The sequence below is a fragment of the Aotus nancymaae genome, unplaced genomic scaffold (assembly GCF_030222135.1).
Source record: "Aotus nancymaae isolate 86718 unplaced genomic scaffold, 86718_ANA_hifiasm-v0.15.2.pri h1tg000004l, whole genome shotgun sequence".
Lineage (NCBI taxonomy): Eukaryota > Metazoa > Chordata > Mammalia > Primates > Aotidae > Aotus > Aotus nancymaae.
Genome location: NW_026988415.1, coordinates 29,913,687 through 30,171,417, shown reverse-complemented (window position 1 = coordinate 30,171,417; position 257,731 = coordinate 29,913,687). Strand labels below are relative to the sequence as shown.

Below are 257,731 nucleotides of genomic sequence, written 5' to 3'. Positions count from 1 at the left end.
TTTTGAACTTGATGTCTTCAATTCTTTGAGGCAGCTTGGCTTGCACTGACTTCTGCCTGAGAACTTGTAGTCTGCTGCAGTGTTGTTTTAACTGCAGATAACCAGGGTATTATTATATGACTATCTCCTGATAGGTTTTATGTGGTTACTTTAACAAAAAGACAAAACGAGTTAGGATGGAAGCTAAAAGGCATAATACTGACACTTGTTATTGCTATATGAATACACTGAATTTGAAAAGGTAGCATCAAAATATATACCCAAAAAATTGAACACTGTTTCTCTTTAAATTGACTATTAGATGGCCAGGCGCAGTGGCTCATGCCTATAATCACAGCACTTTGGGAGGCTGAGGCGGGTGGATCACAAGGTCAGGAGATCGAGAACAGCCTTACCAACATGATGAAACCCCATCTCCACTAAAAATAAAAAAGTGAGCCAGGTGTGATAGCATGCACCTGTAATCCCAGCTACTCAGGAGGATGAGGCAGGAGAATTGCTTGAATCAGGGAGGCAGAGGTTGCAGTGAGCCAAGATCACACCATCAGTGCATTCCAGCCTGAATAAGAGTGAAACGCCATCTCAAAAAAAAAAAAGACTACTAGATATTCTCTATACTAAGTGATATGGTATTATTAAAAAGAGCACAGGTTCTAAAGTCAGGTAAACTTGGATTTCCTTCCCTCCCGTTAGCACATTACTTGGGCAAGTTATTTATCCTATATTACTACTACTTTCTTATCTGTAACATGAGAATGCCTAACTTAAATTGCAAAGATTTGCTAAGAAATCATGTACATGTGACGCTTCATGCCTAACCAGTAGGTATTCTCAACAGATGTACGTTTCTTTTTTTTCTTTTTTAATTCAAGTTCTGGGGTACATGTACAGATCTTGCAGGATTGTAGCCTAGGTACATACATGCCATGGTGGTTTGCTGTCTCCATCCCTCCATCACCTACATCAGGCATTTCTCCCAGTGTTATCCCTCCCCAACCTCCCCGCTCTGCTCTGTCCCTCCCCTAGCCCACCACCCCCCAACATACCCCAGTGTATGATGTTCCCCTCCCTGTGCCCATGTGTCCTCATTGTTCAACACCCGCCTATGAGTGAGAACATGCGGTGTTTGGTTTTCTGTTCTTGTGTGAGTTTGCTGAGAATGATGGTTTCCAGATTCATCCATGTCCCTACAAAGGACATGAACCTATCATTTTTTATGGCTGTATAGTATTCCATGGTGTATATGTGCCACATTTTCTTTGTCCAGTCTATCATTGATGGGCATTTGGGTTGGTTCCAGGTCTTTGCTATTGTAAACAGTGCCGCAATAAACATACGTGTGCATGTGTCTTTATAATAGAATGATTTATAATCCTTTGGGTATATACCCAGTAATGGGATTTCTGGGTCAAATGGAATTTCTATTTCTAGATCCTTGAGGAATCACCACACTGTCTTCCACAATGGTTGAACTAATTTACAATCCCACCAACAGTGTAAAAGTGTTCCTATTTCTCCATATCCTCTCCAGTATCTGTTGTCTCCAGATTTTTTGATGATCGCCATTCTAACTGGCGTGAGATGGTATCTCAATGTGGTTTTGATTTGCATGTCTCTAATGCCCAGTGATGATGAGCATTTTTTCATATGTTTGTTGGCCTCATATATGTCTTCTTTTGAAAAGTGACTGTTCATATCTTTCGTCCACTTTTGAATGGGTTTTTTTTTCTTGTAAATCTGTTTTAGTTCTTTGTAGATTCTGGATATTAGCCCTTTATCAGATGGGTAGATTGCAAAAATTTTTTCCCATTCTGTTGGTTACCGGTTCACGCTAATGATTGTTTTTTTTTTTTTTTTTTTTTTTTTTTTTTTGCTGTGCAGAAACTCTTTAATTAGGTGCCATTTGTCTATTTTGGCTTTTGTTGCCATTGCTTTTGGTGTTTTAGTCATGAAGTCCTTGCCTATGCCTATGTCCTGAATGGTTTTCCCTAGGTTTTATTCTAGGGTTTTTATGGTGTTAGATCTTATGTTTAAATCTTTAATCCATCTGTAGTTAATTTTAGTGTAAGGTGTAAGAAAGTGGTCCAGTTTCTGTTTTCTGCACATGGCTAGCCAGTTTTCCCAAAACCATTTGTTAAAGAGGGAATCCTTTCCCTATTGCTTGTTTTTGTCAGGTTTGTCAAAGATTAGATAGTTGTAGATGTGTGGCATTGCTTCTGAGGCCTCTGTTCTGTTCCATTGGTCTATATCTCTGTTTTGGTACCAGTACCATGCTGTTTTGATTACTGTAGCCTTGTAGTATAGTTTGAAGTCAGGTAACATGATGCCTCCAGCTTTGTCCTTTTTGCTTAGGGTTGTCTTGGCTATGTGGGCTCTCTTTTGTTCCATATGAAGATTAAAGTGGTTTTTTTCCAGTTCTGTGAAGAAGGTCATTGGTAGCTTGATGGCGATAGCATTGAATCTATACATTGGGCAGTATGGCCATTTTCATGATATTGATTCTTCCTAACCATGAGCATGGAATGTTTTTCATCTGTTTGTGTCCTCTCTTATTTCCTTGAGCAGTGGTTTGTAGTTCTCCTTGAAGAGGTCCTTTACATCCTTTGTTAGTTGTATTCCTAGGTATTTTATTCCCTTTGTAGCAATTGTGAATGGAAGTTTGCTCTTGATTTGGTTTTCTGTTTGTCTGTTATTAGTGTATAGGAATCCTTGTGATTTCTGCACATTGATTTTTGTATCCTAAGACCTTGCTGAAGTTGCTTATCAGTTTAAGGAGATTTTGGGCTGAGATGATGGGGTCTTCTAAATATACAATCATGTCGTCTGCAAATAAAGACAATTTGACTTCCTCTTTTCCTAATTGAATACCCTTTATTCCTTTTTCTTGCCTGATTGCTCTGGCTAGAACTTCCAATACTATATTGAATAGGAGTGGTGAGAGAGGGCATCCTTGTCTAGTGCCAGATTTCAAAGGAAATGCTTCCAGTTTTTGCCCATTCAGCATGATACTGGTTGTGGGTTTGTCGTAAATAGCTTTTATTATTTTGAGATACGTTCCATTGATACCTAGTTTTTTGAGGGTTTTTAGCATAAAGGGCTGTTAAATTTTGTCAAAAGCCTTCTCTGCACCTATTGAGATGATCATGTGGTTTTTGTCCTTGATTCTGTTTATGTGATAGGTTACATTTATAGGTACGTATGTTGAACCAGCCTTGCATCCCCGGGATGAAGCCTACTTGATCGTGATGAATAAGCTTTTTGATGTGCTGTTGCAGTAGGTTTGCCAGTATTTTATTGAAGATCTTTGCATCGATGTTCATCATGGATATTGGCCTGAAGTTTTCTTTTTTAGTTGCATCTCTGCCAGGTTTTGGTATCAGGATGATGTTGGTCTCATAAAATGAGTTAGGGAAGATTCCATCTTTTTGTATTGTTTGGAATAGCTTCAGAAGGAATGATACCAACTCCTCTTTGTATGTTTGGTAGAATATTCAGCTGTGAACCCATCTGGACCTGACTTTTTTTGGTTGGTAGGCTAATCATTGCTGCCTCAACTTCAGCCCTTTTTATTGGTCTATTCAGGGTTTCAGCTTCTTCCTGGTTTAGTCTTGGGAGGGTGCAAGTATCTAGGAATCTATCCATTTCTTCCAGGTTTACTGGTTTATGTGCATAGAGTTGTTTGTAGTAATCTCTGATGGTAGTTTATATTTCTATGGAATCGGTGGTGATATCCCCTTAATCATTTTTTATTGCATCTATTTGGTTCTTCTCTCTTTTCTTTTTATTAGTCTGGTTAGCAGTCTAGTTTGTTGATCTTTTCAAAAAACCAGCTTCTGGATTTATTGATTTTTTGAAACATTTTTTGTGTCTCTATCTCCTTCAGTTCTGCTCTGATCTTAGTTATTTCTTGTCTTCTGCTAGCTTTTGAGTTTTTTTGATCTTGCTCCTTTAGCTCTTTCAATTTTTACGATAGGGTGTCGATTTTAGATCTTTCCTTTCTTCTCATGTGGGCATTTATTGCTATAAATTTCCTTCTAGACACTGCTCAGTGTGTCCCAGAGATTCTGGTATGTTGTGTCCATTCTCAGTGGTTTTGAAGAGCATCTTTATATCCGCATTCATTTCATTGTTTATCCAGTTGTCATTCAGGAGCCAGTTGTTCAGTTTCCATGTAGTTGTGTGATTTTGAGTGAGTTTCTTAATCCTGAGTTCTAATTTGATTGCACTGTGGTCTGAGAGACTGGTTTTTATGATTTCTGTTCTTTTGCATTTGCTGAGGAGTGATTTACTTCCAATTATGTGGTCAATTTTAGAGTAGGTGTGATGTGGTGCTGAGAAGAATGTATATTCTATGGATTTGGGGTGAAGAGTTCTGTAAATGTCTATTAGGTCTGCTTGGTCCAGATCTACGTTCAAGTCCTGGATATGCTTGTTGATTTTCTGTTTCATTTATCTGTCTAATATTGACAATGGAGCGTTAAAGTCTCCCACTATTATTGTGTGGGAGTCTAAGTCTCTTCGCAGGTCATAAAGATCTTGCTTTATGTATGTGGGTGCTCCTGTATTGGGTGCATTTATATTTAGGATCGTTAGCTGTTCTTGTTGCATTGATCCTTTTACCATTATGTAATGCCCCTCTTTGTCTCTTTTGATCTTTGTTGATTTAACGTCCATTTTATCAGAGACTAGGATTGCAACCCTTGCTTTTTGTTTTGCTCTCCATTTGCTTGGTAAATCTTCCTCCATCCCTTTATTTTGAGTCTATGTTTTTGCATGTGAGATGGTTCTCCTGAATACAGCACACCGATGGGTCTTGACTTTTTATCCAGTTTGACAGTCTGTGTCTTTTGATTGGTGCATTTAGGCTGTTTACAATTAACGTTAATATTGTTATGTGTGAATTTGATCCTGCCATTTTGTTACTGGCTGGTTGTTTTGCCTGTTAGTTGACGCAGTTTCTTCATTGTGTCATTGGTCTTTACCATTTGTTACATTTTTGCAATGGCTGTTACTTGTTCCTTTCCATGTATAGTGCTTCCTTCAGGAGCACTTGTAAGGCAGGTCTGGTGGTGACTAAATCTCTCAGTGATTGCTTGTTTGTAAAGGATTTTATTTCTCCTTCATCTATGAAGCTCAGTTTGGCTGGATATGAAATTCTGGGTTGAAAGTTCTTTTCTTTAAGGATGTTGAATATTGGCCCCCACTCTCTTCTGGCTTGTAGGGTTTCTGCCGAGAGATCTGATGTGAGTCTGATGGGCTTCCCTTTGTGGTGACCTGACCTTTCTCTCTGGCTGCCCTTAGCATTTTTTTCTTCATTTCAACACTGGTGAATCTGACGATTATGTGCCTTGGGGTTGCTCTTCTTAAGGAGTGTCTTTATTGTGTTCTCTGTGTTTCCTGTATTTGAATGTTGGCCTGCCTTGCTAGGTTGGGGAAGTTCTCCTGGATGATATCCTGAAGAGTGTTTTCCAACTTGGATTCATTCTCCCCATCACCTTCTTCAGGTACACCAATCAAGCGTAGATTAGATCTTTTCACATAATCCCATATTACTTGGAGGCTTTGTTCATTTCTTTTCACTTTTTTCTCTTGCCTTCTCATTTTATTTCATGTTCCTATTCATCCATCTTGGTGGAAGACAGATGTACATTTCTTACTGCCTCTCCCAAATCCCTGAGTACTCTCCCAGACCAAAAAAATAAAAAGACAATATGATATATGGAAATGCTTTTTAGACATAAGGATTTCATGGCCACACAGTATTTCAGTGATTGACTTAGGGCACTAACATTTTTTAACACTTTTTAACAGACACCATCTACTAGTCCCACTTCATAAAAGAAAACCATGCTAAAAAATAGGCAAGCACAATCATGTAATCTTAGAGCAACCAACAGTCTATTAAAGTGAATAAACTTAACTTTCTTTTCTTTTCTTTTTCTGAGACAGAAGAGTTTCAGTCTTGTTGCCCAGCGGGAGTGCAATGGTATGATATCAGCTCACCGCAACCTCTGCCTCCTGGGTTCAAGCAATTATCCTGCCTCAGCCTTCTGACTAGGTGGGATTACAGGCATGCACCACCATGCCCAGCTAATTTTGTATTTTTAGTAGAGACGGGAATTCTCCATGTTTGGTCAGGCTGATCTTGAATTCCCAATCTCAGGTGATCCACCCGCCTCAGCTTCCCAAAGTGCTGGGATTAGAGGCGTGAGCCACCACACCTGACCTAAACTGAACTTTTAAAACAAGTAATTTTATCCCTATTTTTCTAATGATACCATGTCATATTTTTCCATTAAAGAACCAATGTTGGTATATTACTATTAACTAAACTCCACACTTTATTCAGATTTCACTAGTTTTTACCCATGTCCTTTATCTCTTCTGAGATGTCAGCCAGTATACAATATTATATTTGGTCATCATGTCTCTTTAGACTCCTCTTAGCCATGACAATTTCTCAGACTTTCCATGCTTTTGATGACCCTGATAGTATTAAGGAGTACTGGTCAAGTATTTTGTTGACTATTGCTCACATTGAGTTTGTCTAATGTTTTTCTCATGATTCAACTGGAGTTGTGGACTCTAAGGAGGTGAAATGCTCTTTTCATTACATCTCATCAAGCATACATTCGTATCACCTGGATGAGGTAGTGTCCATCATACGGGCACACTTTAAGCAATCCATCAGACTTTGAGGATATACCTGTTTTTTATTACTGTGAATAAGAATAGGAGATAGAGAAATATATATCTTGTCAGAATTTCCAATCATTGATTCAAGGTGGTAGGTCCTTAAAATGGAAGTACAAAGCATGAACTCTTAACAATAAGCACCTGCTTGGGCAACATGGTGAGACTCCGTCTCTATTTAAAAAAAAAAATTAGCCATATGTAGTGATACTTACCTGTGGTTCCAACTTGGGAGGCTGAAGCAGGAGAATGGCTTGAGCCCAGGGGGTCAAGGCTGCAGTGAGCCACATTCACGCCACTGTGCTCCAGCCTGCACAGCAGAGTGAGACCCTGTCTCTAAAAAAAGAATAAGCCATGTATGAATTATAAGAAGTTCATCCTGTCCCACGCCTGTAATCCCAGCACTTTGGGAGGTCGAGGCAGGTGGATCACCTGAGGTTGGGAGTTCAATACCAGCCTTATCAACATGGAGAAACCCCATCTCTACTAAAAATACAAAGATTACCTGGGCGTGGTGGCGCATGCCTGTAATCCCAGCTACTCGGGAGGCTGAGGCAGGAGAATCACTTGAACCCAGGAGCCGAAGGTTGCGGTGAGCCAAGATTGCTCCATTGCACTCCAGCCTGGGCAACAAGACCGAAACTCTATCTCAAAAAAAAAAAAAAAATGTTCATCCATAGAAATTGGGAGCCCCAATTTGTAGTCCTGGTTCTGGTGGCCTTGTGACTTCAGAAAGATAAGTAGTTCTCTGCAAGTCTATTAAAATGAAGTCTTTGGACTAAGGTTTCTAATTCTGATGGTTCATGTACTTGCTGGCAGTCCTTCACCGTGTAGCTGAGGATTTTATTCAAATTCCTGCTGATTTTATAACTTGTGATCTTCTGTGGCACCAGAATGGCACAACCAGTGACTGAGTTCTACTCCTAAAATGTCTAATATCTAAGATTGGTATATTGAGAAGCATTTTCCCTGATTTTTTTTTTTCTGAAAATATATTCATCAACTGGATCAGGAAATACTGTCTCCTCTAGGTGGTACCCAACATTTAAAATATTGCAGTGTATATTATTATTTGGATAAGAAGACCAACAGCATAATTTAAAATTGCTAGGAGAACAAAATGCCTTAGATTTTCATCATCTGTAGTTGGAGGGTTGGAGAGGAACATTGCAACAGATGTCAGGATTTGGCTTTTCTTAGGACCAGAACCAAACAGAAAGGGGAGCAAGAAGCAAGAAAGAATTGCACTATTTTATTGAACCTCTGAGCAGATTTCAAATATGAAGTTTTTAGTGAACCATGAAACTAACCTAAGGTGTTTACAAAACCAAGTGTCTAGTAAAGCAGTGCAAACTAGAACTGAATCAGTTTTCAAAGCCTATTGAACATTAGTAAAACTCAACTATTGGCCAGGCGTGATGGCTCACGCCTGTAATCCCCACACTTTAGGAGGCCAAGGCAGGTGGATCATCTGAAGTCAGGAGTTCGAGACCAGCCTGGCCGACATAGTGAAACCCCATCGCTACTAAAAATACAAAAATTAGCTGGGCATGTGACATGTGCCTGTAATCCCAGCTTCTCAGAAGGCTGAGGCAGGAGAATTGCTTGAACCCGGGAGGTGGAGGTTGCAGTGAGCCAAGATGGTGCCACTACACTCCAGCCTGGGCAACAGAGTAAGACTCCATCTCAGGAAAAAAAGAAAAAACTATTTTAAGTATGGCCAAAGTGAACTTCAATTGAACCTACCCTTGTTAAGTCCTTAATCAAGATGGTCTTCTACAGGGTGAGTTCTTCATGGGGCAAAAAAGAAAGGCACACTTAGTCGTAATGAAGCTCTGTGTGTGGCAAGAGCAGGAATGGTGAAGTGGTATGGGGCGAGAGGTGCAGACAACTGGAGATGCAGCAGCAGCTGGGACAGACACAGGTGGCAATGGGAGTGGAAGGTGGTAGGAAACCTCAAAACCCACAGGGAATCAAGTTGAAGCAGATACAGAAGAGAATCATTCCATTTTATTGGTTATTATGGTTTGACTTCCCATAGAATGTGTATGAAAATCATAAGTCCTTGTAAGTCATGTTCAACAAATGTTTGATCTGAATTGAGTCTGCTGCAGTGCATAAAACAACATGAAAAAGGTTAGAGTAATTGAAGAGACACTGGAAACTGACTTCCTTGGGTCAGTTTTTGCCTTAACATGGTCATTCACTAAATCAATGGAATAAACCGTTAGATAAACCATTCAGTCAGCCAAGCTTCCATGCATCTTCATTAGGGAAAGGACTTACTTTACGCTTACGAGCAATTCCATGAAAGCTTTCACTCTTGTGCACTAATGTCAAGAGCCGGATATTTTGTTTTTGCGTTTTGCAGGTCCTCTCCCTTCAACCCTATAGGGACTTCTAAAATTGTGGCCTGCTATGCCTTCCTCAGAAGCACCTGGAAGTTAGTTAAACATGCACTGAATCACAATCTATTGGAGAAGGGAATCTGTTTTCAACAACTTTAAGAATCCCTGAAATAGGAGTAGAAGTTCAAGTAGCTAACTCATTCAAGTAAAGGCCAAGAGACAGCCAAGTAGGGTCATGAATTGCCCAAGGCCTACAGCCAGTGCTGTACTAGTAAATGTTTAACAGTCCACCCTCCAAAAAACAAAAATTTGTAACATTTGCCAATTTCCATGGTGGAAATACTCCCACGGTGGCCAATTTCAAGCTAACAATGTGACATCACCTAACATGGTGCACAGTAGTACTATTACATAGTATTTGTACCATAAAGATACAATAAATAATCTCAAGATCATAAATGGTAGTACAGCATAGTAAAATAATCAGGAAGTGATGAGCTTTTAGTATTTATTGCCTATATTATAACTTCGTTGTAATTTAAATTTTAATTATGGCTGTCTTTAACAAATGGCTTACAAATTTTAATGATCAGCTCTCACCATGACCTGAAAACATTCTTGAAGAAGACATACAACCCTCCTTTTTTTTTTTTTTTTTTGAGACGGAGTTTCGCTCTTGTTACCCACGCTGGAGCGCAATGGCGCGATCTCGGCTCACCGCAACCTCCGCCTCCTGGGTTCAGGCAATTCTCCTGCCTCAGCCTCCTGAGTAGCTGGGATTACAGGCACGCGCCACCATGCCCAGCTAATTTTTTCTATTAGTAGAGACGGAGTTTTCACCATGTTGACCAGGATGGTCTCGATCTCTTGACCTCGTGATCCACCCGCCCCGGCCTCCCAAAGTGCTGGGATTACAGGCTTGAGCCACCACGCCCGGCACAACCCTCCTTTGACCTGTGGACTAATCATAGCACATGAGCAGTCTCAGAAAACCTGCCATGTGTCAAGTAAGGAAGGAGAAGTGTTAGGGGAGGCATTGTTTAGGGATGGATTTGGCCAGTAATCAACAATCAGGAAGAGCTATTGTGTTCACTCCCCTGGGGCCTGTGGGGCCACGCAGAACCAAGTAGGCAGCTTAGCCTCCTCATTCAAAGACTTGCCCTAGAGCCTGAGCTAGCAAAAACGACCACCATTTTTGGGCTTGTATGCACTGCAGCCCACAGGCAAACTGCCTTCTGCACCGTATACATACTCCAGCCCAGGATTTCTTAGCACAGATGACCTGCATGGAGTTGTGCTTAAAATGTAAAGGCTTGGGCCCCACCACAGACCTCCTGAATCAGAATCTCTGGGAGCCTGGTCTGGAATTTGCATATCTAGAAACTCACCAAGCAAGTCTGATAATCACCAAAATTCAAGAACTCCTGGGTTGAAGCAGCTGTAGTTAAAGATAAGTATACATACCCCTGAGGGTACATGAAGATTTTCCAAGGCATATGCAGATGATAGTTTTAAAGGAATCAATTTCCAGATCATTCACTTTCATATGTACTCAGATTCCCAAAATCCATCTGCCTGATGAATGGATTCCCAAAATCCATTCTGCAACCTGCAGAATCTTCTTTTCCACCTCCCGTTTCCTGATTGCTAGTCTCTACCTTCACAAAAGAAAACCATACTTCTCACCCATCCCAAAAGTTAGTATGGAGCATGGCCATGGGATGTGAAAACCTCCAGAGATACAACTAGGACAATCCAACATATTGATGTTTGTGCTGAGAAAATTAGTGATGCTCTGATAATGGGGTAGCATATCTTTTTGTCAGTCAAGTGGTTTCTAATTCATTGCTTTCAGTAACATTGGAGGAGGACCTAATTGCCAGCTAATTGTTAAAAAAAGCTTTGATCATAGAATACTTTTTTATATATAACTTGGAAAGGGTTCAAAGAAATGGGTGGCATTGCTCTAAAAAAGATTTCCATTTTCATCTGTTTAAATTTGTGAATGAGGTTCCTCAATGCTTATATCTGTAAAAGAAAAGAAAAATAGGAAAAAGTTGATATTGAACCCTGTCTCCCAGCAGTAAGAGTAATCCACAGAAACATGAACTAAAAATGGCCCCATACACTTTAGAGCTGTGTTCCCAATAAAAATTTACTTCTCATGCTTAATAATTATTGATTAAAATTGTTCTGGCCAGGTGCAGTGGCTCATGCCTGTAATCCCAACACTTTGGGAGGCCGAGGCAGGTGGATCACTTGAGGTCAGGAGTTTGAGACCAGCCTGACCAACATGGTGAAACCCTGTCTCTACTAAAAATGCAAAAATTGGCCAGGTGTGGTGGTGCTCATCTGTAATCCCAGCTACTCAGGAGGCTGAAGCAGGAGAATTGCTTGAACTTGGGAGGCAGAGGTTGCAGTGAGCTGAGATCGTGGCACTGCACTCCAGCCTGGGCAACAGAGCGAAACTCCATCTCAAAAAAAAAAAAAAAAGAGTTACATTTATGTTGATTGTCTAGTGATATAACTTGTAAATAGATAATTTGTAAAGCTATTTTGATTCAGAAGAAAAGTGTTAACGTTTTAGAGCATTGTGATGAAAGAAAATTAAAAATCATTTCTAGTTTAACATGTGTATCTGATTATTTGCTGCAAGGAAGCATGACAGGATGATCTATATAAACACGTTCAGAATACGAAATATATCATTAGGATAAAAATCTATGGAAGAAGAGTAAAGGACCTATACATTCAAAACAAAAAGGGAATGATGTATAGCCTTCAACTGTTAAGGAGAAGTTTGTCTTTATGTTTTTTAAAGGAATGATGCTGTCAAAAGATGGAAACAGCTATGGCAGTAAGATTCCAAAAGTAATGTAAAATTTCTTCTAAAATATTTAGAAAATGCCAAAATTGCATTCTCTCAAGTGTTTTAATTTATGATGTAAAAGTTTAGATGTCAGTTTTAAAATGTGGCAGGAATTATGTTGAGCAACAAATGCTGAAGACCACTGGGGTCGAACATGAAGGGTGAGGAGGACTGGCATAAGGTGAGCTGGATCTGGGTCTTTTTGAGCTTTCATGCGTTGTTTTTTGTTTTTTTGATTTTTTTTTGAGATGGAGTCTTGTTCTATCACCTAGGCTGGAGTTCAGTGGCACAATCTCGTTTCACTGCAACCTCCACCTCCTGGGTTGAAGCTATTCTCCTGCCTCAGCCTCTCAAGTAGCTGGGATTACAGATGTGTGCCACCATACCTGACTAATTTTTGTACTTTTAGTAGAGACAGGGTTTCACCATGTTGGCCAGGCTGGTCTCAGACTCCTGACCTCAGGTGATCTGCCAGCCCCAGCCTCTCAAAGTGCTGGGATTATTTACAGGCGTGAGCCACCGCACTCAGCCTTCGTGCATTATTCTGAGAGCAATGGGCTGCTCTCAATGTGAAGAGTGGAGTGGGCAGAGGGTGTCGAGGATGGATAAAAAAATGTGGCAGTAATCCAGCTAGGAAAATGTGGCAGTAATCCAGGCAAGAAATGATAGTGGCCTGGACCAGAGTGGTAGCAGTTGAAGGACAATTCCTTCCCAGAATTTGTTTCAGGATAAAATCTTGAGCATGAAAAGGATTGAGTGGGGCACAATTGGAAACTGCTAGTGCTTTTATTAAATACAAAGCTCATAAAGCAATATGACAGTTTATATTGTTAAACCAAATTGCAAATCAACAAGACAGCTATTGGATATACTAACAACAACAAGGCAGTACATCATATGAAAGATCATCATTATTTATTAAAAAGATATAGGCCAAGCACGTTGGCTCACAACTGTAATCCCAGCACTTTGGGAGGCCAAGTAGGGCGGATCACCTGAGGTCAGGAGTTCGAGACCAGCCTGACCAACATGGAGAAACTAAAATACAAAATTAGCCAGGCGTGGTGGCGCATGCCTGTTATCCTAGCTACTCAGGAGGCTGAGGCAGGAGAATCACTGGAACCCGGGAGGCAGAGGTTGCAGTGAGCTGAGATCACGCCATTGCATTCCAGCCTGGGCAACAAGAGGGAAACTCCATCAAAAAAAAAAAAAAGATACCAAAATCCTCCCAGCTCCATCAGCAGATAAAATGGCGTTTCAGGTCTTTTATTTAAACTGGTGTACACTACTTAGGACAGTTATTTCTGAATTTACACCTAGAGGGGCTGTGTATTGTAGACTTTAAACTGGGATTCCCCAACTGCTGGGCCACGGACTGGTAATGTGGAATGGGCAGAGGACTGGTAATGTCCATGGCCCATTAGGAACCGGCCACACAGCAGGAGGTGAGCAGTAGGCTGGTGCGCATTTTACCTCCTGAGCTCCACCTCCTGTCAGATCAATGGTGGCATTAGATTCTTGTAGGGGCACAAACCCTATTGTGAACTGCATATTCGAGTGATCTAGGTTGCACACTCTTAATGAGAATCTAATGCCTGATGATCTGAGGTGGAACAGTTTCATCCCCAAATCATTCCCCACCCCACCCCGCCCTACCATCCATGAAAAAATTGTCTTCCACGAAACTGGAGCCTGGTGCCAAAAAGGTTGGGGACCACTGCGTTCAGCAATTATCTCTTATAACCTTGTCCCACATTCAGAACTGCATAAAAATTCATTTGAAATCACAGAACTGTCACTTGGATCAAGTCCATCACCCTCAACTTCCATCTCTTTGGATGACGGTTTCTTTATTGATCACTTTTTCTTTCAACAATTTTGAAAATAATTGGGAATAGGGGAGGGTGTATGGCATTTTGAAATAACTACTTTACTGTCCAACCCCATTCCTGAAAGTGAAGTTCTGAAAAAAAAAATATATATATATATATAAATATGTTTATATATCAGTATATAAAATATATATAAGGTAACAAAATATAAAAATTAAGTCAACTCTTATGCATTAAAATTGGCTTTTTTAGTAGAAAAGTTTTCAAAAATTTCTTTTTTTTTTTTTGAGACGAAGTCTCTCTCTGTTGCCAGGCTGGAGTGCAGTGGCACAATCTCGGCTCACTGCAACCTCCACCTCCCAGGTTCAAGCGATTCTCCTGCCTCAGCCTCCCGAGTAGCTGGGACTACAGGCCCATGCCACCACGCCCAGCTAATTTTTTGTATTTTTACTATAGATGTGTCATCACCATGTTGGCCAGGATAGTCTCAATCTCCTTAACTAGTGATCTGCCCACCTCGGCCTCCAAAAGTGCTGGGATTATAGGCATGAGCCACCGTGCCCAGCCCAAAAATTTATTTAAAATGATGCTGTATATCAGGAAGCAGAGTATGTTCTGGCTCTGCCATTAGTTTTATGACTTTGGGCAAGTAGCTACCCCCTCCATGGGCCTCAGTTTCCCTATCTGCAAAATAAGGGATCGGACACAAATTTCAAGTCGCTTTAGCTCTAACTGTGGTGATCTCATCACCTAGTTTACCTGTAGCTGTTTCTTTTCCCCTCTAGGCTTGCTGTTTGTAGGTCATTGCATAATTTCATTTCACCTCCACTAGAGGGTGGCCAGGGAAAGGAGATGAGGCTCAAACCAGCTATTTGTATTCTTTGCTGGCAAAAAACAAAGAATAATGTTGGCAGAAGAAATTGATATTACATGAACAAGAATGAAATTGTTATTTCTGTTGGTTTTGTTTGTCTTAGCTGTTATGCTCCTATGTTATACAAAGGAATTATGAGAGAGGTGTTTTACGTCATTTTCTTTTTAATTAATATAAGGAAATCAAGCACAGTTGACCACCCATATCCTCGATTCTGCATCCATGAAGTAAACTAACCTCAGATCAAAAATATTCTAACATAAAATAAAATTTAAAATGACCATAAAACAGTAAAAAGTAACACAAATTTTTAACAATACAGTATATCTATGTAGCATTTACATTGTATTAGGTATTATAAGTAGTCTAGTGATGACTTAAAGTATACAGGAAGGCCGGGCACGGTGGCTCATGCCTGTAACCCCAGCACTTTTGGAAGCTGCGGTGGGCAGATCTCTTGAGGCCAGGAGTTTGAGACCAGTCTGGCCATCATGGTGAAACCCCTTCTCTACTAAAAATACAAAAATTAGCTGGGCGTGGTGTTGCGTACCTGTGATCCCAGCTACTGAGGAGGCTGAGGCAGGAGAATCACTTGAACCCGGGAGGCAGATGTTGCAGTGAGCTGAGATCATGCCACTGTACTCCAGCTTGGATGATAGAAGGAGACTGTGTCTCAGAAAAATATATATATATACAGGAAGATGTACATAGGTTATAGAAATACTACACCATTTTATATAAGAGATGTGAGCATCCACGAATTTTGGGGCCCGTGAAGATCCTGGAAACAATCCCCTTTGGATACCGAGGGACAGCTGTATATACTTGCCTCCTCCAGACTGTCTGTCCCCAACCAATAAATACAATCTCTACTAAATAAATCTTTAAGCACACCCCTTTCCCAAGAATTCTGTTAAGGAACCTTCACTGATTCCGATTTGCTTGCCATAGAAAATTCTAGCTCTCTGGCCAAGTTTCTGACCAATTTTGTCTCCCAATACTTCCCAGAAAATATCCTGTACCCAAGAGACGTAGCTTTTCATAAAGATCCCATAAACGCAGCCTTGGTGTTTTCAGGGCCGACCCAGCTGCATTGTGATAAAGCTGCAAGCTGGAATCAAAAGATCTTACTGTACCAGAGCTTGTTAGAGAATGTCTGATTCCAGGGCTGGGCAAGGTAGGCACAAGGTGAGCCTGGAGCATATTGTTATGCCAGAAATTAAGAAAGTGCTCAAAATAAATGATGGCAGTATGTCACAAGGACAGGTACCACCTTGAAGGGACCATGGGCCAAATCTGGGACAAATATTTAAAATAATTAAACACAGTAATGAATTAGGACATGTTGAAAAAATAGTAAAGACATAAGTTCATACCAATAATAGATAAATAAATAGCTAAATAAATAAAATGAAGAAGGGAGATAACTTTACAGCAGAATTCAATTGTAAATGCGGAAGAAGTGCTCGAGTTGGAAAATTAGTATTTTGCAACCATCATAGTAAATATTGGTTCAGACAAGAGTCATCAATGGATTTTGATGAGGAGTAGGTTATTTGCATTTTTATTAATCTATTATTTGTAGATTACAGTCTTAAAGTACTACCCTACTGGCTGGGCGCAGTGGCTCACACCTGTAATCCCAGCACTTTGAGAGGCTGAGGCAGGCAGATCACCTGAGGTGGGCAGATCAACTGAGGTCAGGAGTTTGAGACCAGACTGTCCAACATGGTGAAACCTTGTCTCTACTAAAAAATAAAAAAATTAGCCAGGCTTGGTGGCGGGTGCCTGTAGTCCCAGCTACTCAGGAAACTGAGGCAGGGTAGAGGTTGCAGTGAGCTGAGATCACACCATTGCACTCCAGCCTGGACAACAAGAGCTAAACTCTGTCTCAAAAAAAAAAAATTTTTTTTACCCCACTGACTGCTTGTTAATTGCATAGCTAAAAGAATAACTATGCAGTGAAGAAATTGGACATCACCTTGACCAAGTGATCAAAGTTAGTATCACCAGTGTGGCAGATGGATAACGTGTGCCTCTGGTTTGACACCCTGAGAAAGACCCAGCAACACTTGTGTAGGATTCTAGCTGAGAATGCATCACCTGAACCTAATCATGAGGAAACACCAAAGAAACCCCAAATAAGAAACATTGTTTAAAAAAAAAAAAAAAAGAGGGGGGTGGGGACTATATTCTCTCTCTCTCTCTTTTTTTTTTTTTTTTTTGAGTTGGAGTCTCACTCTGTCACCCAGGCTGAAATGCAATGGTACCATCTCGGCTAACTGCAACCTCCACCTCCTGAGTTCAATCAATTCTCCTAACTCAGCCTCCTGAGTAACTGGGATTACAGGCACCCACCACTACACCCAACTAATTTTTGTATGTTTAGTAGACACAGGGTTTCACCACGTTGGCCAGGCTGGTCTCGAACTCCTGACCTTAGGCGATCCACCCACCTTGGCTTCACAAAGTGCTGAGATTACAGGCGTGAGCCACCACGCCTGGCATCTTCATACTATTCTTATTCTTGTAACTTTTGTTTTTGTTTTGTTTTGTTTTTTAAGACAGGGTCTTGCTCTGTCAGCCAGCTGGAGTGCAGCTGTGCCATTAGAGCTCACTGCAGCCTCAACCTCCCAGGCTCAGTCAATCCTCCTGCCTCAGCGTTTCCAACCACCCCCCCGCCCCCGCACCATCACCCCTGGGTAGCTGGCACTACAGGCACATGCCACCATGCCTGGCTAATTTTTAACTTTTCTATAATTTTAAAATTAGTTCTAAATTTAAAAGTTTAAAATAAAAAAGATGTGGTTGCAAATCTTGGCCCTTCCCCTAATATCGTTATGACCACAGGCAATATATATGTCTTCATTGCAGAGATAGTTACCAATCACTGAGCACTTACCATGAGTAAGGCACTGTGGGAAACATTTTAGCTGCATTATCTGAGTCCTTACAACAATCCCCCAAGAGAGGCTTCCTCCTGGTCTTATAGATAAGAAAACTAAGACTCAGAGAAGTTAAATAACTTGCTAAAGGTCACATACTCATTAAGTTGCAGGGTTGAGATTTGAACCCTCAAATCTCAGAGGAGGGTCAAGCATTCCTCCTGCCTTGGCCTCCCAAAGTGCTGGGATTATAGGCATGAGCCACTGTGCCTGGCCACCATATTCTAAAATATTATTTAATCAACTCATTTAACATGTTAACAGTTTATTGTTTGTCTTCTTCCACAAGAACAGAGATCCTTGTCTATTTTGTTTAATGATGTACCCCAGGAATCCAGAATAATGTCTGGCACATACTAGGTGCTCAGTAATGTTTTCTGTTGTTGCTGTTGTTTTGAGACAAAGTCTTGTTCTGTTGCCCAGGCTGGAGTGCAGTGGCGTAATCTCAGCTCACTGCAACCTCCACCTGCCAGGTTCAAGTGATTCTCCTGCCTCAGCCTCCCAAGTAGCTGAGATTATAGGTGTGCACCACCATGCCTGGCTAATTTTTGTATTTTTAGTAGAGACAGGGTTTCACCATGTTGTTCAGGCTGGTCCTCAGTAATGTTTTGAATGAAAACTTATGACATAGGAGCGTTAGGTGTTTGTGTTTTTTTTGAGACAGGGTCTCATTCTGTTGCGTAGGTGCCATCACGGCTCGCTGCAGCCTTAACCTCCCCAGGCTCGGGTTATCCTTGTGCTGAAGCCTCCAAAGTAGCTGGGACTAGTGCCACCAGGCTGGAGTGAGTAGTGCCACCATGCCTGGCTAATTTTTGTATTTTTGTTTTGTTTTGTTTTGTAGACGCAGGATTTCCCCATGTTGCCTAGGCTGGTCTTGAACTCCTGGGCTTCTGAAAGTGCTGGGATTGCAGGCGTGAGCCACCACATTTGTCTTAGGTGGATTAAATAAGATTATTTAAATAATACTTTTGTATGAATGAATAGGAGCCAAACAGATGTCCTGTCCGTTCTGCCTCCCCTTCAAAGCTTTTGGGAGTGATGAATCTCTCCTCACAGAACAAAGCCTCTATTTTGCCTGCTTGTAATTAGATTAAACTTTTAGATGGAAAATGTCCAGGCCACAAGGCATACTCTATTTGCATCTATGAAACACCTTAAAGGCAGTCACTGGGAAGTTTTTCATAACTCAAGACAGAATTTTAAAATACAAGTAGTTTCCAATCTTTTGACTACTGGACATTGGCAAAGAAACCCCTCATTTCCCAAAGGAGAGAGATTTTTCACTGGAAATGAAAATGTGATAGAAACACCTCTGTTCTGGGAACCTAAAAGAAGTTAAAAAATCAGGCCAGGCGCGGTGGCTCACACCTGTAATCCCAGCACTTTGGGAGGCTGAGGCAAGTGGATCATCCGATGTCAGGAGTTCAAGACCAGCCTCGTCAACAAGGTGAAACCCTGTCTCTACTAAAAATACAAAAGTTAGCCGAGTGTGGTGGTGGGCACCTGTAGTCCCAGTTACTTGGGAGGCTAAGGTAGGAAAATTGCTTGAACCCGGGAGGTGGAGGTTACAGTGAGCCGGATCGTGCCACTGCACTCCAGCCTGGGCAACAGACAGACTCCATCTCAAAAACAAAACAAAACAAAACAAAAATCAGGAGTTGTCAGGAGGTAGAAACCAGAAACCAGACTAAACAACATTGAGATGGGATCTCAGGCATGTTCTTAGTACATCATGCTGACCCCACTTTAAGGAGGAAATAAAGAGAAATCATGAGAAAAAAAAGTCAGCCAAACAAAAGTAAGAGGTAGTACATGATTTTCATGAAAACAGTGTCTATTTTTTGCTAATGACTTAATCCCTTCTCCTAGCCCAGGGCCTAGCATATAGTAGGTACTCAGTAAATATTTGTAAACGAATAGACTGTCAGCTTTTGCTGCAATAACAACCTCTCAAACCAACCCCAGATACTTACATCGATAAATCTTTATCTCTTGCTCATGGTTGTGTAGGTTGGCTGTGGGTCTCCGTGGCTCAGCTAGCTTGGCTTTTTTTTTTTTTTTTTTTTTTTTTTTTTGAGACAGGATCTCACTCTATGGCCCAGGCTGGAGTGCAGTGGTGCGATCTCAGTTCACTGCAGCCTCGACCTACCAGGTGATCCTCACACCTTAGCCTCCTGAGTAGCTGGGACTACAGGCGCACACCACAACACCTGGCTGATTTTTTGTATTTTTGTAGAGACAAGTTATCCCCATGTTGCCCAGGCTGGTCTCAAACTTCTGAGCTCAAGCAATTCACTTACCTTGTCCTCCCAAAGTGCTGGGATTACAGGCATGAGCCACTGCGCCTGGCCAGCCTGGCTTCTTAGGTTCAGGTTCAAGTCTGCTCCATGTATCTCTCATTTCAGGACCCGCACCAAAAAGGAAGTAGTTACCTGTGGCATGCTCGTCTTTTAGTGGATAGCAGGAATATAAGCTGTCTCTTAAAGCCTCTGCTCAGAACCGATATGCTATCACTTTGGCCCATTGGTCGAAATAGGACACCTGGCCAAGCCCCAAATCCCTGGAATAGGGAAATATACTCCACCAACTCTACTGGGTGGGATGTACTACAAAGTTGCATATCAGAGGGTGCAGATGGGTAATTCTCTAGGGAGAAGGAAGAGATGAGAATAATAATCCAATATTCTAGACGCTCTTGTCCATAAACCAGAGTAGAGCTGAGGTGGCTGTGAAGTCCTGTTTATGTTATTCTGATTGTAATTATTCATGCATTTGTGGCTTACTTATTTAATACGTATCTCTTGTACTGGATACGAGCTCCTTGAGGGCTGGGATGGTGTCAGGTTTGGCTCATCATTGAATCTCCTGCATCTAAGACTGTGTAATATGTTGTAGACACTCAATAAATGTTGTTGAAATCATGGATGAATAAATGGATCACTGTTTCTGTTAAAGTATTATATGACCCATCTCTCTTTTGAGAATCTCAGAGTGTTTCACAGTTTTGTCAAAAATGTCCTGCAGTCAGGAGAATCGCTTGAACCTGGGAGGTGGAGGTTGCAGTGAGCTGAGATCGTGCCACTGCACTCCAGCCTGGGCGACAGAGCGATACTCTGTCTCAAATCATGCCTGTAATCCCAGCACTTTGGGAGGCCAAGGTGAGTGGATCACCTGAGGTCAAGAGTTTCAGACTGGCCTGACCAACATGGTGAAACCTTGTCTCTACTAAAAATACAAAATTAGCTGGGTGTGGTGGCGCATGGTTATAACCTCAGCTACTCAGGAGGCTGAGGCAGGAGAATTGCTTGAACCCGGGAGGCAGAGGTTGCAGTGAGCCAAGATCGTGCCATTGCACTCCAGCCTGGGAAACAAGAGCAAAACCCTGTCTCAAAAAAAAAAAAGGAACAAAAAGGAAAAGGAAATGTCCTGCAATCACTTTGAAGAACAGAGGTCAGGTTAGGATTTGGAACAAAATATTTCAAAAGGACAAAAGCTTGTTTAAGAGATTCTGAGAGCGGAACCTACACGCTAGAATTTAGGTGTGACTCTACAATCACAGACTGTATCTGGAAAGCCTTGATAAGAAAGGTCTCCCTGAAGACACTGGATTTCTGGCATCATCAAATAAAGTTGAATAGAAATACATCATCCAGTATTGCACAAAAACTCCAGGACGCAAACCAAGTAGGCAAAGGAGAAAAACTGATTACATGAGCTTTCAGAGAAAAAAGAAATTATTACTGCCCACTTACTTAGTCACATTGAATAAATCTTGAGTTGTTAAATAAAATGGGCCTTATTCTCAGTTAAACACCCTGGGGCTCCCAGAACAGTCAGAAAGAGATATTCTATGAAGAACCTAATCGGTCAGATACTGGGAGGAATCAAATGCCCACCTAACAAAGAAGCAACATATGTCCTGCACTTCCCACATCTTTCCACAGAAGTATCCCAAAACACAGATGTATGAATGCAGTAAGCACACAATTTTGTTGAACTAACAGGCATTATTTCAAAAATCCATGCAAAGTTTGTTTCCTGCTCCATAACATATCCAAATGCATTTTAATATAAAAATACCATTTAAAATCACTCATTGTTGGCCGGGCACAGTGGCTTATGCCTGTAACCCCAGCACTTTGGGAGGCCAAGACAGGTGGATCACTTAAGGTCAGGAGTTCGAGGCCAGCCTGACCAACATGGTGAAACCCCATCTCTACTAAAAATACAAAAATAAGCTGGGCGTGGTGGCATGCACCTGTAATCCCAGCTACTCAGGAGGCTGAGGTGGGAGAATTGCTTAAACCCTGGAGGCGAAGGTTGCAGTGAGCCGAGATCACACCACTGCACTCCAGCCTGGAGGGGCAGAGTGAGACTCTGTCTCAAAAATAATAATAATAATAATAAAATTACACATTGTCTAGTAAAATGGACACTCCAGGAAGATGCACCTTGTTGCTTTACATACGACCCCCTTTCCCGGACTATTTTCTTTCCCAGGCTTATTTATCTCTGTTTGAGAAACAGACCTTTTTATCATTGCGCTGAAGCCGTTAACCATATTATAATGTTTTAATCAGCCTGGCTAGATTTTGCCAGCTTATACAGAAAATATTTCCAAAGGGGATGGCAGAAGGGAATTGAGGGGCTCTTTGGCAAGTGAAAACCAAAATGGAATCAGTGAGAATGAGATTGCCCCGAGGGGATTTCAGTATTTCTCCAGTAACTGTTTCGCTATTCTGCCCCTGTGGCCTAACTTGGGCAATCACTGTAAAACCTTATGCTTCTGGAATCCCACCCCTACAGAAATCTCCCAGCCTGTTTGCGCAAAAGAAATATGTCTGGCCATTGGAGTATAGGTCATCCAATAGGATTAGGGAAGAAGCTTCTTTTTCTGACTACAAGAGTAATTTTTATTCATTGTGCAACAAATTGAAAAGTATAAAAAGGCAGGAAAAAAAATAAGCTGATGACCCAAATCCACTTTTGACATATTTTCTTCCAGCCTTTTTTCTGCTTTTCTTTTTTCTTTTTTTCTTTTTTTAGCATAATAGCGATTGTACTACATATGTATTTTCTTTTTTTTTGGGCGGGGACAGGTTCTCACTCTGTCACCCAGGTTGGAGGGCAGTGGCATAATCAGGGCTCACTGCAGCTTCCACCTCCTGGGTTCAAGTAATCCTCCTACCTCAGTCTCCCGAGTAGCTGGGATCTCAGGCACTTGCCACCACACCCAGCTTATTTTTGTGTTTTTAGTGGAGGCTGGGTTTTGCCATCTTGCCAGGCTGGTCTCGAACTCCTGACCTCAAGCAATCCTCCCACCTCGGCCTCCAAAAGTGCTGGAATTACAGGCAGGAGCCATGGTGCCTGACTGACACAAATAAATTTTTATCTTGGTATTGCCACTTTTAATATTATAGCATTTCCCATATCCTTAAATACTTCTCTAATTATTCTGTTTTAAGACTATTCGGTGTCCTGAGATCTAGCTGTACCATAATTTACTCAGCTATTCTCTTAATGCTAGAGGTTTAAATTGTTTTCAGATTTTCAGTTTTCTACTAAATAAATAACACTGGCCAGGTGCGGTTGTTCATGCCTATAATCCCAGAGTTTTGGGATGCCAAGGTGGGTGGATCACCTGAGGTCAGGAGTTCAAAACAAGCCTGGACAACATGATGAAAGCCTGTCTCTACTGAAAACAGAAAAATTAGCTGGGCATGGTGGCATAAAACTGTAATCCCAGCTACTCGGGAGGCTGAGGGAGGAGACTTGCTTGAACCCAGGATGTGGAGGTTGCAGTGAGCCAAGATCATGCCACTGCACTCCAGCCCGGGCGACATAGTGAGACTCCATTTCAAAAAAAAAAGGGCTGGATATGGTGGCTCACTCCTGTAATCCCAGCATTTTGGGAGACTAAGGCGGGCAGATCATGAGGTCAGGAGTTCAAGACCAGCCTGACCAACATGGTGGAACCCCATCTCTACTAAAAGTACAAAAATTAGTCTGGTGTGGTGGTACGTGCCTGTAATCCCAGTTACTGAAGAGGCTGAGTCAGGAAAATCGCTTGAACCTGGGAGACAGAGGTTGCAGTGAGCCGAGATTGTGCCACTTCACTCCAGCCTGGGCAACAGAGCAAGAGTCCATCTCAAAAAAAAAAATAAAATAAAATAAAATAAATAAATAACACCTGGGCCTGGCACGGTGGCTCACACCTATAATCCTATCAATCACTTTAAGAGACCAAGGCGGGTGGATCACTTGAGGTCAGGAGTTCAAGATCAGCCTGGCCAACGTAGTGAAACTTCGTCTCTACTAAAAATACAAAAATTAGCTGGGCATGGTGGTGCGTGCCTGTAATCCCAGCTACTCGAGAGGCTAAGGACCAGGGAGGCAGAGGCTGCACTGAGCCGTGATCGTGCCCCTGCACTCCAGCCTGAGTGACAGAGCAAGACTTAGTCTCAAAAAATAAATAAATAAAAATATATAGCACCTGGATGAACATTTTTGTGTACAAAATTTTGCCTGCACCATAGAGTGCACACTTAGGTAAGTGTCTAAGAATGAGGACTCAAAAGATTTACACTTTTTTTTAGAGACAGGGTCTTGCTCTGTCACCCAGGCTGGAGTGCAGTAACGTGATCTCGGCTCACTGCAACCTCCACCTCCCAGACTCAAGTGATCCTCCTGCCTCAGCCTCCAGAGTAGCTGGGACTATAGACTAGCACCACCACACCTGGCTAATTTTCTTTTTTAAAAATTTTTGTAGATACTGTAGAGACAAGGTCTCACTATGTTGCTCAGTCCAATCTCAAACTCCTGGGCTCAAGCAATCCACTGGCCTTGGCCTCCTAAAGCGTTGGATTACAGGTGTGAGCCATCGTGCCCAGCTGATTTGCACATTTTTAAGGCTCTTGACGCATACTCTCTATTAGTCAGGGTTTTTAGTCACAAGCAACAGGAGCTGACTCTGGGAGATTGAGCAGAGAAATAATTTATTAAAGGATACTGAGTTTTTCACAGAATCGTTGGAGGGACTGCATAATCAAGGCTAAACTGCCAGAAAGGCCCCAAACCAGGCCACAGTATAAGCTGATGGAAAAGATACCATAGCCTGTAATCCCAGCACTTTGGGAGGCCAAGGCAGGCAGATCACCTGAGATCAGGAGTTCAAGACCAGCCTGGCCAACATGGTGAAACCCCGTCTCTACTAAACATACAAAAATTAGCCAGGCATGGTGGCAGGTGCCTGTAATCCCAGCTACACAGGAGGCTGAGGCAGGGGAATCGCTAGAACCCGGGAGGTGGAGGTTGTAGTGAGCTGAGATCACGCCACTGCACTCCAGCCTGGGCGACAGAGCTAGACTCTGTCTCAGAAAAAAAAAAAGAAAGAAAGAAAGAAAGAAAGGTATCATAGTCCATGTAAATGGCACTCCCCAGACTTATACATATGTGGTAGCGCTGAACCCCACTGTAAGAAAATCCACCAGCACTGCCACCAGCACCCAAAATAGATCATCAACTCTGTCAGCACCAAAGGAAGCTCCATGCAGAGCCTGGTTTAATCATCGTCCTCACTGCCTAATATAAGTTTCCTGAAAGCGAAGCCGAGATCACATGCTTGCAGGCTAGCTGAAAAGGACACTAAGAATTCAATACAAGCCTTATAAACGGAATTTCCACAAATATAGGAAGTAAGTTTGCCAGATAAAATACAGGATGTCTGGCTAAGTCTGAATTTCAGATAAACAAGTAATAATTTTTAATATAAATGCATCCCAAACATTTATGGGACATATATTAAAAAATTATTTCTTGTTTATCTGAAATTCAGACTTAACCAGGCATTTCTATTCTTATTTGCTAAATCTGGCAACCCTAATTGAAATGCTGTTCAAAAGATTATGGTCAGCTGTGCAGGATATTTCAAACATCCACTATGCTATCATACTGCTTTAGCAAAACGAAGCACCACAAATGAACAGAAGTTTCTAATTCACTGATAGTCTTTACAAAAATGTTTGTTGGCCAGGTGCGGTGGCTCATGTCTGTAATCCCAGCATTTTGGGAGGCTGAGACGGGCAGATTACTTGAGGCCAGGAGTTTGAGACCAGCCTGGGCAACATGATGAAACCCCATCTCTACTGAAAATACAAAAATTAGCTGGGTGTGGTGGAGGGCGCCTGTAGTCCCAGCTACTCAGGAGACTGAGGTAGGAGGATTGCTTGAGCCCAGGAGGTCGAGGCTGCAGTGAGCCCTGATTATGCCACTGCCCTCCAACCTGAGTGACAGAGTGAGAACCTGTCCCTGCCAAAAAAAAAAAAATTGTATATGTGGTACAATCGCTATTATGCTAACAAAAAAAGAAAAGAAAAGGAGAAAAAAAGGCTGGAAGAAAATATGTCAAAAGGGAGACAGGAGAATCGCTTGCACCCAGGAGGCAAAGGCTGCCTGTCAGTCGAGATTGCACCATTGCTCTCCAGCCTGGGTGACAGAGTGAGGCTCTGTCTCTAAAAGAAAAAATGTTTGCTAATTTGAGAGGCAAAAGCTCATATGTAATTTTTGTTTTCATTACTTTTCTTTGATTTTTAGTGAGGCTGAACAATTTTTCAAATCTTCTTTATTTTTACCTGCCTCTTGGTGAAGAGATCTTTTATGTGCTATACATTGGTCTATTGGAGTCTTTGTTTTAATTGTCAAAGACAGCATTAGCTCCCTTACAATAAATATATTATCCCTTTACCTAGTTTATTGTCTATTTTTAAATTCATGATCATTTTATTACAGAAGTTTTATTTTACTTTAAAAATATATATGTGTATATATATACATATGTGTGTGTGTGTGTGTGTGTGTGTGTGTGTTTTCCTTTTTGAAACAGAGTCTAGCTCTCTCGCCCAGGATGGAGTGCAGTGGCACGACCTCAGCTCACTGCAACCTCCGCCTCCTGGGCTCAAGCAATTCTCCTGCCTCACCCTCCCAAGCAGCTGAGATTATGGGCATGCACCACCATGCCTGGCTAATTTTTGTATCTTTAGTAGAGATGGGGTTTCACCATGTTGGCCAGGACAGCCTTGAACTCCTGACCTCAGGTGATCCGTCCATCTCAGCCTCCCAAAGTGCTGGGATTACAGGAATGAACCACCATGCCCAGCCTATTTTTAAAAAATGTTTTGACGGTGGCTTACGCCTGTAATCCCAGTAATTAGAGAGGCTAAGGCAAGTGGATCACAAGGTCAAGAAATCGAGACCATCCTGACCAACATGGTGAAACCCCGTCTATACTAACAATACAAAAATTAGCTGGGTGTGGTGGCGCACGCCTGTAATCCCATCTACTCAGGAGACTGAGACAGGAGAATTGCTTGAACCTAGGAGGCAGAGGTTGCAGTGAGCTGAGATCGTGCCACTGCACTCCAGTGGGCAACAGAGTGGGACTCCTTCTCAAAAAAAAAAAAAGTGTTTTGAATAGAGATGGGGCATCTCACTATGTTGCCCAGGCTGGTCTCAAACTGCTGGTCTCAATCAACCCTCCCCCTTCAGCCTCCCAAAGTGCTGGGATTACAGGTGTGAGCCATCGCACCTGGCCAAGGAGTATCTTTTTCAAAACACTTGCCAATGTGGTGAGTTTCTCTCTTCCATTACCTAATAGCACCGAGCCCTTACAATTCCTTCTTTTAGCATATTCCTGTGACTCTACCAATAGTACCAGAAGTCTCATTTGGACTCCATACAATTTACTCACTTTATACATTGAGATTCATAAGCAAAGACATTCAGAAGCTCCCTCTTAACCAGGCACAGTGGCACATGCCTATATTCCCAGCTTCTTAAGAGGCTGAGGTGCTTGAGTTCAGGAGTTTGAGGCTACAATAAGCTATGAGCTATGATCGTGTCACCACACTCCAGCCTGGAAAACAGAATGAGACCCCATCTCTTAAAACACACACACACACAAAATCTCTGTTTACTCCTAAGAACTATACCTGACATTCACGTGACTCAAGACGACCTACATCTACGTAGATGTAGACAACTAGATCAAAAAATAAAATTTCTCCCACAATTTTGATTTCTTCCTAAAATACACCCTTTATTATAATAATATATTGTGGTTGTTGATAATTTTTTTTGAGACAGGATCTCACTCTGTCACCCAGGCTGGAGTGCAGTGGCATGATCACCGTTCTCAGCAGCCTTGAATTCCTGTGCTCAAGTGATCTTCCCACCTCAGCCTCCCAAATAGCTGGGATGACAGGTGCACGCCACCATGCCTGTCTAATTTTTTAGTGTTTTGTAGAGATAGGGCCTCACTATGTTGCCTAGGCTGGTCTCAAACTCCTGGGCTCAAGTGAACCTCCCACCTTGGCCTCTCAAAGTGCTAGGATTACAGGCATGAGCCACTGTGCCTGGTCTATATATTATTTATGGATAAATGCATATGTAGGACAAGTATACAATCTTGCTTAGGGAGTACCTAAACTTTAGGTAGTGATAATTTTTTTTTTTTTGAGACCAAGTTTTGCTCTTGTTGACCAGACTGGCTTGATGTCAGCTCACTGCAACCTCTGTCTCCCAGGCTCAAGAGATTCTCCTGCCTCAGCCTTCCAAGTAGCTAGGATTGCAGGTGCCCACCACCACGCCTGGCTAATTTTTTTTTTTTTTTTTTTGTATTTTTAGTAGACACAGGGTTTCACCATGCTTACAGGTGTAAGCCACCAATCCCAGCCCAGCCTGGTAGTGATAACTTCTTTTTTTTTTTTTTTTTTTCCAGACAGAGTCTCACTCTGTCCCTCAGGCTGAAGTGCAGTGGTGTGATCTTGGCTCACTGCAACCTCCGCCTCCCTGGTTCAAGCAACTCTCCTGCCTCAGCCTCCTGAGCAGCTGAGATCATAGGCACGCATCACCACATCAGACTAATTTTTGTATTTTTAGTAGAGACGTGATTTCACCATGTTGGTCAGGCTGGTCTCAAACTCCTGACCTCGTGATCTGTCCGCTTCGGCCTCCCAAAGTGCTGGGATTACAGACGTGAGCCACCACGCCCAGCTTGGTAGTGCTAACTTCTAAGGGAGTAGAGAATAGGATTGAGAAAATGTGCCAAGTGGACTTCAAATGTATTATGTTTTATTTCTTGAAAAACTCTGAAGCCCATATGACAAAATATAAAGATTTGTCAAATCTAAGCAGTGATGAAATCGTTTATTCTCTGCAGTTTTCTGTGTGTTTGAAATATTTCAAAAATTCAAAACATTAAAAAAATCAACACAACTAGATGATGGATAGAACATGAGTGTGAAGTCAAGAAAGGAGTCAAAGATGACTCAGGTTTTATGTCTGGTGCTGACGTTAGTGACAGAAAAAGAGAAGCTACGGAAACCGGCTTTGTGGAAGATGATGAGTTATATTTCAGACAAGTGAAGCTGAAGGAAACAGCAGCACATCCCTCTGGAAACGTACATGAGGCTGTGTGAAGCTGCGGGGCGGGAAACAAAACAGGCCTGCAAAGAGGGAGTGGCAAAGCAGGACATTAGCCCTGAGCGCCACCCTTTCACCTCTTCACAGGGGCCAGCCCCTTTAGCATTAAAGAGTATTTCATTAATCGATCCAAGAAGGGCTGGATGCGGTGGCTCATGCCCATAATCTCAGCAATTTGGGAGGCCGACGTGGGCAGATCTTTTGAGGTCAGGAGTTTAAGACCAGCCTGGCCAACATAGTGAAACCCCATCTCTACTAGAAATACAAAAAAAAACAAAAAATTAGCTGGGGATGATGGTGCACACCTGTAATTGGGAGGCCGAGGCAGGAGAATCGCTTGAACCCAGGAGGCCAGAAGAGACTCCATCTCAAAAGATTTCCAGGGAGGAGGAACAATTAAGTCAGGTAGTGAGAACCAAGGAAAGATTACTGAGTATGGTGATGACTTTCACATGAGAAGATTTTTGTTGTTTGGAGACAAGATCTCACTCTGTCACCAAGGCCAAAGTGCATGCCTCCCTTATAGCTCACTGCAGCCTGAACCTCTTGGGCTCAAAGGATCCTCCCACACCAGCCTCCTGAATAGCTGGGACCACAGGTGCACACTGCCACGCCCAGCTAATTTTTTCCATTTTTATAATTTTTTTAAAATTGTTTTTGAAAGACAAATGGTTTTGCTGTGTTGCCAGGGCTGGTCTCTAATTCCTGGGCTCAAGAAATCCTCCAACCTCAGCCTTCCAAAGTGCTAGGATTACAGGCATGACCCAATGCATCTGGCCTCAGATGAGATTTTTGTCAAGCAGTTATGAGAGGCCAAGTGGCAGGCAGTGAAAGAGCAAGTGAGTAGCAAAAGGAGGGGAGGCAGTGGTAGAATTTTCATTTTACAAGACGGACAATGAAAAGAAAGGGAGCTACTATACAGTATTATGAATAAATACACGGGTAGTAACAGTATAAAAACTAGCAATAAGAAGTAGAGACACCGACTTCATATGTGTATGTACATGAATGTATGTGTATACACGTACATATATGCATACACATTTGTACACATGCATGTTTATTTAGGAATATGTACATGAAATGTATATTTAGGCCGGGTGCTGTGGCTCACACCTGTATTCCCAACACCTTAGGAGGTTGAAGCAGGCAGATCACTTCAGCCCAGAAGTTCGAGACCAGCCTGCACAACATGGTGAAACCCTGTCACTGCAAAAAAACAAAATAAAATAACTGGCCGTGGTGGTGTGCACCTGTAGTCCCAGCTACTCGGGAGGCTGTGGGAGGATGGCTTGAGTTTGGGAGGTTGAGGCTGCAGTGAGCGGAGATCATCTCACTGAGCTCCAGCCTGGGCGACAGAGTGAGACTCTGTCTCAAAAAAAATGTATAATGGAACATATTTTATTCCTTGACAAACACTAATTAATAAACTTCAAATTTTGTCACAGTGAGCAAATACATATATGCGCAAATATGATGTATACTTAATGATATATACATTATGTCTGTGTACAATTTTTTTTTGTTTTGAGATGGAGTCTCTCTCCGTTGCCCAGGCTGGAGCACAGTGGTGTGATCTCCGCTCACTGCAACCTCCACCTCCTGGGTTCAAGCAATTCTCTGCCTCAGCCTCCCAAGTAGCTGGGATTACAGGCACCTGCCACCATGTCCAGCTAATTTTTGTATTTTTAGTAGAGACAGGGCTTCACCATCTTGGCCAGGCTAGTCTTGAACTCCTGAACTTGTGATCCACCCGCCTCAGCCTCCCGAAGTGCTGGGATTACAGGCTTGAGCCACCCCACCGTGCCCGGCCCTGTGTATACTTTTACCTTGTGTGAAGAGGGTACCAGGAAAGAGCTAAGCATTTAGGATGATCTCTACTCTAGAGTTTTTAAATGGCTACCCATTCAAGAGTGCAGAAAAAGAAAATCTCAGAAAGCTTCTCACCCATCCTATGTCTTTTTATTATATACTTTCTTAATATTATGAAAATCATCCTGAATGAAAATGTTATATAATATAACCATTCAACAAATATTTACTGAGTGCCTATTCTATGGCAAGCACTGTTCTAGGTCTTGTGGATATGTAGTGGTGAACAAAACACACAAAAAAGCTCTGCACACAGAGCTTATAATTTATGGGGGAGAGGCAAATACTAAACGATATATATAGTTAGTAAATGCTATGGGGAGAAAATAAAACAGGGAAGAGAGAAAAATAGGTAGTGTGGGGGGTGGGTTGCAGTGTTACATAGGCTATAAAGGGAAGGGCTGACTGAGAAGGTGGCATCTGAGCAAAGGCTGGAAGGAGGGGAGAAAGAGAACCACTCTTCTGTCTGGGCTAACAGCATTCCAGAGGAGACAGCAAGTGCAAATGCCTTGGGGCTGGAGCATGCCTGGCGTGTTTGAGAAAGACCAAGGAAGCTGGTAAACCTGATGTGAGTGAGCGAGGGGAGAATAGAGAGAAGAGAGGAGAGGTCACTGGAGGAGAGGGTATGGAAACATTGTAAGGACTTTGGCTTTTGCGGAGTGAAATGAGGAGCCAGAGGAGAGTTTTGAGCAGACTGCTATGATCTGACTTCCATTTAAACAGGATCACTCTGGCTCCTGTGTTGTAAACACTGGAGGGGCCAGTGGAGTTGTCATTAATTGAGATGTGTAAGCCTCTGAAAGGTCTCTTGGGGGAAGATGAGTAGCTTTGTTTGTACATACTAAATATATATATTGTAATATATATATATATTTAGTATGTACATATATATTATTTAATATATAATATATATATTTGAGACAGAGTCTCCCTCTGTCACCCAGGCTGGAGTGCAGTGACATGATCTCAGCTCACTGCAATTTCCGCCTCCCGAGTTCAAGCTATTCTCATGCCTTAGTCTCTGGAGTAGCTGGGATTAAAGGCATAGGCCACCATGCCCGGCTAATTGTTTTCATATTTTTAGTAGAGATGGGGTTTTGCCATGTTGCCCAGGCTAGTCTCGAACTCCTGGCCTCAAGTGATCTGCCCGCCTCAGCCTCCCAAAGTGCTGGGATTACAGGCATGAGCCACCACACCTGGCCCTGGATATAGTAAATTTTGGATGTCTATAATCAGTGCAGGTGGGGATGTCGAGTAGACAGTTGGATGGATGAGTCTGCAGTTCAGGGGAGAGATCTCGGCTGGAAAAGTAGATTTGGACCTTATCAGCATATAGATACCTGCTATCTGATACAGTAGCCGCCAGCCACATGTGACTATTCAGTACCTGAAATGTGGCTAGTCTGAAATGAGATATGCTATGAGTGGAAAATACTCACTGGATGTCAAAAACTTAATACAGAAAAAGAAAGTGCAATATTTTATTAACAATTTTTAAAATATTGATCACATGTTGATATGATATTTTGGCTATATTGGATTAAATAAAATACATTATTAAAATTGATTTCACGTGTTCCTTTTTACTTGTTGAACGTGGCTAGTAAAATATTTAAAATTATATATGTGGCTCACATCATATTTCTACTGGGCCATGCTGGTACAGATGGTATATGAAACCATAAACGCTGGATAATATCATCAAGGGAGGCAGAAGAGTGGCTAAAGAAGAGGTCTGAAAATTGAGGCCTCATTGACAAGAAATACATAATATATATAAATATACACCACACACATATATAAGCACATATATACACACATACACATGCAACTTTATTGAGCTTTAATTGTAAAGGCACACATTCATTTTATATATGTGTATATATGTGTGTATATATATTCATATGTGTATATATATGTATATATTCATATAACTGCCACCCCACTATATTTTGTTTTAATTGCAGCTTCAAATGAATAAACCATTTTGAATAGATTCATTGGCGCAAAGAGAGAACCACAAATCCCCTGTTTTACAATATTTAGGTACCCTTTACTTCGGCTCTTTTAGAAATCATTATTATTTCATTCTAGATAACTCACCTCCTGAGTTTTTAGAAATCAAAGGCTCTCATTGTTTACATTTCCTTTAAATTATTCTAACTCTGTCTTTATTAGATTCAGACACAGTTTGAGCCCCATAAGAGTGTTTTTTGTTTATAACTTTTCTTTTAAAGTTTTCTAAAATTTATTTTTTTGGAGATAGGGTCTCGCTCTGTCACCTAGGCTAGAGTGCAGTGGTGTGATCATAGCTCACTGCAGCCTCCAACTCCAGTGCTCAAGCGATCTTCCCACCTCAGCCTCCTGAGTAGCTGGGACTATAGGTGCACACCACCACACCTGACTTATAACTCTTCTTTCAATCAGACACCTCTGGGGAATGAAAAGAATGACTTTATATGCACAAGGCCACTTGTATAGGGTTCGACAGACTGTCTCTACACATCTTTATACAACTCCAGGGGAGTGCCATTCACATAGTCTATGATGTGATTGGCATTCTCCAGAATTGTTCAATGTGGCAACACTTATCAACACAGCATCATACTGAGATATATTGTCCTCCCCAGTGATGGCAGTTTCTGTGACATTATTCATAATTATGAACTAAACACATGTACAGCTAAGGTTGAATCGATTTTCTATTATGTTTTCATTCTCCTGGTATTCTTTTTTTTTTCTTTTTTTGTTTGAGACGAAATCTCGCTCTGTTGTCCAGGCTGGAGTATAATTGTGAGATCTTGGCTCACTGCAACCTCTGCCTCCTGGGTTCATGCAATTCTCCTGTCTCAGCCTCCTGAGTAGCTGGGATTACAGGCATGTGCCACCACGCCTGGCTAATTTTTGTATTGTTAGTAGACATGGGGTTTCACCATGTTGTCCAGGCTGGTCTCAAACTCCTGACCTCATGATCCGCCCACCTTTGCCTCCCAAAGTGCTGGAATTACAGGCATGAGCCACCGCACCCAGCCCTCCTGGTGATCTTTTATACACTTTCAGTAGTCCTTGGGCATGGCACATCATTTTAAAATGCAGAGAATCACATAATAACTACAGGAATGTGTTCCCTTAGACTTCATCATTCCCAACACACTCTGGCTTCATGGCAGTCTTTTTCTTCCCCCTCCTTTATCCATGCCAAACCAGCACACACGGGCAGTTTCTCAGGGCATAATTAATATTTGGACTTTTAGAGTAAGGAAATTTCTGGAAACAGACAATATATGTCATATTGCTACAGTTTTACAAGCACAACTTCTCTCTTTACTCTTAATTATGGAAATTTTAACATACAACATACACAAAAGCAGAAACAATAGCGTAATTAATACTCATGCACCATAATTCAGCTTCCACAATTATTAGCTTTTTGCTAGCCTTGTTTCATCTACCACCACCCCATCATTTTTTTTTTTGTTCTTGAAACAGGGTCTTGCTGTGTCACCCAGGCTGGAATGCAGTGGCATGATCACGGCTCACTATGCTCTCATCCTCCCAGGCTCAAGCAATCCTGCCACCTCAGCCTCCCAAGTAGCTGGGACTATAGGTACATGCCACTACACCCAGATAACTTTTTTAATTTTTTTGTAGAGACAGGGGTCTCCCAATGTTGCCCAGGCTGATCTTGAATTCCTGGGCTCAAGCAATCTTCCCTCCTTGGCCACCCAAAGTGCTAGGATTACAGACATGAACGACACAGCAGCATGCACAGGCTTAACCGCCCCCCCGCCCCGGCTTTTTTTGAGACAGATCTCACTCCATCACCCAAGTTGAAGTACAGTGATGTGATTATAGCTCACTGCAGCCTCCACCTCATGGGCTCAAGTAATCCTCCCACCTCAGCCTCCCAAGTAGCTGGGACTACAGGCACCCACCACTTTACCTAAATAATGTTTTTAAACTATTTTTTGTGGAGACAGGGGTCTCCGTATGTTGTCCAGGCTGGTGTTGTATTTTTTAAATTGAGCTGGAATTTGCATAATAGGTAACCATTTAAAAGTGTACAATTCAGTGGCATTTCATGCATTCAAAATGCAGTGCAATCACTACCTCTCTCTAGTTTCAAACGTTTTTATCACCCCAGAAGAATGCCCTGTACCCATTAAGTTACTGCTCTTTATTTTCTCCTCTCCCTGACCCCTGGCAACCACTAATATGCTTGCTGTCTCTATACATTTGCCTATTCTGGGCAGTTTATAAGAAAGGAATCATACAATATGTGACTTTTTGTGTCTGGCTTCTTTCATTTAGCATGTTTTAGAGGCTCATTCAAATTGTAGCTTGTATCACTCATGCATTCCAATTTATTGCTGAATAATATTTCAAAATATAGATGTACCACAGTTTATTTATTCACTCATCCATTGATGGACATTTGGGCTATTTCCAACTTTTGGCTATTATGAATAATGCTGCTATAAACAATTATGTACAAGTTTCTGTGTGGACATATGTTTTCATTTTTCTTGGAAATATACCTAGGAGTGAAGTTGCTAAATCATATGGTAATTCTACACTTAACTTTTTGAGGAACTGCCAAACTGTATTCCACAGCAGCTGCACCATTTTACATTCCCACCAGCAATATACAAGGGTTCCCATTTCTGTACATCTGACCAACACTTGTTATTGTCTCTCTCTTTCTCTCTCTCTCTCTCTCCGTGTGTGTGGGCGTGTGTGTGTGTGTGTGTGTGTGTATTATAGCCATCCTAGTGGGTGTGACGTGGTATCTCATGGTTTTGATTTCCACTTACCTAATTACTAAGGATACTGAGCATTTTTTCTTTTTTCTTTATTCTTTATTTTATTTTATTTTTTTTTTTGGAGGCAGAGTGAAGGTCTGTCATCCAGGTTGGAGTGCAGTGGGACTATCTCGGCTCACTGCAACCTCTACCTCCTGGGTTCAGCAATTCTCCTGCCTCAGCCTCCCAAGTAGCTGGTATTACAGGTGCGCACCACCACGCCTGGCTAATTTTTGTATTTTTAGTAGAGACGGGATTTCGCCATGTTGGCGAGGCTGGTCTCGAGCTCCTGGCCTCAAGTGATCCATCCAACATGACCTCCCAAAATGCTGGGATTATAGGCATGAGCCTTTGCACCTGGCCCAGCATTTTTTCATGTGCCTGTTGGTCATTTGTGTATCTCCTCTGGAGAAATGTCTGTTCAAGTCCTCTACCCATGTTTTTGTTTTGTTTTGTTTTGCTTTGTTTTTTAAGAGAGAGGATCTCACTCTGTCAGCAGACTGGAGTACAATGGCACCATTATAACTTACTGCAGCCTTAACCTACCAGACTCAAGCGATTCTTCCACCTCAGCCTCCTGAATAGCTGCTCTGACCATTTTTTAATTGGATTGTTAGCCCTTTTCTTATTGAATTGTAAGAGTCCTTTACATATTCTGAATACTAGACCCTTATCAGAAATATGATTTGCAAATATGTTTCCCATTCTGCAGGTTGACTTCTCACTTTCTTTATCATGTCCTTTGATGTACAAAAGTTTTAAATTTTGATGAAGTCCAATTTACCTATTTTTTTTCTTTTGGTGCTTGTGCTTCTGGTATCAAATCTAAAAATTCATTGCCAAATCTGAGGTCATAAAGATATATCTCTATTTTCCTCTAAGAGTTTTATCATTTCAGATGTTATATTTATTTATTTAATTTTTAATTTTAATTTTAATTTTTTTTGAGACAGAGTCTTGCTCTGTCACCCAGGATGGAGTGCAGAACACAATCTCGGCTCACTGCAACCTCTGCCTCCTGGGTTTAAGTGATTCTCCTGCCTCATCCTCCTGAGTATCCAGGACCACAGGTGCCCACCACCACACTTAGCTAATTGACGGGTTTTCACCACGTTGGCCAGGCTGGTCTCAAACTCCTGACCTCAAGTGATCTACCTGCCAGGCCTCCCAAAGTGCTGGGATTATAGGCATGAGCCCCCACACCCAGCCTCAGTTGTTATATTTCGATCATTGATCCATTTTGAATTAATTTTTGTATATGGAGTGAGATAGGGATTCAACTTTATTATTTTGCATGTGGTTTTCCAGTTGTCCCAGCATTATTTGGTGGTGAAGAGACACTTCTTTCCCCCATTGTATAGTCTCCACATTTTCTGTAGTATTTTAAAGTAAATCCTAGACATCATGTTGTTTCATCTGTAAATACTTCAGTGTTGATTTCAAATCGATAAATACTTCATTTATTTATTTTGAGACAGAGTCTCACTCTGTCACCCAGGCTGGAGTGCAGTAGCACAATATTGGCTCACTGCAGCCTCAACCTCCCAGGCTCAAGTGATCCTCTCACCTCAGCCTCCTGAGTTGCTGAGACAACAAGCATGCACCATCATGCCCAGGTAATTTTTGTATATTTTTTAGGGACAGAGTCTCACTATGTTGCCCAGGCTGGTCTTGAACTCCTGTCCTCAAGGGATTCTCCTACCTCGGCCTCCCAAAGTGCTGGGATTACAGGTGTGAGCCACCATGCATAGTCAGTTCCATCTCTTTTTTTTTTTTTTTTTTTTTTTTTTTGAGACAGAGTCTAGCTCTGTCACCCAGGCTGGAGTGCAATGGCACAATCTCAGCTCACTGCAACCTCCACCTCGTTGGTTCAAGCCATTCTCATGCCTCAGCCTTCTGATTAGCTGGGATTACAGGCATGTGCCACTATGCCCAGCTAATTTTTGTATTTTTAGTAGAGATGGGGTTTTGCCATATTGGCCAGTCTGATCTTGAACTCCTGACCTCAAGTGATCCACCCACCTTGGCCTTCCATAGTACTGGAATTACAGGCATGAGCCACCATGCCCGGCAAGCTCCATCCCTTAAGTGGTTTGTTTTCATTTGTCTGAATTAATCCTGATCTTGCCTTCTGTACAAAGAAGCAGTTTGAACTAGAGTCTAGTCAATAGGCTATTTCTGAAGTCTGCTCCAACTCCATGTATCTACCCTCCCTGTCCTTGCTCCTGCTCTGATTGTAGTCCCTGCAATTTTCTGGATACAACTTATCTGTCCCTAAAGGCTCCTGAAAGTCCTTCTTTGCTCTTTTCAGTTGTGCCCAGGAATAACTTCCACTGGACTTGTCCAGTACAAGGTCCTCATGTCCTTTCCCCAGCTTGGACCATTTGGTGTGCCTTTTTTTTTTTTTTTTTTTTTCATATGAAGGTGACACTAAACCATTTCGTTTCTTTATAAGTAAGTTTCCCATTCAGCAGTCTGGGCAATACAGTGAGATCTCGTCTCTAAAAGAAAAAAAAAAAAAAAGCTTAAAAATTAGCCAGCTTGGCTGGGCGCAGTGACTCACACCTGTAATCCCAGAACTTTGGGAGGCCGAGGAGGGCGGATCACGAGTTCAGGAGATAGAGACCATCCTGGCCAACATGGTGAAACCCCGTCTCTACTAAAATACAAAAAAAATTAGCCGGGAGTGGTGGCACACACCTGTAGTCCCAGCTACTCAGGAGGCTGAGGCAGGGGATTCGCTTGAACCTGGGAGGCAGAGGTTGCAGCAGTGAGCCGAGATTGCGACACTGCACTCCAGCCTGGCAACAGAGCAAGACTCCGTCTAAAAAAAAAATAGCCAGGATGGCAGCATGTACCTGTAGACCCAGCTACTCGGGAGGCTGCATTGAGAGAATTGCTTCAGCCCAGGAGTTCAAGGCAAAAAAAAAAAGTTTCAGGAATATATACATGTACATAGTAGAAAGCAATACCTAATGCTTTCTACAACATTTGAAATACTTAAGAAGCTTATGCTGGTATTTTCACAGACATATCCTTAGCTTCCTGCAAGGAAAGGGATCATTTTGAAATCCACAACACTTTATGGATGAAGAGTTTGTTTGTTTGTTTGTTTGGTTTTCTTGAGAGGGAGTCTCACTCTGTAGCCCCAGCTGGAATGCAGTGGTGTGACCTTGGCTCACTACAACCTTCACCTCTGGGGTTCAAGCAATCCTCCTGCCTCAGCCTCCCTAGTAGCTGGGACTACAGGTGCCTGCTACCACACCCAGTCAATTTTTGTATTTTTAGTAGAGACAAGATTTTGCCATTTTGACCAGTGTCGTCTTGAACTCTTGACCTAAGGTGATCCACACACCTCGGCCTCCTGAAGTCCTGGGATTACAGGTGTGAGCCACTGTGTCTAGCTGAATATTTTTCAATATTTATTGGTGGTTAAGTGTGTTAGGACAACATGCTAAATTTGGGCTTATTCCAAACTTCCACTTTCCCAGTCTGACAAGTTTAGAGAGTGCCCTGTCCACCCCTTCTGACTTAAGTCTCCCATGCATATAGCCTAGAATTGACTCAGCAAATGTAAATGCTCATTGAATCTTTCTGGGGCCATTCTGTGTAATCAGAAATATATTTAAGTTTTTCTGCCTTTGAGAAACTGTTACAAGGCATATCCATGGGTAGATATATTTGGGGGCTCTTAGATCCCCTGATATACATCCGTGGACCCTCCTGACCTATTTGCTTTCTGGCTTCTGATCTGGGCCCTTCTTGGGAATAGTTTTTCTCTGACCCTAGAGTCTAGACTAAAGCCAACTGGACATTCACTTCCTGGTTTTTTCCCATTTGTCTGGTAGTTTCTGTCCTGGCCTCCCCATACTTGGGCTCTCCTATCTTGGATTCGTAATTATATTTCTAGCCACTTTTTCTTTCTTACTCCTTTAGCTCTCTTTTTCTTTCTTTTTACAATTATATTTGTATAATTTTGAGGAGAACAATTGCAATTTTGGTATGTGGCTACATTGAATAGTGGTGATGTTTAGACTTTTAGTGTATCCATCACCCAAAAAGTGTACATTCTACCCATTAAGTAATTTCTTATCCCTCACCCACCTTCCATCCTCCCACCCTTCTGCATCTCCAGTGATTCTTCCACATTATACGTCCATGTGAATGCATTATTTAGCTCCCACTTATAAGTGAGACATGCAGTATTTGACTTTTTGTTTCTGAGCTGTTTCACTTAATGGCCTCCAGGTCCATTCATTTTGCTGCAAAATTCATAATTCCATTCTTTTTATGGCTGAGTAATATTCCATTGTGAATATATATATACACATTTCCTTTATCCAATCATTCATCGATGGACACTTAGTTTGATTCCATAGCTTTACTATTATGAATAGTGCTGTGATAAACGTGAGTATAGGTGTCTTTTTGATATCATGATTTCTTTTCCTTTGGGTAGTTTCCTAGTGGGATTGCTGGATCAAATGCAGTTTTATTTTGAATTCTTTGAGGCCTTTCATTACACTGTTTTTTTTTTTCTTGGTCTCCGATCCCCCTCAATGGTCTCTGAACATTACATGGCTAATCATCCTCTGCTTGGCTCAGCTGACATTCCTAGCGTCTCCTAGTGATGGACTTTTTCTTACTTTCCTGAAGACTTTCATATGGGTTCACAAGATACAACTGCATTTTGATTATGATTCTCATAGATTTCTGCTTTGCAAAAAACAGACAAAACCCTACAACTCAGGAAACAACGTTGATATATTTTTTAAAAGTCTAGTTCTGTCTGTTTTTCCATTCTCCATTGGCTTTTACTATTTAAAACCCATCACTTGCCAGCGGTAGCATTACACCTATCCCCACCTCTCTTAGCTGTGGGGCTAAAGGATAGAACATTCTACATGGCTAAACAAAAAAGGTCATCTGATTGAGCACAGAGATGTATACATAGGGGCTCATAAACAAAACAACCTCGTTTCACTCTTTCATAACAGAATTTTAGCTAGGTCACTTCTACTAACAGCCATCTATTGGGGGAAAATTACTATCAATTTACAAAACAGGATTATGGAAAATTTTTAAATGAGAGCTAGATAGAGAACCTCTGGGGTTAACACTCCTCAGTGACCAATGAGTATGTTGAAAAAACAAAACAGTTTATTTCTGATAAGGAAACATGACAACTATACCCAAACTTTTTAAATTAATAGTGGCACATCTATACTGTGATCTTTTCAAGGGCAGCAGGACCACATTTGAATCATTTTCTCCATAGTTTATCTCAAGGAACATGATAGTCAAACGTTCCTAGGTGTCTCCACCCATCTGGGCTTTGGGTCATGAACTGATACTTATACAGGAACTAGCTGCCATTAGGTGGACCAATTTGAAGACCAATAGGTCATCTGGAAGGATATCAGATCAGGAGGTTTAAGAACTCCAGATGTTTTAATTTAGGTAAGTGCAGCCAAAAGGCTGCTAGGACAATAACAAAGAACTGATTGATAGAGAAGAAAAAGTAGCTGGTGTTAGATAAGATTATGGAAGGGCCCTGACCTCTGGTTGCCAAGGCACCTAACTCTTCACTCAATAGTCCCCCAAGCACAGGATTCATGGCTTTTGTGGCCCCATCCCTTGGGCGTAGAGCATAATCCTTAGCTGACCTTTGAAAAATTGGACCTCAGGCTTGCCCGGCTTCTGGTACTTCCAACTCTCCTTTGCCATTATTATAAACAGAATTAATCAGTCTTTGAGGGGAGGCTGATCTTTTAGTTCAGATTTCCAGAGTTCAGATTGGCAGGTGTCCTTTGTCATCTCATAAAGGAATTAAAGCGACCTGAGAAAATGTGCTCTGGGTAAGATCAATGGCACCTGTACTCTGTCCTTTCCTGAACTCTCATCAGAGCTCTTACGTGCATCAGCCCTTCCCGGCTTCCTTCCAGCCTGTACAGCCCGGGCATGACAACGAATGTGGTCCTTTAGCAGTAGCGTGGACAACTAATGGACAGCTCCCAGGTTACCGTCTACCCTTTTTGAGAACTCAATAGGATTATTATTATTAGAGTGTCACTCTTGTCACCCAGCTGGAGTGCAGTGGCACGATCTCAACTCACTGCAACCTCCACCTCCCAGGTTCAAGTTATTCTCTTGCCTCAGCCTCCCAAGCAGCTGGGATTACAGGCGCCTGCCACCATGCCTGGCTAATTTTTGTATTTTTTAGTAGAGAAGGAGTTTCACCATGTTGGCCAGGCTGGTCTCGAACTCCTGACCTCAGGTGATCCACCTGCCTCAGCCTCCCAAAGTAATAGGATTACAGGTGTGAGCCACTGAGCCCAGCTGAATATTTTAAAAATATTTTTAATACAATTTTAAAATATGTTTTCAATATTATTTTTTAAATATCACTTTGAAAGACAAAAAAGTGAAAAAGAAGGTGATGACTTTGGGAAACAAGGAAACTGTCATTATTCCAAGTGGTATAATAGGCAATTAATATATATTCAATAAGGTTTATATTATTTAAAATATCTTATAATTGCAATAGGGCTTTTAACTTTTTCAAATACTTATATATTGCATATATTATAGCTAACAATATACAGTTATTTGACAGATACAACATATATGACAGTCTCACTACAAATTCATGACTAATGGATCCGCATAGAATTAAAGTAAGATGGAGGTTCTCCCAGGGCCCTTCAGGTTAGTCAATGCCATGTGGTGTATCTGAAAGAGAACTAAAAGACCTGGCTTCTGTTTCTGGCCCTGCCGACTACTGTGTGACTTATCTTACTTGGTTCCTACATCTGTAAAATGGGGAAAATTAATCTTGGCTCTGTCTACCTCTCCAGATTGGTCTGAAGATTGAATGAGATAATGGATATAAATATGCTTTGAAGACTGTACCACTCTCCACAATTATAGTTTGGTTGTGATAAATGCCTCAACAATACACGGAAGTGAGCATAGTATCAAGATTGCTTTTGTTTTGCTTTATTTATCTCATTGAAGTCATCATGAATATATTCTGATTGGAAAAGTTGCACACAATTTGTATATAATAATTATTGAGTGACCCTTAGGTGCTGGGCACTGTTCTAGGCCTGCCTTGTCCAACATTGTGGCCACTAGCCAGAGATGGCTATTGAGCACATGAATGTAGCTCGTGCGACTGAGGAAATGAATTTGTAATTTTAGTCAATTTACACTTAAATACAAAAACTGATATGAAACACAGCTATTAGAAAACTTTTTTTTTGACAGGGTCTTGCTCTGTCATGTAGTCTGGAGTGCAGTGGCACAATCACGGCTCACTGAAGCCTCAAACTCCTGGGCTCATGGGATCCACCTGCCTCAACCTCCTGAGTAGCTGGGACTACAGGCGTGTACCACAATGCCCAGGAAATTTTTAAATTTTTTTGTAGAGATGAGGTCTTGTTATGTTGAGAAGCCTGGTTTTATTTATTTATTTGTTTAGAGATGGAGTCTCACTCTGTCACCCAGGCTGGGGTGCAGTGGCATGATCTCGGCTCACTACAACTTCCCCCTCCTGGATTCAAGTGATTCTCCTGCCTCAGCCTCCAGAGTAGCTGAGATTACAGAGTAGCTGAGATTATGTGCCACCACAACCGGCTAATGTTTTGTATTTTTAGCAGAGATGGGGTTTCACCATGTTGGTCATGCTGGTCTCGAACTCCTGACCTCAAATGATCCTCCTGCCTCAGCCTCCCAAAGTGCTGGGATTACAGGCGTGAGCCACTGCACCTGGCCATTAGAAGTCTTTTTTAAAAGTTTTTATTTTATTTGGCATTGATTTATAGGAGTGGAATTTCTCAGTCAAAGGGCTTAATGGCATTTCTAATACTGGTATCTCAGGTTCAATTAGGATAGTGTTAATGCAGCAGCTAAATTTGTGGTAAAAACCAAAGATATTTAATAAATGTGGAAATCACCCAATAAAATGTCCTATTGGAAGTTATAAGATTGCACCTACAATTTCCCTTTACTATGTGAGTGTAGTTATATCCAAATCCTACCCATTCTGTGAAGTTCAGCTCAAACACACCATGTTCCAGAAAGCCTTTCATAGACCCTAAGCAGATAGGACCTCTCGTGCCTCTTTTTTTTTTTCTTTTTTGAGACAGAGTCTCACTCTTGTTGCCCAGGTTGGAGTGCAATCTCTGCCTCCTGGGTTCAAGCAATTCTCCTTTCTCAGCCTCCCAAGTAGCTGGGATTACAAGCGCCCATCACAGGCCTGGCTAATTTTTGTATTTTTAGTAGGGACGGGGTTTCACCGTGTTGGTCAGGCTGGTCTCGAACTCCTGACCTCAGGTGGTCCAGCCACCTTGGCCTCCCAAAGTTCTGGGATTACAGGTGTGAGCCACCGCACCTGGCCTCTTCTGCCTCTTTACCTTGAGTATGGTCTGTATCACATACTACTTTGTACCATAAATACATTCTCTACTAGACTTTCTTTTTTTTCCCAGAAGGGAATAGATAGTGTCTTTAATTCATACTGCATTCTCCCTCAGTGCGTAGCACCATGCTCAATGTTTATGTATTTAAATAGAAGTCTTAAATCAGAAAAAGTGAAATCTACAATCTCAAGAATGAGCATAGAGCCTGCACAATGGCCAGATGGTGTTTGTGCACCATCAGTGTGACATATGTTTCCCATGGCTCACAAGACTCTGCAAAAATTGCTTACTTCTCCTACTCTGTCTTGTACCATTCCTCTTCCTTCTACGCTCCAGCCACATTGGCCTTTTTTTTGGTCTTTGAACACACAAAGGCTGCTCCCATCTCTAGGCCTTTGTTCCTGCCATTCCTGTCGCCTGGAGCTCTCTACCTGCTGATCCCTGCTGATTGCTTCTTTTTCTTCAAGACTCAGCTCAATGTTTACCTCCTCAAAGAAGTTTTTCATGATCATCTATTTTAAACTAGGTCCCCAACTCCAGTTACTCTCTAACAACTCACCTTAATTCTCTGCACAGCATTTATCTTTCTGAAATTAACATGTTCATTTGTTTGCACTCACATGTGAGCTCCAGGAGAGGCGAGACCTTGCCCGTCTTGTTCAATGCTGTGCACCTTCAGTGGCTACCATAGAGCCTGTGGTGCTAAGGATTCTTTTGGCTGAAAGTAACAGAATATTTATCTAAATGTGGCATAAACTGCAGGGGTTTATTTTTCTTTTTTTTTTCTTTTTCAGATGGAGTCTCACTCTGTGGTTCAGGCTGGAGTGCGGTGGCACGATCTCGGCTCATTGCAACCTTCGCCTCCCAGGTTCAAGCAATTCTCCTGCCTCAGCCTCCTGAGTAGCTGGGACTACAGGCACGTATCACCATGCCCAGCTAATTTTTGTATTTTTAGTAGAGACGAGGTTTCACCGTGTTAGCCAGGATAGTCTCGATCTCTTGACCTTATTATCTGCCCGCCTCGGCCTCCCAAAGTGCTGAGATTACAGGCATGAGCCACAGCACCAAGCCTAGGGGTTTATTTTTCTTACATAAAAAGGAACTGAGGTAGGCAGTTATCAGGCCTGGTTCAATAGTTCCATGCTGTTTGCATTCTGGATTGGCTTCTCTGAGATTGTGATGGCTTTGCCTCATGGTTGCAATATGGCTGCCAAGAGCCAAAGCATTGCAAGAAAACATTCCTCTCAGGAAGAAAGTGGCGCCCAGGTCTCCCTCCCTTTTTTAAAAAAAATCAAGGTGGAAAAACTCTCCCAGGAACCCTCCTCTCTCACTTCCCTCTTATTATCTCACTGGCCCAAACTGAGTGGGAGTCTAGACCATCCCAGTAGTCAAGAAGAGGGAGCTTATCATGGTTTTATCATAAGTCATGATGCATCACCTGGAGCTGGGCCTGTGTTCTCTAAAGGCTGTGGCTCTGCCCTGTACCTGAAGTTAACCTGGGCTCTCTTCGAAAGCAAAAAGTGTTATAGCTATTGTGGCAGTAACCAGCAGCATGAGCCACATAGGCATTTATGGAACAGAGGGTATGAATTGTTGGTGATCTGCCTACATGCAACACCTAACAAATTTTACACATACTGTGCAAAACTAAGACTTGTGATAGAATGCTTTTAGAGGACTTCCAGGTCCCAGGCCCTCTAGGAGCCTCCATATACGCTTTATTGAGGCTGATGTGAAGGCTGAAATAGGCTTGCTGCAAAGAGACCTGGCCTTTTCTGGATTCACAGAAACCATCACCACGCATGCCCTTCTTTCCATAATAAAGTCCCCCAAAAGACTATTTGATCTTTGAGGGTGGAGAAGGTGACCTATGGGTAGTGGTAGGGCTCCTTTCAAAAGGGCTGCTCGGTCCCCCAGATTGAGGGCCATTTTCAACTCTCAACAAATGAAATAACCAGATAGAAAACCGCCACCATCATTGGAGCCTTTCACCCTGCACTGCAGGAGGTCTGACAGGGTCACCAGTACTTCAAGATTCCCGTCCCCATTTCTGTCTTAAACATGTTCATTTTATACCTCATTATGAGATGTTCTTTGATTCTTGGAAAAACTATTTCTTGGAAGCTGAAAAGGGTAAGGAGATGAATAAATGGAGAGGTGAGTGCTGGAAGGTTGCTAAGTCCTCCAACCCCAGGGAGATGGCCTTCCTAATGCCACCCCACCCCCACCCCACTCCTGGCACAGTCATTGCTGACCTAGGGACCACCTGCCACTGGCTGGGGCCCCAACACCCATCTCTCCCCCGTGGGGGGCGGAGCGAGGGGTACTGCCACAATAAGTTCCGACTTCCAGAAGCATGCTCTGTCCCAGGATTGCCCCTTGTTAGGTAAACCGACTGAGTAAGAAAACGGTGTGGGCTAGGAGGGGGACCCAGGCGAGTCGCTCACGCTGGAAAGCTGCTCTCTGTCCTTCGACATTGGTGCGACCCGTCCCCACGGAGCACACAAAAGGCGGCCGCTCCACGTTGTTTCCCAGCCCCTAGCCGCCTGGGCCCTGGGGGCTTGTGGGGTGGGGGTCTTGAGAGTTCTCCAGCCCTCCTGCGGGCACTGCAGCTCTGAGGCGGGAGAGGAGCACTGGGGTAGAGCACGCCCCACTCTTGGAGACATTTCATCACCCCGCTCTGTTCCCCCACCCCACCCCGCCGGCCCCACACAAGCGGAAAAAAAAGCAACCAGATCTCCCCACCCGGATGCGGCTGCACCAGCAACTGCAACATCAGCTGCGGGCGGAGCCCGAGCGGTAGCCACTTCCCCCCTCTTCCCTCGTGACCCTCGCCCCCACCTCCAGTTCTCCCTCCCCCTCTACACACCCTTCTTCATCAGACACACCCTCCTGCTTCGGCTGCAGGCGAGCAGAGCTCGGGCCCTCCAGAGGAGGGAGCTGCCGCCACCGACGCCTTGTGGCCGGACAGTGAGCGGGCGAAGAGAGCGAGAAAAGGAGGGAAGGAGGGAACAAGGGAGGAGCAGCGGGTGGGAGGTGGGAGGGAGGAGCAGCGTGAGCCGCGCCGCCGCCGAGCTGCGATGTGGCCGGCCAGCCGGCGTGTAAACAGAGGGAGCAGCAGCGGCCGCGGCCGCCCCGGCTCGGGGTAGTGAGTCCGCCCGCCCGCCGAGACCCGCCCGCCGCGGCTGCCATGGCCGAAGTGCGCAAATTCACCAAACGGCTCAGCAAGCCCGGCACGGCCGCTGAGCTCCGGCAGAGCGTGTCGGAGGCCGTGCGGGGCTCCGTGGTGCTGGTGAGTGGCCGGGGGACCGGGCGTCCCGGGGGACGTGCTCCAGGCGGGAGCGACGCGGTGGCTTCCCGCGTCTGGGGGGCGGGGGGCAGGAACGGCGCCGGGGCGGCCGCCCGGTGCGCCGCGCGCTCTCTTTCTCCGCTCCAGTAAGTTTTCGCACCGGCAGCCGCCGGCCGGAGTCCGAATCCCAGGTGCCCGCTGACAGCGCTCCGGCCGCCCGGCACTGCGGAGGCGTGCGCCGGGATGGAGCCGACTGGCAAAGCCGGGCTCGGAAGGCTGTGGAGGAGGCGGAGGTGGGGACTCCCACCCAGGGTCGGGCCGGGGGTGTGAGCTAAAGAGCAGACCTCGCTCAGCTCTGGACTCGGCACAAAGAGCCGGGGACAAGGGCACGACGAGATCCCGATCCTCTCCTACGAGCACCTGAGGCAGCCTAGGAAGAAGGATGCGATGAGCGTTTCGCACACACACACTCGCGCGCGCACACACACACCGTGTACACAAAAAAGAACCCCACCCAGAAAGCCCTGGGCGCCCAAGCTCGGGCGGGCGGTGAGAACAGAGGAAGCAGAGCGACTTCCTCTTGCAACTGGGGAGAGAGAGGGTGGTGATGGGTGTTGAAGGGGTGCTGCTGCGGAGGGAGGGCATTAGAAACAACGGGGTTCCGCAACAGAGTGGGCGCGGGGTCATCCACCGCAGGGAGAGTGTGTCCCTCGGGCATCCGTGAGCGCTCCAGAGGCAAGGGGACAGTGCCATGGGGATTTGGGGGAAGACTGGGTGTGCCACTCCACAGATGGAGTACCTGGAGTCAGAGCCCCACAGCTCGGGGCTGGGGGATGGGGATTCGAAAGCGCGCTGACTCTCTGGGAACCCTCCCAGCGCACCCTCAGCCTTATCCGGTTGTCTGACTCTGAAGAAAGGCGGAGTGGTGCTAACGGGCACTTGCCCCTTCTCTTGTTTTCAAGACACTCGTTGCCAGTTTCCTGGACAAGCGAACAAACCCTAAATAAGCAGTCGGACTGATTAATTAGTGTTTGTTTTGTTGTTGTTGTTGTTGTTGTTTGTTTACTTTTGTCTCCCTCGGCTCCATCTTACAGCCAGTCGTTTGCTATATTTAAATTGCACTGTTTAAGAGAGGGCTCTTTTTGTTAAAACCAACTTGTAATCGGAAGGGAACTTTACAGCTTTTTCTTGTAATTTTTCTGTTGATCTTGTAGAGTCAGCAATAAAACCAGCATTAAAGGGAGGCCAGGGGCTTGATCCCAACAGTGGAGAAAGTTGACATTAGTGGGAGTTCTGGAGGAGGATCAAAGGTAAACTATGCACCTTTGAGATAAAGATCTGATCCTTAATAGCTACAACTGTGCAAAGCGAAGTCACTTTAAAGAAATCTCTTTATCGTGGCTGGACCCTTCAAAGTTTAATCCTGCTCTTTAGTGGTGCTAACCCCAGACCTTTAATGTTATTTTAATGAACTTGGCTTATTGTGTGTTTCAATCTGATTTTGGAGTGAGGACCTGTTGAGGTCAGATTGGAGCCTTGCCTGTCATCACAGCCAGGTAAGCGAGGAAGGCAAGCTGTGTGCAGAGCATTGATACCAGGGATCTCATCTTGTGTGATTGTTAACAAGTGATTCAATCTACCTAGCAGAGAAGGCTTTCCTAAATTCAGAGAAAAAGAAATAAAACCTTCCTTGAGCAGGGTTGGCTGGCCTTCTACCACAACACATAAAGAAAGCTGTAGGTGGACAGATGTCTCAAGAGAATAAATGGGACTAAGGAAACCTCCACTGGGATTTGATCAGCACTTGACCTGCCACAGTAGCAGCTAAAAGTTGACATTAGCATTCTTTCTCATGTTTTCAGGTTTTCCAAAGAATTTTGTGCATTGCAGTTTCAGCGGCTCCTTCCTAACCATTGATTCTATGGCAAAGCAGGAAAAACTTACTGGCAGGAGTCTCTTCTAGGGTACACTGGCAATGGCCACGGTTCCCTTGTCAGCCTAGCTTACTTGGGACACAGGCCATTGATTTTTACCATTTACACCAGGCAATGCAGAGGAATATTTACTCATTACTCTAGTATGTGAACCACATTGAGATTTTGGGAGCGAGGGAGAACAGATTCTAGTAATTTAAATCAATGAATATCTATTGAGCCCTTACAATGTGCAAAACACAATGCTAGATGCTCTATAGTTATAAGAATGCAAATGATCTTTTCTTTAATTTGTTTTCATTAATTACAGTCTGGGTTGGTTGTGTGTATATGGGAATGTCTTTGTCAATAGGACACCCAGATTATGCACACAAATCAACTTTAGATTCTTCATGGAGCCTGAGCGAATGCTATTTGCAAGCAGTTTAGTCAAAATAAGGAAATAGTTCTTACATGGAATGTATGTTCCTAAATGACTCTCTCTCACAAAGAGCTGTTAACCAAAGTTAGTAAAACCACGAGTAGCTGGAGAGTGAGGGGACCATGTTGCAGCTGCTGCCATAACTTCTGATTCGTTTAAGGGACAGCTGAGGTAGGATTTACACTTGTGCTATAAACCCAAGATACTCACGTTGGAGCTTCAATATGAGATAGAGTCATTACTGCAGCAAGTTAAGCTTTCCTCTGGTGGTGTCTCTTGTTAGAAAGTGGAAAACCCACCAAGCTGTACAAATATACAGTATTTCCTCTTTAGTTTTTTTTTTTTTTTTTTTTTTTAAGGATTTTAGAAATACACCCTTGCTGGCATGTTGCTAATATCATTCAGTTTTCCTCACTGCTGGAAAAATTCAGAAGGCTGGGCCTGGGCTATATATAGCATGTCATTGTGTATTCAAACTGTTATTCGGTTATTAGTACTTCCACAAATCTATTAACTACCTAATAAAGCAGACAGAGAAAGAGAGACTGTTCCACTGTTACTGCATTTTCCTATAAGTTCAGCATTTTTATGAAGGTCAGCTTTAACCCAGGGAAAGGGATAATTACAGAATCATTATTGACAGAGATTTCTCAAGAGGGGATTGGGGAGAAACATAACCTGAGAGTGCATGTGATTAAGGGAGAAGTGCTTACATATATACATGTTTAAAATGCAGAGTTTTAACACTGATTTCGTTATAATTCAGGATGTAGCTACTGGTGCCACAGGGGAACAAAGGCATTTTGCTAAACCTGTTGTGTTATGGCAGCCCTTTAGAGAAGCCACTGTATCACCCTGGAAAAGTCGCCTAGTAGGTGTTTAAATAGTGTTTACTGCTGAGCTTACCCTCAATTCCTTATGCGCCAAAGGATCGGGAAAGAGTTGCTTGATATTAGGGGTTGGAGCCCCTTGAGGCTCCGTAATACACGCAGCATCTCCTGGATGGCATCAGCCAGATTTCATTTTATAGCTCTAGTAGAGAAAAGCTCTCCAGAAGCTGAGAATGGCTGAAAAACATCTGCAGCTGTTGACTCCCCCAACCCGCAGCTCACAACTACCTTTGCCTGGAATGTTTGTTATGTTTGCATTTAGGAAGTGCTGAAAACAGAAACACTCCTCTGCTCCCTCTTCCCAAGGGAATTTGTGGAAACTATAATATAGGACAAAACCCACAGCCTCATCTGTAAGGACGTGAGAACACTATGGAATAAAACCAAGTTTCAAATTGGCCTTCTTGACAAAGTGTTTCCTGTTCAGAGGCTCTCAATGAACTGAGGGTCTGGAAAGTTAACCAGAGTGTTGGCACCTAAACATAAAATAGTCTCACTACTCGAGGTTAGCAGGGTCCAGAGCAAGCCACTCCTCCAGGATCTGTAGAAAAGACCAGTGCAGGTTGCTGTGAAGCCAGAGAGGCCTCCTTGCTGAACCCTCGTTTAAGCATCGAATAGGAAAATGTGTTTTCTAAGACTAACATGTTAAAAACTTCTCTGGATTGAGTCTTTTTCTATTCAAATCACCAGTGAGCCTTTGTTCTTTAAGCTTTCATTGCTTTATTACATGCCAAACACTTCTTTATTGTAGAAAAGCTAGAAATGCAGAAAAGTAAGAATAATTATCACCATCTCATTACCCAGAGGAAGCTCTGTAAACATTTTAATGTATATATTTACCTTTCCTTCTCTTTCTCTCTGTGTGTGTATGCACATCTATATATATGTGTATGTGTGTGTATATATGTATGTGTGTGTGTATATAGGTATATGTATATATACACACATATACACACATACATATATGATCCTCCCACCTCAGCCTCCCAAGAAAATACATATACATATACACACACACACACATACATATATATACATACATATATATATACATACTGCACTCCAGTACATTTTAAGACATTTTCAAAATTGCTAACTTGTCCCTTTAGGATAAATTTCTAGCAGTGGACTTGCTTGCTCAAAGATTGCACTGTATACATTTTTAGTATTAAAAATTCCTCTTGAACATACTGTTAAATTGCTCTGCAGAAAATTGCTTTAGTTTACTCTTTCACCAGAAGCGTGTGAGGGTGTTTACTTCCCCTCTCCCATGCCAACACTGGTTAGTAATACACACACACACACACACATGCATATATATATACACACATATACACATATACATATATATATATACACACACATACATATATATCTATACACACACATACACATACATGGATGGAAAGAAATATACACAACTTTTTATTTATGTAATATATTTTGAGACAAAGTCTTGCTCTTCACCCAGGCTGGAGTGCAGTGGCGTAATCATGGCTCACTGCAGCTTCAAACTTTGGGACTCAAAGGATCCTCCTACCTCAGCCTCCCAAGTAGCTGGGACTGCAGGCACATGCCACCATGCATGGCTAAAGTTTTTTGGTTTGGTTTGGTTTTGTTTTAGTAGAGGCAGGGTTTCACAATGTTGCCCAGGCTGGTCTCAAACTTCTGAGCTCAAGTATTCCTTGGCCTCTCATAGTTCTGGGATTACAAGCATGACCCACTTCGCCTGGCCGCACAAACTTTTTTCTTTTTGAGACCGACTCTTGCTCTGTCACCAGGCTGGAGTGCGGTGGCGTGATCTTGGATCACTGCAACCTCTGCCTCCCAGGTTTAAAAAATTCTCCTGCCTCAGCCTTTGGAATAGCTGGGATATAGGCATGTGCCACCACACTCAGCTAATTTTTGTATTTTTAGTAGAGACGGGGCCTCACCATTTTGGCCAGGATGGTCTCAATCTCCTGACCTTGTGATCCACCTGCCTCGGCCTCCCAAAGTGCTGGGATTACAGGTGTGAGCCACCACAACCGGCCCGTACAAACTTTTAAATAATTTTTTTTTCACTTATCAGTATCTTATGAACATTTATTGGTGTCAATAAATACAAATCTATCTAATCATATTTAATGACTGCCGAAATTTTCATTATGGGTGTCCCAGAGGTAATCATCTTTACTGTTTGATATTTTGATATTTTCCTAATTTTGTGCTGTTATAAACATGAGCTATAAAGATAAATAGCAATATGTCTTTCTTTTAAATTTGAATTAATTGAAAATAATCATGGCCTGGCATGGTGGCTCATGCCTGTAATCCCAGCACTTTGGGAGGCCAAGGTAGGTGTATCACCAGAGGACAGGAGTTCGAGACCAGCCTGTCCAACATGGCGAGACCCTGTCTCTACTTTAAAAAAATAAAAAAATTAGCCAGGTGTCGTGGTGCATGCCTGTAGTCCCAGCTACTCAGGAGGCTGAGGCAGAAGAATTGCTTGAACCCAGGAGGTGGAGGTTGCAGTGAGCTGAGGTCGCGCCACTGCATTCCAGCCTGGGCGACAGAGCGAGACTCTGACTTAAAAAAATAATAATAATCAGTTTCTAAATTTCACTTGCCACAGTTCAAGTGCTCAATAGCCACATGTGGCTAGTGGCTACTATACTGAACAGTGCAGATATATAGAGCATTACCATCAATAATTGAGTCAATGTCTTTGAGAAGGCATTTTCAAAATTGCTAAATTGTCCCCTTAGTATACATTTTTAGTAGTGGACTTGTTTGCTCACAGATTGCGCTGTATACATTTTTTATTATTAAAAATTCCTCTTAAACATACTGTTAAATTGCTCTACAGAAAGTTGCTTCAGTTTACTCTTTCACCGGGAGAGTGTGAGGGTGTTTCCCCTCTCCCATGCCAATGGCTGGTTAGTAATGTTTTAAAATTTTTTGCAGTTTGATAGGAAATAAATGGTACATCACTGTTCTAATTTGCATTTCTTTGATTACTCTTCAAGTTGAGCCATTTTTCATGTTGATTGGCCTTTCATAGTTCTTCTGTTGAGGCTTGAATGAATCTTCTTACTTATTTCCTTGTTTGTGATTCTTGCAATAGTTTCCATCCCCCAAGATTCTGTTTTGCTAAGTCTGGGGTGGGGCCTTCATCTGTATTCTTTAAAACAAACCCAGGTGATTCTCATGTGCACAGAAAAACTCATCTAGATTGCTTGTCCACTCAAGGCAGGAATGTCCTTTCCACCCACCCTGACAAATGATTATTTAGCTTCTCCTTAAACACCACTGGCTGTTAGAGGGCTATGTTAGAAAAGGTTCTTCACCATGGGCTAGACCTAGCACTGCTGTTCGAGCCACACAGAATGTTTGCTTCCTTCCTCTTTTGCATGACAACCTCTCAAATATTTAGAGACAGCCACCATGTCATTTTTTTTTTTTTTTTTTTGAGATGGAGTTTCACTCTTGTTGTCCAGGCTGGAGTGCAGTGGCTTGATCTCAGCTCACTGCTACCTCCGCCTCCCAGATTGAAGCAATTCTCCTGCCTCAGCCTCCCAAGTAGCTGAATTATAGGCACCCACCACCACACCTGGCTAATTTTTGTATTTTTAGTAGAGACACGGTTTCGCCAGGTTGGCCAGTCTGGTCTCGAACTCCTGACATTAGGTGATCCACCCACCTTGGCCTGCCAAAGTGTTGGGATTACAGGCGTGAGCCACCGCACCTGGCCTACCATGTCATTTTTAAATTCAGTCTTCACAAGGCCAAAGAGCCTTCATTTCTTTCCTTCGTTCCCCACATGACTTGGTTTCAAGATTCTTCATATCATGATCATCCTGTTTAGGCTCTTTTCCAAGTTTTCTACGTTCTACTGAAGATGTGAGAGACAGAGCATAAGCTAGAGGGTCAGATCTGGTCTTGAATCCAACCTCTGTCACCTGCTTGAATTGTGAACAGAGGCAAGTAACCTGGCCTCATTTTCCTTATCTGTGAAATGGGAATAAATAATCGTACCTCCCTTGTGGAGTTCTTGGAAGTAAAGAAGGTGACATATGGAAAGTTTCTAATGTATAAGTGATTCGTAAAGGTTATAAAAAAGACATCTAGTGGAAAAAAACCAAACAGTATTCCAGAAGGATCTGCCACGGAATACAATGGGTGGGGGGCAATGTTTTGTATAAATTCTGGGTATGAGCCAATAAGCCAGTGGCTTTGTGTTTATCTTTATTCCCAGCCCCTCACACAGTGCCTGGAGTGCAGTAGATACTTAGCTGTTTTGTGAAAATACACTGCTAACCCTGGGCAGGATAGACTCATTGTTGGGAGAAGAGCCTGGCAGCCAGGAAATGACTTAAAATACAGTTAATATAGTTCTGGAGAGAACAAAGGCTTTTAACTGAGGCAATGGGAATGGAGATAAGGGAGAAGACATAAGAGACACTGTGGTGAGAAAATCAACAGGATTTGATAATTCTTAAAAGTGAAGGAGGGCTGGGCATGGTGGCTCATGCCTGTAATCCTAGCACTTTGGGAGGCCAGGGAGGTTGAGGCAGGTGGATCACTAGAGGTCAGGAGTTTGAGACCAGCCTGGCCAACATGGCAAAACCCCATCTCTACTAAAAATACAAAAATTAGCTGGGCGTGGTATCACACGCCTGTAATCCCAGTTACCCAGGAGGCTGAGGAAGGAGAATTGCTTAAGCCTGGGAGGCAGAGGTTGCAGTGAGTTGATATCACACCGCTACACTCCAACCTGGGCAACAAGAGCAAAACTCCGTCTCAGAAAAGAAAAGAAAAAGGGAAGGAGAAGGGGGAGGAAGAAAGAGAGGAAGAGAGGAGGTGGAGTCAAGATGATTTTGAGGTTTCTCAGCTTGGGAGAACCAAAGGAAAAGCAAGTTTGTTGATAGGGGAAGGGAAAAGAAAATGAGCAACTTCTATTTGAAAGGGTTGTAAGGGCAAAGGCAGCTTTCAGTTAAGCAAGACGATGGCTGAGCATGTAGGGTTGTCTTTTGGCAAAGGACTAGGGGTTCTTGAGGGGAGAGGTGGAAAGTGTTCCAAGTGAGTTCAGGAAGTAGAGGAAGAACCATGAAAAGGCCAGGGCTGAGTGGACAGAGATGAGATTGTAGGAGATTAGCTGATTGAAGAGGTTTGCACCTTTGGGGGTGATTAGGGAAGTGGGAGGCAGGGTGTGGAGAAATGACCTGGAGACCAGCCCCAGACTTCCAGTTAGAATGCGGATGGGAAGTGAGTTCACCCCTTGGGCAGATCCCACTCTGGGGTGGGTCTGAGTAGCAGTTGCCCTGTAGGAGCAGTGGGGTCAATGAGGGGTTGACTTCCTGCTCAGGTGCTCAGGAAGAGGCGAATAGGATAGTTCCTGCTTTTAAGGGAGACTAGAGGTATGCAAATAACCTAGAGAAGATAGAAGCCAGATAGGAGGCCAGTGGTGGTGGTTTCCCAATCTCCACCTTATCTCCCCTCACACACTGCCCCCCACAAGTGCTCTCTCTTGAGATCCTTAACGTTTTTCAAGACTTTCGTCCTTTCTGGCTTTGACAAGGTTAAATAGGCCATTACTAATGAACATTGTTCTGTCTATGGCATTTCCCACGTTATTTGATCACAGACCCCGCCATCCCCCAGCTTTTTATGAAAAGGGGAGAGTAAATGGTAACATCTAACAGGCTGAGAAATTCCTATATGGTGTGCATGTGTAACTAACTCATCTTGGTGTCCTCTTACTTGGCCTCTGTAGAGTGCAAGCAGTGGTTGCTACCTTCCAAAATTCCCATGCTCCACTCCAGGAACCACGCTTGCTGTTCCATTCAGACGAGTAATTCACCTGTCTGATCGTGCTTTCTCCTGAGCTACAGAATTGTCACCAAGGCATGTTGAAAGTTTGTTAGTTTTTTAAAAGAATTTATTTATCATGGAAGGGGAGGCCCAAACTACGTGAGGGAACAGCTAGAGCCATTTCTTCCTTTCTGTAGATCCTAAGGGTACTTAGAATACGTTTCTCTTTGGGATTTACACCTCTTGGTTTACTTTTTATCAGGCATGCAGAGGAGTTGGTGGGTAACGTTGGCCTGCCGTTTATATCAGCCTATAGCCAGATGCCTTTTTGATTCCTTACGGGAGCCCACCCTGGACGCTCCCAGAGCAGTAGCTTGAATGGAGAAAAGAGACAGCTCCAGCTGCCATTGCCTGTAAGCTTGTGCTTCAGAGCAGAGTGGTTAAGAGCGTGGGCTCTGGAAGCATGCTGCCCACGTTCATAGTTCAGCCCTAGATGACCTTGGGCCAGTTATTTAACCTTCCTGGGCATTGGTAACCCCCTCAGGGGCTTGCAGAAAGACTTGAATTTGTTATTTTTGTTTGTTTTGTTTTTTGACACAGGGTTTTGCTCTGTTGCCCAGGCTGGAGAGCAGTGGCACGATCTTGGTTCACTGTAACCTCCACCTCCCGGGTTCAAGAGATCCTTCCACCTCAGCCTCCCTAGATTACAGGCGTGTGCCACCACTGCCCAGCTAATTTTTTGTGTTTTTAGTAGAGACAAGGTTTTACCATGTTGGCCAGTCTGGTCTTGAACTCCTGACCTCAAATGATCCACCTGCCTTGGCCTCCCAAAGTGCTGGGATTACAAGCATGAGACACCACGCCCAGCCTTGGATGAGTTATTATATTCTTAATGTATAATATTTAAAGCACTTTGAGCAGGGTTTGGCAATTGTTAAGTGCTGATGATTGTTGGCTCTCATTATCATCCCCAGGCTTTATGGTGGGCAGAACACATCTTTTGTGTATGTATTACAAGTCAGCAGACAGAAAAATTAACTGGAAGAGGGGAAGCAGGTACCTTTGCTTTACTTCCTTGCTCCAAATGATACCCCAAAGGGGTGAACCACAAGGCTGAGACGAGAATCATCTTCCCTTCCCAGAGGAACAAGCTGGCAGACCCCTCTGCATGAGGTTCTTGCTAATACCTGTTCCCAGTCTGACTTAGTCATACTGAAAAGCCTAGTGGATGGGAGCGAAGGTTCTTGGTTTTTGGCAGTTTCCGCCTTCACACCAGTTTAATGAGTGAATGGGAAGGCTGGTCCTCAAGTGGGGAGAAGCACTCTGTCCTGTGCCTAGGCCGGAAGACTCTCCTGCCTGGGTAACATGTACGTGTGGCCTTTGGCAGAAGCACTTACCTTCATGCCAGCCTGTTCAGTGTAATGTATGCAAAGCGGTGAATAGAAGAGAATTTGGATCTGTGTGGAAGAACAGAGCTCGGACATGCCTACCTTTCCCTTTCAAATCTTCATTGAGGCCAGGCATGTTGGCTCATGCCTGTAATCCCAGCACTTTGGGAGGATGAGCTGTGAGAATTACTTGAGCCTGAGAGTTCCAGGCCAGCCTGGGAAATATAGGGAGACCCCATCTCTACAAAATTAAAAAAAAAAAAAAAATTAGCCAGGCATGGTGGCAAATGCCTGTAGTCTATCTACTTGAGGTTGAGACTGCAGTGAGCCTTGACTGTGCCACTGCCCTCCAGCTTGGGTGACAGAGGAGACCCTGTCTCAAAAAAATAAAAATAAAAACAAAAAACCCCAAAAACCTTTATTGATATCCCTTTCACTCTTAATCCTCATATTTAAAAGTCAAGTAAATATTGAAATTTAAATGCTTTTTAAAAAATTCTATTTTGGGGCTGAGCATGCCTGTAGTCCCAGCACTTTGGGAGTCCAAGATGGGGGGATCATTTGAGGTCAGGAGTTTGAGATCAGCCTGGCCAACATGGTGAAACCTCATCTCTACCAAAAATACAACAATTAGCCGGGCATGGTGGTACATGCCTGTAATCCCTGCTGCTTGGGAGCCTGAGGCATGAGAATCACTTGAACCCGGGAGGCAGAGGTTGCAGTGAGCTGAGATCACGCCACTACACTCCAGCCTGGGCAACAGAGTGGGACTGTCTCAAAAAAAAAAAAAAATTGGAAACATACATTTGAATAGGAAATTGTAAAACTTAAAGCTCTCTTGAGAAATTAATATTCTTTTATATTGGGCTTTTCTGGTTCTGTGGTAGCAGGATAAGTTCTGTTAAGAATAGTGCGTGGCTGGGCATGATGGCTAGTGCCCTTTGGCAGGCTCGGGAGGCTTGCTTGAGGCCAGGAGTTTGAGACCAGTCTGGGCAACATAGCTCGACCCCCATCTCTATAAAAAATAAAACGAAGAGTGCGCACAGGTTCCCAGCTCCACATGATTCATCTTTTGTCTCTGTACAGCCTTGCACAATCATGCCTAAATTTACTATTAATGATTTCCTGCGATTCTTCTCCACTTTTATTGCCTATTGAGTTTATTTTTCATGGGAAGTTATGTGCTTTTGCCTTTTCTGACTTCTGTTAGATTGAGTATATGTTTCAAGCTGCTGAGAAATGTTAGAAGATATTCTGATACTTCAGCTTTCCCATCACATTGCTTTCCCTGATGACTGGAAATATTTTACTGGGTGAGATTTAACTAAGAAGTCACGTTTTCTTCCAAGTCTCTGAGACAGAACATCTTTATTTGAAATGTTTCAGTGAAGTGTGTCAGAAGTCTGGGGAATTCATTTGTATAAGATTTTTTTTTTCTTTCTGGGGATAGAGTCTTTTTCTGTCACTCAGGCTGGAGTGCAATGGCATGATCTCAGTTTACTGCAACCTCCACCTCCCAGGTTCAAGCAATTCTCATGCCTCAGCCTCCCAAGTAGCTGGGATTATAGGTGTCTGCCACCATGCCTGTTTAATTTTTTTGTTTCTTTGCTTGTTTGTTTGTTTTTGAGACGGAGTCGTGTTCTGTTCCCAAGCTGGAGTGCAGTGGTGTGATCTCGGCTCACTGCAACCTCCGCTGCCTGGGTTCAAGAGATTTCCCTGCCTCAGCCTCCTGAATAGCTTGGGACTACAGGCGTGTGCCACCACGCCTGGCTTAATTTTTGTATTTTTAGTAGAGGCTGGGTTTCACCATGTTGGCCAGGCTGGTCTCGAACTCCTGACCTCAGGTGATCCACCCACCTTAGCCTCCCAAAGTGCTGGAATTACAGGCATGAGCCACCATTCCCAGCCAAGATGTTTTTTAAATGATGACAAGACCTTCAGTTTTTATAGCCTAGATCTTAAGAAGAGTTAAAAATGCTGTTATATCTATCTGTGACCTCACATGTCTACAGTTCATTACTAAATACATATCACATTGTCATCACCCCCTTCTGTAATTGGGGAAACAGAGGCATGGTTTTCATTGAGGCAGGCCATAGGTCATTCATAGTAATGAAATGACAGAGCAGGTAATGAACTCCAGGTGTCCTGATACCTTTGGAGTAATCATGTGAAGAAGCACTAGAGAGATGCCAGATTCCACAGTCAATCAAGGGGAGGAAGCTCTTTCTATGTGGTTTTGGTGATGATCTTGCTCTATTGGGAAACCGTTTATTTCTAAACAAGCCTAGGTCTCTTTAGCGGGAAAGTAGGAGGTGAGGACAAAAAAAAAAAAAAAAAAAAAAAAAAAAAAAAGAGGGATGGAGTTGTTATTGAGAAATGTGGGCAAGATCAGTATAGATTTTTCCTTGCCAAAGTAAGTCTAAGGATTTTGAGAACTGTTTGCAATTGGCCATTCTTCCTTACTTTGCTATTTGAATAACTATATGGAAAAAAAATCTCCAGAACACTGGCTCTGCAGAAGTACCTGGGATCATTTTCATGGAAATGTTTTTATGATTTTTTTTCAAGTGCGTTCATGCTGTCCAAAAATAACAACATACATATTTCTTTCCATGCCTTTTATATTAGTAGTTTAGTTTTCCCACCTGAGAAACTGCCAGCTGTATGCCTTGCAAGGCATGTTGTCACAGTGTTCATGGTGTGAATGGAAGAGCGCTCTTGGCTTGACCAGTTTACTTTCACAGGTGAACAAGTTCCTAATGCTTCAGTACATTAGTTTCCTAGAGATCTGAAGGAGGGAATGCCACCTTCCAAGGTACCTACCTTCCCACCAAGAAAGATCTTAAGTCCAAGAAGGTTCTAAATCAGCTGGTGCACACATGGAACTTCAACGTTATTTCAAAGCTAACAGGGGCCAATAACTCTCTTTGGGTCCAGCCGAGTGTTTATGACATGCTCTATAGCTTGTGGAGCAAAGAAAGCCCTCCCTGCTAACTTGACCCTCGGGAGACTTGCTCCTCTATTCCTAGTGACTGACATGACCACTTGCAAGGGAAGTTGGCCTCCATCTGTCCCTTCCAAATGGTCTGGCAGAATTCTCATCAGGAGAGCCAGAAGAAAATTCCATAAAGCTTCTCACTTCAGTTCTGTAATAACAAACCCAGCTCCCTCTCCCTGTCTGCCCTGCTCCTTTACTCAAAGACATCCAGGAGTCTCATACTCAGAGCCCGGATTCTGGGCTTCAAGGCCATGGGCTGCTGGTTCTGTCCTGTCTTTAAAATTCATTTCCAGTCACTGGATTTGGATCTTCTTCCTTGCCCCCTGTGTCATTATCTCACTCACTATATCCCTGTCTCGGCCCCCTAGCCTGTCCATAGCTAACTCCCTGCCTCAGTCTTCTGGCTAATGGCCCAGTCCCTCTAGGAGCAAGTCCTTGTCTTACTACTGGCTCTCCTGAGGAGGATGTCTTACCCACACCAGGACCATATGACTGAGCCCAGCACAATGGAGCTGTGGACTGAAGGGGTGAGTTTCTCTCTTTCTTTTTTTTCTGGAGACAGAGTCTTGCTCTGTTGCCCAGACTGGAGTGTGGCGGCACAATCTCGGCTCACTACAACCTCCACCTCCTGTGTTCAAGTGATTCTCCTGCCTCAGCCTCCTGAGTAGCTGGGATTATAGGCATGCACCACTACTCTTGGCTAATTTTTTGGATTTTAGTAGAGACAGGATATTACCATGTTAGTCAGGCTGGTATTGAACTCCTGATCTCAAGTGATCTACCTGCCTTAGCCTCCCAAAGTACTGGCATTACAGGCGTGAGCCACCGCACCTGGCCTGGAGTGGGGAGTTTTTGCTTAGAGAACTCAGAGGAGGCAGAGTGCCTGGGACGACATAGTTCAGCAAGTGGCCCTGTTGAGGACTGGAATAGCTTTATGGTCTATTAGTTTCCTATTACTGCTGTAACAAATTGCCACAAACTTAGTGTCTTAACACAGATTTATTCCAGTTGTAGAGATCAGAAGGCCAAAGTTGGTTTCACTGAGCTAAAGCCAAGGTGTCCGTAAAGCCTCAGTTCCTCCAGGAGCTGTAGGGGAGAATCCATTGCCTGGTCTCTTCCAGCTTCTAGAGGATGCCCACATTCCTTGGCTCATGGCCCCTTCCTCCATGCTTAAGCCAGCAATAACTGGTCGAGCCTTTCTCACATCCTATCCATCTCACACTGCTTCTGTCATTGTATCTCCTTCTCTGACACCAACTCTCTTGCCTCCCTCTTTCACTTATGAGGACCCTGTGATTACTTAGGCTCCATCTGGATAATCTAGGATAATTGCCCCATCTCCAAGTCCTTAATTTAATAATTCCTGCAAAGTCCTCTTTGCCATGTAAAGTAACATATTCACAGGTTCCAGGGATTAAGATGTGGCCATCATTGAGGAACCATTATTCTGCCTATCATGCAAGATGTCACCAAAGGTTGAGGAATGGTGGAATCCTGGGGTCAGATGGGTTCCCAACACGGGTCCTGACATTACAGTGGAGGAGGAACAGGGATCTGGCAAACTGAGCCTGGCACAGAAGTCTTCATAGAATTCAAATGAGGAAACACAACCCCTTTTGAGAATTTTGTTTGAAAGAAAGCAATACAGGTCTGCAGTCTGTACTTTCAATTTGGATGTTTTCTTAAATTCTTCATAATTAAATGTCTTTCCCACACACAGGCCTCCCTGAGTCTGGAGTTCTTATAGTGGGCACTGCTTTCAGACTTAAGGTGTTTTAGAATACAAGCTGGCCAGACACTTTGCAGGTATTTAGCCAGCTCAGGCCTATGGAATTTTCCACCCTCAGTTAAAGAAAAGAGCAAAGAAGTAGGGGTGTGTGTGGGTGTATGGATGTCAGTGTGTCGCGGGAGGTTGGCGGGAAGGTGTTTAAAAGAAAAAGGGATGGTTTCACATCACAGAAAATAACTCTTTGGCTGACATGTCCCAAGATGCCTCTCATATGTCCTGTGTAAGAGACGCTTTGCCCAGCGTGAAGGTCAAGTTAGACTGGGCATGGCCCTTCTGCATTTTCAAGGTAATCACGGGATCCCTTCCCAGAAATGGCTTTCTAAAACACATGATTGGAGAAGCAGAAGGAAGGACTGGAAAATCTCTCTGAGTTCTTTCTGGCTTCATGATGATTTCAGTTAGGAGATAAATGGAAACTTCCCTTCTCCACCACATCTAGTCACTGCCATCTTAGAGACACATACCACAAAACCTTCCTGGCTGATCGTATTTGCATCAGCCCTCCTCATACTGGCCAGTATGATGCCCATGTTGTGTCTGATGGCACAGAGCTTTGCTGTCCCTAATAAGCACTCTGTTGTAGAAGTGGATTGCATTTCCTATTGGTACATCGGTTCTAATTGGCCACGGCCATATTTTTCCCAGGCCCAGGATATCTTTTTTCAGACCTCTGGCTAACTGACCTGGCTGTAATGCACTGAAAATCATTGTAGAAAAGGTTGGGGAAACTCCCATATTTTGTTTGAAAATCTGTAGAGACAAATACACATTCACCATCTTCACTTTTCCCCTGTTCTGTTTTTCCTTTTTTTCCTCCTCAATAGAAAAACAGTTTCAATTCTCCTTACAAACCATCTCAGGTTAAATATTCAGATGTTTTCAGTGGAATTATTTGAAACCATTTTTTGTATGTACGTATCTACAATGAATGTCTACCAATTATTAAATGTGAAAGGGTATTAACTCTAGTGCTACTTAAGTCTCATTTAGAAAATGGTGTTCACTTTCTGTAAATTGTGGGTTCATTATCTTCAGCCTGGCTGATTTTATTTTTTGCTGGTTTACTAATTTCTGCTTTGGAGTTTCTCCTTTTCTCTACCAATTGTCAGCTGAACTTTGCTGAGGCTTCTGGGTACTGTGCATTAGGTCAATGAGCTTCATGACAGAGTCGACGCCTTGCAATCCTGGAACCTCTGGGGCTGTGTTGCGCAGCAGAAGGAACTAGAAAGGAGGGCGTTGCTAGTGTGAACTAGAGAGAGAGAAAGTTGTGCTGAGCTGTGGAAGATGGCTCCCCTGGCTGAGGGAGAAGACAGATAACCGTCATTCAGTTCCTGCTCAAATCCCAAGGGAAATGCTTGTGAACTGTTGCTTGAATTGAAGAGAAGCAGAGAATCTATTTCCGCTGATTTCTTTTTAACAGATCAAACCTACTTAGGGCAAGAACGTAGCAGGAATGGTGGAAGGCAAGACCAGGGCTTAATCTCAGGGAACTGAAGGATTAAAAAAGGGCAGAAGGGAAGGTATTTTTTTCCATTACAAAGACCAAGAGGACAGAGATTAAAATATTAACAATATTTAATGAGTGCAGCCATATATTTTTAGATTCAGACAGGAAGAAATCAAGTCCTTTAGAAATTGTGCTTGATAAACGAAACAGTTTTGTCTGGGACCAAAGTGGTGAGTAGATACTTGTTCAGGGGCTGGAGACAGTGCATATACTGTCAACTTGCATAATTCAGGACCTCAGATCAGTTAGTTAAGGAATTGAGAAAATACTTCTATGCAGTTTAGCATATATGATAGTTGGAACATAGGGAACCTCATTCTCCAACTTCAGTGGAGGTCAGAGACATGTGACCATCAGACACCCATAGGGGCCAGATTTCTGTTGGGAGCCAAGGGTAGAGGGACTCAGGTGCCAGGTCTGCCTGCCCGCCCTCCTTCCATCCTAGCCTCTACCAGGGTAGAAGGGGAGCAACAGCTCATGCCTCTGCCAGACTCATGTTTCTCAAGGCAGCAAACCGTGCTTGACAGGAATGGTGGCCATAGAGGCTGCCTCCCTGCACCCTTGTGACTTTGTCTGACAACTTCCCCTCTGGGACTGGCTTCCTCTTACTGACTACATTCTCTTTCTTTCCAGTTACTGTCTTCCCTTTTCTGCTTTCTACTACCCGCTAACTGCTTTCCCCTCATTCTGATTTTCCTCAACTGCTGCTCCTGGTGTTCACCTCTGCACTGCCACCTTCCAGGAAACTGTTCTGTGGATTTGGCTGCCTGATCCAACCCCTTGGCTTCTCCCTTCTGCCATGCCCTGGGAACCATTATTTGACTGTGGACATACTCCTTCTCTCTCCTTCTCATCTTTTTCTCACCTCTTCTTTCTCTCTCTCCTCTGTTTGGCTAAAAAGTGTGCTTTGTGGCACAGAGCCATCACTGTGTTTATTTTTTTAAACCTTTTCTTTAGCCAAGGATGGAAAATTCCAAAGGCCTGAGCTAGTGATGGCTGGATGCCTTTTCTGGAAATCCAGTGGCCCGAGTGCCAAGGAAATGTTGTGGAGCTACACATCTGGCAAGGTTGTCCCTTAAAATGCCCGATTTAGAGCCAACTGAAAGAAGGGGAGGTTCTATCTGTGGAATTATGGAATCAGAATGAAAAGTTAACTAGGTGTGGTGGCACACGCCTGTGATTCCAGCTACTGGGGAGGCTGAAGCAGGAGGATCACTTGAACCCAGTTCAAAGCTGTGGTGAACTATGATTACACCATTGTACTCCAGCCTGGGTGACAGAGCGAGAACTTGTCTCAAAGAAAAAAAAAAATGAACAGTTTACAAAATTATGTAATTATAGCCCCAGAGCCCAGTTTATGTCACTTTTTTCCTGCTGGGTTTAATTGGGAAAGAGTGGCCTTTGACTTAGTTGATCTTTCAAGTGAAACCTTCTGCATGAGAGACAAAGTTCTTGCAGCTCAGTTTAATTGATTATTTTCCTTCATTGGAGTCATTATTTGGCAGTGGCTAGGCACACTTCAGAGCACCTGGAGTGGGGCTCATAGGGGAGGACAGCATCCTCCCAGTTGTTGCCAGGTGGAGTTGAGTAGGCCGCCCCACCCTCATGTTTCTTGCCCCCTCCCTGGAGAAATAATGATATGGTTTGGCTATGTCCACACCCAAAAATCTCATCTTGAATTGTAATCCCCATAATGCCTACATGTCAAGGGTAGGACCAAGTGGAAGCAATTGGATCATGGGGGCAGTTTCCCCCATGCTGTTCTGGTGATAGTGAATGAGTCTCATGAGATATGATGGTTTTATAAACGTCTGACGTTTCCCCTGCTTGCACTCACTCCATCCTGCCACCTGTGAAGAGGGTGCCTGCTTCTCCTTTGCCTTCTGCCATGATTATAAGTTTGCTGAGGCCTCCCCTCAATGTTGAACTGTGAGTCAATTAAAGCTCTTTCCTTTATAAATTACCCAGTCTCAGACAGTTCTTATTCTCAGGCAGTTCTTTATCAGGAGTATGAAAATGGACTAATACAAATAATTTGGCCAGAGTTTTGTCCACATGTCCCTGAGGGCTGAAGCAAGTTAAAGTTGACGACCTTGAAAGCAAAAAGTTAATTGTCTTGAAATAGCTAGAAACTGTACCATTCTGGTACCTCTTGGGAGGACGGGGGAGATTAACAAAATACCCAAACCCATAATAATGTCAACTCTGTCTGCACTGGCTTCACATTGCTGCAAATAAACACCCAGATCTCCTAGAGGGGCCTTCATAGCCCTTCATGTCCACCAGTAAGGCCCATCCCACCTTTGAAGTTTCTTCTCCCACCATATCCCTTTCTGTGGCCCATAGTCTAGCCACACTGAACTATCACACTTTTTCAAACACATTGTATAGTTTCTCACTTATATACCTTTGTGCATGCTGACTCCTCATCCAGGGACACCCTTAACAACCCCTTCCCTGCTAAAGGGAATCCTATTTGTCCTGCAGGGCTTAGGTCAATTGGCCATCTTCTCCATGGCCATCATATTTGAAGCTAATTGCTCCTTCTGCAGCCTTATAGCCTCTTACTAGTTGCATTGGCTTCCTGTAGCTACTGTAACAAATTACCACAAACTGGATGGCCTAAAACAAGTTTATTCTCTAACAGATCTAGAGACCAGACATCTAAAATAAGTATCATTAGGCCTCATTCCTTAAGGAGATTTTAGGAAAGGATCATTTATTGCCTCTTCCAGCTCTGGTAGCTACCAGCATTCCTTGGCTTGTGGTTGCATCACTCCAATCTCTGCCTCTGTGGTCACATTGCCACCTCTTTGGTCTGTTTCAGATCTCCCTCTGCCTCTTTCTTGTCAAGATGCTTGTGATGGCATTTAGGGCCCACCCCAATAATCCAGGCTGCGCTCTTCATCTCAAGAGCCTTAACTTACTTGACATCTGTAAAGACCCTTTGGCCATATCCCATTTGCAGGTTCCAGGGATTAGGACGGGGGCATATCTTTTTGTGGGGGAGGGATTTTTTCAGCCTGTGCCTTAGTTCTTAGGTTTTAGAGACGATTGATGTCAGTATTTTGGTTTTAGAGAGAATTGATTTCATTAGGCCTTCTAACAACAGTTGTTGATAGCTTCTCTATTCTATTAGAATGTATATACCTTAAGGAGCTGGTAGGAGACTAGAAAGCTAATGCTTAGTTGTCAGTGCCAGAAGGGCCCAGCAATTCCACTGACAATCTGTGTTACCTTGGGCACACTGACTTTTGGGGATCTCCTTTTGCTCATTTGTAAACATTGGAAGAATAACATCGACATCAGTGGGCCTTGCAAAGATGTTTAAAATAGCAAAAACAAAAAAACAAAAAAAGTATACTTAAATGTTCAAAAGTAAGGGTTTGGGCAACTATATATATATATGTATACATTAGTATACCAGAAAACTGTGCAGTCCTTTAAATGACTTTCTTTCCCTCCCTCCTTTCCTCCCTTCCTCCCTCCCTCCCTTCCCTTTCTTTTTCTCTCGCACTCTCTCATGCGTGCTGTCTCTCACACATGCTCTCTCTCGTGCACTCTTGCTCTCTCGCCCATGCTGGAGTGCAGTTGTCTGATCTTGGGTCCCTGTAACCTCCGTCCCTCAGGTTCAAGCAAGTCTCCTGTCTCAGCCTCCCTAGTAGCTGAGATTACAGGTGTGAACTACCACGCTCAACTAATTTTTGTATTTTTAGTAGTGACAGGGTTTCGCCATGTTGGTCAGGCTGGTCTCAAACTCCTGACCTCAAATGATCTGCCCACCTCAGCCTCCCAAAGTGCTTGGATTACAGATGTTACCTACTGTGCCCAGACAACATCTATATTTATTATTGTCAGTGGTAAAAAGTTTACATTATGAAATGCCATGCAAAGTATGATCCTATTTTTGTAAAATAATGCATATGTGATATATGTGAATTTAGTTACTTAATCACTCTCTGCCTTGTTTTCTTCAACTGTAAAATGTAGATAATTGTATTACTGACCTCAGAGCGTTGTTATAACGATTGAGTAAAATAAGACATTGAAGCACGAAGAACAATGCCTAGCACATAGGGAAGCACTGAATAAATGTAGCTATTAGTATTATTGTTATATTCAAAACAACATTCTCAAAGGATGTTGTATGTTGATAACACGTGTATATATAATGTGTGTATGTGTGTATGATATTAAGAGTGCTAGATGGGCACACTGGCTCACACCTGTAATCCTGGTGACTCAGGAGGCTGAGGTGGGAGGATCATTTGATCCCAGGAGTTTGAGACCAGGGTGGGCAATGTAGCCAGATCCCTGTCTCTAAAAAATAAAAATAAAATTAGCTGGGCATGGTGTTGCGTGCCTGTAATCCTAGCTACTTGTGAATCTGAGGCAAGAGGATTGCTTGAACCCAGGAGTTTGGGGTTACAGTGAGCTATGATTGCACCACTGCACTCCAGATGGGTGACAGAGTGAGACCCTATCTCAAAAAAAGAAAAAATAAATAAATTTTATAAAACAGTGCCTATCTCGGGGTGATGGCATTATGTTATGAGTAAATTTTATTTTTGCTTTAAAAACATTAATTCATTTATTTTACTCTGAGCATTATTATTTTTATAAACAGAAAATGTAGAGTTCAAGATAAGAACCATACTTTCAGGACTGCTAGATTTATGTGACACGCATGTGTGTGCACACATGCACAACATATAGTCTCTCTATAATAATTAGCTATTATTATTAAGATAATTTTTCCTGTAATCCTGCAGCTCCTTGCCTAGTGCTTTGCACATCTCAGATTCTCTATGTGTTAAATCATTGAAATTATGATGGTCAAGAAATTAGACTTTAATTCCCACTTGCTTTGAATTCCTATCTTCTTTAGTATTGTTCCCTGAATTTTGATTATAGTGTGTTTTCTTTCAAGTGAAGTTTTGAAGAATATATGTACATATCTATTCTCTCACACTAGATATTTGCCTGTACATCCACATACATCTATACATTTCATATAATCTTTATAATTTTGTGGAGGTGTAAGTGCCTACTCTGAATTTTCTGAAATGTAAATTAAAATAGCTGCCATGTTGCATGTGAAATGTGTCTCAGATTGTTGATACTGAAGTTCTCTTTTACTGCCATTAAGAAGATTAATCACTAGAGGGACTTACATTTCAAGTAAAGCTAACTAATTTGCATTGAAACTGCAAGAATTTCTGGTCATGATTTTTCTGATTTTGAACATTCTGAATCTTTGTTCTTTTATTTAAAATAATCTTGTACTTCTCATGGATTTAAAAACAAATGGGGCCAGGTGCGGTGGCTCACGCCTCTAGTCCCAGAACTTCGGAAGGCCAAGGTGGGTGGATCAAGACCAGCCTGGCCAATATGGTGAAACCCAGTCTCTACTAAAAACACAAAAATTAGCTGGGCGTGCTGGCATGCGCCTGTAGTCCCAGCTATTCGGGAGGCTGAGGCAGGAGAATTGCTTGAACCTGTGAAGTGGAGGTTGCAGTGAGCCAATATGTGCCACTGCACTCTAGCCTGGGCAACAGAGCCAGACTCCATCTCAAAACAAACAAACAAAAAATGGATGGGAGAATTACTTACGAATTACGAGCTTTGAAATGGAAGGTCTTGCCTCTGACATTTAAAACAATTAGATTATGATGTGTATCTTGGTAGGCGGGGGCTCTTTCCCGCTGTACTGTGTACCTTTTTTTGGGAGGGGATACTGAGAATTAAAGGATCAGGCTGTTTGAAGAGAAACCTTGCCATATCTTACAATGCATATCCTTGAGTTCATTTCTTTTCTTCTTCCTTCTGTTATTCTGTCTTCTCTCCACTATATGTCTCTTTTTCTTATAAGATATATAAAAATGATTTGTTATATTTGGTGGTCTGTGCCTGTAGTCTCAGCTACTCTAGGGAGACCAAGGCAAGCGGATTCCTTGAGCCCAGGAATTCAAGTCCAGCCTGGGCAACATAGCGAGACCCCATCTCTTAAAGAAATGGTTTCTTGCATTTAAACTAGGATTTGGATATTTCCTCTTCATAACTGAAAAAGTAGGGAGGGATGAATAAGTGGAGCACAGAGGATTTTTAGGGCAGTTAAACTACTCCATATAATACTACAATGATGGGTACATACCATTATATATTTGTCAAACAAAACCCATAGAATGTACAGGACCTAGAGTGAACCCTAATGTATCCTATGGACTTTGGGTGTTTTGATGTGTCCATGTAGGGTCATCGATTGTAACAAATGTACCACTGTGGTGCCCAATGTTGATAGTGGGGGAGGCTGAGCGTGTATTGGGGCAGGGAGCACATGGGAACTGAACTCTATACTGTCTGCTTAATTTTGCTGGGAACCTAAAACTGATCTGAAAGATAAAGTCTATTAAAAAAAAGTAAGATCTATGAAATACTTTTTTTGTGTCAGAAAATATCCTAAGTGTAGTTCTTTTGCATTTACATGGACCTTTAATTTTTCTGCCTGTCTATAGTCCTAATATTTTTTTAAAAAAACCTTTTGTTCCATCCCTGGTAGTTTGGAAGCTTACATTCTCAGCTCTCTTGCTGACTTGTTCAGCATAATTATGAAGACTTACCAGCAAATGTGAATTGCACACTTTGAAGGCTTTGGATGAAAGATGCCAGGTAAAAGCAAAGCAATTTTGTTGTTAGAGTCAGGGATGATGAGTCAGAAATTTTAAAGTTAGCCAGATGCAGTGGCCGAGGTGGGCAGATCACTTGAGGTCAGGAGTTTGAGACCAGCCTGGCCAACATGACGAAACCCTGTCTCTACTAAAAATACAAAACAAATTAGCCGGGCATGGTGGCACACACCTGTAATTCCAGCTACTTGGGTGACAGAGGCAGGAGGAATGCTTGAACCTGGGAGGTGAAGGTTGCAGTGAGCCACTGCACTCCAGCCTGGGTAACAGAGCTCGACTCTGTCTCAAAAAAGAAAAGACATTTTAAGGTCTGCTCCTCACTGTATGACCCTGGAGGCAAGGCGCTGATGAAATGAGTATGCGGTCCACTGAAATCATGCTGAAGAAGTACCTGCTAACCTAATTTAGGCTTTGATATAGCTATGTTTCTTCAATGTGGCCCCTGTGTAAATCAAATTTGGGCAAATCGCATCATTTAACATACACCAGGGGAATCTGATTTTTGAATGAACTTTATTAGAATCATTTGGAAAGGCAAAGAATCCTTTTATAATGCAAATGACTGCCCACTAATTTATATCTTTTTTTTTTTTTTTTTTTTTTTTTTTTTTTTTTTTTTTTTTTTTGAGACGGAGTTTCGCTCTTGATACCCAGGCTGGAGCGCAATGGCGCGATCTCGGCTCACCGCAATCTCTGCCTCCTGGATTCAGGCAATTCTCCTGCCTCAGCCTCCTGAGTAGCTGGGATTACAGGCACGCGCCACCGTGCCCAGCTAATTTTTTGTATTAGTAGAGACGGGGTTTCACCATGTTGACCAGGATGGTCTCGATCTCTTGACCTCGTGATCCACCCGCCTCGGCCTCCCAAAGTGCTGGGATTACAGGCTTGAGCCACCGCGCCCGGCCTAATTTATATCTTTTTTTAAGACAGGGTTTTGTGAGGCGAGATTTCGGTTTTTGTAACACACTGACACTCCTCTGCCATTTAAAATCAGATTGTACCTGGGAAAGAAGGATCACTCTGGGAAGTTGCATTAACTCCTTCAGACCTAAAGAAGGCATTTAGTCAATTATTGTTTCTGGGAACTAAATAATATCCTTGTCACCCGAAAAATTTAAAATAACTTTGTAAGTGGCTCCTCAGTCTCTAAAAACATGACTCATTTCTTTTTTGTAACTTGAAAGAAATCCAAGTGTCAGAAGATACCAGGAAATGGACTCAAGTCACACGTCTAAACATCAGTACTAGAGGTCTTAAATATTAAGAAACCAATATGATACTGGTTTAAAGTTGATGGTTGGAGCCACCATATTAGGAGGAAAGGGCAAGGGGTGGCCTGTCAGTGGTTTCTAGAATATTCCTTGGGGAAATTCTTGCTGGAAGCATTAAGGCTCCTGAGCTCTGGCTGTACTCTGTGTACCATAGGCTGTCCTGTTCTTTTGTCCAGAAAGCCCACCCCTTGCTTTTCTGACTGCCCCATGATTGCACATGACCTCATAATGTTTCTTCTGCCAGCTTTATTTATGGTTGCTTTCCCCTCAAGCAGCCTTTGGATCCATCTTCTGCATATAACCAGTGAAAAGAAATGGAGTGTATTAGAACATGCCTTGCATTAGTGCTGGGAGATAGATTGCATTCCTGTACTTCTTAAAACCCATGTTCTTGATAATAAAAGATGGAGCTGTGGAGGGTGAGGTTCTCCATGTCTGGGTTGGCCTTTGCCTTTCATTGACCTCGGTGGCTGCCAGTCAATGGAAAAATATGGTCAGAGTTCACCCTATGGAATCATTGCTTAATATCATAGATGACTCATTGGAATTAGTGTGTTAGAAAATCACTTCCAGATGTGGAGCAGAAACTTTTCCAAAAGAGAGAAATGCACTCTGGAAAACCGGGTTTTATTGTTTTTTAAAATAATCTTAGGGCCAGAATGAAATCTGCTTGTGCATGGTTAGTCAACATATATTTGGAGTTCTAAGTAGTACGATCCTCTTCACTTTCTTTAGACTGACATCCACATAACTGGGGGCTGCCTTCAGCCTGCCACCTTATCCTCTATCAACTTCTGCCCTCTCAACATCTCCCATCTTCTCACAATGATGAATGATCTGGAAGCCTTATTTGCTCCCTCAGCTTCCAGTTTCTCATTCCTTATCATTATCAGCAAACATTTATTGAGCATTCCTAGATACTGTGAAGGACAGAAGAAACATCTGGTTGGACAGCAATAGACATTTTGGTTATATATATAGCAAGGTGACTGAGAATGAGCTCTGGCGTCCACTTCTGGGTTGAAATGCCATTTTCTGGCTGTGGAATATTGGGAAACTTACTCAACTTTCTAAGTCCCAGTTTCTTTGTTTATAAAATGGGAGTGATGGTGATCATCATACCTACTGCATAAGGTAAGCGTGAGGCCTAAGGGGACAATCCATGGTCAACCCTTGGTGTACGCTAAGTGTTAGCTATTATTATTTATCAATTCACTTCCGTGTGTAGCTTGTGTGTGAAGGGGGAGCATGAACTGTGAGTTCCAGACTGACACTCTCCAAAAAGCAACCAGAGTGTTTGAATTTTGGAATTCTCTCTAGGTTTATTTCACTGCAGCAGAGAATTCACTGGCTTCTCATATTCAGTGCATTTTTTGTTGAGCCCTGTTCAAGGAGGGAGTGTGCTGTCATCTCCTTGGAAGCACCGCATGACCGACTTTGTAGTTCATGCAATAGTCAGAGGGAAAGTATTTGTAAGTAGCATACCCTGAAGTTCTTGCAAAAGCCACATCTATTCTAATAAGGTGTTTTTGGTAAATGAAATCTTATGTTTTCCATCCTACTAATTTTTCACAACATACCTATTATCACATTGTATTTGAGCAGTTTTCTATTGAATGTGTATTCTCCCCTCCTTCCATCTCAAATGTAACATATCAATAAGTGTGTTTCTGTACTAGAATATAATAAAAAAAATTTCTAAAACTTGAAAACCACATTAGAAGAGGAAAAGATCATAACCATTACTATTACATTAGATATATATTAATATCTATGCTCTTTGAAGCATTGAAAATGTTTGGGAATTCATGAAATGGCTGCAGAATCTCCTGTAGTGGTTAAGAGCATGCACGTGGTGGGGCGTGGTGGCTCCTGCCTATAATCCCAGCACTTTGGGAGGCAGAGGCAGGCAGATCACTTGAGGCCAGGAGTTCGAGACTAGCCTGGCCAACATAGCAAAATCCTGTCTTTACTGAAAATACAAACGTTTAGCTGGGTGTGGTGGTGGGTACCTGTAGTCCCAGCTACTTGGGAGGCTGAGGCAGGATAATTGCTTGAACCCTGGGGGCAGAGGTTGCAGTGAGCTGAGATTGGGCCACTGCACTCCAGCCTGGGCAACAGAGCAAGACTCTGTCTCAAAAAAAAAAAAAAAGATCATGCACTCTAGAGTTAAACAGAGCGTGGCTTTGAATCCTGACTGTACTGATTTTCTATTGCTGCATAGCAAATTACCACATGTAGCAGCTTAAAATAACACACTGTATTATTTCACAGTCAGAAGTATAGGCATGGCTCAGCTGGATTCTCTGTTCAGTATTTTACAGGTGTTGGCAGGACTGCGTTCTCATCCGGAAGCTCAGGGGCCTTTTCCAAGCTCATTCAAGATGGCACAATTTGGTTCCTTGAAGTGGTTGAACTGGTCCTGTTCAGCTGGGGGTTGCTGTTACCTCCTAGAGGACATCCTCAGGTCCTGGACAGATAGGCCTCTCATCACATGGCAGTTTACTTCTTTAAAACCAGCAGGTTTATCTCTCTCTTCAGGATGGGCCCAGTTCCTCTTCTAGAGATCACTTGATTAGGTCGGGCCCACCTGGGATCATCTCTTTGTTAATTAACTTACAGCCAGTTGATTATTGACCTAATCAGGGGAGTGATATCTCTCAATATTCACAGGTCCCACTTACATTCAAGAGGAGGATTAAACAGGGCCAGTAGTCCGGGGGGGCAAAAATTCTAGGGGCATCTTAGAATTTGGCATACTACACTGACTATATTTGCTCACTTGGGCAAGTTTCTGACCTCTCTTAATCTGCTTTCCCATTGATAGAATGTGAGTAGTGACAGTATTCTCTACCTCATAGGGTCATTGCTAAAATTAACTGAGGTAATGCATGTAATCCATTTAGCATAGTACCTTGTGCTTAGCAAGCTTTCAAAAAATGTTGGAAGGATAATAGAGAAGAGTTACATTTCTTCCTCCCATCCTGTATTCTCTTTCATTCCCTCACACTCATAATGAAATGGCTTTTAGGGTAGAGCATATGGTCACATGCTAAAGAAGTTGAGTTTCTGCCCTTATGATCTGAGTTAAATTTTTTTTAAAAAGTTCCTGAACATAAAGGTTTTTTAACATTGAAATTTCTAAGCCATTTGTCTTAGCATGTCTAGGTGAAGACCTTTCTAAAAATATCCCTCTCTTTGGATTCTTTGTTAAATGAATGCACGTGCAGCAGGCAGCTCATGGTCTCCTCTAACCTGGGGTTTTAGGTGTGTTTCCTAGGTAAGAAGAGGACTTTAGGTTATTACTCTACTTATGAAAAGACAGTTTGGTAGGTTTGTGATCTGTAATTGACAATACCTTTGAATAACAAATCAGTACTTTGTAGAGCGAGAAATATCAGTTTACGGGACCTGCATGGTGCACTGTGTTTCTCACCTTCAGGAAGGATATTTAACAGTTCAGCCTCATGATAGTCCTGAAATTTAGACTGAGTTTATTTACATAAGCTACTGAGACACAGCCATTTATAGACGATTTGAGAATAGTTCTGGGACTATTCCTAGAAGAAAATGAATTTGTGTTGCTTTTTCTCATTGCCCATATAAATTGATCATAGTTCAATAATACTTAGAAAACAAACTCCCTTGTGACAAATAGTTGGTTTGAAGGCCCATTTTGCAGGTGGGAGTGTTTATAGAGAAGTAGGAGAAGAGAAAAACATGAAGAGAAAAGAAACAAGGGGCAGAGAGACAAGAAGGGGAGTTTGATTCTCCATGATGGAACTGAACTTGGGTGTCACTTTTCACAATTACTCAAACATTCCACTCCATTCAGTAGTGACAAATCTGCATGTTTATCTTCTATGTGAGAAGTTTGGAGGTTTGAGTGTATAGTTAAGAACCAGCCAGAAATAGGGAGCTTGTATTGCTGAGGAATCTTATAAGCCTATAAAGATCTCATGTCCCCACCACCCTCCCTGTTTGCCCTTGCTGGGCTCACTACCACTCCCAGCATGGGTTCCCTTTCTGTGACTGTCGTTAGTACACAAATGTCCTACAGCACCAGCTGCCTAAAAAGGAGCCAAGATGGGAGAGGAGTGATGAGTTTGTGACCTCACTGAGAAGACCTCAGCTCTTATTCCTTCAACCACAGAAGGGTAAAAAGGAGGTATTAGGTGTACCTTCTCCATCCATATTTCAGGTTGTCTGCTTGTGCCTTAAAAATTCTACCCATACCCTCTTTAAAAAATAAAGTTGATGTAATCAACTTTTTTTTTCTCAAATCAGAGGACACTAACAAGAGAGTGAAAAGGCAACCCACAGAATGGGCAAATATATTTGCAAAACATATATCTAATAAGGGATTAATATCCAGATTATATAAAGAACTCCTATAACTCCACAACAACAAGAAACTTGATTTAAAAACAGGCAAAGGGCTTAAATAGACATTTCTCTGAAGATGATAAACAAATCGCCAAAAAGCACAGAAAAAGGTGCTTAACACCATTAGTCATCAGGGAAATACAAACGAAGACCGCAATGAAATACCATCTCACACCTATTCTGATGGTTGCTGTTCCAAGAACTGGAAAATAAGTGATGAGGAAGATGTGGGGAACTTGGAACCCCTGTGCATTGCTGGTGGGGAATGTAAAATGGTACAACCACTATCGAAAGCAGTTAAGTGGTTTCTCAGAAAGTTGAATATAGAATTACCATATAATAGGCTGGGCCAGTTGGCTCACCCCTGTAATCCCAACACTTTGGGAGAGATGGGCAGATCACCTGAGGTCAGGAGTTCGAGACCAGCTTGGCCAACATGGTGAAACCCCATCTCTACTAAAAATATGAAAATTAGCCGGGTGTGGTGATGCATGCCTGTAATCCCAGCTACTCAGGAGGCTGAGGCAGGAGAATCACTTCAACCTGGGAGGTAGAGGTTGCAGTGAGCCAAGATTGCGCCACTGTGCTCCAGCCTGGGCAACAGAGAGAGACTCTGTCTCAAAAAAAAAAAAAAGAATTATTATGTAATTCTACTTCTAGGTGGAATTGGGAAATTCTTCCCAAAAGAACTGAAGGAAGGGACTCAGGTACTTGCACACCAGTGTTTATAGCAGCATTATTCATAATTGTCAAAAGGTGGAAACAGCCCAGTGTCCCTCAGCAGATGACCAATGGAATATTATTCAGCCTTAAAAAGGAAGGAAATTATGACACATGCTACAATATGGTGAAGCTTGAAGACATTATGCTAAGTGAAAGAAGCCAGTCACAGAAGGACAAATTTTATGTGATTCCACTTTTATGAGGTACCTAGAATAGGCAAATACATAGAGACAGAAAATAGAATAATGGCTACCAGGGATGGGAGGGGGCGGTGTGGAGGAAGTGAATCAGTACAGAGTTTCTCTTTGGGATGATGAGGAAGTTGGAAATGGGTAATGGTGATGATTGCAGAGCAATGTGAATGTACTTAATGCCAAATGCAGACACATATATAAAATATATACTTAAAGAAGTATATACTTCAAAAAAGTTAAAATGGTAAATTTTGTGTATATTTTTACCACATTAAAAAATTTATAACAGCGATGTTTGTTTGTGCTAGAAAAGTCCGGGGAAAAACAGAAAAGGAAAAAAGAAAAGAATGATCTGTAACTCTTCCATTTGGAATACATAATAAACGTTTTCTGTTTTGATTTGACCATATTTCCTTTGAACTACCCTGCCCTTGTCAACAAAAATGACAGTCACTTTCCACCACTTCCTGTATAGGTGGCAAAATAGTGCCTACTTATTCCCCGTGAAATTTTAGTGTTTTAATTCACAAACAGAAAAGAAAGAAGAAAGACCTGAGTAGTGCAAAACATAGCTGCCCTATTCTGTTGTAAACCTCTCCTTAGCAGGGCAGTGGTTTTCAGGCCCTGACCACATCTTGGGAGCAGCTGCCACGACAAGCATAGAGACACGGGGTCAGCAGGTCTGGCTTCCAGCTCCAGTTGTACGAAAGATATGAGCCAGGGCTTTCAAGTGGTCAGTAATTCTCACGGCCCTCACTAAGCCCCAGAGCAGCATCACATTTGCGCGTATTGAATCAAGTCCTCCTTACACAGAGCATGGCTCTTGCTTCAGAGATGTGAAGGCTGTTATCTCTTGTGTCCTCTCTCAGCTAGCTGTGCTGTCAAAGGGCTGTCCCCAGGGCCTTTCAAAAGGAACTCTGGCCAAGGGTCCCTGAAGGAGAGAAAGATGCCAGAGTTTTGCAAGGGCCGCCTTTGCCTGTTTGCCCAATGACTGTTTGCTTACAGTCTGAAAGTGGCCGCTCTCAGGTTGTGGTGTTTATAAGAAAGCAGGGGCCAGCCCCTGACCTGGCCGGAGGCTGTAAGGTTCTACAGTAGTGCCAGTACATTCCTGGGTTCTGGGAAGCTTTACTGAGCTAGGCCCAGATTGCTCCTTCAGAGAAACCTCCCAATGGTCAGAAGAAAGAGGAAAAGCCTCATTGATTTAACAGAGGACAGGGTGACTGATACAGAAAACTAAATAACATTTCAATTGGCTCTGCCTTGAATTTTAGAAAGGGACTTATTTGTTTTCCCACTGGAATATGGGATATTCTTTAAATACGGGATGAAAATTGCATTGGAATGACTGGACTTAGAGGGCAAGAAATCCTTCAGTTGACCCAAGCAATAATCCTGTTTTGCCAGAATTTTCTCAATGGTGAAATACGTAAGCAGCAGTGAGGTAATTACACCAATCTTCCTCCTTAAACACGCTAGGACTCCAAAAACGTACAAGTGATGTCCTTTGAATTGTCACCCACCACAGGAGGCCACACGATCACTCCCTAATGTTTTCATTGCTCAAAAACCAGGAATTTTCATCAGAAAGCTTATGAGTCATGTGAGATTTCCAGGGCCTTTACTATATAGTCACATTTCATGTACTGTATATACTTTTATCATTAGATGAGTGTCTGCATTTTGGTAGTAAAGGAAAAACTATCATTAAAAAAAAATAACTTCTAATGGTTTAATTGTGTCTCTCCAAGACTATCATCATAATCATTGTTGCCATCTGCTTTCCAACTGATATAGATCCAGTCATTTTAAGTGAAAAGATGCTCTTTCTTAGGCTGGGACTTCACATAGCCTATTGAAATCCTTCGAATTTTTAAAGACCTTATGTGAAAACTTACTTAAGGATTTCCCTGTCTTACTTTTGGAGCAACAGATATTTGTTGATGGATACATCTTGGAAATCAAAGGGGTTTTTGAACTCTGGTCCAAGGTTCCTTGTAGTCAGAAATTTCTCTTATATTACTGGGAACACTGTAACTGCTAGAAACTAACTTAATCAGCAGTACGACTCCATTCTGGAAGGAGAAAAAATGTGAAAAGAGATGGAGGGCCATCAAAATGTTAACAGTGGTCATTTATGTTTTCCAAGTAACTTATATTTTCCTCATTATATTTTTGGATTAAAATTCTTCAACAAACATGTATTGCTTTTATAATTATACAAAACCAATAAATCTTATATGATGACAAGGCAACCTGTTTATATGAAGCTAGTAAGGCAGTAGATCTTAACCTTTCTTGGGCCACATACTCCTTTGAGATTCTGGGAAGCTGTGAACCCTCTCCCCAAAAAGATGTACATACAGCATCTTCCATATCATTTTAGAGTTTTACAGATTCTGTGTAGCCCATCCAAGAATTGCCTAAACACAGGTTAGGAACTACTTTAGGAAGTGAATAGAGTGGTACCCCAAGACATATTGGCTGCCAAATAAATGTAGCAGGACGCAGAGTTATATGCATGTTGTTGGCATCATTGTGAAGGCATCTGATTCAGGGCACAGCCCTTACATTGGACTATGCAAATTGATTGGGACACCATTGCTATCATAAGAGAAAGGAATTTTTCCATTCATGAAACCTCGAGTGTACTGTTTTTCTACAGGCTGAGGCCTAGGGAGCTGCCAAGGAGTAAGTCAAAACCTTGAGGGCAAGTCTAAGAGCCCAGTTGATCCCAGGACTTGTATCTATGTGAATGAAGCCGCTCCACCCCCAGCACCCAGTTGGGAATTTCTCCAGTAGCTGCAAAGGCTGGAAGCCCCTTGGAGAAGCAGCAGAGAAATAATGAGAAGGGGATTTGATCCAGGGCTGGGGAGGGGCGGTGGATGTGGTTCAAAATGATAAGGGGTGGTGGGGGAAGAGGTCCCAGTTGAACTGAAAATGAAAGCAAGACAGGAACGCACTGTCACACTGAGAGGATGGCATTCTAGTTGGAAAACGTACTAAGGAGAAGCTGTGGATGTAGTTTTGTCTATGTCAAACACCTTGATGACAAACACTGTAGGTAGAGGACTCTAGAGGCAGGATTGCTTAGTCTAAGGTCTTATGGTAGCATTTGCAGGGGATGAGGGTTAGCATTACAAAATGGGGATGCTTAAGGAAGGGTGTGGGGGAGTGCTTCTTGCTATTACTTCTTGTAACCAAAGCTAGTCTAGGTTTTTGGGTATGTTTGGCACTGCATGGCCTTTGGAGTACTTTTGTGGGAAGAGATAAGAAAATGTTCCTGTGGGCACATTTAGCACACAGACTAAATGTGAGCTTCAAGGAAGGGAGGGAGGGATGGACAGAGAGAGAGACAGCTTGTTTAGGAGGAAGTTTGACAAGTGGAAAGCTATTACCAGCACGAATGGAGTTTTGCTTGAGTCATCAACTTCTTCTCAGTTTAATTCAAGTGTGCAACCAATACTATTTTCTTTTTTCTTTTCTTTTTTTCTGTTATTGTTTTTTGAGATGGAGTCTAGCTCTGTCACCCAGGCTGGAGTGCAGTGGTGCATTCTCAGCTCGCTGCAACCTCCACCTCCCAGATTCAAGCAATTCTCCCTCCTCAGCCTCCTGAGTAGCTGGGATTACAGGCATGCACCATCATGCCCAAGTAATTTTTTGTTTTTAGTAGAGATGGTGTTTCACCATGATGGCCAGGCTGGTCTTGAACTCCTGACCTTGTTATCCACCCGCCTCAGCCTCTCAAAGTGCTGGGATTACAGGCATGAGACACTGCACCCAGCCACCAATACAATTTTCTACCTCCTAGCATTTCTTCGTGTGGGATGCCTTGTTCTATGAAAACTTCATATATGGCATTGTGAATTTACTGAAAGATAAATAAGTGGGTGATGATTCATACTATTAGAAGTGTTCAGTAGTAGAGCTCTTTTGGACAGCTACCCTAATGTGTGCATTTCAGTGAGTGTTTTGGAGATTGTGGTCATCTAGGAAAGATTGTAAGAGGCAGAAAATCTTAATCCTGAAGGTTAGGAAAATATTGGCCATGGATTTGTACTTTGCTCATTCAGGGAGCTAGGGACAGAGCAATCTACAAACACAGAGCTTTCATTCAAGGGGGTGGGGGGAGAGACAGAAAAGGAAAGGGAACATCAGGCACTGCACCTTGGTACCTCTGAAATGGACTAGGATGGCAAAGGAAGCGTAGGAAATAGCTCTGGGTTTCAGAGGGTGCACTGAATAAAAAGGAGTGGTCACCTTTACCTGGGTAGATCAAGCAGCATCTTGAGGTCTTGAGGTGGGGAAAGTGGATATAACAAGGTAGAGAGGTCAGGACCTTCAAATATGAGATAAAATGACCCATTAGGAGGTCTGCCCACCGTGGTTGGAGGGCATGGGGCTAGAGGCTGAAGATGGAGACCAGATCACAAGGGATCTAATAAGCCTTGCTGAACACTTAGAGCTTTATTGTACAGACTCTGGTGAGCCATTGAAGGGATTGAAACAAAGGAATACTGTGATCCAACGTATTTCTCATCAAAAGTTGGACCATTTTGGATCAAATTAGCCATAGAAAACGGGTTGTGAACAAATTAAGTACAGATTGGCAGCTGATCTTTTCCAAATGAAATATTCTGGTTAATTTAATCTCTGACGCACGAGGACAATGCAAACATTTTCCCTCATTTAAAGAAAGGCGTTTCACACAAGCAGAGCCCTCACTTTATTTTCCTCAATAGTTTTGTATGCAACTCTAATGAGTAGTTTTCCATAATTCAGTGTATTAATCCTGGAAAATATAGACAATAGGACAAATTTTTAGCTTATGCTGTCCTTTTATGGATTAATTTCCATTAATGTTGACATTCTGGCTTTCGGTGCATAAATATGAGTAAAACATCTGTTCATGCCATTCCCTTGCTTAAAAACCTCTTCTGGCTACCCATCACCTACACTAGGAAACAATCTAAACTCATTGACTCGGTATATGTGGTCCTCCATAAATGTTCCCTCCCAGCTCATCTTGGCCATTTCTCCCTGTTCTGTACACGCTAGAATCTCTGAACACATTGCTTTCTTCTTCTTGGCTAAGATTTATGCTCTCTTCCTTGCCTGCCAGGGGGATTTTAATTTCATCCTTCAAGTCTCAGCTCAAAAGCTATTTCCTCTCTGAACTGCCTTCACCAGTGGCGTGAATCACTCCCTTCCCTGTGTCTGCATGGCACTCTCTGTATCCCCTACCCTAGCCCTTACTCCATTGCATTGTTGCTCTTGACTTAGGGGTCTCTCTCTCCCTCTAGCCCATGAGTTTGTTAAGGGCAGGGCCCACATGTTGCCTGCCTTTACCTTCCCAGCTTTGTAGCTCCACTGCCTGACACATGATTAATGCTCAGTGAATCTATAGAACTAAGTTCCATATTTTCTATTTCTGTTTATAAGCACTCCAGAAGAGTCCTCAGGGAATGACAGAGCATCAAGCCTCACTTTTGTAGCAGGCTGTTCTGTGAAATCTCTGGCTACATTTTAGGAACCTCAGACATTGAAACCTAACCATTCTAATGAAGATCAACGTGATTTCTGTACTGAGAACTCATCTCTTACTAAATATTGGAGACTGGGTGTTTTTTTTGTTTGTTTTGTTTTGTGTGTATAAGGAAGTGAGGTTGGGTGCCATGGCTCTTGCTGGTAATCCTAGCACTTTGGGAGGCTGAGGCAGGAGGATTGCCTGAGGCCAGGAGTTTGAGACCAGCCTGGGCAACATAGGGAGACCTTATCTCTACAAAAATAAAAAAGTTAGCCAGGTGTGGTGATGGATAACTGTGGACCCAGCTACTCAGGAGGCTGAGGTGGGAGGATCCCTTAAGCCCTGGAGGTCTGAGGCTCCAGTGAGCCATAAACTCAAAAAAAAAAAAAAAAGAAGTGAAAGTGAGTATTTTTTTGTTTTACTTTTCTTAATAGCCTTTGAGATGTAATCCTCAACTCACCCATTTGAAGTGTATATATATATTGTTTTTTTGAGACAGAGTCTCACTCTGTTGCCCAAGCTGGAGTGCAATGGTGCCATCTTGGCTTACTGCAACCTCCGCTTACCGGGTTCAAGTGATTCTCCTGCCTCAGCCTCCCAAGTAGCTAGGACTACAGGCGCCTGCCACCACGCCTGGCTAATTTTTTGTATTTTTAGTAGATGTGGGTTTTGCCATGATGGCCAGACTGGTCTCGAACTCCTGATCTCAGGTGATACGTCCGTGTAGGCCTACCAAGGTGCTGAGATTACCAGTGTGACCTACCACACCCAGCTGAAGTGTATATTTTCATTTTCAGTATGTTCAAAGATATGTGAAGTCATCACCACAATTTTAGAACATTTTCATCACCTCAAGGTTATTTAAGACAGTCAAAAAGCCTTTCATAGAGGTCAACTCCTAAGACTACTTTCAAATGGCATCTCTGGTGATAGGGGGTTTATCATAGGGAAGGGAATTGACTTGAAGAATATAAAGATTATAGATAGGGGAAGGCTTTTTTGTTCCAGAGGAGGATGTTTAAAAAAAGCTGAAGACCCAAGGGATGCTGGCTGACTTAACACTCTTTCTAAGGATAGAGAGAGGCTAAGCTGTAGGAGCTTTCACACAGTGAGGCCCTATAAAGCTATAGAACATGGACAGGAAAGTGACAGATGAGTTTCTAGAGAGACAAGAATTGGGAAAATAATTACAACTTACTAATAGGAGAGTGTGCTGTAAACTTAATTAAACTTGACTAAAGCTACATAGGAGCAATGGAGGACCAGGGTGTGTTAGGGCTGATAGAACAGTAAAATTCAGGGCATGATCAGGAAGGACTTTCTGGCAGCCATCTGTAGACACCTGCCTCACCTCACCAAGAAAACCTAGCTGAAGAAGGTGTGTCTGTTTAGTCACGAGTGGGATAGACAGGATAAACAGAAATCACCTCACCATATCCTGAAATATTATACCACGAGGTGGAGCATCTCCTGACATTTTAAAGAGGTAAACTTAAGAGAAGTCAAAGGAGCTATCACTTATTTACTTTACATAGCTTTTATTTATTTATTTATTAGTAGTATTTTTTGAGACAGAGTTTTGCTCTTGTTGCCCAGGCTGGAGTGCAATGTCATGGTCTTGGCTCACTGTAACCTCTGCCTCCCGGGTTCAAGTGATTCTCCTGTCTCAGCCTCCCGAGTAGCTGGGATCACAGGTGCCTACCACCACACCCAGCTAATTTTTGTATTTTTAGTAGAGACAGGATTTCACCATTTTGGCCAGGCTGGTCTCAAACTTCTGACTGCAGGTGATCCGCCCGCCACGGTCTCCCAAAGTGCTGGGATTACAGGTGTGAGACACCACGCCTGGCCTTACTAGCTTTTAGAATATATTATCTTATGCAGTTGTACAAACCTAAAATATTGGTGGGCTCAAAAAGGTAGAGATAATTTCAATTAATGGGTAGGTTCAGTATGATAGATTATGAAAAACTAAAACATTTGTAGAAAGGTGCATTTTTGCACCTATCAAGGTTGATTTTCAAACTGGAGTCCATCAGTTTTCTTTACTCCATTGTCAAGAGCAAATTAATGGGATGGGTAGACAGATTGTCAGATCCAGTATGGAAATAATGTGTGGTTACTTTATAGATTACTGAGCTTCTCTAATGGAATAAGTTTATGCTACTGAGTTCAGATGATACAAACAGGACCTTATTAGGAGGATATGTTTTATGGAATGTAAGTGATTTCGATGGCTAAATCCACATACCTATAGTATGCCTGTGCACTTTACAGTATTTTCTGCTTAAGAAAGCAAGGTAGGTTAGAGTTCTGTTTATAAAACTCTGGAAAAAGTCAGAGATTTCTTACAAGTTTAAGGTGAGCACTAAGATCCAACTAATCAATTGGTTGATAGGCATAGAATGAGTGCAGTCTAATTTCTCCTTGCAGGAATGAATTATTTGCAATAATTTGTGTGTGTCTTTGTGAACTTGTTAAATTCTTTGATTTTTTAGAAAGTCATTATGTATATACAAGGCAAAATTTTTTCTTTCTGTCAATAATGGTGTACTAAAGAATAGAAAAAATATTCTAATTTTAAAAAGGCGCTTTGGAGTTTCTCAATTTATTCAAGCCTTTCTTTTCATTTCTTAAACCTCTTTTTGTTTTACATTTGAGTCATTTAAATGCTTGTTAGCACAGAGTGAACACAAAAAACCAGGAGGAATTGAATTCAAATCAGTTTTCCTGCCTGTCAACCAGTTTGTTGAGTAAAGTTTGGGCTAAATTGAGTTTTGGGGTAGAAAGTTCATCAAAATTCTATTTATTCATTTGTAGATAATCGAGGTTATTTGCATAATATTTGAACTGGCTGTAATGAGAAACATTTGTTAACTGAGTGTGAACTTATCACATAGTGTATAGTCTTATTTGTTTCTTGAATTTTTTAAAGTATGTTCTTTCTAAGTTTTTAAAAATAGCTCTTCAGTTTCTGTAAATAGTTAAATAGACTTGGAACGGGGAAATAATTTGGCAATTAAAACAATTTCTTTCTTATGCTAAAACTCTAAGGGAAAAATGGGTTTTATTTTTCCTCAATGTTTCTATGTTAGATTTAAAGGCCTTCAACATCATATTTCGCTGATTCTTAGAACAGTAAGTTGTTGTTCCTAAATAAAAGCTGGGAACTGAAAATTTAATTCTGAAAGCATCAGCAACAACGTGCCCTTCTTGTGTGCTGCCATTTTGGTTTGGAAGGCATATGTGTAAGATCAGTCTCTTTGTACTATTCAGCTGGTTATCCCTACACAAAAGCTTCTGGCTTTGTAGTTCTCAGGGCTCTCTGCTCAGTTGTATGGAGGATATTGAGGTGCATTAGACATGAGCCCTTGACAATAGCCTACTATTGTTTTTTTTGTAATTTGATTCTTAACCACTTGAAGTTGAATCTACCAACTCCTTTCCCCAAGTAAAAAACCTAAGGTGCTAATCCCTACTCATCGATGGCAAATGGTAAATTGGAAGCAACAGCTTCAGAAATGCAAAACTCTTCATCCAATTACATTACAAGCTCTCTAAGCTAGTCATGTTCAGCATCATGGGGCTATAAGAAGGCAAGATCTCACTTTGGTAAGAATGATAGTGTAGTTTGAGTAAGTTTTAGAAAATCCTAAAATGCAAAGTTCATTCAAGGAAATAAAACATGGTAGGAGCTGAGAAAATGGTTTGCTTTTGTTAAGTTCAGTGCATAAAAGTTTATGTGGATCATAGTTAAGAGCACTGGCTCGGGAGTCCATCAGATAAAGATTTGAATCCCAGCTCCACAAATATGTGACACTGGGCCTGCCTAAGTCTCAATTTCCTCATCTGTAAAATGGGCATAATAAAATAACCTCTCACAGGACTTGGGGGAGAACTAAATGAGATCATAGGTATAAAATGCTTAACTGGGTATACAGCAATGCTTAATGTAAGTGGTAAGAGAAAGTACAAGGCACCATTTCCCGACCCACCCAGTGTTTTTGATCCTGCCTAGGAGACTTAGTAAACCACCCAAAAAGCAGTTAAGTATCCAGGGAGCGTTATATATGAGTAAATGCCACAATAGATGGGAAAGAAAATAAGGGCTGTTGGGGAGTGAGGAAGGCTATGCTATCATAACAATCAGGTGAGCCAAGGGTGGGTTGGTAATAAACATAACCCACAGGTCTCATGGGAAGTATGACTTTTCCCTTAGCTGTTTGCCTTAAGAAAGGTCAGTGTCCTGAATGCAGTTTGTATTTAGATTCTTATGCCAAGGTTTTTCCCTGAAAAATAATCTTTATGAAAAGATGTTCATGTCTATTTTACCAAGTTGGGTTGCACTAATTAAAAATATGTCCCCCGCCCCACTGCCCGACATCATCATTAGATTGTGGTTATGCAAAGCTCCTTCAGTAGCTAGAGTTCCTATTGGGGAAGAGACAGAGATGAGCTGGTGAAAGATGGTCACATTTAAAACAAACAGGGTCATAATAAAGTCAAGTACTCTTTTTTGAACTTTATGAAGAAACTTCTTACAGGCTGGACATGGTGGCTTACGCTTGTAATTCCAGCAGTTTGGGAGGCCGAGGTGGGTGGATCACTTGAGCTCAGGAGTTTGAGAGCAGCCTGGGCAACATGGTGAAACCCTATCTCTATTAAAAATACAAAAATTAGCCTGATATGGTGGCATGTGCCTGTAGACCCAGCTACTCGGGAGGCTGAGGTGGGAGGATTGCCTGAACCCAGGGAGTTTGAGGCTGCAGTAAGCTGTGATCAAACTACTACACTTCATCCTGGGCAACAGAGTGAGACCCTGCCTCAAAAAAAAAAAAATTCCTTACAGTTTTGGTTCCATTTTTACTATGCTGTATAACGTTCCCCTCTAGAAGTCTCTAGTCTACAGTGGTGGCATCTCTCACTTCTGTAAATCATAACACAACTTTTGCTTCTCCTCATAGTCACACACCACTCTTGACAGTTACCAGTCTCTGATCTTACAGGATTTATGAATAAAAGTAGTAGGCAAGATGAAATGATCTGAGACCACGTAAACCGATATGGTGAAATTCTTCTGATTGATCTAATGGGGAATAGATGAACTCACACACTTTAGTGTGCAAACATGCTTGTACAGTTCCTTTCTTGGAAGAAGATATGGCTATCAGAGGGCATGATAGATGCACAGAAGTTACAACAGTCTGTGATCAGCTCTCACATCTTGGGTTTATCTGCCTTCCCTACTAGACTGTGAACTTCTCAAGGGCAAGGTCTGTTTTTTTTTTTCACCTCTGCATTACCAGGGGCTAGCACAGGGCCTGAACCTCAGTAGAAACTCAATAAATGGCATCTTTATGCTGAACTCACTTTGTTTTCTGTGCTGCCGGAAATGGCATGCCCCCAGTGGCCATTTTGAGTGCAAAGTGTTATTTTAAGATGCTCTCTGGAGAAAGCACTCTAGCCTCTGCTACAAATGTCTGAGAGGAAAGGAGAGCTGAATGACTAGGGGGTCTGAAGAAATTCCTAAGTGAAGGCGGTGGAGAAATCATGGGAAGGAGAGACTCACCTCATTTTGAGTGTGCTACTTCTATCCGAAGACTGTTATTTTTCATAAGAAAACGCTCAGATGTCATTGAAGCTGTAGTCTGACTGTAATACTGCACAAAAGAATATTTGGGCTGCATCATTCTCTTCCTGAAACCAGTAGTTGCCATGTTCCTCCTTGTGCTGAAACTGAATTTGGAGGATGGGATGGTGGTAGTGGTGGAGTGGTGGCACAGGGATGTTTTTGAATTGGCCCTGTGCCCTGCTGCTAAGCTTTCTGCCTGCTTTCTGGTATCCCTCCCAGTGTGATAAAGGAGAGATTCTGTGAAGCCAGTGTTCACTTCAGACTTGCAGAAGAGACATTCTTAGAATTCTTAAGGAAAACTAGCTTCTATAGTAAAAGATTTACCGGTAAACTCATGACCTTTGGTATGATATTTAAGCAGAAGTAACCCAGGCTCATTTTGCATCGCTTATAGAGAAATACTATGTGATTTTTCTTGTTTCTTACACATTTCTAATGATAACATAAATATGCTCGCTAGTCAAATGTGCTTTTGGCTACATGAGTGGTTGGATGGTTGAATATATGCATGCATGTATATTTTTATGTATTTATTTTAGTATTGCAAGCATGGTTTTATATTTATACACATAGAGTTATGATGATGATAGATCAGTCATCCTGTATTGTGAATGTACAGGAACCACCACAAAATTGTAAAGTCGAAGTGGTGATGCTGTTAATGACCCCCAGTTAGGATCCATTGCTTCTTTTCTTTGTGCCAGGAAGTGGACTGCAACTGAATCTATTCTGACAAGTTTCCTTTTTTGGTATCTGTCCTTTCCACCTATATTAGAAATAAAGTCATCTCATTTTATGGAGCTGTGCATTTCTTCCCATTTGTAGAGTTTGCACATAGAAAGTTCACTGAGATTTAGTCCTTAGTGGCCTGAGTAAGCAATGGAAAAGCATACTGTGTTCCACACCATGGTACCAAAATTAGCATTTTAATTTTACTAGAGATTAGAAAAATGTGATTTATTCTCCTTTGTGGGGTGATATGAAGCTTTCTTTTTCAATAAATATTTTCAATGAAGATATTTGATTTGAAGAAAAATATGAAGTAAATGATAATACAGATGGCATGGCAAATATGAGGATTATATATAAATAGGTTGAGTTTGGGAAACTAATAAGAAAAGAAAAAGGATCAGGAGTTGGGAGACCTGGGTTTGAGTCCTGGTTCAGCTCCTAATGTAGACAGGTGAACTTAGCCCTCTGAGCCAGTTTCTTGATGTATAAAGTTGAAATGATGGTATTTTCATTGTCTACTTGACAAGCATTTGGTAATAGAATGTATATGAAAGTGTTTTCTTAAGATTGCAAAGTGATCTTGAAATGAATTAACAAATATACATTAACAAGTTATTCAAGAAAGCTTAGGAGTCAGTAAATGAAAACTTTCAAGAACGAATTTTGTTTTGTTTTGTTTTCTCCACGGTGAAAACTGAGTTGGTTCCAAATTTAGGTTGACGGTTTTCCTGTCACTACTTACTGAAGCATATGCTCACTTCTCTACAGATTGCATAAATGCCTTCGCCTTTTACTTAGCACTACTCCAGAACTATACAGAAGTTGCTATTACTTGAATGTTTATCAAGTACTATTTATTGTAACGGGTTTTTGGAGTTATTATGTAAAAGCACCTTTGCAGGCCAGTGTGGAAACTGGCAGAAAGGATAAATTACAAACCTGAAAGAAAGACCCTCTTTGAGTGTGGCAGAAGCTTTTATGTATAAGTCTAATAATAGAATGAGAAAGCTGAATGGGAAAGTTAGATAGGGGATATGATGGAGACTGCTGGGCAAAGCCACCATGAAATCATTGTAATTTTATAGGTCAAAGGTTTTCTTTGTCTCTAATGCCTGCAGAGTTATAACTGAATCCTACTGGAAGGGAAATGTAGGGTTGAGTCCCTTCTCATCTTTCTTCTTGGAGAGATGAATCCTGATTCACAGGCCTAAATCTTATATTAGGGGAAGCTTTGTGGGACCCAGAATAGCCACCCTAACTTTTCTGCAATTGAGCTACCCCTGACAAAGGAAGTAGGCATGAAGACCCAGAATGCTTAATCATTTTAAATGAAAAGTGAAACCTTGTCTTCTATAACATAAATATATGACCTTCAAAACATGTGGCAAGCTGTGTTTCATTTTTAGAAGGTATACACTATACATTTAAATAAATGAGTCATTCAGGAATTGGAGAACATTACACTAAGTGAAGTATGTCAGATAGAGAAAGACGAATACTGCATGAGCTCACTTATATGTGAAATCTAAAGCAATTGAACTCATACAAGCAGAGAGTAGAATGGTGGTTACCAGAGGGTGGGGGTTGGAGGCCTTGGGGAGATGATGGTCAATGGTGGAATACAAAGTCTCAGTTAAATAGGGAGAATAAGTTTAGTTTTTTTTGGGAGCAATAGTATAGCATGCTGAATATACCTAATAGTTGAGTACTGTACAACTTATCACTAAAAATAAACTTCTGATGTTCTCATCACAAGAAATTTTAAATATTTGAGGTGACAGATATGATAATTAGCTTAATTTAATCATTCTACATTGTATTAAAAATTGTAACACCACTTTGTACCCCATACATTAAAAAAAAACAGTGATTCATTTTGACATATTATTTCCATATTAATTTGGAGCTACATTAGAAAGCTGAAGGAGGGCCAGGCATGGTGGCTCACTCCTGTAATCCCAGCACTTTGGGAAGCTGAGGCGGGTGGATCACCTGAGGGCAGGAGTTCAAGACCAACCTGACCAACATGGTGAAACACCATCTCTACTAAAAATATAAAAATTAGCTGGGTGTGGTGGCAGGCACCTGTAATCCCAGCTACTCGGGAGGCTGAGGCAGGAGAATCACTTGAACCCAGGAGGCGGAGGTTGCAGTGAGCTGAGACTGCACCATTTCACTCCAGCCTGGGCAACAAGAGCAAAACTCCATTTCAAAAAAAAAAAGAAAAGAAAAGAAAAGAAAGAAAGAAAAAGAAAACTGAAGGGGGATTTTCTTTTTTTTCTTTTTCAAATATACTTGAGGTACCTACTTGTGAAATTATTGTACAGAGAAGTTGACAGATTCAACAGGTGAAACACTGAAATTTGAGGACTGTTTTTACAGTCTGTACTAGGGAAATAGTTGGCATGAAAAGCAAGACTTAGATTATTTTTAGTGCCTTTAGCTTGCTTTCTTTGATAGGACTTTATTCATTCAACTTCTCTGAGAAATTGGTCTCAGACTGTGAGTGTTAGAGCTAGAAGATGCAGTCAGTTTCCTTTTGTTTGAGTCCATGGAAACACAGTAGGTATGGCCGAAAGGGGTCAGATTTTCCTTTCAGAAAATCTGAATTCCTCAAACAGGATTTTTTCCTTTTATTTCAACTCATTTTGCAGTAGTATTTGCAGACATGAGAAGGATGATCAACTTGCTTTGATCTTTGTAGACATGGGTCTACAAATACAAATTTAAGACTTGAAATAAAACATATCTTTGTTAGGATCTTTTAAACTTGTTGAACACTGACGTCATTGGTCAGAGTGGTTTACGTTAATCTTTCTAAGCAATCTTCTACAGGAAACTCTGAGATGTCCTTCAGATATGGAAATTGGGTATAGCTGTGACCTGTTGTGAACCATGTGTAAAAACTATTCTCAAAGGCTTCTATGGATGTAGTGTTACTAGAGATTATTTAAGATACTATGTACACAAATACAAGTATAACCCCAATTCTATTATAATATTGTCTTAATATAAATTACATTTGAGTTTTTTAATATAGTTTTTATCATAAAATTTTAAGGAAATAATTTTATATAAAACATCATCAGTAAAAATTACTACTGTCTGCCCAGCTTGGTTTAGAATAGTGTGTTGAGACATGGCTCTTGTTGAATTTTAGTATCTCAAAGTTCATCAGCAATTAATGACTAGATGCCTACCATGTGCCAGGTATTCTAGGTGCTGTGGTTAAAGCAGTAAACAAATAAAAGAAAATCCATGCCCTCAAATAGAGAGGTGAAATAGATGGTATATCAGATTGTGGTAAGTTCAATGAAGGAAAAAAATGATAGGAAGATAAATAGTGGGATCCCATTCCCAGTTCAGTACCATGCACATGAGAATCTTGGTATATTTCTTTCTTCTTCTTCTCCCCCCTGCAGTTGCAGGGGTGAGGGCTGGTGTTGTGCACATGTGACAGCTGTGGGTGCATGAGCTGTGGGTGCATGAGCTGTGGGTGCATGTACAGTAGTGATGGCCAGTGGTAGAAGTCAGGGTCAGTATGGCTTTGGGAGTTGGGTCTTATGGCATGCACACCTGTGACAGTGAAAACTAGTGATGATAGATGTTGAGGTCAGTTGCATGTGTACACACAGCTGCAGGGTCACCCATGGGTGTACAGAAATGGGAGCTGTCTTTATGTATTTCTGAGGGGGGAAAAAGGGAAAAAAGAAGAGCCTTTGCAGTCACAGATCTGGGTTTGAATTCCAGTTATGAAGGCAGGCAAGTTACTCAACCTGAGTTAGGTCCAGAGTCTCCTCATCTGTAAAATGGGGATAATGATTCAACCTGTTTCATAGGTTGCTATGAGTATTACATGAAAAAATGTAGAGAAAGTGCTTAGCACAGTACCTGGCATATAGAAAGGGCTCAGTAAATGTGAACTTTATCATTATGCTTATGTTACATCCTGGCTTTCTTAGCATGACTGACCCTGCTTCTACTTACTTTAGCTTCAGGCTGGGCCCTAAATGACCAGCTTGCCTAGAAGTCCAGCAGGGATCCACTGATTTTGTCACCTTGAACCTCACCTTTTCATAACCTACCCATGGGATCAAGCATCTCTATCTAGTACTTACGCCTGCCCCAGCTATGCTGGCAGTTAGTACGCACATGGGACAGTGTCCATGGTACAGGGTAGGAGCATGAATGTTGATACTTTCTCCCCCAAAGTTGCCCATAGAGTAGTGCAGATGCAGTAAATACCAACAGGCAGACTTCCAAGTATCCCATTTTTTGTTTTACTTAAAATTCAATAATTTTTAGAAGGTACACAGATAAGCAGAATAACACAATTCTATTTCTCCAGAACTTTTTTGTTGTTGTTGTTTTGTTTTTGGAGACAGAGTCTCGCTCTGGCACCCAGGTATAAGTGGCACAATCGTGGATCACTGCAGCCTCAACCTCCCAGGCTGAAGTGATCCTCCTGCCTCAGCCTCCCGAGCAGCTGGGACTATAGGCATGTACTACCACACCCAGCTAATTTTTGTACTTTCTGTTGAGATGGGGTTTTCCCATGTGGCCCAAGCTGGTCTCTAATTCTGGGGCTCAAGCAATCCACCTGCCTCAGCCTCCCAAAGTACTGGGATGACAGGCATGAGCCATCATGCCCAGCCAGAATCTTTATCTTTAGCAAGGGAATGTCTGTGTGTGTATGTATATGTTTGGGGTGTGTGTCTAGCTATGAAGAGTGTGAAAGTGTCTCCATTAAGTACTTAAAAGTATCAGTAATCCCTTCTTTTGTGAAGTAATGTATCTTAAGAACACAGAAGGGAATTTAAGTTGTGCGTTTGACTATAATAACTTTGTTTTTGTCTCTTATAAAGGAAAAGGCCAAAATTGTTGAGCCCCTGGACTATGAGAATGTTATTGCCCAAAGAAAAACCCAGATTTACAGCGACCCCCTCAGAGATCTGCTTATGTTTCCCATGGAAGATATCTCTGTGAGTTCACATGCACTTCTTTAAAGAAAAACCCCTATTTTCCAAGCCAGTTCTTACAGCAAGAATGTCCTTTGTGTTCTAGATCTCGGTGATAGGTCGTCAGCGCAGAACGGTGCAGTCCACTGTACCAGAAGATGCTGAAAAGAGGGCCCAGAGTTTATTTGTCAAAGAGGTAAGAGACTCAAAGTCCACAGAAGAATATTCTTCATGTATTTAAAATATATACAATATTTGGCTGGGCGTGGTGGCTCACACCTGTAATCCCAGCACTTTGGGAGGCCGAGGTGGGTGGATCATGAGGTCAGGAGTTCAAGACCAGCCTGACCAAGCTGGTGAAACCCCATCTCTACTAAAAATACAAAAATTAGCCGGGTGTGGTGGTGGGTGCCTGTAATCTCAGCTACTTGGGAGGCTGAGGCAGGAGAATCGCTTGAACCCAGGAGGCAGAGGTTGCAGTGGGCCGAGATCACGCCACGGCATTCTAGCCTGGACAACAAGAACGAGACTCCATCTCAGGAAAAAAAAAAAAAAAATTATATATATATATAGACACACACACACATACAGTATTTATATGTATATATTTGTAACCTATTTATAAATAAATAAATGTAAAATATTTAAAGTAGTCTTCCTTTAATGTAAAGGTAAAATAAAATTACTAAAATTAACTGGCCTAAATAACAACTCTGTATGATGTGATGCAGATGATAAAGCTTAAACATTTCCACACGGTCGATATGACCTCAGTGTTTTTCTTTTGGATTTGAATACTCTTTGGACTGAGAGTCAGAGTATTCAAAGGGCATATGAATTGGGATTTATTGCCACCAACTGGGTAAGAGAGACACAGTTAATCCATAAAGGAAGATCCCAGTACCAATAATTCCCAAATGGTGGTTTTCTTTTTTGGAGACGAAGTCTTGCTCTGTCGCCTAGGCTGTAGTGCAATGATGCAATCTTGGCTCACTGCAACCTCTGCCTCCCAGGTTCAAACAATTTTCCTGCTTCAGCCTCCTGAGTAGCTGGGATTACAGATGTGCATCACCATGCCCAGCTAATTTTTGCATTTTTAGTAGAGATGGGGTTTCACCTTGTTGGCCAGGCTAGTCTCGAACTCCCGACCTTAGGTGATCTGCCCGCCTCGGCCTCCCAAAGTGCTGGGATTACACCAGATGGTTTTAAAAAGTCTGTCAGCATAGTACCAGACTTTTAAAAAGTGGATATATATGTACTTTTCCTATGTTTCGAATTCAAGATTCCTATTTTCTTTCAGTGTATTAAAACCTATAGCACAGATTGGCACGTGGTAAACTACAAGTATGAGGACTTCTCTGGGGACTTTCGAATGTTGCCATGGTAAGTTTAGTATTCCAGGAAAACATGCAGCAGGAGAATTATTAAGCTTTTTTACCTTTTTAAAACCACTTGTGAAACCTTTCACTTATAATTTGTAATAAAGCCAAACTTCAAATAACCTGCATGTTTGGTTAACTTCAGTGTTTTCATTAATTGAATAAGTTTTAACTTTCCTCTTTGAAATGCTTTCCAAAATGTGTGAGAGCTCACTTTTTGGTTTTAGTGAATCTGTATTGATCATAAACTAAAATTTGGCTGATTGTGGATAATGTAGTGAGCATTTTCCAGTAGTGTCAGTAAAAAAGCTTGATGATAATTCGTTCAGTTTGATGAACCCAGACATCCCTTGAAAAAAGTGCATCTCTTTCAGTTGAATTGAAGGATTGGCATGAGCACACTGGCCCAGGAGCCAGACCGTTGGGGTTCAAATCTTATTTCTGCCACTTACTAGCTTGATGATCATGGCTTAGTCACTTAACCTGTTTGAGCTCTCCATTTTCTCATCTCCAGTACTGATACCTCACAGGATGTCATATGAGAAATGTTTTTGGAACAAATAGCAGAGGAATAAGACATTTGTGTAGCTTTTTGTAGTTTTCAGAGCATTTTCCAAGAGATGAAAACTGAGTCCTATGTGATGGCATGATCCTTGGGAAAAAAAAGAAAAAGGAAACAGAGTCCTAAAATGACCAGTCCGAGGTCATACAACAAACAAATGGAAGAACCAGAATTATACTGTGTTACTTTTTTTTTCTTTTTGAGATGGAGTCTCACTCTGTCACCCAGGCTGGAGTGCAGGTGACATGATCTTGGCTCACCACAACCTCCGCCTCCCAGGTTCAAGCGATTCTCTTACCTCAGCCTCCCGAGCTGGGATTACCAGTGCCTGCCACCACACCCGACTAATTTTTTTGTATTTTTGGTAGAGACGGAGTTTCACCATGTTGGCCAGGCTGGGTTCAAACTCCTGACCTCAGGTGATCCACCTGCCTCGACCTCCCAAAGTGCTGGGATTATAGGCGTGAGCCATGGTGGCTGGCCTGTGCTGCTTTTTGACCCAGGGAAGGAAAAGGTTCTGCCACCACTAACAGCTCTGGCACAGGTTCCTTAGCAACTTCTGCCTTCCCTGAGTTTCTGGGCTTAATGTCTTTGCTGCTGGCCGCGTATGTGGGAGTCTTTATAGAAACAAAAACTTACAGTAAGTTTACTCAAAGGGGAGAATCTGAATTTGGAAAGGAGAATAGGATGTCTTGGCTTTTTCTTGTTTGTGAAAGAAAGAAGTGTGCTCATCTTGCTGTATCTGTTGTCATTATTGTTGTGTTTCTGTTTTTTGTTTGTTAGTTTGTTTCTTGGTCTGTTCTGTTGTCTAAGACAGTTCTCTTATATTTTCAGCAAATCTTTGAGACCAGAAAAGATTCCTAATCATGTATTTGAGATAGATGAAGACTGTGAGAAAGATGAGGTAAGAATGGGGGCAACAGTGAGGGTGACTGTGCTAGTTTCTTCACGGTCACTTTGCTGAAAAAGATTTCAAAGGGAATTTCTTGAGAAAATATGAAGGAAATAATTGTTTTGGAATGATCTGCGGCCAGCTTTCCAACTGAGTGCTTTTTAATTTTTTTTTTAATTACTGTATTTCCAAGTAGGGTTTAGGGAAAAAATCAAGTGAGAGGGGCTGTGATTTGCACATAAACACGTTCCCCCACCTGTGGGACATGCTCGTGGAGTTGCTTTTCTCAAGTTGGGCATGTGGAATGGTGATTCATCTGGACTCTGCTGCCTGATAGATTTCTCTTGGGACAGATGGCCCGGATATCTGTGACATTTTGAGGTGCAGTTCGACTGTTTACATAATACAGAAGACTTTCTCAGAAGAGAGCCCATACCATTCAGTAAATACTGAGTGCCTACTGTGTGCGTAACACAGAGCCTTTCATTCTATAGTCAACTATTTTAAATCCTCGCGGGAAAGAGGGGACTTTATGTTTTAATTAGGAAATGGGGCAGGGCCTCGTTCTGTGCCCCTAAATGTTTGGCTAACTAGATGGCAGACTGGCTGTTGTTTTACTGATAATTTTTATTCTATTTCAGGACTCATCTTCTTTATGTTCTCAGAAGGGTGGTGTGATAAAACAAGGCTGGTTGCACAAAGCAAATGTAAATAGCACCATCACAGTAACCATGAAGGTAGGAAGTAGTTATTATATTATTCCATCATTTTAAGGATATTGGTATAAGTAGCCTAGCTGGAAACAATATTTATTTTATAAAGAACCCTAGCAAAAAAAATAAAATAAAATAAAATAAAATAAGGCTTTAAGGAGAGGATTCTCACAGACGTATGGAATTTAAAAAATCTAAAACATCAGGATAAATTTAGAAGTGCAACTTTTTAAAGAAATTTAATGATTATCTGGTGAATCAGGATGTTTAAAAAGGAAGCTATCAGTTGAATGAGGAAAATAGCTTTGAAAAAAAGGGCATCAAAGGTTCATTTGTAGAAATGATCTTAATGAGTAGAAGGACAGGTAATATATTTCTTTAGCAAATATTAATTAGATACTTATTACATATTAGTCACTATGGGGAAATATGTAGATATCTAAGATGGGGTTCCTGGTTTCAGCCTGTAGATTAGACAAGAAATATACTACTTTAGCTACTATAGAAAGCAGTACTTTAGTGCAGTCAGAACAGCCTAACTAGAAAGTTTTGTAGTTTGGCAGGATAGTGAGTTTGCATAAGGGGTTTATGTGAGATAAAAGTTGAAACGTTGAAAAGGATAAAATTGGACTGGGTGCAGTAGCTCACATCTGTAGTCCCTCCTCCTTTGGGAGGCCGAGGGGGGTGGATTGCTCGAGGTCAGGAGTTCGAGACCAGCCTGCACAACATGGTGAAACTCCATCTCTACAAAAAAAAAAAGATACAGAAATTAGCCAGACATGATAGTACACACCTGTAGTCCCAGCTACTCAGGAGGCTGAGGTGGGAGAATCCCTTGAGCCTGGGAAAATCCCTTGAGCCCAGGAGATGGAGGTTGCAGTGAGCCAAGATGGCATCACTGTACTCCGGCTTGGGCAACAGAGGGAGACTATATCTCAAAAATAAATACATAAATAATTTTTTTAAAAAAAGATAATATTGTGCAGAGCCTTGAACATGTTGGACATGAGGTTCACTTATTTGGGAGGCTGTAAAGAGCCATTAAAATCCGAAAGGAAAACAAGCTACATGAGGATTCTGAGCAAAAAAAACAAATTATGCTCTGATACCAAATATAACTGTTCTTTCAGATATTTAATATAAGATCATGTGCTTTTCTGAGGATGATTCACAGTTGTATTAAGTATTGAAGGTCATTCTATCTTTCACACAGGCTGCAAGTAGAAACCATGGGTATCTACCCAGGGAAGACTCAAATTTTATCTTAATTTAATATTTTGCCTGCTGCCTTCCCTTTGGTGATCATGTCCTGTTCTTGCTTTTATTTTCAAGCCCTGAAAATAATGATTCCAAGTTGTAGGATGCTTCCTGTATATCTCCTGCACCTAAGCATGGGCCTCAGCAAGTGGTGATAATGAGAGAACCCATTTATTGAGGACTTAATATGTACAAGGCACCATACTGGGTGTTTTATATTCTGTATCTCATTTAATTCTCATGGCAGCCCTATGAATAGATACTGCTAATTATTCTTAGTTTGCAGATATAGAAAGTGAAGCTCAGAGAAATTCAGTAATTAACCCAAGGTCACATAGCTCCAAGTTTTCAGAGGTAGGATTTGAACCTAGATAGGCTGATGTCAGAGCCTATGCTCTTTTTTTTTAATACTTTAAGTTCTGGGATAGATGTGCAGAACGTGCAGGTTTGTTACATAGGTATACATGTGCCATGGTGGTTTGTGGCACCTATCAACTCGTCATCTATATTAAGTATTTCTCCTAATGTCGTCCCTTCCCTTGCCCCCGACCCCCCAACAGGCCCTGGTGTGTGATGTTTCCCTGCCTGTGTCCATGTGTTCTCATTTTTCAAATCCCACTTATGAGTGAGAATATGTGGTGTTCAGTTTTCTGTTCTTGTGTTAGTTTGCTGAGAATGATGGTCTCCAGCTTCATTCATGTCCTGCAAAGGACGTGAACTCATCCTTTTTTTATGGCTGCATAGTATTCTGTGGTGTATATGTGCCACATTTTCTTTATCCAGCCTGTGCTCTTAATCAGTATACTATCAGTGCTCACCAGCTGAATGAGACTCAAGGTTTCATTAAAATATATTTTCCACCAGAGTTATCAGGTTCAGAAATGTATGTGTGAAGGTTATGTTTCTGTGTGGATTATCAGAATATGGTTGTATAGTTTTTGATGGCATTTTCCTTCCCACACATTCTCAAAATACTTGAATTGGAATAGGCAGGGGGTTCACACCTATAATCCCAGCACTTTGGGAGGCCAAGGCAGGAGGATCACTTGAGCCCAGGAGTTCGAGGCTACAGTGAACTATGATTGCACCTCTGCACTCCAGCCTGGGCGACAGAATAAGATGCTGTCTCTAAAATAAATAAATAAATGCATGAAAGAATGATGGTTTTACCCACACTTAAGCCTTAGCCCCACGTTAAGTATATGTCCCAAAATCTGGATTCATAAAACAAGATGTTAGGAAATTAATATCTTTACAGAATAACTTACCACAGATTCCTTCAGTTTAATACCTTTCCGTTTTAATTTGCTTTACAAACAACAACTCATTTTTTAGGAGTCTATATATTATAAAACAAAAAGCACACGCTTTACATTTTCTTTCATAATTTGTGAAATACACATTGATTGATTGATGTGATAGGAGGAATTGATGGCCTCTCAAAGATGTCCATGTCTTAATCTCTGGAACCAGTCAATGGTCCCTTATGTGGCAAAGAAGAATTAAAATCACTAATCGACAGGAGGAAGGGTATCCTCAATTATGGGGGTGAGCCCAGTGTAATTTCAAGAATCCCATAAGTGGAAGAGGGAGGCAGAAAAGGACAGGCAGGGAAAGAGGTGTGAGAACAGAAGCAGGGCCACAGAGAGAGGCTGTGTTGCTGGCTTTGAGGATAGAGAAAGGAGTCACAGGCCAAGAAATGTGGGCAGCTTCTAGAAGTGGGAAAAGGCAGGGAAATGGATTATCCCATGCAGCATCCAGAAAGGAACACAGCCCTGCTGACACCTTGATTTTAGCCCAGTGAGTCCCATGTCAGACTTCTCACCTGCAAAGCTGTCAGATAATAAGTTTGTGCTATTTTAAGCCATCAAATTTGTAGTAATTTATGACAACAAGAACAGGAAACTAATACAAATAGTTAGGCAAAGGTTGATTGTTCAGCTTGTGTGTTTCTTATTCCTGAGCTTGGGAACTCTAGCACTAACAGCAGCCAGGCAGGACCCATAAATTCATGGAGTGTGTGGTGGGTCCAAGGCAACCTGGTGACCACATAGCCCACAACTGAAGGGGACAGCTGCCACTTGTCTCCAGCTAATTGTTGCTTTGCTGCGGCTGAGCTGGGCTCTTTGCTTTGCCTCTCTTCATCCTCAGCTGCTCTTATACTGGCCCTATGTGTATGTGTGTGTGTTGGGGGGGTGGTTATTAACATATAAAAACATTTCTTTCTTTTTTTTTTTTTGAAATAGATCTTGGCTCTGTTGCCAGGATGGAGTGCAGAGGCACAATCTCAGCTCACTGTAACCTCCACCTCCCGGGTTCAAGCCATTCTCCTGCCTCAGCCTCCTGTGTAGCTGGGATTACAGGCACACCCCGCCATGCCCAGCTAATTTTTGTGTTTTTGGTAAAGATGGAGTTCTCACCATGTTGGGCAGACTGTTCTCGAACTTCTGACCTCAAGTGATCCACCTGCCTCAGCCTCCCAAAGTGATGGGATTACAGGTGTGAGCCACCATGCCCAGCCTATTTCTTTCTTTTTGAAACTTCTACCACACAGTAGGCAAAGGAAGGAAAAGAAGAATAAACCAAGTTAATTGGTCATATGAAGCTGCACAGCTTTTATCTTTATTTTTATCATTTATTTATTTGTTTTTGAGACAGAGTCTCACTGTGTCTCCCAGACTGGAGTGCAGTGGCACAATCTCGGCTCAGTGCAACCTCCGCCTCCCCTGGGATCAAGCAATTGTCCTGCCTCAGCCTCCTGAGTAGCTGGGATTACAGGCATGTGCCACCATACCCGACTAATTTTTGTATTTTCAGTAGAGATAGGGTTTTACATGTTGGTCAGGCTGGTCTTGGAACTCCTGACCTCGTGATCCACCTGCCTCGGCCTCCCAAGGTGCTGGGATTACAGGTGTGAGCCACCGTGCCAGGCCTCCATGTTCTCTTTCTGTATCAACACAGGGCATGTGAGTATATGGGGAAGAGGATTGAAAAGGGGGAGCAGTTTCGTAGTTTCCAGGCTAAAACTTGAAGTGAGGGCCAAGCACAAGTCCAGGCCTATGAACCAAGGCATCCTGGGGGAGTGTGGTTTGTACGCTTCAGTGCTCTGTTACAGGGTGGGGGATCATATAAGTTCTTCCTGCTTCAAGTCTGGATTGGTTCAGGCATAGGAGGAGAGACGCCAAAGCTAAAGATGGGGTGAGCAGCTCACCCAGCTCTTGGATAGTTGGGAAAGGCAGAAGCAGAAGAACTGAGACAAAGGGTTAACAAAGTTTGAGACACTTTGAAAGGACAGTTTCTGTGTATTTTTTCTACTGTGTTAATCTTTGAAGTGACAAATACTAATGAAGCTCATACGCAAATGGGAAGATGACTCAGGTGTGCTATTATGTGAGTCATTTCCCCAATCCTGGAGGCAGGTTTATCCTTAGTGCATCTGGAGTTCCCTGCCAGCTAGGAACTCCAGCCCACACTGGTAAGAAGCATTGGTAGCTTTAGCAACCAGCACCTTAGGGCCAGAGTTTGCAGAGTTGAGAGCAAAGAATCTTTTCTTTTTGGAAAATCCAAGCTCTGATAGCCCCTGCAAACTCACAGCAGACTAGGAAGCAATGGCAGATCTGGCTATTAATCATGACTCACTGGCAAATAATAGCCTCCAAAAGCCAAGCATCTTCCCTGTGTTTTATCTGAGCCTCTTTGATGCCTTGTGGCTTGACACTGGCCTGCAGATCCCTCTGGAATTGCTAGGGAATAAAAACAAGGCGTCATGGTACCTTTTAGAGAGAGGTGTACATTTAAGGATCTATTCTTTAAGAAATTAATAAATTTTAAAAATTGGCCGGGCACGGTGGCTCAAGCCTGTAATCCCAGCACTTTGGGAGGCCGAGGCGGGTGGATCACAAGGTCAAGAGATCGAGACCATCCTGGTCAACATTGTGAAACCCTGTCTCTACTAATACAAAAAAATTAGCTGGGCATGGTGGCGCGTGCCTGTAATCCCAGCTACTCGAGAGGCTGAGGCAGGAGAATTGCCTGAACCCAGGAGGCGGAGGTTGCGGTGAGCCGAGATCGCGCCATTGCACTCCAGCCTGGGTAACGAGAGCGAAACTCCGTCTCGAAAATTATGTGGCACAGGCACAGTGGCTCATGCCTGTAATTCTAGCATTTAGGGAGGCCAAGGCAGGAGGATTGCTTGAACTTGGGAGTTCAAGACCAGCCTGGGCAATGTAGTGAGACCCCGTCTCTTCAAAAAGTAAAAAAATTAGCTAGGCATGGTGACGCATGCCTGTAGTTGCAGCTACTTGAGAAGCTGAGGTGGGAGGATCGCTTGAGCCTGGGAGGTCAAAGCTACAGTGAACCATGATTATGCCCCTACACTCCAGCCTGGGTGACAGAGCAATACTCCATCTCTTAAAAAAATTACAATCAGTTTGGAAGGTTTGAAATTATGCACAACTTTAAACTGATTTTGTAAATAGGTCTGAGTTGTTTTCTTGGACATTTTGACTGTTAGAAATAAGGGAATCTGCCCAGGAGTTTATGACCAGCCTGAGCAACATGGTAAAACCTCACCTCTATGAAAAATACAAAAGTAGTTAGCCAGGCATGGTGGTGCACTCCTATAGTCCCAGCTACTCTGGAGTAGCTCTGAGGTGGGAGGATTACCTGAGCCCAAGAGGCGGAGATTGCAGTGAGCCGAGATTGCGCCACTGCATGCACTCCAGCCTGGGTGACAGAGCGACACTCTGTCTCCAAAAAAAAAAAAAAAACAAAACAAAGAAGAAGAGAGGGAGGGAGGGCTCTAATAGCAAGGAAGGGAGGAATTGTATCATGAGAGAAAGTGCAAAAGTAAAATGAAGGAAAGAGGATTAGAAGAGACTCGGCAAAGCGTAGTTGATGAAAGGGAATTGGAAGATTCCAACTTTATAAGATCTTTTGAGAAAGCAACCACATGGCCTTAAATGCAATCTAAATAATGTAGCCAAAGTAATTTGTATATGGGTTGCTTTAGAAAGTTCAACCTTCCTAGCTAGCTTGCCAGCAAGTTTTGCAAGAACATTCAAGTTGATGGTTCTTACAATGACTTGCAATGCATTAAAGTCGATGGGCTCTAGGGAAAAGAGGGGCTGCTAGAGGAACTAGGCTGAGTTCTTCATATTGGAAGATTATAAGACCTCATATTTATGGAATAAAAGTTTATACTTCCCCAATATATAGCCTTCCCCCTGCTCTGGTCAGTTGTCAAGATATAATCTGCCCCACCTTGTGAAATTGGCATTATTTTCTCAGAGGTGCTTGCTGAGTATAACCTCATCGTTGGCTGAGAGACTTGCCCTGAGGAGCCTGGGCTACAGGAAAGCTGCAAATAATATGCATCACTCCACAAGTCACAGTGTTCTGTGCCCAAGCACTTCCTCTCTCTGAAGAGGATGCTGGCATCATGCAGTTCTTGCAAATGCTCTGTCAGGCGGGGTGTGGTGGCATGTGCCTGTAATCCCAGCTACTCAAGAGGCTGAGTCAGGAGGATGAGCCCAGGAGTTTGAAGCTGCAGTGAGCTATGATTGTGTCACTGCACTCCATCCTGGGCACAAAGTGAGACTTCATCTCTTTTTTAAAAAAACAAAAACAAAAGCACAATGCTCTGTTGGTTGTCTGGGTGCAGTGCAGTGAATATTTAACACTTGTAATTTGCTTTGTTCTTGGTATTGATGTTAAAAGAGGACAAGCCTTATCATAGTGATTAATTTCTTCAATTTGTGGTTTCTAGTTAATGAGGATGTATCTTTTTGCCACCCTTCAATTCCTGGAAAAGTATAAGAGAGTTTTAAGATGTTATAGAGAATTCATGATCCCTTAGACAGAAACCACAATCCTAACAGACTCCTGATCATTTACGTCCTCTCTTTCCCAAGTAGCTGCTAGAGACATCTGCTTTATTCAACTTCTTTTCATATAAATGAAGGAATTTAATGTGGGCTTAGATAGCTGTGATATTGGACATAGCCTTCCCCTGGTATTTAGAACTACTTTTCCTAAGAAATATAGTGATATACGGAGGAATTTGATCTTCAGGGTGGTTTTTCATTTTTAAAAATTCGTTGCAGATTCTTGGCCAACTCCTGAGACACCCACCTTTATGCATCTTCTTGGCTCAATTTGGTCACATTCCTCTAGCTCTCTCCTCCCCATTTTCAGCAATTAAACGTTGAAGTGCCTTGATATGTTATCGGGGTTGCAAGTTCAACTGGTTGATGTATGACTCACTTCTAGTGCCCTTTAAAATTTTTTTGGCACAAAAGAGAGCCATTTGTTATATATCCAGAGTCCCAAAGTCCTTAAATCCTTAACTCTTCCGGGAGGGATTTTTCCTCCTCTGCAGTGGGAGAGCATCAAATCAAATGAGGATTTGACCTAAGAAAGCACATACAATATTAAAATAATTGCTAGGAGGTCAAGGTCACTGTGTGTGTTAGAAGAAAAGGAAGAGAAAATATTTTATTTTTGATATGTTAGTCCAATTGTATTCTCAAATCTACCAGACTGTCTCTTATAGCTAACAAATGGATTGCATTCATTTATTATGCATAAGAGATTTTTTCACTAATTTGCTTTTCATGTTTTGGTTTCCCTCATTCATATCACTGCTCAAAAACTATTAGGTACTTCCTATGTGTCAGACACCTTGGGAATCCACAAATTAATCACCACATATAAAATTTCTTAATTTTTTCAGAGACAAGGTCTTACTATATTGCCCGGCTAGAGTGCAGTGGCACAATCATAGCTCATTGCAGCCTCCAACACCTGGGCTAAAGCGATCCTCCTGCCTCAGGCTCCCAAGTACCTGGGACTACAGGTGCATTCCACCACGCCTGGCTACCAAACATATATTGAATGCCTTGTTAATAAAAGTTAGCATTTGGAGGATAGAGAGGTGTCAGATATAGGGCTTAAAACATTTTTGGGCAGGTGGGCAGGGCACAGTGGCTCACACCTGTAATCCCAGCACTTTGGGAGGCTGAGGCGGGCTGATCATTTGTGGTCAAAAGTTTGAGACCAGCCTAGCCAACATAATGAAACCTTGTCCCTACTCAGAACACAAAACTTAGCCAGACGTGGTGACATCCACCTGTAATCCCAGCTACTTGGGAGGCTGAGGCATGAAAATGGCTTGAAGTCACTGCACCCGGTGTATGCCTCCATTTCTCTTCTGTAATATGGAGGACATAACAGTAATGACCACACCAATTGTTATTAGGATTCAATGAATGGCCGGGTGCAGTGGCTCACACCTATAATCCCAGCACTTTGGGAGGCTGAGGCGGGTGGATCACTTGAGGTCAGGAGTTCAAGACCAGCCTGGCCAACATGGTGAAACCCCATCTCTACTAAAAATACAAAAAAATTTAGCCGGATGTGGTGGCACACACCTGTAATCCCAGCTACTCGGGAGGCTGAGGCAGAAGAATCTTTGGAACCCCTACAGAGGCTGCAGTGAGACAAGATAGCTCCCACTGCACTCCAGCGTAGGTGACAGAGGAAGACTTTGTCTCAAAAAAAAAAGGATTCAATTAAATAATATGAGGAAAGCACTTAGCCAGAGACCATAGTGCACAAAGCACCCCACAGATGTTAGCAATTGTTATTTGATATTATTAGAATTGTGGAAGCCTTGAATGCCAATATCTAGCATGTGTGCCTTATTATGTGAGTAATTGAGAGTCATTGATCATCTGAACAGTGCTATGCCATGCTGAAATACATCTGATAAAATAATTTGTCTGTAATGCAAAGGGTGGACTGTAGACCCCTCCTACTAGACTTTGCTTTAAATCAAATAGTTAAAGAATGCTTCAGTGCCCAGATATGGTAGAATTATTTAAGAAAAGCTATTGATTTTTACTCAGCTTCTCAGAGAGTAGGACAGTGTTGTATATTAAAACTTGGGGCCAGGTGCAGTGGCTCACGCCTGTAATGCCAGCACTTTGGGAGGCCAAGTCAGGAGGATCACTTGAGGTCAGGAGTTCAAGATAGGCCTGGGCAACATGGTGAAACCCTGCTTCCACTAAAAACGCAAAAAACTTAGCTGGGTATGATGACACACTCCTATAGTCCCAGCCACTTGGGAGGCTGAGGCGGGAGGATCACTTGAACCCAGGAGGTCGAGGTTGCAGTGAGCTGAGATCATGCCACTGCACTCCAGCCTGGGCAACAGAGTGAGACTTCATCTCAAAACAAAAAAACAAACTTGGTAGGACTGTAAATGACATGATGGAGAGAGTTGAGTGATGCATTAGGTTGCCCGTAGTGGTAGGGGTTCTTTAGCAGGGTGAAGTTCCTGGCATTCTGGGGTCATTAACTGCAATTCACTTTTTTAAGTCCTGGGTTTTTTTTCTCCATTGTTTCTTTAATCTTTGTGTGAAGAGTTCTAAGACCCAGTATGTCTCTGTCTCTCCTGCTTTCTCCTTTTCCTTGCTGGCTTTTCCACTGTGTTCTGTCTGAGACATTAGGCAGTTCCCCCGCACCGTTTTCCATTGCTCCCGGCCTGCCTATGCTGCCTCTACACCTTTGCAGCATCCTTTTTAAGGGTTTTTGGTTCATGCAATTTAGCAGTAAATAATTAGCTCTCTAGGTAACACACACATAATAGGTAAACACTCGTGATTTGTTGTACAAAATGATAAGAGATACTTTTCCTACTTTGTTTTTTCTTTTCTTTGTTTTTTTTTTTTTTAATTAAAAAAATTTTTTGACACAGGATCTCGTTCTGTCACCCAGGCTGGAGTGCAGTGGTGCAATCTCTGCTCACTGCAACCTCTGCCTCCTGGGTTCAAGCATTTCTCTTGCCTCAGCCTCACAAGTAGCTGGGATTACAGGCATGCACCATCATGCCTGGATGATTTTTGTATTTTTAGTAGAGAGGGAGTTTCACCATGTTGGCCACACTGGTCTCGAACTCCTGACCTCAAGTGATCCACCCACCTCAGCCTCCCAAAGTGCTGGGATTACAGACATGAGCCACCACGCCCAGCTGTTTTCCTACTTTGAGGATACTAAGTGCTCCAACTTTCCTTCCTTTCTTTAATCTTTGATGCAGCTGAATGACAAATGGCCATTGTTCCTGCTCCAGAAGGGGTTCAAAAAGGTTGTCATCTGTCCAGGCACAGTGGCTCACACCTGTAATCCCAGCAGTTTGGTAGGCCAAGGTAGGCAGATCACTCAAGGCCAGAAGTTCAAGACCAGCTTGGCCAACATGGTGAAACCCCACCTCTCCTAAAAATACAAAAACAATTAGCTGAGAGTGGTGGCATGCATCTGTAATCCCAGATACTCAGTATGCTGAGGCAGGAGAATTGCTTGAATACAGGGGCAGAGGTTGCAGCGAGCCAAGATCACACCACTACACTACAGCCTGGGCAACAGAGTGTGACTCTGTCTCCAAAAAAAGAAAAAAAAAAAAAAGGATTGTCATCCTAACTAACAGCTTGGGTCCTTCAGGAGACTTGGCAGGATCCTATAGAATCCTTTGGCTTACTTTCTTTCGTGTGGGTGGTCTGAATGGACCACTCTTCAGGATCTGTGTTACTCACTGAGTACAGTAGGACATTTTCAGCTGTGTTCACCATCTAGAAAAAATAATAAAGGCAAGGAGGAAGAGAAAGAAGAGTATGGGCATTACAGAGAAACACAATTCTGTTGGATGAAACCACTGGAGAATCTGCTGGAGAATCTGTGCTGGATATGGGATTATTCATTCATTGTTTATTCATTTTGAAAAATTTTGTTGAGTCCAGGCATTGTTATAGGTACTGGGGGATAACAGCAGTAGATGTAACATGAAACTTCATGGGCTAGAGAGAGATGGCAAATAAAATAGATAGATGAATAACATATTTGTATAGGGATCACTCCATGAAAGAGATATAACCGGGTGCTATGATGAGAGCAGGCGGTATAGAAGGCCTCCCCGAGGAGGGGAGATTCAAGCAAAGACCTGAGAGGAGTAAGAAAGTGAACTGTGTGAATAATCAGGAAAGAGGATTCTAGGCTGAGGAAACAGGAAGTACAGAGACCCAAAGGAGCTTACTTGGGATATTTGAGTAACAGCAGATAAGCCAGTGTAGCTGGAGTAGACAGATTAGAAATAGAGTCCAAGAAGTAATCAGAGGCCAAATCCTGTACAGTGTTCTGGGCTATGGTGAGAATTTTAGAACTTACTGTAAAGTAAGATGGGAAGCCATTGGAGGATTTCGGCAAGATTCTCTTCGTTTGTAGCCATCATCATATTCTGATTCCAGTTCTATCAGTGACTTGCCTGAGTGAACTTTTTTTCTTGTTGAGACAGGGTCTCACTCTGTCACCCAGGCTGGAGTGCAGTGGTGTGATCTCGGCTCACTGCAGCCTCTGCCTCCTGAGTTCAAGCAATTCTCCCACCTCAGCCTCCCAAGTAGCTGGGATTACAGGCATGTGCCACCACGCCTGGCTAATTTTTGTATTTTTAGTAGAGACGGGGTTTCACCATGTTGGCCAGGCTGGTCTCAAACTTCTGACCTCAGATGATCCACCCGCCTTGGCCCCCCAAAGCATTGGGATTACAGGCATAAGCCACTGCTCCTGGCCTCCTGTGTGAACTTGAATGAGCTCTTAGTCCCTCAGTTTGCTGTTAGGTAAAATGTGGATAATGATACTTATCCCCAAGAGACATTAAAAGAATGAGCTATTGGTTACAAAAGACTTGCGGCCTTCAAATGACAGGTATGATATAGAGTAATTACCATTGTTCTCTATGGTCATTATTTTAACACCTGTCTTCTTTTAGAAATGTAAAAAATATATATAAACTTATACCCTAAATAGCTCGTGGAAATTTTTTTAATATCAGGGAAGTTATGTTTCTGATTTCCCTGTGATTTCCATGTGAGAGATTTAGGATATCCTTTCTTCTTTGAAAAGGATGTCTTAAAAGCTTCTCAGAAGTTGAAAACCAACATATATCCTAAAATATTAGAATGAGAAGAGATCTTACAATTTGCTGTTGGGCAGAGTCTGATTTCTACATAGAGATGACTTTTAAAAATATTCCTTACTGTCCAAACTGTGTGTTTCTAGTGTATGAGAAATCACTTGGGGAGGGTAGCTTCCGGGCTAGGAAGGCTGCTGTGTTATTTGTTCAGGTTGAATGAAATTATTTGTAGATTGTGGAAAAATATGATCTTACAGATCATCTGGTCTGATTTCATCATTTTACAAGTAAGTAAACTGAGAGAAGCAGAGTCTCGAGGACAATTTCAATGCTGGTTAGCAGGAGATGCTGGCTGAGAATCAATATCATAAGACTTTCAGGCATCTGCTCTTTCTGAGTGCTCTTTCAGGCATCATGTTCTCTCCCCAGATTCATGAGCTACCTACCCTAGTGTCACAAGTAGATATAATTGCAATGTTACAGGAAATGATTTGCTGTAATTTCATATCCCTTTCTGTCTCTATTGTAATGATGTGTTTTGCTAATATTGGAAGTGGTGGCTGCCACAGAATTTCTTTGCTTGGTGAGGCAGCTGTACATGAAAAAAAAAATTCCCGGACTATAATTTGACTCTGTGCCACAAATGTTTTGCTCTGTATTTTCTCTTCTTCTGCCTCTCTCTTTATTGTTGGCTGTTGACTCTGAAAGTGAATTCTATAGACTGTCTCACTGAAGTGGCAGAATTTTAGTTTTAGATTTGAACAATTCAAATCTAATTGTTTTCATATTACTTTTTTTCATGTTACTTTTGGCCTAAAAGATGTGTTCTAATTTTATTATAGATAATTATTGCAATAACTTTAAAAGGCAATGTTTTACGCAAAGTAAGTGTTCATTACACATTTATTCATTTGAAATGACCTCAGCATGTCATTTTAAGCCTTCTAGTTCCATCATTTTAATGAGAGATATGAACCATTGTCATGAAAATAAGCAAATAGCCCAGGCAGAGTGGCTCACACCTGTAATCCTAGCACTTTGGGGAGGCTGACACAGAAGGATCCCTTGAGCCCAGGAGTTCAACACCAGTGTGGGCAACATAGGGAGACCCTGTCTCTAATAAAAATAAAGAAAATAAACAAATATACATATATAATCACCATTATGATTAACATTTTCCTTTAATATTAATCTAGATTTCTTCCAGCAAACTTGAATGTGGATTAATTTACTATGAGAATATATGTATATATTCTCACATATATGAGATATGTAAATATATGAAGGATATAAATATACCCACAGATTCTCTTTCTGTTCCTTTGCATCCTAATACAATAACATTTAATTGACTGGCATTGCAAGACAAGCTGATGTTTTCTGCTTGGACTCTTTTCTGTTGATAGCATATAGCCCACATAGCCCCTTCCTGAGATAGAAGCTGTAGCATTTATCAGTCTAACCTGTTAGGATATTCCTTATACTGGTATATATTTTTGTCATTCATTAAAAAATCAGTGATATTTATACAAGTCAAAAATAACTATCAATGTTATTTATTTTTACTGGTTTTTCTAAAAAGAAATGCCTCGTAAGGCTTTTTTTTTTTTTTTTTTTTTTTTTTTTTTTTGCGACAGAGTCTCCCTCTGTCGCCCAGGCTGGAGTGCAGTGGTGCAATCTCAGCTCACTGCAACCTCCACCTCCCGGGTTCAAGTTATTCTTCTGCCTCACCCTCCTGAGTAGCTGGGATTACAGGCATACGCCACCATGCCTGGCTAATTTTGTATTTTTAATAGAGACAGGGTTTCTCCATGTTGGTCAGGCTGGTCTTGAACTCCCGACCTCAGGTGATCCGCCCGCCTCGGCCTCCCAAAGTGCTGGGATTACAGGAGTGAGCCACTGTGTCCAGCCAAGGCTTTTATATATTTTGCTTGGTCATACTATGGAGAAATAAATTGATATTTCAGGTACTTTGCCAGATGTTAAATCGTTGGCAAGAATGATCTTGCCAAATAATACTCTTTCCATAATTAAAGTTCTCACAATGATCAGGGATCACATTGGGTAATCAGATGGGGAATTAAAAATGACAACCTTAAATTTTAAAGCCAGGTTCTTTGAATAAGACAAGATGCATAGGAATACATTTCCTCAGTAATTGCCAGGAGTCTATTTCCTAGCTGCTCTTCCCATCTCACCCTGAAGTGATTTCAGATCTATCATCCTGGGAAATTGCAACTTGAATAAGCTCTGCCTTTCACTATGACAATTGCTTGACATAGCCTGCAGTTTGTGACTTATTGAAAGAAGCATCAATTCATCAGAGAGCTCCTAATCCCTTTTCTCGCCTCTTATCAGGCTCTCAAAGTCTGTTTTTAGGGGAGCATAGAGGGACAGCATGAACTCCTCAGGCAGTCCTCCACCTTTTCTCGTTCCTGTGGGCTTTGCTGTGAGTTGCAGCAACTGGCTACTCCTTAACTATTGTGAATCCCTAACTCCACAAATGGCATGCTTCCATTAAGCCTGTTGATTTAAAGCTCAGCATTTGGGGCACTCAACAACACCTGGTAGGCAACTAATGACTCTGTGCTTCCCTGTGAGTGCACTGTAAACTGGACTTTCAGAAGCAAACACAGTGTAGATGAGTGCCATAGGATGTGCAGGTGAGATGGAAATATATAACGTGGTATATATGTGATTTTTATATTTATACTTGGATTCATGATAATAGAAACAAGATTAAAAGGATCTAATCATTTGTAATTAAATGGAAAAAGAATGCTATAGTGTAAGAGTCAGGAGATTCAGATATCCAAATGCTTTTTACATTTCGAAGTGTTAAATCTTAATTATTGTTCTCCTGATATTTGATTAACTGAGGGTAAATCATGTGACTTTCATTCTCTATCTGAAAAAAAAATGAAGATAATGATAATTCCTAACATTTTGTCAGGGTTGTCTGAAGATTGTCCAGGTACAATGCCTGGCAAGGCTTTGAGGTTTTTAGTTCAGAGAAACTGTTCAAATGCAATATGTATGTAACAAATGAATCATTGCGGGTTTTCCCCGTGTAGGTATTCAAGAGACGATATTTTTACTTGACCCAACTTCCTGATGGTTCATATATTCTCAATTCCTATAAAGATGAGAAAAATTCAAAAGAATCGAAAGGTTGCATCTACTTGGATGCCTGCATTGATGTTGTTCAGGTAAGACTATCGAGATAATCCTTCTCTTTTTCTAAGAGGGTTATTGATAAGCTCCCCAGATGGCTGGGTGTGGTGGCTCATGCCTGTAATCCTAGCACTTTGAGAGGTTGAGGCAGGAGGATTGCTTGAGCCTGGGAGTTTAAGATTAGCCTGAGCAACAAAGAGACCCCATCTCTACAAAAAAAATACAAAAATTAGCCAGGCATGGTGGCGCATTCCTGTGGTCCCAGCAACTCTGGAGGCTGAGGTGGGAGAATCACTTGAGTCTAGGAGGTTGAGGCTGCAGTGAGTTGTGATTACAGCATTGCACTCCAGTCTGGGTGACAGAGCAAGACCCTATCTACAAAAAAGAAAATTTTAAAAAAAGGTGGCTGGGTGTGGTGGCTCATACCTATAATCGCTGCACTTTGTGAGGCTGAGGCAGGTGGATCACCTGAGGTCAGGAGTTCGAGACCAGCCTGGGCAACATGGCGAAACCCTGTCTCTACTAAAACTATAAAAGTTGGGTCAAATGAGAACACGTGGACTCAGGGAGAGGAGTATCACACACTGGGGGCAGTTGCCGGGGGGTAGGGGATGGACAGCGGGGGGTGGAGGGGTGGGGAGGGTGGGGAGGGATAACACGGGGAGAAATGCCAGATATAGTATACACCTAAAGTAAAATAAAAAATAAAATATATATATATATATATGTATATATATATATATAAGTTATCTTGGCATAGTGGCATGCACCTGTAATCCCAGCTACACAGGAGGCTGAGGCAAGAGAATCACTTGAACCTGGGAGGTGGAGGTTATAGTGAGCCAAGATGGTGCCACTACACTCCAGCCTGGGTGATAGAGTGAGACTCTGTCTTAAAAAGAAAGCAAAAAAAAAAAAAAAAAAATAGGAAAGAAAATGAACCTCAGCATTTTTCTATCTTGGTTGATGGCATCTCCATCCTCCAAAACATCAACACTAGAAAGCTCAGAATTCTCTTCAGTGCCCTGTTCTTGCTCAGTGCCAATATTTAAATGTTTATCAAGTTCCTTTGAATCTTGCTCTAAAGTGCCTCGTAACCTCTTCCTACTTCCATTGTCCTTTCTCTGGTTCTCCCTTTCATCATCTCTGGCCTAAAGTTGTGCTTTTGTGCCTCCTGATTTGTTGTCTTGCTCCAGTCCAACTTCCTAAGACATAGATTGGGTCTATCATTTGCCTTCTCCAAGTCTTTTGGCTCTTGATTGATTGTCTTACAGAGTGAACTCTAAAGCTTTTGCCATGACTTTGAAGGCCCACAGTGATCTGGCCTCACTGTACTTTATAGCCTCATCACTCCTGAAGCCCCTTGTGTATTCTGTGCTCTGGTCACACCAGGCTAAGCATTCTAAGGCATTTCACACATATATGGCTGGCCTTAGATTCTTTTCCTCCTCTTGCTATATTTAATTTCTCCTTCTATTCCTGTTTGAACCTTATCTTTTATGACTCAGCTTAAAGGCTACTTCTGCCATGAAAAGTTTTATGTTTCCTTCCTCACCCCCATGACTACCAAGTAGAATTAAGCTCCATCTCTCCTGTACTGACCATTTTGCTTTTCCTTCTGTCATACTACGGAGTCACATTCCAATTTTGGTTCATTCTACACATTCCTTTTGGGATTACAGGGACCATGTCTTACTCATTTCTGTTTCTTCTATGATGATTACCAGGGCCCTGCACACAGTAGGGACTTAATGAATGTTTGTTGATTTGAATTACTGAGGGGACACAGACAAAAACAGGGTGGGAAGTAGAGGGCAGAGAGATGATCTGAAGAGGAAGTCAATTGACTATGAAACAGAAGCCATTACTACAGAGCCAGGGTGGTGTGGTGGACTAGAAGGAACAATGGGCTGATTAGGAGGAATGTGATGTTAGTTCAGCACTCTCAATTTACCTAAATCTTCATTTTCAGAACTGTGAAGTGGGATTAGTAATATCTGTGTACTCTATCAAACAAGACTGTAGTGAGGATCAAATGAGAAAATACCTTTAGGGCATGATGTTGTGTGCCTGTAGTGCCAGCTACTCAGGAGCCTGTGGCAGGAGGATTACTTGAGCCCAGGAGTCTGATGCTGCAGTCAGATATAATCATGCCTGTGGAACAGCCACTGCACTCCAGCCTGGGCAGCACAGCGAGACCCCATCTCAAAAAAGATAAATGGGAAAATTTTAACAAATGAGAAAATGCTTTTTAAAAAGTATAAAGATCTATGTGAATAAAATGTGCTTATATATTATATATTCATATATATGAATTCATATATATTCACATGTGTAAAAAAGACCTTTCTTATCTTACTGGAAGAATGAGGGCACACATGATTTCTGGATTAACCTTTCTTTGTAGTGCTTTCCTCATCTATTAATTTTTATTATTATCATTAAAATTTTTTTTTTATTTTCTATTTTTTGTTTTTTGAGACGGAGTTTCACTCTGTTGCCCAGGCTGGAGTGCAGTGGTGTAATCTCAGCTTGCTGCAGCCTTCACCTCCTGGGTTCAGGCGATTCTCCTGCCTAGAGTAGCTGGGATCAGAGGCACCTGCCACCATGCCTGGCTAATTTTTGTATTTTCAGTAGAGATGTTGTATAACTTTCTCCTTAGTTCAGCTAAGGAGAAAGTTATACATCTCTTGCCGGGCGTGGTGGCTCACGCCTGTAATCCCAGCACTTTGGGAGGCTGAGGTGGGTGGATCACCTGAGGTCGGGAGTTTGAGACCAGACTGACCAACATGGTGAAACCCCATCTCAAAAAAACAAACAAATGAAAAAAAACACTTCTTATCACACAACCAGGAAATATTAGACTTGTGGACACATAGAAGGGTGAGAAGCAGAATTTATTGGACGAAAAGGAAAAAGGAAAAATAACTCTCAGCAAAGTGAGAGAGAGTCCTCCTAGTAGGTTTCCCACCTCACAGATTGAAGGTTTCGCCGGGGACCTTTGGCTGTCTCCTGTCTCTATCAGAGATGCGGTTTCTCCATGTTGGCCAGGCTGGTCTCAAACTCCTGACTTCAAGTGATTCATTCACCTCAGCCTCCCAAAGTGCTGAGATTACAGGCATGAGCCACCACGCTCGGCCCCCCTCATCTATTTATGATACCTCCCCCCAAATATTTTCAAATGTATAAATCTTTATGACTTGCTACAGCAGTTTAATTTCATCCTTTCCTAGACTTCAAAGATTAGAAGGAGGAACTTTCTTGGTTCCTTCTTGAATAATGACTGTGAAGTGGAAAATTATTGATTCATGAGCCTTTCTTGAAATTAATGCTGAGGGATTTGAAAGGGGTAGTGTGTCATTTCTTTTGTCATGACAGAGAAGGTGGTAAAGTAAAATAATGTATCAGCATATTTGAGAAAAGGAAGAGTATTATTTTCCTTGTGCAGTGGTATTCAGCACAGGTCATTTCCATATATTTTACGGAGAGTCACAATTTAATGTGAACCAACTATGGTTGTATGGCCTTATTTTTTCTTTTTTTGCCAAGACATTCTTCTTCTTCTTCTTTGTTTTCTTTCTCTTTTTTTTTTTTTTTTTTTTTTTAGAGAGACAGAGTTTTGCTCTATCTGGAGTGCAGTGACATGATCGTATCTCACTCCAGCCTTGAAGCCTTGAACTCCTTGCTGCGAGCAATCCACCTTAGCCTCCCAAAGTGCTGAGATTACATGCATAAACCACCATGGTTGGCCTTCTCTTTTTAATTTTTAATTTTTTTTTTTGAGGCAAGGTCTCACTGTGACACCTAGGCTAGAATGCAGTGGTATGATCTTGGCTCACTGCACCCTTGACTAAGCTTAAGTGATCCTCCCCGCTCAGCCCCTCGAGTAGCTGGGACTACAGGCATGTGCCATCACTCCTGGCTAATTTTTGGTATTTTTATTTATTTATTTATTTATTTATTTTGCAGACATGAGGTTTCATCACTTTGCTCAGGCTTGTCTCAAACACCTGGGCTAAGCAGTCCTCCCTCTCAGTCTCCCAAAGTGCTAGGATTACAGGTGTGAGCCACTGCCTCCATCTTTACTTTTTAATTGTTATGGATATGTAATAATTTTACATATTTTGAGGGTACATGCGATATCTTGATACAAGTATACAATGTGCAGATGATCGGATCACAGTAATTGGGATATCCATCACCACAAGTGTGTATCATTTCATTGTGTTAGGAGCATTCCAAATCCACTCTTACAGTTATTTTGAAATATACAATAAATTATTGGTAACTATGATCGCTCTATTGTGCTACCAAACACTGTGGTCTTGTTTTATACTACTGTGATACAGTTAACATTGTGCATGGTAAAGTGAATTAGGATCTATATTGCCTTTTATGAGATATAAATTAAGTATCAGATTTGTTTCAGGTCATATTTTCATATTTTTAAGTGCTGACTCTGAAAATCTGTAAATATTCAAGGAAAAGTTTGAATGGGGTGGAAACTGTAAAATGTTTGCTTATTTTTGTGGTGGTACTTTGATTTTCTAAATGTGAAGGATGCCAAAAGGCCTTAAGTGATAATACTTAACAAGTATTGTTTTCTGCCAACTTTATGCATATTTATACTACTGTGCTCAGTCCTGAGAGGAACAAAAAATATACTTGACATAGTCATTTGTTGTCTTAAAGTGTCTGTTTCTTGTGAAAGAAGCAGTTATTTCCTGAAAGTATTGACGCACATATGCACTAAGCTGAGATAAAAATAAATGCAAACTGATGACATTTAATAGTAGAAGGACAATGAAACTAACTAAACACATGCTTTTTTTTCCCCCTCTAGTGCCCCAAAATGCGCCGTCATGCTTTTGAACTCAAGATGTTAGATAAGTATAGCCATTATCTGGCTGCTGAAACTGAGCAGGAAATGGAGGAATGGTTGATAACTTTGAAAAAGATTATTCAGATCAATACCGACAGTTTAGTGCAAGAAAAAAAGGAGACGGTAGAAACAGCACAAGGTCAGAATTTTTAAGTGATTTATTATTAAAGTAAAGCCCTTGTCTTTAATCCATGGAAATGTCCTCTGTGCAGGGTGAATAGAGAACTCTTAATCTTGAAAGTTGACCTGCTTCTTCATTAAAAGTGACCATGGAGCTTGATAGACTTTTTTTAAACAGTTGATGCTGCATGGACTCTGACACATGAAATATAACCAGACTAAAACAGATAGAAAATTCATGGCAGGTTTTCAAAAGTCCATTAAAGTTTTCCCTATGCTTTCATAATAGAAATTCTTTGCAATAAATCTAGTAGGAGAGGATGGGTGGGAGAGATAGTTAGGATACTCCTCTTAGGTTATTAGTAATGGTCTATATGGTTTGGAACATCTGCTTTTAATGAATTTGCAGATGATGAAACTAGCAGCCAAGGAAAAGCCGAGAACATCATGGCGAGTTTGGAAAGGAGCATGCATCCGGAACTGATGAAGGTACATCTTTCATATGGCAACTTGCCTTCAACTGAGATAATACAGGATTAGCTATTAAAATTTTAATGCTGGATTCCATTTGGCAATGTCATTTCCACGTTAAAATCCACAGGAAATTGGTGAAACAGGTAGAGATTGTAAAAGAAAAGTTGCACTCCTGAAGACTTACTTGTAAGTACTAACTGACAGATTGGAAAAATCTTATTTTTTTTCCAGACAGCAAGAAATACTTCCAGGCTTTTCAGACTTCATTAATTTTATCTGCTAGTTTTTATTCAATTTAATTACTATATATCATTCATAAAATATTCTTCTTTCAAAAGGATAATGATGCAGCTCACATACATGGTATTTAATCTAATGACAAACATATGTTAATTTCACATGAAAATCATATTCTCTGTGTGTAAATATATGTATATATATGAATGATTTCATCTGATAAAGGTTTTCGTGAATATGCATCATTTTTGTTATTTACTCTGCTGTTTGAAGTTAGAAATGAACCAATTTTGAAATTGTGGAGATGATTGTCATGTGTATCTTACCAGGATATATTATTCTGTAGACTCCATATTATAGTAAATTAGTAGGTTGTGACCCATGTATTCATTTAAATCCTTGTCAAACCTATTTATATTTTTGCTTTATTCATCTTCCTAGACAACTTAGTTACACAAATTTGGAAGCTCTTTTTTTTCTATTTTAAATTTACCCCTCATAAACTTCAAAGCTATTTTTCAAAATTTAGGGACACACTCATGATCCTCTAATATAGGATTTTTTTTTTTTTTTTTTCAAGACAGAGTCTCACTCTGTCGCCCAGGCTGGAGTACACTGGCACGATCTTAGCTCACTGCAACCTCAGTCACCCAAATTCAAGCGATTCTCCTACCTCAGCCTCCCGAGTAGCTAGGATTACAGGCGCCTGCTGCCACACCTGACTAATCTTTGTATTTTTAGTAGAGACAGGGTTTCACCTTCTTGGCCAGGCTGGTCTCAAACTCCTGGCCTCGAGCGATCCACCCATCTTGACCTCCCAAAGTACTGGGATTACAGGCATGAATCACTGCACCCGGCCTGATCTAGGATTTTATAAAATGATTTTATAGAGTTTAGTTGCATTCCCTCTCAATCTTTGTCATCCTGGATTGTGCAGCTCACTAGGTATTTCCCAAAGTGATAGAATCAGAATTACATATAATATTCCATAGCTAACACCATGGATATGAAAACTATGGTGATTTCTCTTTTATTTCTCCTTTGCATTCAGAGTCTCTTGCATTCCTGTTTTGTACTGACTACAGGATGAATAATAATCTTGGTGTTGCAAGCAGGCACATAGAAAGTGTAAGAACCTGATATATAGCTTATTATGGGTCATAGCCAAGCAAGCGTTCTTTATCCATCTTAAGTACATGGAAATAGAGAATGACATATTTTTGAAGCTGTGACAGATTGATAGTTTTACATAAACTATACATTAAATAGTATTTAACACTGTTTTGAAGGAAATGAAGTAACATAAATGTTTTTTAAAATTTTAGTATGGAAGAGAAACTGAACAACTAAACAAACTCAGTAGAGGCGATGGAAGACAGAATCTCTTTTCTTTTGATTCAGAAGTTCAGGTATTAATGATACTTCTTTAAATAGTCCTAGAATTGTTGCTTATTCACATAAACAACATCTTTGAACTGTTGAAATCTCTGTTTTTTTGTACCAGTGGGGATAGATTATTTTATATTTGTCTTGTTTACTTTGAACAGGTAACTTAACAATGAACTCTTCACTCAAGAGGACCGTCACATTTGCAGATAATTTGGGGCTGAATTACATATGTATTTCTCAGTTTCTTACATTCTTTTCATTTCATCTTGCTTCTCAAAATAGATAAATTAAAGCACCCTTCAAGATGGTTACAATGTTCTTTTAGCCCATTAAATACAATTGTGATCTAATGGCAGTAAATATCTGCAGTATAAAGAACATATGAGTCATATGAGACATTTATTTTTCACATTTGATGTAGGCTTGTAGAACTGGGATAATTTTTATGTCTGGCTTAATCACACTTTAAATGGAGGGTGGTGCAGGAAGGTGCAGGTTTATATGCGTATGTGTATTTTAACCTCTTTCATGAGAGTTAGATGTGTTTTGTACTAAGATATATGCAGTTAATATTTAATTCTATGATATTTTCTAATTCAGTTTTTAATTTGTTTAAGTAGGAAAAGTCTAAAGTATATAAGTATTACAAATATTTTTCCTAATGGAAAATAGTTTTTGAGAAAATGAAATTGAGGGAGATGAAATTTTTTGGCTTTCTTTTCCCTTTTTCTCTATGAGATTTCGAATGAAAATCTTTGATTTTGTTTGAAATCGGAAAATGTGCATTACAGTTTTTTCTTCCATGAAAATATGAAATAATTTGGGGAAATCTGATTTTGTTGTTGTCATTTTTCTTTTTCTTTCTTTCTTTCTTTCCTTTTTTTTTCTTTTTGTTGTTGTTTTGAGACAGAGTTTCGCTCTTGTTGCCCAGACTGAAGTCCAATGGCACGATCTTGGCTCACCACAACCTCCACCCCCTTAGGTTCAAGCAATTCTCATACCTCAGCCTCCTGAGTAGCTGGGATTACAGGCATGTGCCACCATGCCTAGCTAATTTTGTATTTTTAGTAGAGATGGGGTTTCACTGTGTTGATCAGGCTGGTCTCGAATTCCTAACCTCAGGTGATCTGCCTGCCTTGGCCTCCCAAAGTGCTGGGATTACAGGCATGAGCCACCACGCCTGGCCTCTTTATTTATTTAAGTGTAGTCGAGTGCAGTAGTGACAAGAGGGAGAAAGTGTACAACAGGGAGTTTGGTATGTAATTGACTGAACAATCAATTGAGATAACTCACTGCCTTTAGATTAGCCATGGTTGTTTTTTCTTTTTGCTTCATATGGTTTTCTAATTAAAAATTTAGTTTAAAATGGAAAAAGTATATAGGCTATAAGTAATGCAAACATCTTTTCTTAATGAAAATATCACATGAGAAATGGAATTATTTGGAGAAAATAGATTTTTAAAAATAATTTCATTTCCCTTTTACCCCCATTGGAATTAAATATTGCTTTAGGGCAAGTCACGTGAATTTTTTTTTTGTAAAAAAGTAATAGTATAATGGGCCTCAGGGATGTTTGTTCTAAGATATTCATTCAGAAATTCACTTGTTCCAAGCTTGTCTGAGTCTTTGATCCCCGACCCATGATTGGGCTCTAGTTGGACATACCAGACTCTTTCATTGTATTCAAAGGAGCCAACTGACTGTGGTTGAAACTAAATCCAGTATTTTTACAAATTTGTGGTGTAGCATTTTTGTGGTCATAAAACTGAACTGGTTTTATGTCTGAGTTATTTATCAGTGAGCTATATAGTAAGCAAAATTCACAGTTGTAATGAAGCTTTAAGGAGAAGAAATAGAATGTTATGTTTGTTATGGAAGGCAGTCTTACCTCGGAGAAACCCACGTTGCATCTGTTGAGTACCTTTTCTAGGTGAGGCACCATCCTGTAATTTCACCTTTTCTTTTGGCCATAGTTCATTATTCAGAGACATGACCTTAGAGAATAAAGAAATACTGGCTGACTAAAGTGGATGGCTCAAACTTTGAGCTGAAGAAGGCCATATGTCCCAACATTTGCACTCACAGGCCTTAGAAGGGAAAGGATTTGAAGGCTGGAGTGGTTTGGTCCAGTTTCTCTTCACATTTTACTGTCTGAGTGAGACAGAAAGGAGAGCAGATAAATGGGTGGAAATTAAAATTGATCTCCATGGCAATGACTTGCCTCCCCTGGCTCCACAGATAGATAGGTATTCAAGAGGGAGCTGTCTAGTCCCACACATTCGCATTCCTTTTGTAGATAAATAGATTCAAAGGGGAAGAAGTCATGCTTTCAGGTACAAATCTTACACATTGGATCCTTTTAAGGAGGTTTTTGTCAGTCATACAGGCTAAGTTAGAACAGCTATAATTATCCAATATTCTTCAGGCGTAATACCTGTTTTGGCTTGAATTACTTAGGTAATTGAGAAAAATTTTTGTTTCTTGTCTTGAGTTTTCCATACTGACAGTGTTATTCTGCTCAGATCCACCTGATCATTTTCTGCCTACAATGTCTATGACCTTAATGAAAACATCGTAAATTGTCCCACAATCCATACTTTTCTTCCCCTTTGTGAATAGAATATAAGTCTGTTCAGACATTGAGCATGAACAGATGAACTTAGATTGCCTGAGCCTTGTGAGCTCAGAAGGAAGATTCTAGGAGTTTTTTTTGAGAGACAGATTCCTCCCCTACTGAAAGGAATTCCTTCACACCCAATATCTTTTTCGTGTTTTTATTTCAAAATACCAATAATTTTCAAAAATTGATTTCTGTGGCAGCCCAGGTCCATTGCCTAGCTCTGTTAGCTGAGCTCAGTGTTGATCAATTTCCTAAGCAGATGCCTCTTACTCTGTTCATAACTTAAACATAAGTAGTCCATGGGGTTCCAGCCTTTTGCGCCTTTCAACCTAAATGCTGCTGACTCCCACATCCAGATCTCTAAGTCAGGCCTCTCCAATTTTTCCTAATGCCATTACCTCAAATGCAATACATCCCATACTGAACTCACCATTTCTACTCACTGTACTTCAAAATCTGTCATTCATTTGTATTTCACGACCAAGTTCATAACATCACTATCTATTGAATCTCCCAAATTAGGGATCACTGTATTAATCTTTTTTTTTTTTTTAACATAGGGTCTCACTCTGTCACCCAGGCTGGAGTTCAGTGGCACCATCATAGCTCACTGCAGTCTTGAACTCTTGGGTTCAAGCCATCCTCCTGCCTCAGCCTCCCAAATAACCAGGACTACAGACATACACCACCATGCCTGGCTAGCTTTTATTTTTTGTAAAGATGAGGGTCTCACTGTCTTGCCCAGGTTGGTCTTGAACTCCTGGCCTCAAGTGATCGTCCCTCTTCAGCCTACCATGTTAGTTTAGATGCTTCCCATACCTATTCCTGTCAGTTTTGCCTCCTGCACAGCTCATAAAGGAAACCAAAGTTTGACTGTTTTGGAACATATATTGCATGGGGAAGACAAAGAATAAGCACATATAAAAAGTAATATTAGAAAGATAAATGAGAGAAAGGGAGCAGGGAGTGTGCAGTTGTCAGTTTTTTTGTTTGCTTGTTTTTGAGACGGAGTCTCACTCCGTCTCCCAGGATGGAGTGCAATGGCACGATCTCTGCTCACTGCAACCTCTGCCTCCTGAGTTCAAGCAATTCTCTTGCCTCAGCCTCCCAAGTAACTGGGACTACAGGCACGTGCTACCATGCCCAGCTAATTTTTGTATTTTTAGTAGAGACAGATGGGGTTTCACCATGTTGGCCAGCATGGTCTCGATCTCTCGAACTTGTGGTCCGCCTGCCTCTGCCTCCCGCGTGAGCCACTGCGCCCAACCGGGAGTGTACAGTTTTCTATAGGGAGTTAGGGAAGGTCTCCCTGCAGAAGTGTCAATTAATCAGAGGCTTGGAAATGAGGAAGCAAGCCATGTAGCTATCTGAGGGAAGAGGGTTCCTGACAGAACAGCAAGTGCTAAAGCCCTGGTGTGAGAGTGTCCTTGGTGTGCTGGTAAAATAATAAAGGAGGGCCAGGCATGGTGGCTCATGCCTGTAAGCCCAGCACTTTGGGAGGCCAAGGCAAGTGGATGACAAAGTCAGGAGATCAAGAACATCCTGGCCCACATGGTGAAACCCCGTCTCTACTAAAATACAAGAGTTAGCCGGGCATGATGGTGCATGCCTGTAGTCCCAGCTACTCAGGAGGCTGAGGCAGGGGAATAGCTTGAACCCGGGAGGTGGAGGTTGCAGTGAGCCGACATGCCATAGCACTCCAGCCTGGTGACAGAGCAAGACTCCGTCTCAAAATAAATAAATAAATAAAAATGACCAAGGAGGCCAGTGTGGCTGGAAGAGGGAGGAGGGCAAGCATGGTAGGAGATGAGGTCAGAGCAGTGAGAAGAGACAGGGAGTCATGTCATGTAGGGCTTTGCAGGCCATAGTACAGACTTGTGACTTGTTCATTGCCTTAGATCTGAGTTTCATCACCTTCCTCTAGGATTTCTCTATCACTGTTTAACTTTAGTGTAAAGTCTATAAAGGCTTGTTAAATGAAAACATAAAAAGACTTCAAATGAAGAACGGACAGAGAACAGTTGGCTTTTGCCATTTTTAGTATATTAACATAAATCTATTTTAATATGAATCCTATCTTTTTTTGAAAATGATTCATACTCTCTGTTTTGTAGAGGTTGGACTTTTCAGGAATCGAACCCGATATAAAGCCATTTGAAGAAAAGTGCAACAAACGTCTCCTGGTAAATTGCCACGATTTAACTTTCAATATCTTGGGCCAAATTGGAGACAATGCAAAAGGACCACCCACAAATGTATGTATGACTTTTCCTTCTACCCCACTTGTATCAGTGCATTAAAGAAATGTCTTTCTTAAAATAATTTGTACACCAAACCTCATCCATGACATGCAATTTACCTATATAACAAACCTGCACATGTACCCTGAATCTAAAATAAAAGTTATATATATATATATACACATTTTATTACAATAAAAAATCTTTTTGTGACTGAGAACTATTAATAATTGACTATGTGAAGATTCCAGTGCCACATATGATAAATTAGACATGGAAGAATTTTATACATCTCTTTCTTTTGCCAAAATATGGCTATGTTCTCATTTTGAGAATTCATGAAAATCTTATCTACTTAGAATAGCAGATAGAGTAGGCTCTTGATGTTCCAGAGGAGCATGTCCCCCAAACCTGGAAAATCCTCAAGTATGTAAATTCTATAAGATAATATGATTTCTTCTATGAAATTGGTTCATAGCAATGAGTAAGGATCACCATAGCCATGCTGGGATAGAGATGCTGTGCAGTCTGCTAGGCTCGGTCACTATTCTATAGCATTAGATTTATTTTGGTCTACAGAGAAAATTCTAATAGCTGTCATGGATCATTTGAGTTGCTTAGAAATCCTTGGAACTGTAAATGTAAAACCTTCAAAGAGACTGTTTTGTATGTTCATCTTTATTTTTTGGTTCTAGTTTTGTCTATTAAAAATAAAACAGTGATGATTGATTCTCCTACAAAATAGCTGAAAAGTACAGCAGACTTTCCTGTGTGTAAAGGGTTAATCTGTATTCCATCTGGCATGAAATTTCTCTTTGTGACCATCTTTCAAATGCCATCTGTAGAGAGAAATCATGTCTTCCAAAATTGCTGATAGGGCAAAGCTTTTGTCAAGTAATTTGATGTTGACTGTTACTAGCTCTTATGAAATGTATAGTTGAGTAAGTTGGAACATAATAGAAGAGTAGATTCATTTCTACTCTATAATATTGGCATTATTTTTTAAGTAGTTTCAGTAAATGTGTAGAGAATTAATTTTTATTCATAGAACAATTTGTGTTATATAAATGTAGCTTTTGATTTCTATTTTTTTTGTAAACTTTATAGTGTGTGAAATTATCTACGCCTGACAGAGGTTAAAATTTGATGAAGTCTGTTGTTTTGGAATGCCCTTTCTTCTGTGCAGATAAGCCATAATATAATTTTAGCTAAGTGTTGAACTCAGAAAGGAACTGTAATCACAGAAACTGGAGGAATAACAAATTTATTTTGCAATTGTGTCTCTCCCCACCATCCCCCCGCCAAAGTCTTAGTTTTAAAATATAATTGTTTTCATTCCCAGGTTGAGCCCTTTTTTATCAGTCTTGCCTTATTTGATGTAAAGAACAATTGTAAGATTTCAGCAGACTTTCATGTAGACCTGAATCCCCCATCTGTCCGTGAAATGCTGTGGGGCTCTTCAACCCAACTGGCCAGTGATGGTAACCCGAAAGGCTCTTCACCCGAGTCTTTCATTCATGGAATTGCTGAATCTCAGTTACGCTACATAAAACAGGTAACAAATGATCTTTAGTCTTACCAGTACATTCATAATAAGAAACAGAAATGTTCTTGTGTTATTTCGTGATTTCAGGCCAGTGTTTTCATGGCATTCTCTCTCATGTAAGGTCTGTCAATAGATATTTTTCTGGTGACTGAAGTTTGAGGGCAAAAATGGAAACCAATGAACATGCTAGTAACATGTTAGCATAGGAACATTTTTAATGGGACCATAATGTGAGAGAGAGGGAATTATTTTGTGAGATAGAAAGCTGATACAGACACACATAAACACACCAGCACCCACACTCATGCATATACTTCTGAGTAAGGCAATAAGTGCTTGAAAGTTTTGTTTTTTAAGAAAAATTGACCCTAAATTAACTCTCCCATCTCTGATTTTCATGTCCATTATGAGTAGGTCATTTGAATGGAGCATATGGGCTCTTTATACAATGAGTTTTACTTGAAAAGCAATGGGTGGGAACTGCTTGTGTCATAGCTGTAATGCTACACTCATCTGTTCTATCTGGAGCAAAGAATCCCTTTCAGAAAGAGCTTAACTGTTCCTTGGAATTCTGACCTCTGACCAGACTGGAGGCCATGAGAAGTTAGCAGAGTGGAATTGATCATCTGCTTGCTAGCAGCTAAAAGGAAATGAGAGCATGGCAGAAAATTAAAGTCGAAAGAGACATGTGAACAAAGCTGCTCATGTTGTAAGGAGATTGATTTTTCCCTAAATAAAAATACCATTCCTTTTTTTCCTGATTATAATGATAAGTAAATTCTTATGTAGAAAATTCAAACAATATAAGAAGTATAAAGAAGAAAGTCAGTCACCAATCGTTAAGACAATAACTTAACATTTTGGTAAACATCTTTTCAGACATCTCTGTTGTGTATATAGAAATATATACACATTATGTATACTCCTATAAAAGTTATATCATATGCTGTTTTATACCTACCGTATTCTTTTAATATCATATTTATCCTATATCAATATCTATAGATCAGTCACATTCAATATTAAAGGCTAACATGACATTTCATTGATTTAGCTACTTAAGACATTTCTAATTATTTGCTATCAGAAATAATGCCACATTGAGCCTCTTGTGCACACATCTTAGCTCATTTATTGAATTATCTCCTTGGAATAAATTCCAAGCATTGGGATTTTTAGGGTCAAAGATTATGCTGATTGATATAGATGATCAAACATTGGGAAGGACTTTACATGGGCTGTCACTGTCCTTTTGTGGCTGCGTATTTCTGGTAGCTTGTCCTCAAGTTAGCCCTTAATCCCTGATAGCCCCTTTGCTTGTTACTCAGACTGTAGTTGTCACCTCTATGAATATTCCACAATGATGGTGGATGCTTCTGAAAGAGGGATTGAGCAAGTACAGTGTTGTAAATGTTTGAGAACCTGCTATTGAATTTTATGTTTAAAATTTCCTGGCTGGGCACAATGGCTCACACCTGTAATCTCAGCACTTTGGGAGGCTGACGTGAGGTCAGGAGTTAGAGACCAGCCTGACCAACATGGCAAAATGCTGTCTCTACTAAAAATACAAAAATTAGCTGGACATGACGGTGCAGCCTCAGGAGGCTGAGGCAGGAGAATCGCTCGAACCTGGGAGGCGGAGCTTGCAGTGAGCCGAGATCATGCCACTGCACTCCAGCCTGGGCAACAGAGCGAGACTCCGTCTCAAATAAATAAACAAATAAAAATTTCCTGCACAGTATCAAATAAGTCATTTTATGTCAATATGTATTTCCTCTGTTACTTCAGTGTGTACCCCTCAGCTGTATGTTCAATGCAGGAATTTTAAATTATGATTTCAGATGTCATCTAGTTTGTAATTTGGGATAGGAAGAAAATCAACATTTAAAAAATATCTCCTGTGTGCCAACATTATTCCATCAGTGTCTCATGTAATCATAATAGTTTGTGAAATGCTATAATCACTACTGTTTGACAGATGGGGAAACTGAAGCTCAGAGAGGTTAAGTAAGCTGCTCACCATGACACAGCTAGTAGTGGTGTTGGCAGGATTTGAATCTAGGTCTGTTTGAAATAACTTGACTAAGAATATTAGATGGAATGTAATTAAATGCTGAAATATTATAACACTAGCGCGTGCCCTGCCACACCCTGGGAGCTTTGTAAGTACTGGTGGCTGGGGGAGAGGAACTGGTCCATTCTCTAGAGGGAGGGGCCAGCAAAGTGGGTAAGAGTCTTCCTAGGGTGGGGAGGCATATTCATGCCCCTTGGTGAGAAACAAGGACTGAGCCAGAGACCTTGTCTTAAAGGGCCAGACTTCCAGCCCATGTGGGATTTCTGGGCTCTCTCTGGCCACCTTCTGCATTCTGGGGACAGGCAGAGGGCCAGAAATTGATGGGACAAAAGGTAAAACAACTCCAAAGAGTGTCCTCTAGCATTGGAATCCCTGGTCAGTTAGAAAATGGACATCTCTGTGCCTCAGCATCTTCATCTGCAAGTAGAGGTAGTGATAGTACCTGTGTCCAAGGGCTGTGGGGAGGCACAAACAAGGTATGTGGTTCTGAGGAAACACTCAACACTGTGATGGGCACACTCAGTTTGCTCAGTGCAACGTAGCAGCTAGCAATAGTAGCAGTAACAGTGATCTCAGATAAACAAGTGAAAACAGCAAGCTTTTATCAGTTGTCAAATATCTTAAAATTATAATAGTCATTGCTGACATTAGTGTTGGGAAATGCCTAAAGTACTGAGAATGGGAAACAATAAGTGCTCAATAAATGTTAGCTATAGCAATAATCAGTATTACTGTTCTCAAACTCCTGGGCTCAAGCAATTCTCCCACCTCAGCCTCCCGAAGTGTTCGGTTTACAGGCAGGAGCCACCATGCCCAGCATTATTACTGTTCTAATCTGGCCTTATCATATGAGATGTTGGTTGTATGGGCCTCAGGGCTGAGAGGGGATATAGCATGGGCTGTGTAATCTGGAAGCCTGGACTGCAATCTTCTTCACCCACTTACTCACTGCATAAACCTCTCTGTGCCTCCATTTCTTTTTCTTTCTTTCTTTCTTTCTTTCTTTCTTTCTTTCTTTCTTTCTTTCTTTCTTTCTTTCTTTCTTTCTTTCTTTTGAGACAGAGTCTGGCTCTGTCACCCAGGCTGGAGTACAGTAGTGCGATCTTGGCTCACTGCAACCTCTGCCTCCTGGGTTCAAGCATTTCTCCAGCCTCAGCCTCCCAAGTAGCTAGGACTGCAGGCATGTGCCACCACACCCAGCTAATTATTTTGTATTTTTAGTAGAGACAGGGTTTCACTGTGTGAGCCAGGATGGTCTCCATCTCCTGACCTCATGATCTGCCTACCTCAGCCTCCCAAAGTGCTGGGATTACAGGTGTGAGCCACTGCGCCCAACCCTCCATTTCTTAATCTATAGAATGTGTATATAGTAGTGCCTACATTTCAGAGTTTTTATGAAGACTGAATGAGATAAAGCATGAAAATCATCGAGCATGGCTAAATGCCAGTTAGAGTAACACTGCACTCAAGGCACACTCCTCAGCATACCTTCTGCAGGGGTAGCTCGGGCAGTCTGCCAACCTGGTAAGCCTCACAGCTCAAACAGCATGTTCCCAGCAGTACCAGAAGCCAGGTTCTGTGACCTCAAGATACTTTGGTGGGCCACCTGGGTAATAACAAGGTACCTGATGTGCATTACTTCAATTAATCCATACAAGAAATGTATGAAATCACTATCACTATCATCATGTCCATTTCACAGATGAGAAACCTGAGACTTAGAGAGAATGTGACCTGCTTAAACCTATAAATGTTGGAGCTGGGACCCAAGAAATTTGACAAGCTATTTTGAACCACTTTGTTCACTTTCTCAAGCAAATTTGAACCACTTTGTTCCATGCTTACTGCTTGGGAATTCAGAGCTGAATCAGCCATTACCCAGGATCCATATAAGCTGTTTGACTTTGGGGGAATTTTTAGCCTCTTATACTCAATTTTCTATTCTGCTCTGTCTACCTCCAAGGGTTCTATCTGGAACAAATGAGATAATGTGTCTGAAATGCATTGGAAACTGAAAATCACTATATTAACAAAGTTGGTAATATACCAAGTAAAAAACAAAATTTTGGTAGAGACTCAGTGATAGATTTTTCCACTTAAATTCATTAGTGATGCTCCTTTAAACGACAGGTATAACCAACTAACATGCTACATAGAGGATATTATATTTGGAAGGAGTCAAACTGGAGAGGAGGTGACATGGCTGTTCCACATGCACTCAAAGAAAAATGTAACTTTGGTTGCATCTACATTAGTACATTTAAATAAAGTGTATGTGGGCAAAATGAGTTTTGGATCCTCTGTCTCCTACCATTGCATTGGAAGCACCAGAGCTCTTGAACTGCAACAAAGGGATGTCTTCTAGAAGACGATTTAGTTTTTCTATATTACAGCAGTAAAGTTTCTTTTTCCTTCTTAGTGGAAAGAAATATTAGTTAAATATGAATTGCTCTTGAGTTACATGCAGCTGCATTTAAAAATGTATATCTAGTTCTACTTGAGAAACGTACACGATTTTAGCACACACCAATTAAGCCAAACAATGTACATTGTATTAAATTAGGTCTAAGAACTCACCTTACATACACAACCAAACCAAAGAGGCAAAGCAGTAACAGTGATACCTGTACTTTGGGGACTAACAGATGTGAGGTTGGTGACAAAATATAAAATCCATTTGGAAAGGAATATTGGAAGCTTTGAAAACTGTGTGAAAGGAAATCCTGCCTATTTCTAGGGTCCTGGACACGATCCTTTGTTGAATATCAACATTCTTTACTAACAATCATTAACCATAAACTACCGTATGTACAAGTTTACGTGAGTCTAATTATGTACTTTTTTTCCAGGGAATTTTCTCAGTGACGAATCCACATCCTGAAATTTTTCTAGTTGCGAGAATCGAAAAGGTACTACAGGGAAACATTACACACTGTGCAGAACCCTACATCAAAAATTCTGATCCAGTAAAGGTAATTTATAAAGATCGTTTGTCAACATTTCACCTTAATGTAAAATTTGCCTTTTTCTGATATTTTAAATGACATTGTCAATGGCCTTCTAAGGGGAAAAAAATTCTTTGCACATGCTATATGTTCTGAAAACATTGTATACTGTGTATGTGTGCTAAAACTTGAACGTGGCATATTTTCCTATTGTCATTGATGTTCTGATAATGTGATAATCTGATTTCTCCTTTCTTATCAAAATAAGAGCCAAAAGCTTTTAGGCAACATCTGCCAATTGACACCGTATCCTTGACAATAGCTGTTCTTTTTCTTACAGTCCTACATAAAGCCTTAGAATGAATGTCAGAGCTGGGAGATTAAAGATGATCCAGTCCTATAGTTCCCAAATGTCAGTTCATACCCAGATTTACTCCTCTCTGTGATGAAATGAGAAAAGAAAGACAGTGAACATTTCATGAAGCTAAATGTATTTAATTCGAAGGGCTGCCCTTTATTCTGAGATCTTTGCCCTTCCTACTTTTTAAAGGTTATGAGTATCTTTCTTTCATGAAATGTTGGCATATTAAACGGCAGGGATTTAAAAATTGTTTTGTTGAATGTCCTTAAGTGGTAATATTAAAAGTTGGTAACCCTATATCATCATCCACATTTCTGGAAAGTTGTGAAATTATGAAATTCAAATGTTTGGAAATCATTGCTCTAATCTCATCATCTCCTTTTATAAATGAAAAACCTGAGACCCTGGGAGGGAAAGGGTTCACAGTTGAGTTCATTAGTAGCACTCCAGCTCCTGAGTATTTATGAAGCATCAATCTGTTGTACATGGCATTTTTGTTGTATACCCAAATAATGTTTATTAAGTGGAAGTTGCTGATGTGATGGGACTAATTTGTGGAGGAAAAATGTCTCAACAATATAGATAAAAGCCTCCAGCTCTCTGTATCCCTAGGGATAAGCATCCAGTCAGCATTTCCCAGTCTGTTTAGACTCCATAGGCAGTTTATCTCCTTGTCATCTCTCAGTGCCTGTGCAAACAGCAGCTCCTGCCCACACTTAGACTAATTGCATTGACTCCTGGTGACTTGTTCCTTATCTTGGGAGTAGAAAGGGCAGCTGTATTCAGAAAAACTTCTCCCAAGAATAATGAGCATTTGCCTGCTATGTGAAAGGAAGTACATGTTAAAACCACTAAACATTTTTCCAGTAGAGGTCTTTGGTGCAAAATGTGCCCTATATCTATTTTGTCTGTCTTCTGCTATAAATTGAAAAAAGCTCTGTTAATGAGAAAACACAAAGCCTTTATGAAGTACTTCGGTCTTGCAAAATGGCTGGCTGGTGCATATTGTTCTGCTTGTGGCTATTTCTGTATTTTTTTTCCGAGACTTTTGATGTTTTATAACGGTAAGTTGGGGAAACTATTTTTCTGGGTGGGCCCATGGCAGTTTTAACAAATATGAGCCTATCTTCTTATTTCTGACCTTAGACGGCCCAGAAGGTGCACAGGACAGCTAAACAAGTGTGTAGCCGCCTTGGACAATACAGAATGCCCTTCGCTTGGGCTGCCAGGTCTGTACAAATATAATCCTGACCCGTTCACTCACGTTCATATGTTAAGTTAACGGCTGTTATCCTTACCAACATTCAACAGTGTGTTTCCGGCAGACCAGTTATATCTTGGACACTTGGGATGTAAGAATTCTTTAAAAAAAATTTTTTTTTGAGACAGAGTTTCACTCTTGTTGCCCAGGCTGGAGTGCAATGGCATGATCTCAGCTCATGGCAGCCTCCGCCTCCCAGGTTCAAGCAATTCTCCTGCCTCAGCCACCTGAGTAGCTAGGATTACAGACATGCACCACCACACCCAGATAATTTTCATATTTTTAGTAGAGACAGGATTTCCCCATGTTAGGCTAGTCTCGAACTCCTGACCTCAGGTGATCCACCCGCCTCGGCCTCCCAAAGTGCTGGGATTACAGGCGTGAGCCACCATGCCCTGCCAAGAATGCTTTCTCTTAAACTTTGCTGTGTATCAAAGACCCTCTCATTTTTTTTCATCTGTCTTGCTTTAGGGAAGTTTTCTTTGGCTTGGGTTACTGCTCTGACTGACACCACTTAATTTTACTGCATTTAAAAGCAGAGTTGATTTGCTAGTGATGGAATTTTTTTCAGAAAAGCAGAAATTATAGTGAGTTATATACAGTATGCCCCTATTTCAGAGCTGGCTTTGTTTATACTTTCAAAATATATCATAGAATATTTCTGGAAAACAAACCAAAAATTCAGAGGCAAATAATGAAGTCATTAAATGTGAGTGTGTAATTAGTAGATTTTCTTCCTGATGACAAGTTCTGCCAGCATGTGTTAACTATATTTCCTATCTGATGGTAGGTTGCATTATTTTATCCAAATTTTGTAAGTTTATACAGGGATGACTTAAAACAAGTTTCTTGTTAATCCCCCTTTTGCAAGTACAGGTTCATTGGCTTGTTTGTGGTACAGCCTGTACAGCTTACTGGAGCTTCTGGGGAAAGGGCACCATGTTCTGAATAATTTAATCAATTATGTTCAGTGGGTGCTAGGGAGTAGCATAAGGGTAGGAGATTCTAAGTTAATTAACTCTTTTATTTGTCACTATTTATAATCATTTTGGGGAAAGTCTCAAAGTATTATGTTGGTAGATGAAAAATCACTATTGTCCTTATTTTGTAGACTTTCAAGATGATGTTTAAAAAAAAATGATAGCTAGGGATAGATGAATGGCAAAGAGTAGTAGAGGTTGGTATATGAAGGTATTATAGATGGTGAAGTGTGGCTTGTAATATCAGCATTTTTTTTTTTTTGAGACAGATTCTTGCTCTGTTGCCCAGGCTAGAGTGCAGTGGTGCAATCTCGGCTTATTGCAACCTCTGCCTCCCGGGTTCAAGCAATTCTCTGCCTCAGCCTCCCAAGTAGCTGGGATTATAGGCACCCACCACCATGCCCTGCTAATTTTTGTGTTTTTAGTAGACATGGGGTTTCATTACCTTGGCCAGACTGGTCTTGAACTCCTGACCTCGTGATTCACCCACCGCGGCCTCCCAAAGTGCTGGGATTACAGGCGTGAATTATCAGCATATTTTTAATATTCCAGGCTGAAAAGTCCATCACTGCTGCTTCTATTATTATTGTTAATAGTTATTGGCTGGGCACGGTGGTTCACACCTGTAATCCCAGCACTTTGGGAGGCCAAGGCGGGTGGATCACGAGGTCAGGTGTTCAAGACCAGCCTGTCTCTACTAAAAATACAAAAATTAGCCAGGCATGGTGGCAGGCACCTGTAATCCCAGCTACTCTGGAGGCTGAGGCAGGAGAATTGCTTGAACCCAGGAGGCAAAGGTTGCAATGAGCCAAGATTATGACACTGCACGCCAGCCTGGGCAACAGCAAGACTGTCTCCGGCGGGGGGTGGGGGCGTGGGCGGAAATAGTTATCAAGTGCTAACTGTTCAAGACATTTATCTAAGTGCTTCATGTCTATTGTCTTAAAAAGTGGGTACCGTTATCCCTATCTTTGAAGATGAGGAAACTGAGGCACAGAAGTGAAGCAGAAAGACAAAAATAGAAATTCTTTTTCAAGTTCACACAACATGTGGCAGAACAGGGATCAAAACCTAGGGCACCTGCCTTCAAAGCCATCTCTAGACCACTGTGGCCTAGGGCCCCTCTTTGGGCCATACCAGTAGCTGCTTGATGGGGTTTTACCAGTAGAAAAATTAATTTTGAAGTCTTCAAAGTTAGAAGCTTTGATTTCCAGTTCTGATGAGGAATTAAAGCATTGTTTTTCCTCCTGAATTTTTTTGGTTCTCAGCAGTAGTAGAAACTTACTCAAAAGGCTGGGTTGGATGTTTAAAAGATGTATGATAAACCCCTGTTTACTAGAAATAAAGGAGGTATGCTTAGAAGTAGGAACAATGAGGTTAATGCCTATAACTACATCTTCAGAGGCACTGCCAGGGGGAAATATGTTTCAAGCTATAGCTGCTTCCTGTGTGTTGGGTGCGTGTATATTGTTTTCCATTTTAGCAGCAGAATAGTTGCTTAAAAAAGGGAGGGGGGGGAATGACTCAAGTTCATATGAGAAACTATACATATATAGTCATCCCTCAGTATCTGTGGGGCATTGGTTCCAGGATCTCCAACAGATACCCAGATCTGCAAATGCTGAAGTCTCTGATATAAAATGATGTAGTATTTGCACGTAACCTACTCACATCCTCCCATGTAATTTAAATCATCTGTAGATTATTTATAATACCTAATACAATGTAAATGCTATATAAATAGTTGTTATACTGTATTGTTTAGTGAATAATGATAAGAAAAATCTATTTGTGTTCAGTACAGATGCAGTTCTATTTTCCAAATATTTTTGATCCGTGGTTGTTTGAATCCACAGATGTGGAGCCCACAGATACAGAGAGCCGACTCTATATTGTAATCTCCCCATATTAATTTCTCCTTATGCTTTTTGTAAACTGTATGGAAATATACTTCACCCTTGATAAAATGCACACATTTTAAATGTCTAGTTTCATGAATTTTCACGAATGTTTACAGTCATGTAACCACCACCCCAACCAGATATAGAACATGTCTATTACCCCAGAAAGTTTCCTCATGTCCCTTGTCCATTCAACCATCTTAACCTTGTCCCAGGCAACCACTGATCTGATTTTCATGGCAGATGACTTTTTATGTCTTCTGTACCTTCATATAAATGGAATCATGAAGTATGTATATCCTCTTATGTTTGATTTCTTGTGTTCAGTGTTCTTGAGATTCATCCATATTGTTGTGTGAATCAGTAGTTCATTTCAAGTAGTATTCCATTGTATGAATATAGAGGAATTTGCTTACCCATTCACTTTTTGATGAATATCTGGGTTACTCCTAGTTTGGAGCTATAGCAAATAAATTGGCTGTGAACATTTATTTATATAAATTTTTGTTAAATTGCTGCTGCACAAATTAAGAACATTCATGTACCATGCGGAAATATGCCTAGGAGTGGAATTGCAGGATTGTAGTGATGGGTGATTAACGAGAAACCACCAAACTGTTTCCTAAGTGGTTTCACCATTTTACATTCCCACCATTGCTAATTTTATCTTAATTTATCAACATGGAATATTATTTTTTTAAATGCTTCTATTGCTATTTTAGACCTATTTTCAAAGATACTCAAGGCTCCCTCGATCTGGATGGGAGATTTTCTCCTCTTTATAAACAAGACAGTAGCAAGCTTTCAAGTGAAGACATTCTCAAGTTGCTCTCAGAATATAAGAAGTAAGTGTTTGGTGTTTCTGCAATAAGTAAATATAATAGATGAATTCTCAGTTTCTTAAAATGATGAATGTGAGTCATATATGGGAAAACCAGAATGCTTAACATTTTAAGTTTGGATAGAGGGTAACCAGTGCATTCAGTAATCATAATTTTTAACTCAAAAATATTATTATTTTATACCCAGGCCAGAAAAGACCAAACTGCAGATTATTCCTGGGCAGCTAAACATCACAATAGAATGTGTTCCTGTGGATTTATCAAGTAAGAACATATTGCAAAAACCTTAAGCATAATGTTTGAATGTCAGGTTGTTATCCTTTCAGTATTTTTCTTGAGGTTTACATGGTATATTAGTTTCCCAGGGCTGCCATCACACAAAGTATTATTACAAATTGGGTGGCTTAAGACAATAAACATTTATTCTCTCACATTTCTGGAGGCTAGAAGTCCAAAATTAAGGTGTTCGCAGGGCCATGCTCTCTGAATGCTTTAGGGAAGAGCCATTCCTTGCCTCTTCCTACCTTCCAGTAGCTCCCAGCTAACCTTGGCATCACTTGGCTTGTGGCTGCACCACTCCAACTTCTCCTCTGTCATCACATGACCTTCTTATAAGGACACCAGTCATTGGATTTAAGGCCCATCTAATCTAGTATGACCTCATCTTAACTAACAGCATCTACAAATATCCTGTTTCTAAATAAAGTCATATTCAGAGGTTCTACGTGGACATGAATTTTGACTGGGGGTGGGTGGGAATGCTTTTCAACCCAGTATGCACGATGAATAGTTACAGATTAGGAAGTGAATTGAGTTGATTTTATCAGATGCTGTTTTATATATAATATATGAAGTTGTGAGTGTGTCCCAGTCAGGTTCCATTGCCTTTTGCTTTGGGTGACTTTTACTTCTGTCATCAACTAAGATGAAGAAGGAGAAGGATTTCTTTTCTTGCCTAAGGACAAGAATCCAAGATCCCAGGAGAAAAATATAAGACACAAAAGACAATTTTCAAGAGATAAAATGAAGTAGCTAGGAAATATGTGAAAAATATTCAATCTCACTAATAATGCCAGTAAGGCAAATTAAACAATATGCTTTTGCTCATCCATCAAATCTATTAACATGTTTAAAGTGAAGCTACCTAATGTTGGCTAGGTTTTGGCGAAGTGTTATCACCTATCATGAGTAGGAGTACAGTTTGGTAATAGATATTCATAGATGTTCATAAGTACAACATTTCAATTTTGAGAGTATGCTTATGCATTCATTCACTAAATATCTATTGAGTAAACATTTATTGACTATCAACTAGGTGATTTAAACTTAGGGAGTTTAAAGGCTAGAAGGAGTGACAGTACACAAGCAAACAAGTTGTATTAGGCCATTTTTCACACTGCTATAAAGATACTACCAAAGACTGGGTAATTTATAAAAGAAAGATGTTTAATTGACTCACAGTTCTGTATGGCTGGGGAGGCTTCAGGAAACTTACAATCATGGCAGAAGGGGAAGCAGGCATGTCTTTTGTGGTGGCAGATGAGATTACATAGTGAATGAAGAAGGAACTTCCAAACACTTATAAAACCATCAGATCTCATGAGAACTCACTCACTATCACGAGAAGAGCATGGGGGAAACCACCCCGTGATCCAATCACCTCCCACCAGGTCTCTCCCTCAACACCTGGGGATTACAATTCATGACGAGATTTGGGTGGGGACACAAAGCCTAACCGCATCACAAAGGCAGCTGTAAAAATGGTAGCCAGGGAAAGCCTCTCTTAAGCTTGGGAACTGAAGAGTGAGAAAGAGAGCCAGCATGTGATGATTGGGACTGTAGATTCTCAGACTGAGGGCATCAAATATGTTGTAAAGACTTTGAGGTGAGGCCAAGCTGGGTTTGTATGAACATAAGGGAATCCAATGTAGCTCTAGTGTAGTATGTGATGGGAACAGTGGAGATAAGAGATAAAATAGAAAGGATCAGGTGATGTAAGGAATTGTATTGACTGCAGCAATTCCTTTAAAAATGGAATTTCATTCTAAATGCAGTGAGAAGTCAGTAAAGGATAGTAAACAGAGGAGTGGCATCCACTTTATAGTTTAAAACATCTAAGAAGTACAATGGATTATTTTTTCCCAAAGAAGTAATTTGAAATCTAGACAGGAATTGATCCATAAAGATGTTCTTTGCAGTGTTATTTATATTGGAGGAAAGCTGGAAACAATCAGAATCCAACACTGTCAGTGTGGTTAAGATAATGCTGCTACACTGATAACATGAAATTCTATTGCAGCCATTAAAAACAATGTTTACGAAGAGTTAATGGAATGAGACATCAGATAAATGTCAAAAAAATCAGGATAAAGTTCTACACATAGAGTAGGATTTTCATATTACTATATAAAATATGCATAGAAACAAGACTAAAAGAAAATATGCCAAAATCTTGGCTGGGTGTCGTGGCTCATGCCTATAATCCCAGCACTTTGGGAGGCTGAGGCAAGTGGATCACTTGAGGTCGGGAGTTTGAGATCAGTCTGACCAACATAGAGAAACCCTGTCTCTACTAAAAATACAAAATTATCTGGGTGTGGTGGTGCATGCCTGTAATCCCAGCTACTCAGGAGACTGAGGCAGGAGAATCACTTGAACCCGGGAGGCGGAGGTTGCAGTGAGCCAAGATCGTTCCATTGAGGGCAAAACTCTGTCTCTAAATAGCCAAAATCTCAACAGTAGTTATCTCTCGGTAGTGGAATGAGCAATTGTCCCTGTCTACCTTTACTACCTGCAGATGCTCTGTTATAGGCATGCATCACTATAATACTCAGAAAAGCAAATCCAACAAAAAATACAGTATCCTCAGGTCCAACTCTGCCTAGGTCTTTCTTCCTCATCATTACTGCTTTGCAGTAAGGACCAGCACTCTTAGTAGAGCCCCTTAAGTATATGAATAACCTTCACTACAGTGAGTATTTCAATAACATGCTGCTGAACTTCTCTGAGGCTTAGTTTTTTTTCACGGTCAGGAGTATTGAGTTTATTATTGGTAACACATCGTAAGATCTGTAGTTTCAAAAGGCCTCCATCATTTCTTGGGTGAAAATTTGCACCTGCACCAAGTTAACTTTTTAAAAGTGACTTGCCATGAGCTAATTGGAAGCATAAATTTACTGTTATTTCCCTGATACCAATAAAAATTTGCAGTGAAAGCTAAATTGCTGCCACAGGAGGGAAAATGAAATGAATTTCTTTGCAGAGTTTAAATTTGTCAAAATTATGATGTGTTATATTTGGCAAATCACTCGACATTGAGAACGAAATAGCAATCCACGTCTGGTATAAAGGGTTCCACTAAAATCAGCATCAGACTACTCAGTCCTGTCCTTTTGGGTTCTTAAAGTTGTTGTGTGATTTTTTGTCAATTACTAAAAATTATGTTTTGTAAATTGCTCTTTGAGAATACAATCCATGTGTATTTTTTATACATGCAGGAATGTGTTAATGATTATTAAATTGAATGATATTTGCCTGTTTCTTTCCTCTACTATAGATTGTATTACTTCTTCATATGTGCCCCTGAAGCCTTTTGAAAAGAATTGTCAAAATATTACTGTGGAGGTTGAAGAGTTTGTTCCAGAAATGACAAAATATTGTTATCCATTTACTATTTACAAAAACCATCTGTATGTATATCCCTTGCAATTAAAATATGATAGCCAGAAAACATTTGCCAAGGTAACCATGTAAACTATACATTTTTGGAGTATAAAATATTATTTATAATCTTCTAATGGTGTGACTCATTTTGGCTGATTAATCATTTTAGGCAAGGAACATTGCAGTCTGTGTGGAATTCCGGGATTCAGATGAAAGTGACACTAGTGCTCTAAAGGTTTGTGTATGATATTGATCGGCATATATTTTTAGTAGGGATGGAGATGTTGGTACTCAGTAGTCTTATGCTCTAAGTTTAATTTGTATCAACATCAAAAAGAAAATGTTCTAAAGTGACAAATGTAATATTTTCTTTTCTACTCTTACATATTAACTATAAGGCTTAGTTTAAATATTAATAAGCTAGGAACATATATAGCTTTAAAAATACCAGGTTTTGGCTTTTGCTCCACTCTGATTTTGCAGTTGCTTCAATGCCCAATTGCAAGGTCGTTTTCTTATGACCTGATAGTTTATAATGGAACCATCAAGGGACTATAAACTCCTTTCTCCTTGAAATCTGAACAGGCTCTGAGCTGACAGAAGCACAGCATGACTGCTTTGATCTGAGATATGACTCCTACTCCATGACTGGCCAAATGGTGCCTCCAGTCTCGGACTGTGGTCTATGAAAAGCAGAATCTCGGCCTTATCTGATACAACAATCCTTAAATACCTGTCACACCACAGTGCCTTTATGTTTTTACTCTTTATAACTGTAATCCATCAATCAGGGACCTGAATGAGAAGGCACAACATCTAGCCAGCACAAATTGTTTATCTGGCTCCCCATTTCTCTTGCATGAGCCTAAATCAGACAGATGGATGCCTGGTCTTACACTCAAACCACCTAGGGAAAGAGGATGGAATGCCTCTGACTAAGTAATTGAATAATAGTCCTTACCTTTGAAAAGAGATTTTATTTTTTCTCACAGAGAAACTTAAGGATTCACTGGCTCAAATTCTGTATATTTTCTCTGGTTCTCCCTTCAGTGGAGATGAGAACAACTGTTCTATTTCCTCCATGCAATATCCTTTTGTAGACCCAGTGATTCTTGGGTTACTTCTCAGCAGTTCTTGCAAATTGCCTTCATAGCCGTATTTAAGAAGAGTTGGATATTCACTCATATGGAGTTTCAATTTCATCTCTTAGCTGGCCGGGATTGCTTGCTCTAAAGTAACAGAGTGAGGCAATTAGTGCATTGGCATGCTGACTCCATATTCATCCTTGAGCCTATTAGGCCTATAGAAGTGAAAAACTCCCACTAGAAATGAAATCAGATCTTTCCATGGAACCATAGAAAGCCTTACATTTATATTATTGGTATAACAGAAAGCCAGTGATATTTTAGAATGTGGCTCATAAAGTGCCACATTTAAAAATGTGAGAGAACAGCAAGCTTGTCTGTAGCTTAATAGATATTCAATTTTTTAATTCCTTTAGGTCAGGAATGTGTCTGCTCGAGCTTTTTAAACACGCTTCGCCTTGCCCACTGCACAAAGAGCATTTAACAAATGTTGCTGACTGGTTGAGGGGGAGCTTCTCATATTAAGAAATGCAAGTAGCATGAGAGAAGTAAGCTTTACAGGCCTGGTTTGAGACAACTGTTTCCCTTCCAAATGGCTAGGCCTGTTCAGCTCCTTACCATCAACTAGTTTGGGACTCTGTTTCTTTGATGACCAGACATTCAGAAGCATCCATACAGCCAAGTTACATGGTGTCTGATTTGGAGTTTGGAGTGACTGTGTAAATGATTGGGAATTTACAGGCTCATGGTGACAGCCAGGTGGGCTTGGCCATGGCCTTGTACTCACAGATGCTTCTAACTATATGTGGTTCCATGGCATCACATTTGAAGACCTGTGTTTAGAGTGGTGACTCTGTTTCCTTCTTTTGCAGTGTATTTATGGAAAACCTGCAGGGTCTGTTTTTACCACAAATGCTTATGCTGTTGTCTCGCATCACAATCAAAATCCAGAGTTCTATGATGAGGTAAAAACATATTATCCTGACCTTTCTAAAATGCAGTGGTTGGAATTCTTTTTGAATCATTTCCATCATTTTACCTGCATGAAAACAGAAAATATTGCAACAAAACAGAGTGCTACTGGCCTGCTTGGTGCCTTTTGATGGTAGTAGAAGATTTGCCTCCAAATTTAAGGGACTCTTCGGCTTGAGATCACAATGCAGGAAACAAACATGAGAGTGGAGCTTGGATTCTAGCCCTCCTAGCTTTGACAGCACTGGCTCTGTAACACCAAGTAACTTCCCCCTCCGGAGGCTCTATTTCCTCAACTTTAAAATAAGAAATTCAGAAGAGATTTTCAGAAGGCCCTTCTAGCTCTTTCCCCTTGTGGTTTTACGTGGTAGGCTGTAGCCTCTCTGTAACTGAAATACTTGGAGAGACAGTGATACAGCTGGGCCACGAGAATCCCACTGGCTGGCCTGCATGCCTCGGTGCAAAGCAGATAAAGGGGTCTGGTGGAGTCTCTGAGTCTCTGTGCTCCCTCCCTCCTGACTCGGCCTCTCAAACCATGTCTCTGTCTCCCAAACCCTGTCTCTGCCCCTCTTTCCTTCTTCCTACTTCTCCACCTCTACATCTCTGTGTGCTTCTCAGCATGTCTCTTAGTATCTCTGTCACAGTCACTTCTGGTCTGTATGTATCTGGCGTATCCAAATCTGTAGTCTCCTTTTTAATTCCTGTATGTCTCTATGGAAGCTGGATGGGCATCCCAGCCCAGACGCTCTGCTGTCGCTGCTTCTCAGTCTGCATGTCTCCATTCTTGGCTTGGTTTGAAACCATACCCCCTGCTGTGGTGATTTTGCCATGTCCACCTGCTGTTGTATGGAAGCCTTATATTCTAGCCTTAGGCCTTGCTCATTTCTTTCTCAATCCAATGTCCCTAGTTTCATGGGGGATGGGGAGGGGGAGAGTATTGTCTTGTATTTTTGCCACCCAGGGAGGGAGCATGCCCATATTTATGTGCAGCAGAGCATTACATACCCAGATGGTCTGGATGCTGTGAAAAGGCATGTTCTGTAGTGAAATATACCTAAAACAGACATTAGTTATAACATCAAAACCATGCCTTGTATGAATGATAATTGGGCCAGATGTCCATCACCAAGTTGTTTGTGTATATCTATAACCAACATCAGTCACTACAGAAAATTTGATCATGTAGTAAGTAACCCACATTATTTTTAGGATGCCTAAAATGAACTTTTGTTTTGTTTTGTTTTGAGATGGAGTTTCGCTCTTGTTGCCCAGACTGGAGTGCAATGGTGTGATCTCGGCTCACTGAAACCTCTGCCTCCCAGGTTCAAGCGATTCTCCTGCCTCAGCCTCCCTAGTAGCTGGGATTACAGGCGTGCACCACCACGTCCAGCTAATTTTGTATTTTTAGTAGAGATGGGGTTTCTCCATGTTGGTCAGGCTGGTCTCGAACTCCTGACCTGAGGTGATCCGCCCACCTCAGCCTCCCAAAGTGTTGGTCAGGCTCGTCTTGAACTCCTGACCTCAGGCTATCCACCCACCACAGCCTCCCCAAAGTGCTGAAATTACAGGTGTGAGCCACTGAGCCTGGCCACGAACATGCTTTTCAATCAATCACTGTATATTGACTGAGAGAGACAGAGAGTATTTGCATGTGTACCTGTGTGGGTATATACTTGTGCATTAAATCATTTAAATCTGTAATTTGTCTCTTACATACTTCTATGAGACATTACAAACATTCAATTGGGTTCTGATTAGAAAATTAATTGTGGTACTTTATTACAAGCATTAATTTTTAACTAAATTTATGTGTCATGGGTGATAATTTCATCTTTAAGAGCAAAATTGTGTTTTTCTTCTAGAGAAATTTCTATAAGCTGTAATTTGTGGATACCATAGGACAATAGTTACTTTTTGCATATTTATTTGTAATGGCTTCGTTTTTTCATGCAAAAGAGAGCAACAACTTAGAAAAAAAGCAACCTTTCAAATTCAGTGTTCATTTTAAATGGGTTGCATTCGTTGACACGGATTGAGTTACATGGTATCCCTGGGTTGTGAGGATGTGGTTTTGACTTAGTGTTTTAGAAAATTCTGCTGCAAAATTGAATCCAGGAGAATCCACTGCACTCTCCAGCAAAAGTAATAAATCACCTCTCACAACTCAGAATATTGCTGTCAAACTGAAACTGATCAAGAAAGCATTTGGAGTATATTTAAATGATACACTATTTGGCCACTCGGCCAGTCCTTTAGGAAGCATGTTTGGAACACTATGATGAAGCCAAACTAAATGTCTGACAGTTTCAACTTCAGAATTAAAACAAAATGCCATGTGTAATTTTGCTTTCGTTTCAGATTAAAATTGAGCTTCCCATTCACCTGCATCAAAAACATCATTTGCTTTTCACTTTTCATCATGTAAGTTGTGAAATTAACACAAAGGGAACAACCAAAAAGCAAGACACAATTGAAACTCCAGGTACATGTGCTCTTTAAATGTCTCTCTCTACAGTTATTTGAAGTGGAATTGTCTGGAATATGACCTCTTTTCATCAAGCTATAGACCACTTCTCCCCTTGACCAAAAAGCACTGTATTAGTTCGTTTTCATGTTACTGATAAAGATGTACCTGAGACTGGGACGAAAAAGAGGTTTAATTGGATCTTACAGTTCCACATGGCTGAGGAGACCTCAGAATCATGGTAGGAGGTGAAAGGCACTTCTTGGCAGTGGCAAGAGAAAAATGAGAAAGAAGCAAAAGCAGAAGCCCCTAATAAACCCATCAGATCTCGTGAGACTTATTCACTGTCACAGGAATAGCATGGGAAAGACCCGCCCTTAAGATTCAATTACTCCACTCCCACCCTGCTGCCCTGTCCCTCCCATAACACGTGGGAATTCTGGGAGATAGAATTCACATTGAGATTTGGGAGGAGACACAGCCAAACCATATCAACCACATTTCTGATTTTAAAAGTTCATTGGTAAAAGCCATATTATATGTTCATTTTAGTATTATTTCTACCAAATAACATTGTCCACGTGCTTGCCAGTGTGCTTAGACTACTATAAGCAACATAAAGTAATATTGCTATTCTCAAAGAGAAACGCATAATGTGATACAGTATTTTTGTTATTTCTTTTATGTAGAATTGCCCAGCAACCAGAATTTTCCAGTTCTGCTCACTGAGGAAGAGGGAAGTGAGCCCAGAGCCAGGGACATCTGTGAGGCAGAGGGAGGTTGGGGGCTGACTGGTTCTAATGAGAAGATAACTGATTTAACAAACTTGAATAAGCTTTAGTAGTGAAACTCCCATCATAGGCCCATTCACCAAGGCTTTAGGTAAACCAATAGATAGCACCTTTACATGAAAAAGAAGGCCTTGTGAAGACAGCTTGTATCACAAGCACTTTATGAACATCAGCATGTCCTAAGACTCAGATCCAGGCTAGTCTGTCTCATTCATTCATTCATTCATTCCACAAATATTTCTGCATACAGGCTGAGCATCCCAAATCCCCAAGTCCAAAATGCTCCAAAATTGGAAACTTTTTGAGCAATGACCAGATCCTCGTAGGAAATGCTCATTGGAACATTTCATATTTTGGATTTTTGGATTTGAGATACTCACCTGGCATAATGCAAATATTCCAAAATATGAAAAAATCAGAAATTTGAAACATTTCTGTTCCTAAAAATTTTTCAGATAAGGGATACTCAAACTGTATTTATTATATGCAAGATATTATAGTAGGCACTTTGGAGAATACAGTGGAGAATCAAGCACAGATCTCATCTTCAGTGAGGCTATGATCTCCTAAGGGAAATGAGTCCTGCGTAAACAATTATAATACAAAATAGAAAGTGATGTTTAAGAAAGTAGTGCTATGTGAACTCAGAAGAGCGAGTTATTCAGCTGGTGGAGGGACAAGTGGCTGGGAATCAGAGAAGGCTTCTAGGAGGAGATGGTGTTTGAGTAAGGCCTTAAAGGATTGAGTGGGGTTTGATAATGCAACAATGACAGGAAGACAGGGGATCATGAAGGAACAGCTTGTACAGAGGCGGATTATCAAGGGTCATGGACAGGGAACCATGAGTGGTTCACTAAGCCTGGAGCACAGGGTGCTAGGAGGGAGATCATAGGATGTCAGGTTGAACAGGAGGCATCAGATTTTGGAAAGCCTTGAATACCAGGCTGTGAATTTGATTTTATTCTGTCATCACAATGGAACTATTGAAGGGTTTTAAACATTAGAGCTATTTTTCAGGAAAACCAACCAGGCAGCAGGTATAATGGGCAAGGCGAGTAGGAGCAGGAAGAGGAAGAAAGGAACACCAGTAAGAGGGTTATTTTAAAGGTCCAGGAAAGGAAGAGGCCACACTATGGAAGTAGCAGGGGGACAGAAAAAAAGGAAAGTATAGAAGAAGAATATATTGGACCTGGCAAGTGATTGGCTTTTAGAGAGATGATTTAGTTAGCAGTGAAGTTTCAAACCTGGGTGGTTGGAAAAAAGGTATTGCCAGTTGCAAAATTGTGGGTGGGGATGGTAGGTTTGGGATAGCATCAGTTGAGTTTTAGGTGCTAGTGAGACATTGGAGTGATGCCCAGCAGGCAGCAGGAGTGAATATGAGGGAGTTCCCTTTGTGGGTAGTATGGACCTCTTCTTTATCCCCATAGAAATTGCAGTTCATTCAGGGTAGGGGCTTTCATGATTGAGAAGAAAACTAGCAGAATGATGAGAACTCATGACCATGTGTACATCCTGAAAGCTAAATTTATGATTTGTTATCCAAATCCTAGACAGAAGTGGGCAAGATTCTCAGTGGAACATGAAATGGTTATTCCATGTGCCACTCATCACTTTTAACTGTCCATTCTTTAAGTGGCTTCCCACCTTTGAGCCAGATGGTATGCTTTACATGGTACCTTTACAACTTCCAAGTGCTCTCTATGAGTTTTGAATAGGGGACACACTTGGTCGTGCTCTGATTAATTTACAGTACAAAAATGTTGCCTAGGCAATCCCACATAGGCAGAATGTAGACTATCAGTTGCCAGGGGCTGGGAGAAGAGGAAAATGGGGAGTGACTTCTAAGGGCTATGGAGTTTATTTTGGGAGTGATGAAAAGTTCTGGAATTAAGTAGTGGTCATGGAGATACAACTTTGAAAATATACCAAAAACCACTACATGTACACTTTAAATAGATGAATTGTATGGTATATCTGAGTGAGGTCTCAATAAAAATTGCTATTTAAAAATGTTGCCTAAGATGAGAATTAGATTTTCTTTTTATTTTCCTATTTTCTGGGCTGGAAATCTTTTCTCATTTGTCAAGATTTTAGTTTAACTACTTTGACAGAGTCATTTCTAATGGCGCTTCTGCTCATGTTACTTTCCTCTGCTTTTTATAATAGAAAAGGTCTGGGTAAACCATTTCTGTCATTGAACTAGTAAAGATGCCCGTCAGGCGATTTCGTAGTCTGAGAAAGCCATTTAGTCTACTTAGAGAAGCAATGTTTTAGTCTCCTTTTAAGAATTAAAGCATTTGCCAAATTAAACACATAAATGAAAACATTGTAACCAGATTTGTGTTGACTTCTGTGTTCACAGTATCTCTCTCTCTCACACACACACACACACGTACACACACACACAGTCACACAAAGAATTTTAAAGAATCAGAAAGCAATGGCTTTAAAAAGTGTTCTCCAGCCAATACCCTCTCTCATTTGCCAAAACCCAGTCCAGAGCAAGCTTTTTTACAGCTGAGTTATAAACACTTGAATCCCAGAGTAATCTCTATAATGGAAATACTGACACCACTCAACTTGAGCAACACAGATGGCTCTGGCTTTTTTAGCTAGAACATAATGCGTTTTCTAATTAAAAGCCAAAAGGCTCTTTTGGGGGAGAACTGTTAAGAAATGTAGAGATTGGAGAAAATCTCTTGCTGGATTCAAGTCATAAACACTATTCCCTAGCTGCATTCTCCTACCTATACCTAAACCTCTTCCTTCTGTAATCAGGAAAACTCTGCCCAACTAAATGACTTATGCCTACTGCCTTGTATAAATATGGAGTGTAACCGTGACTTTGTGACCTTAATTTTCCATAGTTCCTTAACCTAGGGTTGCCATAAGAACTTTGGAACATGTGATTGTTATCTGAAATAGTCTCAGCCGTGAGACTCTGCACTCTTAATGTAAAATGGATGACAGCCATCCGAGCCCTTTAAAAATAAATCTACCAAAAATATTTCCCACAGTGTAAAGATAATGATATCGATGCACTTTTAAAGTTTTAAAGCGTTTTCATATATTATCTCACTCTGGTTTCTCAATAACTCCTGTAAATGGAAAGGCCGTGTTGTTGTTCCCATTTTTATGGTCAAGGAAATAAGAATACATAACTCGTTAGTGGCCAGGCTGGGATTCAGAGTCAATCCAAACCCATTGTTCCTTCCCCAGTACTCAGTTGCCCAGCACCTGAACTCCCATGTACCGATCCCTGGAGACATCACCACCCTACCCTGGCCCCTAGCAGTCAGCCATTTGTGTAGCTGATTGCATTTGTTATTTCATTTCTCACGGTTGGTTATTATCTTGGCAGTTGGGTTTGCCTGGGTACCTTTGCTGAGAGATGGTAGAATCATCACATTTGAGCAGCAGCTGCCAGTTTCCGCCAATCTTCCCCCAGGCTACCTGAATCTGAATGATGCAGAATCAAGAAGGGTAGGAAAATACTGCATTTGTTGAAGCAATCATGATTAAATGTGTAAAAAATAGAATTCTGTTGGTCTCGTTTATTTAGCACAATGTTACTCAAAGTGAGGTCTGAGGGCCAGTGCTGGTCCATAGCATAGCTGAACATGGAATATACATGTTTAGAACTTATAGCAGTTTGACAAAGTAATTTTATATCTGTTGACTTTAATAATAATTTTTAAAAGTAGGGCACGGGCGCAGTGGCTTACACCTGTAATCTTAGCACTTTGGAAGGCCAAGGCAGATGGATCACCTGAGGTCAGGAGTTTGAGACTAGCTTGCCCAACATGGCAAAACCTTGCCTCTACTAAAAATACAAAAAATTAGCTGGGCCTGGTGGTGGGCGCCTGTAATCCCAGCTACTGGGGAGGCTGAGGCAAGAGAATCACTTGAACCTGGGAGGTGGAGGTTGCAGTGAGCCGAGATCGTGCCACTGCACTCCAGCCTGAGTGACAAGAGCAAAACTCCATCCCAAAAAAATAAAAAGGGTGAGGGGCTCAGATTTTTGTGTGTCATTTAAAAAAATTATTTAAGTAATTCATTTTTGTTGTAATTTATTAAAATATCCGTCTGCAAAGGATTGGAAATTTAAAATGATTTAGAATACATTTATTCTAAAGGCAGGGTATTTTCTCCAGTAACCTCTTGGTATGAAATTAATACATCATTTCTGAAAAAAATGGTTAAATGCATAAAGGTATTATATATTGTTCATCTATTCATTGTTATGTTACAGAAACTCAATTTTCTGTTCACAGCAATGTAATGTGGATATTAAATGGGTAGATGGTGCAAAGCCTTTGTTGAAGATTAAAAGCCACTTAGAATCTACCATTTACACTCAAGTAAGTTGCATCATTTGAATTTTGTCAATTTTTATACTTGAGTTTGTTTGATTAAAATAGACCACATTTGATTCCTACAGCAGTAGAGAAGATGTGACCTGCAAGATTTTCTCAAAACCTTGAGAAATGATAACATCTGGCCAGGTGCAGTGGCTCATGCCTATAATCCCAGTACTTTGGGAGGCTAAGGCAGGAGGATTGCTTGAGCCCAGGAGTTCAAAGCTGCTGTGAACTATGATTGTGCCACTGCACTCCAGCCTGGAAGACAGAGTAAGACCCTGTCTCAAAACAACAACAACAAACAAGGTCATTCTAGCTCTTCTCAAATTACATGATCTTCTTATTCTCATTAACTGATTTGAGCCTCACAGGACTCTGAAAGGAATGTGGAAGCCATAATCTCCATTTTATAGGTGAGGAAACTGAGGCTCAGGCAGGTTAGGTGACTTACCCAAAGTCACAGAGTAGTAATTAGGGGAATCAGGTCAAAACACACATTTCATTATTCTAGTTTCTGATGTAGTCCATGCTGTCTACAAAATCAATGTATGTGGATTCCACATAGGACTCCCTTGCCAGTGCGGTGCCATGGTAAAGTTGGGTGTTGAATGCCTGAGACTATCGTTCTGCTAACTTCCTGCTGTTATCTTGTCTTTATCAGTTCTGATCTTTATTAATCTTTATCTTTTTCAGTTCAGACCTTTATTCTTGCTTATTTCATTAAAATGGAGAAGCAGCCCAACTTTACAGAACACACTAGTCAAAATCGGAATCAGATAAATGTTTAGCTCGTTGGGCATAAACAGTGGCCTACCCCATGTGGTTAGGTACATGCCAAATTTACCTGGTTTTGCTGCTTTGTGTGATGCTCAAGAGCTGCTGAGCCTGGGCATTAGAATACCAGATAAATAGGTCTGCAAGATGCAGGAGGAGGGAGAGGTAGAGAGCTTGCATTTGAGGATAATGAATCAAATTTCATATGGCTGTTTCCATCTGTGTTCCAGGATCTGCATGTGCACAAATTCTTCCATCATTGCCAGCTGATTCAGTCAGGCTCGAAAGAAGTTCCAGGGGAGCTCATTAAATATTTAAAGGTAAATGAACAGCAGCTTTCTGCAAAAGGTTTATTTTTCATGTCTTTCTGCTGCCACATTTTGGTGTGCAAAAAATAAAAGCAAACAGACACTTTAAAATATGTTTGGCTGTATTTCCTCGAGAGAATACTTTCTATTATGTATGTTTCCATCATGTGGCAGTTTAGAAGCAGACAGCAGAGTGGCAACATTAGGAAGAAAATGTAATAGCCACAATGCAACAACATAATTTTGAATGAAAATGTTTATTTCAGGCCCATAAATTGATTTTTCAAGGGCCTTTCTCTTTCTGCTTACTGCCCAATGAAGGTGGAGGATGCTGTGGGGAAAAGGGCCAGGAGGAATGGAATCACTTTGGCTTGGTATGAAATGTGAAATGGTTCCTGTGTCCACGAGTGATGGACTATCAAATGGGCCAGCTAAAAAAAGAGACATATTTGACACATATTGGAATATTATATCTTACCACAGACTCTGTTTTTTCCTGGTGTGCTAGGACTACGGTGCATATCATAACTTGCCTGATAGTGGCTCTCTTCTTTTAATTGTTCCTTTAGTAAGATAGGCATAGCAAGTCTGAGGAAATTTTATTTTAAATGAAACATCTTTAGGATTTACCTTTGGACATATGCTATTACTGAATGATATACTCAGGAACATTTCTTTTAGAGAGGTAATACGAGATGATCAAATCTATGGGTTCTGGAATCATCAACTGAGCTTGCATCCCACATCTGTCACTTATTAGCTCTGTAATTGACCATGACCAAGTTACTTCTCTGAGACTTTGTTTCTTCATCTGTGATGTGGGGGTAACAATAATGCCCATCTTGTAGGGTGGTTGTGAGACTTAAATTACATAATGGGGCTGGGCATGGTGTCTCACACCTGTAATCCCAGCACTTTGGGAGGCCGAGGCAGGGAGATTGCTTGAGCTCAAGAGTCCAAGACCAGCCTGGCCATCATGGCAAAACCCCATCTCTACTAAAAATACAAAAATTAGCCAGGTGTGGTGGCGCACGTCTGTAATCCAAGCTACTCAGGAGGCTGAGGCAGGAGAATCGCTTGAACCTGGGAGGAAGAGGTTGCAGTGAGCTAAGATCGCACCAGTCTGGGTGACAGAGTGAGACTCTGTTTAAAACAAAAATAGATGAGGGTATCTGCTGGAAAGTAATCATTCATGCCACACTTACTTCTTTAGTGCTTCCTATGGGCCAGGCATCATTCTAAGCATTGGAAATGTATGTGAAGAAAACAAATAATATCCCTATTGTCAAAGAGTTTACTTGTTCAGACAGATAAACACGTAAGTGAATAAATATATATGTCATCTCATATGGTAATAACTGTTATAAAGAAAACCAGCACAATGAAAGGGGAGCAGAGATTTACAAGGGGTTCCTGTTTTAAACTAGCCAGAGGAGGTTGGGCGTGGTGGCTCATGACTGTAATTCTAGCACTTTGGGAGGCTGAGGCAGGTGGATCACCTGAGGTCGGGAGTTTGAGACTAGTCTGACCAACATGGAGAAACCCCGTCTCTACTAAAAATACAAAATTAGCCGGGCATGGTGGTGCATGCCTGTAATCCCAGCTACTCGTGAGGCTGAGGCAGGAGAATTGCTTGAACCTGGGAGGTGGAGGTTGTGGTGAGCCGAGATCGCACCACTACACTCCAATCTGGGCAACAAGAGCGAAACTCCATCTCAAAAAAAAAAAAAAGTGGCCAGAGAAAATCTTCTAGTAAAGGCACATTTGAACAGAGACCTAAAGGAAACGAGAGTGCCAGCCATGTGGATTTCTGAGGGAGAGCTGGGAACAGCAAGTACAAAGGCCCCGAGGAGCTTGGCTTGGTATGCTCAGGGAACAGCAAGAATCCCAGTGTGGCTGGCGCACAGAGTGATAGGACATTACCTCAGGGAGGTTGCTGGGAGCTTTTCAGGCAAGGCCTCATAAGCCATAGCGAAGAGTTTGAATTTCCTCTGAGTGAGATAGGAAGCCTTATGGAGCTTTGGACAAAGGTGTGACATGATGTGACTTTGGTTTTTAAAGTGTCATTCTTCTTCCCATATAGAAAACACACTGTTGGAAGAGTAGAAGGGAGATAGTCAACAAATGGTGGCTATATGGTTATATGTTCTTAACTATCATTAAGAAGTATAATAGGCCAGGCGCAATGGCTCACACCTATGATCTCAGCACCTTGCGAGGCGCAGGCGGGCAGATTGCTTGAGCCCAGGGATTCGAGACCAGCCCAGTCAATATGGTGAAACCCTCTCTACACAAAATACAAAAATTAGCTAGGCGTGGTGGCACATGCCTGTAGTCCCAGCTACTTGGGAGGCTGAGGTGGGAGGATCGTTTGAGCCTGGGAGGTTGAATCGCCAGTAAGCTGTGATCATGCCACTGCACTCCAGCCTGAGCCACAGAGTGAGACCCTGTCTCAAAAAGAAAAAGTATAATAATCATCTAACTTTTAAATACTTTCTTCAGGTAAATGTCTAGGACTTCAATATGTATGAATGCTTTGTTAAGGCTTGTTTTTCCGATTGGAACGTTTTATAAAAGTTTTAATTAAGTGGAATGGAAAAGAACATCATTTTCATATATACTGGTATTCTTAAAATGGAAAAGCGCTCATATTTGTTTGTTTGTTTGTTTGTTTGTTTTGAAGATGTGGAATGTCTGATATTTATGTGACCTATGCTCTCCCTCTAGTGGTAATCAATGAAACACCATGTGATTTCAGAAATAGCCAAGTTCCTCTATAAAACCTTAGTGCTGAAAAGGATTCTAAAGACTTTTTTTCCTTTTCTTCTTTTTTTGAGATGGAATATTGCTCTGTCGCCCAGGCTGGAGTGCAGTGGCACAATCTGAACTCACTGCAACCTCTGCCTCCTGAGTTCAAGCGAGTGTCCTGTCTCAGCCTCTTAAGTAGCTGGGATTACTGGCACCTGCCACCACACCTGGCTAATTTTGTTTTGGTTTGTTTTGGTTTGGTTTTTTAGTAAAGACGGGGTTTCGCCATGTTGGCCAGGCTGGTCTTGAACTCCCCACCTCAGGTAATCCACCCAGCTGGGCCTCCCAAAGTGCTAGGATTACAGGTGTGAGCCACCACACCTGGTCAAGATTTTGTGTTTTTTAACAGATGAGGAAGCTGAGGCCCAAGTAGAGGTGACTTGCTTGTAGTCATTCAGCTGATCAGTAGCAGAACTGGGGTGAGACTATGACAAGTCCCATGTTCTTTCTACCACACCTTGCTATCTGTTGTTCCTATAAATGATACTGTTTCAAGAATTCATTTACCATCCACTTGTTAAGCTCTTGTTGTATATTATTTTCCTAGCTCTTTGAGGCTTGCAGAGAAGAATAACTTAACGGTTATTGTCCATAGGGGAACTTACAGTCTAACTGAAGAACAGGACACACATAAGTTAAATGACAGTCTGTCAATAATACAATTAATAGTTCAAAGCAATATATGATTAAATGTCCAGTATTTGATACAGGATACAAGTGCTGAGGGTTCAGTGAACTGAGGAACTACTGTAGACTAGAGGGCTGCTATCTTTTTTTTTTTTTTTTTTTTTTTTTTGGAGATGGAATCTCACTCTGTTGCCCAGGCTGGAGTGTAGTAGTGCAAACTCAGCTCATTGCAACCTCTGCCTCCCGGATTCAAGCGATTCTCTTGCCTCAGCCTCCCAAGTAGCTGAGATTACAGGCGTGCACCACCATACCCAGCTAATTTTTTTATTTTTAGAAGAGATGGGGTTTCACCATGTTGGCCAGGCTGGTCTTGAATTCCTGAGCTCAAGTGATCCGCCTGCTTTGGCCTCCCAAAATGCTGGGATTACAGGCATGAGCCACTAAGCCTGGCCTGGTTTCTTATTTTATTCATTTATTCAATAAGTCACCAAATATGTATTGATCATGTAGTATGGGCCAGACATTGCTCTGAGTGCCATGAATTGAATGGGGAATGGTTTAGACAGCATACCTGTTCTAGTGGCGGTACAGAGATTATAAACAAGTGCCATGAATAAAAGAGAGCAGGTTAATGGAATCCAATATGACCAGGAGTACATTCTACATAGAGTTGTCAGGGAAGGCCTATTGGGGGAAATGGCATTTCAAGCTGAACGGATGAGAGGAAGACAACCTTAGGGGATAAAGCCATGTAAAAGGATAACAGAATATCACAGTGGGTGTAAATACCTTACATCAGTATGTTTGAAGGACAGAAATATAAAAGATCATGTAGCTATAGCACAGTGTGCATTGCAGGGGGAAGATGGCAAGTGATGGCTTTGGAGGGACAGGCAGGGTATGTTGTAGGCATGGAAGCTTATGATTGCTCTTTGTTCCTGGTGGTTTGTTTTGTTTTGTTTTTAACTACAGAAAAGTGGCGTTATCTAATTTGCATTTCAAAAAGAGCACTTTGGCTGCAGTGTTGAGAATAAATGACAGAGGAGCGCTACTGGTAGCAGGGAATGCCCATCTCTCTTTTCTACCTGGCACTGTTCTATTTATCATTCACTCTTTCACCTCTCTGAGGCCTCACCAGACATTCCCTACCCACTTGTGCACTCAGTTGCTTCTTTGTGCATTTTGTATATCCCATAATTATGCGATTTACTGCTGATATTGCAATTATTTAGTTCCATGTCTTTATCCCCTGTACACTGTGAACTACTTGATGATAGAAACCATGGCCTTTGTTTATTTGTTTGAGTTTACTTTTGTTTTTGGTGTGCTTGGCTATTGGAAGTTCGTTTGTTTTCCCTTTGTCAAATGAGAAAATGAATGGTTTCACTGAAGTGGGGATTTGTACTTGCCTTGAAAGGGTGGCCAGGATTTGGCTAAGATAATTCAAGAACAGTGAAGAATGCAGAGATACCAGTTTGGCTTTGTAAAGAACAATGATTGTTGTTTAAGCAGAAAATGCCAGTAAGGTCTGAAATAACTTGGTCTTAGTACTCTAGGCCAGGATTTCTCAACCTTGGCACTATTGACGTTTTGAGGTAGGATAATTCTTTGTCCTTGAGGGTGTGTGTGTGCTTTGTAGGATATTTAGCAGCATCACTAGCCTCTATCCACTAGATGTCAGTATCACCCCCTGGTTGTAACAACCAAAACCGTTTCCAGACATTGCCAGATCAGTCGGGGACGAAATGGCCCCTGGTTGAGAACACTACTGCCATAGGCTATGGGGAGACATCAAAAAAATCTTGGCAGGAGATGGTCTAATGTAATGAGTATTTGAGGAAGATTAATTTAGAAATGAGAGTTGGATGTATTGAGAATAAAGAGAAATGGTACAGAGAGACCTGCTAAAAATAAAATAATTTAGATTATTTCAGTCATCGATTAGAGGGTCTTAAAGACAGATCGTGGCAAGAGTCGGAATCTGGGAAAGAGAGCTTACGAGTTTTTTAAGTACAGAGACTTGATTTATCCACCGCTCTATTTCCCCTAGCACTACACATTGAATTGATATAGAAAGATGCTCAGTGAGGTTTGTTTCCTTTATTTTGGTTGGCTGGTTGAGTGAGTGAATGTGGAGAGAAGGAAAGAAAGAAGAAAGAAATTGAACAACTTTCACTGTTTGTATCATTTCTCGTATATAAGATTACATTTCTTCATTTTAACGTTTGTAACGCACTTATCATTGGAGACAGAGTGTTAGCACTTCGAAGGAAATGTATTGTGAGATTGTTAGACTGCAAAACCACCTCCGTTTTGTAGGGTGATGGTATAGAGCCAATTACATATAGAACCACTCTTTATTGAATTCCACTTCTCACCAGATTCACTGATGGCCCGCATTCCCCTGTAAGACATACAGAATGCCTGGGAGTTAGTAGGTGCATCTCCAGTATCATCTCCAAACGTGTCTCGTCCTCCCCACTGCCCCAGGCAATTGAGTGTTGGTTTATGAGGAGTCAGTTGTCATTTTTCCAAAATCTGTTTATCCAAATTATACTTGTTACCTTGAGTAAAGTGTTTAACATTAAATAAACTAACAAAATCTGAGTGCCAAATAGAGGTGTGGATTAAGTAATTAACAAAAAGCCCCCTGTCCCGTGGAAAGCTCACATTCAAGTGAGCTTATACGTTAGTCAATGTATTTCTCATTAATTTTTTTGCTATTTCACATTTGCAAATTTTATCATATTTCTGTTTGTTTTCTTAACTAATAATGACTTAATTTTAGTGTTTGCATGCCATGGAGATCCAAGTCATGATACAGTTTCTACCTGTAATTCTTATGCAACTCTTCCGAGTTCTCACAAATATGACCCATGAAGATGATGTTCCTATCAACTGCACCATGTGAGTTTCAGTGTTATAATACAAAGATGCTATTTATTTGAGATCTTTCTTATTTTTAATGGAGGTATTCATTACTATAAACTTCCCTGTTAGAACTGCTGTTGCTGCATTCCACAGGTTTCATCAGTATGTTGAGTTTTCATTGTCATTTGTCTCAAGATATTTTAAATTTTCCCTTTTCTTTTTTGACTCAGGAACATGCTGTTTAATTTCCACCTATTTTGAATTTTCGACAGTTTCACCTGTGATTAATTTCTAGTTTCATTCCATTGTGGTTGGAAACAACACTTGGTATAATTTCAGTCTTCTTAAAATTCTTAAGGCTTGTTGTGTGGCGTAACATATATGGTCTATCCTGGAGACTATTGTATGTGCTCATGAAAAGAATGGATATTCTGTTGGTATTGTATGGAGTGTTCTGTATATGACTGTTAAGTCTATTTAGTCTAAGTGTAGTTCAAGTCCAATGTTTCCTTATTACTTTTTTGTCTGGTTGATCTGTCCATTGTTGAAAGTGGGATATTGAAGTCCTCTATTATTGTATTGCAATATATTTCTCCTTTCATGTCTGTTAATATTTGCTTTATGTATTTAAGAAGATATGTAAGTTCCAATTGAACGTTCTCCGATTATGTAAATGTCCCACAATTGTGTTGTCCAGTATAGCAGCCACCAGCCACATGTGGCCAGTGACCACTTCAACCGGGGCTGGTTCAGCTGAGGAACTGAATTCTTTTTTTTTTTTTTGAGACAGAATTTTGCTCTTGTTGCCCACGCTGGAGTGCAATGGCATGATCTCGGCTCACTGCAACCTCCACCTCCCGGGTTCAAGCAATTCTCCTGCCTCAGCTCAGAGATTACAGGCACCTGCCACCACGCCTAGCTAATTTTGTATTTTTAGTAGAGATGGAATTTCACCATGTTGGTCAGGCTGTTCTCGATCTCCTGACCTCAGGTGATCCACCCTCCCCAGCCTCCCAAAGTGCTGGGATTACAGGCATGAGCCACGTCCCCCTGCCAGAACTGAATTTTTAATTGTGCTTAATTTTAATTTTAATCAATTTAAATAGTCACAGGTGACTAGGGATGCATACTTAACAGAATGTGGCCCTAAGTCATCAATTTTTACTTGAAAGAATAAGGAAGTATTATTTTTATATGAAAACAAACAAGGATATATTGTAGAGTAGAATGCAAAATGCACCTGAATTTTGAAATCGAAATAGGATACTTAAATTGTGGGCTCCGTGCTGGAAGTTTCTGGCTTTGCTACCTCTGCTGTTGCCACAACCTCTTCCACCAGGCCTCACACCACAGCCACACACCATTTGCGTGCATCGCTGCTGTTGGGAATAGTGTGGTTGATGATAGAAGAAGCTTTAGGCCAATGATTTTCAAAACATGGTTCCTATACCAGCAGCATCAGTATCAGCTGGGAACTTAGTAAAATTGTTAATTATTGAGCTTCACTCCTGACCTACAAAATCAGAAACTCTGGGAGAGGGGCTGAGCAATCTATTAAAAGGTGCTTCTGATATATGCTAAACTTTGAGGCGCACTGCTAATCTCTTACCGACAATTATAATTCATATCATTACCCCTGCCCTGTCTCTCCCTTCCTTTTCCCCCTATCTGTTGGCATGCCTTTCATTGTATCTTTCTGTTCTCTTCCTTTTATTGTCACTAGAGGGGATATCAATATTTCCCTGATTTCAAGTCTTTTCCTACATAGTAGCTACCACCATGCTTCAGACACATACAGAGAATTACGAACAGACGTAACATCTGGGTTGTCAAAGTATCCTCCTTTTGATCTAAGAAATATGTTTTATAAGGCCTGAGCATGTTAGATGCTGAAATCTTTGTTACACCTAAACTATCACCACTATACCTAATGCAGTCATCTCACTTTTAATGATTCAGACAGGGTTAGATGTTTTGGGGGTTAGATATGATGATCTTACTTAAGAATCAAAGTATGGTAATTCATTATAGCATGACATGCTGACTCTTGTGACTGTCATTTCAGGGTTCTCTTACATATTGTATCAAAGTGCCATGAAGAAGGCTTGGATAGTTATTTAAGATCATTCATAAAGGTTTGTGGAGTAAAGTTTCTTTCTGAGCAATTTGTTTTATGTGACAATTTTGTCTTACAGTTCATTTTTTTTGTTTATTTGTAGTATAGCTTCCGATCTGAAAAACCAAGTGCTCCTCAGGCCCAGCTGATACATGAAACCCTGGCTACTACGATGATAGCAATATTGAAACAGTCTGCAGATTTTTTAGCAATAAACAAATTGCTAAAGGTAGGAACACGGCACACAGCAAAGAACAAAAACAGCCATAGACATACTTTTTTTAATATCCTCCTGTTTCACTTCTAGTCTTTTATCAGTTTCACATGTGACCCATCCTCTCCCCACCACTTTGCCCATGCATCCTTTTCTTGAAGTTCTCCACAGAACCTTCTTCACCCTACCCCCCTACCCACCCCCTGCCCTCAATTAAATGTACAAAAGAAAGAATTTTGGATCAGATACACCTGAGTTAGAATCCTGTATCCATCACAAAATCGTTTTGTGACCTGGGGCCAGTTACTTAGCATTTCAGAGCCTCCAAGTCCTCATTTCTAAAATATAAGTAAAGCATTTAACATATGGTTCCTGGCACATTGTGGGCAGTCAAGAAATGGTAGCTCTTATTATTGTCATTATTTTTATTACTTCTTTTATTAATGGTAGAATTAAGAGTATTTTGGGGTATATCTGATTGAGGCTTCTCTCTGATTACATGATGTAGGCAAAGGTCTAGGCTACTTAGGCTGCTCTAATGTCACATCAAGGGCAGGATTGAGGCCCAAGCTAAGAACAGGCAGTAATAAGATTCATTGTCTGTAGAGCATTTAAAAGCAGTAACAAGATAAACTAGAAATTGGTTTGCTCTTATTACCATGTGTGGGCAATGAGAAGCAATGTTGGGGATAAAATACTCCTCCACAGTGGGACAAAGATTCCCACCCTTCCTTTGGCTATTACCAGTCAGCCCTGAAGTACAATAGTACCTTTTTGCTAAAACCGTTTACAGATATTCTGTGAGACTTTGATAATGACTTGGGATCATTTGAAAATGTTAGTAAAGTTCAAAGACAAGACCCATATTGATGTGTCAAACTTTGCTAAGCTTCAAAGATTTGGTAACTGTTAAAGATTTTCTTTCTTTTTTTTAGTACTCATGGTTTTTCTTCGAAATAATTGCAAAGTCGATGGCCACATACTTGTTGGAAGAGAATAAGATTAAGGTAAGTAAATTAAGATAAAGAATAACTTTTAGGCCAGGCACGGTGGCTGACGCCTGTAATCCCAGCACTTTGGGAGGCCAAGGTGGGTGGAACACTTGAGGTCGGGAGTTCGAGACCAGCCCGACCAACATGAAGAAACCCCATCTCTACTAAAAATACTAAATTACCTGGGCATGGTGGTACATGCCTATAATCCCAGATATTTGGGAGGCTGAGGCAGGAGAATCGCTTGAACCCAGGAGGCGGAGGTTGTGGTGAGCCGAGATTGCACCATTGCACTCCAGCCTGGGCAACAAGAGTGAAACTTCATCTCAAAAACAACAACAACACAAAAGAATAACTTTTAATTGGCAAATGATAATTGTATATATTTATAAGAGTAATATTTGATGTCGACCAAAAAAGCTAATTTTACTCTCAGATAGCCATGCAAATACCCTTTTATATTTAAAGGCTCCTAGTGCTTAGCTTTTTCAATGTTGCTTACAGAAACAATGGATGTATTGCATAAATCTGAGGTCTCACAGTTGATATGTTCTCACCGTCTAATCTGCAGAGACTTTTCCACATAGATTCTTTCCTATAATCATTTGCTATATACAACTCATCACCTTAGAAGCTTTGCCTTTGTCTTATGGCTTAAAAATATCTCTTGGGAAGACTCATTTGGTTAAATCAGACATTACCTTTGTCCGTGCACGTGCAGTGTTATAAATACTTTATGTACTAGATATTATCCTGAAATGTCATGTATACCTTTAGTTGTAATTTTTAATTGTTTGAAAGGTACAAAAATATTTTCTTATTCATAGGAATGATAAGGCCAAGACCTTGTGAAGTACAAAATATTCACCTTATACTTATTTTTTATCAGAATTTTCATAGAATACGTTTCCTGAAATTGAAGTGCACATATACCTCGTGCACCAAGAAAAAAGTAGAATGAAAACTGGAATGTGGGGGCCAGGTGCAGTGGCTCAGGCCTGTAATCCCAGCACTTTGAGAAGCCAAGGGAGGTGGATCATGAGGTCAAGAGATTGAGACCATCCTGGCCAACGTGGTGAAATCCCGTCTCTACTAGAACTACAAAAATTAGCTGGGCGTCGTGGCAGGCGCATGTAGTCCCAGCTACTCCGGAGGCTGAGGCAGGAGAATCACTTGAACCCAGGAGGCGGACGTTGCAGTGAGCCGAGATATGCCACTGCACTCCAGCCTAGAGGCAGAGCAAGACTCTACCTCAAAAAAAAAAAAAAAAAAAAGAAAAGAAAAGAAAAGAAAAAAACAAAACAAAACTGGGATGTGTCTGTATCTCAGAAGCATGATATTCCAAAGTTGGAGCAGAACAGCATATTCTTGCTGATAACCTCAGTCAGGTAGATAGTTAAGAGATTTAGATAGTTCCTGTAATGAAACAGAGTCAAGAGCATCTTGAACTAGTGATATCATTTTTAAGTTGGGAGAACAATTATACTCCAGTTTTAAGATATATTTATTCATAGACTATGTTTGAAAGTAAAAATGGCAATTGATTTAGACCTTTGGGAAGTCTGACTTTCTTCTGTGCCTATTTCATTTCAGCTTCCCCGAGGCCAGAGATTTCCAGAGACATATCATCATGTCTTACATTCACTGCTTCTTGCAATAATTCCCCATGTGACTATTCGGTATGCGGAGATTCCCGATGAATCCAGAAATGTGAATTATAGTTTGGCTAGCTTTCTGAAGGTGAGTTTAAAGGCAGCTGGAATGTGGTAAGGAATTCCTCTTCATTGATAGGAAGCCCAAGAAAAAAATTAACCACTTTCTAGAGACTCAGCTAGGTCATCATAAGACTGTTGGAAAACAGGTTGCTTCCAAACCTTGCTTATTGTGAACAGTGCTGCAACAAACATGGGGATGCAGGTATCTCTTTGATGCACTGATTTTCTTCCTTTTGGGTATATACCTAAGAGTAGAATGTTGGATCATATGGTAGCTCTATTTCTAGTTATTTGAGAAACCTCCATAGAAGACATTGTCTTCTGTTCTATGTGGTGATTCAAAGATGTGAGAGGCTGGCCAGGTACGGTGGCTCATGCCTGTAATCCCAGCACTTTGGGAGGCTGAGGTGGGTGTATCACATGAGGTCAGGAGTTCAAGACCAGTCTGGCCAATATGGTGAAACCCTGTATCTACGAAAAATACAAAAATTAGCCAGGCGTGGTGGCAGGCACCTGTAATCCCAGCTACTTGGGAGACTGAGGCAGGAGAATCGCTTGAACCCGGAAGGTGGAGGTTGCAGTGAGCCGAGATCATGCCACTGCACTTAAGCCTGGGCAATAGAGTGAGACTCCGTCTCAAAACAAAACAAAAAAAGATGTGAGAAGCTATCTTAGTAGTCAAATTTAAATACATATACAAGATAAAGGTGATACCAGTAATACCAGAAATACAAACAAATCTGTTCTCGATAGCGGTTATACTAATTCACATTCCCACCAAAGGGTGGGAGGGTTCCCTTTTCTCCACATCCTCATCAGCATTTGTTATTGGCTTTTCTGAATAAAAGCCATATCTTTTAGCTTAATTGATCACAACAAATTTGTCCCTGTCCCCCAATGAAATGACTAATTAATTAAATCAGAGGACACATACAGGTGCCCTAGTCAGAAGACAAGTGTTGCTTGTTGCACACAGTGTTTTTAAATATAGCTTGAAAGTTTATTTAAATGAGAGCACATACTTTCTAGGTTGCCACCATCCCTACCACTCCTTATAATACCCCTAAGCCTCCTCATGCATTTAAATCGCTGCTAGCTAGTTAATGAAATATTGAATTCTTTGAATTTCACAGAAATATTCTAGGCGCTATGAAGGATATAAAGAAAAAGATCATTCTTATTGTTCAATCTAGGTGAGATGACAGGAAAATAATAAGTAAAATACAAGCTCATATTGAATAAAGTGTTTAAAGGGATCCATGGGCCAATGTAGTTAAGGAAGATGGGATTTCATGAGAACCTTAAAGAATGAACAAGATCAGATAGAAGTAGTGATAGAATTGCTAGGTATGACGTGAGCCAAAGACCTAGAAGTGGGAATACACAGTGCATCTTGAGGGGATGCTAAGTGAATTATAGCTGGGCATGGTTCACCTGCCATGCTATAGGCGGGCATGCTTTGCCCAGCTATAGTCCCAGCTACTTGGGAGACTGAGGCAGGAGGATTGTTTGAAGCTGTAGTGCACTATGACTGTGCTACTACACTCCAGCCTGAGTGACAGCAAGACTCTACCTGTCTCTCTTTTTTTTTTTCTTTTTTTTTTTTTTTGACACAGAGTCAAAGAAAGTCAATGAGATCTATTGGCAAATGAAGCTGGAAAAGTAAGTTGGGACAAGATTGTGAGTGTTCTAGAATGGCAAGCTAAGGAGTTTGAAATTATTAGAGACCATAGGGAACTATTGGAAGCTTTGGGGCAGGAAAATTACACTATTAGGGCTAGGACTTAGAGGTTAATCTGGAAGCAGATGGATGGAGACATGAGAGGCATGAAGACTAAGGAGGCTAACTGCAGTTTTTCAGTTGTAAGGTGGTGAGAGGTTTAACTAGGAGAATAACAGCAGGCAAATATGAATAACTTAGGGCTGTCACAGAGAAGGGAGGTTTTAGACCTTGACTTCACTGAACACAAAAACCCTTTTGGTCTGAATTATTAATATGTAAATAGCCAAGCCTCACTTTCAGCAGCTAACAGACTACCCTACACTTCCCTTTGGAAGTGGGAGTCGACCAAAATGAGGTCGACTCACTTGGGCTTTGGGAGCTGACCAAAATGAGGAAGTGTAGCTAAATAGGTTACAGCTATGTATCTGTGCCTGTGTATGTACGTGTGTATATGTATAGATAAGTGTATATTTGTGTGTATGGCTATATATACATCTTGTTTTGAAATTTGTATAATTGAGGTCCTTCAGTCCCGATTCCAGTGATGCCACTTGCCCTTTATCTTTTTCCTTAATGTCACTAGAAAGTAAGAAAGTTATCTATAAAAATGAAAATGGCTTTCTTTTTGTGTAGAACCAATTTTGAATTTTTAAAACTTTACATTCTTAAACTTTATACTTTTAGAATTATGTAACTAACCCTGCGTTTTGTTTTGGTTTCTATAGCGCTGCTTGACACTAATGGATAGAGGATTTGTTTTCAATTTGATAAATGACTATATATCTGGATTCAGCCCCAAAGATCCTAAGGTAAGTTACAAGGACACGATTGTAGTCGATGTCAGACATCTGGGCATAAGACCAAAAGTGACGTTTATTCTCTTCTAGGGGATTTGGAACTGTTGTTTTTATTTAGTACTTGGAGTATAGACATACCTAAAAGCAAGAAATACTGAGTTGTGTTTGGGGGTCCCCAGGCCCCCCGACATGTTCAGTAGTTCATTCTAAGGATTCACAGACTCAACATATAGTTGTACTGATGGCTAAGATTCATGAGTGTGACATGATGAGGATACTCAGCTGAATCAGGAAAGGAAAATACATCAAATGGGGTGGGTAGCAGTCCACATGCAGGCTTTCTGAGCTCTTTCCCTCTGTGAAGGGCCTCACAGAGCACAGTCTTCTTCCAGCAGTGAAAATGCACTTGTAAGTGTGCAGTATTTCTGATTGAGGAAGGCTGTTGAAAACTCAGAGTTGAGGGTTTTTATTGGAGGCTGATTATGTGTTGGAGGCTGGTCAAAATTCCAGACTCAGAAAGGAAAGCAAAGCAGGTGTCCATTATAAATCACGTTGTTTGTACAAATAATCTAAGCAGGCTGACACAGAAGGCGCAACTTATCATGTAGGGAACGTTTCAAAATTTCATTTTTTAGATGCCATCCAACAAGCAGGCCTTTTTAAGGATAGTAATCTTGGACCTGCTATGTTAACTCTTCCCTGTACAGGTCGCATCTCAAGGTATGCTTAGAATACTCAGCACTTCCATTGTGAAAATTAGTGTGCTGTATTATATTCTTAAAATAGCGAATGCCTACTAAATATGAACTAATGTATCATTTCTTTCCATTTAGGTTCTGGCTGAATACAAGTTTGAATTTCTGCAAACAATTTGCAATCACGAACATTACATTCCTCTGAACTTGCCAATGGCATTTGCAAAACCTAAACTGCAGCGAGTTCAAGGCATGTATTTGCATTTTCCATCATTTGAGTTTGTTCTTTCCATGTTTTGCTAGCACTAGTATAGTATAATGTTTTTTAGTTAAATCAGTCAACTTGAAGGTAATCTCAGAATTGTTGCTATTTGAAGTCCATTAATGGTTTTCTGCATTTCCTCCATAATATCAGTAATAATATTCATATTTTACACATACTCAGTGTTAATAGATTGCTGCTTAAACGCAAATGTCAGATACTAGTGAAATTGCTCTCTGTAGTAGTGTTTGGGATCTTGTATAAGACTAAATTAAAAAAACATATAAATGCATTTCTGCTCAAAGCATCAAAAAAATGTAAAGGTAGATAGAGTGAAATAGTAACATGTATGTGCTAAATTTGTGAAATGCCTTCAGTTATCTCCATTGTTAGTTTTATTGAATGCTTTGTTGTATAGCACTATTCTTATGTTACTATGTTTTTTATTTGTCCCTTTTCTTTTCATATATTAATTAGATTTTTTTTCATTTGCGGTGGACCGTTTGACTTCAGTAGGTAGGTTTAACTCGGTTCACTCTAAATTAGCTTGCTGTTTTTGAAAACAATTGATTTGATGAATTGCTAAGATGAATGGGGGCTTTGTTTGCTTTTCAAATCCTCCCTAGCCAGAATGAGGCTTTAAAGTAGCCAGAAAATCTAGGAGGCAGTGTGTTTGTCTACTTTTAAAATAAGATTGAGTGTTGCTGGAGAAATCAACTTTAAAACATCTTCCCTCAAAATATAAGTTCCTGCTGCAAGCCAGCATAGAGGCCGTGGTTGGGGAACTGGAAGTTACTTGTTTTGTTTTGTTTTACTGTGTCACCTCTTAGGCTTGCCTCTTTCTCTCAGATGCTGTTTAGTGACACCTTGGCCACAATTTTGCAAGTGTAGATGAAACCACCTGATTGGATTTATTCAAATCACCAAAGTAACAAATTGATTACTGTTAGTAAAATCTACCCAGATAAAGCCACCTTTGTTAGTGAGTGCTGGCCCTTGTGCATAGAAGGTGATGGGGATTCACAAAAGAGCATGACTGATGCAGGAAGAAAATAATCTGCCTTGGTCTGTTTAGAAGTATCTGCTGAGTGGTGGTTTTAGTGATGGAGTTATAGCCACTGAAAATGGAGAAAATATATTTTTAAACCATAGCACTCCTATTCAACTACCCCTTTATTCAATTTTGAGCATGAATAGCTCACGTACTTCACCCAATATTTATTTATAACTATGAGGAAGTCAGGAAAAAGAAGGGGTGAACAGATCATCAGGACTTAGGATTAAATTGGATTACTCGCAGCATTTAGTCCCAACTGAATATAAAGCATTATATTAAGTGCTGAAGAGGCCAAAAGAGAAATAGAAAACATATCCTTCAGCTTTATGGCCTATCTAATTAAATAGTAGGGGAAAGGAAATAAAGATATTAGAAATCTATCAAAATTGCTAAACTTGGCCAGCAAGTTTACAAGCTGTAATCCCAGCACTTTGTGAAGCCAAGGTGGGCGGATCACAGGGTCAGGATTTTGAGACCAGCCTGGCCAATATGTTGAAACCCTGTCTCTACTAAAAATATGAAAAAATTAGCCAGGCATGGTGGCGCATGCCTGTAATCCCAGCTACTTGGGAGGCTGAGGCAGAAGAATTGCTTGAACCCATGAGGCAGAGGTTGCAGTGAGCCAAGATCACGCCACTGCATTCCAGCCTGGGTGACAGAGCAAGACTCCATTTAAAAAAAAAAAATTACTAAACTTGATCACAGTCCCCTATAAGTAGTTATAAGGCAAATCCCAACCATGATATTATCATCTGGGATTTAAAATTGACCAAGGATCTAGGCCAGGCATGGTGGCTCATGCCTGCAATCCCAGCACTTTGGGAGGCCAAGGCAGACAGATCACCTGAGGTTAGGAGTTCGAGACCAGCCTGGCCAACATGGTGAACCCCATCTCTGCTAAAGATACAAACACACACACACACACACACACACATTAGTTAGGCATGGTGGTGTGCACTTGTAGTCACAGCTACTTCAGAGGCTGAGGCAGGAGAATCACTTGAACCCAGGAGGCAGAGGTTGCAGTGAGATGAAATTGTGCCACTGTGCTCCAGCTGGGGCAACAGAATGAGACTCCATCTCAAATAAATAAATAAATAAAATAGACTGAGGATCTTAAAGGAAGGGAAAGACATAGTTTGAAGTGATCATTTTCTTATATAAAAGATTCGTTTTTGAGTAATGATGGATTAGAATGAAGTGAGGCTATTTTCCTTATTGTTCTTATGGCCCATGTATATATTCAGCCCAATATGTATTATTTACGAAAACAGTCAATACTGTTAGAATATTCAGTTGTTTAGTTTGTCTTTTCCCACTTTATAAGTATAAATAGATAAGTAAATCAAGCATTATTGTGTAGAATTATTCAAATTTATAGTTGTGACAAAGTCTCTTCAGCTATAAAGAAATACGTTAAAATATTGCAAAATATATAATTATTTTATTGTAGGTTCTATCCTAAGATTTCTGTAAGTTTAAAAGAATCTAGGGGGAAAAATAGGGGAAAAAAAATCTAGGGACTTTCTTCCTGACTGAAATGATCATTAAAGCTATCATCTAGCCCAAAATATGAGTGCTGCTATCTTGTATAATTTTGCATGCTTATTCTAGATGTTAAAAGAATTGCTCAGAATCATTAATAATAAAAATTATAGCTCTTGCTAGCATGATCACATATTATTAAATAATATAGTATTTTAATTATAGTCATTTTTTGAATCTTTTCATAAATGGGCTATAAATTTCATTGTACTGCAGATTCAAATCTCGAATACAGTTTATCAGATGAGTATTGCAAGCATCACTTCTTGGTTGGTCTACTTCTGAGGGAAACTTCCATTGCTCTTCAGGACAATTATGAGATCAGATATACAGCTATCTCTGTCATAAAGAATCTTTTGATAAAACACGCATTTGACACAAGATACCAGCACAAGGTAAGGATATCCATGCAGTCATCAGTCTCACACCGGTAAATTTCTACTATGATTTTTTATACAAGATGAAGTTTTTATGGTAAGGAGCATTATATAAGCATTGAGGAAAATTAATTTTTGCAAATAAGATTTTTGTTTCAAATCATAAGGATTTTTTTCTTTTTTGAGGCAAGAGTCTCACTCTGTCTCCTGGGCTGGAGTGCAGTGGCATGATCTTGGCTGACTGCAACAACTTGAACCTGGTTCAAGCAATTCTTCTGCCTCAGCCTCCCGAATAGCTGGGACTACAGGTGAGCACCACCACACCCGGCTAATTTTTGTATTTTTTTTAGTAGAGATGGGGTTTTACCATGCTGCCCAGGCTGGTCTTGAACTCCTGGCCTCAAGCAATACACCCGCCTCAGGCTCCCAAAGTGCTAGAATTACAAGCGTGAGCCACTGTGCCTGGCCTCAAATCATCAGGTTTTTAAAAATATCGTTTAGGACCGGGAGCAGTGACTCATGCCTGTAATCCCAGCACTTTGGGAGGCTACGGTGGGTGGATCGCTTGAGGCCAGGAATTTGAGACCAGCCTGGCCAATATGGTGAAGCCCCATCTTTAATAAATATATGAAAATTAGCCAGGCATGGTGGCACACACCTGTGGTCTTAGTTACTCAGGAGACTGAGGCAGGAGAATCACTTGAACCCGGGAGGCGGAGTGTCCAGTGAGCCGAGATCATGCCGCTGCACTTCAGCCTGGGTGATAGAGAGAGACTCTTGTCTCAAAAATATACATATATTGTTTAGTTAACTGTTAAAAGAAATATACTGTTTTCTCAAATCATATTTAAAGAACAATATAACTGCTTCATGATTATATAAACTGATTATGAATTTTTAAAAAAATTCTGTGAAATATATGTTTTAATATAACTTTAAATATATATCATATATAAAATATGTAATAAGTTTTACTTCTTACTAAAAAAATGGGATGGTGTTACTATAAATAGCTGTGGTTGTGGCTGTATATTTTATGTACATTACACTGTTGTCTATGACTAATAATCACAGCTACAGTTGCTATTTACTGCACCTTTTTTTTTTTGAGAGGGAGTCTCACTCTGTCACCCAGGCTGGAGTGCAGTGGCGCAGTCTCAGCTCACTATAGCCTCTGCCCCCCGGTTCGAACAATTCTACTGCCTCAGTCTCCCGAGTAGCTGGGACTACAGGCACACACTGCCATGCTCAGCTAATCCTCATATTTTTAGTAGAGATGGGGTTTCACCATGTTGGCCAGGATGGTCTTGATCTCCTGACCTCATGATCCGCCTGCCTCAGCCTCCCAAAGTGCTGAGATTTACAGGCATGAGCCACTGTGCCAGGCCTATTTACTGTACTTTTAACATATATATTGAAATCTTGTTGACATTAAATTCTGGTGGCTTGAAAAAGTAAACTGCAAACTGTATGGATTTAGAATACTCTAATTTACTTCCACTGTGTCATAAATCTCTCTAGGAAACATAATATTGTTTCATAATAAATAATTTATCCTGGGCCGGGCACGGTGGCTCACGCCTGTAATCCCAGCACTTTGGGAGGCCGAGGCGGGTGGATCACGAGGTCAAGAGATCGAGACCATCCTGGTCAACATGGTGAAACCCCGTCTCTACTAAAAATACAAAAAATTAGCAGGGCATGGTGGCGCGTGCCTGTAATCCCAGCTACTCAGGAGGCTGAGGCAGGAGAATTGCCTGAACCCAGGAGGCGGAGGTTGCGGTGAGCCGAGATCACGCCATTGCACTCCAGTCTGGGTAACAAGAGTGAAACTCCATCTCAAAAAAAAAAAAAAAAAAAATTGCCAGAATAAATAATTTATCCCTTTCTTTTTATATTCCAATATAAATAAAATTATGATATCATTTGTTGTTGTAGTCATTTTGGAAAGCTGACTTGCAGATGTATTTTATTGTTTTTGTACAGTATTCCCATTTGTCCTTTATAAACAGAAAATGCCTACCAGTGACATCTACTCACATTCCTTGAATTACAGTGATTTTTTATTTGTAAATCTTGCTATTTTTCTTCATGTGATTGTATCCTAAAGTAGATTTAAACTCCTTAGCTTTAAGATGTAATTTATTGTTTATCGCAGTTTGCTGTGGTTTTGATACATTATAACATACCTCCACTTAGTGTAGTTGGCTCAGTTATGTGCTATTTTTCACTTTTTGTGAATGTTGATATTGACTTCGCACAAGTTAACTGGTATAATATATCCAAATAAAAAACTTTTAAGATATCCAATCTTAAAAGTCCTCCAGTCTAATCAAGCTTGGTCAAGCCTTTAAAAAAGCATTATTGCAGGGCCAGGTGCGGTGGCTCACACTTGTAATCCCAGCACTTTGGGAGACCAAGGCGGGTGGATCACCTGAGGTCGGGAGTACAAGATCAGCCTGACCAACATGGAGAAACGCTGTCTCTACTCAAAATACAAAATTAGCCGGGCATGGTGGCACATACATGTAATCCTAGCTACTCAGAAGGCTGAGGCAGGAGAATTCCTTGATTCCGGGAGGCAGAGGTTGTGGTGAGCCAATATTGCACCATTGCACTTCACCCTGGACAACAACAGCGAAACTCTGTCTCAAAAATTAAAAAGCATTATCACTGGGTTTTGGCTAACTACTTGCTTATGCCTAGTAGTGGGGAAAATGTCTTTAGCCGTGATTTTAAATGAATCACTGGGAAAGTACAAAATGAACTTCCCGTCTCTGAAGCAAAAAGCTGTATGTTTTTCCACTGCCTCTTCAGATGAAAGTAGAAGAAAGTTGGATTTTGCCAGTGGGATTCTCACCACCTAGAGGCAGAATTAAATATTTTGCATCACAAATTTGGACACTTTTTACTTACTTTTAAAATTCTTAGAGTAGTATATGTACACACACAGCTATTGTTAACTGTAAATAAGTTAGACACTCTTTGAGTGTTTGAGGTTTTAAACTATGGGAAAGATTGCCTTATTACTCTTTCTATGACTTCTGAAGCTCTTTCCTCTTTGTTCAGAGGCTTCATAGACATTAAATGAGGATAGAGTTTTCTCCATAAGAAGTTTGTTTACTCCATGGTCTTGGTTAACCAAAGTTTCAATTCTAGAGTATTGAATAAGAACATAAAAGGTCCTTTCTCTGTTCTGTGCAGTTTCCAGGCAACCTGGGTAAGAGTTCATTTATCAAATACATCCAAGTAGAGCATCTTTCTTATTAATGATGGTACCAAGGTGAGGGATTGGAGGGAGCCTTAAGCCCCCATAATTTCCATCAGTCTTCTAAAGGGACCCCAAAGTAATAAGCAAAAAAAAAAAGAAAGAAAGAAAAGAAAAAAAGAATGTTTCCTATGAAAAGCCTGCTTTAACACTCAACTCCCTAATCATCCCCACCCTTTCCATCCAATTGCCACTCCTAAGCCCCTGCTTTTATAAAATTCTGGAGAGATCACTGGTCTCTGTTATGTATTACTCATAAACTAGCAATGTCTCTTCTTATAATTATGATGAGACTTTTTTGCTTTTCAGAACAAGAATGTCCAATATCTAATATTTACCCTGGGGCCTATATAGTTCTTGTACCCACTACAAGTAATGTTGATAACTAAGAGAATTGCAGATTCTACTTCTAGCTGGGCTGTGGGCAAATCTTTTTTCCTTTTTTGAAAAAGTAATCCACATGCATGGTGGAAAACAAAAATCAAAATGCCTGTCTCCCATTCCTTACCTCTACTCACCAATTCATCTTTTCAGAAGCAACTACTCTTATAAATTTATTTATACTTCTATTTTATGCAAGCAAAAGTCTATATGACATATTATATATGTATAAAATGTAATGGAAACCATTATACATTTTTCTTTTTTCACTTAATAATACAGTCTGAAGATTAAATCTACCACATTTTAAAAAGTAGCTGCATAGTATTCTATCATATGGATATACTTTATTTATCTAAGTAGTCTTCTATTAATAGATTCTTAGATTATGGTCTATCTGTTGTGCAGGCAAAATTTTTAACATATTTGGCAATGACTGCATGTTTTCCTATGCTCTTGCTTGCGTAAGAGAGTTGTCATTTCTCTTCCCCTGGAGATCACTCACTATCAGAACTAAAATGGACTCCTATATGGAAGCCATAATATTAATAGCAGCTAAAATTTATCGAGGACTCACTATATGCCAAACACTATATTAAATACCTCACATGAATTGATATCATTACTATCACCCCCATTTACCAAAAGTAAAACTATAGTTAAGTGAGTTGATTGGAATCAAGTAGCTAGTAATGGGAGAGCTGGGTTTTGTGCATGTCTCTAACTGCAAATCTGTGCTGTCAGCCGCTAGCTATACTGCCTTTCAAATCTCAACTGGGACATTGAAAAATTAGAGAACCACCAAAAAAGGGGTAATCACTAAGTGAAAAATATTGACACCAAGGCCATGGAATAAAGGAAAGTAATGAGAGTTATTTAGCCTTGATAAGAATTAATTGAGGCTGGGCATGGTGGCTGACGCTTGTAATCCCAGCACTTTAGGAGGCCAAGGAGGGAGGATCACCTAAGGTCAGGCGAGACCAGCCTGGCCAACATAGTGAAACCCTGGTTCTACTAAAAATACAAAAATTAGCCAGGCATGGTGGCATGCACCTGGAATCCCAGCTACTTTAGAGGCTGAGGCAGGAGAATCTCTTGAACCCGGGAGGTGGAGGTTGCAGTGAGCTGAGATTGTGCCTCTGTACTCCAGCCTGGGCAACAGAGTAAGACTCAGTCTCAAAAGAAAAAAAAAAAGAGTGAGTTAAGATGATTCCTGGTAACTGTATTCACATATTTAAAGGGTTGTCATGCAAAAGTAGAAGTAGACTTATTCCTTCTAGCTCCGAAGGGCAGAGCTATGCCTAGGAGGTAGAACTTATGAGGAGTATATTTCAGATAAAGGACCTTTCTAATAGAACCCATGAAAGGGCTGGAGTTTAAAAGAAGTTTTAAAAACTATTTGTCAAAGATACATGTAAAGGCCATTCATTCCTGCCTTGGCAGGAAGTTGGACTAGGTTAGTGGTTCTGAAATATTTATGTACATCAGCAGCATCTGGGGCAGCCCAGACCTAGTAAATCAGAATCTTCTGGTGGTAGATACTATTACTAATGGGGTACTATGTTGAAAGGAAGTCTGTTAAGAAGGTTTTTGAAATTCACAAATGAAGTGCAAATGGCCAATTAACACATGAAAAATTAATAAATGCAGACTAAAACAACAGTAAGAGACCAGTCATCTTCTTTATTCTATAGGTTGATCATTTTGCCGTGGAGGCCTTATCTAATTCTCCAGAAAAACCTCCTTAAGTCATGAAATATGGAGGGCAACTCTTATGCCACCACAGCCACTGTTTTCTCTGATTTGAGTGTATGTACATGTCTGGCAAGGAATGTCTATAAGCTGAGGAGAGAAATAAATAAATTGGTATAAGAGGTACCACATTATTTAAGAGTCCCGGTGGCCAGTTTTATTTATGTATTTACAAATATATCAATCTCCCAAGTCTTATAATTGACTTAGGGGGCCAAGTTCATATTATAATTGCAGCTTTAATGGAAGCAAAAAATGTTTCTTGAATGAATATAGTAACTTACCTTTTTTTACTTCTTCCGCTTACTCATTCATTCAGCTAATGTGTGTTGACCATCTGCTATGTGCCCAGGCACTGGGGATGAAGCAGTGAACAGGACAGACATGGTCCCTGCTCTCAGGAAGCTCAACCCTCACTGGAGTTGAAAAACAGAACTAATATCATCTGCTTTATAGGCCAACTTCTATTTTTTACAAAATACCTTTTACTTTATATAGTTACGTTTGAGGGATGTAATTTGACTCTGTATCATGGATAAATCCAAATGCCAACAAAGTTCTGTGGTAATTAGTTTTCAGACTACGAGTATAAATAGACTCATGCTTCACTAATTTGTCATGGATGTTAGCTTACTTTTTAGTCTCTAAATTTATATATGAAGCCAACTTTGTTTATTTGTAATATATACATGTTATATACCTATTAAGTTTTTGATAATTATTTTTCAGAACCAACAAGCCAAAATAGCACAATTGTACCTCCCCTTTGTTGGACTGCTTTTGGAGAATATCCAGCGATTAGCAGGTCGAGATACCTTGTATTCTTGTGCAGCCATGCCTAATTCTGTAAGTAGTAATGTGTTCCTGTTTGAGTTTTATCCTGTTTTATTGAATGCATTTGGAATTGGGGTCATATTCTATATGATATGGAGGGCAACCTTAAGAGTTCATTTTTTTTTTTTTTTTGAGGCAGAATCTCACTCTATTACCCAGGCTGGAGTGTAGTGGCATAATTATAGTTCACTTCAGTCTCAAACTCCTCAATATGAATTGGGGTCATATGCTTATATGATCTCAACCTTAACAGTTCACTTTTTTTTGACGCAGTCTCACTCTATCACCCAGGCTGGACTGTAGTGGCACAATCATAGTTCACTGCAGTCTCAAACTCCTGAGCTCAAGTGATCCTCCTGCCTTGGCCTCCCAAGTAGCTGGCACTGCAGGCATACACTACCATGCCCAGCTAATGTTTTTCATTTTTAGTAGATACAAGATCTCACTATGCATCCCAGTCTGGTCTCAAACTCCTGAGCTCAAGGAATCCTCCTGCGTCGGCTTCCCAAAGTGCTGGAAATACAGGCATAAGCCACCGTGCCCAACCAGGAGTTCACTTTTTACTCCATTTTTACATGTACACTGTTTTTCCTAACACAGCGTTTTGCAAACTTTAATGTGCATATGAATCACCTGGGGAATTTGTTAAAACAGATTTTAATTCAGTAGACCTGGGGTGGGACTTGATAGTGTGCATTTCTAACAAGCTTTTGGCTGCTTCTGGTCCAAGGATTGCACTTTGGATAAAAAGTCCAAGAGAACACCACAAATCCTTTGAACCCTGTGTTTTGTTCTTAACATTTTCTGTTGTTATATGGCTTCATACATTTATTCAACTTAAACTGAACAAAATATTCTCTGCTTCCAAGATATTAGGCACTGGGGACTAAACCGTATTCTTTTGCTTCTCCTTTCCCTTGGTAGTCTCCTTCAGCACTTCTTGGTGAGACTCTTTGGTTTATCACAATTGGTCTGTGCTTCTTTTGCTTCCCTTAGAATTTTAAGAGTCGGAAGGAACTTTGGAGGTGATCAGTCTCCTATTTGGCAAAACAACCTTTTGCCATTGTAACAATTTAAACATTCCTTCTCACATTCGACCTAAAAGGTTTTCTATCTACTGGTCTTAGTTTTGTCTCTAAAGACACATAGAACACATCTGTTCCTACCTCCAAATGTACCCTTTCTACATGTGCCTTCTAAATTTTTCTCCAAGCCAAATATAAATATCTCTATTTAATCTGTCACTCAAAATTCTTTATTACTTTTTTTTTTTAAGACAGTCTCTCTCCGTCACCCAGGCTGGAGTGCAGTAGCGTTAGCTCACTGCAATCTCCGCCTCCTGAGTTCAAGCCATTCTCCTGCCTCAGTCTCGAGAGTAGCTGGGACTACAAGCATGCACCACCACGTCCTGCTAATTTTTTTTTTTTTCTTTTAGTAGATACAGGATTTCACCATGTTGGCCAGGCCAGTCTTGAACTCCTGACCTCAAGTGACCTACCTGCATGAGCCACCGTGCCCGGCCCCCAAAACTCTTTGCTTTCTTGGTCACCCCTTTTCCGAATATGCTCCAGTTTACCAGAAACCCTATTAAAATACAATGTCCAAATTATACACTTTATAGTCTTCCCTGTGGAACTATTAACTTCTGCCCCCTTCCATGTTCTGTATGACCTAAGATCACCTTTGCACTTTGGCTGGCCCCGTCGTATTGTTGGGTAGCAGGTTAAACTGTGTCATTTACGGCTTCCTTTGCAAATTCCCCCCATGAAATGCTCCAGCCAATTTGTCATGCCTGCCCTGCCTTCGTGAGGATGCTGCTTTTAAATTTTCTAATGGCTTGCTTGCCTGTGGCTTCCAGTCATGTTAACTGGCTGAATGTGGGTACTGCACCTACCTGAGTGTCGGGCTGGTCTCACTTCACAAATATAGTATTTCATGCTTATGCTCCCTCCACATATATTTGACAGTATTATTTGGAAATATTTCACTTCTCTGTTCTCTTTGCAGCTCAAGTTTACCTAGGGGTTCTGGTCACACACCTTCTTCTAGCATTGCCCTGGTTGTAAGGAGGAGAACTGAACCATGTTAAGACTTTACAGGCGCTGTGGTGCACACCTGTAATCACAGCACTTTGGGAGGCTGAGGCAGGAGAATCACTTAGCCCAGGAGTTTGAGTCCAGCCTAGACAACATGGCAAAATCTCATCTCTTAAAAAAATGCAAAAATTAGCTGGGCGTGGTGGGACATACCTGTAGTCCTAGCTACTCTGGAGGTTGAGGTGAGAGGGTCACTTGAGCCCAAGAGGTTGAGGCTGCAGTGAGCTGTGATCATGCCACTGCACTCCATCTTGGGCTACACAGCAAGACCCTGTCTCGAAAAACAAAAACAAAAAAGACTGTACCAATTGCAGCCATCTAGAATTATGTCACTTAGCTAGAGGTCATGGTTACAACAGTATGCTAGTAGCCTTTTTTTTTTAAGAGAGTCACCTAAATACTAGTTACTGGTATCTGATTTAGACTTTCACAGTGAGCTTTGTTTAGAATCACTGTAACATTTTATTCTGTTAATTCAGGTTTCTTATCCTGTATACAAATTTGTTTAAATGACCCAGGTATCATATTCTGTTACAGGCATCCAGAGATGAGTTTCCATGTGGCTTTACTTCACCTGCCAATAGAGGGAGTCTGAGCACTGACAAAGACACTGGTAATTAAGCCCTTTGCAGATGATATATTGCATGGGTGTTTAGAAATGTACCCTCTACTTCTCAGTATTTTTGATATATTTCATAATAAAGACCATACATAGCTTGATCTCTACTAAAGTTAAATTAAAATCTGACTCACACTTGCAACTAAATTTATTTGCTTAAGTTTCCTTGTCTAAGCTTATTTAGAACATAGCTTGGCATACTGAAAAAATAGAGGATAATGAGACAAATATTGGTTTCCATTCTTCTTATCTGTCACCAATTTTAAGCCAGATATTTCCCTTTTCTGGGCTCAAGCTTCCTTATCTATAAAATTGTCTCTTAACTTGCGTAGCTTTATTTTACGATTTCCAAGGAATTTCTTGTTGTTTTATACATGCTAAAGTATTTTGAAAGGTGACAAGTTGCTTCACTTTTACTTGGTTTCTTATGGTGTTTTGATATAATAAACTTCACGCTTTAGATGTCCATGATCTATTTGCTATATTAACGTCTCTACTTAAATTAGTCCAGTATACTTTTTATATATTTCTTAAATATATATTTAAATATATCTTTAAATATATACTTTTATATATTTATACTTTTATATATTTTATATACTTTTATATATTTTTACTTTATATATATAAATATTATATATAAATGTATTTTTTAATATATATACATTAAATATATATTATATATATTAAATATATATATTTATACTTTTATATATTTAAATATATCTTTAAATATATACTTTTTAAATATTTCTAATAGTTCCTTCTCTCACCAACAAGGACTTGACTTTTTTTTCCAGCTTATGGGTCTTTTCAAAATGGACATGGAATTAAGAGAGAAGATTCAAGAGGCTCCCTTGTCCCAGAAGGAGCAACAGGATTTCCAGATCAAGGCAGCACTGGTGAAAATGTAAGAACTTAAATATATAGGATGACCCTAGTGACACGTTAGGCTGCAACAGTTTTTTTATAGTATAAATATGGGGTTCTCTACTCTCCTGTAGTCCATCCTAGATCTGCAAAAAGCATCCCATAATTCTTAGATATTTTAGCCGTATCTTCTTATCCTGGCAGCTGCTACTTCAATGTCTTAAACTATTTATAGAGAATAAGGCATTCATCCTCAAAAGTTCTAACGCTGAGTATCTCCCTTAATCCTAGCACGCTATTCTAGAGAGGGGAAGTTCAAGTTTAAAATATCTAATGTGCCTTGTTATTTAAAACAAAGCATATCCTGGCAGGATTAATGCAGTCTTTCATTCTTTTGTAATAAAGTAATGGTATTAATTTGGGAGGAAAAAAGAGAGGTCCCAAAACTGACAATCTTAGGGTCCCACCATCACTTAATCAGAATATACCCTCACAACTTTTCTATCAAGTTGTTTCACGCCTACCATTAAAATTTAAGGTGCGACTGCCTTAGGGCAGAGAGACCTCAATTTAGACCAGTAAAGTTTTGCCATGCTGTTATGTAAAATCAAAGAATTGTATATAATTATATTAGAAGGGTCCTTAATCATAAATTCCAACTCTCAATTTACAAATGAAAACTGGGATCATGACTTAGAACAACCAGCTATGGCAGGGCCATACTCAAACCCAGATTTTCTAATACTAGCACTTTTTCTCCTATATCATGGTACTCTTGGTGTGCATTAGGATTACCTGGAGGGCTTAAAAAAATAGATGTCTGGCCTTACCCCAGGGTGAGATTCAACAAGTCTGGAATAGGGCCTGCTAATATGTATTTCTAAGTTCCCAGGTGATGTTGATGCTACTAGTTGGGTATTACCCTTGAGAACCAGTGGACTGTACTTCCACTGGTTCCCTGAGCCTTTGGGCAAGCAGTAATTTATTCACAAGTGTTTCTCTTTCACACCATTTAGAAATTGTGACAACAGATACTGTCATAGCTGAGGCAAATGAAGGTCAGAGAGGTTAAATAACTTTCTAGTAGTTACATAGTAGCTAAGCAAGCAATCAGAACCTAGGTCTGTTTGCTCCAAGTGAAAGTTATTTCTTAGTAAATCATACCTTAGTCAATATGCATCCCCAATTTAGCTCAACTCAAAGTATTAGTTTTTAATAACCAAAAATTTTTATTGTTATTCTATTCATAAAAATCCCCAAATAAGTCAGATCTTGTCATGCTTAATTTCTAATACTTTTAACAAAAGTCATTAATATGAACATCAGTATTTTGTAGAGGTGCTAATTGTGAAGTATTACTGGGTCCTCCTAATTATCATAATATAATTAGCCCATTTTATTTATCTATTTATAATTTTTAGAGATAGGGTCTTGCACTGTCACCCAGGCTGGAGTGCAGTGACATGATCAGTGCTCACTGGAGCCTTCAACTTCTGGGCTCAAGCAATCTCTCTGCCTCAGCCTCTTGAGTAGCTAGGACTACAGGCATATACCACCACACCCAGCTATTTTTTTTTTTTTTTTTTTGTAGAGACAGGTGTTGCTGTGTTGCCCAGACTGGTCTTAAACTCCTGGCCTCAAGTGATCCTCCCACCTCAGCTTCCCAAAGTGCTGGGTTTACAGGTGTGGGCTACCACACCTGGCCCTTATTAGCCCTTAAGATAGATTTTCTAATGTATGATTTGGAGGTTGGATTTTAATAAACTCTAAGGAGAGATTCAAATGAAAAAGTTGAAGGTGTTTCTTATGCTTTCACTCCATGTAAAAGCTATCTTTCCTTTAATAGCCATGATTGTTTTAATATTTTTCCACTAAAACACATGGGATATGAGAATGAAACATACACAGTATTCATGGATATATCTTTGTGAAGACCTCAAGGTAATTTCTAGTGATATTACTAGCTATTACTAGACAAGAAAGATTCAGCCCATTCACCTTCCAAGTATGATATAAAATTTAGATTTATGTTTAGAATTTTCCCAAACAGATCTAATGATTTTTTAAAAAAATGAGTTACTGAGTTAAAGGCTGTGGAAAATTTTGGTACTGACACTATTTCACAAACATCCTGTCCTTATATTTTAGACCCGACAGAGTTCTACAAGGAGTAGTGTATCCCAGTATAACCGCCTGGATCAGTATGAAATCAGAAGCCTCTTGATGTGCTACCTGTATATAGTAAAAATGATTTCAGAAGGTGAGTTACAGCATATTAAGCATGGACTGTACTAGACATACACCCTCACAGGTTCACACATTCATGCAACAGTATTTGATCATCATCTGGAGGTAGAGCACATGCACATTATAAACAGATATTTGGAGACTCTAACCTTAAAATGTTTCTTAAATTGAACCTTAAAATAGGTTCATATCAGTAACACAAGGTCGAGTCTTTGAAGTAATTTTAACATAATTTTGCAAATGAATTTCTAAAATGAGGCAATAGTTTTAGAAGTGCTAAACATTTTTTTTTCATGAAGAGCATCTAATTCATCAAATTACCAATGTAACTAAAAGGAAATAACCACCAGAATGCATATTTAATACTTCAGCTTTTACTAAACCCAGGATTTGACAAATAAGAAATAAAAAGACAGGAAGAGTTCTTGAAGGGTAGGGAATGTCATCATTATCTTTGCAGCAACACTGTATGGAATCTTCTGGTGTCACATCGTTTGTCAGGCTCTTGTTTTTTCTCCTTGGTATAGAGCTGTATTTACTGTCACCAGTTCCTCTTTACACTATATTATGGAATACGACCTAAGAACTTTCATAAACTGCATGTCCTCTGGAAGTAAAAGCAAGTTATCTTATTTCCAAATGCCACATTTACTTATATAGTTCCCTCCCTTCTCTTCCGTTTCACAATACTTTTGTTAAAAAACAATGCAAGAATGAAAAACATAAAGTACCTGGGATCATCATAGTCATTGCTATCTTTTACTCATTTTCTATTTTTTATTTTTAGTAATTATTGCTTGTTTTAAATATAATTATGCAGGATGTAAAGAAATAAAATAAGTTTATATCTAAGTAGCTATAGAAACATTAAAACAAATAACTAGATATGAATAAATTCTAAAGTTCCTTAATAAAATAAAAATAACTGAAATCTTCAAGTTCTGGGAATGTATGACTTAGCATAAACATCACAGATTATGTTGTGGAATCTGGAAATTGCCAGTGTTTATGGAGTTTATTCTTAAGGCAATGAAAATGTTCTAAAACTGTGGTGAAGGTTTCACTAGTCTTGACCCAAACTATAAGCTATTGTACTATTGTGCACTATTTATGTGGGCATTTTATGGTAAATGAATCTCTCAATAAATTTTTTTTTTTAAAAAAAGAGGCCCAATCTTTGTCTCTTCTCTACTCCCATTGCCTAACTTGACTAGCCTTAAAAAAAAAAAAAATAGGTTCAAGAGATACATTAGAAAAAAAGCAGAACGGAACAAAAAAGTAGTTGAAGTGGTTGAATACCACCACAGCCCAAAGAAAGATGAAGGAGAAAGAGAGACAGTAGGAGGAGGGGAAGAGATGGATTGCTGACTAGTTCTCTCCCCTCCTCCACTGTAGGTCTCACACACACACACACACACACACACACACACACATCACACCACATTTTTTCTAACCAGTGACAAGGCTCTGGTTTTCTTTTTTGTTTGTTTTTGTTTTTATGTCATGGGTAAAACCATGACTGTTTTGTTTCTTGTGAACTTGATAGTTCCTCTTATTCTTGAAAATGTTGACCATGCTTGCTCAGTGGCAATACTCTGTGCCAATTTTGGTCTTTGTTAGTTAGGTTTTGTAGTCTTCTGCTCTTGCTTTTTGATTTTAAAGAAGAACATTTTCAATAACTAGTATACAGTCTATGTCACATCTCTTTGTCTTTATATGTATAAAGTCATGCCGTATATCTGTAAAGTCATATTTTGTTATAAGAAATGTCTTCTTCTAGATCCTTCTCAATGAATGTATTCTAGTTACTTTGTCTTGTCTGGTAAATATTCTGTTTTAGTTACTCTATATGCATTTAAATATTGATCTCTTTCAAGTCCACACCCTTGAGGTCCTCTCTTGACTTTCTTTTTTATTGAGTCATACACAGTAGCAGTTTTAATGCCAATGAAAAGATGTTCTATCTTTACACTTTTATATGGATTCTGAAGAATAAATTTCATTCTCTACTTGTAGCTGCATTTTATTAACTGACAAAAATTTACTATTTCAAAGTCTTAGATACATTTGCCAAACATTTTCAGGCCTTATTGCTTAGTTTCTTATATCGTGAGAAAAGGAATGAGTCAGGAGTTACCAGTTACACAGTCTGAATTGACAGGAAGACTGTTCTGTTGAAAAAGTAAAACATTGTTGCTTCCTTAAGAGAGAAGATGGGGGAAACCGGGAAGCTACTTCCTCTTTCTTTGTGACTCTGTCTTCACTTTTCTCTTTAGCGCACACCCCAAAAAGACACCCTCAGTATCACATTGAGGCTTATTGGTACCATTCTCTGCATGTGTAGGTTCATTAATATTCTCCAAAGCAGGCTGTTTGTTGGAATGTTTCTGGTTAGAGCTATCTCTCACTGCAAATTCAATGTTAAAATAAGGAATAGCATCCATTCTTCTTGGTATAGATTTTAAAGTAGGGTCTAAAGGAAAGCGATTCAAAGGGATTATTTTATTTTCCTTCGTACGAGGGTTATATGAGCTTATATAATAATCCAAAATAGAGCTTGCCAGTGACTTCTGGATGGCACTGTCTTCTGTGTCACGCTTACTGTCCTTAGGGGTACTCCTTGCTAAAGGGGTCCCTAGCACTTGAAAGGAGTCTTGACTAAAGCATGGAATTGGAAAGTCTGAACTTTGTTGCAGTTCCTTTGTGCTTGTAGGTTTTATCTGTTTCCTTTGTGATTGGTGTATCAATCTGATAGACACATGCTCCTGGCTTCCTTGTGCAGGCTCCCTGACTGAAAAATCTGACATAGTCATTTGATTACCAGGAAAGAGGTAATCCAAATCAGAATAAGAAGTTTGAAACTGTTGTTGATGTATGTTTATTCTTTCATGAAGCATTTTATTTTCTTTTTGTAATTTATTTCTTTCTTTAGTGAGTTCAGCAATAAAGAAAAGATTTCGTCGTTGCATTTCATAATAGGCTTTCTCTAGCGTAAGCCTGTATGTTTCTTTCGCTGAACAGCGGTCACAGGTTTTTGCCTTTAATCGGTCTTGTAAGTCATTAATGGTGCCCTGCAGGACTCTCTGCTGTTCAGTCAACTCTTTAATTTTGGCTATGAAGCCCGTCCACCTCCCATCTGACAATCGCTGTTTCCTCAGACTTGTTAATTTTGCTTGTAAACGCCGCAGCTCTTTATCATGGAGTTCTTTGAGCGTCAGCCATGTTTTTTTAAAACTGTCACATTCCAAATCACATACGCTAATCTGTAATGACTCTCTTCCTGAAGATTTCTTATCGCCTCTTTTCCCTCCTCCACCCGCGTTGCCTGCCTGCATCATGTTCACAGATTTGGAAATGGGAGGGATGACCTTGTCGCTCGACAACAGTGGCGTTAAGAAAATGGCAGACTTGCTGTTGACGGGAGCTAGGCCGCTGTGAGGGCAAGCCCTTCTACCCCTTTCACAGACCTTCTCCGAAGTTGCCTTAGGACACGGGGCGAGGGGGATGGGTGCTCACGGTTGGATGGAAAGTCCCAGGTTTTCGCTGGAAAGGAGGCACCAACTTTTCGATTGGAAGAACTAACCCACAGGAGACGGAAGCCAACGCCCTCAGGCAGTGGCGCGGCAAGCTGCCTTTTGACCCGGAAACGCAGGGACTTCTGGGGGAGCCCAGAACGTAGGCGGGAAACGCAGGGACTTCTGGGAGACCCCAATCTCCTCTGAGTAGAAAGGCACCCAATGGCAGATAGGGAGACCAGAAGTAACTGCTAGCTTAATTTTTTTTTTTTTTTTTTTCTGAGATGGAGTGTGGCTCTGTCGCCCAAGCTGGAGTACAGTGGCACTATCTCTGCTCACTGCAACCTCTGCCTCCCGAGTTCAAGTGATTCTCCTGCCTCAGCCTCCTGACTAGCTGGGACTACAGGCACGCACCACCACACCCGGCTAATTTTGTATTTTTAGTAGAGACAGAGTTTCACCATGTTGGTCAGGCTGGTCTCAAACTCCTGACCTCATGATCCGCCTTCCTCAGCTTCCCAAATTGCTGGAATTACAGGCATGAGCCACTGCGCCCAACCTAAGTTTTAAAACAAGTCAAATTTTGAGTCTATTTTCAGTTTTATTCTTGATGATTAGCATTTTGTAATCATTGAAACCTAGCAATATTCGTTGTCTTATAAAACAATTGGAAAATTGGAAGTAACTAAGTCACCCTCCCCCCATCCCCCATCCTCCTTGCCCCTCCATAAAGCCAACATTGTCTCGTCTTCCATCTTTATGATTGAGAGGTTCCAGCTCAGTTGGGAATTAAGTCATTTGCCTGCATTTGTGACAACTATGCAACTTTTACAGTTAGAGGAGGATCTGCTGACAACATTAGCTCCATCAAAGAGGATAAAAAAGGAATGGAAAGTCAAGTGGTGGCACTGTCTTGTTTTTTTTTTTTAAGAAGAAATCTCAGTAAGTAGGTGTGTTGGGGAAGAAATGGGTAGAAAAGAGAAGTATATGTGATAGATCTAAGAGACTTTTGTGTCTGAAATAGTTGTTCCACAGATAGATAGGACATCAGAGGTTATAATCCAAAGGCAAAGAGAAAAAGGAAAGTTATCTGTCTCTTCTTCTAAAGTTTATTTATTTATTTATTTTTTGAGATGAAGTCTTGCTGTGTCGCCCAGGCTGGAATGCAGTGGCAGATCTCGGCTCACTCCAGCCTCTACCTCCCAGGTGCAAGCAATTCTCCTGCCTCAGCCTCCTGAGTAGCTGGGATTACAGGTGCCTGCCACTATGCCCAGCTAATTTTCATGTTTTTAGTAGAGACAGTGTTTCATCATGTTGTACAGGCTGGTCTCGAGCTCCTCAGTGCAAGTGATCCGCCCACCTCAGCCTCCCAAAGTGCTGGGATTACAGGTGTGAGCCACCACGGCTGGCCTAAAATTTAAAATTCTTAAACTTTTTGATTCACAGAGTCCTCTGAGTAGCAGGCAAAGGCATTAGACCTTCTCAGAAAAGTGCACATAAACACACCATCTTGCATAAAATTTTAGGGAGTTCATTAACAACACTGCATCTAAAGTAAAAACACAGCTTTCCTTCCTCTGTCTTCAGAAATGATACAAAGATTTGGATAAGCGACCCAAAAGGACATACACAAAGCACATAAAAAGGATCGTTGATGCTGAAATAATTACCAATTAAATGATATATTTGGGATTAATTCAAAAGAATACAGTGTATGTGCTGGGCAGTGGGAGGGGAGAGGAGAATATAGATGAAACAAGATTGGCCTTGAGTTGATAGTCCTTGAAGCTGCATAGGACTTGGGGATTCACTGTGCTATTTACTATAATTATTTCAAGATCTAACACTTTATTTATTTCATTTTCAGATACTCTCTTAACTTACTGGAATAAAGTGTCTCCTCAGGAGCTCATAAACATTCTTATTCTTTTAGAGTAAGTTATATTAATTTATCTTCATAAACTTTCCCCTTATTTGGGGAGAATTTAACTGTTACCATTTTTTCTGTTTTTAATAGCTTATTTGCTAATAATGTAGAAAATGTTAAATTATTTTGATAATATAGAGGCTGGCATATAGGTTCTTTACCTGTAGGTAGAAGAAAAATGTGAACGTGGAATACCTGCTATATTCCTGAAAACGCTAGCTAATAATGAACCATCTTTTCAGCCCAGCAAAAGGCTTTCTGTGATCTGAAAAACTAGAAGTGGTATCAGCTGTCCTATATCATTCATTTGGAAAAGATGCTGGATTAGTGGAGCAGTGTAAATGATTGGAATTTAGAATTTATACTTTTATGCAGAGCGGAGTAATTCTACCCACTGTAGAAATGTGTCTGTGTATGTGTGTTACACATATATATGTACACACATATATGTATGTATATGTGTATATATCTGTATTTCTGTGTAGCAAAACACATATAGACATATATACATATATATACACACATATATATGGAATAAATATATATATGTATGTACGTATTACAAGACACTTGGGGGAAAACCTAGTCTGGAGATGGGAAGTTGTCCTATGTTTCATCCTGAGCTATTTTTATATGATTATTGGAAGCTAAAAGAAAAATTAGACATAGAATGAAATGCAAGAAATTTGGTCATAGTACACATATATTGGCAAGACCAGCTCCCAATACATCAGTGTGGGTTTAAGATCTCTCAAAGTGATCCAATAGTTGGTGAAAAAGAAAGAGAGATAAGGAAAAAGTTTTCCTTAAAGCTGGGCCCAGGGGAGACACCACATAATGCTGTTCGTGGATGTCTGACATTCCCCTGAAAACCTCAGTTGTTATTGTGCTCTTTCAATAGAGGAGGGGGAGCGAGGTTACACAAAGTTTCAGTGATAATTACACAAAAAGAATACATTAGCAAAAACTGATGCACAAAAATCACAACGTGGTATTATAAAAGCAGAACAATGTAAAGATAACTTCGTGTCAGCATAGAAATCATACACCTTAGCAAGAATATAGGTTAAACATAAACTTATGATTATCAGCAAGAACATATTGGGCTCACAACTATAGGGGAAACATGATCTGACACAGGACAACCAGCCTGACTTCACAAAAACTGCAAGAGGAGGGGCCTCCATGCAGACTTGGAGGAGCAGTGGAAGAAGACTTTTACATCCTTATCTCAACCACAGAGACAGGCGCCCCTCATGCATCCGTTTATAGGCTCTCCATAATGGTCACATTCCCTTTCCAGGGCCCTAATCAATATGCCTTTCCTGGGAAAGGAATCCAGGTAATAAGCCTCTCTATCACACGTCCGTTTATCGGCTCTCCGCAATGAAAAGCCTATTACGTGCTGTCATCTCTCTTTGACAGTCAAGCTATGTGGTTAGTCCCTCTCACAGAGTTCCTGTTTTTACCAGAACAGTTCAGCAGAGCCAAAGTTACAAGTTGCAGCTCAACATTTCACATTATCCTTCATTTTCTCAAATATAATCAATACAGCAAGTAACACAAAGCAAATAACTCATTTTGGAGAAACCAAATTCTAAGAGAATTTACAGGTTAAAAATCAACAACTTCTTGTTATTTCAGATAGCTTGGGTTTTGCCAATTCTTCCAGAAGCTTGGGGTTGTTCAGTCACCACAGAAGGGTTCAGAGTATTCCCAACACACATACATGATTTGTATGTGCATGTCTACAAAACCAAAGCATATGAATACATAACCCTTGGATTAGAGTCTTAACAAACTTTTGCAGAAAATGTCCGGAGAATAAACAGCAGTTAAGATTTTTTTTAACTACTGTAATTGTACTGAAATATTTGCTAATGAAACTATCTGATGTTGGAGATTTGCTTTAGAAACACAGGAGGTAGGGAGGGTGGAGGGATATCAGGGGACCTATTCAGGACAGAGGTCAAACAAAAATAGCCGTGAGTTCAATCATTGTTGAATGTGGGGGGGTGATTGGGTATGTGGGAGTTAACTATGGTCCTCTCCCTACTTTTATACGCATTTGAAATTTTTAATAATATAAAGTATTTTAATGCTATTATTAAAAATGTAGAAATTGCCCCAATTTTTAGTGCTGAAGAAACTTTTAAAGATATTAATGACTATGCTGGTGGGCCAGGTATGGTGGCTCACGCCTATAATCCCAGCACTTTGGGAAGCTGAGGCAGGAGGATCAGTTGAGCCCAGGAGTTTGAGACCAGCATGGGGAACATAGCCAGATCTATTATCTACAAAAAATAAAACATTAGCTGGGCATGGTGGTGTGCACCTGTGGTTCCAGGTACTTGGGAGGCTGAGGTAAGAGAATCACTTAAGCTTGGGAGGTCGAGGCTTTAGTGAGCCTTGCATGATCATTCCACTGCATTCCAGTGTGGGTGACAGAGCGAGATCCTGTGTCAAAAACAAAAATGACTGATAGAGACCTTTTCTATGATATGTTACAGAGCATAAAGGGTGATTTGCATTGACAGGTTTTTTTAATCTGTCATTAAAATTGTATATGAAGACATGAAGCTTTTAGTGTTGATGTAATTGTAGCAAATAAATGTAGAAAGACAGAATATGGCAAGCCCACAATTATCTACGTATTTCTGCATAGCGAAACACATATCATTACAATATGATTTAAATAGGCCATTCTTTGTAACTGATGACTTAAAATATCACTTGTTAAATTGTAGAGGATGTTAATACATTACTAACATGCTGTTGTTTTTATTTCTAGAGTATGCTTGTTTCACTTTAGATATATGGGGAAAAGAAATATAGCAAGGTAAGTCCCATAGCACTGTAATTTCTACTTTTTCCTTCTCTTCCAACAGAGAGCAATCTTAGTCATGCCATGTAAAACCTAGGTTATATATTTTAAGTTAACATTGAGACACCCGTGATTTATTTAACGTGTCCCAACTGAAAGTTTAAATGAATGGGAACCTTTACATTTTCCAGCTTCCCAAGGGGTGATGATTAAAGTGATATACAGAGTTTCTACCTTGTGAGATGCTTATCTTTTCTAAAGGAATGGAGAAGGGGCTAGATCCAGGGGAAGAACCTGTACAACTGTAAGGTCTGTGCTTTTGTCTGAAATCTATCAATACTCACCTCAATTACTAAGGTAAATAGAAATCCCCAACAGCAATTGGGACATAAATGATATATTAGCTATTTCCTCTTTTTGCCATATAAGTCCTAGTGAAATAAATACTTAAAAAAATATTTGAGAGATTCTAAGGTGAAGAAGATTACTTGCTTATTTCAATGAGATATATTTTAGGGGTGGAGTTAGTCTTTAAAGGAGCTCAAAAATAGTTTAAAACATATTTAATTTTTAAGATACTGTGTGGATGGTGATTATCGCTGAGTCTCTGGAACGTCCTAAGGATAGGTAGTTTGGGTGGTGAGGGTTCCAATTTCCACCATCTTTTCCCATAACTTGGAGCTGGTACGGCCATCATTACCATGAACCTCAGTCTCTAAGATTTCTGTCAACTATCCCACTATGTTTACTAGAGGATAGACAAACTACTTTTTCCTTAGTCCATGTATGACCCAGTTGTAATTTTTTAATGGAAACAACATTAAAGGAAAACAAAGAAAAGTTTGTAAATCTTAGCAATAGACAAAGTACAGAAACAGATTTGATTGGCACTCATTCTTGAACATCTGACGCTAGAATTTTCCCCCCTCATTTCAACCCTTAGTGAACCTCTGGCTATTTCTTCCCACTCTTGCCCTTTCTCACCTCCTGGAAAAGACTGAATCTTATTGGAGTGATAGCCAATCACTCCATTTAATCCTTGAGTATACTATTATGTTTATGTGGAAACCTAATGATTTTTTAGTTAAAAAGATTGTAACATTGAGATATGTTATTAGAGCACTCCACTTCCTGACTTTAACATTTATTTTAGGGTACATGATGCCTGGCTGTCAAAACACTTTGGAATAGACCGAAAATCGCAAACCATGCCTGCTCTTCGAAACAGATCAGGAGTAATGCAGGCCCGGCTTCAGCATCTTAGTAGCCTAGAAAGTTCATTCACACTTAATCACAGTAAGTGAAAATGTGTGTGGGGTACCCATTTGACCTTAAAGAAGTCCTGGTTTAAATAATAAAAACTTAAAGTGATGGACACCCTAAATATCCTGACATGATCATTACACATTCTATGCATGTAACAAAATATCACCTGTATCCATTAAATATGTATGAAGAAAAGAAGTCCTGGTTTAAATTGCCAATATGATTAGGAATGATTTCCCATACATACATGTGTTTGCATCTCTCTGCTATGTACTTATGTATAATCAATTTCATTGTACATGGCTATAAAATGATAAAATACACATGGATTTTTCAACAATTTTAGGTCATGGTGTTTTCTTCTTAGCGTCAAAAAAATTAAATTTTTCCCATGAAATTTTTGCTGTTCTCTTATTTTTATATTGGGTATTCTTCATTCCTACTGTTAAACTTTAATGCAAATATTGACATCTTAATATAATAGTATGTGTAATATTTATTTAGTTACATTTGGTAATTTAATGATTAGGGAATGAACATGCTGAGTTGACTGCAGAAATCAGTGAACTCTAAATGCTAGTTTGGCAAAGGTGTATTTCAGACAGGTTGAAGTATTGACAAGGCAAATAGGGCAAGGAGAGAAATCTTGCCCAACTGTGGAAGCTAGAGGGTTATATAAATGGAAGCTATCCTATGAAAAACAAATATTAATAACAACTCAAAGAGTGAGAATGTTTTGTTTCCACACAGTCCTCTGAAGGTTTCAGAAAAGGAAGCCAGCAAAACTGGCTTTGTGGTAAGACCTAGTAATAAAAAATAATGTCCTGCTAGACCCTGAGATAATAGACTCAGGACCTTTAAATCTGCATGTTTTAAAGCCGTCAGCTTCTTATAAAAATATGATGAACCTACTTCCTTTCAGTTGCCTCCAAGATACCTTGTTTTCCTTCTGATTTAGAAACAAATCTCATATAATTGGCAAAATCGAAAATGTCTGACCATAAGGCACTACTGTGTATCTGGAGCTGAATTTCTATTCAGTGGTTTCTCATTTTTACCCACATAATTAGTGGCATGACTTAAAAGGCCTCCCTCATTATTTCCTAGTTACATTGCCAGAGTTCATCACTGAAACCTTGTCTCCAAAGAGGTGGGCACCTAATTATGTCCTACAGAGCTGCTGATACAGAACTATAATGAAGACTAGTGAAACTGATTAACCTAGACTATATTTGATTAAGGAGTTAAATACAGTATGACACTGTGAGCTCCCTTTCTTTTTTTTTTTTTTTCTTTTTTTTGAGACATAGTCTCACTCTGTCACCCAGACTGGAGAACAGTGGCACAATCTCAGCTCACTGCAACCTCCACCTCCCAGGTTCAAGCAATTCTCCTGCCTCAGCCTCCCGAGTAGCTGGGATTACAGGCATGTGCCACCATGCCTGGCTAATTTTTTGTATTTCTAGTAGAGGCAGAGTGTCACCATGCTGACCATGCTGGTCTCGAACTCCTGACCTTGTGATCCACCAGCCTCAGCCTCTCAAAGTGTTGGAATTACATGTGTGAGCCACTGTGCCCAGCTGAGCCCCCTTTCTTCTTGCTTGTCTCTCTCTGAGTCTTTGGGTAGAAAGTCATTCAACACCATTATGTGCATCTTCCTGTTGGGAAAAGTTTAATTTACTTTTTTAATCGTAGGTTCTACAACAACTGAAGCAGACATTTTCCACCAGGCACTTCTTGAAGGCAATACAGCTACTGAAGTTTCCCTAACAGTACTAGATACCATATCATTTTTCACTCAGTGCTTCAAGGTAAAAATGAATAGTTATAATTCAGTTGGTACCACTGCAAATAAACATTATACAGAAATTACCTAGTCAGATGTGGGGTAGTGCAGTGAAAAAGGCTGACATGAATAGTCAGGAAAAGTGGATGGCAGTTCTAGTTTGGTTATCATGTGATCCTGGAAGTCACTGAGACTCCCTTGTATCATCCATAAAGGGAAGGGAATGGACTAATTTGCCCTTAAGCTCCCTTCTACCTCTTAAATTCTATTAGATTTTCGTGTTTAATAACAAGTTTGTTTTCCATACTTTAAATAGCCAGCAATTTTTAGCCCAAAATATGATTGGATCTGTTTCCCCAAATACCCATTGTGATGAGGTATCCTGTCAGGGTAGATGATGTCCAGGCAGGCTGGCTGGCTTCCCTAGCCAGGCACTTAGTGTTTTTTCTCAGATGTTTGCTTCTTAGTGCAAATCATTACTGCTATGATTTTAAAAAGAAGGTAAAAGCAATTATCTTGTAGGATTATTGGAGGGGGAAATGGGATAATGGATGTGAGAGTGCTTTGAAAAGTAAAAATGATGTGACTATAATGTAAGAAGGTGAAAAATCTTGTTTGGTTTCACTTCAGTTATACAGATTTTTTTTTTCTTTTTTCCCCTCTTCTCTAAGTAATTGAGTTAATTGCTTCAACCCTCTAGATTTTCTATGGAAACCTGGCCTGTGCTTTTCAAAGAGGCTTATAAAGAAGAACTGAATTAGATACTAATATGAAATAGACAGCAGAATCCCTTTAATAAATAGGCTACAGATCCCTTTATGAAGTATTAGGTTCGTTCTATATTAAAATGCAACACAACTCCACTTTTCATCATGCCAATAAATAAAAAAGCCATTAGATCTCATGGTGTAATTGTATTCCTTCCTCCTATTCTGATACCTCTTCTTTATTTAACAAACATTTATATAATCTCTTGGTGGGTATCAGGTACTATCCTAAGTGCTTTACAAATATTAACTCACTTTTTCATTGTAAGGCTGGGAATGAGAAAGGGGAGTCATCTTTTTGAAACAGTGGAAATGTTCTAAAATTAGATGGTGGTGGTTATCCAACTCTGTTGCCGAATTTACTAAATGTAATTTAATTGTATACCTGAATCTGGTGAATTTTATGGTATATAAATTATATCTCAATAACTTAAAAATACAAATATGAACCCACTTTTAATCCTCATAATAACCTTATGATGTAGATACTGTTATTATTCCCTTTTGAAAATGAGGAAACTGGGGCCCACAGAAGGTTAATGTCACATAGCTGGGCAGTGGCAGAATCAGAATTGAGATCTAGGCCAGTTATGAGAGAGCATGAATCTAGCCACTATACCATGCTTCAAAATATATTAAGGAAAGTGCCAGAAAAATCAAACACCATTCAGGGATTCCAGCTGTCAGTATTATCATTAGATTGTTGTTGTTTTGAGTTTTGTTGTTTCTGGCCAAGTTGTAACCTGCTGGTTACTTTCTTGAGGGATAGCAGGATAGGGCTGGAGAAATTAACCATTGCTGATTAAAACAAAGTTGACAAACTAATAGGTATATTTCTACAATTTGTTGTTTCTTTGCAAGGAGCATTTAAACAATTTACATAGTCTGTTCAATTGTGATACCTGTTAATTGTTTGTACTCAAAGAGGGTTTAATTTGTCTTGAATGGCTAACCATATATTAAACATACTTTTAAATTTATATCATAATCTTATAAAATAGAATTGGTATTTTCCTTCATTCATACATTACAATATTTGGTCTCTCTCAGAGAAATACAAAGGCTGATTGGCTTGTATTCACTTTTAATTTATTGATTTCTTAATTGAGAAGCAATATGGTATAGGTTAATAGAAAATAATATGCTTTTCCCATAGTAGTCCTATATATTGTTGTGTTGCATTGAAAAAAAAATTACACCTGTTTAAAATGTTGGGATTAAGTATTCTATATGTCATTTATGTAGTATTTGTTTGAGATTTCCAAGTTGAAAGATGGCACAAATATTTTGAAATTATTTGTAAGAGTCTTTTATTTTCCTGAAACTTCCAAACAGTGGTTTTATAAACAGGTTTTGGTGAAATCAGTTCTCTCATTCTCAGTGGGGCATAAACCATATTTTTTAATGTTTTATAGACCCAACTTTTAAATAATGATGGCCACAACCCATTAATGAAAAAAGTGTTTGATATCCATCTTGCTTTTCTTAAAAATGGACAGTCTGAAGTATCGCTGAAACATGTATTTGCCTCACTGAGAGCCTTCATCAGTAAGGTAAGGATAGAAGCTTGGGAGCAGCCAGTGGGCTATCTTCATTGCAAAAAGGAAAGAAGGGAAAATGGGGATCATTGTGGTGACATACGTGATGCCAGCTGGTGAAGCCATTATGTGCTACCTTTGTAAATAGAAATATAGAGCAACAAAGTACAGACAGAGGGCCTGACCATGAACCCCCTCAAATCAGAAGCTACTTTTTCTTCCACCCCATCATACCTAGAGGGAGGCACACACACATCAAGATACACATACACAGAAACAAATACCATCAGGATAAAATAAGTCTGTATAGACCACTGGAGGTGGGCAAGAGAAGCACTCTAATTTAGTAAAAGTGTTTCTGCAGCAATGGAGCTAGGATTTAATTTGGATTCAGCAAGAGATGAGACTAAAAATGTAAATGGAGTACAGATCATGTGGACTTATCTTAAAAGTTGGATTTCATCTTTTAGGCATCAGGTAGTCATGGAAGGGGTTTAAGCAGGGAAGTAACACAATTAGATTTGTATTAAGAGGGAATTGGTAAGGACAGGGGAACATCTCTTTAAAAGTTCTGTGGAAGAAGGATTGGTGACAGTATCAAAGGCAATAAAAAGACTAGTTGCAATAAGCTAAATAAGAAATGAGGGCTTGAAGTAAGGCAGTGGCAGAGAATATATAAGAGTCAAAGGCAGATGAGACATGTTGAGATAGGATTTACAGGATTTAGTCATCGATCCACTGATAGTATGGTGGAGTGTGGTGGTTGATGTGAAATACAGGGGAAAGACTACATTTGCAGTAAAAGTTAATGAGTCCTGTCATATAGATCTGTTGAATTTGAGTACCTACAGGACATTAGGACATATGGATCTTTGCTCTGGAGAGGGATCAGATTGGAGAGCCAGACTTGGAGTCACTCTCCATTCATCCATACTATATTTATCGAGCGCCTTCTCTGTGTCAAGTGCTGTACTAGGTCCTGGAGATACAATAGAGATAGAAAATATACTCTTTGCCCTCATGAAGCATTCGGTCTTAGTGGGGATAGGGGAGACAGAAAATAAATAATAAAAGAATCAATAATCATAGGCCGGGTACAGTTACTCACTCCTGTAATCCCAGCACTTTGGGAGGCCGAGGCGGGAGGATCACCTGAGGTCAGGAGTTTGAGATCAGCCTGGCCAACATAGTGAAGCCCCATCTCTACTAAAAATACAAAAATTAGCCGGGCATGGTGGCAGGCACCTGTAGTCCCACCTACTCGGGAGGCTGAGGCAGGAGAATCGCTTGAACCTGGGAGACAGAGGTTGCAGTGAGCCGAGATCGCACCACTCCACTCCAACCTGGGCGACAGAGCAAGACTCCACTTCAAAAAAAAAAAAAAAAAAAGCAAGAAAATCAAGAGCAGAACATTGCAGAGAAACAACAACATAGAAAGGAGGTTCAAAGAGGAATCTGTAAGGGAGATGACAGGGAGCAGTCAGAGAGGTGGGAAGAAAGGTAAGAAAGAAGGATATCATGGAAGCCAAAGAAGGAAAGAGTTCCAATGTTGTCATGATGTATACAGAGTAGTCAAATAAGATAAAGGGGGAAACAGATCTGTTAGAATTGGCAGTTAGGAGGTCATTGATGATTTTGGCCACTGCCCACTCAGAGAAGTGAGTGACGTGGTTAGAAAACATAGTGTAGTGATGAGCTACACTATAGCTATGCTCTCCCCTAAATGTTTATTTTCATACCAGAGTATCTGCTTCATCCAGAGTTAGTCTGGTGAAGTTATTGGTGAGATTTCCCAATTGCCAATCAGAAAATTTTATTAAGCATTCATTATCTGCATAGAATTACACTTAGTATTAAGGTGAAATAAAGGGTAGATTTCTATAATATGAGTCTAAATTCAAGGTTCTTAAGAAATAATTTTTAAAAGATGGTCCTCTAGCTTCACTCTCTGAAAAACATCTATTGTGTACCCTGAAGCAACCTTATTACTCTCTTACCTAGACCTATAAGCATGGGAAATTATAACAAGTCTATGTTATGTGTATATTTTGTCTTACACAAAGCAGACTGAATACATTCTCAAAAGAACAGACCACTTGTCTCTTTTGATAATTAGTCACTTTCATACTTTTTCTTTGCTAAAATGCATCTTAACTATCGGTGTTTATGCGAAGACGATGCTTGTGTGTGGCGGGGGTGTACATACCTCCTATATCCCATTTTGTTAAAAGATGAACTTTACTTGCTGAGTAGATTTTAGCTGTAATTTTCTCAGCACTTGGATGTTCACAATAAAGGAACTGTTGAAATATAAAGCAATACAGTAACTAATGAAAATTGACCGTCCCATTTTTATGCCCCCATTTGAGACCCATCATTCATCATTTCAGACATTCTTTCAAAACATATTGAGAACCTGTTTATTGTATTATGGTGGTATAAAAGTAATTGCGATTTTTACCATTACTTTTATAGCATTTATATTCAGTACCTTTACATCTTTTAATAACTTGTATACTGACTTAAGTTCTGTTATTAATGCATGCTGGTGTTTATGTTAACTAGTTCAGGCTCTCTGGAGAGCAGAGCCTGCCTTATGTTGATTTAGTATCCTCAAAGCACCCAGCATAGTTTTAGGTGAGGATATAGAAGGTACTTGATATTTTATTGATTTTATAATTGGATTTTAGATACTTATTTCTGTTTTCCCTGTTCTTTAGTTCCCTTCAGCCTTTTTCAAAGGAAGAGTAAACATGTGTGCTGCATTTTGCTATGAGGTTTTAAAGTGCTGCACATCAAAGATTAGCTCAACCAGGAATGAAGCATCCGCACTTTTGTATCTTTTGATGAGAAACAACTTTGAGTATACCAAAAGGAAAACCTTCCTGAGGACACATCTACAGGTCAGTGAAAATAAAAGCACCTCTTCATCTTTCTTCTCTTCAATCTTTAACCTCTAGATCAAGATCCAGAGCCACGCAACCAATCCAATACAGTGTGGCCATCTAGCACTTGACATGTGACTAGTCTAAATTTAGATGTGCTGAAAGTGTAAAATGTACTATGGCTTTTGAAGACTAAGTATGCAAAAAACTAGAATATCTCAATTGTTTTATATTGATTATACGTTGAAATGATGTTGCATGTATTAAGTTAAGTATATTAAAATAAGTTTCAGCTGTATCTCTTTTTAGTGTAGCTACTAGGTAATTGATAATTACATATGTGGCTCATGCAATATTTCTATGGAACAGAGCTGTTCTAGAGCAAGGATGTTAAGAGCATAGGCTCTAGTTCTGATTTGTTTTTGTTTTTTGTTTTTTTGAGACAGACTCTTGCTCTGTTGCCCAGGCTGGAATGCAGTGGTACAATCCTGGCTCACTGCAACCTCCACCTCCCAAGTTCAAGTTATTCTCCTGCCTCAGCCTCCTGAGTAGCTGGGATTAAAGGCATGTGCCACTATGCCCAGCTAATTTTTGTTTTTTTAGTAAAGACAGGGTTTCACCATGTTGGCCAGGCTAGTCTTGGACTCCTGACCTCAGGAGATCCACACGCCTCAGCCCCCAAAGTGCTGGGATTACAGGCATGAGCCACCGCACCCAGTCTCTAGTTCAGATTTGAGGACCGCCACATCCTATGTGACCTGGAGCAAGTTACTTCCTTAGCCTCTCAGTGCCTCAGTTTCTGCAAATTCAATGGGGTAAATATTGTTACCTAGCTCATAGAGTTTTTATGAGGATTAAATGAGATGATTAAATAACAAGCTTGTTAGATTCTATAGACCACATAACACAGATTATGTTTTTCATGCTCCAGTATGCCCACTTACTTTAAAAATGAGAGATGTCTCAAGGTTTAGTGGAAAGCATGGACTTTGGAATCAGGCCTACTTGTGCTTAAATCATAGCTTAAATCCTTACTTGCCGTGTGACCCTAAGCAAGTCACTCAATCTGGCTGAACCTGTTTCCTTATCTATAAAATGAGACTGGGTATTTCACTTTGCAGTGTTACCCCAAGGATTAAAACAAGGTGCGTGTAGTGCCTGATGCAATGCATAGCACATGATTAATACTTCCTATATGATAGTTATTATTCAACATCTCCACACTTTGGGGTTTATTGGATGAAATAGTTCTGAACTAAACCACAATTGGGACTGCTTGACTCAGTGGCCCTCATTGTAATATGAGAAATCCTTGGTCCTCTTTATATCTTCACTGCCATGGTCTGTCCCATTAGAGTTGTTTACTGGAGACAAGATTATTAATGGAGAAACAACCATAAGCAGCTTGTCGAAAGCAGAAGAATGTAACCCCCTCATATATGAAGAACATACGTTATGATGGTACAGTGTAGAATCTTTAAAAGAAGCATTTCATGTGAGTGCTTATGTACTTATAAAATGATGAGAATAAGCAGCATTTGTTCAAAAAGTATTTGGAAAATAATGTTTACTTCTTCCCACAGATAATAATTGCTGTAAGCCAACTGATAGCTGATGTAGCACTAAGCGGAGGATCAAGATTTCAGGAGTCTTTATTCATAATCAATAATTTTGCAAATAGTGACAGACCTATGAAGGTATGTTCTCATTTCAAATAATAAATTAGAACCAACTTTACTATCAGGGAAGTTTAAACTCTTAAACTGTTATTGGATTCACAGCTTTGGATAGTATAGAATGTGTGGAATGTGAGTTTCATGAGTTAAGGGCTTTGTCTTGTATATCACTATATAGTACCTAGAACGTTGCCTGGTACATAGCAGATATTCAAAATCAGTTTAGCGGATAGATGAATGAATATACTATATATTGATAGTTGTTATGGCAAGTCGAATCTGAATTGTTTTTCTGAACTTCATTTCCAAACTTACTCAGAAAATACATAGATCCTTTCTTTCTTTACAATTATTAATGTTGGTTAAATAAGCACTGAATTTGAAATTTCACAAAATCTCACATAGAATAGTTAACAGTTGCCTGATCCATTGCCAGTGGATGAGGAATGGCACAGAAGGGATTCATTATTTGATGGTTTCGTGAGTTTTAAAAATTATCTGTTAACAGATTGTAGCTTGCTGTAGATACTTATTGGCAAATCCATGCCCAAGGCTGTCATTCTTAAGCACCAGTTTCTTGAGGCCAAACCCAAGACCCTGACCACCGTTCTGCTTTCTTTCCTATATGCTTAAAACTTATAGCACTGTAAAAATGCATCTGTTGCTTTGTTGCATGAAGTGCAGGTTCTGATCTTCAGTGGCACATGTATACAAGTGAAGAAGAATTTTTTGCCAATAGAGGACTTTTCCTCCCAGAAGAATGAATCATCCCCATTCTTGGGAAAGTTCATCTTCCAGCACAGTTTGCCAATATTGTCTAAAATGAAAAAGATTAAAAGCTCATATTCACAGCATATTTGATGTTTGGATGTGTAGAATCTATGTACCAAAAAATATTCCCATAGGAATGTTGCTTGCACTGAAAAATAACAGTGTGTAGTGCCAGCCGCTCTCAGGCTGGGAAAGTTTGCTTTTCAGCCAGTTCTACCAGTTCCCCAGGGAATCAGTATACACTCCAGCTAATCCTGTGAGCATAGAAACAAGTTACACCACTTATGCTTATACTCTAAGAAATTGTTTTTACCAGTTGTCACCATCCTTAATACCATGTTATATAGGTAGATTGGTAAGCTTTTCCAAGTAAATGGGGTTTGTATACGCTCTCCTTGATAGGAAATCTTTTCTTTTCCTTAACTCATTTATGAAATGACTTAGTTTTATTCTGTTAAGGCACTCATTACCAACAAACCCTATTACAAAAAGCTACGCCTTTCCCCTGGTGAATGATATCTCTATTAATGTATAGAAAGGAACTTTATGTATATAATTATTGTTTTTAAAGGGATAAAGTTTTTTTTATTTCTATTTATTTATTTTGAGATGGAGTTTTGCTCTTGTTGCCCCAGCTGGAGTGAAATGGCCTGATCTTGGCTCACTGCAACCTCCATCTCCCAGGTTCAAGCGATTCTCCTGCCTCAGCCTCCTGAGTAGCTGGGATTACACGCATGCACCACCATGCCCAGCTAAGTTTTATATTTTTAGTAGACACGGGGTTTCACCATGTTGGTCAGGCTGGTCTCAAACTCCTGACCTCATGATCTGCCTGCCTCAGCCTCCCAAAGTGCTGGAATTACAGGTGTGAGCCACCACACCCAGCCAATTTTTTGTATTTTTAATAGAGGTGGGGTTTCACCATGTTGGCCAGGCTGGTCTTGAACTCCTGACCTCAGGTGATCCACCTGCCTTGGCCTCCCGAAATGCTGGGATTACAGGCATGAGCCACTGCTCCTGGCCAAGAAGGCAGTTTTTAAAACCATTTCCCCCACATTTTATTGTGTTCATATCGACAAGCTCCCTAACTCCTATACCTCTTTCTCATCATCTCTGAATCATATAGATAATTGTGATTACTCCGGTGGAGGTTAAGAGGATGTGATAGGACTTCCTTAGCAGAGGCTAGGATAAAGAGGAAACGCTGTTGTTCTTGGGGCCAAAAACAAACTTTGAAAGCTTAATGATCTCTCTAAACTTTCTGGAATATTCTGTGTGATTCATGACCTCTCATTTGTATAAGTAGACATTTTTGCAGTATGGTTTTCATCTTAGTGTATGTGGTAGTTAATGGATGCAGTAGGTGTGCACATCAGAATGGAAGAGTGGCTAAGAACATCAGCTCTAGAACCAGAATGCCTGGGTGAAAATCCTGTCTCTAACGTATACCAATTTTGAGAATTTGGTCAAGCATTTAAATGCTTTTTAATAATGGTACTGGCCAGGCGCGGTGGCTCACGCCTGTAATCCCAGCACTTTGGGAGGCTGAGGCAGGTGGATCACCTGAGGTCAGGAGTTTCAGACCAGCCTGACCAACATAGAGAAACCCTCTCTCTACTAAAAATGCAAAATTAGCCCGGCATGGTGGTGCATGCCTGTAATCCCAGCTACTTGGGATGCTGAGGCGGGAGAATTTCTTGAACCTGGGAGGCAGAGGTTGCAGTGAGCTGAGATCATGCCATTGCACTCCAGCCTGGGTAACAAGAACAGAACTCTGTCTCAAAATAATAATAATAATAGTACTTATAGGGTTATCATAAAAATTAAAACATGCAAAGAACCCAGACCAGTGCTTGGCACATAGTAAGCTTTCAATTTTTGGTTACTATTACAAGAAAACGGCAAACATAGATCACTCCCATGGCTGTGGAATTCACAATGGAGGATCTGGGATTCAAAGCCAGGTAGTCTGGCTCCAGAGCTCATGCTTTTATATCCTGTGAATATACAGCCACCAAGGTTAGAGCCTTCGAAGCCTGGGCTAGTTACATATTTTTAAAATAATTTATTTAAAATTCTTTCAATGTACTGTATGCAATACCAAGAGCTGTAACAGGAAGTGAAAATCATGTTATGTCCTCAGCATTGGATGACAAGCCTTAGAGCTCATCGATATTGTTGTTCAACATGTCTTTTTTGTTTGTTTTGAAATTAGGCAACTGCCTTTCCCACAGAAGTCAAAGACTTGACCAAGAGAATCCGCACTGTTCTTATGGCCACTGCCCAAATGAAGGAGCATGAGAAAGACCCTGAAATGCTAATTGATCTCCAGTATAGCTTAGCCAAGTCCTATGCAAGCACCCCAGAGCTCAGGAAAACCTGGCTTGATAGCATGGCCAAGATTCATGTAAAAAATGGAGATTTTTCAGAGGTGACTACTTAAAGTTTGGTTCTAAACAACCCTCCGAAACACTTTGAGCGTGTTCTGACAGTTCTTTCTTTGTCATCCTTTTTCAGGCTGCAATGTGTTATGTCCATGTAGCAGCTCTAGTTGCAGAGTTTCTTCATCGAAAAAGTAAGATATTTCTGTTTTTAGAGATGGGGAATTTTCATTTAGCATAATAGTTTTTTATCTTTGTAGCTTAACTATGAATATGATATAATTGAACTCTGAAAAATGTGTTCACCCTTGGCCTCATTCAGTGTTAAAAATAAGCTGTTATAAAAGAAAACTGGATTGTTCGTTGTCCCTTCTACATTCATTAGAGGTTACAAGAAAAGTTAAATAGTTACAGGGTGGCCAGGTGCAGTGGCTCATGCCTGTAATCCCAGTGCTTTCAGAGGCCGAGGCTGGAGGATTGCTTGAGGCCAGGAGTTTGAGACCAGCTAGGCAACAAAGCGAGATCCTATACCTATTTTAAAATAAAATATAAAAGAGAAAAAAATAGTACAGGCCAGACCTGATGCCCAGTGTTTATTTCCCAAGACTGTCCCTCCCTGGAAGACTGCCACAAATTAAATTCTTCTCAAGGCTCAAGTTGGGATAACACAGATTACTTGTTTCCCCCTCATCACCAACTGCCCATAGACTATGTCTCTCCAGCCACTTTAGTGCAATGATAACTGGGTATTAAAAGGGAGTCATACCCTTGAAGGGCTTCAGGCCAGCAGCTCCAGAGTCCTAATTTAAGATTCCTAATTCAGGAAATCTACTTGGAAGTGTCCCTTTCCATAAACAAGTATTGTTGACTACTGCTTAACAGCATTGTTGAACAGACTGCATCTGCTCAAATAGTAACCCAGTTGAGTTAGGTTTAATCACTGATTGGCAGTGGAGATTGCAATCAAGAAATCTCTATGTCAATGTCCAAGCTACTTCCTTGAAGGCAGTGGAATGAGTAAGAATATGACAAAATGAAACCAACTTATTAAAGGAGTCATTCACTCTGGCTTTAGCTGTAGGAACACAACCATATTTTGTTTTATTTTATTTTTTAATTCCAGAATTCCTACAGTTAACTATGTATCTCTCATTTCACATTGAGGCTCAATGTTCGATTGTCTCATATAATAATACGCATGTGGAGAATCTTTTTCTAAAAAGATTCTTGGCCGGGTGTAATGACTCACACCTATAATCTCAACACTTTGGGAGGCCTGGGCAGGTGGATCGCTTGAGCCCAGGAGTTTGAGACCAGCCTGGGCAGGATGGTGAAACCCTGTCTCTACAAAAAATACAAAAATTATCTGGGCATGGTGGCACATGCCTGTGGTTCTAGCTACACAGGAGGGTGAGGTAGGAGCATAGCTTGAGCCTAGGACACTGCACTCCAACCTGGGTGACAGGACGAGACCCTGTCTCAAAAAAAAAAAAAAAAAAGATTCTTCTCAAATATAATTAGAATGCAGATTTGTTTTACTTATATTTTAAATTAACACTTTCTGTTTTACTCTGGAATTCTTTTGAACAATCTATGTGTTTGATATATTTGGTTTTTCCTTTTAATATACATATGTGGGTTTTAAACAGAGAAAAAGATTAATTACCAAAATGAGGCCCCATTTGAGGGTTTTTTTTTTAAATCACTGGTATGCCTATGAAATCACAGTATATGTTGAAATTACACACTTGAAATTCCAAACAAACTGACAGATACAAGAATCTTAAACACAGTATTGTGATTTTAAGTACATCTTCAGAGAAATAGGTTAATATTATATCATCTTTTTAATTAGTAGAAATCTGGCCAGGAGTGGTGGCTCACACCTATAATCCCAGCACTTTGGGAGGCTAAGGTGGGTGGATCACATGAGGTGTGGAGTTCGAGACCAGCCTGGCCAACATGGTGAAATCCCATCTCTACTACAAATACAAAAATTAGTCGGGCGTTGTTGCACAAGCCTGTAATCCCAACTACTCGGGAGTCTGAGGCAGGGAAAATCACTTGAACCCGGAGGCAGAGGTTGCAGTGAGCCAAGATCATGCCACTGCACTCCAGCCTGGGCAACAAGAGCAAAACTCTGTCTAAATATTAATAATAATAATAATAATAGAAATCTGAAGATTTTTATGTCTACTAAGTCTAAAACTGTACTTTTTAGATTTTGAAAATAATTATATTAAAACTATTTCCCTATAATTTTTTTTTGTTTTTTTCACAAGTGCAAAGGCATTAAAGCTAAGCAAAAATCAAGAATTATTTATCTTTATTATCAGTCCTTAGGTTTTAGAAATATAATTTCTTGCTATGTTTTTTTCTGGACATTAGCATGAGACAGCTTGCATAAACACTAAACTGATGTGTTTCAGCAAGTGCAAATAATATTTTTTAACTAGCCATTTGTGTATTTCATAATACCCTCAAGGTTTTTTTTATAATTTATCCTTCATAGAAATCAAAGCACTCTTTGCTAAAGAGGAGAAAATGTTGTTTTGAATGTTAAACAAAAAATAATGTTTAAGAGAATTTACATATTTTTTATAAGTGCCATTTAAACATTTTTTAATTAAATTTTAAGTTCTGGGATACATGTGCAGGATGTGTAGGTTTGTTACATAGGTAAACATGTGCCATGGTGGTTTGCTGATGCCTTCTATTTTTAAACCTAGAAAATTCTATTTGCCTAAACTAGAAAACCTTGTTCTAAAATAGTGGTAGTAGTAAAAATCCTCAGGGTTTTCCCTACTTAGCTTCAGTGATCCAAAACACCTTTTTTTTCTTAAATAGCTGATTATACTACCTATACCAAGGTTGGCTACTGGTTTAAAACACAAGTTAAAAACATAAACTGACTATTATTCTAAGTGAACTAACTCAGGAATGGAAAACCAAATATCGTATGTTCTTGCTTATAAGTGGGAGCAAAACTATGAGGATGCAATAGCATAAGAATGATAGACTTTGGGGACTTGGGGGTTCGGGGAGGGATACAAGACTACATGTCGGGTACAGTGTATACTGCTCGGGTGACAGGTACACCAAAATCTCAGAAATTACCACTAAAGGACTTATCCATTAACAAAAAAATCACCTGTTCCCCAAAAACTATTTTTTAAAAACCCGTAATCTGTTAAGCTCCCATCCATTCTGAGAAAGCCACAATCCCCCAGCATTAGTGAGCTCTTTGAACTCTAGATAAGACCTGGCAATTGACTGAGTAAATAAAAATACATTTGAGTGCAGAACTGAAAAAAAAAAAAATCATGTAACTTACACTTAAGACCAACATAATTGACAAAGATAATTGGGCACCTTTAGAAGTCTTTGTTTTTTTGTTTTTTGAGGCGGTGGCTTGATCTGTCACCCAGGCTGTAGTGCAGTGGCGCAGTCTTGGCTCACTGTAACCTCTGCCTCCCAGGCTCAAGCGATTCTCCTGCCTCAGCCTCCTGAGTAGCTGGGATTACAGGCAAGCGCCACCACACCCGGCCAATTTTTGTATTTTTAGTAGAGACAGGGTTTCACCACGTTGGTCAGGCTGTTCTCAAACTCCTGACTTCGTGATCCACCCACCTTGACCTCCCAAAGTGCTGGGATTACAGGTGTGAGCCACCATGTCCAGCCTAGAACTCTGTTTTCTATTATTAAGTGCACTTTGATAATGAAGCCAACAGGGAAGGAGCATTAGAGTATCCCTGATACATATCCATTTTAAATCCCTGTTACATATCTATTGCCAAAAATGTTTTGTTTTCTTTAACTCCTAACCAATTTCTCTTGAAGTACATTATAAAACATTTTTAAATCAAGATGGAATAAAATGCTACTCATCAGTTGACACATTGGAAACAGATGTCCTACTATGTAGCATTTTTAAGGAAAAAAAATACTTTGTCTTACTGGATCATTGCCTAAGCAGGGAAGGGCTTAGGGGCCCTTGCCCCTCAAAAGTGACTACACAATACCCAGGAGGGACCATTTCCAGATTCTTTTCTTCACTGTATCAGGCACTGAACTGACAGGAAATGGGAAAGGAGGTATGCAGTTCTCCCTGCCCCCACCCCCACCCTACCCTCAAACTTCTTTCAGGCAGCCTGAGCTCTTGCTTGTTCTACCAGAGAGACTTAAGGATTACTATTCTCTTTCCTTTATTGAAGGTACCTCAAAGTGATAATACTGAGGGTCAGCTATTCTCCCTCCCAAAAAACATAAAATAAAAAACATCTCAGAATTTGCTTATTTTTATTTTGTTTGAGAACCTCAGAATTTCTAGATCACATTCTCCCTTTTTTCTTTTCTCAAAAAAGGGTACAACTCTTTTCCCCAGGGAAGACAAGAGTCAAGTCTCTGCATTCTTTCACCACCAAACAGCATCCTAGGTTCAGCAAAGCTTCAGGCCTGCAAGGATTCACCCAGCAACCCAGAAAAAGGAATTTCCTTTCCCACAGAGTCTGTTTTTTTCATTCCTTATAGGGTAATGTTGCTCTCTTTCCCAAGTCTTTGTACCCAGGATCTGATAGCTTGAGTTTCACAAAGCTTTTTATTCCCTCATTCTTTCCTAGTTTTCCCTTCTTATCCTCCACTCAGGACTCTTAGCTCTTATCCTTCTTCTGACCAGCCATCCTTTATTTTTTTTATCAAGGATTGCACTACTGTCCCATCTTCCATACCCCTTTCCACTTTTTTTCACAGGATAACTTGTATTCAAGGTTGTGATCTCTATCTGAACAGTTTCCATCTTGCTTTCCCTAGGACAGCAGACAGGAATACAGAAGTTACAGCTATAAACAGCAAGGTCAAGAGTCCTGATCAAATACCAGAGAAACAGATAGCAGACTGTCCAGGACCACCTTCTACAGGGCTGCATAGGTCTACATGAGATCCCTCAAACAAATGCCTCCTTCTGTTGGGATATGTACACTGGCCAGTTCTAGACTCAGCAACTTGTTTCATCGGAAAATCTTTCCAGAACTAAGGGGAATCAGGATTTTCTCCAAGCATTTTAAAGAATGTAACAAACAAAGGATCCTGATATAATTGGATATTGATCAGTGTTGATAACTTTAGCAAAAAGGGGGAGGTATATAGTCATCTCTAGGTAGAAATAAATTATCAGGCAGATGCATTAAGATAACACACTTAGCAAGAATATTGGACTCTGAAGCTGAAAATTTACAGTAGTAGTCTTTACACTAGATAACTCGGACACAACTTTCAAAAGTGGATGTTTATGTCTTTGTTCTTGAGATAAACCGTAATGTTCTGTACTACTACTTAAGATACACCAGAAGACTCTCTAGCAAGATGCTTTTAGCCTCATCTGATCTCTGGCATAGGAGTGTGCCCTTCTTCATCCTCCTTTAAATCCGAGCATTCTAGAAAAACCCTACATTTGGAAATGACTTAAAGTAATAATCTCTTCTGAATGGATGGGAATTTTTTTCCCAGTCATGGACCTAGCTGCCTGAGGCCTTCAGGGACTGACTATCTTCTTCGATAAAGCCTATGTTCTTTGTCTCTTCATTCAAGTCTTGGACCTTCTTCTTTATGGCCTAGCTCTTGACTTCATAGTGGTGATCAAGTGGCATGGTTTCTTCTAAATTTCAAAAAGTTCTAATGCACTACTGCACAAAGAGTATCCCACAGACCAGCTGCTAGTCTGGGAACTGTTTGTCACATGTTTACAACAAGATAAGGAGTATTGTCCTGAATGTAAATCAACCATGTCACTAAATACTCTGTTTATCCAACTGACTTGTTCTTTTTAATAGAAAGACTTGTTGAAGAAGGAAATGAGGAATTGATTTACATTCTGGTAAAAGTTCTTTGTCTTGTTATGGTCCAGTACTTTGAATAGAACTCTCTAGAGGTCTGTAACAGACTGTTTTAGGCATGCTTATCTTCAGAAATGAAGCAGGCTGTGTTTTATCTTCAGTGCCTTTTATTACCTACTTTATTTGAACAAAAATGGTCCTACAGTTTGGTAGGTCAAAGTAAGTATCACTTTCATTCCTGGGTCTCCTTCTTCCTTAATTAAAACTCACTGACTACTCCCATGTATTTCTCCCTTCTTGAAAAAGTATTTCAAAACCAAGCGCAGTGGTTCATGCCTGTAATCTCAGCATTTTGGGAGTCTGAGACGGGCAGGATCGCTTGAGCTCAGAAGTTTGAGACCATCCTAGGCAACATGGTGAGACCTGGTCTCTACAAAATATACAAAAATTAGCTGGCTGTGGTGACTTGCACCTGTAGTCTCAGCTACTTGGGAGGCTGAGGCAGAAGGATGGCTTGAGTCCGGGAGGTTGAGGCTGCAGTGAGCTATGATCACACCACTTCACTGCAGCCTAGGCAATGGGGTAAGACCTTGTCTGAAAAAAAAAAGTATTTCAAAATAACTCTCTCTTCCCCTACCAGACTTTCGTCTCTCTCTCAAAGAAGTGTGGTTCCTACTTCTATGTGTGGTTCCTACGCATGTTCTTGTCAAGCATCTTACCCAGAAGATATATGTCTAGTGATTAGGTTTCATTTAGACAAGAAGAGTTGGAAAAATCCAAGCCCTGATACATAACCTCTTTTCCACCAGAATTCTGACAAATCTCTTCAACATGAGGTCTGATTTTTTTAAACCTTCCTTCTTCCTTCCCCAACCTCTAACAGGAAGATTACCAGATACTTAGTTGTAAGGAAAGGTCATTATTTGTAAGTATCACTGTTAGACTGTAGAACAGTAGATTGCAACAGCCATTTTTTTTTGTTTATTTTTTGGGGTTTTTTTCTGTGACTAGCTCCTATCAGAAGGAAACTTTTTGAATGACTAACAGGTTATGTTATAAAGAGGCAGAATTTTCCTTGAACTCTAAAATTACAGCTGACTTAGATAAAGATAAAGGCAGACACAGTAGGAATGTTTCAGACATGTTCCCCTGTCTAGAATCTATAGGGGAACCATGTGGTCTTTACACCTGGACTTTTGCTTGACAGTAACAATTTGGTCCAGAAGCCTGCAGCAGCTGTTTTCAGCTTAAGTTCACTTCCTACTTCCCAGGTGTCCAGCTGGCAGCAATGATTTTATTCTACCTTGAGAAAGCTAGTTTATTTGTTGGTAGGTTTATTTGCTAATAATAATTCATTGAGTATATGCTAGGCTCCATTTTAAACACTTTACATTTCATTTAATTCTCATAGTGTAGTTATTATTATCCCTGTTTTACAGATGATAAAACTTTTTATAGTCCCAGGGAGATAAACATTAGCACAAAATCACACAGTTAATGGTAGAGCTGAGTCTATGTAACTCCAAAAGTGATGGTTCTTCCAGTACCCCGTCCTGTTTTCTCTAGGATGCTTCATTTCTGCCATCTGTTGTTATTTCCTGATTCTCTTAAAAGTCCAAGGCCAGACCTTCTCCAACATCTCACTTCCTCTCCCAAATCTCAGTGAAATTAGGCACTAGACATGGTTACCAAAGATCACCTAGTGGTTACCTGAAAAGTGCCTGTCCTCTTGTTTAGATGGTAGAACACAAATGTATACAGGATCAAAGTTTAAATAAAAGTGTTTAGATCGCACTAGGTGAACATCTATACTAGCCATTGAAGGGGATACATAGTCAAAGATTAAAACTTATTCAGGCCAGGCGCAGTGGCTCACGCCTGTAATCCCAGCACTTTGGGAAGCTAAGGCGGGCAGATCACAAGGTGAAGAGTTCGAGACCATCCTGACCAATATGGTGAAACCCCGTCTCTACTAAAAATACAAAAATTAGCCGGGCGTGGTAGCATGTGCCTGTAGTCCCAGCTACTCAGGAAGCTGAGGCAGAAGAATCACTTGAACACGGGAGGCAGAGGTTGCAGTGAGCCAAGATTGCACTACTGCACTCCAGCCTGGGCAACAGAGTGAGACTCCATCTCACAAAACAAACAAAAAAGCTTATTCAATAAGTAACTTTTGCTAATTTTGTGGGTGGAGAAACTAATAAAATATGTAGTAGATAGAAACAAATTTTAATTTTTTTGTAAGTGAAAATTGTACTTAAACTTTGATTCTTACAAAAATATGTTTATTTTAAATACCCCATCTCTGTAAGGCTCACTGTTATTTCTTAAATACCTTCTCATAAATTTACTGTTTTTTTAATTCACACAGAATTATTTCCTAATGGATGTTCAGCCTTCAAGAAAATTACTCCCAATATAGATGAAGAAGGAGCAATGAAAGAAGATGCTGGGATGATGGATGTCCATTATAGTGAAGTAAGGATTCCAGGGCCTGCATTGCCAGTTATATAAATTGCACTTCTTAAAATTCATGTATATTAAACAATTATTACAGCTAACCTAATTTTGAAGGTAACTAAGGGTTAATGAACTTTAAGTATTCAAACTATCCAGGACAAAGATATTCCTGTTTAGAGGGCCCTGTCTCTTGAACTAGTCCCATTGTCTAGTTTTAGAAATGCAACATTTGCCATCCTCAAGTCACTGTCCCAATAACTAGGTAAGAGTCAAAATACGTTGGAAATTTTTCCATAAAAAATAGAATTAACATTGTCCTTTACTTCAGCTAAGACACAGTATGTACAAAAGTATTTTTAAATGGAAATTTTCTGCTTTGGCTGTGAATCAACCACCAAAGATTTATTGAGCATTGACTTATGAGCAAGGCCCTGGATTCAGTGACCTAGGAAGTTTAAATAATTAGGTTTAACTAGTCCCTGACCTCCAGGGTCCACCTGAAGAGATAATACATGTATATGAAATGGAAAAAAGTAAGACTTGTGAATAATATTTGAATAATGTAGACAAAAGGTGCTATGCAAAGTCAAAGGTGAAAGATGCCTTAGAGCTCAGGTAGAACAGAGGAGGTATGATCAGAGAGTGATTGGAAGAATAAGGACACCCTGAAGGCATTCTAACAAACAGGCAAACAGGAGGGACCATGACAAAGGTAGGAAAGTGTAAGACATGTTTGAGGCACAGTGAGTGGATCCTCTTGGCTATACCTGTAGGTGCCCATAGAGACGAGTATTAGTTGAGGCCAGATTTTGAGAAACTTTCAGTGTCTGGATTTTATTCAGTAGAATGTTAAATAGATATCAAAGATTTTTGAGCAAGATAATGACTAGATGAAAGCAAGGAAGAGGGAAGGCTAATTTGGTGATGATGTGGGAGATGTATTGAAGATATAGGGATAGGAGCTAAAGGTAGGGGCTAGAGAGAAGGTTGCCCTAATTATCCAGATATGAGTAGTTAAGACTTAAACCAGGGTAGTGAAAGATTCAGGAAACACTGTGAGGAAAGAAGATTTTGCTGGCTGTGGGAGGGGAAGGGTCAAAGGTAGCACTAAGATTTCAGGTTTGGAGGTTAGGAGAAATGATAGATGGATGGTTTTGCAGGAAAAATGATGAATTTCACTTTATAGGTAAGTTGATTTTGAAGTGAAAGCTTACCAAAATGGAAATAACCATCAAGCTATTAGAAATGTGGAACTGAGGCCGGATGCAGTGGGTCACGACTGTAATCCCAGCACTTTGGGAGGCCAAGGTGGGCAGATCACCTGAGGTGAGGAGTTAGAGACCAGCCTGGCCAACATGGCTTTACTAAAAATACAAAAATTAGCCAGACATGGTGGCACCTGCATGTAATCTCAGCTGCTCAGGAGGCTGAGGCAGGAGAATCACTTGAACTCAAGAGGTGGAGGTTGCAGTGAGCCAAGATTGTGCTACTGCACTCCTGCCTGGGTGACAAAGTGAGACTGTGTCTAAAAAAGAAAAATAAAACAAACATGAAACTGAATCTAAGAAGAGCGATTAGGGTTAAAAATACACATCTGGAAGTCATAGCCTTATGAGAACCAAAACGGAGTGAATGTTAGATGTAATACAGTGAGTGAAGACCACATAATCAAGGACTGAACCATGGGGAAAAGTTCACCAAGAGTGTAAACATAGAAAACAAGAAAGAAACACACAAAAGCAGAGAGATTGAAGTTATAGTCCCATAAGATTACAGTTCTTAAAAAAGTTGTATTAAACAAGGAGATTAAAATTACAGTGATACATTTCATAAACACTTTATGAATTGATTTTTAAAAACACACAAATCTCGGGGCCAGGCGCGGTGGCTCACGCCTGTAATCCCAGCACTTTGGGAGGCCGAGGCAGGTGGATCACGAGGTCAAGAGATCAAGACCATCCTGGTCAACATGGTGAAACCCTGTCTCTACTAAAAATACAAAAAATTAGCTGGGCATGGTGGCACGTGCCTGTAATCCCAGCTACTCGGGAGGCTGAGGCAGGAGAATTGCCTGAACCCAGGAGGCAGAGGTTGCGGTGAGCCGAGATCGTGCCATTGCACTCCAGCCTGGGTAACAAGAGCGAAACTCCGTCTCAAAAAACAAACAAACAAACAAACAAACAAACAAACAAACAAACACAAATCTCAACTTAGCTCTGGTTTATTTAGCTAAATTAATGATACACCTAGAAGCTTTACCTACTATTTCTACATAGTCTCTCTCCCTGTCGGTAAAATAAGGACAATACTATCGTGGTCACTTCACAATATATGTGAAAACTTTAAAAGTCATGAAGTGTGAGAATAATGTCAGGTTTTATCATTGACCCACTTGGCAGTGGAATTTCTTAAAGGCAAGTTGGTATCCTTTTACCTTCGGAACCTACAAGAATAGATACTTAAAATATGTTTGCTGAATTAATTGATCATAACAGAGAAGCAAGATACTTGAATTTTTATTCCAGCTCAATTTTTGACTGTGTAGCCTTGGACAAGTTAATTCATGTTTCTGGATCTTAGTTAGATTAAGATGATTTCCCAGAGACCTGCAGGTTTTGCAGGCTGACAGCAGAATGATTCAGAGGGTTTTATGGGGGCTAACTGGTTCAGCACAACTGAACTTACATCCTTGCCTTCTAAACAGCAGCTTCACTGTATTCATAGAAATGGCTTTGAGCTTGACCCTTTTTTATACTCTTAAGGAGAGCCATAACTTTTCTTAATAATCAAAAACTGTAGTTAGTTTTCTGTGTAAACACATTCGTTGAACATCTTTTGGGTTCTACAAGTAATTTATACATACTTTTATTTGACGTATACAGGTAGAATCATGTTCTACCAAGTGCCACTTTATGTTTCAGTTTGCATAATAAGGCTTCTTCCTTATATTCTAGCCAATTTAAAAAAAAAAAAAACTGACAATGGCCAGGCGCAGTGGCTCACGCCTGTAATCCCAGCACTTTGGGAGGCTGAGGTGGGCGGATCACAAGGTCAGGAGATCGAGACCATCCTGGCCAATACGGTGAAACCCCATCTCTACTAAAAATACAAAAATTAACCAGGCTTGGTGGCACGCACCTGTAGTCCCAGCTACTCAGGAGACTGAGGCAGGAGAATCACTTGAACCTGGGAGGCAGAGGTTTCAGTGAGCCGAGATGGCACCACTGCACTCCAGCCTGAGCAACAGAGCTCCGTCTCAAAAAACAATAACAAAAAACCTGACACTGATTTAGAAGTTGCATTGAAATGAAAAATACAAACTGTTGTCCATTTAGTGCTTGTGTTTAAATATGTGAGCTAACCCAGTAACAATGAAATCAAATTTGTTTCTAAAAATATATTTCTGACTTGATTTGCGACAGTTTTTTTTTTTTCTGTGACACAGCCTTAGGAGGTCCTGATGACATGTGCCCCTGTAATAGATTTTTAAAGATATGATTAATATATAATTGGGCTGGGCATGGTGGCTCACATGGTGAAACCCCGTCTCCACTCAAAATACAAAAATTAGCTATGTGTGATGGCACAGGCCTATAATCCCGGCTATTCAGAAGGCTGAGGCACAATACTCTCTTGAACTCCAGGGGCAGAGGTTACAGTGAGCCAAGATCGTGTCACTGCACTGCAGACTGAGCAACAGAGCGAGACTCTGTCTCAAAAATAAAAATAAAAATGATATAATTAATATGTAATAAAATCTTAAACAATTTGATGAATTCTGACAGTTGTATACACCCATGTAACCTACCATCAGAAACAAAAAATAGAACATGCCCATTCCTTCAGGAAGGGTTCCCTTGAGCCCATTTCCAGCCAGGCTCCCCACCTCTACCATCTGATTTCTATCACTATAAATTAGTTTTTATGTCATAAAAATGGAATCATTCAATATGTACCCTTTTGTATCTGGCTTCTCTTGTTTAACCTGATGTTTTTGAGATTCATCCATATTGTTGAGTATATCAAAAGTTTGTTCTTTTCTGTTGTCTTTATATACAAATTTTAAATTCATTCAGTTGGTGGATTTTGAATTGTTTCCAGTTTCGGGCTGTTATGAATAAATCTACTTTCAACATTCCTATCTATGACTTATTGTTGACATATGCTTTTTTTTTCTTTTGGGTAAATACCTAGGAGTGGCACTGCTGAATCCTAGGGAAGATATATATTTAACTTTTAAGAAATTTCCAGAGAGTTTTTCGAAGTGGTTGGACCATTTTATGAAGTTTTCCAGCAGTACATGAGAGTTCTAATTGCCCCACATCCTCCCTAACATCTGATATTGCTAGTCTTTTTTAATTTTAGCCATTTCATTAATATTAAGTGTGAATCAACATCTCATTCTGGCTTTTATTTGTATTTCCCTAATGATTGATCATAGCTAGCACTTTTTCAGGTGTTCCTTGGCCTCTTTTATATTTTCTTTTGTGAAATGTGTGTCTTTTATCCATTTTAGAAATCATATTGCTTACTTTTCATTATTGTTTTATGGGAGTTCTTTCTTGGATATAAATCACTTGTCAGATGTATTTGCTGTAAATTTATTTACCAGCCTCTGACTTGTCTATTCACTTTCTTAATTGAGTCTTTGGTTGAGCAGAAAATTTTGGTTTTGGTGTGTGTGTGTGTGTATGTGTGTATGTGTTTGTTTGTTTTGAGACAGAGTCTTGCTCTGTCACCCAGGCTGGAGTGCAGTGGTGCGATCTTGGCTCACTGCAACTTCCACCTCCCAGGTTCAAGCAATTATCCTGCCTCAGCCTCCTGAGTAGCTGGGATTACAGGCACAAGCCACCACGCTTGGCTAATTTTTGTATTTTTAGTAGAGACGGGGTTTCACCATGTTGAACAGGCTGGTCTCGAACTCCTGACCTCGTGATCCACCCACCTTGAACTCCCCAAGTGCTGGGATTACAGGCATGAACCACTGCACCTGGCCTGGTTTTGGGTTTATGATGAAGTCCAATTTATTATTTTATAATAGTTTATTCTTTTTTGTACCCGGTCCAAAAAATCTTTGCCTACCTCAAGATTCTGATAGTGTTATCCTGTGTTTTCTCTTAGAAACCTTATTTCCGAGTTTTGTTTAGGTCTGTAATATATCTAAAGTTCATTTGTGAGCATGGAATGAGATAGAGGCCAAAGCTCTTTGTGTGTGTGTGTGTCTGTGTGTGTGTGTAGACAGATAGGTGATGCACACCATTTGGGGAAAAACAAGACTTTCCTTTTGTCCCATTGAATTTACTTTGGCACCTTGGTCAAGTTCGATTCTTCATTATTGTGTGGGCTATCTCTGGATTCTCAATTCTCTACCACTGATCTATTTGCCCATCTTGATGCCAATATCATATTGTCTTGATTATTATAACTTTATAATAAGTCTTGAAATCAGGTAGTATTAGCTCTCCAGCTTTATTCTTTTTCAAAGTTGTTTTGGGTATTCTACATCCTTTGAATTTCTGTATAATCTTTAGAATCATCTTCTTTATTTCCTCAAAATAGCCTGAGAATGAAGAGTTTAACAATATTGAATTTCTCTATCAATGAACATTTATTTGGATAATCTTTAACTGCCAATAATATTTTGTAGTTGTTAGGGTAGACATCTTGGGTTAGAGTTGTTGCTGCACATGTGATGTTTTGATGCTATTGTAAATAATATTGTTTGCTTTTATATTTTTATTTTTTGACACGTTGTTGTTACTATATAGAAATATAATTGATTTTGTATGTTGACCTTACGTCCTGCAACCTTACTAAATCTGCTTATTAGTTTTTGTAGTTTGTATGTTCCTGAGGATTTTCTACATATACAATTATGCCATGTGCACATAACAATTTTACTTTTTCTAATCCTGTATGCCTTTTCTCTTTCTCTTGCCTTATTGAACTGGCTAGAACTTTCAGCATAATGTTGGATAGAAGTGGTGAGAGCAGACGTTCTAATTTGTTCTCAATCTTAGGAGAAACATGTCCAGCCTTTAGGTTTATAAGAAATGCCCTTTATCAGATTGAAGAAGATCTCTTCTATTCTTTGTTTCTTGAGTTCTTTTTAATATCATGAATGGATGTTGAGTGTTATATGTGCTTTTTCTCGGCATCTATTGAAAGACATATAATTTTTCTTTTATTCAGTTTATGTGGTTGTATATTACATTTTTTTTTCTAATTGTAACCTAACTTTACATTCCTGGGACAATTTGTACTACATGTGTACCTTATTTTTAATTCCCCCAAAGTTTGCCCCAAAATTGCTGGAATTGTAATTTGTCTAGCAGATGTTAATATACAGATCTTTTATTCAAGTGGCAACATTTTTTTCACATATACTATCCAGTACCACTAAAATAATTACTGGAAAAGCCAATAGAAGTAAAATATTGCCCCTGCTCTCTTTTTTTTTTTTTTTTTTTTTGGGAGACAGAGTCTCGCTCTGTCACCAGGCACCAGGCTGGAGTGCAGTGGCGCGATCCTGGCTCACTGCAACCTCTGCCTCCCGGGTTCAAGCAATTCTCCTGCCTCAGCCTCCTGAGTAGCTGGGATTACAGGCACGCACCACCACGCCCAGCTAATTTTTGTATTTTTTAGTAGAGACAGGATTTCACCATGTTGGCCAGGATGGTCTCGATCTCTTGACCTTGTGATCCATCCAACTCAGCCTCCCAAAATGCTGGGATGTCCCTGCTCTCAAAGAATCACAGCATATTGGAAAAGTCAGATATGTAGATAATGTGTAAATAATATAAAAATATAGTGATGAATCTTTACCAAAAAATTAGTGAAATAGCAAAAAAAAAAAAAAAAAAAAAATATGTAGTGTCTTGCCTACCCTGTATTGATCAGGAGAACAGTATTAGAAAAGGTGATACTTAAAGTGTTTTAAAGAGATAAACCAAGTAGAAGGGATTAAAGGGAAGAGGGCACAACCTGAACAAAGACATAAAGCTAAGACACACCATTGTGCTTCAGGGAAACTACTAGTAGTTCACTGTTGTTATAAAGTACAAGGTTTGGTATAATGAATGATGAGATTGTACAAGTATCAGCCACATCATTGCAAGCTTTGTGTGCCAAATCAAGGAACTTGTCTCTTGTTCTGTGAGTGATGCAAAGCCATTGCCAGATTTTAAGAAAGGGAGAGTGACACACTCAGGTTTGCATTTTAATCAGAGCCCTATGGCAGATGTGTGGGAGATATATTTGAAAGGGCCAAGACTGGAGGCAGGAAGATAAATTAGGAAAAAAAAAATCGTGACGTTTTGAACCTTATGAAGAGAATGGGTCAGATTTGAGAAATATTTAGGAAATAAAACTGGCAGGACTTGGTGATGATCTCAATAGAGAATAAGTAAAGAAAGAGGGTATAATAGTTTCATAGATATCTTAGTCCATTTGGGCTTCTATAACAAAATACCAGAGATCGGGTAGGTTATAAACAACAGAAATGTGTTTTTCACCTTACTGGAACTTGGGTAGGTGAAGATAAAGGTGTTAGCTGACTTGGTGTCTGGTGAGGATCGACTTCCTAGTTCATAGATGGTATCTTCTGACTGTGCCCTTACATGGTGGAAGTGGGTGAGCTAACTCTCTGGGGTTCTTTTAATTAGGGGTACTTATCCCATTCATGAGGGCTCTGCCCTCATGACTTAATCATCTCCCAAAGGCCCCACCTCCTCATACCATCACCTTGGGGGTTAGGATTTTAACATGTGAATTCTGAGTAGACACAAACATTCAGGCTGTAGCACTAAGACTGCAATATCAAAAGTACCACAAATTGGGTGGCTTAGAACAAGAGAAATTTATTGTCTCAGAATTCTAGAGTCTAGAAATATGCAATCAAGTTGTTTTCAGGGCCATGCTCCTTCTGAGACTCTGGATAGAAGCCTTCCCTGTCTTCTGGTGGTAATAGTTGTTCCTTGACATCCCTTGTCTTGCGGCTGCCTCACTCCAGTCTGCCTCTGTTGTCGCATGGTGTTTTCCGTGTGTGTCTCTGTCTTCATATAAAGATATCAGTCATATTGGATTGGGGCCCACCCTCCTCCAGTATCACTTCATCGTAAACGATCATATCTGCAATGACTCTATTTTCAAATAAGGTCACATTCTGAGTTACTTGGGGTTATGACTTAAACTTATCTTTTTAGGGGACACAGTTCAACCCATAACAGATGATAAAGTCAAAACTGCACTTAGTTTGCCACCTAAGGGTTTACAAGGTATTGCCACTGATGAGATAGGAAACACAAGTTAAAGAGCTAGAAGATTAATTCGATTTTCTAAAGGACATACAGGAAGAGCTGTTTTAGCAATCAGTTCTATAGGTCTGAAGCGCATCTCTTTAAGATAGAAACAAGCTGTTATGACTTATGGGTAGCATCAGTAATTGGCTTCATGTTCTTATTGTTGAGAACATGAGATGATGGTTCATAAAAGAGTTTTATAGCAACTATTACTCTGGCAGGGCTGGCGATCTCTATCTTGAGCTATTATCTTATCATTCTCAGTAATTTTAGAACCATCCATCAGGAAGTGTTCTTTTTTCAAAATTAAATCATTTTAATACCAAACCACAAAAATAAAATCTAAAAAAATTTTAAAAACATCAAATCATTTTAATAAACACCTAGATCACCAACACAATAGCTTGAAAAAGTTGTCAAATTTTCTTAAGACTAGTATGGGTAAATATTGTTTTAATATAAAAGAAAAATATTGGCTGTTAGACATTCAGGCATCCTCAATTTGAAACAAACAATATATTCCCTTTTAAAAATACTCTTTCTGGATGTGTTACGTTTGCAAGCATAGTAAACATCTTCATTATGTGACTAGACAAAATAAACATAGTTTACTATTGTTAATATCAATTTTATATTTTTAAGAACGTTTTCAGCTTTAAATATTTTAAATATTTGATTTTAAAAATATTGTCACACAAGTATGTTATTTTTGTGCATCTCATTGAATTTAGTACAATCTGTTGTTTTCTGCCAACTTGAAATGCTTCAAAATTTATTTGTCCAAAGCTCTAAAACTATTTTAAATTCCTAATTGGATTTTTCTCTTAATGCAGGAAGTCTTGCTGGAGTTGCTAGAACAATGTGTAGATGGCTTATGGAAGGCAGAACGTTATGAAATAATTTCTGAGATTTCCAAGTTGATCATTCCAATTTATGAGAAACGTCGTGAGTTTGAGGTAGGCAATTTGAACGTTTTTATCATTGGATTTCGTATTTTATTTTGGTTTTGGGGAAACAGTAATATAGTTCTGTTACTATTATTCTACTCTGTGTCCTCTGAAGAATACAAGGTTCATTAGATTATGACTTTTGTATTTTATCATAGAATATAGATACTTAGTCTATCATTTTGACACATTTGTCCAATTTTGAAGTGACAATCCCTAAAAATGCTATTAAATCCTAAGAGTTTTTTAAATGTCTTCACCACAAAGGAATGATAAATGTTTGAGGTGATACATTTACTAATTACCCTGATTTGATCATTACACAAAGTTGGCATGGATGGAAACAACGCATCATACCCCATACATACGTACAACTATTACGTGTCAATTAAAAACAACACAAAACTTCCTCTGGTCCTGCTCATGAAAAGAAAATAAAGTAAAACTTAAAAAGTCCTACTTATATTCATTTACATTTCCCAAATGAAATTAAGGGCAAAAGATCCAAAATATAAATTGAGATTTAAATTAGACTAATGGTTCTGAAAATATTTTCTTTTTTTTTTTTCTTTTTTTTTTTTGAGATGGAGTCTCACTCTTTTGCCTAGGCACTGGCATGATCTTGGCTCACTGCAGCCTCCACCTCCCGAGTTAAAGCTATTCTCCTGCCTCAGCCTCCCAAGTTGCTGGGATTATAGGCGTGCACTACCACGTCCTCCTAATTTTTGTATTTTTAGTAGAGACGGGGTTCACCATGTTAGCCAGGCTGGTCTTGAACTCTTGACCTCAGGTGATCCACCCACCTCAGCCTGTCAAAGTGCTGGTATTACAGGCATGAGCCACGCACCCGGCCTGAAAATATTTTCATTTAGCAAACTCCCATCTTCCTCTCAGAATGTAAAAGAATTAGTTGTTTTCACTAAACCTTCACTTAAAAAGCTGTTGAATTTCCATATTGCCCAGGGAAGAGGCATAGACATGATTCTATTCTTTATAATTCAGTGGAGAGACTAAAGGTGTTGGTAGAAGACAGTGGGGTAAGCTATTACTAAACACTAGTAATAGCCCTATTATGAGAATTTTTAAATTTGACTTGCCAGATAAACTACTGATAAAGTGTAGTTAATAAAGAACAGTAGTATAATGAACAGCAATTGCTACCTGCACTAAACAGGATTTTTTTTAAATATTCAGGTATCTTAGTCCATATCATAATTTCTACTGCTACTGTGCTGGGAAAGGATGATTTAGGAGTTAAGCCATTTTTTAAAAGCAAGGCAATTTATTCTTAAAGCAGTTAGCCTTTCCTTGTTGAAGTAGTTTCTAAGAGTAAACACACATAGATTTAATATAATCTGGGTCATGTTTTGATCTCTCCTCCAAACTAGCTGTGATCAAACTCACTTTTTCTTCCCGGATGCTAGGTCTTCTTCTCTCTGCATACTTTCATTGTGTATGGGACATGCCTGAAAACTCATAATAGAATTCAAGTGATTATATAATAAGCTGAGGTTAAGTATAGGTCATATAGATGGCAAAGAACAGCCTATGAGGACTGGGCATGGTGGCTCACACCTATAATCCCAGCACTTTGGGAGGCCGAGGCAGGCAGATCACCTGAGGTTGGGAGTTCGAGACCAGCCTCACCAATATGGAGAAACCCTGTCTCTACTAAAAAATACAAAATCAGCCGGGCATGGTGGCACATGCCTGTAATCCCAGCTACTCAGGAGGCTGAGGCAGGAGAATCACTTGAACCCAGGAAGCAGAGGTTGCAGTGAGCTGAGATCGCTCCATTGTACTCCAGCCTGGGCAACAAGAGCAAAACTGCATTTCAAAAAAAAAGAATAGCCTATGATACAAAACTAGATTTGCCATTACCCCTCCTACCAAGCATCACATCTGAAAAACCTTTGTAATAATTTCAAAATAAAGGCACCATTTTCTGACTCTTAGAATGAAGGAAGATCTGGCTGTTCGAAACCCAGGGATCCTTTTGCTACTCAGCCAACTAGTAGGGAAGAAAGAAAAGTATACCTTCTCTGCACACTAAAGGAAATGATGTTTTCTATAGGGGAACTACTCCTATTTCCTTGGAGGGGTGTAAGGGTCTGTATAAATCCCCTAGCACTCTGTATAAATGAAGTAATTGTATCCAGGACTGATGTAGCTGGGGCATGGAAATGTATGCCTGTGGTCCCAGCTACTTGGGAGGCTGAAGTAGGAGAATTGCTTGAATCCAGGAGTTTGAGGCTGCAGTGAGCTATGATTGAGCCACATACCTGTGATCCCAGGTACTTGAGAGGCTGAGGTAGGAGGATTGCTTGAGTCCAGGAGTTTGAGGTTGCAGTGAGCTATGATTGAGCCACTGCACTCCAGCCTTGGCTACAGAACAAGATCCAATCTCTAAACAAAACCGAAAAATAAAACACAGATGCATGCTTTTTCAGTGTATCTCTATGGAATGGGCTGAAAACTATCAGAGATAGCAGTCAAGGTAGGGAAGATTTCCCTCCAATTGAGCTCAACTGTAAAAGATAATATGGGAAGAATTTTAGAGAAAGAAGCTTGTGTGTTCCTCTTTTTTTATTGAGATAAAATGTATATAACATACAGTTAACCATTCACAGTGTTGTGCACCCAACACCTCTTTCTAGTTTTAAAACTTTTTCATCTCCCCAGAAAAATACTCCATACCCATTAAGTAATTATTCCTCACCCCACTCCCATTTTCCAATAACTACTAATCTGCTTTCTGGATTTGCTTATTCTGGATATGTCATATAGAAGGAATACAGACTGAGCATCCCTAATCTGAAAATTTGAAACCATGAATGCTTCCAAATCTAAAATTGTTTGAGCATGGTCATGATTATCAGTGGAAGTGCTCATTGGAACATTTTGGATATCAGATTTTCAGACTAGAGATGTTCAGTTGGTAAGTCCAATGTAAATATTCCAAAATCCCTAACACTTCTGGACCAAAGCATTTCAGATAAGGGATACTCACCTGTAATATATATGACCTTTTCTGTCTGGCTTCTTTCAGTTAGCATAATTTTTTTTTAAATTAAGTCAGAGTCTCGCTGTGTCACCCAGGCTGGAGTACAGTGGCGCAATCTCAGCTCACTGCAACCTCCACCTCCTGAGTTCAAGCAATCGTCACACCTCAGCCTCCCAAGTAGCTAGGACTACAGGCACATGCCACTACACCCGGCTAGTTTTTGTACTTTTAGTAGAGATGGGGTTTCACCATGTTATCCAGGCTTGTCTTAAACTCCTGACTTCAAGTGATCCACCTGTCTCAGCCTCCCAAAGTTCTGGGATTACAGGCATAAGCACTGCACCCACCCTGTCAGCATAATATTTAGAGGTTCATGTATCAGTTGTAGCATATATCAGAACTTCATTCTTTTTTATGGCTGAATAAAATTCCATTGTATGGATCTATTGCCGTTTGTTTATCCATTCATCCATTGATGGACATTTGGGTTGTTTTTACCTTTTGTCTATTATGAATAGTGCTGTTGTAAACATTCATGTGCAAATTTCTGTGTGGATATATATTTTCACTTCTCTTGAATATATGCTAGGGAGTGGAATTGCTGGATCATTTGGTAATGCTATGTTTAAGTTTTTGGGGACCCACCAAAATGTTTTCCATGGTGGCTGTGCCATTTTACATTCCGATCAGCAATGTACTAGGATTCCTATTACTTCATATCCTCACCAACATTTGGTATTTTCTGTTTGTTTTATTTTGTTTTGTAAAATCCATCCTAGCGCTTGTGAAGTGGCACCTCATCATCCTGGTTTCCATTTCCTTAGTGACCGTGAGATTGTCTTCTCATGTCCTTGTTGGCTGCTTGTACATCTTCTTTGGAGCAATGTCTATTCAGGTCCTTGGCCCATTTTTAAAATTGGTTTGTGTATATTTTGTTGTTGAGTAGTAAGAATTCCTTATATATTCTGGGTACTAAACCCAAACCCTTTTCAGATCTGTGATTTGCATATATTTTCTTCCATTCTGCAGGTCTTCTTTCACATTTTTGATAATGTTCTTTACACAATGTGCTCTCTTTTTCTGGAAGTGCAGAAAAACATATCCTTTGGAAATGTCTGTAAACTTGCATAAAAGCAGCCCTCAATGCAGCTTGTACCATTACTTACTTTTTTTTTTTTTGAGACAGTCTCGAACCTCCACCTCCCAGGTTCAAGTGATTCTTCTTGCCTCAGCCTCCCAAGTAGCTGGGATTATAGGTGCCCGCTACCACACTAGGCTAAATTTTGTATTTTTAGTAGTGACAGGGTTTCACTATGTTGGCCAGGCTCGTCTCAAACTCCTGACCTCAAGATCCGCCCGCCTCGGCCTCCCGAAGTGCTGGGATTACAGGCATGAGCCACTGCGCCCAGCCTACTTACTTCTATATTTGCATTTTATTTTCCTCTTTAAATACATGGATTGTTTATTCTCATATCTCTCTACCTGAGGGCTCAAGCAAAGCATTTGGCTGCCCTTTCAGTTAAAAATATTCAGACCCTGTAGGAAATAGTAGTTGAGCCGGGCGCGGTGGCTCACGCCTGTAATCCCAGCACTTTCGGGTGGATCACAAGGTCAAGAGATCGAGACCATCCTGGTCAACATGGTGAAACCCCGTCTCTACTAAAAATACAAAAAAATTAGCTGGGCATGGTGGCACAGCCTGTAGTCCCAGCTACTCAGGAGGCTGAGGCAGGATAATTGCCTGAACCCAGGAGGCGGAGGTTTCAGTAAGCCGAGATCGCGCCATTGCACTCCAGCCTGGGTAACAAGAGCGAAACTCCGTCTCAGAAAAAAAAAAGAAAGAAAGAAGATAGTAGTTGATAATATAGTATTTCAAAATTGAAAATTTCCATTGAGATGTGAATAAAATGAAGCATGATATTAAGAAATACAGTGTTATTCAAGAACAGAAAACCACATACCGCATGTTCTCACTCATAAGTGGGAGTTGAACAATGAAAATGCATGGACACAGAGAGGGGAACACCACAGACTGGGCTTGTTGGGGGGTGGGGGGTGAGGGGAAGTAATTTAGAGGATGGGTCAATAAGTGCAGCAAACCACCATGGTACACATATACCTATGTAACAAATCTGCACATTCTGCACATGTATCCCGTGTGTTTTTTAGAAGAAATTTTTTTAAAAAGAAACGCAGTGTTATTTTACCATTTTAAGGTATACTCTTAGACCTAAAGTTGTTGAGGACTTTGTCTAATTGTTACAAAGGGAGATGAGTATGAATGGCCCCACCAAGGCCATTTTGGAAAGAACATACTGGTGCTTTTTATCCTTGTACATTCATCTTGAAGACATTTAGTAATTAACCAGAAAACAAAGCTGATTTGTATATTTTCATTTTTCAGAAACTTACTCAAGTTTATAGAACTCTTCATGGAGCTTATACAAAAATTCTGGAAGTTATGCATACAAAAAAAAGACTTTTAGGCACTTTCTTCAGAGTTGCTTTTTATGGCCAAGTAAGTATACTTGAGTACATAAAGTTTTCCTTTTTAAATATTCACCTTTGAATTACTAGTTTACTATAGCAGCCAGGATTCTGTCCAGATAGGGTGCCTATTACAACAGTGGGGAGCCTCTTTTGTATGTTTAAAGTTGCCTTTGGTTCTCATATCTAAATCCTTCAGGTCAAAATACAACAGAGAAGATTTTTATTTCTGTTAGTTTCACTTTCTGTTAAGCTTTTTAAGTACATATCAAATATATAGTAGTTAAAACTTTCAAGGAAAAAACAGGTAAGTGTACAGGGAAGGAAAAAAAATCTAGTTTGGAAATCTTCCTCAGTCCACATGCTTATATGATTATAAATTTGAAAATTATCAGGAATTTGAAATTTGAAGTTAAAAGGGTAATTCATGCATGGGACTTTTAGTAATATTATTCAAAATGTATTTCAAATATATGATTACTAGTTATTTGGTAGATTTTCTTTAAATGTGTTTGCTCATATTATTTATAAATTATTATTTGTTTAACTTTGTAATAGTCTTTTTTTGAAGAAGAAGATGGAAAGGAGTACATCTATAAAGAACCAAAGCTCACTGGCCTCTCAGAAATTTCCTTGAGACTTGTTAAACTTTATGGTGAAAAATTTGGTACAGAGAATGTCAAAATAATTCAGGATTCAGACAAGGTAACACATGTCCTACATTTTGAAATTATTGGTTAGTTCCAGGCATTACACATTGCTCCTGACTTTTCCCTTTTTTAGCTGATGGAGAAGCATGAAAATTGAGACTTTCAGATAATAAAAGAAAGGAACAGGGGCTTTGGAGTCAGAGATACCAGGTTTCAAATCTCTACTCTCTGCCACTCACTAGCCATGTGACCATGGGAAAGTTACTTAACCTCTCTGTGCTTCATTGTTCTTAGCAATAAAATTGAGATAATAATAGTATTTTCCTCATGAGGTTGTTGTATGGATTAAAAGAGATAATATATGGAAAGTATAATCACTTTCCTGGTATATAAAAAGCATTCACTAATAATAACAGAAGGTAGAGTGCTCTCTAAAAGTTAGATATTATTGTAAATGCTATTATACATCATGATTTTCCATTACATCATGATTAAAATCATCTTGGGGCACACAGTTTATTCTAAGATATCCTTAGTTCAGTAATAGTGACTGTAGTTAACATTTGCAATGAAATAGGTTTAGGAGGGATCCTTGAGCCTTACTCTAAAGGTTCTCCATCCCACTAGGCCCTGCCAAGGCAGAGTGAGAAAGCTTATATTACAGCAAGAGAGGCCCTTTCCTATGAAATGCATAGTTCCCTATAGACAGGATTTTGGGGAAGCATTGTAGGAATACCTAACTGTCAACTGTCCTTAGTTGCCTTGGGTGTACCCAGGCTTAGAGCTGATTTTTCTTTTTTTTTTTTTTTTTTTGAGACAGAGTCTTGCTCTGTCGCCAGGCTGGAGTGCAGTGGCACGATCTCAGCTTACTGCAACCTCTGCCTCCCGGGTTCCAGCTATTCTCCTGCCTCAGCCTCCCGAGTAGCTGGGATTACAGACACCCACCACCACACCCAGCTAATTTTTGTATTTTTAGTAGAGAGAGAGTTTCACCATCTTGGCCAGGATGGTCTCCATCTCTTGACCTCATGATCTGCCTGCCCTAGTCTCCCAAAGTGTTGGGATTACAGGCGTGAGCCACCATGCCTGGCACAGAGCTGATTTTTTTGTGTGTGTATGGGGAGGGATGGAGTTTTGCTCTTGTTTCCCAGGCTGGAGTGCAATGGCGCAATCTCAGCTCACCACAACCTCCACCTCCCGGGTTCAAGTGATTCGCCTACCTCAGCCTCCCAAGTAGCTGGGATTACAGGCATGTACCACCACGCCTGGCTAATTTTTTGTATTTTTAGTAGAGATGGGGTTTCTTCATGTTGGCCAGGCTGGTCTCCAACTCCTGACCTCAGGTGATCCGCCCGCCTCAGCCTCCCAAAGTTCTGGGATTACAGGCATGAGCCACCATATATATATGTGCACAATTTCACATTTAACATTTTATCTTGTAGATGTACACATATAAAGATATATGTTTAAAGTTGTTCACTGCCACAGAATTTATATAGCAAAAACCTGGAAGCAGTCTAAATGTCCACATGGCTAAAGAAATGGTGGTATTACCCATATAATGGATATAACCACCTAGGCATTAAAAAGCATGAGAGATTTATAAGGGTCCATATGAACCTATCACGATGTATACTTTTTTTCTTTTAATTTTATTTTTTTCAAGACAGGGTCTCACTCTGTCGCTCAGGCTGGAGTGCAGTGGTGCCATCTTGGCTCACTGCAACCTCTGCCTCCCAGGTTTAAGCAATTCTCCTGCCTCAGCCTCACAAGTAGCTGGGATTACAGGCACCCACTACCATGCCTGGCTAATTATTGTATTTTTAGTAGAGACAGGGTTTCACCATGTTGGCCAGGATGGTCTCGACCTCCTAACCTCAAGTGATCCACCCACTTCAGCCTCCCAAAGTGCTGGGATCACAAGTCTGAGCCATTGCGCCTGACCGCTCTTTAATTTTTATATTTTTTTGAGACAGGGTCTGGCTCTGTCACCCAGGCTGCAGTGCTGTGGCACGATCACAGCTCACAGTAGCCTTGACCTCCTGGGTTCAAGTGATCCTCCCACCTCAGCATCTTGAGTAGCTGGGACTACAGGTGTGCACCATCACAGCTGGCTAATTTTTGTTTCTTGTGGGATTTTTTTTTTTTTTTAGAGACAGGGTCTCACTATGTTGCCCAGGCTGGTCTCAAACTCCTGGCCTCAAGCAATCCTCCTGTCTTGGCCTCCTAAATAGGTGGGACTACAGGTATATCTTACCACACCCCAGCTAATTTTTTTTTTTTTAATGTTTTGTAGAGACAGGGTCTTGCTGTGTTGCTCAGGCTGGTCCCAAACTCCTGGGCAAACAATCCTCATGTCTTGGCCTCCCAAAGCCCTGGGATTACAGGCACGAACCACTGCACCTGGCCCCATGTAAATCTTTTAATCAAACAATTTCTTTTCTAGAAATTTATCCTAAGGAAAAAAAATCAGGAAAAAAATGCACACAGTTTTAAATACAAGGATGTTCATCAAAACATTTACAACAGCAAAAAGTAGGAAAACAGCCTAAATCTCCATTAATGAGAGAATGGTCCAATAAGTCATGTTTAACCATGTAGCCATTAAAAGTAATGTCAGTAACTACAGTATAAACTATTGGCCATATATGGTGACTCATGCCTATAATCCCAATACTAGGAGGCTGAGGCAGGAGGATCACTTGAGCCCAGGAATTTCAGGCCAGCCTTAGCAACATAGGGAGATCCCATTTCTACAAAAAAATTTTAAAATTAGCCAGGTGTGGTAGTGCATGTCGGTATTCCCAGCTACATGGGAATCTGAAGTGGGAGGATCACTTGAGCCCAGGAGGCTGAAACTGCAGTGAGACGTGATCACACACGGCACTCAAGCCTGGGCAACAGAGCAAGACTCCATCTCGAAATAAACAAACAAACAAACAATGATACCTGTGTTTTCATTGAGGTATAAATCACATAATGCACAATTAAAACATTTTCTGAATACATATGCATAGAAGAAAGATTAGAAGGAAATATATAAAAATATGAATAATGGTCATTGCTGGGAAGTAAGATTACAGTATTTTTTTTTTTTTTTGAGACAGAGTCTCACTTTGTCACCCAGACTGGAGTGCAGTAGTGCGACCTCCGCTCACTACAACCTCCGCCTCCCAAGCTCAAGCAATTCTCCTGCCTCAGCCTCCTGAGTAGCTGGGACTACAGGCACATGCCACCCTGATCGACTAATTTTTGTGTTTTTAGTAGAGACAGGGTTTCACCGTGTTGGCCAGGCTGGTCTCAAACTCCTGACCTCAAGTGATCTGCCCACCTCAGCCTTCTAAAATGCTGGGATTACAGGTGTGAGCTACTGTGCCTGGCCAATTTCTTCATGTGTTTCTGTAGTCTCCAAATAGATTTCTGTAACTTCTTTATAATCAGAAGTAAGTGAGTTTTAAAAAGAAGAATGAACACCTCCTTGATTGGAAAAACAATTATAATGGCAATGTTCCTCACTCGGTCTCCAAGACTACCTTTATCTCCTTTTCCCTTCCATTGAATTAAAAGAAAAAAAAAATTCTTATTTTATAGGTAAATGCCAAAGAGCTTGATCCAAAATATGCTCATATACAAGTTACTTATGTGAAGCCTTACTTTGATGACAAAGAACTCACAGAAAGAAAGACTGAGTTTGAAAGAAATCATAATATCAGCAGATTTGTTTTTGAGGCTCCTTATACTTTATCAGGCAAAAAACAGGGCTGTATAGAAGAACAGTGCAAACGCCGTACAATCTTGACAAGTAAGTACAATCCTGCATGTTAACTTCTTATTTATCTTGGTATTTTTCAGTATACACAAGTAGCAGCTGGCCAGCTGGAACATATAACTGAAATTTTAATTATTCTTTGTTCTGCTGTTCAGTTACAAGTTTGCACAAGCACGTCCATGTGATAAGCCATCATTTTCCCATATGTCATTCATGATTGCCCAGAGATGTCTCATAAAGAGAAGTTCTCTGTCAATCCTGAAGTACTATATGGGACCCTACATCATCTTCTAGATAAAGCATGGGGAGAGTTAAGCACAATAGAGTTTTTTCTTTAATTTGGCTGTTTGAACAAATGGTTTTTTAAAGACAGTAAATCAATCTTAACATTTTAATAGCTTCAAACTCATTTCCCTACGTGAAGAAGAGGATTCCTATTACTTGTGAACAGCAGATTAATTTAAAACCAATTGATGTTGCCACCGATGAAATAAAAGATAAAACCGCAGAGCTGCAAAAGCTTTGCTCCTCTGCTGACGTGGACATGATTCAGCTCCAACTTAAATTGCAGGGCTGTGTTTCTGTGCAGGTACGTTGGTTACCCTGCATGTATTAAATGTTTCTTCATGTTTCTTTTGCTTTTATAAGGGCACAGAGCAAGCATTAATTGTGTGTTGTGCACATAATGAGGGCAAAAACCTGTGCATTATTTTTTGTTCACTTAATGAAGATACTACATTGAATTTTTGTAAGTTTTGTGTTATGTCAGAGGACTTTAACATAAGTCTGATGACTGTAGTGAAGCCCTGTATGTACATATCAGAAATCCCTAACTTGCTAGAATATCATCTTTGTAGATTATTTTCTTTAGTTAATGGTTTTTTGAAATAAACTTGTAATAAGCATATATTTCTCAGATATGGATTTCTTGTGTATTTTGAGTTTTTAATAAAAAAGAGAAATGCCAAAACTTCTTTAACACTCTCATTTTTCTTCTTTTGTAATGTAGGTCAATGCTGGTCCATTAGCATATGCAAGGGCTTTCTTAAATGACAGCCAAGCTAACAAGTATCCACCTAAGAAAGTGAGTGAGTTGAAAGACATGTTTAGGTAAGTGTTCTATAGTGTTCAGATTAGACCTGTATTCTTTTTCTCTGTTTTCTTCTTTGAAAAAACAACAAAGTATGCGCCAAATAATACTCCTCCAAAAAGGGACATTCTCTGTGGTCTTTTATAATATCTAAGTGACCTCCTAATGGCACTTTAAGGAATGAGAAAATGTGTGATCCGTTTCATCCTGCAGGACATTAACAATACCCTAGTGACCCAAGAGAGTAAATATGCCAGTTTACTATATATTGCTTTGGATATTTTAAGTGACACAAACACAAGCCTGTGTTCCTTATGTGCTTTCCTTCTTCACCCAATTGACTTCCTGTTACAGCATTTCAGACCATTTGGGGTAGGAATAAAAGTGAGGCAGGAAAGATTGCATAGGCTCACTCCAATCCCCTGTCCTTACTTCCACTTGGACTCTGCCCATCTAGGGCATGCAGTATCTTGTCTTCAGTGAGCAGCTCTGAAAGCTAAGCCATGTATAAATGCCCTTCTATTACAGAAATATCTTTAATATAGAAAAGTTTTCATTCAGAAGAAGAGAAACAGATTGAATAATATGGACTAAGGAGAAAGATGATAACCAATCCATTCATTTGCTCCCAACTTACTTTGTTTACTTTTCCTGTCTGTGTTTTATCAGCTGTTCCAGGATGCAGAGTAACCAGTAGTCATTCATTCACCAGTATTTATTAATGCCTGATACATGCAAAAGACTATTAGTTGCTATGACAAGGATATAAAACAAATGGACAATAAGGTACTTTGTCCCCTAAGACCTACAGTCTGATTGTGGACATTAAACATAAACACATGAAATAATGGAAAAAGACTTTTATGATAGGTCATCAACTCTCTGTTCTCCTTCTTATCATCCCAGGGAAGATCCTTCATACGTGTAGCACCCAGCACTGTACTAGCCACATAGTAAGCTCAAAATAAATTCTTTTTAAATGAATGACTCATTATCTACAGGTGCAAATTAATGTCAGCACAACTTAAACTGATAGAATGCCAAGTAAATGATTGAGCAAGTAGGCTTTCCAGAGAGTATGTGTTTGGAGCCAGGTCTAAAAGGAGATAAGAAATGAAATCGTAGGGCAAATGTGGAAGGGAAAGAAGGCATTGCAAACTTAGGAAGAGACATTAACAAATGCACAGTGAGAAAATATAAGATTCTGATCTTCATTCTAGGCAAGCCATGGCTAAACTGACTTTTCAAATGGATTGTCAGTGAGACTTCCTAAGAATAAATAACAAAAACCCTTATCTTTGATATTCATCCATAGGAAATTCATACAAGCATGCAGCATTGCACTTGAACTAAATGAGCGGCTCATTAAAGAAGATCAAGTTGAGTACCATGAAGGGCTAAAGTCAAATTTCAGAGAGATGGTAAAAGAATTATCGGACATTATCCATGAGCAGGCAAGTATTAGGGTGACTGAAAATGAAAACATGATCTGTGGGTCCCGAAATTGTTGCTTAGCAAAATGTATTGGTTCAAAATGCATAACCTTAAAGTTATTATGTCTATATTTTAAATTTTTTTCATATTATCTTTAATCATTTAAGTGATAGAATACAAATCAAATTTGCAACAATTATCTAAAAAGTGGTTAGTGATGTAATTATCAATAAGAAATCATTTTGTTCTTTGCGCTCCAATGTCATTAGAAGCAAGAGAGTGAACTGTTCTGAGGTATACCGTTATCAAATAGATAACAGTTTGTTTTTAGAAACTACTCAGTTGATTAGTTTCTATTCCTCGTAATGCATAGAAAAAGCAGCAGAAATTTCTCCTTCACAAAAGATATAAAACCATTGCACATGCTGTTTTAAATGAGTATGTACTATATTACAGTTATTTCATTTGCATGCAGCTGCATGACCTAGTGTTGAACTCTGAATTATTCAAATTGAAAACAAATGATTCAATTTACTGTTATTACTGTGATCAAGATATTCTGACTGGTCATTTTATAAAGTTTTGTTTTCCTTTCAAAGCATGGATTTTTCAAATCTGTCGTATTTCCCACTTGTCTGTATCAGTTATTCCCAAAAAGGATAGCTTATTTCTCTTCGTTACAGAGACCAATATTTTAGCCTCTTAATATTATATATCGATAGCTCTTAGTTTGTATTGGCTTATCTTTATGCAAGCCATCCTGTCATTAGGAACCATATTTAGGTGTGCCTCACTTTTGGCAAATGTTGACTTTACAGTGAATTGAGTTTTATATAAATGAGAGCCACCTTGTAGTCATATACTTTGAGACATATATTAATACTGAAAAATAAGACAAAGTGTTAATGTGTACTGAAATTTTAGATATTCTCTTGAGCTCCATAAATGATTACTTGATAAAAAGACATGGGTGGATATTCCTTGTCCCTTTTCAGTGTAGTCTGTTACAGAATACCAGAATATATAGTCCTTTCAAAAACTTCTTCAAGCTTTTGATTTTTTTTTTTTTTAAGGTGGAGTCTCGGTCGGTCACCCAGGCTGGAGTGCAGTGGTGCAATCTCAGCTCACTGCAACCTCCGCCTCCGAGGTCCAAGCGGTTCTTCTGCCTCAGCATCCTGACTAGCTGGGACTACAGGCACAGGCCACCATGCCCAACTAATTTTTTGTATTAAAAGTACTAAAAGTAGAGACAGGGTTTCACCATGTTAGCCAGGATGGTCTCGATCTCCTAACCTCGTGATCCTCCCGCCTCAGCCTCCCAAAGTGCTGGGATTACAGGCATGAGCCACCATGCCTGGCTGCTTTTGATTTTTAAAAGCATTTATATTATCATAAATCTATTAATTGCAGATTTCTTAGCGTTGGGGGTGGTCATTGTAGCATCTGTCTGGTATGTTTCATAATTTCTTAACAATAAGTACCCTCCTTGCCTGTCACATCTGACAGGCATAATCAGTTATTCATCTCTTAATATTCTAGTATGCTTTCAGATTAGTGTCATGAGTTAATATTTTTGTAAGAGGAAATTTCTCGATTATAAATTTCATTTAAGCCTTATGATTTGTAGCAACACAAATGATATGTCTCAGTACTGCCACTGTAAATCAATCTGTGGGCTTAATACTGAAGTTTCACAACTAACTTGAGAACCAACTATTGAAAGCTTGAGATCTAAGTTAGGACTTTATGGTAAAGAGATTGGATATGATGTATATACTGTTTTTTCCTCCATCTACTTTAAGCACAAGACTTATGTTGCTTTTCTTTGGATTACACAAAATGGATTATTTTAAAAATATTTAAACTAATACGAATGTCTATGTTTATATACTTATTGGAATATAATTATATTTTATATTTATGAAGTTCTTCCTTTCCAAGAAAAATCTTCTGCGTCAATTAGCTTATACAATTATAGTGTGTCTTTAGAAATATGCACTTAAGACTTTTATCTTCATTTAGTATTATTTTCAAGTCTCCAGAGAAGGAGCATGGGTATCTACATGTTTCAGAAGTCCAATAGATGATTCCGAGAACCACTGTGTTAGAAGATGATTCATAAACTCGTATCAGAGTCTACCGTTTAGAGCTCTTGTCATGACCATCTGTTAAAAAATATTTTAAAGATTGAGTTACTTCTTTTTATTGAATTTTGCATTTTACAGTCTTTATCTTAATGAGTAACTAGATCTTTTCTGCTTTTTTTGATATGCTGCCTTTGTAATACAGCTTTGAAGACTTAAGTCGGTAATGTTATTCTTTGCTCTCTCTGCTTTCTGTCTTTTTAAATAGCTAAGTGTCAGTGATAAATTGAAATACACCTGTAATTTCATATACACATACTTTTTTTTGGCAGTGGCTATTTTGCCTCATGATAACCATGCTGATTTCTTTTGTTTTAGATATTACAAGAAGATACAATGCATTCTTCCTGGATGAGCAACACATTACATGTATTTTGTGCAATTAGTGGTACATCGAGTGACCGAGGTTATGGTTCCCCAAGATACACTGAAGTGTGAGGAAATGCAGATGTACATGACAATGAGACTGATTTTTCTCAGGAATATTTGGAGCTGTGCAAATGTTAAAATTGAAAGATTTGACATACATGGAGTGTTTCTTCTTGACACCAAAATTTTCATGCATTCCAACAGGGTGCTTACATATTTGTAAATATTTAAGCAACTTGAAAGTGCCTGGAAAATTGCACCACTGTGCTTGGTTTGTACTTTTTTAGGTAAATCTATATGCTGAAAAGTAGAGCTCAAAAACAGTAGTTCAATTTGCTTAATTATTGCTTAAAATAATGGTACTATGTAAAATTGTATAATGGAATACAATAAAAGGTAAAACTTATTTGTAATTAGAAGTGAAAGAAATAATACTTTGAACTTGGCATTTTTCTTGACAAGAAGCTCGATTCATTATCATACTAATCCTTGGTATGAGGAGAAGAAAATTGGTAATATTTCCATAATACACAGATATTTATCCATGTATCAAATGGGGAGATCATTTGAATCCTTGCCAATCAGTAGTCAAGGATGGGCTAAAGGAACCAAAAGCATTATTTAACAGAAAAATTTCAAAAGGAAAGGATATACTTACAAATAGGCTCACGCCTGTAATTCCAGCACTTTGGGAGGCCAAGGCGGGCAGATCACGAGGTCAGGAGCTTGAGACCAGTCTGACCAACATGATGAAACCCCATCTCTACTAAAAATACAAAAATTAGGTGGGCATGGTGGCATGCGCCTATAATCCCAGCCACTCAGGAGGCTGAGGCAGGAGAATTGTTTGAATCCAGGAGGCGGAGGTTGCAGTGAGCTGAGATTGTGCCATTGCACTCCAGCCTGGGCAAAAGAGCAAGACTCCCTCTCAAAAAAAAGTGTGTGTGTGTGTGTGTGTGTGTGTGTGTGTGTATCAAGCTTACTATTCCTTGCAGTTTTGATCTGACGATGCTAGGTAATCTACTAGATCTCCCTTCTATATACAAGATATCCAAGGGATTTATATAGAGCAAGCAGCATTTGTTGCCAAAACTTCATCTGGGGTCATCCACAAAGTTAAACAAAACATTTCTGAGATTGCGGTCAGTACATCCCACAGAACTTCAAAGCTTTGACAGCATTCTGAGGTAGGAGTTTTGTAATGATTATTTTCTTCAGTTAGAGGATTAATAAACATTTTGATTAGAACTTGATGGTTGCAGCATGTCTTGGGTCAAGGTATATAACCACCATAGATTTGGCAACTGCTAGCTTGGGACTATATTTCTATCTGTGAAGAAATCTCAGATTGCCTAAATAATTCAGGAGAAACCAAGATGTGAATAACATTTTTAGCTTGAGTTATCCATATCATTTTGACTGCCTTCTCTGGGAACTTCAAGTTCTAGACTTTTTTTTTTTTCCTTGAGATGGAGCCTCGCTGTAATGCCCAGGCTGGAGTGCAGTGGTGCAGTCTTGACTCACTGCAACCTCCACTTCCTGAGTTCAAGCGATTCCCCTGCCTCAGCCTCCCAAGTAGCTGGGACTACAGGAGTGCACCACCACACCTGGCTAATTTTTGTATTTTTAGTAGAGACAGGGTTTCACCATATTGGCCAGGCTGGTGTCGAACTCCTGACCTCAAGTGATCTGCCTGCCTTGGCCTCCCAAAGTGTTGGGATTACATGCGTGAGCCACCATGCCTGGCCTATACTTATTTTCCTTATGTGGTTTAGCCTGTTTTACAGATGAAAAAAACAGTCATGAAATATCACTGGATTACACAGAGCCTTGGCTTTTTGAGCACTTTGTGATCAAGTAAATCCTAGAGATTATGCTCCTGGCCTGGCCATTTTTCTTTTTACTTTTTTTGGCCTGGCCATTTTTCTTTTTACTTTTTTGGGGGGCCATGTTTCTTTATATGTCATTTTTAAGCTTTCAGAGGAACATGAACTTATTTATTAAAAGTTAGTTTTGTATTTTAATAGGGGACTCACAAGTATTTCAAAGGCAGTTTATAATTCCTTAATATCTTGGAGTAACCTGTAGAGTTAGTTTCACCTTTAAAGTGATTATGTTTGGTATGTATGTGTGAGGAATGGTCATCTCTAGTAAATGCTGCAATCTGAGAGTGAGGCATCTTGGGGAGACTCCAGTACTCTTCTGTCTGTAACTAGTCCCTGTCATGGCCCCAGCACGGCAATATGCACTGTGGATAGATTTTTAATGTAATAAATGGCCCCTATTCCCAAGGAGCTTGCAGTCTAGTTGAGGAAGCAAGACACACAAAATTAAATAGTATAGAATTAGCCATGTAAGACAGGAAAAGTCATATATTGCCAAATGAATGACATCATTCATAACTCAAATCACATTCAAAGAAGGAGAGATCACTGTGAATTGTAAATGTTCAGGGAGAATTTAGTGAAGAAAAGTTAACCTTTGAACAGGCTTCCAAAGATGGAGTGGGGTATTCTAGGCAGGAAGAACATCATAAGCAAAGGTGCAGAAAGAATTTGTGGAGGTTCAGGGGATGATAAAGAGAACAGTTTTGTCCAGGAGGTGGTATATGATAAATCTAGAAAATACAGGCTGGGCTCAGGGGATCATGCGTGTAATCCCAGCACCTTGAGAGGCTGAGGCAGGCAGATCGCTTGAGCCCAGGAGTTCAAGACTAGCTTAGCCAACATGGCAAAACACTGTCTCTACTTAAAATACAAAAAAATTAGTCAGGCATGGTGGTACATATCTGTAATCCCAGCTACTCGGGACGCTGAGGCTCAAGAATCACTTGATCCCAGGAGGTGGAGGTTGCAATGAGCCAAGATCACACCATTGCACTCCAGCCTGGGTGGCAGAGTGAGATTATATCTCAAAAAAAAAAGTATGTTTGGACTGAGATTTTGGAAGGCCTTAAATACCAGGCTAATGGTATTTGGAGTTTACTCAGTAGGCATGGGAGAGCTAGCCGAGGTTTTTTAATGGAGAGATTACTTAATTAAATGTTATTTTCAGAAATTTAATCTTTTATCTTTGCTGCCAGATGTATTTGAAGTAGAGAGAGATGGAAATTAGGAAACCAGTTACGTGGATATTGCAATAAACTAGAGTCAATAAACCCCTAGATGTGAGTGATATGACAAGAATGGAGAAGAAAGGATGAGTCCCAGAGACATTACATGGGAAAACTAGATAAGACTCATTGGATGGCCAAGGAAAAAAAAAGAAATGTGAAAGATAATTTTGTCTCCTATGGCCAGTGAGTTTGCCATGACATGGCACATGTTCACTAGATTTATTTTTCCAACTTTCAGATTAAAGGTAGCAGGCTGTAGAGAACAAGGTGGGCTCGAATAGAGGAACCTAGGTAAATCTGTTTTTTAAACACTGCATGTATTAGGCATTACATGTAGTTTAATGATTTCTTGAAGTGATTTGTCCTCTACCAATTCATTCACACCAAATAATACGTTTCTGCTATACTGATTGTTTTGCAGTTAAGGTCAGGTCCAATTTTCCCCTGGAAGTTGTTTTTGAAGTTGTCTTCAAACATGCTGTGAAATGTGATTAAGTCACCCTTGGTAGTGTTAATTTATCACAACAGTGAAAAACCGTAGAGAAAATAAGAAATTCCATGTAAATTTTTCTAATAACCAGTTGTCACCAATGGCATCACGTATATAGATGGGATTGTTGTCCCTACTGTATTTATATGATTTGGCTGCCTATCAAAATATTACTCATTTTCAAAAGTAAAACAAAGCAGCAGTGGCGGTAATATCCTTGACCAACAACCCATCATCATAGAACTAGAGATGACTCTAGTTAATAAATTAGATAGGTCATTATAATAAGAACCCACATTGAAAATCATTTACTGGACAGGAAAAATGTGGCACATATACACCATGGAATATTATGCAGCCATCAAAAACGATGAGTTCGCGTCCTTTGTAGGGACATGGATGAACCTGGAAACCATCATTCTCAGCAAACTGACACAAGAACACAAATTCAAACATCGCATGTTCTCACTCATAGACGGGTATTGAACAATGACAACACATGAACACAGGGAGGGGAGCACTATACACTGGGGTCTGTTGGGGGGGAGCGGGGGCAGCAGGGAGTGGGGAGTTGGGGAGAGATAGCATGGGGAGAAATGCCACATATAGGTGAAGGGGAGGAAGGCAGCAAATCACACTGCCACGTATGCACCTATGCAACAATCTTGCATGTTTTTCACATGTACCCCAAAACCTAAAATGCAATTAAAAAAAAAAAAGAAAATCATTTTGTATCTTTTTTTCTTCTAACTTTTAGGTTTGGGGGTACATGTTTGTGCCATGGGTAAATTATGTGTCACTCAAACCTAAGCTTTTTATTATAAATATTAGCTTTCTCTGAGAGGAAGAACCTGAGTGATGTAGCGGAGTAATAGGAATTTCCAAACTCTTCAAAACATTAATAATTAGACATATGTCTTGGGCTTCTGATCTCTAAAATGTTGGGCTATCATTAGTCTCAGTCTTGTTCTAACAGTACATTAGTTTAGCTATCAAAGACAAGGAAAGGAAAAGAGTCAAAGTTGGCTGTGGATGGGCAGTGGGTTTGTGTAACAAGGCTATACCCCTATCCTGGAAGTTGGTCAGTAAGACTGCTTTATTTATCTGTTTTTGCTAGTCCCTAAGCACTTAATGGTCATTCTCTAAAAAAACTGTATGTATGTTTGTTCAAATCCTAATTGGAGTCATGGCTAAGTTCTTCAAAGATTTTTCCTCTGTGCATAGCCTTTTAAAACTTTTCTGGCTGGGCGCAGTGGCTCACACCTGTAATCCCAGCATTTTGGGAGGTTGAGGCAGGCGGATCACCTGAGGTCGGGAGTTCAAGACCAGCCTGACCAACATGGAGAAACCCTGTCTGTACTGAAAATACAAAATTAGCCAGGCGTGGTGGTGCATGCCTATAATCCCAGCTACTCAGGAGGCTGAGGTAGGAGAATCGCTTGATCCCAAGAGGTGGAGGTTGCGGTAAGCCAAGATTGCACCACTGCACTCCAGCCTGGGCAACAAGAGGGAAACTCTGTCTTAAAAAAACTTTTCCAATGTTCTTCTTTTTTTTTTTTTTGCTGTGTTTTTCCTTTTTACTGAGATATAATTCACATACCATAAAATTTGCCCACTTAAAGTACACAATTCAGTATCTTTTTAAAATTACATCAACAGAGTTGTGCAGGTATCACCACAATTTAAAACATTTTTATCACCTGAAAGAGACCTCATGCTCATTAGCAGTCACTCCTACCAACCATCATCCCCCAGGCCCTGGCAACCCCTAATCTACTTTCTGTCCCTACAAGGTTTACCTGTTCTGGACATTTCATATAAACAGTTTTACTTTTTTAAAAAATCTTAAAGTCTTTTACTTCATTTTCTTACCTAGAAGCTAGGCAGAACTTCCTGTACAATACTGAATAGCAGAATTGCAGATAGTCTTCTCTTATTCCTGATCTTTGGGATAAAGCTTTCAGTCTTTCCCCTTTCAGTATGGTGTTATCTGTGGGTTTTTCATGGATGCTTTTTCTCTGGTTCAGGAAGTTTCCTCCAACATGATTTGCATCTATTTTCTGATTAAAGTCTTATATCTGTCATATAGGAATCAATTCTTCATGTGAATCCTGTATCACATATAGGGAAATGGATGTATAAATGGTTAAGAATGCAGTCAAGACACACAGGAAATTAGAGATGAGGCCATGATATCCTGATTTATAGTCTATTACTTTCAACCTACTTTTTCCTTTGGTCTTCTGCTTCAACTTCTCGCAACTTTCTAGAGACTAAGAAGGGTTCATCTTTTCCACTTTTTCATTTAAAAGGTAACCTCCATATGGGTGGACTCTGGATCTGAATTTTTCACCTCTGTTTCCCCACAACCTAGCACAGGATAAGTGCTTGAGCAGTCTCATGGAAATAAAGCTAGTTTAGATAAACAGCACCTCTGGAATTTTTATTATGTGCAAGGCATTGTGGGCAAATATCCCAGAACTCAGAGAGATTCTGGTTGAGAGAGATAACAAATAGTCACATTAAAAAGATATTATGGGTGGGGCACGATGGCTCATGCCTGTAACCCCAGCACTTTGGGAGGCCAAGGTGGGTAGATCACCTGAGATCAGGAGTTCAAGACCAGCCTGGAAAACATGGTGAAACCCCATCTCTACTCTCTACTAAAAATACAAAAATTAACTGGGAGTGGTGGCACGCCTGTAATTCTAGCTACAGGGAGTGGGAGAGGGACTGAGGCAGAAGAATCACTTGAACCTGGGAGGCAGAGGTTGCAGTGAGCCAATATCATACCACTGCACTCCAGCCTGGGCAACAGAACAAGACTCCATCTCAAAAAAAAAAAAAAAGATATTATGAAGAAGTCTGATAATAGCAAATCAGTGGTAGTTGCAAGTGCTTGAAAAGGCAGAGCCTTTCTAGATGTAGACTAAAAAAGGCTTCATGGAGGAAACAGGGCATGAATAGAGCTTTGAAGGATGGGTAGCAGGAACTAGTGTGTGTTTGTTGAGGAAGTACTTTAGGCCAAGTTTTTAACAGGAAGTTAAAAAAATTAACTTCTTCATTTTTATCATTATATGAATTCCAACAATTAAAACCAATCTGTAGTACACAGGATATGCAAAGCAAAAATAATAAAGTGCATATAAAATCAGCTAACATTCTCTATATGGTTTTTCTCAGACTCTCTATCATCCTATTTTGATCTTAGCCTCAAGCCAAGTTAAATCAGCTTTTTTTTTTTTTGTCCCGAAAACTTATGCTCAATTTTCTTCATTCTCCTGATAGAAAACTTCTTTTGAGACGAAGTCTCACTGTTGTCCCCCAGGCTGGAGTGCAGTGGTGCTATCTTGGCTCACTGCAACCTCCGTCTCCCGGGTTCAAGAGATTCTTCTGCCTCAGCCTCCCAAGTAATTGAGATTACAGGTGCCCACCACCACACCTGGCTAGTTTTTTGTATTTTTAGTAGAAACAGAGTTTCACCATGTTGGCCAAGCTGGTCTCGAACTCCTGACCTCAGGTGATCCACCTGCCTCGGCCTCCCAAAGTGCTGGAATTACAGGTGTGAGCCACTGCACCCAGCTGATGATAGAAAACTTTTAGAGTCAACTTCAGTCAATTTCTGATCAACAAGTCTCATTTTTTTTTTTTTTGAGATGAAGTCTCACTCTTGTCCCCCAGGTTGGAGTGCAATGACATGATTTCAGCTCACTGCAACCTCTACCTCCCAGGTTCAGGCGATTCTCCCGCCTCAGCCTCTTGAGTGGCTAGGATTATAGGCGCATGCCACCATGCCCAGCTAATTTTTGTATTTTTGGTAAAAACAGGGTTTCGCAACGTTGGCCAGGCTGGTCTTGAACTCCTGACCTCAAGTGATCACCTGCCTTGGCCTCCCAAAGTGCTGGGATTACAGGCATGAGCCACCAGGCATGACCAACAAGTCTCATTCTTTATATACCATAGTGTTTTGCAATAATCAGTGCTTTAATAGCTCTCCTAGGATTGAGTCTTAGGGGCTCTAGAGTTCTCATCCTGCATGCTGACTGCATGTGCCTTTAATAGAAAATCAGTGAAAACTATCATATGAGCAGGTAAAGGCTGCAGTGTGGAAATTGCAGACCATTCATTCATTCATCACACATTTATTGACCACCCACTACGAGCCAGGTATATGAATGATCAGGGCAATATTTCACAGGAAGATATGCAGATGGGATGTTATAATCTAAAAGATAATTCAAAAGTAGTCTTCTGTCAGTAACTAGACTTAATCTTCCAAATTCTGTATCCTTGAAGAAGAGACATCTTATGTCTCTGATGAATGTGAGTAATAGTACCTAGTACTGATATATTGGAACAATTAACATGTTGATTGAGAAGCAATCGCTGAGCCAATATAGATGTGGAGTTATGTTCAAGGCAAAGCTGACCAGCTCCTATAGTGCTCGTGCAGTGGATTATTTCTGAATTCTTCTGTGGCATAGCCACTATGACATCATATGTCATATGTACTATGTCCTCCCCATCCCAAACTAAATCTAGACACAAATACACATGCAATTAAAGAGGATTAAAGGGGAAAAAAGGGGGTAGATTTGACAAAATTATCCCTATCAGAACAAGGAAAATGAAAATGAGGCCAGGTATGGTGGCTTACTTCTCTAATCCCAGCACTGTGGGAGGCCAAGGTGGGAGGATCACTTGAGCCCAGGAGTTCAAGACCAGCCTGGGCAACGTGGCAAAACCTCATCTCTACTAAAAATACAAAAAGTCAGCCAGGCATGATGGCAGCGCCTGTAGTCCCAGCTACTCAGGAGGCTGAGGTGGGAAGGTAACTTGAGCCTGGGAGGCAGAAGTTGCAGTGAGCTGAGATTGTGCCACTGCACTCCAGCATGGGTGACAGAGTAAGACCCTGTCTCAAAATAATAAAGAAAATGAAAGACTTACAGAAGAAAGTATTTTTCTTCTTTCAATTTTTTCCCCAGCAACTCCCAAGTAGTTACAGAGCCAGCTGAATATAGTTCAGGTCACATGTAAGAGATTTTTTAAAAATTGTAACCACATTATTTGTACAAACTTGTGGGGTACATGTGAAATTTTGTTACATGTATGTAATATGTAGTGATCAAGTCAGGGTATTTAAGATATCCATCTCCCAAGTACATTTTTGTTTAACTATAATCGACCTATTCTGCTATCAAATATTGAATTTATTATGTCTATCTAACTGTGTCTTTGTACCCTGTAACCCACTTCTCTTCATCCTCCTCCCTGAAGAGGAATTTTCATGGAAATGATTTTGAATATTTACACAGACCGTTTTAATTTTTGGAAACAAAGTAATCCCTCTACCACCACCACCACCACCTCTTTCTTTGTTGTAGAGACAAAACCAGAATTGAAGTTTTAGCTGGAATATCTTCAGGAGAGGAAATGTCAGCTCTCCCCATTGGTTTGAACATCTTTTGATTTTTTTCCTTTTTATTAGAACTGCCACTACCGTGATGGCCTCCAGGCTTATTTCATCATAGCTCCATGACTCTAGATGAGACTGTTGGGTTCGGGGGGATGTTGCTGGGGGAGGGGGGTAGTTAGGGGTACCCATACTTACCTGGGTATTTTGGCTGCTCTCCCTCTAATGATTATTCTCATCTGGAAACTTTTGGCATCCCTACTGTATAGCATATTTGTTAAGTGCACAAATTCTGAAGCAGTTTGACTCAGTCAGAATCCCAATTTTGTCATTTACCAAACTGTGGGACCTTGGGCACATTACTTACCTCGCTAGGTCTTCATTTCCTCACCTGTGAAACGCAGGTATGAATTGCCCCTACCTCCTAACATTGTGAGGATTCAATGAAGCCAAGTATATAAAGCATAGAGAATGATGCCTGGACCGGGTGTGGTGGTACATGCCTTTAATCCCAGCACTCTGGAAGGCTGAGGTGGTAGGATCACTTGAGTCCAGGAATTTGAGGCTGCAGTGAGCTATCATTGTGCCACTGTACTTCAGCCTGGGTGGCAAAAGTTGAGACTCTGTCACTAAAAATATAAAAATATTTTTTAAAAAAGGAATGATGCCTGGCACATCTATATAATTGTTACATCTGTATATGTGTTATCTATAACTATAATATTTCCTCCAAAGCATAGAAAATTTTACCAGCCACAATACCCTCTGTGTCTCTGGGCCCATCCCTCCATCCAGGTGGAGGTAATAGATGGGTCGAGGTCAGGCCATTTTTGCCATTTGGTATTTTACAGGTCACCTCTGACCTCCGTAGATCCCACCATATTACGGTGAAGATCTGTGCCCCTGTGCAGGGACATTGTTTTCTGTGTGGTATAATTACCAAGAAATATACACAGATGCTGGCTGTTAGCAACTAGCACTGCCATACTGGTGCATCTTGGCTGAATATCAATCAGCCCTGTCCCTGTGTCTGTCTTCTTTTTTTTTTTTCTTTTTTTTAGATGGAGTCTTGCTGTGTCGCCCAGGCTGGAGTGCAGTGGCACAATCTCAGTTCACTGCAACCTCTGCCTTCTGGTTCAAGTGATTTTCATGCCTCAGCTCCCTGAGTAGCTGGGACTACAGGCACATGCCACCACACCCAGCTAATTTTTGTTATTTTTTGTAGAAATGGGGTTTCACCATGTTGGCCAGGCTGATCTCGAACTCCTGAACTCAAGTGATCCACCCGCCTCAACCTCAAAAAGTGCTGGGATTACAGGCATGAGCCACCGTGCCTGGCCCTGTGTCTGTCTTCTTGAACAAAGCCAGAGACTTATCTTTGTAGCTTTCATATGCATCTGAAGATTGATGAAAATTGCCATGTGCCACCTAACTATAGGATTTCTCTGCTTACTGGCACTTCCTTTGGCTTCTTTACCCTACCAGAACTACACAGAAAGTGGTTTTGGATTTGAAATTCAGCTAGTGACACTTGCTCAGTATTCCCTCCATAGAGAGCCTCTAATACACAGCCTCCTACAGTTGAGTTTAATTTATTCCCCTCATCTCAATTTCCCTGTCACTGCTTACAGATTGCCATTTTATGGCTCTCACATAGATCAGAAAGGTTTTCAGAGTTCCCCTTCCCCACCTCCTACCCATTTCTCTGTGACTGCAGACACCCTTTAAGGGAAACTTCGCCCAACCAATCTTATTTGAAGACATTTCGTTCTCACTTTAGGTAATGGGGCTTGAAGTTGAGGTCTACCTTTTCCTCGCTTTCTAGTAAAGCACTGACCTCTATGTCACAGAACGCTCCTATGGCCCTGTCCTTCCTGACAACTTAGTTGCTTCATCTCTCCAAGAGCACCCTTACATTCCTATACTGTGCACAGTCACGGCGATTTCCCAGTATCGACTGCCTGGCTGAATCAATTTCCACAACCATGACGTGTAACTCCAGCCCATCTCATCAAAGGGCATTTCAGCAAGTCACTGCATAGGCTGCAACTTGGGGAAAAACACGTTTAGTTAGGATCTGATGAGTCTTCTCCATTAGATAAATGTTGCGAGGTGGAACTTACCATAATTTCTTTCTCTCCACCCACAATGTAAATTTTTTCCCTGAGTTGGATTCCTCTCTACCGTCAGTCTCCCTCCCTGGAAGATTTACCCCAGCAAGGGTGTCTTCCTTCAGATGTATGTGAGTAAGTTAGTTTCTGACCCTGTTCTGCTTCTTCCTCCTCCTGCTCTGATGTTGGCACATCCTTAGGAAGTCAGCTACTCCACCCCCTCTACCAGGATGTGGCCCAGTGAGAGTAAGGTATCTTGCACTTCTGCTTTCTGGGAGGCCAACTGGCCAAGACTGAACCGCCTAGACCCCCCACCCTTACCACTGTCATTCTACTGACTGACCCCACATGCTCACTTTTTTGGTTGTTTGCTCCATTGTCCCTGAGATCTTAGAGGAAGGCTTCTTAACTGGAGGTGACTTGACCCCCTAGGGAACATTTAGTAATGCCTGGAAACATTTTTGGGGCAAAGTTGCCATTGACACCCAGTGAGTAGAGGCCAAGGATGCTGTTAAACATGCTACTATGCACAGGTAGCCTCCCACAACAAAAACTCACCTGGCCCCTGCTAACAGTAGTGCAGAAGTTGAGAAACACTGACTTAAAAGGAACGCCTTCCTCACTAGAATGTGTGATGGCTACTCCACCAGCTGGTTTGTCCTCAACGAGCCTTTTGCTGGTCAACCCACCAATAAGATCTCCCACTGGGAGATCTCTCTCGCTAATAGCTGTTTGGACCCTCAATTACAACTGTCTGCCCCCTCACATGCTTGCATGCCACAAGTCGTGGTGGTCTGCTCAACCTTCATTCCTAAGTCTGAACTTCATCTGCAGGTTGGCCATACTCGAGAACCTGAGGGTGCTCAAGGTCTGCTTCATGATCTCTGTGGCTAACTCCGCCACTTTCTGGTGAAGTGAAGGCTTTCTCATTACTAGCAATCATCCAAGTTAACTAGGCCAAACAATTATAATTCTATTGCTACTACCACCTATGAAGCACTATAGTTGCTTTTTCTATTTTTTTGAGACAGAGTTTTTGCTCTTGTTGCCCAGGCTGAAGTGCAATGGCATGATCTGGGCTCTCTGCAACCTCCGCCTCCCAGGTTCAGGCAATTCTCCTGCCTCAGCCTCCCTAGTAGCTGGGACTACAGGCACCCACCACCAAGCCCAGCTAATTTTTTGTATTTTTAGGAGAGATGGGGTTTCACTATGTTGGCCAGGCTGGTCTCAAACTCCTGACCTCAGGCGATCCACCCTCCTCAGCCTCCAAACTGCTGAGATTACAGGCGTGAGCCACCATGCCCGGCTCTGAAGTAGTATAGTTTTTTCAATAAAATGAAACCGAAAACCTCTAAGTTATTATCCCTGAGGGAGAAGCAGTAAGTTGGGAGGACTTGTCTACTGAAGGACAAAAATATGAACTCCCAAATCAATGGAGAGACCTATTTTGTTAGAATTATAAAGCGTTGATTTCTCTCCTTAATATCTGTCAGTTCAACACCACCCTAGTCAAAATCCCAGAAGGATTTTTTTTTTTTTGAGATAGAGTCTTGCTCTGTCACCCAGGCTGGAGTGCAGTGGCGTGATCTCGGCTCACTGAAACCTCTGCCTCCTTGGTTCAAGCAATTCTCCTGCCTCAGCCTCCCCAGTAGTTGAGATTACAGGTGCATGCCACCACGCCTGGCTGATTTTTGTATTTTTAGTAGAGACAGGGTTTCACCATGTTGGCCAGGCTGGTCTCAAACTCCTGACCTTATGATTTACCCGCCTCGGCCTCCCAAAGTGCTGGGATTACAGGCATGAGCCACTGTGCTCAGCCAGGACTTTTTTTTAACTTGGCAAAATGATTCTAAAATTTATCAGAAGTGCCTGTAGTTCCAGCTACTCAGGAGGCTAAGGTGGGAGGATTGCTGGAGACTAGGAGTTGAAGACCAGCCTGGGCAACATAGCAAGACTCCATCTCAAAACAGGAAAATTAAAAAATAAATTTATCAGAAGGAATAAAGATGTACAAATAACTAAGAAAATACCGAAAAAGAGGATTAAGGAGCAGAAGCTTGCCCTAGCTAACATTAAAATGAATAATGTAGCTAATTAAAATTGGACATTTTACCCATAAAAATTAAAACTAAAAATAAACTGGACATTTACTAATACAGAAATAGGCAGAAGGATATAATAGGACACAGAATCTGTATGTATTTAAAAATGTATATAATAAAGGTTGTATTTCTGCTGGGCACAGTGGCTCACACCTGTAATCCCAACACTTTGGGAGGCAGAGGTGGGTAGATCACCTGAGGTCAGGAGTTTGAGACCAGCCCGGCCAACATGGTGAAACCCCATGTCTACTAAAAATGCTAAAAATTAGCTGGGTGTGGTGACACATGCCTGTAATCCCAGCTACATGGGAGGCTGAGGCAGGAGAATTGCTTGAACCCAAGAAGTAGAGGTTGCAGTGAACCAAGATTGTGCCATTGCACTCCAGCCTGGGCAACAAGAACAAAACTCTGTCTCAAAAATAATAATAATAATAACAGTGTTGGGATTATTCAATAAACAGTGTTGGAATAATTAGCTAAGCATTTGTACCTTTTTTTTTTTTGTGAGATAGAGTCTCACTCTGTCGCCCAGGCTGGAGTGCAGTGGCTGATCTTGGCTCATTGCAACATCCGCCTCCCAGGTTTAAGGGATTCTCCTGCCTCAGCCTCCTCAGTAACTGGGATTACAGGAGCATGCTACCACACTTGGCTAAATTTTGTATTTTTTAGTAGAGACAAGGTCTTACCATGTTGGCCAAGCTGGTCTCGAACTCCTGACCTCAAATGATCCACCACTTTGGCCTCCCAAAATGCTGAGATTACAGACATGAGCCATTGTTCCCGGTCTTATGCACAAAATTTAAGGGATATCTATTTACACAAAAATAAATTTCATATTGATTTGAGATTTAAATGTAAAAGACAAGGTCCTTTAAAAACTAAAACTGGGCATAGATTGCTATATGTAAAGTCTTGAGATGAGGAAAGTCTTTCTAAAGAAGACTTAAAAACCAGAAGTCAAAAGGAAAAGCAATTAATAAATTTGATCATATAAAATTTAAATTTAAAAGATGATAAACTGGACGCGGTGGCTCACACCTGTAATCCCAGCACGTTGGAAGGCCTGGGCAGGAGGATCACCTGAGGCTAGTTTGAGAACAGCCTGGTCAACATGGAAAAACCCCATCTCTACTAAACATACAAAAATTAGCTGGGCATGGTGGCACATGCTGTAATCCCAGTAATCCCTGTAATCCCAGCTACTCGGGAGGCTGAGGCAGGAGATTCCCTTGAACCCTGGAGGCGGAGGTTGCAGTCCACTGAGATTGTACCACTGCACTCCAGCCTGGATGACAGAGCAAGACTCTGTCTCAAAAAAAAAAAAATTATAAGGTCAAAAGAAAAGTAACAGTAAAATGTTTGTAGGATACATGATAGGGTAAGGATAAATATACTAAGTATAAAAAGAGCTCTTATAAGTCAGTAAGATGAAATTTCTCAATAAGAAAATGGGTAGGCCAAGTGCAGTGGCTCACACCTGTAATCCGCGCACTTTGGGAGGCCAAGGCAGCCAGATTGCCTGAGGTCAGGAGTTCGAGACCAGCCTGGCCAACATGGTGAAACCCTGTCTCTATTAAAAATACAAAAATTAGCCAAGTGTGGTGTTGCATGCCTGTAATCCCAGCTCTTTGGGAGGCTGAGGCAGGAGAATCACTTGAACCCAGGAGGCGGAGGTTGCAGATCTCATCACTGCACTTCAGCCTGGGCCACAGGAAGAGACTCCTCAAAGAAAAAAAAAAAAAAGATAAGAAAATGGGTAAAGGACATGAATAGGCAATTTGCAGAAGAAAAAATTCAAGTGGTCAGTAAACATAGGAACTAATGTTCAATTTTATTATTAAATAAATATAAATTAATACTAGTCAAAGGAGGAGGTGGAAACATCTTTTTTTTTTTTTTTTTTTTTTTTTGAGATGAAGTCTCGTTCTGTCACCCAGGCTGGAGTGCAATGGCGCAATCTTGGCTCACTGCAACCTCCACCTCCTGGGTTCAAGCAATTCTCCTGCCTCAACCTCCCAAGTAGCTGGGACTACAGGCATGTGCCACCATGCCCAGCTAATTTTTGTATTTTTAATAGAGACAGGGTTTCACCATGTTGGCCAGGATGGTCTTGATCCCTTGACCTCATGATCTGCCCACCTTGGCCTCCCAAAGTGCTGGGATTACTGGCGTGAGCCACTGCGCCCAGCTAAACATCTTTTTTAAACTGTAAGAAGGAAGAAAATGATAAACATCTGATATATCTGGTCTAAAAAAAAGTTGGTACAACTTCAGAGACACTTTATCTGGTTTCTTTGCTTTCTCTCCCTGCTTCTCACTCCACATAAATCTACTTCTCCCCATAGGAGTTCCCTTCTAGACATCTTGACATCATGGTGAAAATGGAGAGTCTTATTAGGCATGTCAAGAAAGGCTCTCCCTCCCAGTTCAAGTTTGCTTGTTTGGTTGTTTTGTTTGTTTGTTTGAGAGACAGACCTTTTTACCAAGGTGGCTAACACCAAGAATTAACTTGTCCAGGTGAGGACTCACCCCTGAGTCACACAGGTTTATGTTACTCTGGTTAACTGAAACATAGAACCACATCTAAGGAAACTGCAACAACCACGGCACTCATAAAACAAGAATCACACTTAGTCATTCAAGTGGGCTCAGTACAGGAAAGTAAATAATGATAAAAGAAAACAGAGTGTGGAAGGGAATTATGATGTTAATAACTCATATAGTGCTTAAATGCATGCCCGGCACTGTTCTAAATTAACTCCTTCAACGATCACTACAACTTTGTTAGGTAATGACGAATATCCCTCATTTTGTGAATGGGGAAACTGAGCCACGGCAAAGCTAGATAGCTTGAGATCACACAATAGGTGGCAGTGCCGGAATTTAAACCCAGAGAATCTGGTGTAACAGTTCACACTCTTTAGCCACCACGTTGAGAGGAATCAAGGGAAAAAGAAGAGAAAGAAGAGAGATCTAAGAGAACAAAAAGGGAAGGAAGGAGGAAGAAAAACTCAATTAACTGACACCAGAAAGCAATTGCTACATGGTACCCATCCTCCTTTTCAGGCCCACACCCAGATCCTTGCAATCCCCACCTCTGCCTCTGTTATCAGGCTTCCTAAAATGGTATGATTTGGGTATAAATGTTAAAACAATTTTTTTCACAAACAAATGGTGTCCAGAAGAATTGACCTACTTCCTTCCTTCCTTCCTTCCTTCTTTCCTTCCTTTCTTTTGTTTTTGAGACAGAATCTTGCTCTGTCACCCAGGTTGGAGTGCAGTGGTGCAATCTCCACTCACGCAACCTCTACCTCCCAGGTTCAAGTGATTCTCCTGCCTCAACCTCCTGAGTAGCTGGGACAGGCATGTGCCACCACACTCAGCTAATTTTTGTATTTTTAGTAGAAACAGGGTTTTGCCATGTTGACCAGGTTGGTCTTGAACTCCTGTCCTCAAGTGATTCACCTGCCTTGGTATCCCAAAGTGCTGGGATTACAGGCATGTGCCACCGCACTGGCCTGATATTGTTTCTATTGTATTTTATCTTAGATTCAGGGGGTACATGTTCTTGTCTGTTACATGAGTACATGAGTATATCCTGTGCTGGGACTGGGCTTCTAGTATAGCCATTACCGAAATAGTAAACATTGTGCCTGATAAGTAATTTTCCAACTCTCTCCCCAACATTATTATTATTATTGAGATGGAGTCTCACTTTGTCACCCAGGCTGGAGTGTAGTGACACAGTCTCGGCTCACTGCAACTTCCGCCTCCCCAGTTCAAGCAATTCTCTTGCCTCAGCCTCCCAAACAGCAGGGATTACAGGGGCCTGCCACCACACCCAGCTAATTTATGTATTTTAATAAAGACGGATTTCACTCTGTTGGCTAGACTGGTCTCAAACTCCTGATCTTAAGTGATCTACCTGCCTCGGCCTCCCAAAGTGCTGGGATAGAGGCATGAGCCACTGCACCTGGCTGTATTATTTTTTATATTACAAACAATTGTTTTCAGAAGGAATCCATGTGTGAATTCAGGAATATATAGATGCTGCCTCGGCCAGGCACCGTGGCTCATACCTGTAATCCCAGCACTTTGGGAGGCTGAGGCGAGAGGATCACTTTAGCCCAGGAGTTTGAGACCAGCCTGGGCAATATAATGAGACCCCATCTCTACAAAAATAAAAAATTAGCTGGGTGTGGTGGCACATGACTGTAGTCCCAGCCATTCGGGAGGCTTAGGTGGCAGGCTCACTTGAATGTGAGAGGTGGAGGTAGCAGTGAGCTGTGATCGCCCCACTGCAGTCTAGCCTGAGTAACAAAGCAAGACCCTGTCTCAAAAAAGAAGAAAATGCTGCCTTTTTCGTTTTTCTTTCCTCTGCCTGTGCACAACCTAGAGTACCAAAATCAAAAGATCGACTTATGCCTTTTCGGCAGCACTAAGCTGTAATTTAAACAGGAAAAGGCGCGGTTGCAGCTTTTGAACAGCCATAAGCCCTTACATCCTAGGAAGATTGCAGAATAACCTGAAGATAACTGCAGCTTCTCAAATTCTTAAAAGCCCTCTAATCTTCATCCACCCCGTGCCATGTCTTTAGGATTCTATAAGACAGTAAGAGTTTATTTCTAAACCAACTACTGAGACTGAAGATAAAATTGGAGCTTTAAACCCCTTACCAAATTAATGAGAAGAGACTCTGGAAATTTGGAAATTCATTTCTGGAAGCATGGCGATATTCACCTAGTCAGTCTACAGCGGGTCCTCTCTCCGAGCTCGCGAGCCTGACACCCAGCTGTTTGCTGAGCCTCTGTCCTTGGGGGATCCACAGGCACCTCACAATCACCATGCTCCTCTTTCCTCTCAACCTGCTCCTCCTCTTCTGTTCTCCATTTCAGTTGAGGACACCCCCTCCCATCCAGTGACACAGACCAGAAACTTAGAAGTTACCTAGACTAGTGATCAGTAAGCTTTTCCTAAAAAAGTATAGAAATATGTGAAGCTTTGCAAGTCATACAGTCTCTGCTGCAACTACTCGACTGCTGCTGCAGGAGGAAAGCAGCCATTCAACAGTGTGTAACAAATGGGTAGGGCTGTATTCCAGTCAAATTGTGTGAGTGCTAAAATTTGGATGTCATGTCATTTTCACATGTTACAAGATATTACTTTGAGTTTTTTCCAACCACTTAAAAATGTAAAAACCACTCTTAGCTCACAGGTCGTACAAAAGGAGGTGGGCTAGATTTGGTATAGGAAGAGCTTGCTGCTCTAGAATCCTCACTCTCCTCCTTTCCCCACATCTGATCAGATAAGTCCAACAGATCTGACTTTGTTTTCTCTTTTCATTTGAGAAGGGGGCCTTACTATGTTGCTCAGGCTGGTTCCAAACTCCTGGTCTCAAGCAATCCTCCCTCCTCAGCCTCTTGAATAGCTGGGCTTGCAAGTGACACCACCACACCTGGAGATCTCACTTTCTAAATGGTTATCGAATCTGTCCCACCTCTTCATCCATATTTACATCATTTTAGTTCACGTAATTGTCCATTTTGCCCCCACCTTTTTTTTTTTTTTTTAGATGGAGTCTTGCTCTGTCACCCAAGCTGGAGTTCAGTGGCACAATCTCGGCTCACTGCAACTTCTCCACCTGCTGGGTTCAAGCGAGTCTCCCTCCTCAGCCTCCAGCATGGTTGGGATTGCAGGCACGTACCACCAGGCCCAGCTAATTTTCTTTTTTTTTTTTTTTGTATTCTAGTAGAGATGTGACTTCACCATGTTGGCCAGGCTGGTCTCAAACTCTTGACCTCAAGTGATCACCTGTCTTGGCCTCCCAAAGTGCTGAGATTACAGGCATGAGCCACAACACTCGGCCCATGTTGCTTTCTGACATAGACAGTTAAGCAAAATTGAAAACTACAAAAACATACTCTACAACTATGGTACATGGAAGTACACATCCTTCCCATGGTTTTTAAGTTCCTCATAGTATAAAGCATAAGTTACAGATTAGTTTGCCCCTTCTTTCAGCTGGCACTGGAGAAGTGATATGTTAATGAATGCCACCAGTTTCTGCTGTGGCCTGGGAGGAAAGGGCAAATGGTGCTCTACCAGCTACCCCCAGTGAAAGGGTCTACAAAGCAGAGAGCAGGAGACAGCACTTGAGAGCATGCTGGCTGTTTCTAACCTCAGGGGCTGAGTGGACTATGTCTGGCCCCTTCTTTCTAGTGGTCTCCAGATGGAACATTCAGATCTGCTTTCAGTTGGAACCACACATCTGCATATGGCTAGGACCCAGCTAATTGGCCAAGAACATTTGATGTGTTTGCCCCTCAATTTCTAGTCCTCTACCCCATCTATATCTTTAGCAGACAGCAATAGCATTCTTTTTTTTTTTTTTAAATGAAGTCTCGCTCTATCACCCAGGCTGGAGTGCAGTGGCGCGATCTCAGCTCACTGCAACCTCACCTCCTGGGTTTCAAGTGATTCTCCTGCCTCAGCCTCCTTAGTAGCTGGGATTACAGGAACACACCACCACACCTGGCTAATTTTTGTATTTTTAGTAGAGATGGGGTTTCTCCATGTTGGTCAGGCTAGTCTTGAACTTCTGACCTTGTGATATGCCCGTCTTGGCCTCCCAAAGAGCAATAGCATTCTTGTCTGGAAACGTGACCAGTGGGTAAACATCATGGGAGCTAGTGCCACTTACATGATGACAGTTACCACATCATGGTGAGAGCAAGCAAGAGACACTAGGTAAATCACTCTTTGATGTAACTCCTTCTGTGTAAACGGGAAAAAGAAGTAACCCAACCCAGTTCCTATTTTATTCATTTACTGGAATATAAGAAACATTTCAGGCCGGGCTCGGTGGCTTACACCTGTAATCTCAACACTTTGGGAGTCCAAGGCAGGAGGATCATTTGAGGTCAGGATTTCCAGACCAGCCTGGCCAACATGGTGAAACTCCGTCTCTACTAAAATACATAAAAATTAGCTGAGCATGGTGGCAGGCACCTGTAATCCCAGATACTCAGGAGGCTGAGACAGGAGAATTGCTTGAACCTAGGAGGTGGAGGTTGCAGTGAGGCAAGATCATGCCACTGCACTCCAGCCTGGGCAGCAGAGCCAGACTCCCTCTCAAAAAAAAAATTTTTTTTTAATTTGTGACTGTTTCTTTTTTTCTATGGTGTCTAATCAGTTTCTTTTATTTATTTATTGTTCTACTTTTTAAATGTTTTTGTGGGGTTGGGGGTCTTGCCATGTTGCCCAGAACTGGTCTCAAAATTCTGGTCTCAGGTGATCCTCCCACCTTGGCCTCCCAAAGTGCTGGGATTATAGGCGTGAGCCACCATGCCCAGCCAATGTTTTAATAAACCATCTTCTGCCTTATTTTGGACAGGATGATTGTATCTACTTATCTTTTAATTTAAAATTACTGGCCGGGCACAGTGGCTCACACCTGTAACCCCAGCACTTTGGGAGGTCAAGGCAGGCAAATCACTTGAGGTCAGAAGTTCAAGACCAGCCATGGTGAAATCCCATCTCTACAAAAATGCAAAAAAAAAAGCTGGGTGTGGTGACACACACCTGTAGTCCCAGCTACTTGGAGGCTGAAATGGGAGGGTTACCTGAGCGTGGGAGGTTGAGGCTGAAGTGAGCCAAGATCGAACCACTGCACTCCAGCCTAGGTGACAGAGGTAGACTCCATCTCAGAAAAATGATAAAAATAAAAAATAAAATATGCCTTTTCTCTTCATTACAAAAGTGAGCTATGACAGCAAAACTGCTCAATAATACAAAAACCCATTCCACAACAAACACCTAGAAATGTAATATATAACAACATCACAAACAGCTATTTCATATCATCTCCCCTTTCCTCAAACCTTGTTTTCTCTCCTGCATGTCACTGTCAGCAAATGATCCTCTTTCTGATCTCACTGAAAAAAAAAAAAAGGAATCAGAAGAGAGTATCCTCCTCCCACTGTCAACCAACCTCCCTGCTGCCTTTCCTGATCTCGTCCAACCTCATGGCCTTATATATAGGCTTATGGCTCCCAAATTTGAGTCTCCAACCCAGATTTCTCTAAACTCAAAAATCTTATGCCTGGCCAGGTGCGGTGACTCTTGTCTGTAATCCCAGTATTTTGGGTGGGGAGGCCAAGGTGGGTGGATCACTTGAGGTCAGGAGTTCAAGACCAGCCTGGCCAACATGGTGAAACCCCGTCTCTACTAGAAATACAAAAATTAGCTGGGCGTGGTGGCACACACTTGTAATTCCAGCTACTCGGGAGGCTTAGGCACGAGAATCACTTGAACCTGGGAGGCAGAGGTTGCAGTGAGCTGAGACTGTGCTATTGCACTCCAGCCTGGGTGACAGAGTGAGACTCTGTCTCAATTTTTTAAAAATTATGCTCAATTGTATAAAGACCTTTCCCATTGCATATCTCAAATTTAACCTGGCCAAAACAGTACTCTCAACCTACCCCACAAGCCTGTTCTTTTCCCAGAATTCCCCATCTCAGTAAATGGTGTCACCAATCAATTGCTCAGACCAGAAACCTAGGAGTTGAATCAGCCTCTCTCTTTCTCTCATACCTTGTATCTAATCCTTCACTAAATATTTGTGTCTCTCCCTTCAAAATATACTTTTTAATCTCATGCCTAGCCAACTACAATAGCCTTCTAACTTATCTTCCTATGTCCACTCATTACTACCTTAGATTCTGTTCTCAGCTCAACAGCCAAAGTGATCTTTTTAAAACGTAATGCAGGCTGGGTATGGTGGCTCACGCCTGTAATCCCAGCAATTTGGGAGGACAAGCTGGGCAGATTGATTGAGCCCAGTGGTTCCAGACCACCCTAGGCAACACTCTCTCTCTCTCTCTCTCTCTCTCTCTCTCTCTCTCTCTCTCTATATATATATATATATATATATATATATATATATGTTGTTATATTTTACATTTATAGGTGTTTGTTGTGGAATGGGTTTTTGTGTTATTCGTGTGTGTGTGTGTGTGTGTGTGTGTATAATTATCCAGGCATGTTATAAAATTAGCCAGGTGTGTTGGCATGCCTGTAGTCCCAGCTACTTGGAAGGCTGAGGTGGGAGGATCACTTGAGACCAGGAGGAAAGGTTGCAGTAATCTGAGATCACGTCACTGCACTGCAGCCTGGACAACAAAACTAGACCCTGTCTCAAGTTCTAAAAAAACAACAACACATAAGGCAGATTAAGTCATGCCTTTGTCCAAATCCTCCAATGGCTTATCTTCTCACTCCAAGTAAAAGCAAAAAACTATGAAGCCCTAGGCTAATCTGGCACTTTGCTA

At 40.5% G+C, this 257,731-nt stretch overlaps 1 protein-coding gene across 2 annotated transcripts; it reads left to right on the top strand.

Moving 5' to 3' along the window:
- Positions 1-47,187: 47,187 nt before the first annotated feature.
- DOCK11 (dedicator of cytokinesis 11) lies at positions 47,188-235,584 on the top strand. 2 transcript variants are annotated; one of them, XM_012475980.2, is made up of 53 exons: positions 47,188-47,428; positions 94,162-94,278; positions 94,361-94,450; positions 95,555-95,637; positions 97,030-97,099; positions 97,729-97,824; positions 113,095-113,229; positions 118,038-118,215; positions 118,606-118,685; positions 120,233-120,316; positions 125,031-125,171; positions 126,499-126,711; positions 131,626-131,748; positions 133,229-133,311; positions 136,947-137,069; positions 137,254-137,330; positions 140,623-140,807; positions 140,899-140,964; positions 142,687-142,779; positions 145,145-145,268; positions 149,403-149,524; positions 150,316-150,402; positions 151,407-151,496; positions 157,708-157,826; positions 159,856-159,925; positions 160,010-160,135; positions 161,056-161,127; positions 162,706-162,852; positions 165,276-165,359; positions 166,181-166,292; positions 169,123-169,301; positions 175,414-175,530; positions 178,152-178,227; positions 179,034-179,143; positions 181,252-181,363; positions 186,733-186,799; positions 189,584-189,631; positions 190,770-190,912; positions 192,578-192,693; positions 194,851-194,988; positions 197,694-197,876; positions 199,442-199,555; positions 202,521-202,736; positions 202,823-202,880; positions 210,889-210,995; positions 220,111-220,233; positions 225,633-225,746; positions 226,274-226,420; positions 229,957-230,167; positions 230,533-230,723; positions 231,144-231,244; positions 232,540-232,678; positions 235,121-235,584. In XM_012475980.2, the coding sequence occupies exons 1-53, from the start codon at positions 47,327-47,329 to the stop codon at positions 235,238-235,240; spliced, it is 6,222 nt and encodes a 2,073-aa protein (XP_012331403.1). In that variant the 5' UTR covers positions 47,188-47,326; the 3' UTR covers positions 235,241-235,584. The 2 variants fall into 2 exon arrangements, with proteins under 2 accessions (XP_012331403.1, XP_064217690.1); XM_064361620.1 differs by lacking the exon at positions 47,188-47,428 and adding an exon at positions 166,782-166,820 and having other exon boundaries at positions 94,173-94,278.
- Positions 235,585-257,731: the final 22,147 nt, after the last annotated feature.

Excerpts from the sequence above, each read along its gene's own strand:
- DOCK11 (XM_012475980.2), top strand. The coding sequence starts at position 47,327 with ATGGCCGAAGTGCGCAAATTCACCAAACGGCTCAGCAAGCCCGGCACG. Across the intron at positions 95,638-97,029 it reads GACTTTCGAATGTTGCCATG|CAAATCTTTGAGACCAGAAA; the intron begins GTAAGTTTAGTA and ends TTATATTTTCAG. Across the intron at positions 162,853-165,275 it reads GTTTGGCTAGCTTTCTGAAG|CGCTGCTTGACACTAATGGA; the intron begins GTGAGTTTAAAG and ends TGGTTTCTATAG.